Source organism: Microcaecilia unicolor, chromosome 14 (genome assembly GCF_901765095.1).
Source record: "Microcaecilia unicolor chromosome 14, aMicUni1.1, whole genome shotgun sequence".
NCBI classification, from domain to species: domain Eukaryota; kingdom Metazoa; phylum Chordata; class Amphibia; order Gymnophiona; family Siphonopidae; genus Microcaecilia; species Microcaecilia unicolor.
The window spans coordinates 13,746,969-14,035,326 of record NC_044044.1 but is presented as its reverse complement, the minus strand read 5'-3'; the positions used below and the strand labels follow the sequence as shown (position 1 = coordinate 14,035,326).

Sequence of the window (288,358 nt, the reverse complement as noted above, 5' to 3'; positions counted from 1 at the left end):
GTGTTGGGCGGATTTTCTCATCGCAGGGGAGAGTTGTTTGGTCCTAACGGTCTGAAGGTGTCTTAAACACTGGAGCCCTATACGTGGATATTGATGCAGGACTCACAAGCTAAGTGCTCTTACCTACAATTTTTTTGTTATGAAAATGTTGTTCTAATTGAATCTTCAGGCTGGCTCAGTTGGTTTACAAGAGTGAATCGCATTTATATTTTTAAAGGAGTGCACTATTGGCACTAGTATACACTTATACACGCTTTTGCACATTAAAGCATATGAGAGAGCTACCCTATGAATGAAGTGCAAAAATGTACCCGTTAGTGGTCTGAATAAGACTACCACGTGGGTGTGATCATTTGTGAGGGTGCTCCTCTTCTATGATTTATTATAGATGTTGTAGCAGGTATATTCTCCTGATTAGTATAAGGCGGTTGTAATTTGGATTACCAGAGGAAAGGGATTTTTGTGCTCTGTGCTGAATTAGTAGTGGCTGCCTCATAGAAATAAGTAAAGACCCCATCTGGGACTCGATGGCTCATTAAGCTATGAGATATTAAAAATATGGAATTCCTTAAAGCAGGGGTGGATAACCTCCGTCCTCGAGGGCAGCAAGGCAGTCGGGTTTTTAGGACAATCCAAGCAATAAACAATATGGCTCCCTAAACTCCCTCCATACCTTTCCCAGTGGTTACTGTAGATGCCACCTAAGAGGCAAGTGCAGACCCTGATTTCCTTTATTACATTTATAACCCGCCTATCCAAACATCTAGGCAATTAACCCCCTCCCCCCCCCACACACACACAAATAATATATACAATCTTACAAATCACTAAAATCTTACAATCTTGCCTTATTACCTTAAGAAAAAGTTCACAGATATTATAAAACCAGTCCATTGATTTCCTCCTTAACACTATAAGACAGGGATGGGCAACCTCAGTCCTTGACGGACACAACCCAGTTGGGATTTCAGGATTTCCCCAATGAATATGCATAAGATCTATTTGCAAGCACTGTCTCCAATGTATGCAAATAGATCTCATATGTATTAATTCAGGAAATCCTGAAAACCCGACTGGATTGTGTCCGTCAAGGACTGAGGTTGCCCATCCCTGTTTTATAGTGTTAAGGAGGAAATCAATGGACTGGTTTTATAATATCTGTGAACTTTTTCTTAAGGTAATAAGGCAAGATTGTAAGATTTTAGTGATTTGTAAGACTGTGTATTATTTGTGTGTGGGGGGGGGGGAGTTAATTGCCTAGATGTTTGGATAGGCGGGCTATAAATGTAATAAATAAAGTAATAAAGGAAATCAGCGTCTGCACTTGCCTCTTAGGTGGCATCTACAGTAACCACTGGGAAAACTATGGAAGGAGTTTAGGGAGCCATATTGTTTATTGCTTGGATTGTTCATGGGTCAGGAGTGGTTGGACTATGGAAGGAAGAAGGGAAGGAACACAGGGAAAGACAGTTCCTGAAACATAGGCTGGAAACAGAAAACATGAGAGAGTAAGTTTGACTGCTAGAGGGTGTGGAATACAAGTGAATTTTAAAGATTGTTTTTCAGCTCTGTCTTGACCGACCAGTGCATTCGGGGTCTGTATTGTTGATTAGAAGTAATTCTGTTTAAAAATGATTGTTTGATTGTGTGAAAATAAGTTGTAATGCAGAAGATAAGACACAGCTCTAATTAATTTGGTATATGAAGGGGAGGATGGCACTTGTTTTCCAGGCCCAGCTTGGCCTCCTGGACTTGGAGAGCAGGTGACCATGTTCCCACAGTATGGCTTGTTACCTAAACAGAGAAGCATTCTGTAATTTTCCCTAGCTCTGAACATGAGTTCTGAGCCTAATAAAAAGGGGAGTATCTTTCAGTGAAATTGGGAGCTCGTCTGTGAGTAACGTACGTACTGCACAGTGTATTGGCGTCTGCCTCTGCGGTGCGATGTAAGCCACATTGAGCCTGACGCTGTTGGGAAAATGTGGGGTATAAATGAGATAATAAATAAATAAATAAATTATTGCTTCTTTTCCTGGGCTAAGAACACTTACCATTGCTTAGATGTAGAGACCAATGATGTAATGAAGGGCAACGAAAATGATAAAGGGGCTGGGACGACTTCCCTATGAGGAAAGGCTAAAGCGGCTAGGGCTCTTCAGCTTGGAGAAAAGGCGCCTGAGGGGAGATATGATAGAGGTCTATAAAATAATGAGTGGAGTTGAACGGGTAGATGTGAAGCATCTGTTCACGCTTTCCAAAAATACTAGGACTAGGGGGCATGCGATGAAGCTACAATGTAGTAAAATTAAAACGAATCGGAGAAAATTTTTCTTCACTCAACGTGTAATTAAACTCTGGAATTCGTTGCCAGAGAATATGGTAAAGGCGGTTAGCTTAGCGGAGTTTTAAAAAGGTTTGGACGGCTTCCTAAAGGAAAAGTCCATAGACCATTATTAAATGGACTTGGGGAAAATCCACTATTTCTGGGATAAGCAGTATAAAATGTTTGTACATTTTTGGGATCTTGCCGGGTATTTGTGACCTGGATTGGCCACTGTTGGAAACAGGATGCTGGGCTCGATGGACCTTTGGTCTTTCCCAGTATGGCAATACTTATATATGTACTTATTGTTTCTAATCATTGTGTGTATATAGCTAATCATTGTATATACCTTAATCATTGTAGAATTTAGCACCTCTAATAAAGGTTTCATTTATCTAATATGAATCCAAAAGAATCCACGGTAATTATTGAGTAGTCTGTGTCAGTGAGACAGGCTGTAAATTCATAGCAGTACAGGGTGATGTTCATGGTGGAAATTTGTTTTGAATTTATTTATGTATTTATTATGACCTTGATAAAAAATAAGAGAATAATCGCTGCACTCACGGCTAATGTAGAGGCTGAAATTGGCTAGGTACTGCATGAGAAGCTCAATGAATCTGCAGGTTGGGTAGTGGAGGTACCATCTTGTATGGATATGTATTTCTGTGCACTGTTATTTGCTGGTCTTGGGGTTTTATATGTTTTTTATTTTGTTCCAATGAAGCTGTAATCTTTTTACCCGATTAAACAAAATAAGTGAATCAGAACGTGAAGGATTTTAATTCCCTCTCATCAGGAGCTTGGGAAGGCGTGCCTCTCAAGAGACCTCACTGAATACTTTAGGAGCCTTTATGAAGCATAATCCTCTCCGGTGTGAGATTTATAGGGCTTTGACATCTTTACCAGGTGCAAAAATTCTTTTACTAGCTTATGAGATTACACCTTGCCGCATGCCCCACCTCTCTCCAGCCCATTTGGAGAGATCTCTTAAGAATACATCAGTGAGCTCATTATTGTGAGAAACTTGCAGGTTATCCTTGCTTATAGGCAATGATTATTGTAATTAATATAAATTGCATTTGAAGTGATGTTTTTATTAATTTAATTACCCTGAATCAGGAATGAGAAATGAAGGAGAACAAATTTGATTCAAAATTTCCTCAGGTTTCGTCTTCTTGGCACAACCCTCTCCTCTGTCTCTCAACATGTTTTCTTTTCTCTCTCTTCTCTTCCTTTCTCCTGATCCCTTCTCATTCCCTTCTGTTCTCTTGCTTAACCTTTCTTTTCTTTCCCCTTATTCGCTCTTCCTGTTGCTCGCTTGCCATCTTGCCTCATATTTTCTCTTTTACCTCTCATTTTCTGACTTCTTTCTCCTTTCACCCCCTCTGCCTATTTTCTTTCTCCTTGCTTCTCAATGTCCTATCTCTTCTTTTGTTCTCTCTCTCTCTCCTCACTTCCTGTTTATGAGGTAGAAAGCAGTGTGAGTGTATGTGTGTTTGAGAATATGGTAAGGGATGTTAGGATACATAGGTGTGTGTTTAGAGAAGGGATAGGAGGGGTGCCAGGTCAGCAGAACATATTGAGCCAGTTCTGGTTTTGCCTAATGTGCGTGCAGATTGATTTTCTTAGGGAAGTAAATTGGAGAATCACAACCAAACGACCATGCTTGCAGTAGGACAAACCTAGGACTGCATCTACCCTTTGGTTGACCTGATGGGTGAGGTGGCAGCCCTAATATATGCTTAGGGAATGGATTAGGAAAGGATGTCAAGATTTGTCTGTAGGAAGTGTTAGGATGATTCTGAGTATTTTCCTTATTACTCAACCATTGTTGGGTAAAACCCATTCTTCTGATCATTCCTCTGTAATCTTTTCTCCTTGCCAAATGCCTCATTTGTCCTGCCTTTTAGTCAGGAGTCTGAGCAGATATGACATTGCTGGAGTCACTCAAATGGCAAGAATTTGGCTATAAAATGTGTTAATAAGTACCAAGTCTCTCCGGATGGATTCTACAAGACTCGAAGAGTTTAGGTTGGAAACCTGACTAAAGAGTATATTCTTCCTGAGCATGGGTAAAGTTGAACTCAATCCCAGGTGAAGGTAAGTGTAATGCAATCATAAAATATTGACTTTTATAACCAACTTGTAGTAAAATTAAATTTTTTTACTGCACGGGCTGATTCTTGCTTCTTCTTTCGCTCTTTCCCCTTGGATTTCTCCTTCACATATCTCACTATATTTCTATATTTTGTTATATTTTTTTCTTTTTTATTCAGGGGAGGGGGATGTGGAATAAAAGGTAAGCATCATCTTGTTGAGTTTACACCTCTCACACACTTTTTAAAAAAAATATAGGAGCATATCAAATTTCAGGTATTTTCCTCTCAAAATATTCCTCCTATAAATAAGATATATTTCCTTCCTGTGAAGAAGACGCAAGGGGGGTCTCATGAAGATATGGAGCAGGCCCAGGAAGAGGAGAAACTCAATGATTTAAGAGACATTTCTTTGATTTTAGAAGACTCATTATCAGAAGTAACAAATAGGGTTACATTATTGGTTTCATTTGTATTTCAGCAAGACTTTAATGCTATTATGAAGTTATATTTTAAGAATGCTCATCAAAAGTTTTGTGGTCAAAAGTTATGGTTATTTCCTGATGTTACTAGATCCACTTAAGATAGACGGAAAAGCTTTCTAGATATGAGAGAAGAAGTAAAGACTTTGGGGGCTACTTTTTTCCTAGCTTATCCCTGGAGTGGAGGAGTGGCCTAGTGGTTAGAGCACTGGTCTTGCAATCCAGAGGTGGCCAGTTCAAATCTGGCTGCTGTTCCTTGTGATCTTGGGCAAGTCACTTAACCCTCCATTGCCTCAGGTACAAACTTAGATTGTGAGCCCTCCTGGGACAGAGAAATATCCAGTGTACCTGAATGTAACTCACCTTGAGCTACTACTGAAAAAGGTGTGAGCAAAATCTAAATAAATGTATAGTGAGATATTTGGGAGTACAATATGTTTTCTTTGTACCAGATCAGCTTAGAGCTTTCATAGACCTGAAGAGAGGGTGTCTGGGTAGTAACATCTGTTTATTAGGCTGTATATGGGAAAATAGATGTGGGTGGGCTTGGGCCTTACTTGCTAATTTTAAACTATTGTGATTTCCTCGATTTACTACCCACTCTCCCAGTGATAGTGGTCTAAGGAAGTGATAAATACGATATTATATAATTTCTTTAATGTTTTGTTTCTTTGTATCACTCTGTATAAGAGAATATTTTTATAATTTTTCCATAGTTACATGTAACAAGTTTATTACTTGTGTAATATAAATAAAAGAATAAATATATAATTCAAAAAAAGAATTCAGGTGTTTGGGTGACCAAACTATAAAAGCTGGCATCAGCAGCTGGCACAGAGCAGGAGAGATTGAGGAGAAGGTTGAAGAAAGAAAATGTGGGGAAAGCGAGCGAGATCAGCAGCAATTCTTTAACAAAATGATTTACGAAGGCCATTTTCCCATTCTGCATCTATAGGCAAATAAAGTTTAATCAATCAGTCCCTTAAGGTACCACTACACATCACTGCCAGAAGCATGGTATCAGCTACCTGATATGACCCCCCCCCCTTCATAGGAGAAACAAAAAGGCAATTCTGAGTCCCCACCAGTATCTCCTCTATTCCCCCCTCCCATGTATGTTTCTCTCTCTCTCATACTACTCCCAGCCTTCACTCTTTCTTTCATACCCCACACCAACCTTCACACAGTCTCTCCCTTTCCCCAAACCTTCACCGCCATTCTCCCTTTCCCCAGCTTTCACTCTCTCTCTCCCCCACCCAGCCTTCAGCTAGTATCTCTCTCTTTCTCTACCCCTGCCTTCACCTAATAGAGTAACATAGTAAATGACATCAGATAAAGACCTGTACAGTCCACCCAGTCTTTCTCTCATAATCCTCCAGCTTTCCCTCAGTTCTCTGTCTCCCGTGCCCCCAACCTTTGCCCAGTCTCTATCTTTCTCTCTCTCTCTCATACCCCTCACAGCCTTCATCCAGTCTCTCTCCCTCTCTGTCATACTCTACCCCAGTCTCTCTCTCTCTTACTTCCAAGCAATCAATGCAGACATCTCAAATGTTGATAGTGTAAATTACAACCTAGTGATGCCAGACAATCATGGCAATCTGCTATAAATTTTTATAAACATCAATTGACAGACAAAAAACCTATTATTTTAAGCCTATAGGTACATATGACTCAAAAAATTATTTGCTTTAATAAAATCAATCACAGTTGTTGATAGACTTTGTTCTTTGGGACTCTCAAACAATCCAGCAACCTACAGCAAGAAAGCGTGCTGTTAATTTTCATAATAAAATCTTAAAAATCAGAGATCAGGGCAACTCCAGATTACTAATACTTTTTTCCTCTGGTGTTTATTGAATTACTAGTATAGAGACAATTGGAACCCTAACAGATAAAATCTGGAGTAAATGTTTGCATGTTAGCACAGAAGGAATCCTGTTCAGAAGGAATGGATCCTCAGGAGCTTAGCTGAGATTGGACGAAAATGGTGTTAAAGGGGCGATCAAGGAGGACAAAGCCGTAGCGGAGAAATTAAATGAATTCTTTGCTTCGGTCTTCACCGAGGAGGATTTGGGGGGGACACCGGTGCCGGAAAGAATATTTGAAGCGGGGGAGTCGGAGAAACTAAACAAATTCTCTGTAACCTTGGAGGATGTAATGGGTCAGTTCAGCAAGCTGAAGAGTAGTAAATCACCGGGACCTGATGGTATTCATCCCAGAGTATTAATAGAACTAAAAAATGAACTTGCGGAGCTACTGTTAGAAATATGCAATCTGTCCCTAAAATCGAGTGTAGTACCGGAAGACTGGAGGGTAGCCAATGTTACTCCGATTTTTAAGAAGGGTTCCAGAGGAGATCCGGGAAATTATAGACCGGTGAGTCTGACGTCGGTGCCGGGCAAGATGGTGGAGGCTATTATTAAGAATAAAATTGCAGAGCATATACAAAAACATGGACTGATGAGACAAAGTCAGCACGGATTTAGTGAAGGGAAGTCTTGCCTCACCAATCTAATGCATTTTTTTGAGGGGGTAAGCAAACATGTGGACAATGGGGAGCCGGTTGATATTGTATATCTGGATTTTCAGAAGGCGTTTGACAAAGTGCCGCACGAAAGACTCCTGAAGAAATTGCAGAGTCATGGAATCGGAGGTAGGGTATTATTATGGATTAAGAACTGGTTGAAAGATAGGAAGCAGAGAGTAGGATTGCGTGGCCAGTATTCTCAGTGGAGGAGGGTAGTTAGTGGGGTCCCGCAGGGGTCTGTGCTGGGTCCGTTGCTTTTTAATGTATTTATAAATGACCTAGAGATGGGAATAACTAGTGAGGTAATTAAATTCGCCGATGACACAAAATTATTCAGGGTCGTCAAGTCGCAGGAGGAATGTGAACGATTACAGGAGGACCTTGCGAGACTGGGAGAATGGGCGTGCAAGTGGCAGATGAAGTTCAATGTTGACAAGTGCAAAGTGATGCATGTGGGTAAGAGGAACCCGAATTATAGCTACGTCTTGCAAGGTTCCGCGTTAGGAGTTACGGATCAAGAAAGGGATCTGGGTGTCGTCGTCGATGATACGCTGAAACCTTCTGCTCAGTGTGCTGCTGCGGCTAGGAAAGCGAATAGAATGTTGGGTGTTATTAGGAAGGGTATGGAGTCCAGGTGTGCGGATGTTATAATGCCATTGTATCGCTCCATGGTGCGACCGCACCTGGAGTATTGTGTTCAGTACTGGTCTCCGTATCTCAAAAAAGATATAGTAGAATTGGAAAAGGTACAGCGAAGGGCGACGAAAATGATAGTGGGGATGGGACGACTTTCCTATGAAGAGAGGCTGAGAAGGCTAGGGCTTTTCAGCTTGGAGAAGAGACGGCTGAGGGGAGATATGATAGAAGTGTATAAAATAATGAGTGGAATGGATCGGGTGGATGTGAAGCGACTGTTCACGCTATCCAAAAATACTAGGACTAGAGGGCATGAGTTGAAGCTACAGTGTGGTAAATTTAAAACGAATCGGAGAAAATTTTTCTTCACCCAACGTGTAATTAGACTCTGGAATTCGTTGCCGGAGAACGTGGTACGGGCGGTTAGCTTGACGGAGTTTAAAAAGGAGTTAGATAGATTCCTAAAGGACAAGTCCATAGACCGCTATTAAATGGACTTGGGAAAAATTCCGCATTTTTAGGTATAACTTGTCTGGAATGTTTTTACGTTTGGGGAGCATGCCAGGTGCCCTTGACCTGGATTGGCCACTGTCGGTGACAGGATGCTGGGCTAGATGGACCTTTGGTCTTTCCCAGTATGGCACTTCTTATGTACTTATGTACTTATGTGGGAGGCGGGGCTGGTGGTTGGGAGGCGGGGCTAGTGCTGGGCAGACTTCTACGGTCTGTGCCCTGAAAAAGACAGATACAAATCAAGGTAAGGTATACACAAAAAGTAGCACATATGAGTTATATTGTTGGGCAGACTGGATGGACCGTGCAGGTCTTTTTCTGCCATCATCTACTATGTTACTATTGTAACAGAAGTTCAGACTATGTTACAACACTTTTCGTCCTCACATTGTCCTTTGGACATATGTCTTTCTTATTTGTTAAAATCGCCCTCGCCTGTTTTGTTCTTTAGAATGGCTCCATTTCTGGGTTGATCTTTCTTTAAAGACATTTTTGCTCCCTACATATTTAGGAGATATATTGCTGACCCCTCTCCTAAAGGATCCTTCAGGTAAAAAAGGATGATCCCGCCAACTGTAGACCAATTGCAAATACACCAATTTTTGTTAAAATTTTGGGAAGCTTTGTTCATCAATTAACTTACAGAATACTTATAAATTCATAATATTGTACGTCCAACAGAATTTAAATTTCAAAAAGGTTCAGTTCTGGTCGCCGCACCTCAAAAAAGATATAAAGGAATTGGAGAAGGTGCAGAGAAGGGCGACGAAAATGGTAAAAGGGATGGGAGGACTTCCCTATGAGGAAAGGCTAAGACGGTTAGGGCTCTTCAGCTTGGAGAAGAGGCGGCTGAGGGGTGATATGATAGAAGTCTACAAGATAATGAGTGGAATGGAGCGGACAGATGTGAAGCGTTTGTTTACACTTTCTAACAATAATAGAACCAGGAGACATAAGATGAAGCTAGAATATGGTAGATTTAAAACAAATAGGAGAAAGTTTTTCTTTACTCGGCGCGTAGTTAGACTCTGGAACTCGTTGAAAGAATGTAGTGACGGCAGTTGGCCTTGCTGAGTTTAAAAGGGGGTTGGACAGATTCCTGAAGGAAAAGTCCATTGAACATTATTAAATTTAAATTGTTTTGTTTTTGGGTTTTTGCCAGGTTCTTGAGGCCTGGATTGGCCACTGTCGGAGACAGGATGCTGGGCTTGATGGACCCTTGGTCTTTTCCCAGTATGGCGTTGCTTATGTACTTATGCACTGAAACACTAACTGTTAATCTATGATGCTAGAAGCTTACTAAGTGCCTCTTTTATCGAACCACGCTAGAGGTCCCCGGTGCAGTAATGCTTCGTCGGCATTCCTGCATGGGAACCGCTAGCGCAGCTTGATAGAGGAGGCCCCAAGTAAAGGAACTCAAGCTATAATTTTGCAATTTGATATTTCAGCAGCCTTTGATGCTGTAGATCATTGTTTACTTTTGGAATTGATGAATGAGATTATGCGAGGAGTTCTTGACTAGTTTAGAGGTTTTCTGACTGCTAGAAATTACAGAGTAAAACAAATAAATATTCTTTGAATCTTGGAAACCTCTCTCCAATTTTATTAAATATACTAATGAGTACCCTTGTAAATTTTTTGCCTCACTTGGAAGTCAGTTTTTTTAAATTAATTCCTGTGTTGCACAAAACCATTGTTCCGTTAACAAAATTCATACCTTTATTGACTTGGTTAGTACATGGACCACACGTTATAGCCTAAAACTAAATACTGATAAGGCCAAATTGATATGGCTAGGAACTCTTTCCCCACCTTTACCTAATAATTCTTTGACTTTTAAAAATATCAGCTATCAAATGAATCAAGTTTGAAAGTCTTAGGAATAGTTTTAGTTCTTATGTTGACTTTCAATGACCATATTTGTCAATCCAGCAAAAAATATTTTTGGAAACTAAAACAACTTAGCTGACTTAGAAACAAATTCGCTCCCAATCATTTTTCATTGGTAGATCATTCACTTGTGATGAGCTGGTTGGATTATTGCAATGTGCTTTATACACTGTCAGATTGATGCGACGATTGCAGATCCTACAAAATATTGCAGTTAGAATAGTATGCTGAGCAAAGAGATATAACAAGCTGATGGTGATGATTGATTGTGTAATGTATCAGGATTATTCTTACTATTTAAAAAGTGTTGTGATGTGGTTTGTAAACCGAAAGGAATCCCACATAGAACATAATGAACCAAACAACAGTGGGAAGGTGGAGATGGCTTGAGAAACACCAGGAACGTAGGGTGATCATAAGTTTCCAAAAAACTTTATTTCTTGTACTTGCAATGACATGCAACTCCCGACACGGCACCGTGTTTCGGAATAAAGTGCCTGCCTCGGGGGTCACGAGGTATTAATGTGTCCAGAGGAATGTTTGAGTATCGCCATAACAAAGGACTTTTTCAAGACCGACAACACGATTGTTGAAGCAACTTTCTATTACCATACTCAAACATTCTTCTGGACACATTAATACCTCGTGATCCCTGAGGCAGGCACTTTATGCCGAAACACAGTGCCGTGATGGGTGTTGCATGTCATTGCAAGTACGAGAAATAAAGCTTCGTGAAGTAGTATGTGCCAATACATTCTTTAAAGTCCTTGGAGAAACATGATCTTGTAGTGCCTGCTCTCCAACGGTTCCATTTGGACTTGACAAGAACTGGTGCCCTCTCCATTGCTGGCCCAGTAGAGTGGAATAAACTGCCACTGCGACTGAACAATGAGTCTCGGCTGTCAATGTTTAAAAAGCACTTGAGGGAGCACCTATTGGGCTGGGGTCTATATATGGCACTGTAAAATTGGTGCTGAAAAAAAAATACACCTAGGCGTATTCTATAAACCACGTCTATACATAGATCTTACATTACCAGAATGAGGGGGAGGGGACTCCATATTTGGCTGGATGATGCACGTGAGAGATGTTTGGTCAGTAGGTGAACTTGGAGCCATAGTTCCTTAGAATGCTCTAAACTATCAGATCTCTGGGGAGGAGCTTTACGCACTTTGGAATCCATTTTTGATCCCATTGAATGGACGTACTCTCTCTTGATGATGGGCAAAGACCTGCCTTTAAGAAACGCTGGGTATTTGTTTTGTCCATCTTGCCCTTTTATTGGTGTTTCAAGTCATATTACGACATTAGGTGGGGTGTACCCCCCTTAGCTTTGCAGAATGGCAGCACAGAATGTATGAACTGGGAGTCTGTGAACTTAAGGATGCATCTCTGAAAGGTACATCTGATTGGGGTTATTATAAAATTCTCTGGCATACTTTTCATACTCTTTATAGTACAGATTGTTGCTCTACACCTCCTTCTCCTTCTCATGTGACCACTTGATTATTACATTTCCTTTCTTTGGAGGGAGGGTTTCCTAATTAGCTCTCTCCCTCACCGAGATCTTTCCTTTGCTTTTCTATGCTTCCTTTATTTATTTATTTATTTTTATTTGCTTTGGCTTTGGACCTGCCTGAATGATGTGTGCTGACGGGATTTGTGTGTGTCTGGTCTAGTGTGCGTGGGGGTTGTTGTGTGATTCAGTTTACTAGTGATGGGTTATATGGTCTATATATTCTGGGCTCACAAAAGGTCTGGAGGGTGCTGGAGGGTATTCTACAGGAGAACATGCATATCAATTATTTTGCACTTGTTTTGGCTGGTAAGCATATTTCTACATTCGGCTGTATTGGTTCTGTTGTATATTGTTCTCGCTCCCCATTTAGGGCTTGCATCAATTTCGTTTGCTTTCATTCTTATGTGTACTTTCCTCTAGTGTTTCCTCCTCAATAAAGATATTTACAAAAAAGAAAAAAAGACATCTAAAGTTAATTTATTTATTTGTTACATTTGTATCTCACATTTTCCCACCTATTTGCAGGCTCAATGTGGCTTACATAGTACCGGAGATGCATTTGCTGACTCCGATGTGAACAAATACATAGTGAGTAGGGGTAAGGTAAAGTTCATGTGGCACAGTCACATTAAGGAATCATATGGCGGTAGAGTTGTGTTGGGTCCATAGCGTACTTCAGTTCGTTGCGTTGCCAAGATCAGGCATTTAAGTTGGATTGCATAGGCGGTCGGTGGCCCAACTGTTTGGGGAGGCTAAAGGAGGTGGGGTTAGGGGTAGGGCCAGAGCCAGAGCTTACATCCATAATTGTCTGATAACACACAGAAAAAAAATAAGTAAAAATAAAATAGTCACAATTAATACCTTTTATTAAATTTAGATATTAGCCACAAAACACCCTTTTAGGGTGGATAGTGTTCACAATGAGCTCCTTTTATTAACGACCATATGAATTAACCAACTTCCGCAAACTACTAAAGACTCATCTCTTTGAAAAAATCTATCAAAAGGATCAAAGCACATGAAGTCCACACGCACTGTTGGCAACGCATCAATACATTCTCCTAGTACACCTATCCCCATAATTCTAACACACCCAGCCTTTTTTTTTCTCTTTTTCTCCTCACTATTGTTCTTTCCCCCTTATCGATACCTGGACATTGTTTTAACTCTAACCCTCATAATGTAACCATAATCATGTAATAATTTATTGTACTTCCATCGTTACAATGTATTGTAAGCCACACTGAGCCCGCAAATAGGTGGGAAAATGTGGGATACAAAAGCAATAAAATAAATAAATAAATAAAAATAAATAGATCCTTCAAGAGGTAGTGTGTCATGATTTAGGCTCTACACCCTTTCTGATGTTTTGATGCCACCTCAGTAAGGCCAACACACAATCTCTCCACTGCAAAACACTATACACAAACTTGTGCCAAAACACACTCATAACCTTACCAAACCATAACAGCACTAATTCCAAGGACAGGACGAGCTACAATCTTATGCGTGGAAAGACAGCACTATAATTACACCTGGCTCTAAAACACCAGTATACAACCTAGTGAAACAAAAACAAAACAAAAAGGGGCGAAACACAAATTTTGTGTCAGGCTGGAAGATCATTGTAAGAGTGGAATATAAGAATACATTATAATTGCCTACCTTTACGACAAACCAATGGACCGAGGAGTCTTGAAGGATTGTTTGTGTGAAGATTGTTTGTTTCAAACCGATGGGAAGAAATTGACTGATTTGAACATTTGTAGCGTGTTGGTTGGTTTACATCAGCATTCTCACCACGGACTGACTCCTGAGAACTTGAGATGTTTTTTTTAATAATGTTATATATGTGGGGAAGGAATGTTATGTTTATATTCTTGATAAGATTGCTGTGCTTTATCACTATTGAAAAGAATTTGTGAAATGAATAAATTTGTACTAAATCTATAACGATGCTATTATTAATGTATGAACTTTCTTTATAACTGCTTGGATTTAAAATTGAGGAAGTATTGTTTTACTAGATTCCTGAATGAGTATTGCTTGATTTGTCCTTGCCATTTTCAGGTCATAGACCGTAGAAGTCTGCCTGGCACTGTACGTGTTCTAAAACCTTTGAAGTTGTCATCGAAGCCCCTGAAAAGCTCCACTCCCAACCCATCCAAATCCGTTCAGCCAGGATCAGAGGACAGACTGTAGTAGAAGTCTGCCCAGCACTGGCTTTGCTTCCCAATTACCGGTGTATGGCATTTAAAAAAATTGTACACAATTCTCTAGCTATGGTTCCCGACTAAGCCAAGATTATTTACACGCTGCATTCCAGAAGAAGGAGTCAGTGTTAGACAGGCTCTGTGTTGGGAACTGGTTCTTTTTAACATATTTATAAATGACCTGAAAAAGGGAGACATGAGTGAGGTGATCAAATGTGCAGATGACTCAAAGTTATTCCAAGTTGTTAAATAAAAACGTATTGTGAGGAATTGCAGGAGGACCTGATGAGACTGGGAGGCTGAAATGACAGATGAAATTTACATGGATTGTTGCAATTTGATGCACTGAAAGCAAAACAATCTTAATTATAGGTACATGGTACTAAGTTCCATATTAGGCGTCACCACCCTGTAAAAGGTTCTTGGAGAACTAAATTCTTAAACTTCAATAGGTTACACCTTGGGCTTTCTTTTATTTTCATTTGGACACACCTTGACCTTACTTGGCAACAGTTGCTCCTGCCCTACAACATGCTAAGGCACAGGAACTTTCTTTTCTGACTCTGATGAACGAGTGCTGGGGTTTCCCTCACTGGGGGAGTTAGTGCTAATAACAGATGAATCAGTCAATGGCGAAGCCAGGAATTTGTAACAGGGGGTGCGCCCTGTACCTTAAAAACACCTCTGTTCCCATCTTCACCCAGGCAGTGGAACTCATAGGCTGCTTGCGGCCTGCACCAGGACTTCCTCTCTAAGCTACCCCGCCCTTCTCAAAACAGGAAGTTGTGTCAGAAGGGGCTGGATGATTCTGAGAGAAAGTCCCGGTGCAGGCTGCAGGCAGCCTATGAGTGCTGCTGCCACTGTCTGGGCAAATACTGGAGCAGAGATGATTTTAAGGCACGGGCAAGGGGCCGGGTCTGACAGGGGGTACGCGTACGCAACATGTGCACCTTGAATAAATATGCTACTCAAAGCTGTATGCATGCTGATTCATATGTGGGCAATGAGTTTTGCCTTGTCTTTAGTTTATCGTGACATCACAATCCAAGTAAACTTAGAGGGGCATAATCGAACGGGGCGCCCAAGTTTTCCTGAGGGTGTCCTCGCAGGACGTCCCTGCGAAGGGGCAGGGAAACCCATATTATCGAAACAAGATGGGCGGCCATCTTTCGTTTCGATAATACGTTTTGTTTTTTTTTGCAGGATTTGGTTACTGGAGCTTTGTTATGTAAAGTTAGTGAAATACTCATAGAACATATGTACATGTGGCAGTGTTTTCTTCTGGGATGGCAACCCTAGTGCAGGCAGTTGACAGATGACCAAGGCAGTGAAGGGTTTAACAGTTAGGTGTGGAAAAGGACTTGGGGTGGAGCATGGGAGCAGGACAGGTGTCAGGTTTTTTTTCATCTGAATGTTGGCAACCCTATATGTGCCTAAGGAAGGGACGAATGAGGCTTGGGGTTCATATAAAGGGATGGGAAGGTGAGATCTTAGGAACAGATAGAGAACTGGAGGTGTTGCTAGGTGTCAGGGATCAAGAATGGCAGGGGGGGGGGCAGATAACTGCAGATGGAGGGAGAGAGAACTAGGGGGAAAAAGAGAAAGGTAGGAGATGCCCATCCTGGAAAATGGTCATTAAAAGCTGGGAGCTGAATACCAGGGGAGTGGAAGAGGTGCTAAGTTGAGGCAAGAAAGAGAGCTGGTGAGAGAGTAATACTGCTGGGGAGGAATGACATAGCTGAAGAAAGGATCAGGCACAGAATTCCTGATTTTACAAATAATATAGGCAGAATTTTAAAATATGATTTCCAGATTCTGAAACTGATCTGTATTGTATCTGAACAGGTCGCATTTATGTTGGGGTGGCACGATATACAATATTTAAATATCTTGTTGTTTTAACTACTGTTTCTCCTGTTGTTCTCAGGACAGAGAAGAGTAGAGAACAGCCACTCTTCTCTTTTAATCCAGCCCCCAACCCAGCCCCCCCCCATTCTATACTGTAGGGAACAAGAGGGAATGGGGTAAAGTTGGAGTGGACAGAGCAGAGCAGATCAATAAAAAGTCACTCTCTCCCTAATTCATAGTCAGTAGAAAGGGGTGGGTCACCGGGCCATGGTCTGATCAACATTTTGCCCCACACAGTATCAGTAACTTGAGAGCTTCCAGTGTAGGCATTGGTTTGATATTCCTCACTAACCAAAAAGGTGATCCACTGCTCCTGCACTAATCTAACACCTCTCCTACTATTCTTTTCTCCCCTTCCCAGGTAGCCTTCAGAGAATAGGAAGGGAGGGTCTGGAACCATTTCTCAGATGTCTCCAGAAAACCCACCACCCTCATGCCCAGGAATCTTCTTTATAGGTTCAACAGGAAAGGGACTGGGGAATTTGAGGTATCAGCAAGGATATGAGAAAGTAGCAGTAACAGGCTGAGGGCTTGTAACTCCCTCTTCCATCCTCTGTCTTCCTCTCCCCATCCCTGCCCAACTGTAGTTCAAAGAGTCTCATTTTCTCCTACCCTGGACTCCTGTGTGTTTGGTTGCATCCATGTACCACCATGCACCACCTGGTCTGGAAAGCTGTTTCTTTTTCATCATTCCCAAAATACAGAAGTTTCTTTGTTTCAGTTGAGATGGAGGAGAGAACACAAAATACCTACTAGACCTTGGATAGAAGGGCTGAGTGCTTGTTCATTTCAATTTAACTGGCAACTTTTCAGTAGGAGCTCAAGGTGAGCTACATTCCAGGTATAACCCCGTCACTAGCGAGATTACAATTTACATTTTTACCTGAGGTAATGGAGAGTTAAGTAAAAAGATCACAAGGAGCAGCAGTGGGTTTTGTACCAGGCTTTCTTCACTGTTAGTTCAGTGCTCTAACCACTAGGCTACTCCTTCATTTCATACCTGTCTTTCCCTTCTTCATTGCTTGCTTTCTTCATTCTGCTTAAAGTCAGGAGTGGGGATGGTGACAGCGAGGAGAAGCTTGCTAACCATTTATATTTCTTATAGATGGCCCTTGTCTTTATTTTTTCTCCTCTCTCAGAAATCAGAACCATGAGAAGGGGCAGATTGATCCTCATTAAGAATGTTCTATTTCTCTCCATGTTCTTCATCCTGGCAGTCTTGTTCTGCATAACCTCTCTAATGGCCTGGAGTGAATACAAAGAGCTTTATCCTGATCAGGAGAGTATCAAACAGGCAATACTGGACACCAGATCTAAGAATTCCAGCTACAAGTCCTGGAGAGAATCAAAAGAGCTGTATTTGGCTTTAAGAGCAAATCATTCAATGGTCCGACAATCCATCACCTTGACTGACAGCAACTTTACCTACCAGATGAACTTGAGCCAGTATCAGCTGGAGTTCCCTTACCTTCAGAGCTACCACTGCTCTCTTGTCATTGACCAGGCTGGTATTTGTAAGCAGTCCTGGGGAAAGCCACTCCTTCTCTTGGCCATCAAATCTCATCCAAAGTCCTTTCAGAGGAGGGCCGCCAGCCGACAGACCTGGGCTAAGGTGTGGGAAATTGACAGCATGCTGGTGAAGTCCATCTTCCTCATGGCCATGTCTAAGAACACAGAACATACTGATCTTGTGAATGAGGAGGACATGGATTTCCATGACATTCTCCTATGGGATTTTGAGGAGAGCCACCACAATCTATCTCTGAAAGAGCGGTGTTTCATTGAATGGCTATATCACAACTGCCAGGAAGTGGAGTTTATTTTTAAAGGTATGGAGGCTGCAGCTTGTTTTGGATGGTACGCATTCCTGTGAGAGCTGAAAGAGGGATTTAGGTGTTTACTTGGATGGGACTTTATCTCTTGAGTTTCAAAGATCAAGGATGGTACAAAAGGTCTTTGGCCAGTTACACCTCCTTCATTGGGTTAATCATCAGGATGTTATGTTCATGTCCCTCCAATTTTATGGTCCAAACTCTGGCTTCCAGTGGACTTCAGATGGCCCTTTTAATTTTGGGCCTGATATTGAGTGCATGTTAATTAAAATACCAGCACCAGTGTATAGTTACCGAGGCTGAATGTACGTGTAATGTGATCACTGCAGCTACTGCTACCCATTTAGTTTAGGCCTACTTAAACATGTTGGACCCAATATTCAAAGCAGTTTAACCAGGACGGAGAGGCTAGCCAAGGGGTGGTCTGTGGACAGAGTTTGGGTAGAACCGCTACTTAACTGGTTAGTGGTAATATTTTTTTTTATTTTATTTATCAACTAGTAAAAAAGGCCTGTTTCTGACACAAATGAAATGGGCGCTAGCAAGGTTTTCCTCGGAGTGTGTATGTTTGAGAGAGTGTGTGTGAGTGTGACTCTGTGAGAGAGAGAGAGAGAGTGAATGTGCGAGTGTGTGTGTGACAGAGTGAGACTGGGTGCGAGTGTGTCTGTGAGAGAGTGTACCAGGGGCCCGCCCTCCCTCCCAGTTCCAGGATCGTCCTCCCTCCCTCCCTCAGAGTTCCAAGGTCATCCCCTCCCTCGCTCCCTCCGAGTTTCAGGGTCCCTCCCTCTCTCCCTCTGAGTGTTCTTCCCGCTGCGCTAGGGGCGACTAATGAGCCGGCGGCGGGTATGGCTCCTGATTGCCACGGCCTGGCTGCTGCCGCCCGCCCTTTCCCATCGCCATCCCTGGCGGCGCCATGATCCGTGTCTACTTCTCGCGGGCCTCGCTGCTCTGTAACCCGGACTACGCCAACAACATGCCCTACTCGCTGCTGCTACTGACGGCGCTCATCTTCTTCCCCTGCTCGGCCATCGTCACCGTGACCAATGGGCGCCTTTTTTCGCGGGTTCTGATGTTGACATCATAATGGGTACGGTGACGTCAGCCTGTGCTACAGAGCCTAGCAGACCAACTCCGAAGAAGTTACGAACATAGGCAGCAAGACCCATAGAACGTTGGAGGTGAGAATTATTATTTAGGATAATTTCAAAATTAGTCAAGCAGAAATTTGTACAGAAAAGTATAATTACGCATTTTAACATTGTATAGGTATTAAATAAAACAAGAAGAAGAAAATATTAAATGAAAAAATCATACTCAAGTCCACAATTTGGGATTCAAGATTACAATCAATGGAAATTCTAGTTTAGAAGTAAAATAAATAAAAGGCACATAGACTTTGCATGTCACAGGATTCTTATTCATAAGAGCCAATCACTAGGTATATATTACCCACCAGTGATCCGTTTAGCTGACAAAAAAAAAAACTCTAAAATGCGAAGGTTAAAAAATATATATATTGAACCAATTGGTATCTGCCTACACATTTACAAGGATAACATTAGAAGAAAGCTGCCCCCAACTGAAGAACACCTGGCTTCAATAATAGGAATTGCTAACATCTCTTCTGGGTATCTGTAGAAACATCTGGAAAACTTTTAATTCTAAGTCCCAAAATAGTCTTCTCCTTAATTATTGGTAATATTCAGTCCGCTAACCACCTAAGTAAGCAAAAAGGCTGCCCTAACTTTATCTGCCAAGCTAACTGGGCACTAGTTAACTTCTGGTGACCCCACATACCTGGATATTCAATGTCGGAACCTAGGCATGGCCTAGCATCGAATATTCAGGGTCAGTGGCTGATATTACCCCCATAGCTTATCTGGAGAGCAGCTGAATATTGCCACTGTCTAATTGTTACCTCGGGCCCTTTACCCTATGGATAGTATCAGGCCAGTTAGAGGGATTTTTGGCCCAGTCCTGTCCATATAGTGGTCAGATATCCATGGCTGGTGAAGTTATACATTCATGGACTGCCAGTGAACCATAAAACTGAACATCAGGCTCTTATATGTTTTTGGCATTAAAGATAAAAATAGTCTTACCCCAAAGTATTTGAAGGGCAAGATTGCATTCTATGAACCACATCATATTCTGTGGTCTTCACAATGGTGTGTATCGTTACTCCTTCTAGTATCTCAGGCTCAATTATCTACTACGTGGAATCAGACATTTTCCATGGTAGCTCCTAGGGCATGGAATGTGTTGCCCTATCGTCACCTGAGTCAAGAAACTGCTCTCTTGAGTTTTAGAAAACAATTTGGTTGTTTTCCAGGCTTTTAGTGAGGGAGAATAAGCACTGAGTTTACTGTGTTATTGTATTTCTATATTGGACACGCATTTTATTTGATTTTATGCATTTATATCCCACATTTTCCCACCTCTTTGCAGGCCCAATGTGGCTTACAAATACCGTAGTGGCGATCGCCATTTCCGGAATAAGAAATACAGAAGAATGTTCCAATCAGAGTGTATATAGAGTACACAGTAAATTAGAATAAAATCGGTAATCAATACATTTCAGGTGCTGAAATCAAGGGTAGTGAAAAGTGTTCAATAATGACAATGTGATAAAGTAACCAAAATAAGAATAATTGTATATGTATTAAGCTGGATATTAAAAAAAAAAAAAAGCTAAGGGCTCGATATTCAAAATGTTTTCCAAGCCATTTAAATTGGCTGTCCGGGGCTAACCAGACACTTAATATTTTTTCACTCAATGTGTAATTAAACTCCGGAATTCATTGCCAGAGAATGTAGTAAAAGCAGTTAGCTTAGCGGGGTTTTAAAAAGGTTTGGATGGCTTCCTAAAGGAAATGTCCATAGACCATTATTAAAATGGACTTGGGGAAAATGCACTGCTTATTTCTAGAATAAGCAGCATAAAATGTATCATATTGTTTTGGGATCTTGCCAGGTACTTGTGATCTGGATTGGCCACTGATGGAAACAGAATGCTGGGCTTGATGGACCTTTGCTCTGTCCCTGTGTTTATGTACTTATGTACCGCTGAAAACGCCAAACGCCCAGTTAGCACTCAAGCCAAAACTGGCTACCTTGGGGGCGTTCTGGGTGCAGAGTCGCCAATTAGCCGGTTAAGATAATCACACAAATAGGACCGCATAAAACACAGTTCTGTCTTTATGTGGTTCTTCATAGTTGGTTAAGTATTCAATATCACACTTAGACCCAGTTGTACAAAATCTAACGAGCCAGCAACATGGTGTTTACTCTGGTTCTAGCTGGTTTAGCGAGTACAGAGTTCAGTGAGACATGCACAAAGGGGTAGCTCTTTTTCTGTCACGATAGCAACTAACGAAAATTGTATGCAAACTTATTATAATGAGCTAATTACTATTCAAATGTGCATGCATAGCGATGCACAGAAGCAGCCCCTACCTTTATAGAGGAAAATTTAACGGGAGGTCTGGAGCTGTCGGTCCTGACAGTTCTTCATTGTAGCAGGTACTCCACAGCTGCTCCAGAGGTCCTCTGCCACTCCTGCAAGAGGAGAAGGACCCATGGGGAAAAATAAGACACACCAGAGCAGCCCTGCTGGCACCCACCCTTCACCAGTCAAGAAAAAAAAACACCCTTCCAAACAACAAATCTACAGATTCATCTCCATCTCGACCTTTGATCGTTTGATTGCTGACTGCGGCAGTGAAGTAGATTGGCCAGCCCACAGCGGTTGTGGGGAAAAAAAGCTACGCCGGCTTTCATACATGCAGCTTCTTTGCGTGTATGAATGCTGTAGACAAGTGCCGCTCTGAGCATGAGAAGAGCAGCCACACTTAGCGATTGGCTGCTCTGCGCATGCTCAGCTGACTGACTGGCTTCCCCCCTATCGAGCAGCTCGCTGCTTTTAAGAGCAGCTCATTTGCATGCGAGTTGCTTTGGGAATTGCTCTGAATTTCCAAATCGGCAATTTTTACCGAGGTGGAAATACAGAGCGATTCTTTACGGTGACCTTTGTGCATCTGGGTCTTAACCAGCTATGTTTTTGCCAGCTTCTTAAACCCGGAAATTCAGTGCCAGAACTGGGACATGGCTCAGCAGTGAATTTCTGGGTTTAACGCTGGCATTGATTAGCAAAACGCTGATTGCTACCAGCTAAATATTGGGCCCTGAGCTCCTAACTTTATACTCCTAAGTTAGGCTCCTAAATTTGTGCTCTATTTTCAGCCAAATTTACTAGCATAAGTTTTCAGCTGAAGACATTTAGGGCCAGATTCTATATAAGGGACCTAAAAAATCTGCGCAGTAAACATTTCTGGCTAAGTGTATTCTATAAGCGGCACCTAGATTTAGGCATGCTATATAGAATGTGCTTTATTGATATCTCAGCGCCTAAAACTATGCTCCTCCATTTACAAAAACGAAAATGTGGTGTAAATCACTGCGCCATATTCTATAATTATGCATGTAAATTTTAGGAATGCCCATGAAATGCCCATTTCCCCACCCATAGCCACACCCCTTTTGAACTGTGCACATTAGAATTTAGATGCAATTCATTACAAAATACGCCTAGCGAGTTGTGCACATAAGTTCTAATTATTGCCAATTACTGCTCATTATCGCTTGTTGGGTGCTGTTATCAACGCTGATTAGATTGTTAAGCCAGTTAAGCGCATTGTTCTAGAATACGCCTGGATTTCAGCACAGAACACTAAGTGCAATATATAGAATCCGAGAGGAAATGTTTAATAAAACTTGATATACCGCCCATCTTAAATAAATCTAAGCAGTGTACAACAATATTAAAAAAATCAGCGAATATCACCATTTTAAAATCAATTCTAAATCTTATGGGCAACCAATGAAACTGCACAAATAAAGGGGTTATATGATCTCTATAACATGCACCACCTAATAAACATTGTAAATGTTTCAGTTTATTCTGAGGCAATCCAGAGTAAACAACATTACCATAATCTGTTCAAGAAATAAGAAGAGAATGAATCAAGGAATGTTTAATGTTTAATGAATATTTAATGTTCTCTACGTCCGCAAAATCTTTCAGAGAATGCAATTGTCTTGATACATAAAATCCTTTCTTCAACACACTGATTTGTTCAGAAAACAATATATGAGAATCTATTATGACACCCAAGTATTTGAGGGGTGTTTTACAAAGGCCTGTTTACTAAGGTGTGCTAGCATTTTTAGCGCATGCTAAATGCTAGAGATGCCCATTTATTCCTATGGGCGTCTCTAGTGCATGCCAAAAACGCTAGCGTGCCTATATTGTGGCTTAGGAATCAGGGCCCTTAAGGAGAAGGTTGCTGGGGCTGACAGAGTCTGGGAATGGCAAAAGGTGGCTTATTTATTTATTACATTTGTACCCCGCGCTTTCCTACTCAAAGCAGGTTCAATGCGGCTTACATAGTAATTGGGATTACAAAGTATTGGTGGAGAGAAATAAGTTGAGTATTATCGGAGTAATAAAATAAATAGGAATGTAGAAATGCAGGGATGAGGGGAGTAGGAGAAGTATGAGCAAGGGTACGTGAGCAATTGGAGAGTAGATGAGGCGGAGGGGAATGGGCAAGAGTGAAGAGAGTAGGAGAGGTGTGAGTAAGGGTAGGTGAGCATTGGGGGAGGGGATCGATGAGGCGAAAGGGGATAGAACAAGGGATAAGCAGGGGAAAATGAGGTGGGAGATGTAGTCTCCCGCTTATACTGGCAAAAGGAGTCTGATGCTGGGTGTAGGTGGCAGAGGGGGGCTGATACTATGGCTAAGAGAAAGGCCTGATATATGAAATAGGGGGGGGGGGGGGATCCCTGAGTAGTTATAATATAGGTTTATGGCACCAGATCCCAGTCGTCGTTTTAATTCATAAAGAAGATTAACAGAGCAAAAACTAACTGTTGGATCAAAAGAAATCTCTCTATATAAAAGGCAACACCAACGTTCTATGAAGCCTCCAGCCGGAAGTGTGAAGGGGGCGAGATATCCGGTTTCCCTATGAGTGTCTGCCCCGCCCTCTCTGTAACACAGTCAGTGAAGGAAAACAGCAGAGCACGAAAACAAATCGCTGGTTCTGTAACAATGAAAGAGGGGGGAGGGGAAGAGAGGCCAGAGGGCAGGGACACACACACTCCCACATGCACACAGAAGAAAACATTGCTAGCCCCCGTTTCATTTGCATCAGAAACGGGGCTTTTTTTACTAGTAGTATATAAATAACACTGTGATTCTTGCACTGGAAAATGCAGGAGAGAAACTTAAAGAAATTTAAAAAATAGGATGACAGCCTTTCCACTCCTGTTCCCAACCCCATCCAGTCCTATGGTAGACATGATCTGTATGTATGCGCCTATCGCTGAGTTATGTAACTCTAGAGGTGATAGTTTCGGTGTCCAATGCCCGTGCCCCACCTCACTGATACTCTTCTTCCTTTTCCTATTCTAGGAGACGATGATGAATTTGTGAATCCTTTGTCTGTGGTGAGGTATGTCAGTGATTTTGTCAACTCCTCGACCACTGTGCATGGACATCTCATGGTGCACTCTGAGGTCATGCGTGAGGGCAAGTACAAAGTGTCAGAGACACTCTATCCACTGAAGAAATACCCCACTTTCCTATCAGGTGGTGGGTTCATCATTCCCGGGGACTCTATTCCTGCCCTCTACCATGCCTCCATTGTGCTACCTGTCTTTCCATTGGATGACGTCTACTTTGGCTTCCTGTTGCTGGCAGCAAACCTGACGTATCGCCATGATGCCCGCTTCTGTGTCTCCAAATCTTCCAAGGAAAACTGCAAGTTCCTAGAGACTTTGGTAGTACACGGCATGTCACCATACACCCTGCTCCATATTTGGAGAGGTTCTCAGCCACCTTGGAACTGGAAGACTGTGGTCATCTTTCTTCTTCTCTGCCTGTTGGTTGCTACTCTTTCAAGTACAAAACTTCTCAAGCAATGTTACAATGGCCTTTTGAGGGTCTTATTGCTTCTTCCATCATACAAGACCCACTGCAGATTCTGAAGGTAGTTGTGGAAGTCCAAAACTCTGGAATGAATGGGATCTGGAGGTTGTATAACAGAATTTATAAAAAGAAAACGCAAGAGAATATTTTATTGAACCATTAAAAGCAGTTGTTCTGCTCCCTACACTCAGGAGTAGTTAGATGGATTTCCCAAGAAACATTTTAAAGGTTTTCACATTTGGAATGTATGCATATTCTTTTCCAAGAGTGCTTTATCCAAACAAGTACAGTCTATATTTTTAAGGTCAATAATTTGCTGCATTAAGTCAAAATGGTGCAACTCTTTTGTGCCATTTAATTCATAGGAGGACGTGATGCACTAGTACTTGCTAGATGAAAATTACATTACAAAAGGAAGTGATGCATTATACTTTGCAAGACAGGAAATGGTACAAAGGAAATAATATGGCACCATGAACATTCCAGGAAGTGAGGTGGAGCATGATGTGTTTCACTAGTACAGCTTGGTTGCAAATACAGTAGAACTCTGATTATCCTATCCTCTGCAGGGGTGGTCCGAATAATCATAAATCCGAATAATTGGACATGTTGAGCATTATTTTTTGTTTTCAATTATAAATAGGAAAAAATGTCAAGCTATTTGTGATGTTATACAATTTTTAACTGTATATCAGGCATAATGCCTCCGACATGCCCCCTTAAACTTTGGCTACTCCTGCGACAGACTGCAGTTGAGGGCAGCCAAAATCGGCTTTTGATTATGCCGATTTGGCTGCACCTGAAAGAAGAGCGCCCATCTCCCGATTTGTGCTACTTTATGTGTATACCTGACTTTGATTTGTATCTCTTGTCAAAAAATTAACAAATCTGCAAAGAGCAAACTTAAATAAGAAACTAAATGATATGCTCTAAATAGCTCTATAAGGTGACTACGTTAATATCAGTAGATACACATTAAATAGTTCTTCCCATGTAGAGGCGCCTCCCATCGGATGTTTTTTTCCCGGGTTTAAAGCTAAGTACTCCAGTTACTGTTGAGTTGTTTTTGTAATTTTTTAGTCAACTTTTTCTCTTGATAATAATAACTGTTTTATTTTCCGATTCATACTATCATATCAACAAACTCTATTATTGTTGACTGTGTTGACATTTTGGTTGAATATGTAATTAACATTACAACCTTTCTGTTTTTTTTTACTACAGATTGTTTGAATTATTTCACTCTGTAGGTTTTTCAGAGGGCTGTTGGCCCATGATAAAAGCCTTATCAGGTGTGTCCACTGAGTTCGTACCCTGGGCTATTGAGGCCTCTTTGTTAAAACTATTTAATATATATCTACCGATATTAACATAGTCACCTTATAGGAGCTATTTAGAGCATATCATTTAGTTTCTTGATTTGTATCTGCCATTTTCAGGGCACAGACCATAGAAGTCTGCCCAGCACTAGCCCCACCTCCCAACCAATGGCCCCACCTCCCACCTCCGGTGCTGCCACCCAATCTCCGCTAAGCTTCTGAGGATCCCTTCCTTCTGAACAGGATTCCTTTATGTTTATCCCACGCATTTTTGAATTCCGTTACCGTTTTCATCTCCACCACCTCCCGCGGTTGCTCCTCTGAATTTTTCATTTTCATCATGGAACTACACCAAAACAAAAGCTCTCTGCCTGATATTCAACCCCTGGCGGTCTGCGGCATCTGAGCCGCTCACAGCAACGGGCTGAACTGACTCTGTACATTCAATGCTGGGGTGTGCATGGCTTCTGGCATTGAATATACAGGTATCATTGGTCACCCAGAAGTTAACCGGGCACCGGCCGATATTCAGACCACTGCCTGGTTATAATGCATAAAGTTAGAACAATTTATGTGGTTACTTAGCCAGTTAGTGGATTGAAAATCACTGCTAACCAGTTAAGTAGGCCCTCAGCCCATGCTCCGCCCATAGCCTCTCTTAACCCAACCAGTTAGGAGATGGCCAGTTAGTGGTGATACCATTGTCAAGACTCTTGAGGCTTATTAACTTGAGACCTCAATATCATGGAGTATAACCTTGGCACACAGTCACACCTGGAGTCTCTATTATTTTTATGAAGACTCTTATTTGAATAAATCACAGATAATTTACTCACAGACATATGTTCAAAAGTGCTGTTCCAGGGCACACAGACTCCTTCATCTGAGAGCTGTTGGAGGTGGAGATCTGAGAAGTAGCTTTATTGCAGGGGAGAAAGATAGTTGAACAGGTAGAAATGGTTGAAAGCTGGGTGACTGGAATGTGCGATATTTCATTAGGGAGGAGATATTTTCAAGGTTAAAAACCAGGTTCGTTACAGGGAGTTTCAGCAGGACAGAGCTATCTGGAATAAGATGGTGCATGCTGCATGTCTGGCTAGATGGTGGAATGCCTCATGGCTGAAGGGACAAAGAGGTGTTGAGGCTTCACACAGGCTCAGGGAGGAGCAGATAGAGACCAATGGGGACAGAGCCTGCCATCGGGTAGCAAGGGATGGTCCTAGAGGACAGCTCTCGATTGGAGGGAAAGGTCATACCTGGATGACCTCCCAGGACACAGATAGTGAGAATGACTAGGAAATGATAGCAGGAAGACAAAAGAGCCAAGCTTGGCAGCGAGAGAGAGAGGGGAGGTCTGAGCAGCCTCACAACCAGTGGTAACAGTTCTTACACAGCCAAGCAAGTGTGGTTGCATTGCTTGTGAACTACATTACCCACAATGCCTTGCTCACATACATTTGCAGAGTGAGAACTGCAATAATGATTGTCCTTAGAACTGAGAACACCAGTAAAAGCATTACACACATTTTAGGATAACGTTATAATCTATTGCAAGGCTGTCAGAGGACAAAACAACCATAAACACAAACAAGATGCGTGAAAAGTCTGCAGCAAACAGGACAGGACATGCAGGAACAAAGCAGACACATAGTCTGGAAAAATTCTGTCCAAAAGGACCCAAACGGTCTTTATTCAAAAGAACCCAATGTGGCCATGTTTTGCCAAAAATGTCTGCTTCAGGGGTATAATAAAAACGACAGCCAGGGACATACACAGTGCTTCCCCTGATCATAAAGCATCCAAGACTGCTGTTGGCAAATACAGATAGCAGTAAAACAGCAGCACTAACCGGTTAAATGCCAATGAATATTGTGTGCCGAATTGTTCAGCAGGGTTTAAGCAGGCAGGAACGTCTCCTGGCCAGTAGAGGCCGACTGAAACTGCATTCTTAGTTTTGTCCGAAACCGAAACTGCCAATGAAATTGTCTGCTAAGCTTTTGGCCAAAACTGAAACACAGCTGAAAGTCATTACCTGGTTTTGGCTAAAGCTGAAAGCGAAACCTCGTTTGGTTGTGCAAATGTGAACCAGTGAAGGCCACTGGGGATTGACAGAGCTTACAGTTTGCATCCCTCTGCTAAACCCACACCCCAATATTCAGTTGGGGGCAGGCAGTGCGGTTGCTGCTGCTGCTGCCTCCAGCGCTGACCCCGACTATTCAATGCCAGGCTGTTTTCTGTGACTGGCATTGAATATCCAGGATTTTTTTGGCTGGCTGTAACTTAACCAGCTATGTGAAAATTCAGCACTGGCTGGATAAGTTAATAGCAGGCAAAGAGGACTGCTATTTATGCGGTGCAATTTGTCCACGAGTTTGGTGGCCATATTTGGCCACGTGAATACCAGGCTTATCTTTGGCTAGTTCAAACTTAACCGGCCAACGATGAACATCTGCTTGACCAGTTAAGTTTGAACTGACCAAAAATAAATCAGATATTCAATACCGGTCACTGGAATTTGCTGTTCTAAGTTAACCAGATAGCTATCTGGGTACCGACACCAAAAATTGGAAGGGCCCAGGTAACTCCCAGCTCTGCCCTGAATCTGCCCCCCCCCCCCCCCAGACTGCCGCACCAGTAACTGGACAGTGCTGCAGCAGTAGAGGGGATATTCAGTGTCACTACCTGGTTAGGTGCCACTGAGTATTCTGTCAGGATCTAGTCAGCACTAGTTAACCAGGTGAGAGTATCCTGTCTCTAGTTAACTAGTACTGAATATTTGCCCCAGCCCTTTTACTGAACGCTAACATAGCTTAAAGCAGCAAAAAAAGGCTTACAGCAAAATATGTGCAGTGTGTCAGTCAGTGCACGTTTTTTAAAACTTTCTTTTATATTTTTCGGGGGGGGGGGGGGGGGGGGGTGTCATGGAAGTATTACCCAGCTAGCGTGTTTGCAATTAGCGCATGGTAACTGGATAATGCTAATTTAAGGCAGGAGCACTTAGCACTTCCTAAACAGGTGCAGTTATATTTTTTTTCAGGTCTCAAGAACCAATGCAAAAATTAGCACAGGACCTGAAAAGAAAAAAAAAAGCTAAACTTTTGGGCTATGTTAGAAATGGGCTTAGCATGTGGGACAGTCTGAGATACTAACTGGAAAAAAAAAAAGTGTGAGCAAAATCTAAATAAATAAATGCGCTAAGCCATTTTCTTAATATTTTTAGTAACAGGGCCCCTTCGTTTGGAGATTTTTTAAATCTGTTTTCTTGAACAGCTGGGTGCAGTATGTTCGCCACAAAACTGAATTTAAAAAGTAAAGAGGCTGTTAATCACATCACAGCTAATATAAACCTATCTGCTTCAGTTTGGATGCAATACATTTTGTGCCACTGTTCGGAATATGTCTATTTCTGTATACAGAGGAACTGCTTAATGACTGTTAAAATGAACTACTTAAAACAGGTTTTGTTTTAGGGTGTGTATTTCTCTTTGTGTGGTGTAGTCATACACCACAGTACTATTTATTTTTTTTTTTTAGAATAAATTATATAATAAAAATAAATCAATAGAAAGAAAAGAAAATAAGATACCTTTTTTTATTGGACTAACAATACATTTTTTGATTAGCTTTCAAAGGTAAGCCTTCTTCATCAGATTGGAAGAAAGCAAACGTTGGTAAATAATCCTATATAATAAAACGCACCTCCAACATTCTGAAGCTGACTGCCCGGCTGAGGCACTCCTGCTCTCTGTATCCATCTCCTGAATTGACATCACGTACTTCCGGGTTCGTCACAAGCAGAAGTGACCAACCACACGAGGTTTCTCGGCTTCAGAATGTTGGAGGTGCATTCTATTAAATAGGATTGGTCAGTTCCTTGAAGCACAGCCAGAGCTCAGCGTCCTGCACAGTAACGCTCAGACACCAGAGACAGGGAGGGAGGGGGGAGCCTGACACCAGAGAGGGGGGGAGGTATCTCTGTCACACACACACTCTCTCTCGCAGTCAATGTCTTTCTCTCTCTCACTCTCACACCAGGGGCGTATCTGCGTGGGGCCACAGGGGCCTGGGCCCCCGCAGATTTCGCCCTGGCCCCCCTCCCCGCCGTCAACCCTCCCCCGCTGCTTACTTTTGCTGGAACCCCCGCCAGCCGAGGTCCGACCCACCATCTCCATATTTCGTCTTCCTTCGTGGCCATGTGCTTCAAGGAAGTAACACTGCAGTGCTGATTGGTTGAATCCAGTTCGGCGTCTGACATCGCTGCGACGTCAGACGCCGAACTGGATTCAACCAATCAGCACTGCAGCGTTACTTCCTTGAAGCACATGGCCACGAAGGAAGACGAAATATGGAGATGGCGGGTCGGACCTCGGCTGGCGGGGGTTCCAGCAAAAGTAAGCTGCGGGGGAGGGTTGACGGCGGGGAGGGGGTGGAGAGAGGAGGCGGCGGGGGGGAGGGAGGCAAAAATGTGCCCCCCCTCTCTGGCTCTGGCCCCCCCTACCGCTGGATTCCAGATACGCCCCTGTCTCACACACTGTCTCTCACACACTCTATGTCTCACACTGTATCACATTCACTCTCTGTCACAGTCACTCACACACTCTCTTGGTCTCATACACTCAGTCTCACAGAGAGTCTGTCTCACACACGCTCTCTCTCTCACACTGTCTCACATACGCACTTGCACACACTCATTCTCACATGCACACACTCATTCTCACACACACACACTCTCTCTTACACAGACACACTCGCACCCAGACTCTCTCTCACACACACACACACACTCGCACATTCACGCTCTCTCTCACACACAGTCACTCTCACATTCTCTCTCTCAAACGTACACACTCCGAGGAAAACCTTGCTAGCACCCGTTTCATTTGTGTCAGAAACGGGCCTTTTTACTAGTAGTATATATAAGTGAAGCATCAAAGCATTTCAGTGACAGTCTCACAGGACTTAAAGATCTGGGTTTTTTAGCCCATTATAAACCGTAAAATTATACTGCTTTGTCACCCTCTTATCACCATGCATATCTCCCTGTCCCTCATTCACCTGACTCTCCCTGTCTCTCACCTAATCCATCTCACCCTCATCCTGTGAGACAGTCACTGAAATGCTTTGATGCTTCACTTATATATACTGTTATTTACTAACATTTGCTTATTTCTGATCTGATGAAGGGCTACCTTCGAAAGCTAATCAAAAAAATGTATCATCTTATTTTCTTTTCTTTATTTTATTCTATTTCTACTGATTACATTTAAAAGTGGACTAACACGGCTACCATAACATAGTAGATGACGGCAGAAAAAGATCTGCACAGTCCATCCAGTCTGCCCAACAAGATAAACTCATATGTGTATACCTTACCTTGATTTGTACCTGTCTTTTTCAGGGCACAGACCGTATAAGTCTGCCCAGCACTATCCCCTCCTCCCAACCACCAGTCCCACCTCCCACCACCGGCTCTGGCACAGACCATATAAGTCTGCCCACCACTATCCTCGCCTCCCAATCACCAACCCCTCTTCCCCACACCGGCTCCGCCACACTCTCTACTATAATAAAAATGAAAGCAAATTGACCCAGGCATGGACAGAAGACTTAGGTATATTCTGTTTATCAAAGCAACCATGAAAACAGGAATTATTTTTCCAACAAGCAGATACACATTGTGGCTTCTTAGCAAAATTTAACTCTGAAACTTATGTGAGAATTAGCCATACAACTGTGAATCAGGGAAATCTGGACATCTTCCACCTCTCAGTGATATTCTTGCAAGCGAAACCCTTTATAAAACTTTAACCATGAAAACCACAAATACTTTACCAAAATGTCACAATCAAAGGCTGTGATTTGGGAAACGGTGCCATTAGTAAACGTTTTGCTCGCCTATTCTTTATATAGCTACTAGCCTTTGAGCCTGTAAAAACGGGCTATTATAGGAAGGGGGGGGGGTTGAAAGGCCCGCCCCCGCCGCCGAGTTCGCCGCTGCCCCTCCCCCTCCGAATTCGCGCCCCCCCCCGAGCCATCACCACCCACCTTCCACCCGGCCGGGCCCTCGCTCCGCTATTGAAACAGCGAGGGTCCGGGAACGCAGCACTGAGCTCTGCTGAGCTGCCGACGTCGGCCTTCCTTCTTCTTCTCTGCCTGTCCCGCCCTCGTGTGACGTAACGTCGTCGAGGGCGGGAGTCGGGACAGAGGCAGAGAAGAAGGAAGGGCGATGTCGGCAGCTCAGCAGAGCTCAGTGCTGCGTTCCCGGACCCTCGCTGTTTCAATAGTGGAGCGAGGGCCCGACCGGGTAGAAGGTGGGTGGCGGCGGCGACCTGGGTGGGAGGAGCGTTAGACGGCAGTGTCCCTCCCTCAGAAATGCGCAGTACAGACCCTCTCTGTTCCGCCTCCCGTCATCACGTATTGACGCGGGGGCGGGGCAGAGAAGGTCTCTACTGCGCATTTGCGAGTGAGTACGACACTCGCCTTTTATATATATTGATGATCATCTATAAATATGTTGATCATGCACAAATCCAGCTTCTTGCGGTACAACAGGAAGCAGTTCGTACAGCAACACCAGACTGCTGTTGGGACAGGGCCAGCTTAACCAATAAGCAGAGTCCGACAGTGGCACCCTCTAGGGAACATCAAATAGTTGCAACAAAGGAGAACAGTCATGGCAACTGGAAGAACTCACACAACCATAGGTGCATACTTTTACCCACAGGAAGGGTGGGCAATTTTCAGTTTTCATTTCGTATTTATAGACCATCTTTTGTTGGTAGAAGCCCCAAAGCAGTATACAGCATTAAAATGTAATTATGTCAACATATCCCATTGGACCAGATAAATGGCTCCTGGAAAGTGCTCTCACCTTTAATACTTAAAAGAACGATGTCCAATTCTGCATTTTACAGGATTGTTTTGGGAGAGGTGGATGGCGATTTTTTTTTTAGTTTAATTATCAAAATGTCAAAGGGGAGGGTGGGGTTAGAGGCCTCAAAGGCAATTGAGAGAGCACGAGACTGAAGGTTTGCCCTCGCCACTTAAGACTCTTACACTGGCCCTGCGTTGGGCAGATTTTCTGTGCTTGTGACATCATGAGAAACCTATGGGTCATTTTACTAAACCACATTAAGCACTCAGGCCCAGATTCTATATACGGAAACTAAAGTTGCACATGCAAATTTAGCAGTGCAGCCACACTACACGTGCAAGCAACAAGCTAATCGGCACCGCTAATTGGCCAATAACAAACAATCATTGGCACTAATTAGAATTTACACGTACAACTTTCTAAGCATATTCTGAAAAGTGATGCACATTAATTCTAATGCATGGATCTGAAAAGGGGTTATGGGCCTTCCTAAAAACTACATACAGTTATAGAATATGCCCAATCTGCGCCTATGTTAGGCACGGGCATTTACACAAAATGGTCATGCCTAAATTTTAGTCGCGGGGACAGGCGCTACCCGTATTCTATAAGACATGCCTAACTTTAGGCGAGGCTTAAATAGCGCTAAGCACGTTTTTATTTTTTATCGGCACCATAAATAGAAATCTAGCCCTTAATGTGTAGTTTACTGTGCGATAATTGCTAGCGTAGTACCACGTAAAGGGGGGTTGTGGTAATTTAGCAGTTACATTTTGCATCAGGGCAGTTAACGTGCTGCACTTACTGCTTGCTAACCAACTAACACGGAGTTAATTATGCTTCCACAAGAACCAGGAGCAGGCACTGCGTGTTAATATGAATAACACACAACCTGCAATGGAAAATACTGACAACGCTCTCAATAGAGTATTGTGTTAATCTTGCAGCTACCATGCTATAGTAAAAGGGACCCACTGGTTTACAAAATAAATAAAAACAGGCAGAGAGAGATGAATCTATATCTTAAATAAAGGTGGTGTATTTGTTAAGATACCTCAAGTCCAAAACTGAAGCCTCACAGGATGATAGTTTTCATACATTTTGTTTTGAATACCTGCAGTAATCTTACTTTAAGATGTACAGTTATTCACAGATTGTGGGATTGCTTTCGGTTACATAACTGCTGAAACACCAGCTCTCTCTGGGCAAGTCACTTAACCCTCCATTGCCCCATGTAAGCCGCATTGAGCCTGCCATGAGTGGGAAAGTGCAGGGTACAAATGTAACAAAAATAAAATAGATACTATTGGAGATTCTACATGGAATGTTGCTACTATTGGAGATTCTACATGGAATGTTGCTATTCCACTAGCAACATTCCATGTAGAAGCCTGCGCGGCCACATTGGTGATCTGCAAGGGCTGACTTCTAGTGGAATAGCAACATTCCATGTAGAATCTCAAATAGTAGCAACAGTGGAGGAGTGGCCTAGTGGTTAGGGTGGTGGACTTTGGTCCTGAGGAACTGAATTCGATTCCCACTTCGGGCACAGGCAGCTCCTTGTGACTCTGGGCAAGTCACTTAACCCTCCATTGCCCCATGTAAGCCGCATTGAGCCTGCCATGAGTGGGAAAGCACGGGGTACAAATGTAACAAAACAACAACTAACGGTCAGATGCACTAACTCCACGGAAAGAGCCCTTCCCTTTCCGATCCCTTAGCGAAATCGGTAAAAAATGGGCATGCATGAAGGAAATCGCATGCAAATGAGCTGCTCGCTGTTAGCTCATTTGCATGCGATTTCCTTCCTAAGGAGGGGAAGCCAGTCGGCCAGCTGAGCATGCGCAGAGCAGCCAATCGTTATGCTGGCTGCTCTGCGCATGCCAAAGACGGCTTCATAGACGTCCTCACTCTCAAAAAAAAAAAAAAAAAAAAAAAAAAAGGATGTCCCTGACAAGCACTTAGACGTTTTTTTTCCTTCAGATTTTGTGATGGGCGTCCTTCTCTTGGACATGTTTTTCTTACGTGCCCGAAATGACCACCACTGGAGAGAATCGGGGATGGGGACGTGCGAGAATGTCCAAATCAAAACTATTTGGACATCCCTTTCAATTATGCCCCTCCAGGACTCTCTCAGCCAATCACAGCGCGTTTAGCTGACACCAGTGACAAACGCACTGTGATTGGCTGAGAGAGACCTGGAGGGGCATAATCGAAAGGACGTCCAAATAGTTTTGATTTGGGCGCCCTCACACATCCCGATCCTCTCCGGCGGTGGTCATTTTGGTTCGGGCACCTTAGTCGTAAGAAAAATGCGTCCAAGAGAAGGATGCCCATCACAAAATCTGAAGAAAAAAAAACGTCTAAGTGTTCTTCAGGGACGCCCTTTTTTTTTTTTTTTTTTTTGAGTGAAGGACATCCAAGTGTTAGGCACTTGAAAGGACGACCCTGACAAGCACTTGGACGTTTTTTTTCTTCCGATTTTTGCGACGGGCGTCCTCCTCTGCATGGGTCCCGCCCACAGCAGCCCCAACGAGAGGTGCAGACCTCCCGTTAGTTTTTCCACGGTGCATGGAGTCGGAAACAGTAGTGCATCGCATCGCATTCACATTATAATAGTAATTAGCTCATTTGCATTCCATTTTCGTTAGCAGCTACCGTGACAGGAAAATGGCTCGGAGAACCCTTTTGTGCATGTCCTGGTTTACTACTTGAGCGCTAAACTGGCTAGAACCAGTTAAAAACCACGTTGCTGGCTCGTTAAGTTTAGTGCATCTGGCCCTAGGTGACCTCTCTGTAAACTATGATTTTCTTGGTCTCCTGTCAGCTAACACTAGCTAGAGAAAGCACACAGCCTGAGCTCTGGGTTCCAGTTTCTATATAAAGGATGTGAAAAAAAAATAACATTTAAAATAAAATAAGTTTTCAACACAAAAACTAAGCAAAAACAATCTGAACATCGCAGTTAAGCTAGACACCAGCAACAAGTGGAGTATTCAAAATTCAGGGTTTTTAAAATTTCTTTTACCAAAGTGACAATCAGAGAAAAGGGCAATTTAAAAGTTTTGTTTTATCTCATCGGTTCTCATCACACAGGTGCTGTTTTGCTGAAGGGCTTCCCACATATCTATGAGCTTCTCTGGCGACAGCCTGCAAACAACCAGGGCTTCTTTGTACAGCCAGACATCATACTTCATGCCGAAGACGTAAAAACGGTCATTGTGACGATACGAGATATTGGCAGCCAGCCCCAGCAAACCAAAGTACACATCATCCAGCGGGAAAACAGGAATCCAGTTGGAAACCTCATAAAGGGGTGTAATGGCACGCTTGGGCATGATCAGAGCACCAGCTGCCGGGAAGAATGGGTATTTGTGGTAAGGAAAGAGCGAGAAGCCGATCCGCTGCCTTCCATGACGCAATACACTGGATTCTGTCTGGATGTTCCCGTGGACGGTGACCTGGGAGTCAGAGGACTCTCTCAGGTACTCGATAAGGGCTCTCAGGTTCACAAAAGAGGTGTCGTCACCTTAAAAAAAAAAGACAAACAGAAAATATATTAAAAGCCAAAGAGAATGTTCAGCAATTTTTGAAAATGAAAGCATAAATTTAGTAACAGAAGGTAGTTTGTTCCAAAATGCAGCATGCTTTGGCACAAAATTTTTTTTTTTTAGAGCATAAAATTTGTATTTTATTGGAACAACACTGAAAGAACTGAGTTCACTGACAAAGACGCATTGTTAAAGTGTCATTTGTCAGTTATTAACATATACAATTAGCAATGTCTCCTTTTTTCCATTCCCTTCCTCAGGCCCATCAAAATCCTTTAAAAGCTGTTCTGTACATCTTTTACAGGGCTGTGCTTCATCCTGAACACACCTCTGTGCAAGATCAGTACTGTTCTTGACGACACTTTCTTCAAGCTAATTAAAGGTCTTCCATGTCAAAATCATCACTAGGGTACTCTTGGACGCTTTGGGCCTAGTATTCAGCCAGCGGCAATCAGCGTTTTGCTGACCAGCACTAGTATTATATCCGGAAATTCAATGCTGGACCATGTCCAGGCTCCGGCACTGAACCTTCAGGTATACAGAGTCAGATAAAACAGTCAGTCAAGTGCAATATTCAGCACTTAACCGGCTATGAAGAACAGCATAAAGAAAGGTTCTATTTACGTGCTTATCATAACCGTTTAAGTGTCAACTATGCCCCCGGAATACCCACGAGTTTCAGCAGCATTCATCAGTTATGTGCCACTGAAAATGTCCCGTTACCCACGGATGGGTGATTTGAACAGCTGGGAGCCTCTCCTGGCTGTTCAAATCGAAGTGAGGCCCTTTGACTTCTTTCCACTTTGTAAACTTTCCCAAGCTAGTTTTACCAAGTCGTCATTGGTGTCTACTGGTGCTTTTATTATTCATTTTTCGTCTTATTATTCCAAACTACATTTCCTAGAACTCCACTACAGTCACTCTTTCAAGCTAGTGTATGCATAGGGCTTCTAAGGCGTTCAGTATACCTTGCGAACAGGGCTGGCTTAAGACATGAGCTAGGTGAGGGTGTCAAAGGCCTGAGTACTAGGCATAGTGATCGACCAACACCTGACACTAGAACCACAAGCGTCCGCTGATACATCAAAAGTATTCAAATCCCTCTGGAATCTATGAGCATTAAGAGCATTTCTCAAACACTGCCTTCCAATTCTAGTCCAAAGCCTTGTCCTGTCCCAGATAGACTACTGCAATGCAGTGTATGCGGGATGCAGAGAATACATACTCAAAAAATTACAAACAGCACAAAACAATTCAGCATGCCTGATCTGCAGAGCATCCAAATATGACCATGCCACTACTGCAACTCCTCCACTGGCTACGAATCACAGCAAGAGTGATCGTCAAAGTCTGATTCTTCGTGTACCAGATCATACACAGCAAAGCACCAAACTACATGACAGCACTCATCAAATTACCGCAACCTAACCTCAAGGAAAAACTAAGTCTACCTCATCATACACCAACCCAGCTATAAAGGAATGACCTACAAAGCAAACTTCCCATACAATGCCGTCAAATGGTGGAACATATTACCAAAAGACACACGACATGACAATACCTACAAAAGTTTTTGCAGAAAACTAAAAATGTTCCTGAACAGAAAATTCCTGATGATCGACGCAACCTAACAAACTACAGACAACACAACAATTCTACCAAGTACACAACACTACACTACCTCTCATCTATCTCTCTTCTCCCCCTCATGCACCCGACCTGATCTTCACATATCTGAACTGTGTATCTGAATCTACTTGTACATCTGAGCCATCTTTTGTAAATCCGATAGACTCCTATCAGATGTCAATATGTAAGCAAGAATGAAATTAATGTAAGTCACATAGAACTTGGGGTATAAGTCCAATAAAGTAAATTATTTAGATATAGCTTTCGCTGATGGTTTAGTTAATGGGAGTTCAGAGGATAGTTATTTTTACTACTTGTGGCACTACCTTAGTTAGTTTATAGGAGGTGCTTTTTTTCCCCTCTCTTCTATATTGCTTGTTTGTTTTCTCGGGTTAAGCTGTAATCCTCATGATGTGGACTTGATGATTTTGCTTTCTTATAGTGGTCCAATTTGATGATTAGACCTTTTCTTTGTACTTTCTACATTTACTTGTAATCAAATAACAGAACGGATCTCAGTCCAGAAACCACAAAACTTTGTTAACATAACATTATTTTTGATTTTATGTGAATCTTTCAGTGTAAAGTAAATTTATTTTTATTTGTTTGTTACATTTGTATCCCACATTTTCCCACATATTTGTAGGCTCAATGTGGCTTACATAGTACCAGAGGGCCTTCGCAGGCTCCGGTGTGAACAAATACAAGGTGTTATCGTGGTAAGATAAAGTTCATGTGATACAGCCACATTAGGAAATCGTAGAACGGAAGAGTTGTGTTATGTCCATTGCGTGCTTTAGTTTGGCCGTGTTGCTGAGATTGCGCATTTAGGTCGGGTCGTTAAGGTATGCCTTCTTAAACAGGTTAGTTTTTAGTGATTTGCGGAAGTTTAGGTGATCGTACGTCATTTTCAAGGCTTTAGGTAATGCGTTCCTCAGTTGTGTGCTTATGTAGGAAAAGCTAGATGCGTAAGTTGATTTGTATTTAAGTCCTTTGCAGCTTGGGTAGTGCAGATTTAGATAAGTCCGTGTTGATTCAGATGTATTTCTAATTGGTAAATCGATCAAGTCTGTCATACAACTTGGGGCTTCTCCGTAGATGATTTTGTGGACCATGGTGCAGATTTTGAAGGCGATGCGTTGATTGGGAGCCAATGTAGTTTTTCATGGAGGGGTTTTGCACTTTCAAATTGCGATCTACCAAATATACGCCTAGCTGCCATGTTTTGAGCAGTCTGAAGTTTTAGGGTTTGTTCTTTACATCCCACATAAATTCCACTGCAGTAGTCTAAGTGGCTTAGTACCATTGATTGTATCAGGTTGCGAAATGTTTCCCTCGGGAAGAATTGCTTCACGCGTTTAAGTTTCCATATTGAGTGGAACATTTTCTTTGCTGTGGATGTCACTTGGCTCTCTAGTGTTGTTATGGTCCAATGTAACTTCGAGGATTTTCAGGCTGAGATAGGAAGGGTGTGATCTGGGGTGTTGATACTCATGGGGATGTCCCTGCTGTGTTGTGATGATAGGATGAGACAATGTTTTTTTTTCTTTATTGAGTTTTAGCTGAAATGCATTTGCCCATTAATCCATAATATTCAGGCTGAGCTTGATTTCGTTGGTGATTTCTGTCAGTTTGGTTTTGTAAGGAATGTATATTGTGATGTTGTCTGCATATATGAAAGGGTTAAGGCCTTGGTTGGATAAGGACTTGGCAAGTGGGGTCATCATTAAATTGAATAGGATCGGTGAAAGTGGTGATCCTTGCAGTACTCCACAGTCTACTTTCCACAGTGATGATATGTTTGAGTTGGATTTTACTTGGTATGTTCTTGTGGTTAGGAAGCCCTTGATCCAGTTAAGTATGTTTCCACCAATCCCGAACTTATCTAGTAATCTTATTAATATATTATGGTTTACCATGTCGAATGCACTAGACATGTCGAATTGGAGGAGAAGGATGTTTTTGCCTGTTGCTATTTCCTGCTTGAATTTGGCTAGAAGAGTGAGTAATACTGTTTCCATGCTGTGGAGGTGGCGAAAGCCTGACTGTGATTCGTGTAATATTGAGAATTTGTTTATGAAGTCAGTGAGTTGTTTGGTTACTATGCTTTCCATCAGTTTAACCACCAGTGGGATAGATGCTACTGGATGGTAGTTAGTGATTTCGTTTGTATTTTTCTTGGTATCTTTTGGTATTGGGGTGAGTAGGATATTGCCATTTTCCTTGGGGAAGAGACCTTGCTGAAGCATTTAATTTAGATGGGATGTTGGGATGTGAGGTCTGCTAAATCCTCTGACAAAGCCTCTTGGGAGGTGCAATGTGGCCACACTGGGTTATTTATAATAAAGTTTTGTGGTTTCTGAACATTGACTGAGATATGTTCTGTTCTTTGACTGTAGTGATCTATGGACCTCTATTACCTCTCCTTTTCTGGAATGGATGCATTTACTTGTATCAAAAAGGGCCAAGGCAGGTGGTTCGCCATATCCAATATGGAAGATAAAACAACAAAGCAGACTTTTGTTAAAAAAAACTGTTTTTATTAATAGATTAAAAGCTCCCAGAAATCTCCTATATAATAATTCGTCAATCTGCGTCCCTGGATGGCTGGCTGGCTGGGTTTGTAACCATATGCAATGAGGTATACATAATCGGCTCACCTCCAGCCTTCCCTTCCCTCTCAGTGTCCCACCCTTGCGGAAAGAGGAAATTACAGAGGAGGGCGGGACACAGAGAGAAGGAAAGGGAAGGCTGGAGGTGAGCCGAGCCTGCCGCTTTCACTGATGCTGCTGCGACTTCAGGTAAAATACAAGTTTTAAAGGAAGGGCGGCAGGCAGGAAAGGAGGGCTGTTGTGGGAGAAGAGGGTAGGCAGATAAGGGCTGGGGTTGAACTGGAACTCGGGTGCTTAAAAAGGGGGGCAGGTGGGAGCTGGGGCGAGTCGCTGGACATGGAGGGGATGGCAGGGGAGAGAAATCGATTAGACGACAGCCTTCCTAGGGCCCATTTCACTTTTGGAGAAATGGGTTTTGCTTGTTTAACATAAAATTCCTGAATTGGCCATGTTTCGCAAGTATAAAATGGCTGCATCAGGGGCAGTGGTGTCACCAGCTGATATAAAATTCCAAAAATAGCCTGTCTAGTGTAACTATTAAAACATAGCAAGCTAGATTCTGGGATCAATCTCTCATAAAAACGCTGTGATTCTAGTGATAGCCTTTTATTACAAATCACAGCGTTTTTATGAGAGATTGATCCCAGAATCTGGCTTGCTATGTTTTAACAGTTACACCAGCCAGGCTATTTTTGGAATTTTATATCAGCTGGTGACCCACTGCTCCAAATGCAGCCATTTTATACTGGCGAAACATGGCCATGTTGGGAATTTTATGTTAAATTTCTGGAAGCTTTTAATCTATTAATAAAAACGGTGTTGTTGTTTTTTTTTTTTTTACAAGGTCTGCCTTGTTTTATCTTACATTTACCTGTATGCAACTAATTTGATAAAGCAATAAAAAAAAGGGAGCAGTATAGATCTCTCTCACCAACTAACTATTCCACAGTTTTGCAATATCTCGCTATACAAACTGACTTACGAATTGTTTGTAGTTCATAAGTCCTTGAAAACGTGGCCTTCTGAAGCATGGGAGTTAGCTGGAAAGGTGCAAAGCAGGGGCGTAGCCAGCCTTCTGTGGGGGAGGAGGGGGCACATTTTAGCCCTCCCCCCGGCGCCGCCCCCCCTCCTCCCGCCGACATTGCCGCCCCCCCCTCCCGCCGCAAACCCGCCGCCGCTGCAACGTACCTTTACTTTTGCTGGCGGGGGATCCCACTCCCCGCCAGCCGACGTCTTCTTCTCATTCGCTTCCTGCTCTTCAATTTGTTTGCTGACGTCCTGCACGTTGTACTTGCAGGACGTCAGACTCCGAGAACAGAACTGTTCTCCGAGTCTGACGTCCGACGTCAGCAAACAAATTGAAGAGCAGGAAGGACTGAGAAGACGTCGGCTGGCGGGGAGTGGGATCCCCCGCCAGCAAAAGTAAAGGTAGGTGGCGGCGGGGGCGGATTCGCCGGGAGGGGGGTCCGGGGGTGAATCTACGGGGGCCCTGGCCCCCTCAGGCCCCACGTAGCTACGCCACTGGTGCAAAGACAATGATGGGGCAGGGTTCATTCTTAGTTGTTTTGACTGTATGTCATTTTGTATGTTTTAAAATGCAATTGTAATCCACTTTGTATGTTTGTATGAAGTGCAAAATAAGGGAAAACACTGCCACAAAAGTGGCTTCTACAATCTAGAGATTTTTTGGTTTCTTATTCCTAATTACTTTTTGAATATTTCTCTAATTATTCGATCACATTGTAAGTGTACAGTATGTTGAATAAATTGATGACACAAACTCCTATTTTAAAGCATTTTAAATTATACTTTTTAGATAGCCAAAAGTTTAAAAATAACATGCAATGATGTGAAGACTTTTGCAAGTCACTGTACCAAGGAGAAGCCTTCTTTCTATGTGTCACACCTTTGTAAATGAAGTCGACAGTGCTGCAGTAGAGAAACAGCCACTCCAGTAAACAGCGCTCCTTCAAAGACAGGTAGGCAGGGCTCTCAGGAAAATCCCACTGTAGAATATCATTGAACTTTTCAGCTTCTTCTAAAACCAGTGCCATGTGCTCGAAATCAGTAGTGGCAGCGATCAGGAACAGAGGCTTTATCAGAAAACCCATAATCTCCTGCTGCTGGGCCCAAGTCTTCCGTAAGGCAGCTCGTCTGTGAAAGTTCTCTGGTTGGGACCTGATGGCTAAAATAAGCATCAGTTGGTTAACTGGTCTCCGGCAGTAGCCCCCACGGTCAATGGTCACACCGCAGGGGTAGCTCTGCAGGTATGGGAAATTAGCTTCGTACTGGGTGGTGTTCAAAACATAGGTATGCCGACCATCAAACAGGTAGGAGAATGGCCCCACCAGGCGGAGGCTGGTCCGACGGTAGATTGCATAGGAGAATACCTGTGTGTAAGGAGGGCACCAGTTTATTTTTGGTTCTGCCATGGGAGTATGGAACCATGTCTTCAGAAAAGGTAAGAAACAAGAAAGGGCCATGAGGGCAAAGAAGCCCCAAATTATGATGTTCTTCTGCCTTCGTTTCATGCTGAAATGTCCCCTTTATTTGAGAGAGAAAACACACACACAAAAGTTTCAGTATTTTGATCAGCCCATCGCCTGCCCATCTGACATTTCCTCAATAAAGAAAGATAAATCAGAAGACAGGAACACAAAATCAAAATTCCTACATATAATCAGAAAATACACTAGTGAATGGAAACATAACTGATCAACAAAAGGAAAAACAATCCCATGCTGTGACACTGAGGACCCAACATAATAAGCTAAGCAATACTTTTGGTGTGGAAATTTAGTTTTGATTTTCCTGCACTAACCTTACTCCTGATACAGTAAAGGTTTGAGCATGGAGAAATCAACAGTAAAACAATCTAGCCACAGGGTAGCACGGTTGGCATACAAATTCGTAAGTAAACCGGTTGAAATGGGAATTGTTCCGAGGTAAAAAAAAAAAAGCGCACTGAATTTTGACACTTTTTTTTTTTAATTTCTCTCTAGCACAGCAATGTTCTTCTATTACAGATGTTTTCTGTAGACAGCTGGAATAAGTTGGGCACACAAGTAGGTGCTATCATTCAACAGCGCCGGGACAGAACTGCTCTCCCAGAGTTTAGAACTAACAGGAAAGTACTGAGCAAGTACAGCCCTTCCCGTAGACAGCGGTCTCCTCAGCTCCTCAGTTAGTTCCCTATAAAGAGGCATTTCAAAAGGTCATACAGCAGAGCTGTCAGAACTTCCCTATTGCTTTTGTCTACCTTCTGTTTTGCTAGCTCCTCATCAACACAGTCTTCTCAAAATTGTTAAAGATCTTCTACACTTCCAGTTCTATTTATGTTCGACTTATACGGTCCTGTTCCCAGCCCTTCCTCCGTAAACACAGAACAGATATATTTGTTAAGCAATTCTACTTTATCCTTATCGACTTCTACACATTCCTCCCCTTCATTCGAGTCTCATAATTCCACTTCTGTACTTCCTCTTATCACTGATAATTTGCAATATTTTCTATTTCTCAGTTAAACTGAGTTGTTGGATGCGTATTTTCAAAGAACTAAGACTTACAAAGTTACATGGAAGCGCATTTTCAAAGCACTTAGACTTAAAAAATTCCATTTGAAAATGAGCCCCATAGTAACCTATTGAAATTTGTAAGTTTAAGTGCTTTGAAAATGAGCCCCAAGGTGTCATCAATTTAGGCAAGAACTTAGGATGGGTCCAAATAACAACGTTATGATGATGAAACTGAGCGTAGGGTTCCCATGTTACCAATGCCTGAAGTTCATTTATTCTCCTAGCAGAGTAATTGCTAATAAAAAGGAGTAGTTTCCAGGTCAGAAAATTGGAAACAACTTCCAAAAGTTCAAAAGAGGTTTCACAAGTGAAGCAAGCATCAAATTTCAGTCCCAGGAACAGGTGACCTTTCATGAAACCAGCAACCATGATACTGCAAAGTTAGAAATGTTAGTAGTAGTAGTAGAACCCTCTGGAGAATAATAAGAAGACAGCGGAGTGAAGTGTACTCTAACAGAGGAAGTTTGAAGGCCAAAATATTGAGCTTTGATTGTGTCCAGGGAGGGATCCTATTGGGCTTAGAACCTCCAATCATTTTGAAAAGGTCATTTTGAAAAGTTGGCTATGTCTATAGTCAGAACTAATGTGGCCACAGTGCAAAGGGTACTCCAACTACTAAGGTTGGGTTTGTGAGTCCACCACTGTAGCATGAGGTGCAGCCAAGAGCATAGGCAAAGTTTCAAGGAAAGAGGTTGAGAGTGGTGATCCCAATGGAATTTGAGATCCCATTGTGGACATCACATTTTTAAATAGGCTAAGGAACAGACATGAACATCTGCAGCCAAGTGCTCCAGCATCTGCAATTATACTCTGCCTGTGACTTTGGGTGTTGACTGTATACCATGAGCATGGACCATCAGTACTTAGATCCTGTCCTCTGGAAGGAAGGCTTAGTATCCAAGACTACTACTCCCATAAAGAAAATGTTGGTCGACCATTGGGTGAACTCTTAACAGTAAATAAAGAGGTGTGGTAGCCATGTTAGTCCACTTTTAAAGGTAATCAATAGAAATAAAACATGAAAAAGAAAATAAGATGATACCTTTTTTATTGGACATAACTTAGTACAGTGAATAAGAAATCCCAGAAACTGAAGATGAACAATGGTTGTCCTCGGAAGCGTCATGACCTGCGACTTTAAACCACTAGAAGACAGTCATCCAGGTAAGAGAATATACACGATCTTGTTTGTGAAGGTGGACAACTGCCACCAAGAGGCATCCCATAAACACCCTGGGGATTGACAATAGGCCAAAAGGGAGGACTTAGTACTGGAAATAGCTGGATTGAAGGGCAATCTTATTTCTTGTAATGAGGATGTTTTGGAATATGTGTACACGCATCCCTGAGATCCAGAGTACAAATCCACTTTGTTAAACTGCGGAAGAATGGAGAAAATTGTGCTCATTCTGAACTTCTCCGTGATGAGGAAACAGCTGGTCTCTGAAATCTAATATAGGTGATAATTCCCCCAGAATGCAAATGTATCTTGAGTAGAAACCTTACTTCTCCTGTGGTGGTACAATTTCTATAACCTTGGCCTTGAAGAAGTGGTGAACCTCTTTTTGTAAGACAGTAAAATGGTTGGAGGGAGGTTGGGTCAAGCTGTTGTCCATCTCCTGCCAAGCTGGGAGGAAAAATTGAATCCAGCCTCCCAAAGGCAGAGAAGGATAAGCATTCTGCAGTGATTGGAAGCTTAGCACATAGCAAAAAGAAGGCTGTTGTACTGTTAGCTTGGGTGACAGCTAATAACAGAGTAATTCTGAAGGTGTGATCATAGACGTTATTGATTGGCAGAATATGACAAGCTGTGTTTCAGCTACAAGGCCTTCCTCAGGAGTCTTTGAGATACTGCAGCAGTGTCGCTATGCACTGACTTTCTAATCGGTAACACATCCAACAGCACAATGACAGAAAAACACTATCACAGGCTTTAGTGATCAGAAACAGATTAAATAACAGCAAGAATGAACAGCCAGTATGAATTGTTGCTGGCCCAGCACTGAAGGATTTAAAAGGTCCTTTGGGGGGGGGGGGGGGGGGGGGGGGGGCGGGTAGGGAAGTTAAACACCGGTTCCCCACCAGCCACAAACCATCTCTGTAGCTCCTGGGTCAGTGGCTATGCCACTGCAACAGTGGACTGGACAGACTTCAGAACATGTTCACTGTTTTGGAAATTCTCTCTGGGGCATTTACGTACTTTATCAGATCTTGGTTCCATTTCCTGCTAAAGCAGAAAGGGAATTTCTTTAGCCCTCTTATGAATAAATTTTGGATATGAAATGTCCCTAGTACGCCCTCCCGCAGGAGGTGGTGGGGATTAAATGGTGACAGAATTCAAAAATGTGTGGGATAAACACAAAGGAATCCTGTGCAGAAGGCATGGAACCAAACAAGCTTAGATGTGATCAGATGGCAACACCAGGAATCAGGAAGCAAAACCAGTGCTGGGCAGACTTCTAAGGTCTGTGCCCTGAAAATGGCAAGGACAAATTAAGATCAAGTTATACATATATAGAGTATCACATCATACTTTATACTGATGTTATCTTGTTGGGAAGACTACATATATGGAAGCAATTCCAGAGAGTGGGAAGGAAGTAAATATGAAGGCTCATGTTCATATTCTGAAGTAGCTAACGGTGAGACAATAGGCTCTGAATGAACGCCTCTCTGCTCTGGCATAAGACCACAAAGACGTGAGAAGGCTCAATAGCCCATGATAGCAAAGGATCTATTTAGAGATGGAGTCAGATTTAAGGTCATTCCAGCCTTCTTGGGGGGCTCTGGACCCCTAAATTTACAACAGAGGAAAGGATTAAGAGGATAGGACTCTTCAGCTTGGAAAAGAGACTACTGAGGGGGGATATGATAGAGGTCTACAAAATACTGAGGTGATCCTAGAAAAGAGCAAAGCTTCAAACGCTGATATTGTAATTCACCTGGGGACAAATGACCTGGCCAACAATAGCAAGTTTACAGCACAGACAGCGTTCCAGAAGCTTCAGGAGGGACTGAAAGCTTTGGTTCGGACTGTGGCTTTTTCTGAAGTAATTCCTATGTGGGGGAGGGGAGAGGATACGCAAAACAGAGGAATTCAATAAGTGATTAGGCTCATTGGTCTATAATTTCCGGGATCACCTCTGGAACCCTTTTCAAGAACTGGCATTACATTGGCCACCCTCCAATCTTCCGGTACCATGCTTGTTTTTAAAGATAAAATTACCAATAATAGCTCTGCAAGTTAATTTTTCAATTCTATCAGTAATCTGGGATGTATACCATGGTGATTTGCTACTCTTCAGTTTGTCAAAATTCCCCTTTACATCTTTCAGGTTTACAAAGATTTGTTTCAGTTTCTCTGACTCGTCAGCATTGAATACCATTTCTACACTGGTATCCCTCCTCCATCTTCCTTGGTGAAGACCGAAGAAAAGAATTCATTTAATCTCGCCACTATGGCCTTGTCTTCCCGAGTGCCCCTTTTACCCCTCAGTCATCTATAGAGGTCTAACTGATTCATTTGCCAGCTTCTTGCTTCTAATGAGTCTTAGTGTAAAGACGGTTTTAGATACATTAGGAGCATGGGGTAATACGTGAAAAAATAACAGGCTGTACTGTAATGATGGGCTACATCTTTCTGTGATGGGAAAAAGGATCCTTGGGGAGAAATTCAGAAAATATGTTTTTAGACATTTAAACTAGAGGAAGGGGTGACAAAAGAAAACAAGGGATTTCATAAAGTCACCTCCAGAATAAACATGATGGCAGAGAGAAAGGTCATGTAAATATAGAAAACCTCCTAAACTCACTAAGCACATGGAAAGCTATGTGCACAAATGCTCGTAGTCTAAGTAAAAAGGTTCAAGACTTGCAAGCCCTGATGTTTGAAGAAAACTTGGATATTGTTGCTATTATGGAGACATGGCTCAAAGATTCCCATGATGTGACCGTGCCGGGCTATAATCTTTTTAGGAAGGATACAGAGGGCCGAAGAGGTGGCGAAGTGGCTCTGTATGTGAGAGACAATATCAGAGCGGCCAAAAAGCGGGGAACCTGGGGAAAGGAAGAAGCTGTATGGATCATCCTGGAAAGAGAAGACGGAACCTGTATCCACATGGGGGTTATCTACAGACCTCCTGCGCAAAAGGAGAAGTTAGACAAGGATCTGATAGAAGATATTCAAAAGACAGGTATGAAAGGGGAGATGCTACTGTTGGGAGATTTCAATTTGTCTGAGGTGGATTGGAACATCCCGTCTGCAGAATCGGAAAGAAGTAGGGAGATTGTGGATGTCTGTCAAAGTGCCTTGCTCAGACAAATGGTGACAGAACCACGAGGGAAGGGTCAATGCTGGATCTAGTGCTCACGAATGGAGGTAGTGTTGCCAATATCCGGATGGGTGCCCACCTATGTATTAGTGATCATCACACCGTATGGTTTGATATAAGGGCGAAGGCGGAGTGCGGACGCACAAAACTCAAAGTACTGGATTTCAGACATACTGATTTTGATAAAATGGGGGAATACCTGAAGAAGGAGCTGTTGGCGTGGGAAGGCGTAGGAGATGTGGAAAAACAGTGGTCCAACCTAAAGGCTGCTATAAATATGGCGACTGATCTTTTTCTGAGGAAAGTAAACAAAAACAAGAGAAGCAGGTTCCCAATGAAATAGCCACCAGTCGGAGAGGAAACCCTGCGAAAACAAGGAAACACCCCTTCTGGTGAAAGAACAGTCGCCCAGCGAACCATAAATCCCAGGCGAGCAAGGACAATGAACCGCCAACTTAACACTCCTCACCTGAAGGGGAGAAGGGACCCACCAGTACCACACAGGCAGTGGTAGCCACAAGCAAAGGATGAACTAAAGCCATCCTACAACAGCATGGTCCAGCTCGGCCAAAGGGAGCCAGTGCTCGACCGACAGAGATAGAGATAGAGATGTGAACTACAGGAAGAGATGGTGCTGCGCTCAAGACCCATAGATGAAGCAGCGCCCTCCCTCTATAAAAGGCAACATATTGTATTGTCAGAGAAGGAACAGCGTAACCTAAGTAAAGAGGACCTTCCCCACAGCCAGAGGAGGATGACAGGCATAGACAAATGCAGCGCTAAGGGAGATGCTCTCTGCCCATAGAGAAAAAGCATACAGGAACAATATGCAGGAAACGCAACAGTCAGTAAAAAAGGAATCCTCACCCCTCGCCAAACTGCCAGAGACAGCGCTGCAGTACCCAGTCTGGAGGATACAGCACAGAAAGATTAAACAGTGCTCAATGGACAGCGATGGGACAGCATTCCGTCACTCAGAAACCAAGCTGCTATCCCAACCGACTAGAAGGCCAGCTATCCAGCTATCCCCCCCCCCCCCCAAACACACACACAGTCAATATCCTAAAAAATGACAATACTATAATGATTAAGGAGGCAGATAAAGGAGGTGAAGTTGTAGTTATGGATAAGCAGGAATATGTGAATGAAATCTATAGATAGGTCCATGACAAGGACTTTTATGAGGGCAAAACGAAAGGGGAGTAGCGTGACCCGCAAGACTGCTCCAATGAAACCCAGGAGATGGGTTTCATTGGAAGAGTCTTGTAGATCAAGCTACTACCCCATTTCCGAAGATCTCTATTATTTATATTTTACCTAAGGTTCACAAATCACTTCAAAATCCTCCAGGCAGACCTACTGTGTCTGCAGTTGGTTCATTATTTTTTTTTGTTACATTTGTACCCCGCGCTTTTCCCACTCATGGCAGGCTCAATGCGGCTTACATGAGGCAATAGAGGGTTAAGTGACTTGCCCAGAGTCACAAGGAGCTGCCTGTGCCTGACGTGGGAATCGAACTCAGTTCCCCAGGACCAAAGTCCACCACCCTAACCACTAGGCCACTCCTCCACTTGAGGTTCTACATGGAATGTTGCTATTCCACTAGCAACATTCCAGGTAGAAGTCGGCCCTTGCAGATCACCAATGTGGCCTGTGCAGGATGTCAGACTCACAGAAACAGAAGCCTGTGCAGCCTTCTACATGGAATGTTGCTAGTGGAATAGCAACATTCCATGTAGAATCTCCAATAGTAGCAACATTCCATGTAGAATCTCCAATAGTATCTATTTTATTTTTGTTACATTTGTACCCTGCGCTTTCCCATTCATGGCAGGCTCAATGCGGCTTACATGGGGCAATGGAGGGTTAAGTGACTTGCCCAGAGTCACAAGGAGCTGCCTGTGCCTGACGTGGGAATCGAACTCAGTTCCCCAGGACCAAAGTCCACCACCCTAACCACTAGGCCACTCCTCCACTCCTTTCCATTTTTACTGATACTTTAAGACCTTTGGTATCACTCATTCCATCATATACCAGAGACAGTACTCATATCATTAATATCCTTCAAGATATTGAATTACTTTACAAGAAATATTTTTGGCAACATTGGACATGGAATCATTATACACCAATATTCCCCAAAATGAAGCAATGGAAGCGGTAAGAGCTGCTCTTAGCAAAAGAACAGTAAATCAGAGTGTCACCACAGAATACGTTATTGAATTGGCATCACTAACACTTCAAGAAAACCATTTCTGTTTTGAAGGCAAGTTTTACAAACAAATCAAAGGCACAGCTATGGGATCGACCATAGCCCCCTTCAGTCGCTATTCTTTATGTTGCCGATTTTGAAATTTCTTAAAAGACTGTGGTTTTAAGGACTATAATTTTACTATGGTGAAGGTACATGGACGATGTTTTTATGACTTTGGCAGGAGCACAGGATAAACTTTTAGAATTGTATTCATGGTTGAATTCCCAAGATAGCAATCTCAAATTTAAGATCAAATTATGATAATCATGATATCTCATTCTTAAACATAAAGATATTATTCACAAGTGGCCATTTTAATACCACCATTGAAACAAAATATGTTAATAAACTCTTACACTACAATAGTTGCCACAATAAATAGCAACTTACCTTATAGTCAATTTCTAAGATTGAACAGAATCTCTGTTCACAGAAACAAGACATGAATCAACAAGTGAAACACATGGCTGCCAGATTTTATGAGAGAGGAAGGATATCTTAAAAGCTATACAACGGGACAGAAACACCCTCTTAAAGCCTAAACAGAAAAAGGATTTTGAAAAAAATAGTATGCACACTTTATTATGACCATTTCTCTCATGAGATTATCAATATATTGAAGAAAAATTGGACTATCATTCATTGTATACCTGGTTTTGAAGGCAAAGACATCATAGTTGCTTATAAAAGAAACAAAAACCTGAAGGATATATTAGCAATTTAGCTCTGCTAGTTAAGGTTGCACCTGTTTGGGAACATTACCCTCTCAGTTTGTCATGTTAATTCAAAAATGAAAGGTTTTTATACATCCCAAAACTGGTGAGAGATTCCAATTAAGATAATACTCTAACTGCAAAACCACTCATGTTGCTTATGCTGTTATATGCCCTTGCAAACTGTTGTGCATAGGTAAAATAAGCCGTGCATTCAATAAACGTATCATAGAGCATCATAGTACCATTAAAAGCAATGCCTCAGAAAAACCATTAGTGGAACATATGCAAGGAAAAGGGCACAATTTTGACCAAGATTTACTGTATTGCACAAGGTTGTCTGTCATTGGAGGGGAGATGTGGATAGGATTTTGTTACAGGAAGAACAAATATGTATTATTAATTATAACCTTGTTTTATATGGATAATTGAAATTAAATTGCTTTTAAGATTTCTGCAGAGAGTCTGACCCTTGACCTCACAGAACATAAATAGTGTATAAGTACATAAGCACTGCCACGCTGGGAAAAGACCAAAGGTCCATCAAGCCCAGCACTCTGTCTCCGACAGCGGCCAATCCAGGCCCCAAGAATCTGGCTAAAAACCCAAATTTAATAACGATCAATGGACTTTTCCTTCAGAAATCTGTCCAGACCCCCTTCAAAACTTAGCAAGGCCAGCTGCCATCACTACCTTCTCTGGCAATGAGTTCCAGAGTCTAACTATGCGCTGAGTAAAGAAAAGCTTTCTCCGATTTGTTTTAAACCTATCACATTCTAATTTCATCTTGTCTCCCCTGGTTCTATTATTGTTAGAAAGTGTAAACAAACGCTTCACATCTGTCCGCTCTACCCCACTCATTATTTTGTACACCTCTATCATATCACCCCTCAGCCGCCTTTTCTTCAGGCTAAAGAGTCCTAGCCGTCTTAACCTCTCCTCATAGGGTAGTCGTCCCATCCCTTTTATCATTTTCGTCGCCCTTCTCTGCACCTTCTCCAATTCCCTTATATCTTTTTTGAGATAAGACAACCAGAACTGAACACAATACTCAAAGTGCGGTCGCACCATGGAGCGATATAACAGCATTATAACAGTACTCGGCAGATTCAGTGCTGTTAGTGAGAAGATGAATCTGCTCTATTTGTGAGGAAGTGCTGCAATGTAAGTACCTTGAATTGGTTCATTTCTACTTTTTTTTTCAGAAAAGCTATGCTTTACTGCTATTTAGTTTTTTTTTAAATAGTCCTATTTGGATTTCTTATAATTTTTCATATATACAGATATGTAGAGACATTACTATTTGGGGAAATCTGGGTATTTTCCCCTATAGGTACGTGTTCCTTTCACATCTCTTGCACCTCCTTTGGCTTTATATACATTTTCTGAGTAGACACATTTTTACATGTAATATGTGTTTTTACATGCAGTTTGTATATACATGTTCAAATTTTAATTAATCAAATACATTTAATTGGTTTTTGTTCCTATTGTTTCTCTATTTATAATTGTTTTAATTTGGAGATATTTCTAATTAGGATTTTCAATCAATGTTATTTATTGATGTTCTTGTGATCAATTAGATACATTGTTTTAATTTGCTTATATTTTTATTAATGTTGTTTGCTGATTTTATCATTTTAATTAAATATTTTATCTGTTTCTTATTATTTGCCGTAAGGCAAAAAGTGGCCATGTCGGGTATTTGTACTAATAAATTTGCCCAGCACTCCTGTATTCTTGGTCTGCTTTCTGCTCACCGTCACATTGATGTGCAGATCATCGCCTCCCTTCTTGGTTGCTATTGCCAATAAAGTAAAGGAGCTCCAGAGGTGGGTTGGACACCTGGATTAAGAGCCATGTACCGTAACCCTCAATGGAGTTGTGTTTCCCCATCCTAAGACTGGAGAGCTCCAAGAACCTGGAGAAAAAGTGGTGACCGCAGCCAAATCCTGCAAGGCAGTCAACATCCAGAGAAGGAGTTGAGATCTATCATCAGAGGTGAGGGTGCACTACACTAGAATAGGTGGAGGTGTGCTCCCTTTCCAGGGCTGGGAAAGATCACTCCCACCTCCCCCCCACCCCGTGCGTTCTCCAGCACAAGACAAGAGGGGGGACACCCTGAGAGAAACAGTTGCATGCTCGGTTACCAAGCATGGAGAAGCCCTCCATAAAACGAAGCCATGCCGCCCAACCAAAGATGGAACCGTACTGCTCCCACATAGGAGATGTTTCCTACATCCAATGCCAACTGGAAGACAAAAGGCAGAGACCAAGCAGTGCCCCGACATAGGGATGGCTTGCCCACCATGAACTGGGAAATCCAGAACAGGAACAATCCAGAAGACGAAGCCAGGAGCTTGAGAGACACCATCCATCCGCCTGCTGGAGATAGAGAATACTGGCTGGTTGGCCAAGGTGCATAACCATCCTATATGACAGAGCGTCACAACCCGCAAGTCTCTGAATTTATCTGCTGTTGACAAGAACTTCTCGTTTTCCCAACAAACCCTCTTCCCCATTTTTCACCCTCAGAACCCTTATCCACTTCATCACCTCTCACTTATACCACTGCAGCTTGCTCCTCATAGGACTCATTACACCATCTTTCACCAGTGCAGTCTATTCAAAAGTCAGCTACACAACTACCATTCCACCATCATCACTATAACCATGTAAACCTTCTCAAATTATGACACTGGCTCCCTATCCCCCAATTCTGTTCAGTCTTCTTTTACTCACCTATAAGTGTGTTCATGCTGCAATTCTTCATTACCTTTGCTCTCTCAACATGCCTTACACGCTTCCTCCTGAACCCTATGCCCTTCTCCTCTTATCACCAATTCCCGGCTCCTTACATTCTATCTTGCTTCCCCAAATGCCTGGATCAATTTTTCTAAGTTATTGCATCATATTCTCTAGGACTAGATTTAAATTTTCATCTAGAATATCACCTTACAATTCCTAATCTAGCTCTCTCAGATCAAAGCCTTGTTGTTCAAGTAGTTTCTATGGCAGTGTTAGCCAGAAGACAATCTCGCAGAGCAGGAAATGCCTCCTGTGAGTGGCTGTGCTATGTTCATTTACTGGTGCTGCGGAGATGTTTGCTACAGCAACAGTGGCAGCCAGAGCTGTAACTATGCACATTTGAGCAGACAGCAGGTAAGGCAGGTAGATTTTCACTCCTATACCACTCCTTTCACTTCCATTCAAGTTCCCGCTTTTCTCTACCTTCACTTTTTCACTCTGATTCAGTCCTTTTCTCATTCTCTCCACTGCAGGTGCTGGGTAACTACATCCTATCCACAGATATTTCCATCTCACAGATAGGCTGCAGAGAATACCTTCTCCTGCTTTAGACTTAGCCTGGCCTCAGAATGACATCCTATAGTATATCTCCTATCAAACTGAGCTCTCTTTTTTTCATCAAGCACTGCCATTTCCTCCCCTCACCCTCCCCACTGACAGTTTGAACTTCGTGGGTGTGGCTTGGATCTCTTTCAGGGGGAGAAAACTAACAACTTATAGCAGCAGCTTCAGAGAGCATTTTCCATCTCACAGATAGGCTGCAGAGAATACCTTCTCCTGCTTTAGACTTAGCCTGGCCTCAGAATGACATCCTATAGTATATCTCCTATCAAACTGAGCTCTCTTTTTCATCAAGCACTGCCATTTCCTCCCCTCACCCTCCCCACTGACAGTTTGAACTTCGTGGGTGTGGCTTGGATCTCTTTCAGGGAGAGAAAACTAACAACTTATAGCAGCAGCTTCAGAGAGCATTTTCCATCTCACAGATAGGCTGCAGAGAATACCTTCTCCTGCTTTAGACTTAGCCTGGCCTCAGAATGACATCCTATAGTATATCTCCTATCAAACTGAGCTCTCTTTTTCATCAAGCACTGCCATTTCCTCCCCTCACCCTCCCCACTGACAGTTTGAACTTCGTGGGTGTGGCTTGGATCTCTTTCAGGGAGAGAAAACTAACAACTTATAGCAGCAGCTTCAGAGAGCATTTTCCATCTCACAGATAGGCTGCAGAGAATACCTTCTCCTGCTTTAGACTTAATCCTACCCACCCTACCCCTCTACCCACCCACCCCTAGAGTGACATGTCTTATATAACCTCCCTATCAACCCACTCATTACTTTACCTCACCCATTTCTATTCTTCTATCACCTTCTCCCACTACTCCAACCAGAGTTACACCTAATCACACTGACCACCCTTCAACATCTTCTGTCCTTCTGTGACTGTTCTCTTGTGCTTGACTGCTTAAATATTTTAAATTTAAATGCTTTACTTTTTGTCTATTAGATTGTAAGCTCTTTGAGCAGGGACTGTCTTTCTTTTGTGTTTGTACAGCGCTGCGTACACTTTGTAGCGCTCTAGAAATGTTAAATAAATAGTAGTAGTAATCCCCTCAATTAATGGAACAGTACAAGTAGTATTCCCCAAAGCAAACTTCTTACCTGCATTTCCAACACAACATATACTCTCCTGCAGAACAGGATCTGCCTTTTCTAAGTTCCTAATGATCTAAAAGCCTTTCATTCATGCACGGAGGCAGCAAAAAGCCTGCCTCTGGAGTCCTGCAACATGGAACACAGAGCATTTCCGAGAATGCTATCCTAGAGGTTCTCTGGAGTTTAGTTTCCTACCCAGCAGGTACTCCTGGGGGAATTTTGCAAAAAAAAAAATAATGTAGGATTTTCCACAAGTTTAATATTGCCACTAAATTTTAAAAATATTTGTGCAGAATTCTCCAATGATAAAGGCCAATTCTTAAACCAAGTCTGAAATTTTCCCTAGACTCTTATCTCCTCAGGCTCAACCCTCCCAAGAAATATTCTCCAGGTTCTATCCTCCCCAGTTCATCTAGAACCCCCTCCCTTCCCCTAGTATGTTCATAAGCACATAAGTATTTCCATACTAGGACAGACTGAAGGTCCATCAAGCCCAGCATCCTGTTTCCAACAGTGGCCAATCCAGGTCACAAGTACCCAGCAAGATCCCAAAAAAGTACAATACATTTTATACTGCGTATCCTAGAAATCAGTGGATTTTCCCCAAGTCCATTTTAATAATAGTCTATGGACCTTTCCTTTAGGAAGCCATCCAAACCTTTTTTAAATCCTGCTAAGCTAAATGCTTTTACTACATTCTCTGGCAACGAATTCCTGAATTTAATTACATGTTGAGTGAAGAAACTTTTTCTCCGATTTGTTTTAAATTTACTACTTTGTAGCTTCATTGCATGCCCCCTAGTCCTAGTATTTTTGGAAAGAGTAAACAAGCGACTCACATCTACCCTTTCCATGCCACTCATTAATTCTATAGACCTCTATCATATCTCCCCTCAGCCGTCTTTTCTCCAAGCCCTAGTCGCTTTAGCCTTTCCTCATAGGGAAGTCGTCCCATTCCTTTTATCCTTTTTGTTACCCTTCTCTGTACCTTTTCTAATTCCACTATATCTTTTTTCAGATGCGGTGACCAGAATTGAACACAACAATCGAGATGCAGTCGCACCATGAAGCAATACAAAGGCATTATAACGTCCTTATTTTTGTTTTCCATTCCTTTCCTAATAATATATTCTAACTCCCATCTTATTTTTTAGGTTTCTCTCTGCTCCTAGGTCCCTCTTCTCCCCCTATCTCCCAGTAAGATCCCCTTAAATTATATCTCAAAAGTCTCCCTTCCCCCAAGACAGAAATCCCCACCTCTCCCTCTTTCTCCCCTTCCCCACTCAGCACATAAACTCATCTTTCCTTCTTTCTCCTCCTCCTCCCCCAGGCACATAAATTTACCTCTGCTTTCTGCCTCACCCTCTGTGGCACACCCTCCAGCTTGCTCCAGATCCCATCCCTGGTGCACACCCTCCTCTAGTTTGCTTCAGCTCCCTACCTCCATAGCACACTCTCTTCCAGCTTGCGCCACACTCATTCCCATGATGTTCCTTCCCCCAGGTTACTCCAGCCTGCCTCCTCCCATTGCAGCATAAGAGGAGGTGGTGAACAGTTGTACACTGGGCTATGCCATCCTGTGCCAAAATGCTTATTTGAATTGTGAGGCATTCCTAGTTGCTCAGTTCAAATAAGTAGTTGCTTAATAAAGCAGAAAAAGATGACAGCCCAGTGTACAACTGATCATCTCCCCCTCTTGCCACACAATCATAATTAGTAGGTGGACAGGAAGGGAGCAGGGAAAGCCACTGCTTTTGATGGTACAGAATTCTGTACAAAATTCCCCAGGAGTAATTTAGCTTCCATACCTCTGTGTGGCACTGGAGTCCAAGTAGACCACAACAGCCAACTCCTCCCAAGCACTCTCTAAAATCTTGGTGGTGCATGAGATACCTTTGCACAAAGCAGGCAAGTTACCAAGTAATCCTTATGGCTGCTAGGTACCCAGTCCCTAATAAAGAAATCACCAATAACTGTAGTTCTGTTCTTACACTCCTTGACACACAGCCCTGAGGATATATCCATGGTGCAAGAGGGTAACATCAAACTTTTAACATGTCTCCTACATAGTCCTCCTTCACATCACCAGAGATTGTATTTATTTTTATTTATTTAGTTACATTTGTACCCCGCGCTTTCCCACTCATGGCAGGCTCAATGTGGCTTACATGGGGCAATGGAGGGTTAAGTGACTTGCCCAGAGTCACAAGGAGCTGCCTGTGCCGGGAATTGAACTCAGTTCCTCAGGACCAAAGTCCACCACCCTAACCACTAGGCCACTCCTCCACTGTATTGTACTACCTAATGCTAAGTATCCTTGTTATGTTGCTTTATCTCCCAACAGCCAAGGATGTAAACGAGAATGGAAGGAATCTTTCAAGGAGTCATCATCTGTCCTGACTGGTCCCTTCAGAGAACAGATCAGGGCATAATCCAGGCTCCCTGCAGGAACATGCACAGAAGACTGGATATTAGTCCTAGTTCCATCAGGATATCCAGCTCCTGTTTTTCTTTTAATAATTTATTTACATTATTTACAATCCAGAAAGTTCTTGGCAGCTTACAATAGTAACATACATTGTTAAAAACAAATACAGAAAAAAAAAAAAAAACATTCACCCCATGCATCTGATAAATACAAAACATCAGGTAAAGCTCTTCCTGTAAAATAAGCCTGCAATGAGCTATTGTGTTTTGAGTGAACGTAGGCCACCTTTGATACCATAGTGGGGCTTTTTCAAAAGAATGTCCAAGGCAGAATAGAGATGCCCAGCTTATAACTTCCAAAACTGATGTCCATCTCACATGTATTTTCCAACAGGAAATAAGAAAAGACTTCCTGTTGGAAAATATATAAGGCAGACATCCAGCATGAACAACAGCTATTTTACAGACTGGAATCTCCAACATATGAACCAAAAAAGCAGGTGGGGGGGGGGGCAATACATCAGTCTGGCAGCATTTCCCCCCCCCCCCCCCCCCTGTTAAATTTGAGAACAGGGTTTATTACATTCAATACCAATTCCACACAAAGCTCAACATTTGAAAACTGAAATTCTTAAATTATGTTGCCTCTCTCCCTCCCCACCAATTACATCATGATATCTACTTACTCGAGGCAGTAGTTCGTTTGAATAAAGCCGAAGACTTCGAGGCATAAATGCACCACCCGCCACGGGTCTCCTGCTCCTGTACACGGCGCCCGCCTTCACAGCTCTGCCGCGGCGCGCGGCCACGGGGGGCCTTCTTCCTGCCTTAGTGCCGACGTACTTCCGGTTTGTCCTGTCCGCATAGGCGGTGGGAGGGGAGGGACGCAGTAGAAAGAAGGACCCGCCCCCTGGCCGGACCCACGTCACCCACCCACCTGGGTGAGGTCCAAAAGAGAAGAGAGAAGGGGTAGCACTTGTGTTGTGATGAAAAAAAAAGTAAGGCTGGCCTTGTACACGCGGAAGTTTAGTCGAAACCAGGACTTGTGTCTGGTGCCATGAGCCTTATATTTGCTACTACTCGCGGATTTTTTTTTCCTGGCTTTTAAAGTCCCCGTTCCCATAGAAATCAAGTATTGTAGACTTGTGACAATAGGGGATTTTAATCCACGTTTTGTAAGATTTCACAGGCAATGTTTTGGACCTCTTTTTTTTTTTTTACGTTTTCATAACTATTCAAGTTCTTCCACCAAGTCTTTGTTTTGAGCTGACCATGCACGTTGGATTTTAAAATGTGCTTCTTTTGGGGAAACCCAGGTACCAGGGAATTTATTTATTTATTTATTTGTGGTATTCATACCCTGGGAGACAGAGTGAATAGATATGGAAGCTTTTATGTATTTATTTATTTGTAGCATTTGTATCCCACATTTTCCCACCAATTTGCAGGCTCAATGTGGCTTACATTATGCCGTAATGGCGATCGCCATTTCCGGGTACAGAATTACAAAAGGCGTTGCATTAAGGTGCATACATACATGGTAAAGAAGAATACATTATGGTATTGCATATAGGTTCCTGAGTGATAGATTGGATTGTAACATTCGTTAGGTCATCAATTATATAGAAATCATATTCGGCATAAGGATTAAGGTGTTAGTGCTTGTTCATTAGTAGCATTAAGGTTAGTCGGTCTGGTGATAACAGTTCGGTTTTATCTAGTTCATGTTCAGGCTTATTATTTAGTATTTAGGATGGATGTTTATGGTATGCCTTCTTGAACAGGTCAGTTTTCAGTAGCCTTCAGAAGATAGTTAGGCCTTGCGTAGTTTTTATGGCCTTCGGTAGTGCGTTCCATATTTGCATGCAAATGTAGGAGAAACTGGTTGCGTATGTGGATTTGTATTTTAGTCCTTTACAGTTGAGGTAGTGGAGATTGAGGAATGTGCGTGCTGATCTTTTTGCATTCCTAGTAGGCAGGTCTATAAGGTCTGACATATAGCTCGGGGCTTCCCCGTGAATAATTTTGTGGACCAGTGTGCAAACTTTGAATGCAATTCGTTCTTTTAATGGGAGCCAATGTAATTTTTCTCTTAGGGGGTTGGCGCTTTCGTATTTCGCTTTCCCAAATAGGAGTCTGGCTGCTGTGTTTTGAGCGGTTTGAAGCTTCTTAATGATCTGTTCTTTGCATCTGGCATAAATGGCATTACAGTAGTCTAGATGGCTTAGCACCATTGATTGTACCAGGCTGCGGCATATTTCTCTTGGAAAGAAAGGTTTGATCCTTTTAAGTTTCCACATTGAATGGAACATTTTCTTTGCTGTATTTTTTGCATGGCCTTCGAGTGTGAGATTTCGGTCAATTGTGACTCCCAGAATTTTCAGGCTGTCAGAGACCGGAAGGGTGTAATCTGGAGTGTTTATGGTATTGGGTTTGTGTGTGTTATATTGTGAGGATATGATGAGACATTGTGTCTTTTCTGCGTTTAGCTTTAGTTGGAATGCGTCCGCCCATGAGTTCATTATTTGGAAGCTGTATTTGATTTCATTTGTGATTTCAGTTAGATCGTGTTTGAACGGGATGTATATCGTGACATCATCTGCATAGATGTACGGATGATAAACTACAAGTGAAATCTTCACTTATAAAGGCTCCTACCAGCATTGCATTGTATAAAGCATATATAAATAAACAAGATTCTATAGCTACCAACTGGTATTCATTATCTGTTCTGCTGTTTAAGGAAACTATTCTTCCATCAACATGCTAATTTAAAAAACAAACAAAAATATTGTCATCATTTTCATCATTTCTAGGGCCTTATATGCCAGCGATGAAAAACCAACCCTATTTTTTTAAGGGGTTTGAAACATGCTCTTTCTAATGAAAATGATTAAAAAGAGTTTCCAGGTCTTTTTTTTTTTTTAAAAGTGGGCTAAAAGTACCCTATTTTTGGCATTTTTGCGAAAATCATCAACTTTACACTCAATTTGTGAACTAATGGAAAATATTAGGAGAATGAAATTTTGTATTCCAAAACTTTGTGTTGATAAGTTGTTGTGTGCAAAGTTTCACGTTTATCACACCTTTAATTCCAGAGATATAAAAAGCCAAACTTTACAATTTTTTCATGCTGCAAATTTTTCGGACCAGGTTTGCTCCAAGTTTTCTTCACGGAAATCGCTCATGAAGATTTTTTTTATTATTTTGTTTAATAGAGCGCAAAAAGTTGTACAAGATGGCCAAGTTTTGTGTCTCTCAACAAAATATTGCCGGAGATACAGTGTCTCAAAGTTGTCGAAATCTTGGAGTCATACCATAGAAGGCTGCCATATGGGGTCAGATTACTATATCTCAGCAAGTATTGCATCGGTGAACGTAAAACTTTAGCAGTGTTCGAAATCCGTGATGGTCGAGCAGGGCACTTCTCTGAAATCAGACCAATTGACGTGGAATGACCCTAAGACGATCAGATAAATCTGATTGGTTTCTTTGACTGGGTGACAAAACAATTGGATGTGGGAGGGGTGCTAGATGTGGTTTACTTGGATTTTAGCAAAGCCTTTGACACGGTTCCACACAGGTGACTGATAATAAACTGAATGCTCTCGGTATGGCACCTAAAGTGACTGACTGAGTTAAAAACTGGTTAAATGGGAGGAGACAGAGGGTAGTGGTAAATGGAGCTTGCTCCAAGGAAAGGGATGTTATCAGTGGTGTGCCGCAGGGATTGATCACAGTTTTTTCTACATTTCCCAAAGCTAACCTATTCCAGCAAATAAATTAAAAATAACACTTTTTTTCTACTTTCGTTATCTGGGGGCTTTATTTTTCCAAGCATGTTAGGTTGGGAGGGTAGAGACATGCCGGGCATATGTAGGAAAAGAGGGAGGAGAAAATAATTAGAGAAATACCGAACCTCCAGGTGGGGAGAGAGGGGGAAAGATGCTGGAAATAATGGGGGGAATAAGAGAGTAGAAAGAGAGAAGACCTGGAACAAAGGGGAGGGGGAGAGAGAGGCTGAACCATAGTTGAGTGTTGAAGGAGGAAGGGAAGAGAGAGGAGAAAAGCTAGCCATGGGGAGGGACACAGAAAGGAAATGCAGACCATGAAGGGAACATAGGGAAAGGGATATAGAGAGGGAGGATGTGGACAAAGAGGACTGTTGCTGATCATGGAGCAAGAGCAGGGGGCAGGGATGCTGGATAGGATGGATAGGGACACAGAAGAAAATAGCGGCTATAGAGAAGTGTCAAAAGGACAGGAGACCCTGGAAAGAGCGTAAAGAGATGCTGGGACCAAAACAACGGCCAGATAACAAACGTTTTTTTGCTGAATTTATTAATTGTAAGTAGGTCAGCTTTGGGACATGATATTTTGCATTTCAGTATGTGACAGATTTTCTGCGTAGAGCTCTGCAATGTGTTCACTTTTTGCAGGATTTGTTTACTGGAGCTCTTATGGGATTCTTCTTCTTCCTCCTCCTCTTCCCCCAGTCCCCACTACCTTCAGAGAGATGTTATAGGGAGGACCCATTCAGTCCTTGCTATCCCACGGTCAGATGTTCTTTTTTTTCCTCAGTTCTATAGAGGTATTTTAAGTTTTACTTACATGTGGTAAGGGTCATGGATTTGATATACTGCCTTTCTGTGGGTACAACCAAAGTGTTTTACAAATATTTGCAGATATTTTTTTCTGTCCTCGGTGGGCTCACAATCTAAGTTTTGTACCTGGGGTCATGTAGGGTTAAGTGACTTGGCCGGGGATTACAAGGAGGTGCAGTGGAAATCAAAATTCCCCGGGTTAGTAGGCTACTCCGCCACTGTGGTGTATGTTTACCCATTCCTGGATGCTCCTAGTTTAAAGCCCTCTGCAGTAGGTTAGCCAGGCTCTCTCTCTTTTTTTTTTTTTTTTTTTTTTTTTTTTTTAACAGGAAGCTTTATTGAATAAATCCACAAGACATACAGTAGCAAACATTAACAGTGGAAAACCACATAATATGCAGATTCATTACAGCTGAGGAGCCCACCAAAAGTGGCTTCATCTTATATATCAATATTCCCGTCTTTTTGTATTTAAGTGAGATGACAAAATGAAAAGCAAGCCCTTCCCAACACCCAAGAACCTGTCCCACATCCCGTAGACCCACACCACTTCCTCTACACTGGAACAAAATCATTATCAGTCTTCATCACACTAAGGTAGAGAGCAAAGGAGCCCAAATCTTTTAGTTTGATTCTTTTTTTTAATAGGTGGCCTCCATCTCTGCTCAGCAGCACTTGGAAAATCATCCCATATTTCAGAAACACACTCGATGCCACTATCTGCTCAGTTCACTTTCAGGATGGGAGCCTCCGTTTTGCCTTTACCCTTGTCAGGAAGGATCGATGAGATCATCGCCTATGTACTGTTTCATCTTCTCTCCCAGAGTCGTTAATTCACTTTTGATATATTTGGTGGGATACCAAGCCATATCATTCATGATGAGCAACACCAGATAAGTCAGTTCCTTGAGTCTCTGCAAACTGTTCATAACATCTCGGATCTTGGTACCTTTGCACCAGTGTACACAGCACATTTCCCACAACATATGTATCCCTCAGAAAGGAATCCTCAATCACCACTACCTGCAGAGCGCGACAAATCCCAGGTGCCAGGTTGCCTTGGTGACTAGAAATTTGTCCCTGGTGCCTGTGATTTTTGTTTGCCAGTTTTCAGCTCACAGTGCTGCAGCAGGAAATTCCTTTTCTCTGTGTTGCATAAGTCTGAGGCAGGTGATGCAGGAATTCTTTCGCTGGCTTCAAATCTCACAAGGCTAGCATGATATTTTCTGCAGTAGATGGCTCAGACTTCCGCAGAGCCATGCGATGCCCTGAAGAGGAAGTTGAACTCTTTGCAAGTTGTGACACTTTTCATTATATGCACACAACAATTACTTAAATATGGCGAGTACATGAGCTTTCCAAAGCCCCTTCTCTACATGTAACAATTACAGCCCAGAAACAAAATATTCTTAGAATGAACGCTGTTATTGCATTCACTCCTTTAGAAGTAATCAATATAAACAAAATAAAACATGGAAAAGAAAATAAGATAACTTAATACATTATGCCCAATAAAAAAGGTATCATTTCTTTTCCATGTTTTATTTCTATTGATTACCATTAAAAAGTGGACTAACGCGGCTACCACACCTCTACTCCTTTGGAGAAAATTGGATTTTAACAAAATCTAAATTTCAAAAGTACAAGTTCTAGCAAATTTTTATCACCAGGCAAGTAAAAATTTATGACATATTCCAAACCTCTATATGCAAACATCCATGGACAGCTAGTGGGGCAGAAGGGGGTAGAGGCTCCTGGCTTGATGGGGCACAAGACTGAGGAGAGGGAGAGGGTGGCTGCCTGGAGTGCAAGGCTGGGGAGGGGGGTGGCTGCTGATTGTCTTCCTGGGTAGTGAGGGCTAGATGGGGTGAGGCCTAGGAACAGGGGGAGCCACAGATGCCATGATAACTCCCCCCCCTCCCCCCATTTTTTTCTCTGCCTCTTTCAGTGCGAGGTGTTTATTTCCTTAGAGCCGGTTTATTCCCACCAGAGCCAGTGGTGGGAGGCGGGGCTAGTGCTGGGCAGACTTCTACAGTCTGTGCCCTGAAAATGGCAGATGCAAATCAAAGTCAAGTATACACAAAAAGTAGCACATAATGAGTTTATCTTGTTGGGCAGACTGGATGGACCGTACAGGTCTTTTTCTGCTGTCATCTACTATGTTACCTTATTCTGTGACTCTTAACAGTTGCATAATAGGCATTGGGAGCCGGCAGATCTTAAAACATGCGCAGATGGTCAAAAGCCCCACGCCATGCCACTTAGGCAGCCCATAGAATTGTTGCTCTGGGAGAGTGAGGTAAGGAAATAAATGCCTGGTGGTGGTGGGGCAGTATAGGAGAGAGATGATGCTTGGGGTGGGGGAAGAAGAGGAAGTGCCTGGCATTATGGGTGAGGGATAAGGAAGGAGTGATGCCGAATGCCAATGAGGGAGGGAAAGAGAAATGCTAGAAACCATACTGGGAAGGAACGGGCAGAAGAGAGAGTTGCTGGAGACCATGGGGCGTGAGAGGGAGGGAAGGGGCTTGGTGGTGGGGGTGTTAGGAGGGCAGGAAGGAGAGATGCTGGAAATCATGGGGGAGGGGGCTATGGGATGATAGGGAAGGGTTGGTGGTTAAGCTTGGGCACCCCCAAACAAAAGGGCATTCTGCTGCTCCTAGGATGAGGGATAGGACTAGGAGTGGCTGATATAAGGGAGGAGGGAGACAGACGAGGTGGAATGGGCTAAAAAAAAACAAAACAAAAGGAGACTAGGTGACCAAAGAGCATGGTGAATGAAGATAGGATAAAGAGAGACACATAGACCTTAGAATAGTTCCCCCTTAATCTGGTCCAGGAGATTTGCTACTTTTCAGTTTGTCAGATTGCACCATTACGTCCTCCAGGTTTATAGAAATTTCATTCAGTTTCTCTGACTCATCAGCTTTGAATACCATTTCTGACATCTTCCTCAGTGAAGACTGAAGCAAAGAATGCATTTAATCTCTCCGCTATGGCTTTATTTTCCCTGATTGCCCCTTTTATCCCTCGATCATCTAGCGGTTCAACCGATTTTTTTTGCAGGCTTATTGCTTTTAATATATATGAAAACATTTTTACTATGTATTTTTGCCTCCAACACAATCTTTTTTTCAAAGTCCCTCTTTGCCTTCCTTATCAGCGCTTTGCATTTGACATGACATTCCTTATGCTGTTTTTTTTAAATTATTTTCAGTCAGTTCCTTCTTCCATTTTATGAAGGATTTTCTTTTAGCTCTAATAGCTTCCTTCACCTCACTTTTTAACCATGTCGGCTGTCGTTTGGTCTTCCTTTCTCTTTTTTTAATACACGGAATATATTTGGCCTGGGCTTCCAGGATGGTATTTTTGAACAGCATCCACGCCTAATGTAAAATTAAGTCCTTTGCAGCTGCTCCTCTAAGTTTTTTTTCCCACTGTTTTTCTTATTTTATTGTAGTCTTTGGATTTCCTTTGTGTACTTACTCCAAAGCAGATATCAAATCTGATCATATTATGATCACTGTTCAAGCGGTCCCAGCACCATTATCTCCTGCACCAGATCATGCGCTCCACTAAGGACTAGGTCTAGAATTTTTCCTCCTCTTGTTGTCTCCTGTACTAGCTGTTGCATAAAGCAGTCCTTGATTTCATCAAGGAATTTTACCGCCCTAGCATGCCTTGATGTTACATTTAACCAGTCAATATCTAATTGAAATCACCCATTATTATTGTGTTCCACACTTGGTTAGCCTCCCTAATTTCCAATGTTTTTTCTACATTTCTAGCAACTTCCTGATTGGATACCTATTGGTGTCACTCATACTTCTAAGTTAGAGAACACAATCAAGCTGGTATGCACCAATTAATATTAAACATTTGAGTAGAGTGGAGGAGTGGCCTAGTGGTTAGGGTGGTGGACTTTGGTGCTGGGGAACTGAGTTTGATTCCCACTTCAGGCACAGGCAGCTCCTTGTGACTCTGGGCAAGTCACTTAACCCTCCATTGCCCCATGTAAGCCGCATTGAGCCTGCCATGAGTGGGAAAGCGCGGGGTACAAATGTAACAAAAATAAAATAGATACTATTGGAGATTCTACATGGAATGTTGCTACTGTTGGATATTCTACATGGAATGTTGCTATTCCACTAGCAACATTCCATGTAGAAGGCTACGCAGGCTTCTGTTTCTGTGAGTCTGACGTCCTGCACATTGGTGATCTGCAAGGGCCGACTTCTAGTGGAATAGCAACATTCCATGTAGAATCTCAAATAGTAGCAACAGTGGAGGAGTGGCCTAGTGGTTAGGGTGGTGGACTTTGGTCCTGGGGAACTGAGTTCGATTCCCGGCACAGGCAGCTCCTTGTGACTCTGGCCAAGTCACTTAACCCTCCATTGCCCACCGCATAGAGCCTGCCATGAGTGGGAAAAGCGCGGGGTACAAATGTAAAAAAAAAAAAACCAAACCATCACTGATTTGTCCCAAAGGAAACAGTCTGTATGCATCTCAGAAATTCTGAAAGGGGGTTCTCTTCTATAGGTCAGAAGCTGTTAAGGGAGTGCAGGTAGCCAGGGTTACTCTTATCAGTCAGAAGCTGTGTGGAGACCAGCAGGGGGCGACTCTTCTGTTAGTAGTAGTATACATGCAGTGTAATGTTTCATTTGATTTTGCAGTCTTTGGAAACTGTGGTATCTTTTACGGGAGACATATACTTGAGCTAGCACACCTCACTGGCTTCATGACCTTGTAAAAAAAAAAACAAATCTCTTGTCCACCCCTACCTTTCCAATGACACACATGCTTATTTTTTCATTGTCAGTAATTAGTTTATTCTGTTTGTTCATCTTTTGAAATAAAAACATTTTTTCCCTCTTTAACAAACAAAATTGTAGCACATTAACATACTTCTGTCCTTGTTCATAACATACTGGGGTTTGTGGCGGCATTACAAAACATGTATGAAAAAGATACATTTTATAATAAGTTAGTCATTGCCTTTATTGTTCAAGTCAGTTGTTGCAAACAGGAAATATGAGGATGGCATGTCAGTGATTTATTTAACTTTTTTCTTAAGAAGCATTTTATCGACAATTCCTATGCAATGCTGAAGTTCATTTGGTTTAATTCTATTTTCTGTTCTTTCTCTAAATACCCTTGGTTCTTCCTCTCCCCTAGACCCATCTTGGATTTTGTTACCTGATATTTCTCTTTCCATTCCTTCCCCACTGAATATCCAACCCAGTTATCCAAGAGGGGCCAGAGAATTGGAAGTTATTTCACTCCTGCATAGAGAACCTGCCTCCAGGTGATCTGATAATTGCCCCAAGAAACATAACAGCAGAGAGCAGGGAAATTTTATAAAAATAATTGAATTGGGGTCATCTCTCTAAGCATTTCCCTAGTTGACAAAGCCAACCACCCTCCGCCCCAGCCTCCTCACTTTTTATTTTTTTGCCTTATTTGTAAGCCAGAGCTTCTCAAACTTACCCTGATGATTCCATAGCCAGTAGAAACATCAGCATATCTACCCACACTGACCATACATGACAAATTTGGATATGTTGAGGGGCAGTCTAAGCCAATGGTGGCAATCTTGGGCCTCGTAGGCCACAACCCGTTTGGGTTTTTTAGGATTTTCCCAATGAAATGGAGGTGAAATCCTGAAAACCCAACTGAGTTGCAGTCCTGGAGGACTGAGGTTGCTCACCCCTGATCAAACTTATCTTCCGCATATTCATTGTATAGCTATCCTGAAAATGTGCCTGTCTGTGTAGTCACTGGGACAGGTTTGGGAAGCGTTGCTGTAAACTCTTTTGTGCAAGGTGGCATAGGGTGCTAATCATTCCTGGTGCACACACTGTTGACTCAACTTTGATATTAACTGTTCTACAGGAAATATAGACCAGCTATACAACCAGGAAAACAGCTTCTTACCAAAGAAAGCCAAACATCCATTATTGACCTGACAAATAAAAATAAAGGCAGTTGATGACCACCAGGTAACTTCATTTTTCAAGACAGGCCATACAATCTTGCTCTTGCCCCATAATGGAATGCGTAGCTCTGAAGGAACCAGCTAGAACTACCCTGACAAGCAGGCACTGGTTGCGTGGTAACAAAAACCAGGCCCAGAACTTAAATAAAACTGGAAGCATTTGATCACCCCCAGTGATTGGGGTGCAGCAAGAAAAAAAAATTATCCTTGTGGTATCTGAGCGGGTGACATTACCGGCAGCTCTCTTATTGCTAACACATGACATTTCTGTGCAAAGTATAGCTAAAGAAAAACAACAGTACCTGGAACATGGTTGATAGATCCACCCACCTCTATTCAAATGGCAAAGGTCACAGGGTAGTTGGGAAATATGGTTCTCCCCATCATCTCCAAATTAACACACAGTACACCCAGTGTACCTTATAGTTTCAAGATCTTTCACAAGGCAAAATCAGTGATACAGAAAATGCTCTTGTTCCCACGCCCTACAATTTTTACCTAAAACCATCCTTCGTTATCACATCTAGTAAAGCAACATCTCTCTCATTGAGTGCTCGTGTCAGTGTATTTCAACATAAAAGCAAAAAGGCACAGCGGAGACAAAAAGGATGATGACAAAAACTCTAATGAACTCAGAGTTCACATCAAAAGTTTATTGCTAAAACCTGGACTCGACACGAGTCGTGTTTCAGCCGCTCAGGCCTGCCTCAGGAGTCCCTGTAATTTATATATATGTGGCAATTTCGAAACGGTTCCTCAGAATTGTATATTAGAATGGAATACCAATTCAAAGATAAACTTGACTTGAATGTACGTCGCCAAACACTGACGAACACCATCACAAGACGTCAAAAAATTACAGGGACTCCTGAGGCAGGCCTGAGCGGCCGAAACACGACTCATGTCGAGTCCAGGTTTTAGCAATAAACTTTTGATGTGAACTCTGAGATCATTAGAGTTTTTTTGTCATCATCTTTTTTTGTCTCCTTCGCTGTGAGTTTTTGCTTTGCTTGACCTGCGCGGAGGTTTTTTTTTTTGTTCTTCTGTATTTGTTGCTTTTAGCATAAAAGGACACAAATTTCAGTTTTGTTCAGTTACAAACCTCAATCCTCCCACCACCCCTAGTTCCTGGAGAGCTCTTGGTGCTGGTTTGTGAGGGATGTCCCACTAAAGAAACAAACCATTTCAGCCATAGTCTGTAGGAATATACAAAATAGAAATCACCATCTAGTATCCATCCTTCCATCCAATAGTAGCACAACCTGCACTATAATGAACACATTGAGACAGTACCAACATCCTACTCCTGTTAAATACAAAACTAAGAGAATAAAATCTAAGACCCCTGGTCTTTTCTTACACAGATAAAAAGGAGGGTGGTGACCATGGAGTTGGAGACAGAGGAGTGTAACAGAAGGAGTTACCTTCCACCTAAAACTGTCATGTCTCCGTGGCACCTGTTTTCCCAGAAGAGAAACTTCCCTCCATTAGGCAGAGAAATTGTCCATGAAAACATCTGAGGTGCAGCCCAAAGCATGGACAATTTAAATACGTGAGGCAGAGCCTAGACTGAAGGTCAATAGGAGTGTGTGAGAAACAACCCAACTATGTGTCAAAAGAGTGTGTAAGGCATGGCCACACTGAAAGTCAGTTTATGAGGTACAGTCCACAGTGTATGTGGGCATGTGTTCAACCCAACAGGAGGAATATGGAGGCACAACCAAGATATAGGTTAACCTCACTGTGTGCAACCAAAATATAGGTATGTGTACGAAGCATAGCCAAGATGTAAGTCATTGACGGAATGAAGCATAGCCCAAACCGTGGGTGAAGGGGGATATGAGAGGCATCTGAACCTACCTACACGGAAGGAATAAAGTTGTGGGACAGCACTCTGAATAGAGACAGTGAAGGCTCCCCCCCCCCCCATTGCTTTTTTGTTAAAAATCCGAATCACAAACATCTGTGGTTTTTCTCATTCCACACACATTGAAAACACAATCCTGTTCTCTCGTGTCTTTAAACCAAGAAAGGTGCCAATAATAAGTGTAGCTTGACTTTACTGAACGGGCTGTGGAAGACATCAATGGATCATGTTAAGTTTTTCCCCAAAAAGAGGCAAAAAGGAGGTCAGGCAAAAAAAAAAAAAAGGAAAATCTGAGTTGATCGTTCTTGCATCCATCCTCAGCAGTGCAGTTCTGATGCTTATTTCTGCCATGCCTAAATTTGATCCGTTTTTTTTAGCCTCGGGTCAGCAGAACCAAGGCAGGTGCCTCTTCATTCCCCCTCTTCATCAAAACAACGGAAACATGTTTATTCCATCCATATCTGCCTTCAGTACCTGAAACACTATACTGTGTCTACTGCTGTGGACAGTTCCAAGTTCCCTCCCCCTTTACATCTACCATCGCTAGAAACGGATGTGTAGGACTAAGAAAAAATGGAAGACAACATAATGTCCAAATAATGGAAATCATTTTCAAAATCAGTACCTTCCACTGAATTTTAAGAAGTCTCTCCCCAATTTTTGCCACAGAAAAAGTTTTGGTGGGGGGATACAGAAAACTTTGAAACTCAGTATATAATTTTTTATGTTTTTTTTTTTTTTAAATCCTGAAGCCAATTTCTTGCAGCACCTCAGAAGTCATTGATTGGGGACTTCGTCCTGCTCACAAGCACAGTGCAGAACATAAAAGGAAGGGGCTGCAGATTGGAGTTTTCCCTCCTCCTCCTCCACTCTGACTACAGGAAGTGCCTAGTCATTAAATTTTTTAATTAATTGATATCTACTGGAAACCGAAGAATTGCTAAAGGCAGTGTTTCAATCCAAAGAGAAGCAGTTTTTTTTTTTTTGCCACAAGAGTGAACCATAAACTGCTGTAGGCGAGTTTTACATACTGAAAGATTTTAAGTTTCCCATTATAGAACAGTCTAAGCCAATCCAGGTTTAATTACACTTTTCTTGTAAAAGTATGGTTTATGGCTTATCTGTTTGGAGTAAAAGCCAGAATGGCTCAAAGGGAATCTTTCCTCAAGGAAAATTATTTCCTGTTTGGTCTTATTCACTTCCACAACTTGCCCTTCCCTGCTGCAAATTGTGATATATTCCCCAACTGACCTCAGATTTAGACTCCCAGAGGCAGCTGAGAGCGCAGAATTTTTTAAAGGATAATAAATTTGCCCTGGCTGCAGTGTCTCACCTTGGCACCCGAAGATGTACAAAGACCCTCCACAATCACCGTTAAAGCAAACATGACTCCCCATTTGGCTGCTGTTTCTGACCTATGGTTTTGCTCATTAGTGACAGAAACACCACCAATAGGAAATCAAAAAGCCTTGTTACACAAGAGTTTTCTGTAATCCATTTGTCAACTCATAGGAGGTGGAGAGAATAGGGAGCTGCAGACCATCTTACTACTGCCATACAGCAGTATAAGGTGCCTGGAGTTGATAGTGCTGGGGAGAAACACCTGCATCCACCCCACCTTAAAGGTCTGTGCAGGTGACAGGAGTGAGCCCATGAATCATTAATGTAGGCCCCAGGTCCTTTGTCAGGATGTCCAACTGCTCCAGGTAGCGCACATACTGAGAGGTGTCCGCAGGTGGCCTGGGCAGGTAGAGGAAGCGCACAGCTGCAACCCCACCTTGCCGCAACACCAGCTCATTGACAGCATGCAGGTATTCATCTGATATCCGCATAACATTCATGTTGACAAAGGCCTCCCCCTGCCCCTCAGGACACAGCTGCTTCTGCAAGTGAAGGGCCACCACCTGGTCCCAGGGCACAATCTTGATGGTGGCCCTGATGCGGAGCTTGGTCAGCAGCTCTCTAAGTTTTTCCTCTTTGCGGATCCAGCCCTTATCGCCAGACTCAATGCAAAGGAAGATACGCAGGCGGGCAGACTTCCAGGAGGCTACCATGGTCAGGATGCAGGCCATCTGCAGGAGGAAGAGGCTGCAGATATCCACATAGCTGGTACTATCCGGCCGCAGGAGGTTGAGAGGCCAGACATCTATGCATTGTTTGTCCGGCTGCCTTTTGGCAAAAAGTTCCTTCTTGTCCAGCAGGAAGAAATAGCGGGCCAGACAGACATTCTTCTGCATTTTGATGGCATCTGAGATAATAGCGACATACTCAGAAGGTGCCAAGGCTTTGCGGCTTTCCCTACCTCGGACAGGGGAAAAATGAGCCTGCAGAGAAGTGATATCTACTCCGAAGTGGTCATTCTCCTGGCCCATGCCAAAGGCTGGGTCCTGAAGAAAATAATCCTCTGGTTCACTGTCATCATAGAAACCCAAGACCAGGGTATTTGGTTTCATGCCACCTGTGTAATAAAAACCATCAAAATGGTTAGGAAATACATTCAATGATTCTCTCTTCAACTTTAGCTATTATGAACTTTTAGATTGCTATTGGTCTATTTTATTTTGCTCTACAGAAAATGGAGGGAAACCTCCATGAAAACAGAGGCATCATTGCTATACCAGCTGGTGCCCATATTGCATTGAATCCACTGCCTTACATACTGGTAGGGCTTACCTAGGCCTGTGATACGCAACAGGTGCTGAGTCCCTTGCCGGACCGATGGAGACAGGGTGAGGTCCACAAAAGCCTTCACATTGACCTTGTCCACTAGGCTTAGCCAAAAGGTATAGTGTGGTTGGACAGGATCAGAGGGCATACAGTCTGCCAGAAACAAATGAAGAGCTGACCAGTTAGAATGACCAATTATTTTCCCCACATCCCGACCCCATCTCTTTATCCTTCCGATTTTGATTTAGTTCACACCTTTTCAGTAGTAGCTCAATGCATGTTACATTCAGGTACAGTAGATACTATCTCGCTACTATTCCTGCACCTCCTCTTCTCCCCCTCAATTCATCTTTTTCCACCTCATTTCCTCCTCACTTTCCCATCCTTATTACATCTGTTTCCCTTTGCCTTTCCCCTACTTACCCAACCTCTTCACCTTTCCCTTTTCTATATCATCTGTCCTTCCCTACATTTCCTTTCTTAACTCAATGCCCCTTTATCACTTTGCTCCTGCTTCATCTCTCATCACGTTCCATATTACTCCTCCGGTTCCATCTCCCCATTTGATCTTTTCCTCAACTCATCACATTTCTCTCCCACCTGCATTTCACCTCATTTTAGTCCTACTTCATCCATATCTCAAACTCCTCACACACCATGCTACAGCACAGAGTGGAGGACTAGTCTAGTGCTTACAGTAAAGAACTAAGAACCAGAGAAGCCAGGTTTTAAATCTGACTGCTGCCCCTTGTAACCTTGGGCAGGGCACCTCATTACATTATATTACATTACAATATACTTCTATACTGCTGATACCTTCAGGTTCTTAGCGGTTTACAATAAAACCAAGAGTGTCTCTTGGGAAACAAAAAAAAACCCAGAATCTTATTCAAGAACTAATTTTAACAAACTTCTTAAAAAGATAGGTTTTTACATTTTTCTTGAATAAGGAAAGATAACTGAGCAGAAAAACAAATATTAAAATCACTCCAGGACCTCGATACTTGAACTGCCTCCGGACAGGGAAATACTTATAGTACCTGAGAGTAAGTCACCCTGAGCTAGTACTGAAAAGGCATTAGCTAAAGCAAAAAAAAAAAACCCCAATGTACCCACATTTTACAATGTGTTAGGCCCAGCAGGGACAATGCAACTCCCAGACTCACCAAGGTCCCCAATCTCCACATGTCCCAGCACGTACAAGCCACCCTTTTTAAGGTCATTGATGAACTTGATGAGTTGGCAACTGGTCCTCGGGTTGGAGACCATGAGCAAAATCTGTGGTCTCCAAAACTTAACATGTTCCTTACGGATGTCCAGGAGCAGCAGATACTTCCGGACCTGGTAAAGAAAACAGGAGGAACAGATAAAAGACTTTAGGAAGGGAAACTCACTGGCCTCCTCCCTGAATTTCAAGACATCTCTGCCACTACTAGTCTTAATATTTAGCTCACAATCAAATAAAAATACAAAACAGTCTTTTAGCCCACATATACCGCAAGATTCAATGCCGATAACAATACAGAAGCAGCCAATCAATAGTCAGGAATTACAGAACATGCTTGTGAGAAACCAGAATTGTACAAAATGTAAGTGTCTTGACTTAGGTCTTTAAACATTTTCTAAATCCATGATAGGAACCTATTTTCCTTATCATAGTTGGTACAGAATTCCAGATACGAACAATTTGATAAAGGAGAGAAGAATAAAAAGCTCTTTTCGGATTAGAAAAAGAGAATTAAAGAGTTTCTAGAAGATCTATGGATTTCCTTCTCCAAAGAACATATGATGCAGCTTAAATAAGATACAGCTAAGCCAAACAGTATTCTATAAGCCAAGGTACAGATCTTAAACTCTGTTCGTGCCATGACTGGAAGCCAATGTAAGGACCTCAATAGTGGCATAACTATCAAAATGGTGGGCAGAAGAACAAAATAAAAATCAGCCTAGCAGCAGTATTTTGGTACCATCTCCAATGTTGTCAACAGCAGCTTAGTGCTACCAATATAAAACAAATTGCAATAATCCAATTTTGAAACCAGTATATTCTGGACCACTAGTTGAAAAACCTGAGAAATCAAGCAAATTTCTGATTCTGTACAATTACATTGAGCAATAAGACGAACTATACTTTTTAAAAAGGAGTTCTTAATTCAATCTCATCACTAGGCTCAAAATTGACCGAGAATCTGTCCGCAGAGCTACCTGTGTCTTCATATATTCTAAATTGATCATAAACCAAAGATTGTATATTCAAATTAATTTGAGTCCTCATCGTATTATTTTATTTACATTTGTACCCCGCACTTTCCCACTCATGGCAGGCTCAATGCGGCTTACACGGGGCAATGGAGGGTTAAGCGACTTGCCCAGAGTCACAAGGAGCTGCCTGTGCCTGAAGTGGGAATCGAACTCAGTTCCTCAGTTCCCCAGGACCAAAGTCCACCACCCTAACCACTAGGCCACTCCTCCACTGTTGCTACTATTGGAGATTCTACATGGAATGTTGCTACTATTGGAGATTCGGAATGTTGCTACTATTGGAGATTCTACATGGAATGTTGCTATTCCACTAGCAACATTCCATGTAGAAGTCGGCCCTTGCAGATCACCAATGTGGCCGTACAGGCTTCTGCTTCTGTGAGTCTGACGTCCTGCACGTCAGACTCACAGAAACAGAAGCCTGCGCAGTCTTCTACATGGAATGTTGCTAGTGGAATAGCAACATTCCATGTAGAATCTCCAATAGTAGCAACATTCCATGTAGAATCTCCAATATTCCATGTAGAATCTCCAATAGTAGCAACATTCCATGCAGAATCTCCAATAGTATCTATTTTATTTTTGTTACATTTGTACCCTGCGCTTTCCCACTCATGGCAGGCTCAATGCGGCTTACATGGGGCAATGGAGGGTTAAGTGACTTGCCCAGAGTCACAAGGAGCTGCCTGTGCCTGAAGTGGGACTCAAACTCATTTCCCCAGGACCAGAGTCCACCACCCTAACCACTAGGCCACTCCTTGCCAGGTACTTGAGACCTGGATTGACCACTATTGGAAACTGAATACTGGGCTTGATGGACCTTCAGCCTGTCCCAGTATGGCAACGCTTATGCATGCATTGCAAACTACCTAAATCTACACGTTAGTTAAGGCGGTATAGTAAATATTTTCTAAATAAATAAATAAAAAATGTATAATCTTTTCCAGCTCAACTCTCAATATCTCTGTCTCACCTGGTGGAAGATAAGGGCCTGGCTGATGTAGCCCCAGCTGCTGGTGGCGGAACGAAAGTGGATAAAGCCCAGGAGGATGACCATGATGACAATACTACCCGAGGCATAGGCTGGATTAATAAGGAACATCATGACGAAGCAGCTGACAATGCCAAGGAGACAGGTGTGCCAGCTGAAGACCTGGAAGGTGGGCCTGGCATCATTAAATAAAATACACCATCATTAAATAAAACACAGATTATAGTTCTAGCATTCAAACAATATGAAGCCTACTTACAACCATTTTAAAAAGGGAGGGGGGGTATAGGTGGGGCAGTCACAGTCACTTGGTTGTTCCAAGTTGCTGGTACTCTGTTTTATCTATATTGATTTTCAACACAAAGGTACTCTAGTATTACTTGACACTAACCTTTAATGAGTAATAATAGATACCCATACACTATCCACAACCTAATATGGTTTCCTTAGGAACTCACTCATACAGGCCTTTCACACCGTATTATTACTCATTAAAGGTTAGCGTTAAGTAATACTAGAGTACCTTTGTGTTGAAGTTTGTATAAATTGTACTCTAATATAAGCGATTTTCCACTGAGTAAAATAGATTTTTATCTATATTGATGCCAAGTCTCTCTGTTAAATCCATACTGTACTGATGCTGATGTTGCTTATATAAATTAATTGCTAAGATAACTATGCTTTGTATTTTTGAAATGAGAATGTGTTAGGTAAACTATGTTCAGAATTAACAATATTCAATAAAGACTTCTAAAAATTTAAAAAGAAAAGATAACTATGCTTTGGCGGTGTACCTAATAAACTAACTTAATGCATTCAAATACCAGGGCTGTCACTGAACTTTACTAAAACAACCAGGATTCTTAAGCTCTTCATAGGGAATGAAAAGAAAGCCAGGCTAAATTAGAGCACATTACAGCTACCAGCAGAAAATGGAGGCCTAGCTTGCCCCACATTTAAACTGTACCACATGGCCTACTATTACAAAACATCAATAAAGAAAAAACATTTGCCCATGAGTGCATGGAGGGTACAAATGAGAAGAAAAGATCTCAATTTCTAATGTCCCTCAGCAGCTTAGCCGATACCTTGCTGTGCTAAGAGTTTCAATCAGCAGCGTAGCCAGACCTGCCATTTTGGGCGGGCCCCGCATTAACCTGGGTGGGCTGTTCCCAACCCCACCCCTACACAGTAATTTTAAAATATTCCCTCCCTCCCCCCCCCCCCGGCATTTTCTTCTGTCTCCCTCGGCCTACCTTGGCAGCGCTTTCTCCCTTCGCCATCCCCTCCCTCTCTTCTGACGGCTCGCCCCGTCCGCGTGGTCTGTTTATTTTTAGTCCTTGAAGCGCCGTTCTCCAGCACCGCACCGGCGATTCCGATAGCCTTTTGCCAGCATGCGTCGTCGGGAATGGGGCCTCTCAGGCGCGTCCTGAGGTGGGATGCGCCTAAGGAGAAGCCCCGCCCCCGACGATGCACGCTGGCAGAAGGCTATCGGAATCGCCGGTGCGGTCCTGGAGGGAGAACGGCGCTTCAAGGACTAAAATTAAACAGACCACGCGGATGGGGAGAGCCAGCAGAAGAGGCAGGAAAAGATGGCTTGGTTTGGGGCTTGTTAGGGTGGGCGCTGGGCGGGCCTGAAGGAAAAGTGGCTGGGCCTGGGCCCGTCCAAGCCCGCCCGTGGCTACGCCCCTGGTTTCAATCATGAGTTTTTATGACTTACAGTTGAAATTTCTAGCAAGTTATCAGCTAAGTTGCTGAAGAACATTAGAAGTTCTGAGATCTTTTCTCCTTATTTGTGTCTTTCATTCATGCATGGGCAAAATGTTTTTTTCTTTATCAACTGTTGTGTCATTTTGCTTTGCTCTATTTGGTGTCCTGCTATAAAAAATCATTACATATTACTTTTAACACACCACCAATGGATCACTGGATACAACTAGAGGGAATCTTCCCAAGAAAGAAATCCATTTTCAGCAAACCTTGAGAAGGCAAACACCCACAAACCCTACAACACTGATTACCCGTTACTCACATCAGTGCCATAGAAACTAAACATCCAAAGAATCCTCTCTCAATAACAAAATTGTGTCCTTTAATCAATTTACAGCACCAGAATACACAGCCTGGGTCACAAAGCTCGACAGGGCAAAGGCCCCACTCACGAAGCAGACAAATCATTCATGCCCACGGGTTATCACAAAATCTAACCCAACCAAACCTGAATCAAAGGCCTGTCTTTCAAAATGGACTGTTCAGTGCCCAAGGACGGTTACAATGTGACCAGCTAGATCGATTACAACAGACAAAGAACCGAGTATGATTACAATGATCTGATCCAGCTAGATCCAGACTGGAAGATTCATGAAATCCTTGGAAGAGAGACATTGCTACATCATACCAGTCCACTTTGGAGCCTTTCTGTTTACTTTCAAGCTGATGTATAAGAATATCAGGATGATTAGTCAATAATCATCCAATCTCCATCTCTTGTTTTGATGATCCTGACTGATAACAGGGATTATATATGGCTGTCCAGAGATCCAGTTTGGGAGAGACTGACAGCAAGGGAGAGAAACAAAAATCTTTCCCTCTCCCTCCCACCGGCTTCAAATCTTCCTTCCACTTGAGCGAACTATTGCCTGAAGAGCCGAGATGACATACTGCCACCCACAGGTCATATAGTTTTGTTCAGTGATCACTCAAGGGGATAGATAGATATGGATATTTGCTGAGAGTGTATGTGTGAACCAAGTGACACTGCTTATCTGTGTGAGAAATCAGTATTAGTGACAGGAATTCTCAGAAACTATGATTAGGATTTTACTGTTGCTTGTTATCATATCTACCTTGCTATGCTAAATAAATCATTATACTGCATGAAGTCTTACAGTCCATATTTATTACCAGCAGATAGGGAGATTATAGTGAACCAAGAGAGTCAAGTGTTGAGTTTTGCCAGTCCCTAGATGTACCTACATCTTCTGAAACCCCCACAGGTCAGATCAGATAGCAAACCAATTTAAGGATGCCATTCTATCAATAGTATCACTTTGATCCTCTGTAATGAATAAATCCAACCTTCAACAAAAATGAGACCACCACATATAACCCATTGACACAGGAATGCTACAAAAATCCTAAGTCCAACCTATACAAAATCTTCTAAAATATCCTGGCAATGGGAATGATGAGTGAAGTAATCAAATTTGTATATGACCCAAATCTATTCATAGTTGTTAAATCACATGTAGGCTGCGTGAAATTGCAAGAGGACCTTGGGAAGCTAGAAGACTGGGCATTCAAATGGCAAATAAAATTTATGTGGCCAAGTGTAAAGTGATGCACATTGGGAAGAATAATCCAAATTATAGCTACATGATCTTATGTTCCACATTAGGAGTTACTACTGAAGAAAAGGATTTAGGTGTCATTATGGGTAATTTACTCAGGGTGTGGCACTGGCTAAAATAGCAAACAAAATGTTAGGAATTATCAGTAAAGGAATATACAACAGAGAGTATCATAATGCCTCTGTATTGCAAACAGTACTCAAGTGAGGCATATTTTCAAAGCACTTAGCCTTCCAAAGTTCCATAGAAACCTATGCAACTTTGGAAGGCTAAGTTCTTTGAAAATATGCCTCATTGTGTAGTCTCAACATGGAGCTACTCCATCTTAAAAATTAAGCAGTGGAACAAAGAAAGGCAACCAAAGGAGCCATTCTACAAGGGCGCGTTAGGCTCTATGCACATGCAGCGTGCCCCAAAAAGAGCCTACTGCCAGGCTACCATGCCTACCAAAAGCCTTGAAAACTACGAATGACCACCTAAACTTCCGGAAAACACTAAAAACTAACCTGTTTAAAAAGGCATACCCTACGGATCCAACATAAATGCCTGATCTTTGCAACACAACAAAACTAAAGAACGTAATGGACATAACACAACTCTTCCGTTGTACGATTCCCTAGTGTGGCTGTGCCACATGGACTTTATCTTACCACAACATCACTTTGTATTTGTTTACACCGGAGTCTGTAACGCCTCTCCGGTACTATGTAAGCCACATTGAGCCTACAAATAGGTGGGAAAATGTGGGCTATAAAAGTAACAAATAAATAAATAAATTCAGATTTGCCATGCCTGGATAATTTATTTCCTCCCATGTGTGGTGTTTCTGGCACTAATCGGCAGTTGGCACGCGCCAACCGGTCACCATATGTGAGCCCTTACCGCTAGATCAATGGGTGACATTAAGGGCTCAGGCCAGTTTTAGGCGCGCACTGATTTCAGTTTTACCACATATCCTTTTCCCGTCCCTTTAAAAAAAAAGCCCTTTTTTGCAGACGCGGTAAAAACTGGCCCGGGGCGTGCCACTACCGCAGGCCACTTTTTACCACAGCTTAGTAGAAGAACCCCAAAATGATTTAGGGGGTAAAACTCCTCTCATATGAGGAAAGGCTAAGGAGGTTCGGGCTCTTCAGCTTGGAGAAGAGACAACTGATGGGAAACACGATAGAGCTGTATAAAATCCTGAATGGAACAAGTAAACACTAATTAACTGGTTACTTTTACAAAAAGTGCAAAACGTAGGGGAGGACTCCATGAAATTACATAGTAGCACGTTGAAAACCAATAGCAGAAAACATTTTAAGCTCTGGAACTCATTACTGCAGCACGCGGTAAAAGCAGTTAATTCAAACGGGTTTATGTCGAATCTCTATTAGAATAACCAAATCTGATAACCTCAGCGGTGCAACTTGACAGCACTCAAATTTCAATGCTGCAAGAATTTTGTAAATGGGCTAAGCTGGCACTTCATTAAGGAGACGTTCTTGAAACAGCTTTGGTAGGCGAAACATGATCATGTCAGACGTTGGGTCTGACTGATAACAAATTCAGTTCTAAGATAAGTGTATTCTATCATTATTTTGAATAAAGTAGAGGAATAAAATTTTCAAATCTGGAAATATTTGGGAAAAGAACATGAAAATTGAATTTTTAAGATGTGATATAAATTTCATCTGATTACCGATGAGGAGGTGGGTGCAGTAATTCAGCTCATACATAACAGCTCCTTTAACATGTCAATGCATAAAACAATACGAAAATCTGTCAATATTTTCACTTTTTTTTAACCCCCCTCCCCTAACAGTGTAACTGGTTTTTAAAAAGGTTTAGACAAATTCCTGGAGAAAAAAAGTCCATAAACTATTATTAAAGCTGACCTGGGGGAAGTCACTGCTTACCCCTGAGCATGGAATCTTGCTATTCTTTGGGACTGGCCACTGTTAGAAACTGAATATTGGGCTAGATGGATCCTTGGTCTGACCTGGTAGAGCAACTTTTATTGTGGGGGGGGGGGGGGTTCCCCAACACTTTTTCAATTTCTATTTGTTAATTTTAAAACAATAAAGACAGTGCTAGCAAACAGAATAACAGTAACACAATAGGAATGAGAACAGTAACAACACCCATAAAACAGAAACTCCCAATTCTCTACAAAAAGTTTAAAAAAAAAAAATATAGACCAGCATTATCATCCATTGAAATTAAAATGGCTCCCTCCCCCTACCAATAACATCTCAAAATGTTCCCACAATCTGCACAAACTTATAAATACACTAGTAAAAAAGGCCCATTTTTGGGAGAGATGAAACGGGCGCTAGCAAGGTTGTGGTGTGCAGCCTCCCCAGCCATCGCCACCGACCCAGCTGTCCCCCAACCCCTGGTTTTGGTGTGCAGCGTTTCTCGTGGGGGCCGGCACGTGCAGCCTCCCCACCCATCTTCAGCGACCCAGCTGTCCCCCAACCCCGTGCAGGCACGGGGAGATCACGTTTCCAGCCCCGGCACCCCATCCGTACGCATAGTCAGCGACCCAGCTGTACCGTGGTCAGCGACCCACCTGGCACCACCGCTCACCGACCCACATGGCCCCGCAGCCCCCTCCAGGCACCTGCGCGGTGTGATACGGGTCCCGTCTGAACCATGGCCGCCGAGGGGCAGGGGGAGATCGCGTGTGCTCGTGGACTGTGCTCCGCCCTCGTCATCACGTTCTGACGTGAAGGCGGGGCACAGGACGCCTCAAAGTTCCGGTTTTGATGCATGGGCAAAAAGGATATCTCTGGTGCCTCACACTTACGGTTTGTAGACTTCATTTAGAACGTTGGGGGTCGCGAATTATGTCCGGAAGGGGCGTGGCCGAGGGCGGGTCTGTGAGTGACAGTGAGTGGTGCATGAGTGACAGTGAGTGAGCTGACAGCCTAGCCTTCACTGTTTCCCTCCCACAGAGTGAGCTTCAGAATGTTTTCCAGGTGAGAATTATTAATATAGATAAGAAGTGTAAAATTGTTAGGAGAGAAATACCAATATTAAATCTTATTAAAATTTAGAATTCCCCACATAAATGTTATGTTGTAAGAAAAATTGAAACAGTAAAATATCTCTACACTCTGGAACTCCTCCAAAAGCCATTGGATCCATAGCAATGACAAACTCTCCACAAACAGCTTCAGATGCTCATTTGCAGTGAACTGTAAAAGAACACCAATTAAAAAAAATTGTCCTCCCAGAACACTTCTGACCCCGGTGAGAATGCCTCACTTGACCAAGATCAAGTCAGCACAGTGCTGCAAAAGCCACATCAGCAACTGAACCTTCTTTCACATGTGGTGTAGGAATGTCCCAATTATTAATTTAGCTTAAGACGGCATTTATACTCTGCTTCTACCTAAAAAGGACTGAGGCAACAACTAGAGCTTCTGATTAGAGAACAACACAGGGAAGAGGACCCGCAGTAACTGTGGGGATGGGAACGGGGACAGAGCCCGTGGGGACAGGGACAAGCTTTGTCCCCATGTCATTTTCTGCTTTGAAGCATGTTAATGAACTGAACTGTTATTTATGTTGAGTGATTCAGAAGACAATATTTTGATTTTTTGGAAAAACAAGCAAACATGCTGGCCACAACTAGCAAAATTTGCATGGGGGATCCTGTACATTCTGCTACCAGCACATCTTCTAAAAAGAATTTTCTATTGTAGGAAGGACTGTGCAAGACAGGAGAGCTAGACTGAATCCTGAGATTGTTGATGACTTATTCACCCACAGATTAAAAATCATAACAATCCTTCGTACAGCATATATCTCCCCTGCTACGGCATGCAGAATGGGTTGTATTTTGTAACCCTGGACATTTTAACAGGCTGGATTAAGGTTCCTTGGGGTGGTAGAAGTCAGCTATTGTTTGGGTTGGAAGGGTAGATGGTGGTGGTGGTGATGGGGTTATTATAGCTGCTCGTTGTTATTATTGTTTTCTATTTGTAATTGCAACAGCATTAATGTTCCTTTTTATACTTTAATAAAAAGATTTAAATATAAAATCATAAGTATTCAAGGCTTCTGTAGATGAGGACAGAGCCCACGGGGATGGGGCGGGGACAGAGATGGGAGGGAGATGGGGGCGGGACAGAACCTGCAGGGATGGGGTGGGGACAAACTCTGTCCCCGTGTCATTCTCTACTTCTAATTCTAGGGGTTTATGTAAATGTAGGTGTTTATTTTAAAAACAATTGGGGGCTTTGTAAGGCTATTAAAAATCTGTGTAAATCAGTTTTCACAATTTAAAATTAAATTTGACATATTTTCAGGGGATTCCATTTTTTTTTTACATGTGTAGAGATCTTGGAAATCCCATGGTACGGGTACCTGCAGAAAATTTAAAAAAAAAACCCTACCAGGAGCAATACAATTTAGACATGACAATACATTTTGCTACTTGTTCTTAAGGTTTTAACTGATGCTGTGCCCTGTGTAATATCTGCAAATTTGCATTTACACCAACCCGGTGGAGCCTTGAGATTTGCATCATTAAGCGCTCCTTTTAGAAAGCAGCGCTACAGATTAGCAGCTCGCTGAATGCAAAGAAGCCCATTTAAATTCCCATGGACTTCTCTTCTTTCAGCGCATGCTAATCAGTAGCACAACTTTGTAAGAGGAGCCCTAAAAGATGAATACAGATCTTCAATTTTTTTACACTGTAGGACCAAAGCTTTGGAATAAGCTACCTGCCTCCTTGAGAGAACGCAGGGGATGATAGCTGGTATAATGTAACACCATATTCTTATCGTGTACAGAGGTATTGATCATTCAGAGAAGTAACGATGTCCAAAACATTTATCTGTTTCCTATCCCATTGAGCAGTAAATTGAATATTCTGATCCACACTATTATTATAGGTTACAAATTCTCTGAGTTGCTCCTCCGAATCATTATAATATCATCAATAAATCTCTTCCATGAGATCATATGCATGTCATACCGGCATCCACATACAAATAATTCTTCAAAATGAGTCATGTAAAGGCATGCGATGGAGGCTCCGTATTTTGCAAAATTACCGATAGGAATATGGTGTTACATTATACCAGCTATCATCCCAAACAGTTGCGGGACAGTGTTCTTATTGCTCAATTCCTCCAGCTGAAACGTTTGTGTTCCACAATAGAGCAATTTAAGCTACAGGCTACTGCTATGTTTTATACATTTTGTGAGTGTGATTATCCTAAATCTGTTTTTAAAAAAAAGTATATAAGAGGGCATTGTATGCCAATAGACAGTGCCTTATTCCCCTGCAGCCCTCAAAATTGGTCGAGCTATAAAGAAATATTACATAGACTGGACAAACTTAATCTTTAAATCCGAAGGGGACAATACAGCATCTAAGTACCTGTATATGTAAGCCGCATTGAGCCTGCCATGAGTGGGAAAGCGCGGGGTACAAATGTAACAAAAATAAAACAGATACTATTGGAGATTCTACATGGAATGTTGCTACTGTTGGAGATTCTGTTGCTACTATTGGAGATTCTACATGGACTGTTGCTACTATTGGAGCTTCTACATGGAATGTTGCTACTATTGGAGATTCTACATGGAATGTTGCTACTGTTCGAGATTCTACATGAAATGTTGCTATTCCACTAGCAACATTCCATGTAGAAGCCTGCGCGGCCACATTGGTGATCTGCAAGGGCCGACTTCTAGTGGAATAGCAACATTCCATGTAGAATCTCAAATAGTAGCAACAGTGGAGGAGTGGCCTAGTGGTTAGGGTGGTGGACTTTGGTCCTGGGGAACTGAGTTCGATTCCCACTTCAGGCACAGGCAGCTCCTTGTGACTCTGGGCAAGTCACTTAACCCTCCATTGCCCCATGTAAGCCGCATTGAGCCTGCCATGAGTGGGAAAGCGCAGGGTACAAATGTAACAAAAATAAAATAGATACTATTGGAGATTCTACATGGAATGTTGCTACTATTGGAGATTCTACATGGAATGTTGCTAGTCCACTAGCAACGTTCCATGTAGAAGGCTGCGCAGGCTTCTGTTTCTGTGAGTCTGACGTCCTGCACGTACGTGCAGGACGTCAGACTCACAGAAGCAGAAGCCTGCGCGGCCACATTGGTGATCTGCAAGGGCCGACTTCTACATGGAATGTTGCGTGGAGGAGTGGCCTAGTGGTTAGAGTGGTGGACTTTGGTCCTGGGGAACTGAGTTCGATTCCCACTTCAGGCACAGGCAGCTCCTTGTGACTCTGGGCAAGTCACTTAACCCTCCATTGCCCCATGTAAGCCGCATTGAGCCTGCCATGAGTGGGAAAGCGCAGGGTACAAATGTAACAAAAATAAAATAGATACTATTGGAGATTCTACATGGAATGTTGCTACTATTGGAGATTCTACATGGAATGTTGCTAGTCCACTAGCAACGTTCCATGTAGAAGGCTGCGCAGGCTTCTGTTTCTGTGAGTCTGACGTCCTGCACGTACGTGCAGGACGTCAGACTCACAGAAGCAGAAGCCTGCGCGGCCACATTGGTGATCTGCAAGGGCCGACTTGTACATGGAATGTTGCGTGGAGGAGTGGCCTAGTGGTTAGGGTGGTGGACTTTGGTCCTGGGGAACTGAGGAACTGAGTTCGATTCCCACTTCAGGCACAGGCAGCTCCTTGTGACTCTGGGCAAGTCACTTAACCCTCCATTGCCCCATGTAAGCCGCATTGAGCCTGCCATGAGTGGGAAAGCGCGGGGTACAAATGTAACTAAAATAAATAAATAAAAGTCCAAAATCCTCCCAAGCACAAACTCACTTCAGTAATAAAACATATTATTTTAAGATCTTCAGGATGTAATGCAACCGCACTGCTTAACAGACAATTTTCAGGCAGTTTTCAGTTCCAGTGAAACGCCGCAGCCATTTTTCATCATCAAGAATTAAGTATGCAAGAGAATCGTAAGCTTTGTAGGATCTTAAAAAATGTTTTCACAATAAGATGATTGTTTTAAAAGATGTAACATCGTTCCAAATAGTAGCTAATGAACTTTTTTTTTTTTTTACTTTAGTGAACCTCTGCCCTGAAGATCCAAAGCTTGGCCATGTCAGTTGAGGTTCTTCTGAGACTAAGCAGCTGCCAGTTAAGTAATTTAATCCAAGTCATAATTTTGGAATCTATAAGTCACAACTTTTGAAGTAGCTACACTTGATCACCTTTAATTATTGCATGACCATGCAGGTTGTGTACCATGTTCAATATGGCCGACAATTTTTGTTTGTCAAACTCAATAAGGCCAAAGGTTGACAGGGCCGCCGAGAGGGGGGGACAGGGGGGACAAAAGTCCCCGGGCCCGGGCCTCCGGAAGGGGCCCGGCGCCACCGCAGTCAGGCCCGCCCGCCGTCACTCCCGAACTAACTAACCTTAAACGCCTCCTTCCTTTCCTTTCACCACCTTCGCGGCAAGCAGCAGCAGGACAGGCCACTCCTTCCTTCCGTGTCCCGCCCTCGCCTGATGTAACGTCCGTGAGGGCGGAGCACGGAAGGAAGGAGAGGTCTGCCCTGCTGCTGCTTGCCGTGAAGGTGGTGGAAGGAAAGGAAGGAGGCGTTTAAGGTTTGTTCAGGGCCCGGTAGTGGGTGGAGGGGGGGCCCGGCAACCTCAGGTGGGGGGGGGACCGCCGGCGACGATGATCTCGGGTGGGGTGGGTGGGGGGGCTCGGGGGCGGCCTTGTCCCGGGCCCGGCTCTGGCTCTCGGCAGCCCTGAAGGTTGATGTATACTCAAACTGCATGTAATCTGCTGGAACACAGGTAGATACAATACAATGCACAGACTGATGAAAAACTGGCTGTTAGAAAACCTGTTTGCCTAGTCATAGGTTCACAATAGATTTACTAAATAAAGGTTTAAAGACTATATAGGACACAGTTTAATAGTTATCAGTGAATATGGTTTACATACTGTCCATGTAACAGCGAGCAGATGAGGATAATAGCCACACAATTGATGATTATATGGAGCTTCTTGTATTGACTGCACAAAATTTCAAATATTTACCTGAGATTTAAATCCATAATGCGTATGAGAATTCCATGTACAGTCACTACTAAGGCAATGCGTAAATGACATGGGGGAATCCCTCATATCAAAGAGGGGGATAAAAGGTGGGAGAAAGATTCAAAATGGCCGCTGACTAGTTCGGACGCTCAGCAAAGCTCCGAGAAGAAAAATGCCAAAGAGAAGGGGCCGCTTGTCCTCCGCTGCTGCCCCTCCACGGCAAAATCTTCCTTTTCAATCCACAATGATAAATTACCTTCGTGGAGCACAGATATCAGGAACATCGGGAGCAGGTCCGCTAGGTCGACTGGGTGGAAATGGTACCATTTCGGAGACCGCTGGACTGGAGCTATCGCTCAGCCCCGATGATAGGGCGCCTCCCCCGCAACCCTCGGGAGCGAGCACGTCGACGCCGGACCCCAGCAGGACGCCACCGAAGAGTGTAGTCGTCCACAGGGCCGAGGAGGAGAGTCGAACTGCGGACAGTGTGGACCTTTTTTGCGACCTAGGTGCCTCTCGAGGGGGAGATATGACATCTAATAACCAGCACCAGATGGAAGCTGTGACCGGAGATAAGGCACAACAAACCGCTGTTGTAGCTGCAGAGGTACAATTTCCTAAATTTCAGAAACCTACTGAAATTACATTAGAGACTCTATACACCTTGATTGTGGACTTAGGGAGTTCCTTAAGTCCACAAATTAAACAATTATCTCAAGAAATGTCTAAAATGGACCAAAAGGTTCAACAGACTGAACTCAAGGTAGAGACAATATCGAATCGGCAAGAAGAATTGGAAAAACAAGTGAAAGAGGTTCATTTAAACCAGGAGACTATGATTAAAGATTTAATTTCCTTGAGGAGACGAATTGAATTCTTGGAGAATGTAACCAGAAATAACAATATCCGCTTTCTAAAATTTCCCAAAAAAGTTGGAGTTTTACCAAGGGAAATGCTCAGAAAGTATATTACAGAGATACTTGGCGCTTCAGAGGAAATGGTTCCACCATTCACACAAATATATTATTTGCCCCTGAAACGCCAAGTGCCTCAAGAAAAGTCAGAATTAGATATTTCACTGATACTGGAATCCTAAGATACCGAACTAGTCCAAGCTTCTACTTTAATTGCCACAGTAGCCTTGTCGCCAGATAAAAACTGGCTGATGAGACTTTTCTTCCAAAATAAGGATAAGAGCTTCCTTGGTTTAAAAGTTAGTCTCTTCCCTGATGTGACTAAGGAGACTCAAAAACGTAGACAGAGAGTTTTACTTATGAGGCCTGGTGTAATTCAGTTAGGAGGTACGTTTTTTCTAAAGTACCCGTGCAAATGCCTAGTTAAATATCAATCTAATAAATATGTGTTTTATGAGCCGGCACAGCTTTCTTCGTTCCTAGCTGCAAAAGGACAAGGGAGTAATTAACTTAGGACGGCCTATATATTGAGAAGATATCTTTTATGAGCACCCGATAAAGGAAAGCTTCCTCAATTATTTTCTTTTGGAATCCATATTGTAATTTTTGAATCTCACAAAAGTGGACTTTAATTAACATGCTGTAATTGTTTGAACATTAATTGGTTTCCTTATATAGTTGAACAGTGATGTTATTTACCTGACAAGTTTATTTTTGCTTGTTTTAATACATGTAAATTGTTAAATAAAGAATAAAAAAAAAAAAAAGGTGGGAGAAAAAAAAGGTTGGCACTCTGTACTAGGTTAACAAAAACTTTCTTTATGAACATTTGTATCTGAGGTTGTATATATATGGACAAGCGTGTATTTTATTGAAATGTCACTAATAAAAATGTTGTAAAATAAATATTGCATGACCTTATAAAACTAAAATGGTGGATCGATGATGATTTGCACCTTCCTGCCTGAACATTGTCCATTAAGCAGTGTGGTTGCATTACATTCTGTGCTTGGGAGGATTTTTGACTTTTAGATGCTATAAAGAAATATTGCCATGTTCTTGGTATTCATCGTTCTCTGAAGGATTACCCCCAAACTAGCATTTCAAACTTTTCTCCTAAGCCCTCTTAGTCTGCTGATATGGGTCACTTTAAATGCAGAGCTTGTATATATTGTCAGTATGCCATCGAAGCAGCTACAGTATTGATTCCCTACTCCGGTAAATTATTTTATTTACATTCAAGGACAGATTGCAATTCAGATGGGGTGGTTTATTATATCATCTGCCCCTGTGGTCTTTACTACATTGGTCAAACAACTAGAAAGGTGAAAACACGCATTGGGGAACATATCTGCAGCATTAAGACCAATAAGAAGAGTGCGCCTTTGATTGCTCATTGGAGAGAATGTAATCATTCAATTGCTGAGCTGAATTTTTTGGTGTTATTACAGGTTCAATGTCAGGGAAAATTTAACCTAGACAGATTAATTTATAAGGAGCAGCGATTTATTTATTTGTGGACCACCACACAGCCAGGGGGATTGAACAAAGAAATTGAATGGGAATGACCGATTAGTAACAAATGTATTCAGTGTAGGCATTTAAATTCCCATGGGCTGCGTAGCTTTGGCACACCGCCGTAAGGTGAGATCCATTCCAGACTGGTTTCCTGTGCAGGGTTCTCAGTTGCCTGAATAATTAGAAAAAATGTGAAGATTCAAGAAGTGTGTGTGGAATATAAAGATATATATTTTTCATACTCATTGGCAATATGTATTTAAGGGGAAGGTGGGTGCATCAGGGAACAACTTGATGCCTTGCATGTTTTTACAGCGGCCCTTTTGATAAAGAGGTGGGAAAATGTGGGGTACAAATGTAACAAAATAAATAAATAAAGCTTGAAGCGAAACTCGGCCTGAGTCAAGGCAACACGTTGAATTTGAATACCGAAGCAAGAAAGTTTTTTCTGGGATTCACACTGAGTTTTGAATACCTTAATGGTTTTGGAAACCATGGAAGCTGAATTTGATTGAGCATTTTGTAGCTGTGTTCCTCTATGATTTCAAGACGTCCAAGGATTATATCTTCAAGGACATTTTTTGAATGAGCAGAGGGTATCGGCTCTAGTGCTCGACTATTTACAGTTTGTCTTCATCATTGGATTCAGATTGTATTTTAACACTGGACTTTTGGGGGACATTATTCCTGCTTTCGATATATGGTTTATATTAAGTGGGCACTCGTAGTGGGTATTGTATTTTAGAATAAATATTTGCATGACACCTGTTTGTTTCTTGTAACACTATTTCTCTTTTGTTTTTGATTTATTTGAATATTGTATATTTTACATGATTTAATTATTTTATATTTAGGTCCTGTGACAATTTTGGTTTGGGTAGTTAAAATTTAATGCCAAGAAGTGATGCACTTGGGTGCAGAGATCCAAAGGAGATGTACATATAGATCGATAAGCACAGCTCAGGAGAGGGAACTTGGGTGATGGTATCTGAGGATCTCAAGGTGATGAAACAATGTGACAAGGCAGCGGCCACAGCCAGAAGGATGCTAGACTGCACAGAGAGGGGTATAACCAGCAAAAGAAAATAGGGTTCCAGGGCTCATTTATTTGATTGATCACCTAAGGCCGAAGCCATCAAAGCGATTTACATAAAGTAAAATTCCACATACAGCACAGTACATTGCATATTTAAAATTTTATAATATAAGCAAATATAGCAACACTCATAAAATAGTAACAAAGCAAATATAGATAAGGAAATACGAGCAGATGCAAGCAGAGGCATGCAAACAGTCCTGCTGTGTCTCGCAGTATCCTAAGGCCAGAGCAAAGAAACAATGGGAAGACAAAATTTAATCAGAAAAGGCCAACTGGAAGAGATTAGTTTTAAGCATAGCCTTAAATGAAGGGAGAAAGATCTTGGTATGCAAAAGGATAGGCAAGTTGTTCCAAAGGGATGGGTCCACCACACTAAACATCACTTTTCAAAATGTAAAAGATGGAATTGTACACAACAAAGGGACAGACAGCAGGTGTTGATGCCCTTTACAAATCGTTGATGAGGTCCCAATGCGAGTATTGGGTTCGGTTTTGGAGGCTGTATCTTGCTAAGGACGTAAAAAGACAAAAAGCAGTTGAGAAAAAAAACGGTATGGGGTTTGCGTCAAGACGTATGAGGAGAGGCTTGACGATCTGAACATGTATACCCTGGAGGAAAGGAGAGACGGAGTGGTATGATACAGACGTTCAAATATTTGAAAGGTATTAATCTACAAATAATCCTTCTCCAGAGATGGGAAGGTGGAAGAACTAGAGGACATGAATTGAGATTGCAGGACGGCCGACTCAGGAATAATGTCAGGAAGTGCTTTTTCATGGAGAGGGTGGTAGATACCTGGAATGCCCTCCGGCGGGAGGTAGTGGAAATTAAAACAGCAATTCAAAAATGTGTGGGGTGAACACAAAGGAACCCTGTATGGAAAGCATGGAACCAAACAAGCTTAGCAGTGATTAGATGGCACCACCAGTAATTGGGAAGCAAAGCCAGTTCTGGGCAGACGTCTATGGTCTGGGCCCTGATCATGGTTGAACAGAATCAGCTTCAGTAGCTGGAGAATAAGGCCATTGCCAGGCAGATGTCTACAGTCTGCCCTGTAAATAGCAAGGACAAATCAAGATCAAGTATACATATGTAATGTAGTATCACATCGTACCTTATGCTATGAGTTTATCTTGTTGGGCAGACTGCATGGACCATACAGGTTTATCTGTCATCATTATTTTTTTCTTCTTTCCCTCTTCCTTTGTTTTTTTTTTCCTATCAGGTTATTGTAGCTCTGTTCATTGTGTGCTGTATTTTTATATTATACACTGCTTTGGTTTATTCTTTAAGAATGGCGGTATATCAAGCCTTTATCAAACATACTATGTTACTAAGTAAAAATTATCTATGAACTTTGCCAACATGGGGCAGGTTGAAAAAAAAAAACCACAATAAAAATAAAGTTATTTACAAAATTAAAACAAGCAAAACTTTTCTAGACATCCAATGATTTAAGATCTTTGTAAAACCAAACTAAGAGTACAGACTGAGGCTATAACCGCTGCATCCTAAAAAATATGCTTTACAAGAGAGAAATGCAGATGCAGATAGAGGGGGCGTAGGAAGAGGAGAAGACAGTAAAATTGTAGTAGAGCCCTGAACACACCGAAAGTTGGGGGCCGATGCCCACTCCAGCGCCAGACAGGCCAAGTCTACAGCAGCATAAGCCATGAGGTAGAAAACCGTTACGATGCCAGCAATGGTGTTCAGCTTCCCAGCAAACAGCACAAGCTGCATGGAAACATATATATTTACTTTTAATAGAGGATTATGCACACCTAAGCAGAGAGGCAAACCAAGACAGTCGTTCACACATACTGTGATTGAGCCACTTCTTCCGGCATGTGGACCCACCAAACACTTTCAAAATCTCATCAATAATTAAGCACAGTTGGAGGTCAGCAATCAGTCCTAACACTATTTCCCCTTCTTGACCAACCCAACACCCCTGCCCTCTCTATTCTCCTCCTCCCCACATTCTTCCTTCCTTCTTTATTTATTCTCTACCCTGTTGTTCCCCTTCCACTATCTGTCCTCCATCCGGTTCCCCTACGTCTTCTTCCCTTCGCCTTTCTTCCTTTAGCCCTTCATCTTCTAACCCCCCTCCCAATCTTTCTTTCCATGAACTTACCTGCACCAGCCCCCAGGTATACAGTACAGCCACCCAGGGGTTCCCCCCCTTCGAGATCACTTTAGCTGGAGCCAGCACAAACCCTATGAAAGAAAGATACAAAATAATTTCATAAGAAAGAGGGATAAGACCATCTTGTTTGGCAGCTTTGGAGCACATGGAAACCACATACAAAGGCCCAGGAATGTCAGGAAGCACATCCACCACCATCATCTCACCAAAGAGGTCATCCTTGGCCAGAGCATGGAGGATGCGGGAGGCACCAATCAGGGTGCTCATAGATGCCGAAAGCGAGGTGGAGTAGACGCCAATAAGGATGAAGGGCGGCCAGACGTTGATGGATCGGAAGAAGCCATAATCCTGCTTCAGCAGAGTCCTGAAAGCACAAACAAAAATAAAAGATGGATCCTAGAGCAGGGGATGGAAACCTTTAGACACAGAGTATTTCCCCTAGTGGGCTGCAACATTACATAATGTTGGAACACGTAATAAAGAAAGCTGCGTCAGTGGCTCACTTGAAGTCAGCTTCTATTGAAGAGATTTGCAAGGCTGCAACGTGGTCATCAGTCCACACATTCACATCTCACTACTGCCTTCAGCAGGATACCCAACGTGACAGTTGGTTTGGGCAGTCGGTGCTGCAGAATCTGTTTGGGGTTTAGAATCCAACTCCACCCTCCTAGGCCCATTTCTGTTCTGTTCTAGGCTGCACTCTCACTTAGTTGTGTTTCTTTTCAGGTCAATCTTTGTTATGTCCTCGCCATTGCGAGGCCCAATTGACCAATGTTCATTGTTTTGAGTGAGCCTGGGTGCTAGGGATACCCCAATCGTGAGAACAAGCAGCCTGCTTGTCCTCGGAGAAAGTGAAGATATATACCTGTAGCAGGTATTCTCCGAGGACAGAAGGCTGATTGTTCTCACAAACCCACCCTCCTCCCCTTTGGAGTTGTTCTAGTTCTCTGGTTGCTTTTTATTAAACTGAGGATGACACTCCCGTGTCGCGGGCAGGAAGCCGTTCGCACATGCGAGGTGCACTCTGCCCACGTGCCGGAGCGTTCTCAAAGGTTTTTTTATTTTGCTAGCAAAATTTTGCCGGTTTCCTGGGCCCACGCGGACATCGATCCAATCGTGAGAACAATCAGCCTGCTGTCCTTGGAGAATACCTGCTACAGGTATGTATCTTCACTTTATCTCCTGATGAATATTCCTAGTCAGCGCTTAGGACTAGATTCTATATATGACATCTAAAAAAATCAGCACTGAAACGAAATATGCCTAGGCGTCTTCTATAAAGTACGCCCAATTTAGACGTACTTCATAGAATAAGCCTAAGTTTCCTTGCAGTTTATAGAGTATGCCGAGCGCCCGTCCACGCCGCTTCATTGGCTCCCTATCCATTGCCGCATACAGTTCAAACTCCTCTTACTGACTTACAAGTGCATTCATTCTGCAGCTCCTCAGTAGCTCTCCACTCTTATCTCTCCCTACATTCCTTCCCAGGAACTCTGTTCATTGGGTAAATCTCTCTTATCTGCACTCTTCTCCTCCACTGCTAACTCCAGACTCCATTCCTTTTATCTTGCTGGAACATATGCCTGGAATAGACTTCCTGAGCCAATACATCAAGCTTCATCTCTGGCCATCTTCAAATCTAGGCTAAAAGCCCACCTTTTTGATGCTGCTTTTAACTCCTAACCCCTATTCACTTGCACAGTACCCTATGTTTTATCTTTCCCTTATCCGTCCTATTTGTTTGTCGTGATTAGATTGTATGCTCTTTCGAGCAGGGACTGTCTCTTCATGCTCAAGTGTACAGCGCTGCGTTTGTTTAGTAGCGCTATAGAAATAAGTAATAGTAGTAAATTTAGTTGTGGCCAGTTATGCCAAGCCATAAATGCCAATGCTTAGATTAAGCGCAGACTGAGTGTATTCTATAACCCCGCTCATACAGTTTCAAAATGCTCATGACCCGCCCATTCCACGCCCCTTTTCAACTATGCGACTCAGAATTTATGTGCATCACGTTATAAAAAATGCTTAGACAGTTCTGTGCATAAATTCTAATTAATGCCAGTTAGTGTCAATAATTGCTTGCTACATGGCAATTATCGGCTCTGATTGGGCTGATAATTACATTGCACGCGCTAATACAGAATATGACTGGATTTGTGCATGCAACTTAATTCAAACTATATAGAATACTGGGGTTAGCGGTTAACCGGTTACATTGCATGATATAACCGGCTAGATAACTAATATTCAGCGCATTGCCGGCAAAGTTTGGTGGCCAAATCGGGCTGCCAAAATTGCAGGCCTATTTTTGACAACTATAAACTTAACCGGCCAGCGCTGAATATTAACTTAGCCAGTTAAGTTTAAACTGGCCAAAAATAAACCAGATATTCAATGCTGGTCACCAGAAACAGCCCAGCACTGAATATCTGGTCTCACCACTGAGCCAGGCTGCCTCCCGTGGTCTGAATATTGGTCCTTAAGTTACTAAGACTATTGCTAACAAGATTAATGGTTCTTGGGCTTCGGGGTTCTGTGTTAGCTTGGGTCTCTCTTCTTTCCAATTAGAGCTTGAAGAATCCATTGGGATGGCAAGTATTGGATACTACTTTCCACTGACCTACCCTGTTATTTCCCTCCACTATCTGTCCCTTCTCCCTCCATCCCCTCTTCACTTTCTTCCCCTCACCCTTCTCCCTTTAGCCCTTCATGTAATCTAGAAGCCACAAGAGCATAAAGTAAGGTCAGCTGTAAAGATTCATCAAGAAATGGTTGTAACCTAATCTTTTCTCCCAGTGGGCAGCAGCTCTCTGCACACATTGCGACAGTAAGATGAGCCAAGTGCTGTTGTTACAGTGACCAAAGAACATAGCAGCTCCCAGGGCTGAAGGCAGTCGCAACTGAGTTGTGAAAAGGAGTGACATAGTAACAGACCCGAGTAACAAAGAAGGCATGTCCTACAAGTAGGAAGAAGTTAATCACACAAACCTGTCACAGGTGAAGGCAGTCATGAAGAACAGAAGGAAATAGATGAAGAATGTATATATGACAGCGACGATAGTGCCTTTCGGGATGGAGCTACTGGGATTCTTCAGCTCACCTGCCAAGGTAGAAGTAGCACATGGTAACATCTCGCCAGCTCAAATATCCAAAATACCAACCCCCATCCATCTGAAACTAGTCAACAGCCCCTTGAATTTCCATTATATATCATTGAAGGAATAACCCATCAGCTCACACCCCCCTCCCCCTTTGTCACAGGTTCATCGAGATAATTGTTTTCAAGCATTAACCGAGGCCACTGTTCGCTATCCAAACATTCTTATTCTCAGCAATTTTAATACCCATGTAGATATTCCAACTCATCATTGTGCTTGGCTCTTTTTATCAGCTCTCACAGATCTAAATCTTCACCAGTGGGTTGATTTCCCTACTCATACAGGCTAGCACTAAAGCTGATCCTTCTTTTTCTCCATTCTCCTTCTCTTAAGACAACTCCCTTACACCGATCATTTTGTTATCTACTTATCTATTTCGCTTTCTCTCCCTTGTCATATTGTAAAACCAAGTCCAAAATTATCTAAATGTCTGGCTTAGGTTGACCCCACAGCATTTCCTCCTCTCTTTCCCTGCAGATTTTGATGCTCTCAGTCTTGATAATATGGCACCTAGTCTCCATGAGGTACTATCCTCTGCCCTTGATCAGGTTACTCCTCCAAAATCAGGTTCCTGATCCATACTTAGGTCTATCATCCTGGTCCTGTTTCCAACCACAGAGCCTTCAACTCTCTTTCCAAAACAGTTGAAGGCATGCATCCCACTTTTTGCTCTCTTGATTCATTCCCTTCTGCTTGGCTATCAATTTCTGGGTCTTTTGCCAAAGATTCTCTCTACAGTAAATGCCAGTCTTATCTGGACAAGTTCCAACCATTTGGAAAACCGCTATAGTGTGTCCTTATCCTCAAGAAACCATCCTTAGACCCATCAGTCCCTGCTCACTACCGTCCGGTATCAAACCTCTGTTTCTCTCAAAGGTATTGGAAAAAAAATAGTTTTTGTTCAACTATCCTCTTTGCAGAAAAAAAAACTTTGCTCTTCACACTAAGCAATCTGGATTTAGACCCTCTTTCTGCACGGAAACAGTTCTTGCTGCTGTACTCGATTAAATCTACTTTCACTTGGACAAATACATGGTTGATCTCACTCTCTCACTTGATCTTTCTGCAGCTTTCGACTTGGTTAATCATGATCTCAACTATCTTTCTTTGGAATCGCCAGTTCTGCGCCATCTTGGTTTTCCTCCTTTCTCTCTGACTGCTCTTATCAGGTTACTGTTGTATCATCTGACTTGTGTTGTTCCACAAGGGTCGGTTCTTTCACCATTTTTAACTTGTTTTTAAGCCCCCTTGCTTCCCTTATCCAATCCACAGGAGTTTCATTTCACATCTATGTTTATGATATTCTTCATTTTAATCTATCTACTATGTCAATCATGATCTTTAATGTAACACCACTTGTATCTCTCACTCCGGAATGGCGATCGCCATGACGGAACAATGTAAGCCACATTGAGCCTGCAAATAGGTGGGAAAATGTGGGATACAAAAGCAATAAATAATAATAATTTTCTTACCAATCCATATAATTCAGTTATCGGTCCATTTCAAGACTGTCTCCTTGTTTCAAATTGGCTTACCAAACATAAATTAGTCCTAAATAAGCAGAAAACTGTGGCATGTTGGTTCATTGGTAGTCCTTCTGCTTCAGCTATTCCCCTATATCTTCTTGGTATCACTATTCACCCAGTTGATTCTTGTTGTTACCTTGGAATTATCCTAGATTCCTGTCCAATGTGTTCTGCCCAGATTTCGAAATTATGCACAACTGACTTTATTATCCTCTGTCAACTGCCTTCTGTTCACAGGTACTTTGATCAAAATACCTTCCACTCACTTGTCCTATCACTACTTACCACTAGACTCGATTATTGAACATCATTGGTTGTCCTCAATCTAATTTGAAAACACTTCAAACAGTTCAGAATATGGCTATCGAAATTATGTCATGCTTGTAAGTTCGATCACATTTCTCCTTTGCTTCAGAAATTTCACTGGCTTCCTATCAAGCAACGTATCATTTTCAAACTGCTTATTCTCACCTTTAAGGCACACATAGGCGTGGTTCTCTTGATTATCTCGCCTCCGTAACTATTCCCTTTTCTCCAGCTACACTTTTACGATCCTTAAATGACCATAGTTTGGTTCGCCCAAATCCAAAGGCTGCTCAGCTCGAGTTTAGCCACCATTTGTGCTTTCTCTATTTCACAGCCCCTTTCCACTGAAATGTTCTCCCACTTCCCATACGATCTGAACTCTTTCAAAAAAAATTAAAACAGCCTTGAAAACTGGGCTTTTCAAGCAAGTATTTCACCTATATAGTTAAGAGGGTGGAGTTTTTGCTCAAATTCATCATACCTCCCTTTTTTGTTTTCCCCCACTTGCCTTTTATTTTATCTTTCCTGTCCCTTCACCCTTTTTCTGTTTACCTTTTCCTTCCCTTTTGTCCTTTATTATGTTTTTACCCTATATCTGCTTATTCCTGTCTCTTCCAATCTTGAATGACTATCTGCTGAGACCGATACTACTTTCTTATCTGAACATTGTAGTTCTTTTCTACTCTGTCATCTGTGTTTTTAGTTTGTAAACTGCCCAGTTCTGTAAGTCAGCTTGGGTGGTATAGAAAATACTAATAAACTATAAACTCTCACTCCCAATGGCACACATTGAGTGGGTTACCCCAGTGGCGTACCAAGGGGGGGGGGGGGGGCGGTCCGCCCCGGGTGCACGCCGGTGGGGGGTGCTGCAGTGCGCATCTGCTCTGAGTTCGCTGACTTCATGCGTTCGCTGCAGCTCCCCCTGCCCTGGAACAGGTTACTTCCTGTTCCGGGTCAGAGGGAGCTCCAGCGAATGCGCGAAGTCAGGGAACTCTGAGCAGGCGCGTTCTGCGGCACCCCCCCCAGCAGCGTGCATCCGGGGGGGGGGGGCGCCGCCCCGGGTGTCCGCTCCCCTAGGAATGCCACTGGGTTACCCCACTCAATTTCCATTATGTACTATGGAAGAAATCACCCTCTTATCCCACTGATAGCATGCCCTTCTCTTCCTTTCCTGGTGAGTTATATGATATAGTGTAGTGGAAGATAACCTATGGAACTTCCAATATATACCACAAGAAACTTACTCCCCTCCTCTATCTCTGGTGGAATGCATTGGGTGGTGTAACAGAAATAGCCCATGGAAATTTCTATCATACCCAACATACCTGACATGTTGGACCCTGCCATGATGCCAGTGCAGCCATTGAACATCACTGCAAAAACTGTGGCAAAAGTCATCATGTTGCTAGTAGTGTAATCTTGGGAATACATGGCTGAAAGAGGAAGAAGAGAAATTTAGCACTGTCTGTATCAAATCACCAGTGAAGATTGTGAAAAATTACAAGAGGACCTTACGAGACTGGGAGTCTAAATGGCAGATGACGTTTAATGTGCGCAAGTGCAAAGTGATGCATGTGGGAAAGAGGAACCCGAATTATAGCTACGACATGCAAGGTTCCACGTTAGGAGTCACAGACCAAGAAAGGGACCTAGGTGTCGTCGTTGATGATACGGTGAAACCTTCTGCTCAGTGTGCTGCTGCAGCTAAGAAAGCAAATAGAATGTTAGGTATTATTAGGAAAGGGATGGAAAACAAAAATGAGGATGTTATAATGCCTTTGTATTGCTCCATGGTGCGACCGCACCTCGAATATTGTGTTCAATTCTGGTCGCCGCATCTCAAAAAAGATATAATGGAATTAGAAAAGGTGCAGAGAAGGGCGACGAAAATGATAAAGGGGATGGGACGACTTCCCTATGAGGAAAGGCTAAAGCGGCTAGGGCTCTTCAGCTTGGAGAAAAGGCGGCTTAGGGGAGACATGATAGAGGTCTATAAAATAACGAGTGTCCTTCCCCATAAGGTGTCTCTTCTTATGCCTTCCCATGCAGATATGAAGATATTAAACCTCAAGACACAAGGAAATAAAGTGACATGCCTGAATAAATTAAATTCATAAATAAATAAAGTTAATTTTCTGTCAGGCTTTTTCTAAATTTTGGCCTTGTATTTTCTACTTTTCTACAAATCCCTCCCCCCTCTTTCTTTTCTTTTTTTCCCTATTTGTTATTGATTTTTGTTGATTATGATCTTATTTTTAATTGTTATATTTACTATTTTCTTTTGCTTATAGTTCTTGGGTTTTATTTTTTTTTACTTTGTGATTCTTTGCAATTTGCCAAAAGTGTCTTTTGATAAGAACATAAGAAGAACCATGAGTCATATTAAAGTCCATCAAGCCCAGCTTCTTGTCTCCAGCAGTAGCCAGCTCAGGTCACAAATACCCTGCAGATCTCAAAAGGTGGAGAGGAGTAGCCTGATAGTTTAGTGCAGTGGCCTCAGAATCAGGGGAACCACGTTCGATTCCCACTGCAACTCCTTGTGACTCTGGGCAAGCCACATAACCTTCCATTGCCCCAGGTACAAAAACAGTACCTGTACATAATATGCAAACTGCTTTGATTTGTACCCACAGAAAGGTGGTATATCAAATCTATCAAATCCCATCTTTTCCCTTAGATCCATCTTATAGCTTATTTCTGGGAATGAGCAATGGCTTTCTGCAATCTACCTGGCTGATCATTTATGGACATTTCCTCCTGTGCAGTTTATAAATACACGAAGACCTCCAATTCAGTGGGAGTAAAACAATAAGAGTCTTTCTAACAAATAATCAGCTGAAATATTTCTGGAACAACAAAGTTTTCAACAGTTTGCTACATTTAATGCAATTACTTTCACACCTCAAAGCCAACGGCGAGAAATTCCACAAAAATGGGAAAGCAGTACTAAACACTTTCTTACGAGAAGTCAAACGAGTAATAGTAACAGAAAAAAACATAAGCTTGTTAGTCTTTGAGACATTTGGCCAAAATTTGTCACTCATCCTCAACATCATTGTAAGGAGGAGCTTCAATATAAAGCAATTTAAAAGTGCTCAAAATCTTAAAATCAAATATGTGCCTGAATTAGCCGGTGGTGGGAGGCAGGGCTGGTGGTTGGGAGGCGGGGATAGTGCTGGGCAGACTTATACGGTCTGTGCCAGAGCCGGTGGTGGGAGGCGGGGCGGGTGGTTGGGAGGCGGGGATAGTGCTGGGCAGACTTATACAGTCTGTGCCAGAGCCGGTGGTGGGAGGCGGGGCGGGTGGTTGGGAGGCGGGGATAGTGCTGGGCAGACTTATACGGTCTGTGCAAGAGCCGGTGGTGGGAGGCGGGGATAGTGCTGGGCAGACTTATACGGTCTGTGCCAGAGCCGGTGGTGGGAGGCGGGGCGGGTGGTTGGGAGGCGGGGATAGCGCTGGGCAGACTTATACGGTCTGTGCCAGAGCTGGTGGTTGGGAGGCGGGGATAGTGCTGGGCAGACTTATACAGTCTGTGCCAGAGCCGGTGGTGGGAGGCGGGGCGGGTGGTTGGGAGGCGGGGATAGCGCTGGGCAGACTTATACGGTCTGTGCCAGAGCCGGTGGTGGGAGGCGGGGCGGGTGGTTGGGAGGCGGGGATAGTGCTGGGCAGACTTATACGGTCTGTGCCAGAGCCGGTGGTGGGAGGCGGGGCAGGTGGTTGGGAGGCGGGGATAGTGCTGGGCAGACTTATACGGTCTGTGCAAGAGCCGGTGGTGGGAGGCAGGGCTGGTGGTTGGGAGGCGGGGATAGTGCTGGGCAGACTTATACAGTCTGTGCCAGAGCCGGTGGTGGGAGGCGGGGCGGGTGGTTGGGAGGCGGGGATAGTGCTGGGCAGACTTATACGGTCTGTGCAAGAGCCGGTGGTGGGAGGCGGGGATAGTGCTGGGCAGACTTATACGGTCTGTGCCAGAGCCGGTGGTGGGAGGCGGGGCGGGTGGTTGGGAGGCGGGGATAGCGCTGGGCAGACTTATACGGTCTGTGCCAGAGCTGGTGGTTGGGAGGCGGGGATAGTGCTGGGCAGACTTATACGGTCTGTGCCAGAGCCGGTGGTGGGAGGCGGGGCGGGTGGTTGGGAGGCGGGGATAGCGCTGGGCAGACTTATACGGTCTGTGCCAGAGCTGGTGGTTGGGAGGCGGGGATAGTGCTGGGCAGACTTATACGGTCTGTGCCAGAGCTGGTGGTTGGGAGGCGGGGATAGTGCTGGGCAGACTTATACGGTCTGTGCAAGAGCCGGTGGTGGGAGGCGGGGATAGTGCTGGGCAGACTTATACAGTCTGTGCCAGAGCCGGTGGTGGGAGGCGGGGCGGGTGGTTGGGAGGCGGGGATAGCGCTGGGCAGACTTATACGGTCTGTGCCAGAGCCGGTGGTGGGAGGCGGGGCGGGTGGTTGGGAGGCGGGGATAGTGCTGGGCAGACTTATACAGTCTGTGCCAGAGCCGGTGGTGGGAGGCGGGGCGGGTGGTTGGGAGGCGGGGATAGCGCTGGGCAGACTTATACGGTCTGTGCCAGAGCCGGTGGTGGGAGGCGGGGCGGGTGGTTGGGAGGCGGGGATAGTGCTGGGCAGACTTATACGGTCTGTGCCAGAGCTGGTGGTGGGAGGCGGGGCGGGTGGTTGGAAGGTGGGGATAGTGCTGGGCAGACTTATACGGTCTGTGCCCTGAAAAAGACAGGTACAAATCAAAGTAAGGTATACACAAAAAATGGCACGTGAGTTTATCTTGTTGGGCAGACTGGATGGACCGTGCAGGTCTTTTTCTGCCGTCATCTACTATGTTACTATGAATGGGTAGCCAGTGCAATTTCATCAAAAGCAGACGCACACCATCAAATTTAGTTTTATTCAAGTTAATCTAGTGGTCATATTCTGTAAAAGTTGCAATCTGGCCAAAAGTGTCCTGGTATAACCCAAGTCAAGTGAATTACAGTAATCATAGTAACACAGTAGATGACGGCAGAAAAAGACCTGCATGGTCCATCCAGTCTGCCCAACAAGATAAACTCATATGTGCTACTTTTTGTGTAGTATACCTTACCTTGATTTGTATCTGCCATTAAGGCACAGACCGTAGAAGTCTGCCCAGCACTAGCCCCACCTCCCAACCACCAGCTCTGCCACCCAATCTCGGTTAAGTTTCTGAGGATCCATTCCTTCTGAACAGGATTCCTTTATGTTTGTTTATCCCACGCATGTTTGAATTCCGTGGGATAAACATAAAGGAATCCTGTTCAGAAGGAATTGGTCCTCAGAAGCTCAACCGAGATTGGGTGGCAATCAGTTTTGGAAAACACAAAAGCATACACCAATCTTCAGAAAAATAAGATCTAACCTGCCACAAAAAAAAAAAAGGTGTAGTTTCCCAAATACCAAAGACAGCACCTGATGGACCTGAGAATTGCGCTCCAGATCAGAATCGATCGACACACAAAACTACATATTTTAATTTGAACCCCAAAATGTTGGTTGCCTTGACCACATCCTCCGGCAACAGATTCTGCATTTAATTATGTACTGTGTGAAAAGACTTTCTGCAATTTTTTTTTCAATCTGCACGGAGGGTCCTCTTGTTTTGTTATTAATTATTCCATCCCACTCACAATTTTATAAACTTTTCTTTTCTCCAAGCTAAATAGGCCTAATCTGTTTAGCCTTGCTTCATAAGGGAGATGTTCCATCCCCTTTATCATGTTTGTCACCCTTCTTTGAACTTTTTCTGTCTTTTTTTGCGATGGAGGCAACCAGAACTGCACATATTACTCAAAGTACAGTTATATCAAGAATATATAGAAAGGTATAATGATATTCTCAGTTTTATTCTCCATCCATAACATTTGGGGGGGGGGGGGGGGTCCCGTTTTTAGCAGCCATGGCACACTAGGCTGAAATTTTCTATGTATTGTTCATCAACAATTCCAAGATCTTTTTCTCTGGTGGCGACTTCTAACTCATAACCCAGAATTTTGTAAATGACATTTTAGCATATGTCTAATTTAAATAAGTAAGCAGCATAGGTGGTCAACTGCTGAGCCAGCAATTACATTTCCCCTCACCTTTGAGGTTGTCGTGCAGTGTAGACACATTGAAGCCTGTGTAGCTGGCATTGAAGCTTTGATTCCCACCATGGATGATGTGGACATAGCGCGGTCCCACAGAGAAGAAGCTGATGAAGATGGTAATCAGGACAATGTTAACAAGCAAAAAGATAAAGAAAGAAGCCTTGGAATATATCTCTGCCCCAACCATGCACACCAGAAGGCAGAGGAAGAGGATAGCCGAGCCATAGAGAAAGTTCCAGAAGTAGCCCTGAGGGAGGGTACGCAGCTCTGACGACCCAGTGCCATCTGCAATGCCAAAAAGAGAAGCATTATTGGACAATACCTTCAGACGCTGCTCAGCTTGTCTGCTCATGTGTGAGCTCTGAAAGATGCCTGTGCTTGCTGGTTAAACATCCCTTTTCTTAGGCATTTGGAGGAGAGTGACAGTGGAATACAAAGCCATATTTTTCCTAAAGCCAATGTAGCTGTTATGTAATGATGCAAGAGAAATGGTTGTCATGAATGAGCATGCAAAACAGAATTCCTACCGGTAATCAGATGAGCCCAAAGCAGGGAGTCACATGAATCACCTATACAGAGGGTATGCTGTAACCAACACAGACACATTTACAGAAGAGGGGTACTTAGCATTAAGGCCATGCAATGCCTACTTTTACCATCATCATACCCTCTCATTATATCCACAGATTATGTAATATGTTTCCCCTCCACATATGCCAAATACATGCTCTCACCATCTCCTTTATTACACTTCCTGAGGACTGCTACTCACCCATCCCAAACACATCCAAAATGGCCTCCACCAGACCCAGCACATAGACACCACAAGCACAGACGTTGGCAAGGTAGAACATCAGGCCAATGCTGCCTCCGAATTCTGGTCCAAGAGTGCGGCTGATCATGACTGAAGGATGCAGTAAGGTCAAGAAAAGGAAGAAGGAAAAGAGGTGTGGCTAGGATGGAGCACCAGAGGCTGGCATAACTTGCATGTAGTCAGTATGGTTATAACCCTAGGAGCAGTGGCTGCAACAGACTTCCAAGGAGAATGGTGTAACCGCTCCCTGTACCATTTACCCCCTTTCCTTCCTTGCTCTTTCCTCTTTTTATCCTTCCTGGTTCCCTTTAGTATGTATGGCTGTATTCTTTCCTATTTTTATTAGAGTTTTGTTTTCTTTCTATGATTTTAAGTATTGTGTTAACCAACTTGACCTTCCTTTTAGAAATGGCGGTATATCAAGTTTTATAATAAACCATAAACATCAACAAGCACAGAACAACCACATGTTCTGGAAGCAGACTCAAGTTTGGTGCTATCTGGATTGCTATAAAGATTGAGGGGAAGATAGAGAGTGGGCCTGTGTACTGGATCAAAAAGGAAGATGCAACTGGTTGGACCAGCCTCCCAGAAGAGGTGGAAGAGGCCAACACTAACAAAATTTAAGCATACTTTAAAAGGACACGAAAGCAGATCCAAGATAGCGCTAAGCTGCTAGGTCGCGTTGACTCAAGCTCCTAACATGCCGAAACGAAGAGGAAGAATAGCGGGCAGGGCTTCCCCGCTACCACCCTCCTTACCTGGTCCGTTGGATCGCTACTTGAGACCGCAAGGAGCCCATAATGGAAGCGGGTTGCAACCAGGTGTAAGCGCCGGCGAAACGGAGACTTTGGCGCTCTCTGGACTTGAAGTTACTCTTAGCCCCGCTGAACGCACACCTCCTCCCCAGCCGATTGGCGCCAGTTCCTTCTTCCTGGATTCGACAGGGTCTACTCCCATTGAGGTTAGGGGCCCAGAAGAAAAACGCCGAATCGAAGCCTCTTTTGCGACCGAGGAGGGACTGGAGATCAGTTTGCCCGTGGAATCGTTGCAAACTGAGGGGAGAAAAGCTGAGGGGCGAAGTGAGGACGCTGATCTGCCTGTGAGGTTTGAATTACCAGTAGAGTTTATGACTAAACCTAAAGATGTTACACTAGAGGCTTTGTGGGACTTGGTTTCCAATCTTGGTCAAGTTTTTCTTAAGCAGATCAATGACCTTCAACCTAAAGTGAAATCTTTGGAAAATAACTTAGGTGTACAAGATCAACAGATTAAAGACTTAAATGGTAAAATAGTTAACCTGGATCAGAGACTTCTGAAGATTGAAACCTTACAACCTATTATGGTGAAAGACTTGACTAATCTTAGAGACAAAATGGAAATTTTTGAAAATTACACTAAAAATCATAATCTTAGATTTACTAATTTTCCTCGACTTCAGAATATAACTCCAATAGATATGTTGAAACGCTATATGCGTGAAAATTTATTAATTCCGGAACAGAATCTGCCTCCAATGTCTATGGTTTACTACATTCCTGGGAAAGGAACCCCGGTACCTGAAGCCCCGATTGATATTTCCTTGTTACTTGAAACTTCTGATACTGAATTGGCGACTGCGGCCACGCTAGTCGCCACAGTGGTATTATTACCAGATAAGAATTTGCTCTTTCGTTTGTTTTTCCGTAATAAAGATAAACCCTTTTTGGGTTTAAAAGTTTTACTTTTTCCTGATGTCTCTAAGGAGACTCGCCGACGAAGGAAACAATTCTTACTTCTTAGGCCTGAGGTGTTGCACTTGGGGGGTACTTTTTTTTTAAGGTACCCCTGCAAGTGCATAATAAGGTTTAAAGAAAGAAAATATGTATTTACACAGCCGTCGCATGTGTCTTCGCTTATAACCTCAGTGAAAATGGAAAAAACGTTAATAATATTTGTGCTCTTCTTAGCAGCTTTTGTATAATCTTTATTAATTCCTTATACTTTGTCTCCGTAATTTTCCTGAAATCTTGGATCACATTTATGGACTTGAGTATAAATTTTCCTTAGTGAAGGTTTACTTTCATGTTTTTTTTCTTTTTAATTACTGTATACTATACCTGAACAAGAAATGTCTTGTAATATAATGGAAAAAGTTAATAAATATAAATTAAAAAAAAAAAAAAAAAAAAAAAAAGGACACGAAAGCAATGGTAGAAACAGGGCTGAGAGTTCAGGTATCATATGTGGAATAGAACTGGTGTTTATTTTCATATGGGAGTCTATCTAAAGTGGTGGTGAACTGGAGCAAGATAATAAAGGTGTCAGACTGGGTAGAACAGTTCTTCCTTTTCTGTCATCAACTACTGTGTAAAAATGCATCAAGACACCCTATCATGTCAGAATATAGTGGGCTGTGATGGATAGGATTGGTTGAAAAGGATACAGTAAGCCCCGCCTCCTTGAACAGCACCATTGGTGGAGATGGCACTGACGGAGAGGACAGTCAAGCAGATGATGATGTAGGCGACAACCAGCATGAGCAAGGACTGCAGAAAACCAGCATGGCCGACCACAAATCCTGAAAAATAAGAGCCACAAATAACTTCAGAATGAGCAAGGACAGCAAGAATCTCATATGACAATCAAGGGAGCATCAGGGGCTGCCAGGGCCCCCGATTCACTTCTTAGTTTCACAAAGTAAACCCTTATACTTCATTTACTCTCTCAGGCAGAATGATATTTTTTTTTCTTACTTTTGTCAAATATTTTAATTGCAAATAAAATAGTCATGGAATGGATGACCATCTTTGAGACCCTCCTATGATGCACTGCAGAAATCAATATCATTCAGCAGACAGCAGGAGACAGTCCAGTTGACTTCATGCAATGCAGGTCTCCCATTTGTTCTGACATACATGCTACAGAAGACAAATCAACAGATCAAGGCAGACCAAGGAAATAGGAGAAAAACATTGGAGATATATATAAAAAAAAACAGCAAGATGAAAGAGCATCCATTGAGAAAAGTTGTTACCACTTGTTAGAGACAAAAGTGCCCTCCATCTAGCTCTAACCCATCCTGAATGGCAGACTTCCCATCTGGAACCTACCCTCCCATCTTCATGTCCCCAAACTTTGGATTGCCTGTATGATTGTGGTTGTGGGGGGGGGGGGGGGGGAGGGAGGGAGGGAGGTGAAACACAACAGGAAGGCAGAGCATAGACTAAGTTAGTGCAAGGAACACTAGGTAACACAAAATCCAAAGACAAGGGAATCTCATCAGTGTTTTCTTTAAGGTGCAAGGGTGGCTTCTGGCACCTTTCTTCCTCACCAGATGTTATACAGTATGGACCAAGCAGTCCAGCAGTTCCTCAAACAATAGGGGGCCCCGCATAGTTCAACTGCAAACAGGTGTGCCTGTCAGAGGAGAAAGGCGTAGGTAGTGGTAGCCCCCCCATATGCCTCAGAGGGATCGTTGCTTAGTAGGAAGAATTTGGGGAGTACAAGACTGAGGAAGCAGATAGCAAAAACATTTTTTAAAAACAGGAAGGAGGAAGAAGCTGACGGAAGCAAGAAGAAAAGATAGGAGGACACAAAAGCATTAGAGCAGGGGGCTCTCAAACCAGTCCTCGGGACAAACCCGGCCAGGCATGCTTTCAGGATATCCACAATGAATATACTTGAGATAGGTTTGCATACAATGGAGGTAGTGCATGTAAACGTATCTTACACATATTCGCTGTGGGTTATCATGAAAACCTGAGTGGCTACGTGTGTCCTGAAGAATGGGTCGCGAACCATTAGAGTAGTCAAAATGGGGCATGGGGGAGGGGGCACAGATAGAAAACACACTGACTTGCCCAGAAAGATGTCAGAATTTTCCAAATTCCTAAAAAGCACACAAACAAAATAAAACATGGAAAAGAAAATAAGATGATACCTTTTTTATTGGACATAACTTAATACATTTCTTGATTAGCTTTCGAAGGTTGCCCTTCTTCGTCAGATCGGAAATAAGCAAATGTGCTAGCTGACAGTGTATATAAGTGAAAACATTCAAGCATTACTATGACAGTCTGACAGGGTGGGAGGATGGGGGTGGGTAGGAGGTATGCATGGGGACATCAAAGCATATCATTGATATTCTAACAGGATAGGTGTATGTCTCTGTTGATCACCCCACCCCTCACCTATCCACACCCATCCTGTTAGAATATCAATGATATGCTTTGATGTCCCCAAGCATACCCCCACCCTCCCACTGTCAAAGTAATGCTTGGATGTTTCTCTTATATATACTAACACATTTGCTTTTTTCCGATCTGAGGAAGAAGGGCAACCTTCGAAAGCTAATCAAGAAATGTATTAAGTTATGTCCAATAAAAAAAGTATCATCTTATTTTCTTTTCCATGTTTTATTTTGTTTGATTTCTATTGATAACCTTAAGAGTGGACTAACACGGCCTACCACACTCCTCTACTAAAAAGCACACAAACAGGAAAAGTTCCTCTCTGTGCAGGAATACGCAAGGAGCAGCAACAACAGAAGCATTGAAGCTCCCTGAAACAGAACCACTGCAGTACATCCAACAACACAGGAACAATAGCATACAGAGGATGCCAGGAGAGCAGAGAGGAGCCAGCCAGACACCCAACAGCATCTCCTCATTTCTATAACGGAAAGCACCACACTTGCTTTGGGAGTCAGGGCTTTGATTCCTAATGGGGAAATGCAAATCTTGTTACTCAAATGATTTATCAGCTAGTTTTAGGGTTGCTAGAATGAGTGTCAAATGTAAAACATGAAATGTTACATCCCCTACCAGAAACACAGGTGGAGGCTGCAAGCACAGTAATAACTAGAAATGCTAACGGATACTAGACAGGTTGAGCAATCCATGAGATTAGATGCTTGGCCAACAGCCATTCTGATAAGGGTAACTATCACAAAGTGATGCATGTGGGAAAGAGGAACCCAAATTACAGCTACATAATGCAAGGTTCCACATTAGGAGTCACTGACCAAGAAAGGGATCTAGGTGTCGTCGTTGATAATAACTTGAAACTTTCTGCTCAGTGTGCTGCTGCGGCTAAGAAAGCAAATAGAATGTTAGGTATTATTAGGAAAGGAATGGAAAACAAAAATGAGGACGTTATAATGCTTTTGTATCGCTCCATGGTGCGACCGCACCTCGAATATTGTGTTCAATTCTGGTCGCCGCATCTCAAAAAAGATATAGTGGAATTAGAAAAGGCGCAGAGAAGGGCGACAAAAATGATAGTGGGACAACTTCCCTATGAGGAAAGGCTAAAGCGGCTAGGGCTCTTCAGCTTGGAGAAAAGACAGCAAAGGGGAGATATGAAAGAGGTCTATAAAATAATGAGTGGAGTGGAAAGGGTAGACATGAAGCATCTATTTATTCCTTCCAAAAATACTAGGACTAGGGGGCATTCAATGAAGCTACAAAGTAGTAAATTTAAAATGAATCGGATAAATGTTTTCTTCACTCAACATGTAATTAAACTCTGGAATTCGTTGCCAAAGAATGTGGTAAAGGCGGTTAGCTTAGCAGGGTTTACAAAAGGTTTGGACAGCTTCCTAAAGGAAAAGTCCATAGACCATTATTAAAATGGACTTGGGGAAACTCCAATGCTTATTTCTGTGATAAGCAGCATAAAATGTTTTGTACTTTTTTGGGATCTTGCCAGGTATTTGGGACCTGGATTGGCCACTATTGGAAACAGGATGCTAGGCTTGATGGACCTTTGGTCTGTCCCAGTGTGGCAATACTTATGTACTTATGATACATAAGGAAAAGGTCAGGCACTGAGTGTGGATGAAAGGGCAGATCTTATGTGCTCACGTAAGGAGAGATTTCTCACCAGCAGTCATGGGATATGGCCATAGCGGCAGAATAACTGGGTAGATTGGACAGGCGTGCTGGACTTTTTTTTGCTGCTGTTACCTACTGCTGGGGAGTGTCAGCCTGTATCTTAAGACGCAGGAAGGCTTTTCTTCAATTGAAACCCAGGGCTTTGGCCCCAGGTATGACTTTTTTCTTAATGTTTCCCAGAACACGTTTTGTAAAATTTCAAGACCAAGATGATGTGTTTTTAGATTGTAAACAGTTAGAAGAGTTTGTGCAGAATCATGAGCAGATATGGCTTTATATTTTCCATCAGAAGTAGCAGTTAAGATTCAGAGGTTAATTATTTACAGATGCTATGACAATTATGTCTTAGTATTTTGCCTTTATGAACTAGTCTCCTCTTCCACCTTTATACACTCGTAAGTAGCTATCTTTTTTTCATTGATTTTTGTTTTCTACATAATTAATTTGGTGTACTATATTTGCTTAGTTTTCTTTGTTTTGAAATCATACTTTATTATAACATGGTGTTGACCATAATAAATTGAATAAAAATATAAAGTAAAAAAAAAAACTGTAGTCCTGGAGGGCCACAAACTAGTCAGGTTTTCAGGATATCCCCAATGAATATCCAGAAGATATATTTGCTTGCTCTGCATTAACTGTATGCAAATAGCTAACCCCCCCCCCCCCCCCCCCCCCCCCCCCCCAGTTTTCAGAAAAGGGGCTATACCTTCCTTCATAAATTACAGGGTAGAAGGGAAACAGGGCTCTTATAAATACCCAGTCCAAGGTGTGGTCATTGCCTTTGGTTTCTGATCCCCAGCCAGAGCACCTAGATGCAAAAATAAAAGGGATTTGGCAGAGCCCTTGGCAATTCCCCTAACACCTATACAGGGGGAATAAAGGGCTTTTGACTTCTAAGCATGAAAATAGCCGGTGCCAGTCAGGCCCCCACCCCTGTGGGCCAACACTTCACAAGACCAGAACACTGCACCAGTGATTTTACAGTAAGAATACTGAAAAGTAATTTTAAAACAATACATGAACGTAAGACCTTTGAAATAAGAATGATTAAATATTTTGACACTCAACAGACAGGACTTAATAAGGATCTGGGTTTTCTAGCCCATTATAAACCATAAAGTTGTATTACTCTGTTTATTTCTCTGTTTATCACCCTCCTCTCACCTTCCCACACCATCCTGTTAGAATATCAATGAAATGCTTTGATGTCCCCATGCATATCTCCTACCCACCCCCACCCTCCCACTCTGTCAGACTGTCAAAGTGATGCTTTGATGTTTCTCTTATATATACTATCTGCTTCCACATTTGCTTATTTCCGATGTGACGAAGAAGGTCAACCTTCGAAAGCTAATCAAGAAATGTATTAAGTTATGTCCAATAAAAAAGGTATCATCTTATTTTCTTTTCCATGTTTTATTTTGTTTGATTTCTATTGATAACCTTTAAGAGTGGACTAACACGGCTACCACACCTCTCTACTTCTAAGCTGCAACACCTTTTTTACTTTACTGAATTGAAGATTTGTGACTATATTAGTCTCTGACCCTGAGAAGTCAAGACTGGGAACCGGCCTCAAAGCCTTTAAAGCTACTGGTTCGTTCACAAGAACACAGGAATGGAGAACTCATCTACCATCACTGCCTGCAGAGAAGTGGAAAAGAGGAAAGAGAAGTGGTGGTACCTTATCCAGCTGGAGCTGAATAACTGATAAAGTGAAGCCTCCCCACACCTCAGATACCCCTCTGAAGAAGAGTCGGCTTTGCTTTAAGAACTGTAACTAAGAAAGGAGAATTCAAAAGAACATTAATGATTGCAAGTGGAGGAGTGGCCTAGTGGTTAGGGTGGTGGACTTTGGTCCTGGAGAACTGAGGAACTGAGTTCGATTCCCGGCCCAGGCAGCTCCTTGTGACCTTGGGCAAGTCACTTAACCCTCCATTGCCTGCCGCATTGAGCCTGCCATGAGTGGGAAAGCGCAGGGTACAAATGTAACAAAAACAAAATAGATACTATTGGAGATTCTACATGGAATGTTGCTACTATTGGAGATTCTACATGGAATGTTGCTATTCCACTAGCAACATTCCATGTAGAAGGCTGCGCAGGCTTCTGTTTCTGTGAGTCTGACGTCCTGCACGTACGTGCGGGACGTCAGACTCACAGCAGAAGCCTGCGCGGCCACATTGGTGATCTGCAAGGGCCGACTAGGGTGGTGGACTTTGGTCCTGGGGAACTGAGGAACTGAGTTCGATTCCCGGCCCAGGCAGCTCCTTGTGACTTTGGGCAAGTCACTTAACCCTCCATTGCCTGCCGCATTGAGCCTGCCATGAGTGGGAAAAAGCGCGATTTACAAATAATAAAAAAAAAAAGTGTTATTCTTTAACCTACTTTTAATTACTGATATACACAATCTGTGTAAATAGGTTCCTGAGGTGGTTGTCGCGGTTGTTTGGCTATCAAACTTCAGTAAACCCTTTCATGGAGAGCAGTTGGGCCCTGCTGCAGTACCCCCCTTATAGATGTTGAGAGGTGGTGCCACAAAAGACGTAAGCCATGACCTGGCAGTGAGTGAAGTGGGGGAAGAGGAAATGTTGATTATTTGAGGAAGGAGTTAAAGAGTTGTGAAAAAAAAAAAAAAGAGACAGCAGCAGGACTGGCACTACCGTAAGACAAACTAGACGGCTGCCTAGGATGGCGACAAAAAGCAACTCTAGTCAAAGCAAAACAGTAAATCCTACTGCCAGCCAGTCTCACAGACCTATCAGCGCATATTTTACCCACACAAAGAATAGATTCGGAGCAGCCTCTGTGAGTGCTTGAGCACCCCAAATATTGAACAAACCCACCCCTTGGCTGTGTCCAGAGAGAGATAATATTGGTGGGGTTTAGCACCCCCAAAATTTTGCAAAACTGGCTCCTATGTTGCCCTCATTAACTTATGTAAATGCAAAACGGAGTTTAATATTTTAAAGTGTGATTATTATTCCTCTGTTTTCCCTTAATATCTAGTTTCCTCCTCCATATTATAGTAGTCTAAGGAACATTTTAATGTTTTCTGTTGCATAATTTGTATTTATGCATTCTTCCATTATTTTTATTTATTTTTTATTACATTTGTACCCCGCGCTTTCCCACTCATGGCAGGCTCAATGCGGCTTACATGGGGCAATGGAGGGTTAAGTGACTTGCCCAGAGTCACAAGGAGCTGCCTGTGCCTGAAGTGGGAATCGAACTCAGTTCCCCAGGACCAAAGTCCACCACCCTAACCACTAGGCCACTCCTTATTGCTTTCTGTATTTCTTGTTCAAGAGTTCATCTTGTAAATTGTACTGAAATTCACAAATAAAGTGTGACGTCTAGGTAAGTAAGCATTTTTACAAGATTATTGTGGGATGGATGATGTTGGGATAGTCACAACCGAGTTTAATTAAGGAAGTCTAGGGGGAAGGTCCGAGGCATGAAAGATTACTGAGGGGTTTACAAGACTGAAAAGTTTACACAGGGTGTCTAATAGCCTTGCACTGGTCCTGGACAGTAGGGATTGGAAGCCAAGCTGCAAAGTCAGAGAGACATAACAGTCTTGTTTGGCAAGCACAATGACTGGAATGAGGTCAGTATGAATTTGAAATGTATGATATCAGTGTGAATGGGATTTGAGCCAGGAGACATTTAGTTAAAAAAAAACAAAAGTGCAGGAACAAAGGAAAAAGAGCTGAGATTACATAGTAACATAGTAGATGACGGCAGAAAAAGACCTGCATGCTCCATCCAGTCTGCCCAACAAGATAAACTCATATGTGTATACCTTACCTTGATTTGTACCTGCCTTATTCAGGGCACAGACCGTACAAGTCTGCCCAGCAGTATTTCCCGCCTCCCAACCACCAGTCCCGCCTCCCACCACCGGCTCTGGCACAGACTGTATAAGTCTGCCCAGCACTATCCCCGCCTCCCACCAACGGCTCTGGCACAGACCGTATAAGTCTGCCCAGCACTATCCCCGCCTCCCAACCACCAGTCCCGCCTCCCATCCACCAGTCCCGCCTCCCATCACCGGCTCTGGCACAGACCGTATAAGTCTGCCCAGCACTATCCCCGCCTCCCAACCACCAGTCCCGCCTCCCATCACCGGCTCTGGCACAGACCGTATAGTCTGGCATGTCTCAATGGGGGGTAAGGGGAAATGTGCAAGAGCATCCAGAACAGGGAAGAGTATACTTTTGTAGGAAAAGACTGCTTCACTGGCATGCTGATGACATAAGAAGAGAGGTCATAACAGAGAGGACCAGCTTGGATGTTCCTAAAGATGTTGGCAATGCTGGGCAAGATCGGTGTGGAAGCTGTTTAAGTGGTGGTGGTGGTCAGGTAGAAGGATAGCAATGGAAAAGAGTGAGCTATTGGAAGTAGGACTTCATTTCTGGGGCTACCACCTGGAATGCAGTTCCATCATAGCAGAAGTGTTCTGCTCCTGGCCTTTCCTTCCAGGCAACCTTCAGGGCAGAGGAGGGGAGAGAGAACACTCCCTCAACACACTAATTCCAGCCCTCCTGTTGCCAATCTTCCTCCTAAGGTGTGCCTCAGTGCTGAAATTCTTGTACTAGTATTATTATTATTTATTTAGATTTTGCTCACACCTTTTTCAGTAGTAGCTCAAGGTGAGTTACATTCAGGTACTCTGGATATTTCTCTGTCCCAGGAGGGCTCACGATCTAAGTTTGTACCTGAGGCAATGGAGGGTTAAGTGACTTGCCCAAGATCACAAGGAGCAGCAGTGGGATTTGAACCAGCCACCTCTGGATATCAAGACCGGTGCTCTAACCACTAGGCCACTCCTCCACTAGGCCACTCCTCCACTCCGGAATCTTGCTATTCTTTGGGGTTCTACATGGAATGTCGCTACTCTTTGAGATTCTGCATGGAATCTTGTCACTCTTTAAGATTCCAGAATCTTATTTATTTAGATTTTGCTCACACCTTTTCAGTAATAGCTCAAGGTGAGTTACATTCAGGTACGGTGGATATTTCTCTGTCCCAGGAGGGCTCACAATCTACGTTTGTACCTGAGGCAATGGAGGGTTAAGTGACTTGCCCAAGATCACAAGGAGCAGCAGTGGGATTTGAACCTGCCACCTCTGGATTGCAAGACCGGTGCTCTAACCACTAGGCCGCTCCTTCACGCTTTCCTTCCTTCCCTGTACTAGTGCTTTCAGCGATATGTTTTCCTGAACCTGTACAGCCTTTCCAGCGCAGGGCTTTCCTCTATTGGCCAGCGCTCAGGTGCGTTGCTGGGGGTCATGCCCTCTGCCTGACAGGAGGTGCGTATTACTGTGCTTCCGGTTGGGCAGAGGACCCAGCAGCAGGCCTGAGCATGGGCCTATAGAGGAAGGCCCTGTGACAGCGCTGAAAAAGCTGTACAGCTTTGGGAATAGGCATCACTGAAAGCGCCAGCATGGGGAATGGAAGGGGGATGCTATTCTTACAGCTACTGCGTCAAGAGAAAGGTAGACCGTGAGGTAGATAGGGAGAGTAAGAGACAGTAAGGGCTGGAACTGGCATGTGACAGAAGAATACAGTGCACTAAATCTTTTGCTGTCTGCAGAACTTTCCAAGCTTCTAGTACTCACAGAGAGGATTTAGTTTAATGAATGTGACAAAAAACAATGATTCAAAATAGGCTAGAGGTTGACCACTGAAAGGATATTTATTTTTATTTATTTAAAACATTTATAGACCACACTATCCTACAATTCTAGGCGGCTTCCAAAATACATACACAATAAAACACTATAGACAAGACATAGAATAGAACACTACAAAACTAATAAAAATAAAACTAACACTAGTCCTTAATTTCTTAGCAAAATCTCATGCAAACATCTAGGCTTTTAAGCACTTTCTAAATTGTACAACAGAAATTCAGGTAGAGCCTCAATTTGGGTTTCTGCCAGGTACTTGTGACCTGGATTGGCCACTGTTTGGAAAACAGGATACTGGGCTAGATGGACCATTGGTCTGACCTAGTATGGCTACTCTTATGTTCTAACAGGTCCAAACAGATTTTACAGTTTAACTACACGTTTACACTGTCCCACCAGTAGCAGGCAGTAAACATTGCAGCCAGAAGCAAACTACATAGTTCAGACCTTGGTACGGTGACCATTAAGGAAGTTTTACAGTTCAGTCATATGTTCCACAGTGGAATTTGCAAAGAAAATGAAACGCACGTTTGAGTCACTGACAGCTATCCCAGCAAGGATTGGGTTGTGGCAGCAGGGGTGGGGATATGTAGTAGGGAAAACACAGAGAATGTGCCTCATGGAATTATTTCTAACCCCTCTGTGTCTGCATGCGTCTGTGACCAGAAGAGGAGAGGGGAAGTGCAGCTTGAAAGCAATTCTCCAGTCTGTCTTTCGATTTATCTGCTGTAGCTGCTGGGGACTTGGAGACTGCCTATCCCATAGAAATTTATTGGGCCTTTTTTTTTTTTTTTTTTTAATGGAGAGATTTTATTTCATAACCTAGTAGGTGACGGCAGAAAAAAAGACCTGTACGGTCCACCCAGTCTGCCCAACAAGATAAACTCATATGTGCTACTTTATATGTATACCTGGCCTTGATTTGTATCTGCCATTTTCAAGGCACAGACCGTAGAAGTCTGCCCAATACTAGCTCCGCCTCCCAGCCACCGGTGCTGTTCATTTGATGAACCCCTGGTCTCATCCAGCCCATTTTCAAACCAAATATGTCTTTTCCTCCACCAACCACAAATTTGGTCCCATTTGGTTCAGCTTTCAGAGAATTATTTTGTCCTCAACACAAACAGATGTGGCAGGCAAAGCCTTAATTCCTTTTGTAGAATACCGTATTTCCTTGATTCTAAGGTACATCCTCCTTTTGCGGAAGTGGAAAAATAAACCCTCGATTCAAGATGCATCCTCATTTTGCAAAAGCGAATGAAAAACACTTATTTACAATTACCAGTACGACAAACACATCCTTTTTTGACACTTACAGTAACATGAACAGTACTATGGGCAATACATTTACTGGTTAACTACCATATACCGGTAGTAACTTTTGAAAAACAAAATTACAGGCACCAGTATATGGTAAGGAGTGTGACAGGTACCGTAGGTTTCCATGTAGGTGCCCCAAGGCCAATTTTTGTCCTCAATCTTAAGACGCCATCAAACATAAGCCACACCTACTTCCCAAGCACATTCAAATGAGTAAAAATGTGTGTCTTAGAATCTAAGAAATATGGTAATTTGCAACGTTCTACTAAGGTTGGAAAGAATAAACAAACAAACAAACAGGAATGGTACTGATGAGGCAGAGGGGTCGAAACCTGCAGGAGGGAGAAAGAAGTAGCACACCACCACCATCATCATGGCCATCCGAGTGATGTGTGCGGGAGAAAAATCATCAGTCTTGACCAAGGGTAGCAACTGAGGCAGAATCCTAAAGCCTCAGAGCAAATATTTGGACATGAGAGATGGAGAGGTTATGAATTTAAGTAAGTGCTGTGGATACAGATCCTTCTACTACCTGGAAACTGTTCTGCAGTGGCCTCAACAATTTAGTATAGATATTACTGGGGATAAATATTTAAACTAGAAGATCAGATCCCAAAACTATATCACAAAAAACGTTCTTCCTTTAAAATATTTAATTTCTTTTATTACAATACATATATCACATAAAACCACTTATGCTGTGTAAGTTCCGGAACTTGCCCAGTCACACCCTTCACTTCACCACCCATTCACTTAAACCTTGTGTGGGCACATTTCTATATATCCATAATCTGTGTACATGCTCCCCAATTGTTGTTTCCTCAATTTCAAATCTTCCACTTGTGTCTTAGATATCGTTCTTAAAGGTTCAAATTATAGTCCTTATAAATCATAAAAATCTTCTAAATCACATCAAGCAGGAGCACAGTGTTCACAACAAAGTCTCTCCAGCACTCTTCTTGGAGTAGTGTTAGTTCAGCAGAGTGAATCAGTGCAGTGTGTCAAGGGCTTCCTGGAATTTACATACTGTTTCCAGACTTTAAGCACCTTCTAACTCTTCACACCTTCTCTCTTTTGTTCCTCAACAATTGTTTGCTCAACAATTTAGGCCATCATTCCTAACAAACAGCAAAAGTCTTCACCACCAACCGCAACTTTACAGACAATAATTAACAAGCTTGTAAAATAAATAAATAAAATACCCCACCCCCGGCGGAGAATATTGCATGGTTTGGCGGAGAATACTGCATGGTTTATTGACTTTAAAAAAGCTTTAGATTCTATTTGGCACCATGACTTTAGCCTCAAAATACACAGCAAACTGGAATGGAACAAATAACCCTATAGTTGTAAAACACTTAATCCTTCAGCTGACAGGTAAAGATAAACCAAGCTGCAGACAGCCAGCTTCAGGCAAGATACAGCCTAGGATCCACCTGCTAACATGATTTCCACAGCCCTTGAACAAATACTAGAGATCAACTGCTGGCTACATGCAGACAATCTGACAACTGTGGGGGGGGGGGGGGGGGGGGGGGGGGGGGGATGAGAATTTCACTACTGCATGGTAATCTAGCCAATTATAATATACATCATCATGCCTGTGAACTTTACGAGTAAGGGGAAGGAGAGAAATGCATATTAACTTTTTCTCTTCCACCCTCCATTCATACTCTCTCTCCCCTTCAAGAGATGACTCCAATACTCTTCCACGTCTAGGTTCAACCTCAGCACCCTTCTTCCCCTCCTATAAATCACTCACATCTTCCTGACTTGTTCCTCTTGGTGGCTCCTTGCTCCTTCCCCATTCTGCCATCAGCTGAGTCCAGGGCAGTGGTTCTCAACCCAATCCACAGGACACCTAGCCAGTCAGGTTTTCAAGATGTCTGCAATGAATCTGAGGTACTATCTTCATTGTATGCAAATCTATCTCATGCATATTCATTCTGGATATCCTGAAACCTGACTGGCTGGGTGGATCCCCGAAGACTGAGTTGAGAACTCCTGGGCCAGAGCCTTGGAATCACAAAGAGCTGCAGCCTGAGCTGTGTCTGCTCTATCCCCTTCCCTGTTTCTTCCCATATATTGCATGTTTAACACCGATAAGGAAAGGGTAAGGCTGGACACATCAGAACAGAAAACAATCGCTCTGCTCTCTTCTCCAGAAACTCCTAAGATACAGGAGGTGAGGGAATGAGAATAGAGTAGACTTTGAAGGCATCAAGTGGAAAGAAACTAGAGTGGAGTAGCTGAAATACACACTGCAGGTCAGAAAATAACTGCTCCACTTCTCTCCCCTCTTGTCCCCTACATGTTGCCTGAAGGGGAAGGACTGGACAGCAAAGCCCATGTCTGCAGTTTTCAAGTCTTACCCCAGAAAACCTGCAATTTATGCAGCTTCTTAAGCCAATTTTCATCCATAAATTTACACTCCGTGGACTTTTGTGCAAAATATTTGAAATGTCTGCAATATTCCCCTCCGAAGGGACACCACCTTGCAAGTGGTGGAGGGGCTTCCATGTTTCAATGACTCAGAGGGCTATACTGTAGGGTTACCCATATCAGACAGGCCTCTGAGGAGAAACCAGACAAAGAGTGTCCCAACCTGGAGGATCCAAGATGGCATTAAGGGAGGACGTACATTAGTTGAGTTCCCGTTTTACACCAGAATGCCTGAAGAAGGCGCGCTCCCCAGAGAATGGGGAAAAGGCAAAGCCATGGTGTTGTCCTCCTCGAACATGGCTGGGGTTCCCACCACTTCTCAGTCTATTTTGGAGAGATTCGGGGTCATAACGTCGGGGATATTGGTTCCTGCTTCGGGGAACAGCAAGGCTTTATTGCTGAATCTCAGTGGAGGGAGTGACTTTGAGTCCCCCTGTTGGCACGACCCCTCCAAGACCCGGAAACAGTATTGCTTCGCTATGGAGGTCAATAATGGAAACGCCTGAAGTGGGCTAGGATTTTCACGTGACCCGAGGAGGTCCTGGCGCAGCATCAACTCCGGATAATAAACCAACTGGGGGATTGTTTGTTGTGTATGGTTCAAATTATAAGTGGTGGAGGGTTGCCATTCTCCACCGACGAACATGTTATTTACCCACGAAGAGAACTACCTCTGAAAGATGTCCCACCCTACCACAGCATGGGTAAGAGCACTGAACCGGGGCAGCCAGGACCACTCTCATACAATCCACACCAGGAATGTCTTTCTTTCTTTCTTTTAGTGGCAAATCTGCATCTACGGGGTCTTTGGATACTTAGGTATCCACAGTTGCTGCTGGGAAAAAGTTTCCTTCTGAAACTCAGCTTGTAGGACTACGTACACTTTCATCTGAAAGCACAAAGGGGAGTCTGAAAATGTACCTCTTTGTGTATTACTTTTGTAAACAGATATATAAATTATCTGGCCAATAAAGATTCCTAAACCTGAGGGAGACAGACAGCAAGAGTGTGTGTGTGTGTTCACACATCCCAGCCTCCATCCCTCTACCTGAATGGATGCTTCACTCGCAGCTAAGTATCACATTTGTTCTCTGAATAAGGCAGTACTCCAATTATCAGAACCATGAGAATCTCATGAGAACTAGGGTAAGTGGGAAATGCAGGAAACAAAGACTGGGACAGGGAGGGGAAGTGGGAGCCACTGCAAGGGGCCAGAGATCCCTGGTCCTCTTCATCACAGCAATAGGATCAAACTGGTTGTCAAATCAGTTTCTATGGTAGCTATTTGCCACTGTATTTCAGACAATGCTTCAAGATTGGCAGGTATGAGGCTACTTCTTATGAAAACTGGCTGTCTGGTAGGCTTCTGTGTTAGCCACTAGATATCTGTCACACTGGCTCAAACCCAGCAGTCAGGTACCTACCTAATAAACACTACTGGTAACATTAATTTGTGTGGTACTAATAGGTCAACATACTACTCTGACACAGACTCTGAAATCTGGCAGTCATCGTATTTATGCTTGTAGTTGGTTAGTAGTTATGATGTTAACGCAGTTATAAGTTTTATGTCAAGCTATACCTGCTTTTCACCACCTTGGGTAAATTTCTTTATAATGCCGGTTAATAAATCCAAATAAATAAATGTGTGATGAAACCAGATAGTCAAATCATTTTCCGGGGTTGCCACTGGCTATCTACCTTCACACTGCTTCTGTAGATCACTGGCCAAGTGACTACCAGAAAATTCTATAGAAATGGTTGGGCCAACACTTACCAATCCTCATGAACACCACAATGCTGAACATGGAGAGAACAGTGGGGACCACCACACCAAAGAACGTGGATAGCTTCTTTCCCTGCTCCATGGGAGGTGGCGGTGGTGGAGTGACACGGACCTCTGCCATGTCCTGGCCGTCCATCCTGTCCTCACCTGGCGCATCCCCAATCACATTGAAGAGGCGGTAATTTAGCAGGGGGGAACTCTCAGTGGACATGGCAAGGGGTGGGGAAGCGAGGCAAGGAGACGTCGCCAGGATTGCTCTAGAAGAGAAAACAACAGGAGACTGAATGAGGGATGCAGCAAACTCGATGTCCCACCACTGCTTTCCATGCTGGTGAAGCGTCACTCTGCAACTGCAAGGCCTTCTTGGAATCTGTGCCTAGTTGCCCTGGAACTCCCACTGGCTCTGTTTATGCCTAAGTTTCCAATCATACTAAAGAGGTACATAGATTACCAAGCTCAAGTTATAACTGATGTTCAACCATATAAATCTCTCCTGCCGCCTCCATGATATATGGGTATGTGTAGAAACCACTGCATATACAAATAAACTGCTTACAGTAGGTGTTAACACTCTGCACTGTTATTATGGGTTAAACTATGGTATTTTTACAGCTGTCAGGCTTCCTCTTAGGACACACTGGTAAGAAAACAAACAAATGTCTGTGTACATACACATAAGTGATACATACTTGTTCAAACTGAGTGCAGTAAAAAGTAATACACCAAGGTGCCATGCAGCTGTGTGTGCCCTAGAGACAGGGTCCCAATCACAGCTCAGACCCTCCCAGGTCTCTGGCTAGGGGAGAGAGGGCTGCATGCACTGCTTAGGTCGCACTTATGCCAAAAGAGGCCACTGATTGGGCTGAAGTCAATGTTTTAGTTCCAGACACCGGAGAACGGTGCTGACAAAAAGGCGAAGCACTTTTATTTTGTACACAAAAATACATTGATAAATTACACATACCACAAGCACAACCTCTGTGAAAAGGAGGAAGTGTCACCACCACCCCCAGTATTTCGGAATATCCCTTCTCCCTACACTCACAACACATGCACAGCGGATACAGCTGGCCAGGGCACGGTGACGTATGGGGACCACCCCGGCTCCCTCCACTCTTCCCTCTACCCCAACCGGGTGACCATCAAGAAAGACCCTCTCCCCGGCTACAATAAGGCATTACACACGAGCACACCGGCTAGAAATCCTTTCTTTCTGTGCACAGACGAAACCCACCTCTTCGCCCGTCAAACTCCAGCAGCGGGGTGGAAATCGGGTTTCGTTTTGGAGAAAACGTTGCTGGAGAGAAGAAGGGAACCCAGCAACAGCTCCTCCATGGGAGCCCAGGCCCGGCCGGCAAGGAAGTCACGGGACTCCTCCTGGCTCACGTGAGCAGTTGCAGTCCCCGCCTTCTCCCTCCCGTTCGCCGGGCTCGAGCTGCTGTGCGAGGTTCGAGACCGCGTCAGTCCGGCCGAGAGGCCCCGCCCATAGGCAAGCAGCATTGGACAGGAGCCAGAGCAGAGGGGCGGGGCGAGTACTGGCTAAACACCGCCCCCTCTCCTTCCCCGCCACTGCCGAGGGAGCGAGAGTCGAGTGTTGTTTCGTAAAAGCAGATTCCTTACCTTGGTCAGCCATCCAAAAAGTACAGAGTAAATGACGGCGAGCAAAATCTGCGCTCGAAACTCCAAGAAGCACTTTCCATACCATAGAATGCTGGAGAAATAGAAACAGAAATGCATTTCCCCCCCCAACCTAAGGGGCCCTTTTCCAAAGGTGTAATAAGGGTCAACACCAGTGCAGTGCACATCAAATCAGCATTACCACCCAGCTAGCATGTGCGCCGCCCTGACGGTAATTCTGAGATTGGCACACGCCAAAAACCCGCGGTAGAAAATAATTTTTTAATTTTCTGCTGTGGGTGTGTTCCCGGTGGCAATCGGCAGTTGGTGCGTGCTGGACGGTTACAACGTGGGCAAAGCATGAGCTCTTACCGCTAAGTCAATGCGTGGTGTTAAGGGCTCAGGCCGTAAATAGACACACGCTGGTTTTAATTTTGTCACAACTCCATTTCCTGGCCTAAGCCCCCCCCCCCCTTTTTTTTTCCACACGTTGTGGAGAAATGGTCCATCGCGCATACAATACCCGTGCCCACTTTTTGTCATGAGGCTATGTTTAAATTGGTCAACCATGAGATTTATCCCCAAGTCTGCACTGGGGGATTGGTGACGGAGAAAGATGGGAAAGGTGATGAGATCATCTCAATTAGTGGGCAACCTAGTTTCCTGCTGAGATAAGTCACTATTCCAGTCTTAGAGGGAAATCAGATGTAGGTGTTTGTTCCCCTCTTTTGAGCAGGTCAAAGTCAAATGGGGGATACCTAATTTGCATCTGCTGCATTACTTGCAGGCAAGGCATTACTTTGAACGATTATGAAGGCAACAGGGCAATTCTCTGCATTACATTAAATTTGTACCTAGCTGATTAAATAAGGTGGCCACATGATACAAGTCTGGAAAGAACAAATTAGAGGCACATAATCTGGGCCCTCTTGCACCACTGTGGGCAGCAGACATAAGGGAAGAGGTGACTCTAGAGGACTTCCAACAGTATTATGAAGTGGGAGCCCAAGTAACTGCAAAGATAGGCCTTCAACAGATGCAATTTAACATACTCCATAGAGTATACATCACACAAGAAAAGGGATGAGAATTAAATTACGAGATGGGAAGGAGTGCGGAAAGTTCAGACTGAAGGTAAGCATGCTTATCCACTCTTTCTAGAGTGCCCAAAATTGGAATGGCTGTGGACCAAAGCATTGGAGATGATTGACATTTCCTGGGACCATTTTAGACTCTCTTCCCTCCCCCCCCCCCCCTTTTTTTTTTTTGTTCTTCTCACCCTGTTCCTTCTATCCTCTCAGTTTTAATTGTAACCGTTTCACCACTGGTCTGGCGCTAGCCTAATCAGTACATTGTAAGCCACTTTGAGCCTGCTAACATGGTAAAAATGTGGGATATAAATGTGCTAAAATAAATAAAAAAAAATAGTAAATACAAACATAAGTAGAGTGGACTTATGGAATGCTCATTTTGAGAGATGAGAAGCCCTTATGGCAGTGTTCTTTACTGCAAGTCCCAGGGGCCAATGGTGACCCCCGGAGACCCCTAGGGCAGCCCCCATTGTCTTTCTATTTTTTTTTCCCATTGCTACTCTCTCTCTCTACCCAGGTTCAGAGCAGAAAGGGGAAAGCGGATAGAAGAAACAACCAAATGCTTGAAGGCAGTGGTGTAGCCATGGAGGGAGGGGAGCTTTGGAGCCTGCCCCCCCCCCCCCAACTCCAACTGTTGACACTGGAACTCCTCGTGCATGCTCAGTTCACACGAACTGAGCATGCTCGGGTGGTCCTGATGGTGGTGGGTGGTGGCATGCCGCCGACTTATTCTATACTGCAGCAGTGCAAGGATGAGGTTTGACTGGCAGGGCTTTGGCATCTCCACCAGGAAAAGTATTATTTTTTGGTATGCTGGGGGGAGGGTAGGGAGAGAGGGAATACACTGACCTCCCCAATCCACCTCTGCCCCCCCCCCTCCTGAAATCAAAGGGCTGGCTATTCCCTTGCTTGAAGGATAAGGCATTTCTCAATAGACAAAAGAGAATGCATTTGGAATTGCTCACAATGTTACTGCCAATTAAGTTTGAAGGTGTGCTGGGGGGGATGGATATCATTGACACATACTGGTCAGTAGTGTCATGGTCCCACATTTGAAGATATTTAGCATCTGTCCTTCAGCTCTTTAGAATCTAAAGTGGCCCCAGCTTAAAAATGACTGAACACTGCCTTATGGGATGTGGAAATGTCAGAGTCAAAAGAGAACATTTTTAGTGTGGCAATCCTGATAGTTTAAAAGGATATTTTGCAGTTTTGGGTAAAGGAAGAAGCCCTCTGGTTCAATGCTGGGTGAATGATATGAATGAGATGGAGAAGTGGGGGATAAAGTTTGGAGGTCAGAGTGTTTAGGATGTATTGTCTGTTGTTGAAGCAATATGAAAAAAAAAGTAAGTAGAATACACAGAACTGCCAATAGCTAAGCATGGCTGCTCTGCGCATGTTATAGACGTCTTTCATACACGCATACAAGCTGCATGTATGAAAGCAGTGTGTAGCTGTTTTTTTTCAAACTTTTTTTTGTATCCCATCACGCGCATGCTACAGACATCTTTCATACATGCATACAAGCTCCATGTATGAAAGCACTGTGTAACTTTTTTTTGTTTTCAAACCTTTTTTTTTTTTCTTTTAACACCACCAGACCCTTGGCAGCAGTACAGGCAGGAAGGGAAAAAAGGGAGAGTAAAGCGAATGAGAAAGTGAAGGGCTGCCGTGCTTTATTGGCAAGCAGGGGAGGGGGCTGTACAGATGCTGCAGCTCTCCTCAATCATCTGGCAGCTGCTATTTAAGCAGTAATAGGAAGGAAACAACAGTATCAGCAGCTCCTGACCACCTGTAAAAATGTAATTGTAAAGGTAGGGAGTCCTTTCTGTGCACCGCTAGGAAAACGGTTGTTCATCAATTGGAATGCACATTTGAATTGTAATTAGCTAATTAAAATAACTTTGCATGCAATTTTTGTTAGTTGCTACCATGACAGGAAAAGAGCCCACAGAAACCTTTTTTTGCATATCTCACTGAACTCCATGCTCATTAAACTAGCTAGAACCAGTATAAAAAGCACGTTGCTGGATCATTAAGTTTTGTGCATCTGGGTCTAGGATACAAAGGGCATGGGTGGGAAACAGGTGAGTGTGTGAGAGTGGAGAAAAGAGATAAATTAAGGTAAATTTTACAAAGCTGCAGTAGGGCTACCATGTGGCGAAACAGCATTACCGCCAGGTATGCCAAGGCATCCTGCAGTAGTTTTGTGTATGCCATGCGGCATTTCCTGCGCCAGAAAATATTATTTTCTATTTCTTTGTGTGGGTGTACCTAACGCTAATCGGCTATTGCCATGCACTGTCCGATTACTGCCAAGTTAGCGCATGAGCTGTTACCGCCTCCTAAATAGATGGTGGTAATGGATCAGGCAGTAAATTGCTGCAATATTTTTATTAGCGCAGGGCCATTTACAACTTCCATTGAAAATAATGGAAATTTCAGCTGCGGTAACACTAATTTAGTACAATGGAGACTTCTGAATTTCCTGGGCAGGGGGAACGACAAACAGAGCTTGCGGATACCTAGAAAGATGAAGGTGAGCTGGAACTGCAGTTTGTTAATCTTTATTTATTGAATGGAATTATGAATGTTCTGATCGTTAGCCGTCGAGAATGTTTGAGATTGTGAGGGTTAGTACCCTTGGGTACTCCGTTCTGTGGATAAATCTCTTGTCTGTCCCCTTCTCCTCTACTGCTAATTCCAGACTCCGTTCCTTTTATCTCGCTGCACCTCACGCCTGGAATAGACTTCCCGAGCCTGTACGTCTAGCCCCGTCTTTGTCGGTTTTCAAATCCAGGCTAAAAGCCCACCTCTTTAACGTTGTTTTTGACTCCTAACCACTACTCACTTGCCCTGCCCCTTTTTATCCCCACCTCTCTTTAATTCCCTTACCTCTTAGTTGTCTGTCTGTGTGTTTGTCCTATTTAGATTGTGAGTTCTTTGAGCAGGGACTGTCTTTTTCATGCATGGTGTACAGCGCTGCGTATGCCTTGTAGCGCTATAGAAGTGATAAGTAGTAGTAGTAGGTTAGAAAGTGCTGTAAATAAATAAATAAAAATGTAATGAAATCTATTCAGAATGGATTCTTTTTGAATGACAATACTGCCCCAAAATAAAATGCAAATATTACATTCCAAAGGGTAACGACAGGCGTCTTATCCAAGAGAAAGAGCCATAACGTTGCTGTTGGTGACTGCTAGCTGCTCAAATAAATGGCAGGTATAAATAATCTTAACTTTGAATAGAAAAAAATATATAAAAAACAAGTGTACTTTGTTATGTCTGATAAATCTATACCAACAGAGGAGAAGACACTAGGAACTACAAGCGGCCCATTCACCGGTAGGAATGGATGGATCTGATTCGAACGTTTCACGCATCCGCCCCTCCTCCACCCCCGCCCAGCAGCAATAAGCAACCACTCAGCTCTGGGATAAGCGTTGATTGAAGGGTGAGGAAAAAGGGCGGGAACATGTTCCACAGCACTTATTGTGGCGTGCCCAGCCCTTTCACCGGTAGGATCTGATTCGAACTTTTCACTTATCCGCCCCTCCTCCACCCCCGCCCAGCAGCAATAAGCAACCAGTGAGCTCTGGGGTAAGCGTTGATTGAAGGGTGAGGAAAAAGGGCGGGAACACGTTCCACAGCACTTATTGTGGCGTGCCCAGCCCTTTCACCGGTAAGATCTGATTCGAACGTTTCACGCATCCGCCCCTCCTCCACCCCCGCCCAGCAGCAATAAGCAACCAGTGAGCTCTGGGGTAAGCGTTGATTGAAGGGTGAGGAAAAAGGGCGGGAACACGGTCAGACTCAGCACAGTTATTGTGGCGTGTCGCGTGTCGCGTCACGTGCTCTGCACCTCAGGTTGTTTCGCGCGTCTAAATGTCAGCGTGATTTGACACAGGCGGGAACGAGGGTTATATATCTAAATGTTCATGTTATTATTTCGTAAATAATACAAGCCCTATTTATAAACCAGAGCAGCCCTCTGTTCTTTCGCTCTGAGGGAAAACGAAAGGCAGGGATGGTGCCACTCTATGGATTGTCAGGTAAAGAAAAAAAAAATACAGATGGTCGAGATGCTGAGCTCGAATGTCTGTGTTGTATATAGAGATGTGCAAAGTCCTGGACTCTTTGTATATAACTTTTGCGGGGTTGATATTTTTGCTGTTGACATTTCTAGTAGCTAAATGAGTAGGCGTAACCTTTCAGGATCTAAGAGGAGACTCAAAACAAAATGAAGAGCATGCAGGAGTGGAAAATAGGCCAGTTAAAATCCAGCTAAAGCAGCCAGCAATTTTTTTGTTTGTAAACTCTGGCTGATGCATAAAAAAAAAAATCTATTTGGCATCATTACCCGGATAAATAGTGGTGCTGGATACACAGAGTTAGGGAGAAAAAAAGTTACCTCCCTAGAGTTTTTTTTTTTCAATGTTCTCAGTAACTTTTTGGCATTTCACTGTGAAGTTGTACAGCTTTATTTGTTACTATCTACATTTATTTGCTGAGTGCAATGAGATTAGTTTTAAACACAGTGAAGTTACAAACTTTTTAACATGACCACCCAGCGATTTTCATCCGTTCAAAAGTGTGACTTAGCACTGTAAAACTACCATTATTTGAAAACAAAACAAAACCCAGTACCAGCTTACTGTCAATAACATCATACACTGATGTTGACTTTTGTCAGAGGAGCAATGTTGGAGGCCGATCACAAGCTCCACCCAAACCCACAAACAGTCTAGTGCTGCAGTATATGCACGTGTGTTAATTGTGCCATGTGCATGTATTATATGCGTATGTTTCACACTTAACAGTAGTGTGGAAAAAAGTTATTTTGGAACATTTAGTTACTTATTTCTCTCCATTTGTACCTAAGCGGTTCACAGTCTAAAAAAAAAACATACATAGTTGTTGACATATACAGCACACAAATTTAACAGAAATGAATATAATCGCATGTGTATGTGAAATGTGCCATGTGTTGCGTACATAGTACGTATAATGTGTGGGTGTGTCCCCCATATGTAAATGTGCTATGTGTGTGTGTGTCCTACACACAACAGTACTGTTAGTCGTGGAACCCTATGATGTGGTTGTCGCCTTTTTTTCCCTGGGCATGTATATAACATCTACGCTTACCATGAGACTATTCTATGAATGTGCTAGGTGCTTTGCCAACTGAGCCGCTTGCAGAATGTGTGTATCTCATTTGCATCCGATTTCCTTTGAGCATCGATCTCTGTTTCAAAATCGGTAAGTTCAACTGCTGCAGCTTCATGTGATCCTGGGCAAATCACCTAACCCTCCATTGCCCCAGGTACAAACTTAGATTGTGAGCCCTTTACAATATGGTGTCTTTATTTATGAATTGACGTCTGATGCCGGCATCTCAAAGTAGCCAATCACAGAATTTTAGAACCAGGCGTATTGACAGTTACCTAAAAAAAAAGCTCCTTTATATAGAAACACCTTTAGCAAAAACTTTTGAACAAATGTTTTAAAAAAGTTGTAGAAAAAATGATGCCATTCTAATTTCAGATTCAAACCAGCCCGTTGCAATGCCTGTAAATGGAAAATCAATTTTTGTTCTAATTGGTGTGTTTCCCGAGAGTTAAGATTGGGCAAGACGTCGTTTATTATCACCCCTTCTGGCATTGAAATTAAACTGTTGCAAAACAATACACTATAAAGTTTAAAATGTATGCTGCTCATTTACACAGTGCATTGCCAATGGAGCTCCTACTTTTTTGATGTTAATATTATTCTTATGTTCTGACAGTTTTCTTGACGTCTGCCCTATATACATTTTCCTACATGGACACTGAATACAATAAACAATGTCACTGGAAGAGCAGGAGGTCTTAGATCGTAAGCTATATTTCTTCATCGATTGAGGATCCACGAACTCTGTTGTGCAAAGTATTATATCACATATTTGACAGGATTCACAGCTATAATGGCCTGGTGCCTCTATTAGCTCATCTGATCTAGTTCTCAGTACCGCCGGGGATAGAACTTCCTTAAGATTTTTACTATAGTCAAATCTTAATCTTCTGCCAATGTTGGTATCGTCTGTACCACTGGCCAATGTTTCCTAATTGCTGCTGTCAACCTAGACCAGTGATGGCGAACCTTTCAGAGACCGAGTGCCCAAACAGCAACCCAAAATCTAATTATCACAAAGTGCCCGTACTCATTATGGGCGGGGTCACCACATATGACTCCACCCCTATGATAGCCACACCCCCTTACACCAGCCATGGCACATATAAACAGACATCACTGAAAATATTATACTAGTATAGGAGAAAAAAATAACATGATTTTCTTTCATTATAAATAATTTCTGTAAGTTGTTACAGCTCCAGTATACCTAGTGCAAAATAAGACAGCAGATGTAAATTCTCAAATTGGACATATTCCAAACACTAAAATGAAAATAAAATGATTTTTTCTACCTTTGTTGTCTGGTGATTTTGTTTTTCTATCCATATTGGTCCTAGTTGCTGATTCTGCTGCTCTCTATCTGTTCGTTTCCAGGGCTTCCTTTCCATTTATTTCTTTACTTTCCTCCTTTCTTCTTAATTTCTTGCCCTCCATCCATGTCCAGCAACCCTCCTCTCCCCTCCAGCCACAAATGTCCAGCCACCCTCCTCTCCCCTCCAGCCACCCATGTCCAGCCACCCTCCTCTCCCCCCTGCCCTCCCAGCGGCAGGCCTCCCTCCCACCCAGCACCAGGCAGGCAGGCAGGCCTCCCTCCCACCCAGCACCAGGCCTCCCTCCCGGCCACCCAGCACCAGGCACCAGGCCAGCACCAAGCACCAGGCCTGCCACCCAGCACCAAACACCAGGCCTCCCACCCGGCACTAGGCCAGCACCAGGCCATCCACCCACCCAGCACTCCCACCCAGCACCAGGCCTCCAGCACTCTCACCCAAGCACCAGGCCACCCCCCAGGCCTCCCTTCCACCCAAGCACCAGGCCTCCCACCCAGGCCACCAGGCCTCTTTCACACCCACCCGGCAGCAGGCACCAGGCCACCCTCCCACCCACCCGGCGTCAAGCATTCCTCCCTCCCTCCCACCCGGCACCAGCTCGCCCGGCCTCCATCCCTCCCTCCGAGCACGAAATTTAAAAGTCTTCCCTTGTCGGGGTTAAGGCGGTGTCAGCAGTAGCAGTGAAAAGCGTGCTGCTGGTTCGGCGCACCTTCAGCCTTCCGTCTCTCAAGCTCTGGTCCCGCCCTAACACTTTACTCCACAACCCAGTCTGCTTTAGTTGGGCTGCCCAGTAATACCAAATTATATTTGGCATACCTCGTCCTCCTTGCTCCACTGCCAAGAGGACAATGTTTTCATCCACTTTCTCCAGTGATAGTTCTCACTATAGATGCATTGAAGACAGGCTGATATAGAAAAGTGTCAAATACAAGGGGTCTGGTCAACTTCTGAACAAAGTTTTCACATAAATCTACTAGAGCTAAGATCGATCAAACACAGTTTACAATATTTCAGCTACATTCTGAGAAATCAAATCAAGTACAAACCGACAACCAAGTTGCAATGTTTTTTTGTAAACAAACAAAGGGGGGGGGGGGGGAACAGGGTCCATACATTTCTGCCATTCAAATTTGTACCCTAGCAATGCAAATAAATATTTTCCTTATAGCCACAAATCTCCCAGGAGCTCAAAATGAGATAGTGGACAGACTAAGTCATCAACTTCAACCTCACAAATGTCCTTGAAGAGCTTAATTATACAATATCTCTTTCGAATATGGGGTACGCCAAATATAGACCTATGTATGTCTCCAGTTGATGCCAAATGCACTAGGTTCTGTTCCAAAATTCCAACATCAAGCAGGGAGGCTCCAGATTCATTTGCAATAGACTGGAGTCATCAGGTCCTGTACATGTCCTCACCAATTCCTCTGGTGGCCAGAACAATTCAAAAAGTCTTACAGGACAAGCCAAAGATCTTTCTGATCGCATCAGACTGGCCATGCCAGTCTTGGTATCCATATCATTTCAAACTCTTCATTCAACCTTTGAGATGGCTTCCCCAAGTCAAAGACCTCATTACCCAAAACAACGGGTTGCTCTGCAATGCTTTAGAACACTATGGAAACTGAGAAGGATTAGAGATTATTTTCCAAGACAATCGACGATACTATCACAACTAGACTACTGCAATGCAGTATATGTTGGCTGCAAAGAAAGTGCACAGAAATCACTACAAACAGTTCAAAACATGGCAGCTGTCAGGTTTTCAAGGCAGAAACTAGGTTTGTGAACCTTTGGGCCACTGCAGTGGAGCAGCAATGGCAGGCAAAACCACCCCACACCAGAGACAAGGCAGAACTCTGACAGGAACAGCTAGACTTCAACTGCACTTGACCGCCATTCCTCAGGAGTTGAGCCCCTGGGTGCAGGCGGCCGGCAGGACTTACCGGACAGGGCAGGAACTGGATACCAACTAGGCTGAACAGGGACTGAGGGTCAGAGGGGAAAGGAATATACAGGGGCAGTAAGGCAGGAAACTGGGCTAGGACTCACAAACAGACAATACTACACAAAGCAGGAAATGGACAAGCTAAAGGACAGGAAGTGAAAGCTGCAAAGCAGCCACTAAGAAAGGAAACACAGACAGGTAAGAGACAGAACTGAAAGCTGCCAGGCAGCTACTAAACAAGAAACACAAACAACCAAGAACTAGACAGAGAAATACAAACAAGAAACAAGACGGGGAAACAAGCAATACAGTACAAGATAAACTACACAATGACTAGACTAGAATCAGGCAAGAATCTCAGACAATAAACTGGACTAGGCAGAGTGCACAGCGCACACCAGCATACCAGGGACCTTAGGCGATGCAAAGGCAAACACAGAAGCTTCCAGGAGCCTAATAAAGCCCATTAGCTGCTGAAGTTCAGCTGCAGGAATCACAAGGCAGCTACGGGTGCTGTTCAGGCACAAACAAGAGAAGCAAGTCTGGCAGCTCGGAAGATCCGGACGTCTGGAATGGGTGACAGTTCATAGCAGCCACCAGTTCTAGCCACCAGGGGGCGAGGTGAACACAGACAAGGAAACGGTCACGAACATGACAGCAGCAAAGCTAGTCTTCAAGAAGTTGAAATACGAAAGAGCCACCCCACTACTTGAAACACTACTCTGGTTGCCAATCAAGGCAAGACTGTTCTTTAAAGCGAGCACCATCTTCTATAAAACATTATTCGGTATGTCACCAGAGTAGAGGCTAGACTTGATAGAACTATCACCAAGAAACACGAATCCAGAAGCTACCTACTTCTCCACCTACCAACTTGCAGAAACCTAGCCTACAAATCCATATACATGGCCATACCTAATTACCTGGGTTCCAAATGGTGGAACTCAGTTCGTGATGCTTCTTGTGATCTTTGCTTTTGAAAAGAATTTAAAACATACCCTTTAAAAAAAATTATACAATAAATAACTTGGCCATTAATGTCTATTCTGATTGCTAATCATAATCCATCACTTAAATCCCAACCAAAATATAAACTGCACTTGTACACCATCACTACCAGTCACAATCTAAACTATATATGTAAACAAATACTGTAACTCCAACCAGAACGTAATTTGTAAGCCACTTTGAACCAAAACTTGTTTTTGGATAACAGTGGGATACAAGAATGCATAAGTAAATAAATAAAATCTGAACCTGGCCTCACTAGCCCTCAACGTGTGGCTGCTCCAAGAGCTGTGACGGGGGATTATACTTATTCTTTAGCAGTCAATGATATCCTCATAGCAGCCAGGAAAGATTCTACTAAGGAAGCCGATTGTTTCTCTCAGTGGTGCTCTGCACATAGCTATGACCCATATCACTGTCCATTGGCAATACATTTGGATTATTTGCTTAATCTTTCCAATATAGGTCTCACAACTTCTTCAGTAAGAACCCATTTGGCTGCTCTGGTGGTCTACTTTGACTTTCTCAATGATCAACCGATAATAAGGAAACCAATTGTAAAATGCTTCATTAAAGGTCTTATGAACATGAAGCTGCCAATTAGACCTCCAATGCAAGCTTGGGATTTGAATCTGGGTAAACAACTTACGTTACTACCATTTGAACCTTTGGAAAACATTTCTCACAAACTACTTACTTGGAAAACAGTGTTCCTCATAACCATTAGATCTGCATGCCGCATTAATAAAATTCAAGCTTTGTTTTTTTTAATCCACTTTTAACACAGATTTTGGATATCAAAGTTCTCTTAAGAACCCATCCAAAATGTTTACCCAAAATGGTATCACGGTTTCATATAAACCAACCTTTAATATTACCTGTTTTCCACATCCTCATAACTCTCCTAGAGAGAAACAATAAATACTTTGGACTGCAAGCGAATTTTACAACCTCATTTAGAGAGCACAGTATGCGCAGATCATCCTTCCCAGTAATTCCTTTCTCTAGATTTCAGACGTAAGACATATGCACATTTTAAAATTTTAAGATGTGCATATCAAAGCTTTCTAAAATCAAGTTTTACATGTGAATATAATATACACATCTACATGCTGGGTTAATCACCTGTAATAGTGCATCCAAAATAAGGGCAGTAGTCAATTAATATTTGCCACTGGTAACTGGAGACCCATTGAAATCAGCCCACAGCTGACTTCCCAGGTTCTCCTGGCAATGCTTCTTAAACCAGTCCTTGGGGCACACACAGCTAGACAGGTTCTCAGAGTATGCACAATGAATATGCATGAGAGAGATTTGCGTATACTGCCTCCTTGGTATGCAAATCTGTCTTATGCATATTCATTGTGGATATCCTGAAAACCTGACTGACTGGGTGTGCCCCGAGGACTGTGTTGAGAAGCACTATCTTAAGGGACTGATTAACTAAACTTTCAGTCATGGAATGGGAAAAGAGCCGTAGTAAATTAGTTTCTAAAACAGCTGCTGATCGCAGAGGGGATTCTGCCCCTTCCCCACCCCACCCCACCCTAACATTTCACTGTGAACAACACTGGGTGGACTGAAGAGGAAAGAAAAGAGGTTCCTTGTCATCAGCAGCAGATGAATTCATTAACTGATGGGTTGTATCCGCCTACCAGCAGGTGGAGATAGAGAACACTGAAAAACCACAACTGACCCTTGGACGGCTAGCCCCTTCTGCCTTCAGTATTTCTCTATCTCCCAGCAGGTGTGGACGTCGCTTGATCAGCTCCTGGATTTCTGTCTGGGGTGGCTCCTGTGCTTTGCCAGTAGAGCGGGGGTGTTGTTGCTGGTGGTGCCCACTTTAAAGGCATATAGGTTTGCCCTATCCCTGCCTTACCCATTCCCCCTTCTCCTGGAGTCCCTCTGTTGTTGCCTGCCTCCAGCTTTCCTCACAGCGTTAAAAAAAAAAAGGGGCACGCTTATACATCGTTGCTATTTCTGAGGCTTTCTCCAGAGATTCTGGTTCAGTGCAGCTTGACCAGAGCTCGTTGACTCGGTCTTCTGAGGTGAGAGTGGTGCCCAGCTCCTCCTGGGAGGTTCCCAAGGACAGTGTTCTGTGCGAGGTAAGTTTTGGTGCGAAGCCGCCATTTTATTTCTATATTTCCGTCCAGTTGGGCGATGGCTGCTGAAGGAGTTAAGCGCTGCTCCCACTGTGGTAAACGCAGGTCAGCAGCGGGGCTTTGCAGTATGTGCTCCTTAGACGCTCGTGCTAGTATGAGCATGGCGAGCGGTGATTCTTCCCGCTCGATGGAGCTAGCAGCAGGTGCCATTTTGGAAGTGCCACATGACTCGACCCTCGTGGATGCGGAGGAGTCTGAGTGCAGGGGGACGCCTCGTTTCGAGGCTGCTAGAGGAGCTCCAGCCTCCGCTTCTCCTAATTCGGGGGCGGAGGGCCAGGCTGAGTTTTTCTCCCCTGTGTTTTTGCTACTGATGCATAAGGCCTTCATGTTAAAAAGAGCTCTGCCGCAGGTGTCTGACACTGCGTTGCATTCTGGATTCCCTCCAGGTTTTGATGGCCCAGGGATGGCTGTAGATGTTAATTCTTCCCCCGAGCATTGGAAGGACGCTAGACGTAGACGGGTAAATTCCCCGTCTGAAAGTGGCGCATCTCCCTCTCTTCCCCCCCCCCTGTGGTCAGGCTGTGGGGAGTCTGAGGGATCTGGTAGGCCCTCATGGATGGATGATCCAGATAAGGGTTCCTGTTTGCCACTGGACTTGGATGATCCCAATGCGGTTCGGATTTTCCACTGCGACAAGCTGCCAGCTCTCATTGCTGATGCCTTGCAGGCCCTCTCGATTGATGATCCTGCAGAGGGCGATGCCTCCTCTGTTAATCCTAGGATGGCGAGTACTAGAAGCCTGCTCGGGCTTTTCCTGTGCATGACTCCATCCAGGAGCTTATTTCAGCTCAATAGTCTTACCCCGATGGGCTTTTGGAAGTGGCCAGGGCTATGGGTCAGCTTTACCCTCTGAGTGAGGATCACTTGGCCCTTTTTGGGATGCCTAAAGTGGATGCGTTGGTCACGGCTGTGACTAAAAAGACCACTCGCCCAGTAGAGGGAGGGGTCGCTTTGAAAAGACATGCAGGACCGGTGGCTAGAATCTGCACTGAAGCGGTTCTTTGAAATATCGGGCCTTGCCTTAAGGGCGACTATTTGCAGTTCCAATGCAGCCCGGGCCTGTTTTTCCCGGTTACAACAGGCAGTGGATCAGCCCGCAGATGGTGCGGGGTCCATCTCTGAGGTTGCCCTGCGGATGGAGTCTGCCCTGTAATTTTTGGCTGATGCCCTTTATGATCTGGTCAGGGCTTCGGCTAAGTAGATGTCTGTGGCGGTTTCTGCCCGCCGCCTTCTTTGGCTGTGGCATTAGGCGGCTGACATGGCCTCTAAGCAAAGGCTGGTGAGGTTACCCTTTCGGGGTCTTCTGTTATTTGGAGAGGAATTGGAGAAGATTGTTAAAGACCTAGGGGACTCTAAGTCCCAACGGTTACCTGAGGATAGGCCGAGGCCTTCTTCCAAAAGTCCTGTGTTTCCCTCCTCTTCCAGATCTCGCTTCCGTGAAGCTCGCAGGTATCACCCGGGGCGCTCTGCTGGGTTTTCTCAACGTGCCCGTTTTCAGCAGAGGAACTCCTTTCGCTCGGACAAACGTTCCTCAGCGGCCGGGCCACAGCCAGGAGTTCAGGGGCGTCCTCCCCAATGATGGGACGCCGGTCCACTCCTCGATTCCAGCAGTAGGAGGATGTTTTTCCCTCTTTCTCGAGGAGTGGACCAAGATTACTTCAGATCAGAGAAGGTTACCGATTGGAATTCGGTGCCCTGGTGAGAGACATTTTTTTGGAGTCCCGATGCGGCACTGCCGTCAAACAGGCGGCGGTAGAGGAGACCTTGCAAGTCTTGCTGCACCTCGGAGCGGTGATCCCGGTGCCTCCCGCCGAACGCAGCTGCGGTCGCTACTCCATTTATTTTGTGGTGCCTCGAAAAGGCGGGTCTTTTAGATCGATCCTTGACTTATGAAGAGTCAATGAGGCCCTAAGAGTGCATCACTTTCGCATGGAAACCCTGCGCTCCGTAATTGCGGCAGTACATCCAGGAGAGTTTCTCACGTCTCTGGACCTAAAAGAAGCATATTTGCACATTCCTATTTGGCCTCCGCATCAGCGGTTTCTCCAGTTTGCGATGTTGGGCCAACATTTCCAGTTTCGGGCCTTGCCTTTCGGCCTAGCCACAGCTCCCCGTACCTTTTCCAAGGTAATGGTGGTGGTAGCTGCCTTTCTCAGGCGAGAGGGTATCAGAGTTCACCCTTATCGCGACAACTGACTCATCAGAGCAGATTCGGCAGACGAAAGCCATCTTGCCACAGCCAGAGTGGTTACAGTCCTGCAGGTGCTAGGCTGGGTGGTCAATATACCCAAAAGTCACCTGACCCCCTCTCAGTCTCTCGAGTATTTGGGGGTCCAGTTCGACACAGCCTCGGGGTTTGTCTTTCTCCCCGACCACAGGTGATGCAAGCTTCAGAAACAGGTCCGTCTGCTCCTGCGGATGCCTCGCCCTCGAGTTTGGGACGTTGTCCAGCTTCTGGGGTCGATGACGGCCACCATGGAGATGGTTCCCTGGGCGAGAGCTCATATGAGGCCATTGCAGATTCCTCTGCTCCAACAATGGTGCCGGTCTCCCAGGAATACCAACGCAGACTAACGTGGCTCCCTGTGGTCCGGCACAGTATGGATTGATGGCTCTCCGACAGGATGCGACAGGGAATGCCGCTCGCGCTTCCTTCTTGGTGCCTGGTGATAACGGATGTCAGCCTTTCGGGCTGGGGAGCTCATTGCCAGGGAAGCTGTGCTTAGGGTCAGTTGACACCTGTGGAAGCGGGGTGGTCCATCAATCGCTTGGAACTGAGAGCGATATTCCAGGCTCTTATGGCCTTCCACAAGACTCTGAAGGGGCTTGCTGTCCGAGTTCTGTCAGACAACACGACAGCGGTGGCCTACTTAAATCGTCAAGGCGGCACTCAGTGCAGGGACCTGGCCGCGGAGTCCGCTCAGATTTGCCACTGGGCCGAGCTCCACTTGCATCTGCTGTCCGCAGCTCACATAGCAGGTCAGAGCAACGTGCAAGCCGATTTTCTCAGTAGGCATCAAATCGACCCGGCGGAATGGGAACTGGCAGAAGAAGTTTTTCTTCAGATTTGTGCCAAATGGGGGACTCCCGGATTGGATCTAATGGCGTCAAGTGCAAATGCCAAAGTCCCTCGCTTTTCAGCAGAAGGAGAGATCCTTGCTCGGCGGGGTTGGATGCACTGGCTCAACTCTGGCCCTCGGGCCTCCTGTATGTGTTTCCTCCTTGATACGGCGAGTCCTGCGGATTCAACTGCACTGGGAATTGGTGATTCTCATCGCTCCGGACTGGCCAAGGCGTCCGTGGTATGCTGATCTATGTCGGATGATGGTGGAGACTCCATTTCCTTTGCCTCTGGTGCCGAACATATTGGTTCAAGGTCCGGTGACTATGGAGGATCCCTGCTGATTTGGTCTTACGGCCTGGCTCTTGAGCGGGCGCAATTGAGAGATAAGGTCTACTCTAATAAGGTCATCTCTACTCTTGCAGGCCCGCAAGCGGTCTACCTCCGCAGCTTCTGCTCGGATCTGGCGCAAGTTTGAGGCGTGGTGTGTTTCAAAGGTGATCACATCTACGCGAGCTAAAGTCTCGCTGGCACTGGACTTTTTGCAGGATGGTTTACAAAAAGGTCGGGCTTACAATTCCCTGCGGGTTCAAGTGGCAGCATTGGCATGCTTTCAAGGGAAAGTCTCGGGCTTATCCCTTGCTGCTCTTCTGGACATTGTCCGATTTCTCAGAGGGGCGCTTTGGCTCCGTCCTCCCGTGCGGTTGCCTTGTCCGGCCTGGAACCTGGGGCTGGTGTTGAAGGCTCGCCAGCGTTCGACTTTTGAGCCGCTTAAGCGAGCTTCGGAGGAGGATGTGACTCTCAAGACAGTCTTTTTGGTGGCCATGACATCGGCTAGACGTGTATCTGAGCTTCAGGCTACAATTCTCGGAGTCCGGAGTAACGGTACGTACAGTGCCTTCCTTCCTGCCTAAAGTGGTTTCAGCGTTTCACCAGAACCAGCCCATTTTTCTTCCTTCCTTTTCTAGGGAAGACTTTCCGGATTCCTTTGGGCAATTGCATCTTTTGGATGTCCGCAGGGCTCTGTTGCAGTATCTACAGATGTCAAATGACTTCAGGACTTCTGATCACCTTTTTGTATTGCTGACAGGTCCTCGACGCGGGTGTCCGGCGTCTAAGGCCACTATAGCCCGTTGGCTCAGGGAAGTCATTTTTCTGCGTATCTGCTTTCAGGACGGTCTCCGCCTGAAGCGTCTAAGGCGCATTCCATGAGGGCGATGTCTTCCTCGTGGGCTGAAACTGGTGCACTTTCTCTTCAAGAGATCTGTTGTGCGGCTACTTGGGCTTCTCAGCTTTCCTTTTTCCAGCATTACAGGCTGGATGTTGCAGCGAAGCAGGACGTGCATTTTGGAGCGCAAGTGCTTACTTGCGGAGTGGCCTGTTCCCACCCTAAGTAGGGAGTGCTTTTGTACATCCCATCAGTTAATGGATTCATCTGCTGCTGATGATAAGGAAGGGAAAATTAGGTTCTTACCTTGGTAATTTTCTTTCCTTTAGTCACAGCAGATGAATCCATGATCCCTATCTGTCTGACTTTGTTTTTTGTTCAGATCTTTCATGCAGATATTGTATCGCATTGGGAGAAGTTGAAAACCAGTTTTCAGAATTTCTACATGCTGTTCTATTACAGGAGGTTGAAATTGTCCCTCCTTTGTGTGGTTATTGCTCCAGTTCTGGGGCGTTTGTTCGCTATGAGGAAAGTTTATGTTATTCTACCTTTATGATTCACTCTCCTTTGGAAATTTCAAATACTGAAGGCAGAAGGGGCTAGCCGTCCAAGGGTCACTGTGGTTTTTCAGTGTTCTCTATCTCCACCTGCTGGTAGGCAGTTAATGGATCATCTGCTGACTAAAGGAAAGAAAATTACCAAGCTAAGAACCAAATTTTCCCTTTCAGCTACCAGCTTCTAAGTTTTGGGGCTGGCTCCTAGATTCAGTGAAATTTTGTGGAGGCCTGCCATAAGCTCTATAAATGGTTGAACAGGGCACTTTTTTTCCCATGTGTTTATTGTAACACATACCTGAACAGATGCCATTCAGAGCGTCAAACAACAGAGACATATATATATAAAATAGCCCAAGCAATGGTCTCCATTCATTTCCAATGAACCTATTTCTTTGTTCGATAAATATATAGAATACTGTACAGTTTTAACTTAATATAAAATATAGACTCTGAAAAGTTATTTGCAGCAAATAAGTTCAAGAGTTTTTGACCTATTAAAAAAAAATTCTCCAAAGGTGTAAAGTTAACAAAGTAAGCAAATATTTATAGAGTTGTTCTGTTCATGAAACCTAGGATCAATTTTTTTGAGTATTTTTGTTTGCTTTTTTACAGTGCACTCATAAAAGTCTTCTTTGCCTTCAGCAAGTTCAGAAAGTGAAAAAGGAGTTGGTTGAGGTAAAAGAGAATGTAAAAGGCATGACAGCATAATTCTATCTGTTCTCGTTTCTGTTTCTTCTGGAGTGAATCAGTGACAGTAGCCATGAGTTTATTCTTCAGTATATTTTTGTTTTTCCATGTTCTCCATCACCTCTGGGTATTTTGGCATACTTTCTTGACGTACTGTTTGACTTTCCACCGCACAAAATTAAAGTAGTATAGAAAAAAATCCTTCATTGTTTGGACGTATGTTGTGGCTTGTGCAAGATCTGATGTTCTCATTGTTTCTCCCTGCTGGAAAGAAAATGGCAGATAGTGAGTTCAAAGTCAGAAAGCCTTTTTCACTGTATTTTCTGCCTAATTTCCTCTGCTATCCTAAAAGCAGCTATATTTGAAAAAAATTCTCACAGCCTATATCATACTCACTAAAGTGACTATGATCTTACTTGGTTGATCTTTGCAATGATGTATCAAGGGCAAGTTGGACTGTAAGTAGCCATAGTAGTGTATCTCACTAGCTTTCTTCGAAGCTAATTTGCATATTTTTGACAGGTGAGCATGCCCACTTCTGGTCCTGCAGCCAATCAGAATCAAGGATATGCCCAAGCCCCACTGTGCCCCACCTACATCCCACTCACTCATGATGTCACAGGATGTGATGTAGCCATGCCTAAGTCCCACACCTTTTGCATAACCACCCCTAACCCTGCCTTATTTGCATAACTCAGCCCCAAGTCCCACCCTTTTTGGGACAGAGACAGCTGTAGGAGATTGTGTCCTGGTTTCTCTCAGCTTTACAGCAAGCAAGCAAGCAGGCTGTGCAGGAAAAAAAAGTTTTGTGTGAGAGAATCCACACACCCCCTCCCTTTCCCCCTCCAGACAGTTGTATGAGATCATGCAAGCTGTTTCCTCTCTGTGCTTTTTCAGAGCTGGGAAAAAAAGTTACAGATAAGCAAACTTTTTTTAAAAAATTTTATTTTCTTTTAGCAGTGTTCACCTAGGAAACAGACAAGTTTTTTTAAAAAGTTGAGTACAGCTCCAGTAAAAGAAATAGCAATGAAAAAAAATCAGCGGCAGAACAGTCAAGTTTTTTTTAAAAAGCTAAATGGCAGCACAAATGATTTTTATGCAGGGATTGCTTAGTAGCCTAAGGCAATGTGATAAAATTTAGATTCAAAACCATTTTATTATACACAACCCTTTGAATTTTTTTAAGTTCATGAGATTCAACAGGCCATCGGGCCTTCTTTCTGACTCTCCCTTTTTGCTGAATGAATATCTTAGTTCATTTGGTGGCACCCTTAGATTATAATCCATAACTAGCTCCTTTAGATTACAAAATTTTATTTTCTTGCTGTTTTCACTGTTGAGTATGCTGCTTTATTTACCTTCAGACAGGTCTCACTGCTGGATAGCCTGTACGTTTTATTTATTTTTATTTGTTACATTTGTACCCCGCACTTTCCCACTCATGGCAGGTTCATTGCGGCTTACATGGGGCAATGGAGGGTTAAGTAACTTGCCCAGTCACACGGAGCTGCCTGTGCCTGAAGTGGGAATCGAACTCAGTTCCCCAGGACCAAAGTCCACCACCCTAACCACTAGGCCACTGAGACAAACTTTGTGATATGCTCCCCTTAGGGATTTTGCGTGTTAATTCACCTAAATAGTCATACAAAGGAGGATCCCACTCACTCTCCTTAAGTACAAAAATCATAGAGTCTGTATCGTGATAAAGACAGCATTCATGTAATGCGTCAAGAATCCTGTAAGCTCTATCCGAGCATGTGCAGTTGTAAAAGAGGCTATGACAATGTTAGTGTTACCCGGTGGTGCTAATATTTTTCATCGCTATTTCTTTTTCTGGAGCTGTACTCAACTTTTTAAAAAACCTTGTCTTTCCTATGTGAACACTGCTAAAAGAAAATAAAAGAATTTTTAAAAAAGAAACAAAAGGCATCACATACAGTACAATCATTAAGTCTCCTGTAATCCACACACAAGCGGGTTGTCCCATCTTTCTTGGGAACAAGAACTACAGGAGAGGCCCAGGGACTGTGAGACTTCTTGATAACACCTAGGGCTAGCACCTCATCAATTTCCTGCTTCATTTGCCTCCCCACCTCAGCAGATATTCAATAGGGACCCTGCTTTAGCAGGTCATGGCCACCCGTGTTTACATTGTGATTAGCCAAATTGGTAAGTCCTGGGTAATACTGCTTCTAACTGCTGTCTCATTGCTCTCCCACTACAATTTGTTGTACAGATCTCTCTGGTAAGGTCTCTGCTAAGAGGTCGGGCATGACCTCACTATCCTAACCCTCTTCTGGTAGACTGCATACAGCTAGCACCATAGCTTTGCTATTTGCATAGGCCTTTAACATATTTACATGAAAAGTACGCTGATTTCTGTCTTGAGAGTCCATAGATGTAACATAGTTTGTATCATTCAGGCACCTTATGACCTTGTAAGGTCCCGCTCAATTAGCTTGAAGTTTATTCTGACAAACTGAGACTAAAACAAGTACCTGCTGGATCTCATAAAACTCTTTATTTCGAGCCTTAAGATCATACCAGGTGTTTTGCTTAGTCTGGGCTGCCTGCAAGTTATTTCTGACAAAGCCTACAAGTTCCTCTAATCTCTGCCACATGTTAACTACATATTCAGTTACAGAGGTGTCAGAATTATCAACTTTCCCCTCCCAATGTTCTCTTATTAGGTCAAGGGGCTCTTTCACCCTCCGGTCATAAAGCAGCTCAAATGGAGAGAATCCTGTAGACTCCTGAGGTACTTCACTGTGTGCAAACAGTAGGTAGGGTAAGTATTTTTCCTTGTCATGGTCTCCTGTTTCCACAAAAGTCTTTAGCATATGCTTTAATGTTCCATTAAATCTCTCCACCAACCCATTAGTTTCAGGGTGATATGGTGTGGTATGTACAGTTCCTTGTCATCAACAGCAGATGAATCCATTAACTGATGGGTTGTATCCGCCTACCAGCAAGTGGAGATAGAGAACCCTGAAAGCACATGGTGTTCCTGGACGCCCAGCCCCCTCTGCCTTCAGTATATCTCTATCTCCCAGCAGGTGTGGACGTCGTCGCTTTCTCAGCTCCTGGATTTCTGCCTGGGGTGGCTCCTGTGCTTTGCCAGTAGAGCGGGAGGGGGGGATGTTGTGGCTGGTGGTGCCCACTTTAAAGGCATACTTGGTTTTCCCTGTCCCTGCCTTACCCCCATTCCCCCTCCTCCCGGAGTTCCTCTGTGGCTGCCTGCCTCTAACTTTCCTCACAGTAAAAAAAAAAAAAAAAAAGAGTCTCGCTTTCTCAGCATGGCGATTTCTGAGGCTTTCTTGCCAATTACCTGGTGGTCTATAAAACAAGACAACGTTTAGGTGGTCAAGCAGGGTAGTCTGCTGAATTCTAACTGAGGCAATTTCAAGTTTTGGTGGTATAGACTCGGCAGTTGTTGTTACAGTGAAGTGAGATCTATAGATTAGTGCTATTCCTCCTCCTCTTTTTTCTTTCCTTGTCCAGTGAGTAATTTTGTAGCCTGGGGGGGGGGGGGGGGGGGCAGAGTTCTAAGATTATGGGGTCTTTGTGATCGTGGATCCAGGTTTCGCTGATGAATAATAGGTCTAAATTATCTGCTGTGATCCAGTCTGTTGTTATTGTTGTTTTGTTGACTACTGATCTGGCATTTATGTATCCCACTGAATTGTTTGGTAGGGGTCCGTGTTTGATGTTGTGTGGATTTTTATTAGTTGTCGTTCCTTTATTTTAGTAGGGCCTTTCTTTCCCTTCTGTTGTGGTTGTCTGCATGTTGGTGATTTTTCGTTATTTGAATTGTTGTCAGTTTGGTAAGGTGTGTTGTATCCGATCAATCTTTGGTGTGTGTGTAGTATGGGTATCATGTTGCTTTCAGTGAGTGGGGTGGTTAGAGTTATATGGATTAGTGTTATGGAATAAATTACTAGTAGCAGTTTGAAGGAATTCATTTTGATTTGGGGTCACTGTGGATTCCTGAGGGCAATGATTCTGGTGGGGGGATGTGCACTAGGTAATCGGTCCTGTCCGGTAGTTTGCAGAAGTAGCCCAAGGCTCGGAGCCACTCCCCCCCCCCCCCGCAGTGTTTGTCAGTCTTGTTCTAACTCAGTTCCGTGGTTATAATAATCTCCGCAGGGGGGTCATCGACCCGAAGATCCAGTGATTGGTACTCTGGAAGTACTAGGGGAGGGATTATTGGAATTGGTGCACCTGAGCGGTGCATAACTCACCATAGTCGCGGGGCTGGCGGTGCACGGTACAAGAGCATCTCGCTTCACCGATAGAGGTAGTTGGAGGTAGAAGTCTGGGGAGATAATTGTTGTGCAGGCTCATCCACGTGGTTCACGCTCCGGGATGGAAGTGGGCCGCCCACCGGCTCCACCGGACGCTACTTGGGAGGGATTGTTTGACCGCTGCGGTGGGCGCGTCTCGCTCGATCGGGAGCGTCCTGCCTGCCCAGACACCGGCGCGTCTTGGTTAGGCCGGGCGATATCTACGCGTTGGTTCCCCGCTTGGGGTCGGGGGGTTGGCAGGCTCTCGTCCAGCGCTTGTCAGCTCGCACTGCCCCCGACTCCTCCACTCGAGAGCCGCACAACGCCTCCCAGATTCTGCTCTCGCTCCACTGGAGTGCCTCCTCCAGACTCGGATTCTCCCACGTGGGTGCGCCTCACGTCGCTCCTGCCCAGCACTGGCCAGTCGCCGGCACGCTTTGGGCCAGCCGGTGCGCTCACCGTCTGGACCTCCGCTTGGCGGGCCGCTGGGATCAAGGGCACTGATCTCCGTTCGGCGATGCTGGGGAGAACGGGCGAGTCAGCTGGGGCCCGGGCAGCGTCGGACCCGAGGCGATAGGGTTCAAGATCAGTGCTTAGGGTCGCTTGGCCCAGGTGCAATTGCCCGTGGGTCTCCCGCTCTCCAAATCCGTCCCCAGTGGGGTCGTCAATCTCGGCGCAGTCTCTGTTCGGTTCCGACCCGGTTCTGGTTCGGATCAGTCGTTGGGCGGTCCTGGGTGGACCTGCTTTTCTGCCGGTCGCCGACCCAGGTTCCGGGAGCTATCCGCTCACTCGACCATCTCCTTGATGGCCATCTTTAAAACATCTATACCGGTATATTTTTTTGTTATTCGACCATACTTAACTTATATTTTCTTTATCAATACTCTGTAATCCCTATTACTAAGTAAGCCGCATTGAACCTGCTTCGAGGGGGAAAGCGCGGACTACAAATGTAATAATAAATAAATATAAATAAATAAATAAATATATTCAGGTACTTTATTTTGTACCTGAGGCAATGGAGGGTTAAGTGACTTGCCCAGAGTCACAAGGAGCTGCAGTGGGAATTGAACTCAGTTCCCCAGGATTAAAGTCCAATGCACTAACCACTACGCTACTCCTCCACTCAAGCAAGGGAAGCCAGGCAGAGGAAGAGCAGACCCAGGTGGGTGGAAGCAAAGCAGTCAAGGAGCCTGGAAGCCAGGCAGAGAGAGAGCAGAGCCAGGTGCATGGAAGCAAAGCAATTAAGGAGCCTGCAGCCAGAGAAGAAATACACACACATGGCTCAGGGCTGTGCCAGTCAAGTGTGCGTGTCGACAGGACCCTGCGCAGCCTGAGGATGCCACTTGTGTTGAGGTAGGGGACATGACAAGCATGTAGATCTGCCGAATCTCAGCTGGTATGGCATCTGGCCCTGCCAACTCACAGGCCTCTACCCATAAGGGGTCTGCTCTCTTCCCGCAGGAGAATTCTGCGCAGGCCAGTCCTGCAGCTTCTCTGCGTTGAGTTCATCCAGTTGCTCTTGTGTTAGGACAGGCATCTCCAGTGCCTGATGGCCGCTGCCAGTCACTGCTAGCACACTGTTGATCTCCTAACACTACTAAAAAATAAAGGAACCCTGTTACTGCTGCACTTGTTCACTGTGCTCTGTGTCTGGAGGTTACAGATAAAAAGACTCTGAACCACTCAGTGGATGGTGACTGTCACGCCACATACTGAGCCTGACAGTCCCACGATGCTGCCACCAAAAAGAAGGACAAAGTCTGTCACGAAATGCCTTGCCACCCGGCTGGGGTTACCCTATAGCCACTTAGAGAGTCTATCTCCAGCACAGCTCAGGTCCGCCTGCACCTGCTCTACACTAGCACCCTCCTCCCACTGACTGGGTCACAACTGCCTCTGGGTGAGTCTCCTCTCAAATTATCCCCAGTGATTTCTAGTTTACTGGGACCACACTCCCGGTGGTCCCAAAGTTCCCGGAAAGCACTCACAGACCCAACACAGACAGCAGAGTCAACCAACTAAACAGGTTTATTGTCACACTGAAATAATGAACAAAAAATGTGCAATCAGCAAATAATAACAGGTAACTGAAATATGAATCAATTATAACACTAACTAAACATCTATATACTGTCTAAACAGTACCTGGGAAGGTCAGGACATATAATTCACTGAGCCTCAGCAAAGAGATCTGTCTCTCTTTCCTCCTGGGCTGAAGCAACAGCCAGCAACAACTGCTGGGTAGTTTCAAACTCCAGGCCAATTAGAGCCCAGTCAATAAGTTTTCAAATATATATACTGCTTCTTGCTTCCTGTTTGTGTCAAACTAAAGAAAAAACACTCAGTTCTCTGTAACAGCTTTACAGCAATTTGACAAATTGAATAGTAGCAAATCTCCTGGACCGGATGGTATTCATCCCAGAGTACTGATAGAATTGAAAAATGAACTGGCGGAACTATTGTTAGTAATATGTAATTTATCTTTAAAATCGGAAGATTGGAGGTTAGCTCATGTAACACTGATATTTAAAAAAGTTTCCAGAGGGGATCTTGGAAATTATTGACCGGTGAGCCTGACGTCGGTGCCAAGCAAAATGGTAGAGACTATTATAAAGAACAAAATTACAGAGCATATTCAAGCGCATGAATTAATGAGTCAAAGCCAACATATTAAATTGAATGGGAATGAGTCTATTAGCTATTCAGCCCCAATTCAGAAGACTAAGGCGAGCACAGCACAAGAACTTGGAAGGCCAGGTCTCAGGAAGCGTAGAAACTGCTGCAGAAGAATGAGCTAACTTAACTAAGGAGATCATCTTCAAAATCTGCACTTTAGTCCACAAAATTATATATGGCGTAGTCCCAGGATACATGATAGACCTCATAGATCTACCAATAAGAAACAGAGTCAGGTTGGCAAGATCATACCTAAACCTACACTATCCAAATTGAAAAGTACTGAAATACAAAACAACTCACGGATCCGGCTTCTCCTACATAAGCGCACAACTATAGAATGGCCTCCCAAAAGCTGTGAAAACAGTCCATGACCACCTGAACTTCAGGAAATCACTAAAAACCAATCTTTTAAAAAGGCCTACCCCAGCGATCTTACGTAAACCTCTTCACCCACAAACACAGCATGCCTAATGATCGTACTGGACAACACACAATCTTCATCCCTTCCGACCCTCCACATATACCTCATTCGATCACTATACAACCTTGTATTTGCTATCAACCAACTGGGCAAATGCCTTGATGGTACTATGTTAGCCACATTGAGCCTGCAAATAGGTGGGAAAATGTGGGATACAAAGGCAACACACAAACAAATAAATAAATAAATAAACATAGATTTAGTGAAGGGAAATCTTGCCTCACCAATCTATACATTTCTTTGAAGGTGTGAACAAACGTGGATAAAGTTAGCCGGTTTATTTATGTATTTATTTGTTACATTTGTACCCCACATTTTCCCACCTATTTGCAGGCTCAGTGTGGCTTACATAGTACCGTAGAGGCTGTTGCCAATTCGGTTGGTGACAGATACAAAGTTATATTGTGATTAGATGAGGTAGGTGTGGATAAGGCATCAGGGGGATCGATCATTAGTTGTGCTGTGTTGTTGGGTACTGGTCTTTTATGTTGGATCGTTGGGATAGGCCTTTTTGAAGAGGTAAGTTTTGAGTGATTTTCTGAAGTTTAAGTGGTCGTGGATTTTTCTGACAGCATTTGGGAGACCGTTCCATAGTTGTGTGCTTATGTAGGAGAAGTTGGATGTGTAGGTTGCTTTGTATTTTAGCATCTTGCAGTTTGGATAATGTAGGTTTAGGTATGATCTTGATGATCTGATTCTGTTTCTGGTTGGTAGATCTATTAGGTCTATCATATATCCTGGTACTATGCCGTTGATGATTTTGTGTACCAAGGTGCAGAATTTGAAGGTGGTACGTTCTTTGATGGGGGAGTCAGTGCAGCTTTCTTGTAGGGGTTTAGCACTTTCGAATCTTGTTTTACCATATATCAGTCTGGCTGCTGTATTTTGGGCGGTCTGGAGTTTTTTTTGTGAGTTGTGTTGTACATCCCGCGTAGATTCCGTTACAGTAATCTGCGTGACTTAGGACCATTGATTGTATTAGGTTTCAAAAAGTTTCCCTCGAGAAGAAAGGTTTTATTCGTTTGAGTTTCCACATTGCATGTAACATTTTCTTTATTACGGTGTTTACTTGGTTCTCGAGTGTGAGGTTACGATTGAGTGTGATCCTTGGGGAAGGGGATACTGGAGGCTAACGGAGGCCCACAGCAGCTGGAGGTCGACAATGCCGGGAGATAACTTGCCCGGCCGCACATCTAGAAGGTCATATTTTTGGTGGCTGTTTCTTCAGCTCGCAAGGTCAGTGAGGTTATTGGCGGATGATGCACCTTATGCAAAGTTTCATCATAACAGAGTAGTCCTCCGCATGCACCTTAAGTTCTTACCTAAGGTTGTGGCAGTTCCATGTGAAGCAGTCAATTGTCCTGCCAACATTCTTCCCCTGACTTCATGCCCATCCTGGCGAAAGCACACTGCACACCTTGGACTGCAAATGAGCGTCGGCCTTTTACTTGGAGCAGACTAGGCCCTACACACAGTGCACCCAGTTTTTTGTTTCTTTTGACCCCAACAGGATGGGGATCACCATCGAGAAACATACCAGTTGGCTGGCAGATTGCATTTCATGCACAGGCTGGGCTGACCCTTGAGGGTCATGTCAGGGCTCACAATGTCAGAGCCTTGGCTGCGTTGGTAGCCCAATTGAGGTCAGCCTCCATTGAAGAAATTTGAAAGGCAGCAACATGGTCTTCAGTCCACACATTCACATCTCATTACTGCCTTGAGCAGGATACCCGACGTGACAGCTGGTTTGGACAAATACTTATGCAGAATTTGTTTGGGGTCTAGAGTTCAACTCCACCCTCCTAGGCCTGTTTTGTTCTGTTCCAGGTTGCACTCTCACTCATTGTATATAGTTTCAGGTTAATTACTTTTTTGCCCTTACTGTTGTGAGGTTCAAATGACCTCTGGTGGTTGTTTTATGTGAGCCTAGTAACTAGGGATTCCCGCATGTAAGAATTATAGGCCTTTTCCTTGGAGGAAATGAAGATACTTACCTGTAGCAGGTATTCTCCAAGGACAGCAGGTCTTATATTCTCACATACCCTCCCACCTCCCCTTGGAGTTGTCTCCTTTTTATATTATGCTTTATATTGTACTGCTAGTCCCATGCGCTCGCAACGGGTGGGAGGGCATTCGCTCATGTGTGGTGGGAGTGTGTCTCATGCTGAAAAACCTGTTTAAAGCTTGTTATGAGGTCTGGGCTGGCAACACGGAATTGAAATGTTGTTACAGATTTTACTTTAAGGAATTAAGGACTTTAGGAAGATGCATGAAGGATCCTGATTAGAAGACACAGGGATGCATTCACCTAGTACTCTATCTAGGCAGGGAGCCTGTGCTCAGTTTCTGTAATTGGCATTGTTTATGACTATATTTAGGTACCCAGCAAGTTTATTTTTTTTTTAATGAAATACAATAACGTGGAGGAGAAACATGGTTAGAACAGCAAGCTGAATACCAGGGAAACCACAGAGGATCTCCTTGGTAAGTCATTATCCTTCATTGTGTCAAATACAAACTTAGTCAATTTACTAAGCTGTGGTAAAGCTGTGTGTGTGTGTTTTAAATTTAGCTCATGTATTTTCATTTATCACATCATAATGCATGTTAAAATTGACTAACTTGTGTTACATGGCTTTTGACACTCATTAGTACAATAACTCAACTTAGTAAATAGATTCCTTTTAGGACTACATGTTCAGAGGTCCTATAAAGGTAAACAGATAAATCATAAATGTAATTTTATGCAGCTGAAGTGAGGATGAGTAAGGATTCAGTGGGTACTCTGCATAGAAAAAGAAGAAAGTAGCCAGTGAGAAATTGGGGTGAATAGAGGTGTCAACTTTGGCCATAGAAATAACTGTTTTTTCCTATACTTGTGGTGTGGCATGATTTGGCATCCAATTTATCTAACATGATTTCATAGATTTTTTAAAAAATTTCTTTATATAGCCTGCAAGCTATTGAAGCAGTGTTCTTTCAGATATAATATATTTTTATGTCCCTGGAGGGCTCACAATGTGAGTTTGTATCTGAGGCAATAGAAGGTTAAGTGACTTGCCCAAGATCACAAGAAGCTGCAGTGGGATTTGAACTGGGTTCCACTGGTTCTCAGCTTGCTGCTGTAACCATTAGACTACTCCTCCAGGCTGGACCTCTTACCTTTCCATTTAAACCTTTCAGGAAACTGATAAGACTTCTGATATGGCGGTAGGATTTATCTGTGTGGTTTTTTAATGAGCTGTCTGTGATGATTTCTTTTACTTTTGGTATTGCTGTCATAAAGAGCATCAGTCCTCTCCAGATTTCTGCCTCCTGCATATCCCTCTGTAAAATGTCAAAGAATAAAAATGTTTAAATAGTTTTGTCTTCCAAATTCTGCTTCTAGGTGAGTCACAAGATACATATCATTGTAATTATCCAACCAGGAAAATTAAACATACATTGCACAGTTAGAGGCCCTTCTACTAAAGTGCACGAAGCAGATAATGCACAAATTGGCATGCGCTGTTACCAGATGAGCATAGTAACTGTTACCATGATGGCATGACAGTTAGTACAAATTATTTTGCATGTTACCTGCATGATGCTGTGTTAAGGGGTGGAAACTAGGCAGGTTATAGGTGGAGAATGGGTGTGGATTGTACACTGCAGTAAGCAAATTCCAGCCGATATTTAGCGCTATTTAACTGACCAGGAACCGTTCCTGGCCAGTTAAATAGCACTTAACCAGCTAAGTATTAATATTCAGTGCAAGATAGCCGTTATGTCTGCTGAATATTAGTGCTTAGCACATAGCGGCTAACCAGCTATATTGGGTGATATAATTCTCGCTGGCTAAGTTTAGCAGCCAAATCGGACCACCTAAATAGCAGTCCTATTTTTGCCCACTATAAATTTAACCTGCCAGTTCTGAATATTAACTTGGTTAAGTTTAAGCTGACTGATAAAAAACAAATATTCGGTGCCAGTCACCGGAAACGGCCCGGCATTGAATATCTGGGCTCATTGCTGATCGTGAGACTTAGCCGGCCTGTCTCTCGCGGCCTGAATATTGTCCGGATAGTATTTACCACGCCCTATCACTTGTGCAGTTAGGGCGTGTACACGTAATGCTTCCTCAAGAGGAGGTATTAACTGCATCCATGCTAACTTCAAACAGTCTAAACATATAGTAAAGAATATTTCACAGCGATAACTGCAATGGACTTGCAGGTATACTTGCAAAGATTACTGCACAGCCTTTGTACTTCTCATTAATTTTTGCTGTTAAGGCGCTGTAAGTGCAAAAACATACTGCACTTTACTAAAAGGGCCCCTTAGTCAATGATTTTAAACATACAACTTCATATTTGTTTTCATTATTAACACTAGTTTTGGAACCAGAGAGAAAATAGGGGAAGAACAGAATAATAAATTAAAATATATTTACTGAGTGCAATTTTCAAAGCCATTCACATTGATAAAACAATGTTTTACATGTAGAAATGGTCTCGTTTTGAAAACTGGCTACCATGTGTGCAGGTCAAAGTGTGCACAGGGGATTGCAGGCACACTCTAGGTGGCATCACAGATGGAGCCTTGTGTGCTGGATTATTCCCTTAGATCACAGAAGTCTGAAATTGAGTTTTCTGAGCATGCACAGAGGCTCCTGCATTGCCTTGGATTCTCCCCTCCCCTATAGTCAATAACAAAACTAAAGGAGTAGTGGCTTGATCTTCACTAAGGATGTTTATTCTTTACATATATATTTAGTTCAAAAACGATTTATCAGAAATTGCAGATAAAATTAATCTCAGCTTCAAATTATAAATTCGTGGGCGGATGCATTCCATCTGAAGCTCAACGCAGAAAAGACACAATGCCTTATATTATCATCGCATTATAATAAAATTAACTATACCAATATAAATACACTAAACCACACTCTTCCTGTTGTGGATACCCTGAAACTCCTAGGCGTTACAATTGATCGTAATCTAAATCTAGATAACCACGTGAAAAATGTTATAAAGAAAATGTTCTATGCAATGTGGAGGCTTAGAAGAGTGAAACCTTTCTTCCCAAGGGAGACATTCCGCAGCCTAGTGCAGTCATTGGACTACTGTAATTCCTTATATGTGGGATGCAAGGCTCAAACCATTAAGAGACTCCAGACTGCCCAGAACACCGTAGCCAGACTGATATTCGGAAAGGCGAAATATGAAAGTACTAGACCTCTTAGAGAAAAATTGCATTGGCTTCCATTGAAAGATCGAATTGCATTCAAGATATGCACCTTAGTTCATAAAATTATTTATGGAGATGCCCCATCTTACATGTCAGACCTAATAGATTTACCAGAGAGAAATAACAAAAGTTCATCACGCACTTTCTTAAATCTCTATTATCCCAACTGCAGAGGACTCAAATACAAATCAATACATGCATCTAGCTTTTCATATATCTGTACACAACTATGGAATGAATTACCAACCACCATAAGAACAATACACGACCTGATGACCTTCCGAAAGTTACTGAAGACTTATTTGTTCAAAAAGACATACAAAAAAGATCCCCCATGGAGGAAGTGACGTCACCGGTGAGCATGGCTGCTTGAAACCCGTGCTCCCGAACACCCTCAGAAATAACGAGCGATTTCCCGACCTCAAGCGAGAGCGGAGCACTGAAATTACTGGAGAAGCTGCAGAACGGAAAGTACCTGAAGGGCTCATGCAGAAGCGAGTGGATCCACTAAATCTGACCCAGTTTGCATTCGAGCCCGACGCGAGCAGGAAAAAAAACATGGCGGCCCGTGAAGAGGAGGACACGGAGATACGGGCCATACCGGATCTGCAGCACTCAGGAGATCTATTTATCACTCAGACTCAAGGGGACCCCCAGGTGGCGGGCCTTCTGGAGCTGTGTGCCTGGATCCAGGAAATCAGATCTGACCTAAAGGCGATGCGTACGGAGCTGGCGACCCTGGGTGCCGATTTGAGGGGAGAGATAGCGGAGATGGGCCATAGAATCGAGGAGGTGGAAGGCCGAATCGACGAGCACTCCGAGTCTTTGGGCTCCCTAGAACGACAAGTAGCGGATGAACGCCTGGGTCAGCAGTTGATCAATGATAAATTAGAAGACCTGGAAAACAGAAGTAGGAGGCACAACCTTCGCTTCCGCGGCCTGCCTGAGACCCCGGTACTTCAAAATAGTGAACATGTGATACAGCAAATCGCTAGCTCACTGCTGGCATCTACGGAGGAACCGGTCCCTCCGGAAAAAATAGGGGCCAGTAGAAGAAATCTGCCTAAAGACATAATAGCCTGCTTCCAGGACTTTAAATTGAAAGAGCGAGTTATAACAGCTGCGAGACAGGCAAAAGATTTCAAGTGGGACAATTACTCGGTGGAAATATATCAGGACTTAGCTGCAGCTACCCTGAAGAGAAGAGCCGAGCTTAAGCCGATAACAGCTAAGCTGAGAGAACTGGAGATCCGATATCGTTGGAGATACCCGTTTGGGCTTGCATTCTATAAGGATGGGAAACAACATCAAATAAAATCGATAGCGGAGGCCTCAGCGATTACCAACAGGCAACACCACCTACAACAGAGAGGCCTACCCCACCTTTACGCCGATGACTCCCAGATCTACCTCTCCACACCAGAAATCTCGGTAGAAATCCAAGCCCAGATATCTACCTGCCTGTGTGACATTGCTGCCTGGATGTCTCACTGCCACCTGAAGCTCAATATGTCCAAAACTGAGCTCCTTAGCTTCCCAGCTAAACCAACCTCTCCCCTTCCCCCTCTCTCTATTTCTGTCAACGCGCTCATTCTTCCTGTCTCATCTGCTCGTAACCTTGGGGTCATCTACGACTCCTCCCTCTCCTTCTCTGCACATATTCAGCAGATTGCTAAAACCTGTCGTTTCTTCCTCTATAATATCGCCAAAATTCGCCCTCTCCTTTCTGAGCATGCTACCAGAACCCTCATCCACACTCTCATCACCTCTCGCTTGCTTCTCACAGGTCTTCCACTCAGCCATCTCTCTCCTCTTCAATCTGTTCAAAATTCTGCTGCACGATTAATATTTCGCCAAAATCGCTATGCCCATATCAGCCCTCTTCTGAAGTCTCTTCACTGGCTCCCTATCTGTTTCCGTATACAATTCAAGCTCCTCTTATTGACCTATAAGTTCATTCACTCTGCTGCCCCTCACTACCTCTCCACCCTCATCTCTCCCTACACTCCTTCCCAGGAACTCCGTTTACTAGGCAAATCTCTCCTAATTGCACCCTTCTCCATCGCTAACTCCAGACTCTGTTCCTTTTATCACGCCGCACCTTATGCCTGGAATAGACTTCCTGAGCCATTATGTCAAGCTCCTTCCCTGGCCACCTTCAAATCCGGGCTAAAGGCCTACCTGTTTTGATGCTGCTTTTGATTCCTAACTTGTCACCTACTCTTAACCCTTATCTTGTCTTCCTCTTTTCAATAGATCCCTTTTCCCTATGTATCCTGTCTGTCTGTCCTACCCTTTTCCCTTATTTGTCCTGTCTGTCTGTCCTGATTTACTACTACTATTACTACTACTACTAATAATAATAACATTTAGATTGTAAGCTCTTTTGAGCAGGGACTGTCTTTTCTCCATGTTCAACTGTGAAGCGCTATGTATGTCTGGTAGCGCTATAGAAATGATTTGTAGTAGTAGTATGTGGCCCAGGAATTGTTAAATGGGAGGAGAAAAAATAGATGAGATTGCATATCAAAATGCCAAGCGGTTTCAAAGGACTGACTGGCCAAACGTTGAATCTTAAGCTGAAGAATAGTCTAGACAATAATGCTTGGTGATTGTGTGAACTGTAGCCCATTCTGTGGTTTTGTAGATATCGCTGATGGAGACTGCTCTGGTTTGCTACAGAGGTATGTTTAGCATGGATTTGATGCAAATCTATTCATGGAGGCTAAGGGAGGCCTGTAAGCATATAAGAAAAAAAGATGCTTATTTGGAAGCCAGAGTTCCAGGGGTTTTAGGATTAGAATAAACAGTTGTGATGACTTCCTGATGTCTTTTGTTCAATCAAAGCAGTAAAGAATCCAGGGTATGGAAAGAAGATTCTCTGAGGATAAGCAGGATATGATATTCTCATGAATGGGTGACGTCATCTGACGGACCCCGGCATGGATGCTATTTAGCATTCAAAAAGATTCTCAAAGCTTTTGGCAACACCTGTACTGCTATGCACGGGTGACTTCCGGGCCAATGAGAGCACACGGGACCAGGAGTCTTAGGCTTTCTGTGGAGCAGAGTAGTGGTGTTTACCAGCTCTCCTCAGCATGTATTTTTTTCTTCTCTGGTGCCTTCCCTTGCGATATGGGGGACCTTTTTTCTTCATTATGTTCCTTATATCTTAACTCCTTTTTAATTTTTAGTATTTTCGGCCTTTTTAAGTTTTACTTATTTTCTCCGAGGACAAGCAGAAATGCTCACCCTCCATTTTTTATTTATTTATTGCATTTGTATCCCACATTTTCCCACCTTTTTGCAGGCTCAACGTGGCTTACAATGTATCATTCTTGGTGGTAATGGATTAGAACATAATCACTTATTGTTACATAGAGATTTTGAGCAACATGGTAGAAGTTTATTATAACATGGTAGCAGATATTATAAAAATAATTACATATCGTTACATAGAGATTGTGAGTAACATGGTAGCAGTGTAAAAAAAAGCAGATATTATAAAAATAGGTCTGTGTAAAGGTAAAGGAGATGCATGCATTTATATTTGTTGTTCTATGTGGTATGCCTTATTAAAAAGATGGGTCTTCAGTGATATTCGGGAGTTTGTTAGTTCGTAGATCTTTCTCAGGTTGTGCGGCAGTGCGTTCCATAGCTTGGCACTCAGGTAGGTAAAGTTTGCTGCGTCTGTCTTCTGGCAGCCCGGTACCGCCTCCTCGACCTCCACAGATTTTGACGCCGATTCCTGTACCAACCCTGCAGCCTTGCTCGACGGCGACTCTAGATGACCGCATCCGAGCCATTCTTTCAGTTCTTCTGGAGGGGTTGCTGCGTCAGTCTGCTCCGGTGCCGGGGGTGCTTGCGCCCTCCGCACCGTTGGTGAAAGCGGCAGCTGGCTCTCTGCCTGTGGTGAGGTCCTCGATGCTGGGCCACCCAGGTCGATTCCCTGTCGACATCGATGGAGGGAGCTTCATCGCCGCCGGCATGGGAGTTGACCTCTCGACATCACCACCGAGGACATAGTTCCTCGGCGTCGAGACAGGCCCGGTTTAGGACTGCAGTTAAGGAACTCCTGTCCAACACCGATGAGGATGCCTCATGGGATGAAGGGGAGGATCCCAGGTATTTCTCTTAGGAGTCTTGTGGTCTTCCATCTGATCCTACTCCTTCACCAGAAAGAAAGCTTTCTCCCCCGGAGAGTCTTTTTTTCTCTTTATTTGTCCGGGAAATGTCTGTGGCCATTCCCTTCCCAGTGGTATCTGAGGATGAGCCCAGGACTGAGATGCTCGAGGTCCTGGACTATCCTTCGCCACCTAAGGAGTCATCCACGGTTCCTTTGCATAATGTGCTCAAGGAGACACTTATGCGGAACTGGATGAAACCATTAAGTAATCCCACCATTCCCAAGAAGGCTGAGTCCCAGTATCGGATTCACGGAGAACCTGAGTTGATGAAGTCGCAGTTACCTCACGACTCTATGGTTGTGGATTCCACTCTCAAGAGAGCCAGGAGTTCTAGAGACTTTGGCTTGGCGCCCCTGGGGAGAGAATCTAGAACTCTGGACTCTTTTGGGAGAAAGGCCTATCAGTCCTCTATGCTCATGGCCAAGATTCAATCCTACCATTTCTACACGAGCATTCACTTGAGGAACACGGTGAAGCAACTGGCGGACTTGGTCGATAAGCTCCCTCCGGAGCAGGCCAAGCCTTTTCAGGAGGTGGTCAGGCAGCAGAAGGCGTGTCGTAAATTCCTGTCCAGGGGTGCTTAGATACTTTTGATGTTGCATCCAGAATCGCTGCCCAAGGTATAGTGATGGGCAGACTCTCATGGCTGCGTGCCTCTGACCTGGACAATCGAGTCCAGCAGCAAATTGTGGATGTCCCTTGCCAGGGGGATAACATTTTTGGTGAGAAGGTCGAGCAAGTGGTTGATCAGATCACGCAGCGGGAAACCGCTATGGACAATCTCTCCTGCAGGGGGCCTTCTGTTTCTACCTCATCTGGTAGATGATTTTTTCGGGGAAGGAAGAATGCTCCCTACGCCTATAACAAGCGTAGGTACAATCCTCCTTCTCGACAGCCTTCTCAGGCTCATCCCCAGCGCGCTCGTTCTTGTCAACAGCGTGCGCCAAGGCAGGCCCCCGTAGCTCCCTAGCAAAAGCAAGGGACGGGCTTTTGACTGGCTCCAGCTGAGCATAGCCGCAATAAAAGTGTCCGGGCCGGACGACTTGCCAGTTGGAGGGAGGTTAAAATTTTTTCACCAAAGGTGGCCTCTCATAACCTCCGACCGGTGGGTTCTTCAAATAGTCCGGTTAGGATACTCCCTCAATTTGATTTCTAGACCTTCAAATTGCCCACCGGGAGCTCAGTCCAGCTGGTACTTGCAGAGGAACTCTCTGCCCTTCTCAGTGCCAATGCGATCGAGCCCGTTCCACCAGGGCAAGAAGGGCTGGGATTCTATTCCAGGTACTTCCTTGTGCAAAAGAAAACATGGGGGGATGCTTCCCATCCTAGACCTAAGGGCCCTGAACAAATTCCTAGTCTGAGAAAAGTTCAGGATGGTTTCCCTGGGCACCCTTGTTCCCCATGATTCAGGAAAACAATTGGCTATGCTCTCTGGACTTAAAGGATGCTTATACACACATCCCAATACTTCTGTCTGGGAGCGCATCACTTCCAGTATTGTGTGCTGCCCTTTGGTCTGGCGTCTGCGCCCAGGGTCTTCACAAAATGCCTGGCAGTAGTTGCAGCGTCGCTACGCAGACTGGGAGTGCACGTGTTACTTTATCTCGATGATTGGCTGGGAGGCAGGGGCTCTCCAGTCCATGCAGATGACTATTCAACTGCTGGAGCTACTCGGGTTTGTTATAAATTACCCTGTCCCATCTTTTCCCTGTTCAGCAACTGGAATTTATAGGAGCTCTGCTGGACTCACAGACGGCTCACGCCTATCTTCCCGAAGGGAGAGCAGACAATCTTCTCTCTTGTTTCCATGGCCAGAGCGTCTCAGCGGATCACAGCTCGGCAGATGTTGAGACTTCTAGGCCATATGGCCTCCACAGTTCATGTGACTCCCATGGCACGTCTTCACATGAGATCAGCTCAATGGACCCTAGCTTCCCAGTGGTATCAAGCTGCAGGGGATCTAGAGGATGCAATCCAGCTGTCCACCGAATTTCACAATTCCCTTCACTGGTGGACAGTTCGATCCAATTTGACCTTGGGACGTCCCTTTCAAATTCCTCAGCCACAAAAAGTGCTGACAATGGATGCATCCCTCTACTACTACTACTACTACTACTATTTAGCATTTCTATAGCGCTACAAGGCATACGCAGCGCTGCACAAACATAGAAGAAAGACAGTCCCTGCTCAAAGAGCTTACAATCTAATAGACAAAAAATAAATAAAGTAAGCAAATCAAATCAATTAATGTGAACGGGAAGGAAGAGAGGAGGGTAGGTGGAGGCGAGTGGTTACAAGTGGTTACGAGTCAAAAGCAATGTTAAAGAGGTGGGCTTTCAGTCTAGATTTAAAGGTGGCCAAGGATGGTGGCTCCAAATCTTCCCAACCACCTCAAAAATCAGAGTGGTACCCCCTTTGCCCAGTCGGTCTACTTGAAGTACATTGTTTACCAGTGTGAGTGTGGTCCGACAATCGAAATGAGCTCGATATCCTGTTTTAAGGGGGCAATTTTCAATCTGTCTAAACTAAGAAAATGTCCATGGGTACTTGTCCCTACAATCTTTCCACCAGTTTCACATAGAGAATTCATACATACTTTCCTATTGAAATCTGCCATGGATGCAAAGTACCCATGGGCATTGGCATTTGCTTTTTCTGCAGAAACTGTTTCCATGTACGCACAAAGTTTAAATGCAATCTGTGTTCTCTATTTTCTTATTGTGACTTAAACAAGCCCCCAAGAACAGCTCTTCTAAATGCATGTTGCATAATGCAGTATTTTTAGCCATACTGAAGGAGCGTAATTGTCAAACAGCAAATTTATACACATAACTCACTGTTTGCTTACATAAATGGATTTGAAAATTGTTTTCTTAATGGAAATCTGAAGATCATCTTCAGTTGCCCAGTGTTCAAGGAAAAAATGACTGTGGTTAGCTGTTATTTCACTATGGGACTCATTTTCAAAGCACTTAGACTTACACAGTTCCATAGTAACCTATGGAACTGTGTAAGTCTAAGTGTTTTAAAAATATGCCTCTACGCTTCTTCAGACTCAATTCACAATTTGTAAACTTTCATGTATTTTACACTGGTTCTTTACAGATATTCTAATGGACACTTATTCATCAAATTCAGTATGAGTGAATCATTTTTGGGTTAGTCTATATCCAATGTAATGTTTGTAAAATCTTATTCACTGGAACCTCCTACACATTCCTTTTTGTTCCCTGATGCCTCTATAGAAATCATTGTTGTGTAGATGTGGTCAGCATAATTGTGTAGAGACAAGACTTACTTCCATTTTATCCCGTTCATTGAAGTTAACCCCTGTTTTAGGGACTGTTATATTTTCTCGCAGGTTACAGGAATCTGTGCAGGCATCCTGCAGATGAATAATCACATTAAGGTATAATCCGAATATGTTTTTATTCAGTGATATCAGGATTCAGCACAACAAAGATTGTTTTTATGCATACATTTACAGTGTATCAGGTATAGAAAATTATACACCTTTTGCAGGAAGCATGCTTTCTGGTTTATTACATAGGGGTAGATACTCAAAGAATCCTAAAACAGCAAAGTTAACCTGTTAAAGTTATCTAGAAATTTAGCTAAGTTGTGGCTGAACATCCAATTAAATCTAACCTCATAAAACTTATGTGTTTAGTTTTTTTTTTCCAAATCCTTTTTATTTCAAGGCAATTCAACATATTCAAACAGCTCAAAAGAAAGTTATAACACAATGTTTGGCTTGCCTGAAAAGTTTTAACATTTTCCGAGCTCAACCCTTCCCCCCTTTCCCCCCTTCTATTCTCTATCCTCTAACCCTATCCCCCCCAAAAAAAACAACTTCAAGAGTTCAATATCTTGCTTCTTGCCATTGGAGTGAGAGTGTCCTATGTGTTTAGTTTTAAGCCATTTTGTGCAACTACACTTAGACAATTCAGCTAGTTAGCACTGAATATCACACTAACTAGCTAAATTTGAAAACCACACCCTAAGCATGTCCCATCCCAACCACTTTTTTGTCCAGCTAAATCTACATACCCAGAAATATTGTGCAGTCAGCTTTTGGCTAGATGAGGATAATTAGTTAGAATTATGCAGTTAAAGGGTGATTTTATACTACATAAATTGCTTGTATATCAATCCCTTAAGGTTTTATATAGATATAGATATATAGATAGTGTGTGTGTGTGTGTGTGTAAATATATATATATCTAATGCCATACCTACTTTTTTATATCATCAAAATATATGTATACTTCCTTCCTAATGACATAAGAACATGTTTAATTATCTTCTCTGTCTCATCAAAATATACGGGACCAGTATTCAAAAGTTAGTCATTTTACCTTTGCTCCGCAGTAGGTTGCACAGTTAAATAAAGAATTCTGTCTGCACCTTTTTGGGTATTGGAAAGAGGTCCTCTAAAACTGTCTACCAGTACACATCTTGATAATATTTAGCAAAAGCATGCCAATTTGGTATAATTATATGGGCACCACATTCTAACAGTAATCCAGAATTTGTTTTATTGCCATTTAAGATGTGCTGGTGCAAGGATGTTTGTTGTTATAGACAAATTTTCAGCTTTGGGGACCCTTTATTTAACTTCCAGGCCCATAGCCTCCTGAATCAAGAATTTGAACATTAAACATAATTTTTTGCTGACTGTTGCCTGTGCTAAACTCGGAATTTCAAAGCCAGACCATATGTGGGCACCGGCATTGAATTTCTAGGTTTTCAGAGCTGGCTGGTACATAGCCAGTTCATGCGATATTCAGCACTTAACCGGCTATGGGTTACCGCATAAAGGGTCCTTTTACTAAGGTGTGCTAAAAGATTTAGCATGCGCTAAATGATATTCCTATGGGCGTCTTATTTTTTTAGCATGCTAGCGTGCCTAATTAAAAGGACCTCAAAGATAGGACTGACTTTTATGCGGTCCTATTTATGCAGTAAATCTGCCTAGTTAAGTTCTGAATATTGGCACTTGACCAGCCATTTGCTGACTCTGTCCGCAAAATAGCCAGTTTAGAATTTAACATTAATTGGTTATTTTCAGTGGCACTTACCAGTGTAGTGCTGCTGAAAATAACTGGTTAGCCCCAAACAGGCAATTTAACTGGCCAGGAGCCTTTTATGGCTGGTTAAATTGCGTTGAATATTGACCCCTGCAATCCTAATAATTACCACAACAGCACACCTCCCATAATAAACAAAACACCCAACAACAAGTATTGTGGCAGTGCAGCTGATCATCCTAGACAGCTGCAGCTAGTGTAGCATAAATAAGCTGAGGCACTAAGGGGGCAATTCTATAAGTGGGCACCTCCATTTAGATGCCTCAAGGGCAGGCGGTAGGATCCTATTCTATAATGGAGCTAGGCACCTACATTCTGTTATAGAATACTAGTGTAACATGGTATTGGTGCATCTAACATTTAGTTGCGCACAGTTACACCAGCGGTAGAGCTGTGTCTAAATGTGAGAAACTAAATGCAGCAGGCATGAGCATAACTTACAGAATTCTGTAAATTGCCTGTATAAGAGAGAGACAAGCCTGTGTCCCGACCATGCTCTGCTCCTATGTGCATCCCACTTGCAAATATTTGTTATGAAAGCGAAGCTGGTATTTGCAGAATAGCACCTAGTTGCTCTGCTAGTATTCTAAATATTTGTGTGTAATCTGTATGTAAATGTGGGCATCTAGATTATAGAATTGCTCTTTAAAAGAGGGGAAGAGCACAATAAACAGCAGCATAAACAGCCCAAGACAGTAAAGCTAGAGCAGAAATTTGTTATTTTCTGGTAATATTTTTTTTTTTGGGGGGGGGGGGGGGGGAGGATCTAATGATCTCAAAGGAATCAAGAGCATGGCAATGCAGCTGATCATAAGCAGCAAACAGCAGAAGTATTCCAGAGAAGGAGAAGACGATCAAAGGTTCGTCACATTCAACTTTATCTTCCAGTGACCTGACTTGCCCAAGTTTTGGCACTATGCCTTTGTCAGGGGTCTATACTTTACCAGCAAAGTGTATGATATGAATAAAAGCAAGTGGCTCATAAATCTATGCTCCTATTGAAGCCAGTAAGCCTCAAACACAACTGCATGTGGATGTCAAAACACTTATGCAAATTAGATCTTGCCAAGCAGCAGCTACAGTGGCCTTAGCAACAAAACAGTAACACAGTAGCCCTGAATTTAGAGAGCAAGTTTGGAGGTGGCAGAGCCTGGAGCAAGCAGTGACAAAGGTAGCAGCAGCAGTGGCAGAAACTGAGATGTGCAGCAGTAGTGGAGGAGGATTTTCTCTTTTGTTCTATTTTTGTAAAAAGAGACTGGGCAGCAATGACTGGAATAGCAGCTGGCAGAACCAAGCCATTGAGGACAAAGAGTGTAGGTATGCACTGCTTTACTGGAGCTGTGCACTCAGTCCTTCAAATCCAAGAAATTGAAGAAAATCAAACAGGGACGTTTGTGTTTAGGAATACTAGTTTCCACCATGTCTGGTGCTAGCCATGAACAGTGTGAACTCATGATAGCCCCTATTATTAAGAATATCCATTTACTGGGCACACTGTTTGATGGGCAGAAAAAGAAATGCGCAGTGACTTTGGCCAGACTGAAGACCTTATGTGCCCAGTATGCTAAAACATCTGCAGTCATGGCCTTGAGAATTTGTACAGCAGACTGATGCTGGTCTTCGCCTCTCAGGGACAATCACTAACTGCACCTTCTCCAAAAGACATTACACGATGTGATACCCTCAAGTGAGCCTTCTCCTGAGTAGCCCCTACACTCTGGAATGTACTCCACTTAACACAAGACTATCTCTACCTCAGGAAGCAAGTGAAAGCTTGGCTGTTCAACCAGGCCTTTAATGGAAGAAGTAACTAACTTGTTAGTCTCACACACACACACACACACACACACACACAGAATGACACAAGCTGCACATACTGCAGCAGGACATGTTTATCCACTCCTACTCTAGCTGATACAATATTTAACCATCTCTCTGACCTCATGTGCACCTTTCTTTAAATTAGGCACCTTATTTTCTAACTCCTCTTACTCTCTTACCTATCTATATGTTCCATCTTTGCTATGCCATATTTTGTATTGTTATTTGAATATTTTTACTGCTGTAATTGCCTATTGTTCATGTTTGATCTATTCTTACTGTACACCGCCTTGAGTGAATCATAAAGAAACTCCAAACTGCTCAAAACACAGAAGCCAGGCTTATATTTGGAAAAATGAGATTCAAAAGAGCCAAACCCCTACGAGAAAAACTGCACTGGCTGCCAATCAACACATTGCATTCAAAATCTGCACCCTGGTTCATAAAATCATCTATGAAGATGCCCCTGGATACATGACAGACCTCATAGACCTACCAACCAGAAACATATCAAGATCAGCATGAACATACCTAAATCTCCACCACCCAAGCTGCAAAGGACTCAAATACAAATCAACCTATGCATCCAGCTTTTCCTATATAAGCACACAACTATGGAACGCATTACCAAGCACCGTGAAAACAACATACAATCACCTAAACTTCCGGAAATTACTAAAAACTAACCTGTTCAAAAAGGCATACCCTAATGATCCAACTTAAATGCCTTAACCCTGCAACACAACGAAACCAAAGCTCGTACTGAACATAACTCTTCCTCTTTACGATTCCCCAATGTGTCTGCAACACATGAACTTTACCACAACATCACTCTGTATTTGTTCAAACCAGTATTGGTGATCGCCTTTACGGTACTATTAGGCTTATTTTCGAAAGAGAAGGGCGGCCATATTCCGACCCAAATTCGGGAGATGGCCGCCCTTCTCCCGTGGGCACCCAAATCGGTATAATTGAAAGCCGATTTTGGGCGCCCCCAACTGCAGTCCGTCGCAGAGACGAACAAAGTTCCCGGGGGCGTGTCGGAAGGGTAGTGAAGGCGGGACAGGGGCGTGCCGGGGCGTGCTTAAGAGATAGCCGCCCTCGGCCGAAAATGGAAAAAAGAAGGGCGGCTGTAGCAAAAATTTGGTCTGCTTTTTTTAGACCTTTTTTTTTCACGACCAAGTCCCAAAAAAGTGCCCGAACTGCCCAGATGACCACCAGAGGGAATCAGGGATGACCTCCCCTGACTCCCCCGGTGGTCACTAACCCCCTCTAGCTATCTAGCTATCTATCTACTTATCATTTCTATAGCGCTACAAGGCATACGCAGCGCTGTACACCATACACAAAAGACAGTCCCTGCTCAAAGAGCTTACAATCTAGATAAGACAGGTAAACAGACAAAACAATTAAAGGTAAGGGAATACAAACAGAACAGTTAAGGGTAAGAGAATACAGACAGAACAATTAAGGGTAAGGGAATAAAGTGATGAGGATAAAGGACAGGGCAAGTGAGTTAGGAGTCAAAAGCAGTGGTAAAGAGGTGGGTTTTGGTTTGGACTTGAAAACGTCTAAAGACGGGGCAAGACGTACAGGCTCAGGAAGTCTATTCCAGGCGTGAGGTGCAGTGAGACAAAAGGAACGGAGTCTTTAGCAGTAGAGGAGAAAGGGACAGATAGGAGAGATTTATCTACAGAACGGAGTACTCGAGGGGGGACGTAGGGAGAGACAAGAATGGAGAGGTACTGGGGAGCGGCAGGTTATAGGTTAATAGGAGAAGTTTGAATTGAATACGGAAACGGATAGATTTGGGAGTCGTCAGCTTAGAGATGGTACTGAAAGCTATGGGAAGAAATCAGAGAGGCAAGGGAAGAAGTGTAGATGGAAAACAGGAGAGGACCGAGAATAGAGCCTTGAGGTACACTGATTGGTAGTGGGATAGAAGTGGAAGAGGATCCACCAGAGTGTACACTAAAGGTGCAATTCGAGAGGTAGGAGGAGAACCAGGAGAGAACAGAGCCCTGGAATCCAATTGAAGACAGCGTATCAAGGAGTAGGCTGTGATCCACAGTGTCAAAAGCGGCGGATAGGTCGAGAAGGATGAGGATAGAATAGAGACCTTTGGATTTGGCTAGAAGCAAAAATAAAATACTTTAAAAACTTTTTTTCCCAGCCTGTATGCCAGCATCAAATGTCATACCCAGCTCCATCACAGCAGTATGCAGGTTCCTGGAGCAGTTTTTATTGGTGCAGTGCACTTCAGGCAGGTGGACCCAGGCCCAACCCCCCCCCCCCCTACCTGTTACACTTGTGGTGGTAAATGGGAGCCCTCCACCCCCCCCCCCAAAACCCACTGTACCCACATGTAGGTGCCCCCCTTCACCCATAAGTGCTATTGTAATGGTGTAGAGTTGTGGGGAGTGGGTTTTGGGGAGGATTTGGGGGGCTCAGCACCCAAGGGAAGGGAGCTATGCACCTGGGAGGTATTTTAATGTTTTGTTTTTATTTTTAAAAGTGCCCCCTAGGGTGCCCGGTTGGTGTCCTGGCATGTGAGGAGGACCAGTGCACTACGAATCCTGGCCCCTCCCACGACCAAATTCCTTGGATGTGTTCGTTTTTGAGATGGCCACCTTCGGTTTCCATTATCGCTGAAAACCGAGGCTGGCCATCTCAAATCCGCCCAAATCCTAGGCATTTGGCCGGCCCCAACCGTATTATCGCAAGAAAAGATGGCCGCCCATCTTTTTCGATAATACGGTTGGGACCACCCCTTCTTGTAGCCGTTCACAGAGATGGGCGGCCCCTTTTGATTATGCCCCTCTGTAAGCCACATTGAGCCTGCAAATTTGTGGGAAAATGTGGGATACAAATGTAACAAATAAAATAAAAACTTCCTTAAAAAAAGACAATAAATAAATCTTAATAAATAAATTTGCCACATACAACTGTAACAATGACCTTTGTAACCAAGAAGGTGGTGTAGTGACCATGAAAAATGGGGGAGTAAGTGGTATCTGACAGGGTGCTGCTCATGCTGCCAGTAGTGCTTGATAGCATACCTACGTTTTGCCCTGCTACATCCCCACTGCTCCTCCAGTGTTCCCTTTCTTCCATCTGAATCACCAGCTTATCTCACATTAGTGTGTTGCACTGGAGGGCAATATTCGTTTTCACCTGTGCATCACAAAGGGTGACTGTCATGCAAACATCTTCCTTGATGAGGAATTTCAATTTATTTTCCACTTGCACACATAAGGAGTTTTACCTCCTGATGCCAAACCCTTCTGGCTGCTGAAAACTGTGACCCTAGCCTCCAGGATAGTTACTATTAGAATGACAACACATAAGGATTCAACATTGTCCTCAGTGGCACCAAAGGATATTGACACCATGGGTGAAATGGAGACAAAGAAGCATCGGCACCAGGCCAGGCCCCTTCAAGGCATGATGCCAGAAGCACCGGAACATCAGCATTGCCATACCCATGAAGCGCCCACACCGTGAAGGATTCTTCCCTTTCAAAGTCTCACTGCTAACACACCAACCTCCACCTAGCCTTCTGATTTGACTTTGATGCCTTCTGTGTACTTGACCACACCAGCTGAGCCCCTGCCTTTACTGGTGTCTGCCCTTGAGGAGTGGATCTGGGCCATGCTGCAGGAGGAACTGGAGTGCTTTCTTGACTGACACAATGCCAAGGCATTGAGGGCATTGAAGTCTGGATCGAGGTTGGTCCAGCTCATTCTGGAGGCCCTTTCTCTGCCTGTTGGTCGCTGGAGGGGTGTCGACATCAGTGCAGACCGAAATGGTATTGGTGTCCAGTGCCTCAGGGGAGGAAGCTTCCTCAAGGCTCAGGATCCTGCCCATTTCTCGGAGCTCTCGCCCAGAGCCTGGACATGAGTCCAGTAGACTGAGGCAGGTACAGATTCAGACAGAGGATTACTATCGAGTGTGATTCAGTCCACTCCTGGGAGACTGAACAGGAGCCAGAAGTCCTCTCAGAGGAGGGATCACTTGGTCTCCCATCAGATCCCTCCCCTTTCCATGAGAGGAGCTAATCTCCCCCCTGCGAAGCTGTCCTTTCCCAGTTTTGTCCAAGAGATGGCTCAGTCTATCCTATTTAAGTTGGATGTTGATGATGAGTCCAGGGCCAAATTATTGGACATCCTTGACTTTGAAGCCTCTCCTAAGGTAGCTGTCATACTGCCCATTCACAGCATCCTTCAGGCTGCGCAGATGAAGCAGTGAAAGATCCTCCTTTCTGTGCAGCCTATTCATTAGAAGGCCAACTCTATCTATACAGTCTAGGAGGCTCCCAGATTCAAAAAGCTCCAGTTTCCTCACCATTCAGTGGTCATTGAATCGGCCAAAAGGTTGTTTCACTTTGCTTCGTTTTGAATATCAGGCAAAGCTGTGAGCAGTGCATGCGACTGTTTTCCTTTGCCTTATAATTAGAACAAAGCAGGTCATTTACCTTGTATTTCAGTTATCTATCTGGATAAAGTTAGAAAAATTGCTGTCCTAACTTTATCCAGATTATCTGGTTACCAGTCTGAATATCGCCTGTACCCAGTTAAGTCCTGGCAGCTGCATTATACCTGGATGGTCAATGATGATATTGAGGTATGACCCAGTGCTGAATATCCAGGTATGCACAACTCATGGCAGCCAGTGTTTTAAAAAAATGCTGACCATTGTGGGTTGAATGTTGACCTGTTAAGTTCTCGAGGAAATACCTGCTGTACCTGAATGAAACTTGTCTTGAACTACAACTAAAGAAGGTGTGAGCTAAATGCAAAATCACTTCCCCCTTCTCAATATTTATTAGGATTTAGGTTATACCATTTTCATTCAAGGTGAGTTACATGAGACACTGGAGTGTTAAATGACTTGCCCGAGACCAAAGGAGCAACAGGTGGGATTTGAACTTAGCTTTTCTGGTTTTTAAAATACAGTCCACTGATCTAAAATTCAAACCAGATTGCAAATAAAACATCAGAAAAGTTTAAACACTATGATAAACTAAAATGCACATAGAGGGGCATAATTGAACGAAAACGCCTATCTCCATGGGCGTTTATCTCCGAGAACGGGTCCGTAAAGGGGTGGACCGAACCCTATTTTGGGAAAAAATAGACGCCCATGTTTTATTCAACAATGTGTGAGCTGGGCGTTTTTGTTTTTCAGCGATAATGGAAAATGAAAGCGCCCAGCTCAAAAACGAATAAATCCAAGACATTTATTCGTGGGAGGGGCCAGGATTCGTAGTGCACTGGTCCCCCTCACATGCCAGGACATCAACCGGGCACCCTAGGGGGCACTTTTACAAAACCAAAAAAACAGGTAAAAGAGCTCCCAGGTGCATAGCACCCTTCCCTTGTGTGTTGAGCCCCCCAAATCCTCCTCAAAACCCACTGCCCACAAGTCTACACCATTACTATAGCCCTAAGGGGTGAAGGGGGGCACCTACATGTGTGTACAGTGGGTTTGGGGGGGTTGGACGACTAATAAGCATTAAGCAGCACAATTGTAACAGGTAGGGGGGATGGGCCTGGGTCCACCTGCCTGAAGTCCACTGCACCCCCTAACAACTCCTCCAGTGACCTGCATACTGCTGCCAGGGAGCTGGGTATGACATTTGAGGGTGAAAATAAAAATTTGTGAAACATCATTTTTTTGTGGTGGGAGGGGGTTAGTGACCACTGGGGGAGTCAGGGGAGGTCATCCCCGATTCCCTCCAGTGGTCATCTGGTCATTTAGGGCACTTTTTGGGGCCTTATTCGTGAAAAAAACAGGGTCCAGGAAAAGTGTCCTAAATTCTAGCTAAAAACGCATACTTTTTTCCCATTATCGGTGAAATGCGCCCATCTTTGTTCGGCAGATAACCACGCCCCAGTTCCGCCTTCGCCACACCTCTGACACGCCCCCATCAACTTTGTCCGCATCCGCGACGGAGTGCAGTTGAAAATGTCCAAAAATCACCTTTCGATTATACCGCTTTATTCGTTTTTGTGAGATAAACGTCCATCTCCCGATTTAGGTCGGAACTTGGGCGTTTTTCTCGTTCGATTATAAGCAGGATAGTATACAAAATAATAAATGCCATTGCATTCTTGAATCACTACATTATCTGACTGTCCAAAAATAAATGAACTCCAGGCGTTTCCTAACATTTTCACAACTAGCTTCTGGGAAGGAAGGGAACTACACAAAAATTAGCATTTCTGTTTCATTTTTGACTGAGGTGACAGTAAAAACATGGGCAAAACCCTGCCAAAAGTTTGCTATCAGCAAAATGATTGATCCATGATTTCCTGTACACTGTAGTTCCTTCCCCTTCATTAGTGAGGATGGTGACCTCACAGACTTTGTTCCACTGATACAATTAACATAAGATGAGGTTGTCTGACTTCCTGTTTAGACAAAAGAAAAATATCCACTATATTTAATGTCAGCCAGATATAGACACTATATTTAACTTCACCCAGATATAGTGGATGTAATCTTTCTCATAAACAGTCAGTTTTTCTAATGGCTGTGGGAGAGAGACAAGATGATCACAGAGGCAGCTTCTAATTCCAAATACAGTAGTATCTTTGATCACTCTGTCCTCCAGGGTATCTTTGAGGGGTAGAACCCAACTCTGTTCCTCTAGGGCTCCATCAGTTTGTGTTGTTCCAAATTCAATAGATTTTACTGTTACGCTTGTTGAATGGTAATTATTTACACTGTAGAAAGGAAAGGGGCCCACTGAAAACATACAAGTTGAGCTGGACTGCTTTGACTAAGTCAAAACTGTGAGAATAGAGTTCTCTGAGGACAAGTAGGCCCAGTTGTATTTTCACATGTGGGTGACATCAACCAATGGAGCCCGGTGCCTCAGTGCTTTTTTCTCTGCCTTTGCAGTGCCTTCCCATGTGGGGTTTTCCCCCCTCATTTTCATCATTATTTTTTCTATTTTTGTTTATTTCCCCTTTTAGTTTTTAGTGGTTTTGGCCCTTCGAGTTTTCTTTCTTTTTTGTGGCTCGATAGGCCCACTTAGGCCTGAGCACTGATTTCAATTTTGGATCTGCCCCTTTTTATAGTTCAAAATTGAAGAGTTTAATTTAGCCGTAATACTTTTTGCGATGTCCAAGAAGACCCCTAGTGGCTTCAAGAGGTGTGCGCAATGCAGTCGGGTGATTTCAGTAATGGACCCACACACTTGGTGCATCAGGTGCCTTGGGCCTAACCTTGAGCCTATCTGTTGTTCTCTCTGTTTAAGTACATAAGTAATGCCACACTGGGAAAAGACCAAGGGTCCATCGAGCCCAGCATCCTGTCCACGACAGTGGCCAATCCAGGCCAAGGGCACCTGGCAAGCTTCCCAAACGTACAAACATTCTATACATGTTATTCCTGGAGTTGTGGATTTTTCCCCAAGTCCATTTAATAGTGGTTTATGGACTTGTCCTTTAGGAAACCGTCTAACTTAAACTCTGCTAAGCTAACCACCTTCACCACGTTCTCCGGCAACAAATTCCAGAGTTTAATTATGCGTTGATGAAGAAAAACTTTCTCCGATTTGTTTTAAATTTACTACACTGTAGTTTCATCGCATGCCCCCTAGTCCTAGTATTTTTGGAAAGCGTGAACAGATGCTTCACATCCACCTGTTCCATTCCACTCATTATTTTATATACCTCTATCATGTCTCCCCTCAGCCGTCTCTTCTCCAAGCTGAAAAGCCCTAGCCTCCTTAGTCTTTCTTCATAGGGAAGTCGTTCCATCCCCACTATCATTTTAGTCGCCCTTCGCTGTACCTTTTCCAATTCTACTATATCTTTCTTGAGATGCGGTGACCAGAATTGAACACAATACTCAAGGTGCGGTTGCACCATGGAGCGATACAACAACATTAGAACATTCTCACACCTGTTTTCCATACCTTTCCTAATAATACCCAACATTCTATTCGCTTTCCTAGCCGCAGCAGCACACTAAACAGAAGGTTTCAGTGTATTATCGACGGCGACACCCAGATCCCTTTCTTGGTCCGTAACTCCTAACGTGGAACCTTGCATGATGTAGCTATAATTCTAGTTCTTTTTTCCCACATGCATCACCTTGCACTTGCTCACATTAAACGTCATCTGCCATTTAGCCCCCCAGTCTCCCAGTCTCGTAAGGTCCTCTTGTAATTTTTCACAATCCTGTTGCGAGTTAACGACTTTGAATAACTTTGTTGAGGACACAGAGGGCATGTCAGGTCCAGCAAGAGAAACTTTTTGGCTCCTTGAAGGCTGATCCATTGACATCAACACCAGAAACATCAACCTTGATGGCTGCCCATACATCACCTACTACTGGGAGTGGCATCAAGGAGATCACCACTCTCGACAATGGAACCGGTCAGCATTGGACTTAACACCGAGGATGTGTACAGGTTTGACATTGTCCTCATCAGCACTGAAGGACCGTGATGCTCAATGTCTGGGAAGCCCAAGAAGCACAAGCATTGATCCTTTTCGACGCACTGTGCTGGGATCATTAGGGCATTAGCATCACCGGTACCCAAAATGTGGTGTCACAGAAAGAAACACTATCCCTCTTCGGAGGAGGTGCCATTGCGCCAGTCTCCAGGCAGTCAGGTTCCCGTTTCCAGTTTGGCACTGGCTCCTTCACAGGCTGTCCCTGTCCTGACTCCCCAGCTTTTGTTGATGCTTACCCTCGGGGAGGAGCTGGCGCAGATGCTACAGCTGCACACCGCTGAGGCATCAAGGGCACTACTACCAGCTGTGGCTAAGCTCCTGCTTCCTGAAGATCCTACCTTGTCTTTGAAGCAGTCTTTGATGCCAGTTCCCTGATGAGTGTGAATGCCAACATCGACCCATGCATACCACTCTTGACATTGGTGGAGGACTCTTCCCCGTTGTCTTGAGGGTAGGGGTGTACCCCGGCGCCCTTCGGGGCACAGGCGTGGTCTTACTGAGCCAAGGCAGGTTCAGACTCACTCTGTTCAATCTGAATACTGTGAGGATTGGGACCACTCATGGAACTCAGAAGAGGACCCTCATTACTTATGGAGTCCTTTCTGATCCCTGCCCACCTCAAAAGAGATGTAAATCTCCACCTGAGGATCTCTCTTTCACAGGTTTTGTGAAGGAGATGGCTTCAGCCAACCTGTTGGAGGAGGAACCCAGGAAAGAGATGTTATCTGTCCTGGATTATGATCACGGTTTCATTAAACTGTATCCTTAAAGAAGCACTGACGAACAACTGGGAATCTTCCCTCTCAGTGCAGGTCATACCTAAGAACATGGATATGCAGTACTGTATAAAGAAGGCTCCTGGATTTGAGAGGGCTCAGATACCTTATCACTCTCTGCTAGTTGATTCCACCCTCAAACAAGCCAGGAGTTCCAGGACTCATGCCTTAGCTCCCCCAGGTAGAGAGGCTTAGGCAATGGACTTGTTTGGAAGGAAGGTTTATCAGGCCTCAATACTTGTTGCCCACATCCAGTCCTATTATCTCTACATGAAGTATTTGCTACACAGTACTCATAGTCTTGTGGATTCTCTCCCTCAGGAGCAGGCTGCTGAGCTTTGCCAGTTGGCCAATATGTAACTGGAGTGCAGAAAATATCTGGCCAAGGGCACATGACACTTTTGATGTTGCATACAGACTTTTTCATGGCTGTGTGTCTCTGACCTAGAACCAGCAGTTCAGGACAGATTAGCACACGTACCTTGCTAAGGAGATAATCATTTGGGGGGAAAAGTGGAGGAGGTCGCTGACCTTGTCAAGAAGTACATAACATCATCCAGTTCCTCTCTTGGCAGCCTCCAGCTGCATCTTCCTTTACTTGGAATTTTCAAGTGGGCTTAGGTGACGGACCAACTACTCTCAAAGATATAGGTTTCTGCCGCCGTTCCACTCTGCCCAGCAGCCCCAGTCCCAGCATTCTCGCCCTCGTCAGTCCTGCCCTCAGAAGCCCCTGCTGGCTCCCCCATTAAAGCAAGGGACGAGCTTTTGACTTGCTGCAGGAGAGCATAGCTGCAATGAAAGTAATCATCCACTTGTAACTCCAACTGCTGGGTTCTTCAAATAGTCCATCTCGGTTATGTACTTCATTGGCATCAATTGCCCACTGACAGCATCTTATCTCAGCTCTCCGCACAAGCGCTACAAGCCAATGTGGTGAAACCCTTTCCACCAGGGAAAGAACAGAAGGGATTCTATTTCAGGTACTTCTTTGTGCCCAAGAAAATGGGAATTCTGTCCCATCCTATACCTAAGGGCCCTGAACAAACTCTTGGTCAAAGAAAAGTACAGGATGATTTCCCTGGGCACCCCTCCTTCCCATGACTCAGGAAAAAGCTTAGCTATACTCTCTGGACTTGAGAGATGCCTATACCCACCTATCAATACTTCTCAGTCACAGAAAGTTATTCAGATTCTGAGTAAGGAAACATCGCTACCAGTATCTCATTCTGCCTTTTGGCCTCTAATCAGCTCCCAGGGTATTCACCAAATGTCTAGTAGTAGTTGCAGCGTTGCTACTCAGACTGGGACTGTACGTGTTTCCTTACTTGGACAATTGGCTGGTCAAGCACATTGCAGGAGAGGGCACAAGAGTCAATACAGAGAACTATTTGGATGCTTGGAGCTACTAGGGTTTGTCGTTAAATTATCCCAAATCCCTTATCCCATCTTCTTCCAGTACAGTAATTGGAGTACATAGGAGCTGTGCTCGATACAGTGCAAGCTCGGGGTTTTCTCCCATAGTGAAAGTGGATGCCTTGGTAGCAATCGCCCTGCAGGTCCAAAGCAGCAAGCAGATCACGGCAGATGTTGAGATTGTTAGGCCATATGGCCTCCACAGTGCATGTTACTCCCATAGCTCATCTCCATATCTTTAGAGTCTTCATGCATGTCTTCTCCTTTTTCTTTACTCCTCTATTTTTTAGATTGTATGCCACCCAGATAGCTTGCTCTGTTGGGCAGGATAGAAAATCATCAATAAACTTGAAACAGATTTTCATATCAACCTCCTCAAGCTGAGGGCCATTTGGAACACTCTAAAGGCTTTCAGAGATCGGTTATAGAACCAAATTATCCACATTCAATCAGACAATTAGGTTGCAGTACACTATCAGGCTCATTTTCGAAACAGAAGGACGCCCATCTTCTGACACAAATAGGAAGATGGGCATTCTTCTCACAGGGTCGTCCAAATTGGCATAATCGAAAGCCGATTTTGGGCGTCCCCAACTGCTTTCCGTCGCGGGGATGACCAAAGTTCACGGGGGCGTGTCAGAGGCGTAGCAAAGGCAGGACTTGGGCGTGCCTAACCATGGGTCACACAGAGTTTATGCTTTTAATTTCAGCTGTTAACTTCAGGCCTTCAGGACTTTGGTTCAGAGAAGGCCCAGACAGCTTCATTATTATCAACCCATAATAGAAAAAAACAGGGCGTCCCCGACAAGCACTTGGATGACTTTACCTGGACCTGTTTTTCTTACAACCAAGGCACAAAAAGGCGCCCGAACTGACCAGATGACCACCGGAGGGAATCAGGGATGACCTCCCCTTACTCCACAAGTGGTCACTAACCCCCTCCCACCCTCAAAAAACAGCTTTAAAAATATTACATGCCAGTCTCTATGCCAGCCTAGAATGTCATACTGAGGTCCATCGCAGCAGTATGTAGGTCCCCGGAGCAGTTTTAGTGGGTGTAGTGCACTTCAGGCAGGTGGACCCAGGCCCTTCCCCCCCCTACCTGTTACACTTGTGGTGGTACATGTGAGCCCTCCAAAACCCACGAGAAACCCACTGTACCCACATCTAGGTGCCCCCCTTCACCTGTAAGGGCTATGGTAGTGGTGTACAGTTGTGGGTAGTGGGTTTTGGAGGGCTCAGCACACAAGATAAGGGAGCTATGTACCTGGGAGCAATTTCTGAAGTCCACTGCAGTGCCCCCTAGGGTGCCAGGTTGGTGTCCTGGCATGTCAGGGGGACCAGTGCACTACGAATGTTGGCTCCTCCCATGACCAAAGGGCTTGCATTTGGTCTGAGATGGGCATCCTTCGTTTCCATTATCGCCGAAAATTAGAAACGACCAAGTCTAGGGACGACCATCTCTAAGGACGACCTAAATTTCAAGATTTGGGCATCCCCGACCGTATTATCGAAACAAAAGATGGACGCCCATCTTGTTTCTATAATACGAGTTTCTCCGCCCCTTCGCAGGGACGTTTTGCGAGGACGTCCTCAGCAAAACGGGCGTCCCTTTCGATTATGCCCCTCCACGTGAACAAGCAGAGGGGTAAGGGCTTCTACCCCTTGTGTCAGGAAGCGATAAGGCTGTGGCAGTGGGGCGGGAAGATGGTTGTGCGTGCGCGATCGCAGGCTCTAGCAAACTTTGTTGCTAGGAAGAATTCCGGACCTCAGGGGTGCCATGGGCAAAGTATAGTGATGCGCAGATTCTCATGGCTGCGTGTCTCTGACCTGGATCAGAAGACCCAGCAGCGAATGGTGGATGTTCCTTGCCGGGGGGATAATCTCTTTGGAGAAAAAGTACAGGATATGGTTGATCAGATGAAAAAGCATCATGATGCCATGGATTCTCTCTCCCACCGGACATCTTCTGCTACTGCATTCTCATCCAGGAGGTCTTTTGGAGGGAGGAGTGCTCCCTATTTCTACAATAGGTGTAGGTATACTTCTGCCTCTCGGCAGCCGGTTCAGGCTCAGTCCCAGCATCTGCGTTCTCTTCAATGCCGTGCGCCCAAGGCCCCTAGGGCTCCCCAGCAAAAGCAAGGGACAGGCTTTTGACTGGATCCAGTGCAACATAGCCGCTGGAGTCCGTACCGGGCGACTTGCCTTTCGGGGGGAGGTTGATATTTTTTCACCAAAGGTGGCCTCTTATAACCTCCGACAAGTGGGTTATTCAAATAGTCCGGTTAGGATACACACTCAGTCTGGCATCCAAGTCTCCAAATTGTCCACCGGGAACTCAATTCTTCAGTTCCCAGCACAAGCAGGTACTTGCAGAGGAACTCTCCGCCCTTCTAAAGGCCAAAGCGGTCGAACCCGTTCCACCAGGGCAAGAAGGGCTGGGATTCTATTCCAGGTATTTCCTTGTGCAAAAGGAAACAGGGGGGATGAGTCCCATCCTAGACCTAAGGGCCCTGAACAAATTCCTGGTCCGAGAAAAGATCAGGATGGTTTCCCTGGGCACCCTTCTTCCCATGATTCAAGAAAACGATTGACTATGCTCTCAGAACTTAAAGGATGCCTATACTCATATCTTGGTGCTTCTAACTCACAGGAAGTATCTTCGATACTGTCTGGGAGCGCATCACTTCCAGTATTGTGTGCTGCTCTTTGGTCTGGCATCTGCGGCCAGGGTTTTCACAAAGTGCTAGGCAGTTGTTGCAGCATCGCTACGCAGACTGGGAGTGCATGTGCTCCCTTATCTCGACGATTGGCTGGTGAAGAACACTTCGGAGGTAGGGACTCTACGGTCCATGTAGATGACTATTCGATTGCTGGAGCTACTGGGGTTTGTAATAAATTATCCCAAGTCCCATCTCGTTCCAGTGCAGAAGTTGGCGTTCATTGGAGCTCTGTTGGATACACGGATGTCTTGAGCTTATCTTCCCCAGACAAGGGCAGACAATCTCCTGGCCCTAGTGTCCATGGCTCGAGCGTCTCAACAGATCACAGCTCGGCAGATGTTAAGGCTTTTAGGTCACATGGCCTCCACAGTTGATGTAACTCCCATGGCACGTCTACATAGGAGATCAGCTCAATGGACCCTAGCTTCTCAGTGGTGTCAGGCCACAGGGAATCTAGAGGATGTAATCCATCTCTCCACCGAGTTTTGCAGATCCCTTCAGTGGTGGACCATTCGATCCAATTTGATCTTGGGATGTCCATTCCAAATTCCTCAGCCACAAAAAGTGCTGACGACGGATGCATCCCTCCTCAGGTGGGGAGCTCATGTAGATTTCATCTGCCATTTGGATGCCCAGTCTTCCAATTTCCTAAGGTCATCCTGCAATTTTTCACAGTCTGCAAGCATTTAAACAACTTTGAATACTTTTATGTCATCTGCAAATTGAATTACCTCACTTGTCATTCCCACTTCTAGATCTAGATTTATAAATATGTTGAATAGCACCAGTCCCAGTACGGATCCCTGGGCAGTCCACTGTTCACCCTCCTCCACTGTAAGAAACAGCCATTTAATGCTATCCTCTGTTTTCTATCCATTAACCAGTTTCTAATCCACAACAGGACATTGCCTCCTATCCCATGGCCTTTTAATTTCCTCAGGAGTCTCTCATAAGGGACTTTGTCAAAAGCTTTCTGAAAATCTAGATACACTACATCAACTGGCTTCACGTGTTTATTCACACCTTCAAAGAAATTAAGCAGATTAGAGAGGCAAAACTTCCCTTTGCTGAATTCATGTTGACTCTGTCCCATTAGACTATGTTTGTCTATGTGTTTAGTAATTTTATTCATTATAATAGTTTCCACTATTTTGCCCGGCACTGATGTCAGGCTTACCGGTCTGTAATTTACCAGGTCACCCCAGAACCTTTTCAAAAAAGTATAGTTGCTTTCCTGTAGCAGGTGTTCTCCACTGACTAACTAACTAACTAACTAACTAACATTTCTAAAGCGCTACTAGGGTTACGCAGCGCTGTACAATTTAAACATAGAAAGACAGTCCCTGCTCAAACAGCTTACAATCTAAAAGACAAGAGAACAATCTAGAGGACGAGTGAACAGTTAATCTGATAGGGTGGATAGATTGGGGCATTCTATATTTCTCAAGCGGTTAGGCGCCGAAGGCAGCATTGAAGAGGTGGGTTTTAAGCAGAGATTTGAAGATGGGTAGGGAGGGGGCATGGCGTATGGGTAAAGGAAGATTGTTCCAGGCATAGGGTGAGGCAAGGCAGAATGACTTCAGGATAATACAGACACACATGGTAGTCTTCTCCATGGGTTGCCTATCTGGTCATGCTCTCCTGTCTTGATAGAGACTTCAGCCAATTGTGTGTGTAGGTTGCCTTTCCACCCTGCCAAGGTCAGCAGCCTTTCAGTTCAGTGAATATCTCCAAAGAGGAAGTAATAAGTTGCAATAGAATCCAATTGGAAGTCCTTGGAAGGAGGAGGTAATCCAACTTATCCAATGGAGAAAATTGAAGTGAGGGGACAGAGGGCAGGAAGTTGTGTCTACATTATCCTGAAGTCCACGGAGAACACCTGCTACAGGTAAGCAACTATGCTTTCTCCAGGTCTCAGGATAATGCAGACACACTTGGTGACTCTCTAGTTGAGTGTCACGTTTTCAAAGCTGGAACTGGGTTTGTGAGCCCTTGGGCCACTGCCGAGGAGCGGCAGTGGCAGGCAAAACCACCCCACACTGGAGACTAGGCAGAACAGGACTGGACCCCCGGACTGGAGTAGCAGCAGAGTCAAACAAGCAGGAAAGCAGAGCAGGCACACTTAAACTTCATCTGCACTTGTCTAGACTAATGCTTGGAAAAGGTATGGACCATGCAGCAGCTTTGCAAATGTTCAAAAGAGGGATACCCCTTAGGTGTGCAGTAGAAGTGATGGCACATACAGAACGGGTGCCCAGACGATTTGGAGGATACATGTTGTCTTGTTGATGACAAAACGCAATGCAGTCAGCTATCCATGAAGATGCAGTCGTTTTGGATACAGATAATAACAGTAAGTGAGGATGAAAAGATGTTTAGTTCTGTTGAGGTAAAAAAGCAATGCTCTTCTGTAGTTTAAGATATGAAGAGATTCTTCCATTGGTTGAGAGTGAGGTTTTGGAAAGAATATCAGTAGTACAATGTCCTGATCAAGGTGAAAAGAGTTAACAACTTTAGAAATAAGCTTGGGATGAGTTTGCAGTACAACCTTTGTAGACAAAATTGTGTATAAGGTGGGTAATGCACTAAGACTTGTAGTGCGCTAATCCAATGAGCAGAAGTGATAGCTACCAGAAACAGTGTCTTCCAAGTAAGAAACTGTAAGGAAGTAGAAACTAAAGGCTCAAATGGAGGATTCATAAGTTGAGATAAGACCAACTGGAGATCCCATGATGGTTTAGGAGCTTGTAATGGTGGTCTCAGGAAGAGTAAGCTCTTAAGGAAACAACGAACTAGAGGATGCGATGAAAGAGATTTCTCTTGTTGATCCTTCTGGAAGAAGGAATAGCTGTGAGATGGACTATCAATGAAGATGATTTTAGACCTGAAGAAGCATTTGAATGGAGGGTAAAGAAGGATTAAGATTATTTGAAGCACACCAGATGGTGAACCTTTTCCATTTTAAGGAATATGATTTTAAAGCCAAGGGCTTATGAGCTGCTGTGAGAATTTGTTGAATCATTGGAGAGAACCTTGGAGAGGCTGACCCTTGAGTCTCCATGCTGTCAGAGCCAGTTTTTTGACACTGGGGTGTAAAAGGGCTCACCCCTTGCTGGGACAGAAGATGAGAGTGAGATCCCAGATGTATCGGTTTGTCCGTGCCAGTTTTGAGAAGCCAAGGATACCATGGTTGGTGGGGCCAGTTAGGCGTGACAAGTATTATGCCTGTATAGTCTTCTATGGTCTTCTGTATGATTTTCAAGATCAGTGGAATTGGAGGGAATGCATAATAAAGATGTTTGGTCCATGAAATGGTGAAAGCATGTTTGGACAGACTGTGTTGTGATGGAATCCTGGAACAGAGAAAGTGGCACTTTGAGTGTTTGTCTGTATCAAAGAGGTCTATTGCAGGAGTGCTCAGGATTGAAAAACCTTGTGGACTGCTGTGATAGAGGGAGACTATTCAAGAGGTAGGAGAACTCTGCTGGGCTTCTCTTACCACAGTGTTCTAAGCTCCTGGTATGAATGAAGCCCAGGATTCAGGGCTTGGCACAGTACAGAATCTGTACTGGTGTCTCTTCTTGATAAAGCTAGATCTTTGCTATGTAAGAATTATAAAGCTTTCATTCTGCAATTTGACCTTTCCTCTGCATTCGATCTGGTGGACCAGAATATCTTACTCTAATATCTGAACTTGGTAATATTGGTATTACTGATAAAGCTTTGAACTGGTTTAAGGGATTTTTGTCTACAAGATCATAAAGAGTGAAGCAGAAAGGAGTTCTATCTGAGGGTTGGACAAACCCCTGTGGAGTTCTTCAGGGGTCACCTCTTTCCCCAACACTTTTTAATATATTCCTACATATGTTGGGGTGGAAGTTAGCAGAGGAGGTACTTTTTATTCATAGCTATGCAGATGATATCTTGGTTCTGATCCCAGTTCATGAGTCATTAATGCAAATATCCACAACTAATGAGATCCAGGAAATTATAGACCGGTGAGTCTGACGTCGGTGCCGGGAAAAATGGTAGAGACTACTATTAAGGACAAAATTACTGAGCATATTCAAAAGCATGGATTAATGAGACTAAAGTCAACATGGATTTAGTGAAGGGAAATCTTGCCTCACCAATCTACTACGTTTCTTTGAAGGGGTGAGCAAACATGTGGATAAAGGTGAGCCGGTTGATATTGTGTATCTGGATTTTCAGAAGGCGTTTGACAAAGTACCTCATGAAAGACTCCAGAGGAAATTGGAGAGTCATGGGATAGGAGGTAGTGTTCTATTGTGGATTAAAGACTGGTTAAAAGATAGAAAACAGAGAGTAGGGTTAAATGGTCAGTATTGTCAATGGAGAAGGGTAGTTAGTGGGGTTCCCCAGGGGTCTGTGCTGGGACCTCTGCTTTTTAACATATTTATAAATGACCTAGAGATGGGAGTAACTAATGAGGTAATTAAATTTGCCGATGACACAAAGTTATTCAAAGTCGTTAAATCATGGGAGGATTGTGAAAAATTACAAGAGGACCTTACGAGACTGTGAGACTGGGCGTCTAAATGGCTGATGACGTTTAATGTGAGCAACTGCAAAGTGATGCATGTGAGAAAGAGAAACCCGAATTATAGCTACATCATGCAAGGTTCCACGTTAGGAGTCACGGACCAAGAAAGGGATCTAGGTGTCGTCGTTGATGATATGTTGAAACCTTCTGCTCAGTGTGCTGCTGTGGCTAAGAAAGCAAATAGAATGTTAGGTATTATTAGGAAAGGAATGGAAAACAAAAATGAGGATGTTATAATGCCTTTGTATCGCTCCATGGTGCGACCACACCTCAAATGTTGTGTTCAATTCTGGTCACTGTATCTCAAAAAAGATATAGTGGAATTAGAAAAGGTGCAGAGAAGGGCGACGGAAATGATAAAGGGGATGGGACGACTTCCCTATGAGGAAAGGCTAAAGCGGCTAGGGCTCTTCAGCTTGGAGAAAAGGCGGCTGAGGGGAGATATGATAGAGGTCTATAAAATAATGAGTGGAGTTGAACGGGTAGATGTGAAGCATCTGTTCATGCTTTCTAAAAATACTAGGACTAGGGGGCATGCAATGAAGCTACAATGTAGTAAATTTAAAACGAATTGGAGAAAATATTTCTTCACTCAACGTGTAATTAAACTCTGGAATTCGTTGCCAGAGAATGTGGTAAAGACGGTTAGCTTAGCGGAGTTTAAAAAAGGTTTGGACGGCTTCCTAAAGGAAAAGTCCACAGACCATTATTAAATGGACTTGGGAAAATCCACTATTTCTGGGATAAGCAGTATAAAATGTTTTGTACCTTTTTGGGATCTTGCCAGGTATTTGTGATCTGGATTGGCCACTGTTGGAAACAGGATGCTGGGCTTGATGGACTTTTGGTCTTTCCCAGTATGGCAATACTTATGTACTTAATATTTAAAGGGGTGTAACAGGCAAGGAAGGTTCCTGCCAATTAAACCCTGCTGAGCTATCTGGCTGCTGTATTCAGTGGCATATAACTGGGTAGTGACACTGAATATCAGCACTATTCAGCCATTCCAAAACTGGCTAGGTTCTGAGTGGTCTGGGGGTTGAGTTTGGGTGGAGCCAGTACTTAACCAGTTAGCAGAAATATTCAGTCTGATAACCAGCTAAGTGTGTGGATAACATTAGGAGAGCAAAAGGGACACCAGTCTGACTATTGACTGCTGCCTGTTTAACTTCTGGGTTGCTGCAATAACTTGGATATTCAATGCTGGAGGCCAGACATGCTGTGTGGCATTGAATATCTGGGGTTAATTCAGCACACGACTGTGATTAGTTTATAAACCACTTACTGCCACAGGTTAGATATTTGAAGAAAGAAGGACATTGCAGTGAAGAGACGCCATGTAAGAACATAATTTCAGTATTCTGCATGTTTAAACATAATCCTTTACCAAACATCCATTTGTCTATCATTGTCAGGCAAAAGGACAAGATGCATAATATTATTTTCTATGTTTCTGTGTTTCTGGGTGGGCAGTAGTGTTTAGTGAACCCTCTAAAATAGTCAACCAATGTTCAGTCGCCACTGCTATATCTAAATTAGAAATGAGATAATTAAACAAGAAATGAGATAATTAAACAAGAGGTCCTAATTACAGGAGATTTTTTTAATCTCAGGTAATCCAAGGTGAAAGAAAAGTATAAAATTGTCTGACCAAGCTACCGGAAAGCAGTGAACAGAAAACTTTAACAAACTATTCATAACTTGTCCTAGAAAAACCAAGTCTAACGTACCCTAGGACATGAGAAACATCTGAAACTATGTGAGAAAGACCGAATAAAAGAAAATATGTAAAAAATAAATAAAAAATAACCAATATCTCCTTGAGTAGCCTCTAATAGAGGTAGGGTGAAATCTCCTAGCATATCCAGTTTCTATAGCTAAAGAGGCTAAGGATTCCATCAAAGTGGAAAAATCTTTTTATGTGAGGCTAAGAGGACAATATGCAAGGCATAAATACCACCAATTAAAACATCTAATTCTTTCAGTGATCATTCCTGTCTGAATATTAACAGTAATCTCCCCCCCCCCGCCCCCACCCAGTCCTCGATGGCTGGCCATCTTTGGGGCCGGTGCCGTAAGCGGGCGGAGCCAAGCGTATTTTCGAAATATGCTTGGCGCCGGCCAAATCGCTCGCTGGGTTTAGATGAGATGGCCTGCTCCGATTTTCAGCCATAATGGAAACCGGACCCGGCGATCTCAAACCCGGCGAAATGCAAGGCATTTGGCTGTGGGAGGAGCCAGCATTTGTAGTGCTCTGACCCCCCTGACATGCCAGGACACCAACCGGGCACCCTAGGAGGCACTTACAAAAAATTTAAAAAAACAAAACAAAAATAGCTTCCAGGTGCATAGCACCCTTCCCTTGTGTGCTTAGCCCCCCAAATCCACTCCCCCCAAAAATCCACTCGGCACAACTCTACACCATTACCATAGCCCTAAGGGGTGAAGGGGAGCACCTACATGTGGGTGCAGTGGGTTTTGGGGGGGTTTAGAAGGCTCTACATTAACCACCACTAAAAACTGCTCCAGGGACCTGCATACTGCTGTCAAGGAGCTGGGTATGACATTTCAGGCTGGCATACCGGCTGGCAAAAAAAGGTTTAGTTTTTTTTTTTGTGTGTGTGGGAGGGGGTTGGTCCCTCCGGTGGTCATCTGGTCAGTTGGGGCACTTTTTCCAGACTTGGTCCTAAAAATAAATGGACCAAGTCCGGACGGCGAAATGCTCGTTCGAGCCGGCCTCTTTTTTTCCATTATAAGGTGAAGCTGGCCATCTCGTACCCCTGCCCTGCCCCTCGTCCTGCCTTCACTACCCTACAAACACGCCCCCTTGAAGGTTGGCCGGCGCCACGACGAAATAGCAGTTGAAGCTGGCGAAAATCGGCTTTCGATAATACCGATTTGGCCCGGATTGAGAGATCGCCGGCGATCTCCCGATTTGTGTTGGAAGATCGCCGGCGATCTCTTTCGAAAATAAGCCTGGCAAAGAACTAGATTGTATAAATGGTGCCAAAAATATTGGTGCCAAAAAAAAAGTGCTTAGTACTATTCTATAAACCACACTTAAAGTTAGGCATGGTTTATAGAATAGCACTTAGTGCTGGGAACCATGACTACATTTAGGCACGACTATTTAACCAAGGAAAATCAGGTGTAAATCTCCCCACGTAAATTAGGTGCAAATCTCCCTAATTCTGTAACAGTGTGTAAAAATTGCTGGAACGCCCCCAACCCGCTCATGCGCCTCCCATGGCCATGCCTCCTTTTCGGATCCACACACTAGAATTTACATGCACATCTTTTTAGGTGTATTCTATGAAGAGGTACGCACAAATTTTAATTAATGCAAATAATTTCTTATCACCCAGTTATCAGCATTGATTGGCTTGCTATTCAGTTAAGTTGCACACGCAAATTGGGTGCCCGCCTGAATTTATGTGCACAATTCAAAGCGCCATATATAGAATCCGGGGGAAAGCTATGCAATGGAGGATACATAACTATGACTCAGTAATATGCAATGGGGACAATTCTATGAATTTAGCATGTATGCACATATGTGCACATATATATGTGTATATGCCAAATTTATACCTAAGTGCTGTTCTATATATATATGCTGTTCTATATATATATATATGTGCTTATCTTGCATAGCATATATTTGCAATGGGGTCATACACATGGGCAAACCCTTGGCGTGGTGCAAACTTACATGCATACCTTTTAGAATAGTATAAAGTACACGTGTATCTTCACCATTTAGGTGCCCACAGTAACAGCAGATCTGTGACTGGCAAGAGTACTTACATCTAGATTGTAGACGCATATATGCCTGGTTAGGCCAGTATTCTATAAAAGAACGTACTTCTTAGCCAGGATCAGGTGACCCTCAGGGGGAGGAATGCTGGCTTCGGCCTAACCCCTGGTAAGCCTTTTCTTGGTTGAGAGGTGCCCAGCTCTCCCACCGGTTGCCTTCTCAGGTGCCGTGGAGGACTTGCAGCTCATCTGCATATCCTCGGAGCCTTCGCCAGAGTGACTCCCAGGTCCGTTCCGATCCACTCGGGGCCTCTGCTCAAGGTGCCGCGCGCCGAAAGCTTTCCTTCTAATAAGTTCTGGGAGAAGAGGATATTTCTCTGGTAAGTGAACAAATTTTGCTTGTGCTTTCGGAACTTGAAGATTGGGGTTTAAAGGAGGAACTGTAAGTTAGTGATAGGCTGATATCCTTAATACTTTAGCAAGTTTTAAATTACGGAAAAACTCAAAAAACACTAAGATGGAGTCAGCAGTCCAGCAGCGAGAGGGGTGCTATCCAGTCTTTTGCATTGAGTGTCACATGTATGATTATCTCCCAATTGGTGAGGTGTCATATGTGTGTGCCCGATGCAAAGAGCTCCTAGCTCTCAGAGAACGTGTCCGTTCCCTTGAGGCTAGAGTAGCAGACTTGATGGAGCTGAGGGAGAGAGAGAGGTACATAGAGGAGACCTACAGGGATGTTGTAGAGAAGTCCCACCTCCAGTCAGGTAGCCCCTGTGCTACCTTGGAGGAGGGAGGTCTCCTAGAAGGAGAGCATCACCCTGGTGAAGTAGGAAGTACTCCTGTAGCCAGGACCTGCCCACCAGGGGATGTATTATCCTTTCGCACCGAGGATATATCTCCAAATGTTGCCCGGGAGGGAAAGGTTAGGACAGCTGTTGTACTTGGTGATTCGATCATTAGGCATATAGATAGCTGGGTGGCTGGTGGACGTGAGGATCGCCTGGTGACTTGCCTGCCTGGTGCGAAGGTGGCGGACCTCACGTGTCACCTAGATAGGATTCTAGATAGTGCTGGGGAGGAGTCCGCTGTCTTGGTACATGTGGGTACCAATGACATAGGAAAATGTGGGAGAGAGGTTCTGGAAGCAAAATTTAGGCTCTTAGGTAGAAAGCTGAAATCCAGATCCTCCAGGGTAGCATTTTCTGAAATGCTACCTGTGCCACGCGCAGGGCCCAAGAGACAGGCAGAGCTCCAGAGTCTCAATGCGTGGATGAGACGATGGGGCAGGGAGGAGGGCTTTAGATTTGTTAGGAACTGGGCAACATTCTGGGGAAGGGGGAGCCTATTCCGAAAGGATGGGCTCCATCTTAACCAGAGTGGGACCAGGCTGCTGGCATCGGCGTTTAAGAAGGAGATAGAGCAGCTTTTAAACTAGAAATGGGGGGAAGGCCGACAGTCGCTCAAAAGAGCATGGTTCGGGATAAGGTATCTTTCAAAGATATCACCATAACAGGGAAGATAGAGTATCCTGATAGTGAGGTTGCAAAAGAGATTGTAGTAGATCGGGTATCTTTAAATAACAATAAAAATCAGACAAAAGATTGCCAATTAATACTGTCAAGTACTAAGCATGATGTACTTAGGAACAACAAACATAGTTTGAAATGTCTATATGCGAATGCCAGGAGCCTAAGAAATAAGATGGGGGAGTTAGAATATATTGCACTAAATGAAAAATTAGATATAATAGGCATCTCTGAGACCTGGTGGAAGGAGGATAACCAGTGGGACACTGTCATACCGGGGTACAAATTATATCGTAGTGATAGGGTGAATCGGATTGGTGGAGGGGTAGCATTGTATATTAACGAGAGCCTTGAATCAAATAGATTGAAAATTCTGCAGGAAGCAAAACACTCCTTGGAATCACTGTGGATTGAAATTCCATGTGCAAAGGGGAAAAGGATAGTGATAGGAGTGTACTACCGTCCGCCTGGCCAGGACGAACAGACGGATGCGGAAATGTTAAAGGAAATCAGGGACGCAAACAAACTGGGCAACACAATAATAATGGGGGATTTCAATTACCCGCATATAGACTGGGGTAATGTAACATCTGTACACGCAAGGGACATAAGATTTCTTGATGAAATCAAGGACAGCTTCATGGAACAGCTAGTTCAGGAGCCGACAAGAGAAGGAAAAATACTAGACTTAGTCCTTAGTGGTGCTCATGATCTAGTGCAGGGGGTAACGATACGAGGGCCGCTTGATAACAGTGATCATAATATGATCGGTTTTGATATTGGCATTGAAGGAAGTGAAACTAGGAAATCAAGTACGCTAGCGTTTAACTATAGAAAAGGTGATTACGACAAAATGAGAAAAATGGTGAAAAAAAGACTGAAAGGAGCAGCTCGCAGAGTAAAAAACTTGCATCAGGCGTGGATGCTGTTTAAAAACACCATTCTGGAGGTTCAGGACAAATATATTCCACGTATTAGAAAAAAGGGAAAAAAGACTAAACGTCAGCCGGCGTGGCTAAACAGTAAGATAAAGGAAATCATTAGAGCCAAAAAACAATCCTTCAGAAAGTGGAGAAGAGAACCAACTGAAAGTAACAGGATAGATCATAAGGAATGCCAAGCCAAATGCAAAGCGGAGATAAGGAGGGCAAAAAAGGACTTTGAGAAGAAATTAGCGTTGGAAGCAAAAATACATAGTAAAAACTTTTTAGATACATTAAAAGCAGGAAACCGGCCAAAGAGTCGGTTGGGCCGCTGGACGAAAATGGTGTTAAAGGGGCGATCAAGGAGGACAAAGCCGTAGCGGAGAAATTAAATGAATTCTTTGCTTCGGTCTTCACCGAGGAGGATTTGGGGGACACACCGGTGCCGGAAAGAATATTTGAAGCGGGGGAGTCGGAGAAACTAAACAAATTCTCTGTAACCTTGGAGGATGTAATGGGTCAGTTCAGCAAGCTGAAGAGTAGTAAATCACCGGGACCTGATGGTATTCATCCCAGAGTATTAATAGAACTAAAAAATGAACTTGCGGAGCTACTGTTAGAAATATGCAATCTGTCCCTAAAATCGAGTGTAATACCGGAAGACTGGAGGGTAGCCAATGTTACTCCGATTTTTAAGAAAGGTTCCAGAGGAGATCCGGGAAATTATAGACCGGTGAGTCTGACGTCGGTGCCGGGCAAGATGGTGGAGGCTATTATTAAGAATAAAATTGCAGAGCATATACAAAAACATGGACTGATGAGACAAAGTCAGCACGGATTTAGTGAAGGGAAGTCTTGCCTCACCAATCTAATGCATTTTTTTGAGGGGGTAAGCAAACATGTGGACAATGGGGAGCCGGTTGATATTGTATATCTGGATTTTCAGAAGGCGTTTGACAAAGTGCCGCACGAAAGACTCCTGAAGAAATTGCAGAGTCATGGAATCGGAGGTAGGGTATTATTATGGATTAAGAACTGGTTGAAAGATAGGAAGCAGAGAGTAGGATTGCGTGGCCAGTATTCTCAGTGGAGGAGGGTAGTTAGTGGGGTCCCGCAGGGGTCTGTGCTGGGTCCGTTGCTTTTTAATGTATTTATAAATGACCTAGAGATGGGAATAACTAGTGAGGTAATTAAATTCGCCGATGACACAAAATTATTCAGGGTCGTCAAGTCGCAGGAGGAATGTGAACGATTACAGGAGGACCTTGCGAGACTGGGAGAATGGGCGTGCAAGTGGCAGATGAAGTTCAATGTTGACAAGTGCAAAGTGATGCATGTGGGTAAGAGGAACCCGAATTATAGCTACGTCTTGCAAGGTTCCGCGTTAGGAGTTACGGATCAAGAAAGGGATCTGGGTGTCGTCGTCGATGATACGCTGAAACCTTCTGCTCAGTGTGCTGCTGCGGCTAGGAAAGCGAATAGAATGTTGGGTGTTATTAAGAAGGGTATGGAGTCCAGGTGTGCGGATGTTATAATGCCGTTGTATCGCTCCATGGTGCGACCGCACCTGGAGTATTGTGTTCAGTACTGGTCTCCGTATCTCAAAAAAGATATAGTAGAATTGGAAAAGGTACAGCGAAGGGCGACGAAAATGATAGTGGGGATGGGACGACTTTCCTATGAAGAGAGGCTGAGAAGGCTAGGGCTTTTCAGCTTGGAGAAGAGACGACTGAGGGGAGATATGATAGAAGTGTATAAAATAATGAGTGGAATGGATCGGGTGGATGTGAAGCGACTGTTCACGCTATCCAAAAATACTAGGACTAGAGGGCATGAGTTGAAGCTACAGTGTGGTAAATTTAAAACGAATCGGAGAAAATTTTTCTTCACCCAACGTGTAATTAGACTCTGGAATTCATTGCCGGAGAACGTGGTACGGGCGGTTAGCTTGACGGAGTTTAAAAAGGGGTTAGATAGATTCCTAAAGGACAAGTCCATAGACCGCTATTAAATGGACTTGGAAAAATTCCGCATTTTTAGGTATAACTTGTCTGGAATGTTTTTACGTTTGGGGAGCGTGCCAGGTGCCCTTGACCTGGATTGGCCACTGTCGGTGACAGGATGCTGGGCTAGATGGACCTTTGGTCTTTCCCAGTATGGCACTACTTATGTACTTATGTACTTATGTAATCAATGCCATGGACAAAATTTGAATCTGCAAATCAATTACTGACAGCAATTGTGACTGGTAGAGTTTGTCACAATGGGATGAATGAGTGAAGATAGGTTATTCCCCTTCAAAACCCCCTGAAACCCTGACTAAGAGTTAAGTGAAACAGAGAAACTGGAGAAAGCATGCCTCCTACCTGAAGGAGCAACAGCCATATCCAAGGAAAGAGCCAATGAGCTATGAACTTGGGGAGGAGTAGCTGCAGGAAACCCAAGGAAATGGCAGGTTCAGCCCTGCTGGGGGGAAAAGGTCCTTGGGATTCTGGGAAATGTAGTTCCTGACATATCCACCAATAATGGAGCTTCACAGCTGTGACATTGGTCCCAGAACAGGCAAGTGGTGTGGCATGGAACTTTTATGAGCCCAGCTGAGAAATATAACAGGCAATTTAGGGAGTGAAAAGAGAGGAGAAAAGAAAGACGCCTTGAATGAGAGAAAGGTGAAAGACAGGTGCAAATCCTGAGATTGGGATCCCAGAAAAAAGTGAAAGTCTTAGAAGGTAAGGAGTGGGCTGAGAACCCAGGGGACGTCCCTGAAGATCAAAACCTTGTAAGGGAATACATGAGAAAAGGAGTCTTAAAGGAGATGGCTCTGAAGGAGAAGAGCAGTCAGTGAGGTAAAAATGGGGGGGGGGGGGGGGGGGGGGGGGGGGGGGGGGGGGGATGCTCAGAACACAGAAATGCCCAGTTATAATCATAGGCCAAAGTTCAAAGAATGTCCAACATTTATGTATCATAAAGTCAAGCATTTTTAAGTATTATGTCTTTTTTTCATATTAAATTGTATGTTCAATAAAGTGTCCTCGTAATACTTAAAAAATACTTGACTTTATGATACATAAATGTTGGACTTTCTTTGAGCTCAGGGGAGATTTTGATCTATGACTATAACTGGGCATTTATATGTTCTGATGCATTTGCTCATTGGTATTCTAGCTATGATGCTAGCCATATAAAGTCTTTTCTCCCCTTATACTTAAAATTACTGTTATAGGCTGTGCTTGTCCACTATTTTGCTGTTTTGTGGTTTTTCACTTTTTTTATTGAGTGGTTCTGCCATTTCTTTGTTTACATGATTGGTATAACCAGATGACATCCTGGTGTTCTCTACCTCCCTATCCAAGCATTGAATTCATGTCAAGACGGTGATGCAGCGCCTATGGGAGAATGGCCTATACGCTAAACTGGAGAAATGTTCCTTTGAGCAGATAGCCCTTCCCTTTGTGGAGTATATAGTTTCTTCTTCCAGCCTTCAGATGGATCTGGACAAATCTGCAGCAATCCAGGACTGGCCATAACCCATGGACCTTAAGGCCCTTCAGAGATTCCTGGGCTTTGCCAACTATTACTGGCAATTTATCCACAATTACTCCAGCCTTACTCCTTACTCCAGTTCTCACTCGCAAAGGAGCGGTCATCCAGAATTGGTCAACCAAAGCTCAGCTGGCCTTCTCCAAGCTTAAGGAGGCTTTCCTGTTGGCTCCCGTACTGCAATGAGCTGACATTTCGTGCCCCTTCTTTGTTGAAGTGGGTACCCCCTCCATAAGTGCCTCTCCCAGTGGAAGACTTTTGCCTCGTTTCTTCTTCTCTAGGAAGTTCACCCCGGCCAAGCAAAACAATACCATTGGGGATCGCAAATTTTTAGCCATCAAGTTAGCCCTGGAGGAGTGGAGGCACCTTTTGGAAGAGGCTGCACACCTGTTCACCATCACCACCGACCATAAGAACTTCGTATATTTACAATATGCCAAAATACTAAACCCCCATCAGGCCAGGTGTTCACTCTTCTTCTCCTGCTTTAATTTTCGCTTGACCTGTTTTCCAGCAGAGAAGAATGCCCAGGCTGATGCTCTTACCCGGTCATTAGAATGCAGAGGCACCATCTCTGAGCCTCAATCCATCATCAGTCAAAGGAAGATTCTGGCTGTCTCCCAGATTACAGTGCCCCCTGGAAAGACACTGGTTCCCAAGCGGCTAAGAAGGAAGATCTTGCAGTGGGCGCATGACTAAATTGTCAGGGCACCCAGGAATAAAGAAGACACTCCGGCTGGTGGAACGCCATTGGTAGCCTCAAATGGCACGGGAAGTGCAAGAATACATGAACTCATGTGTCAATTGTGCCAGGAATAAGCCAGTGCATACGCACCTGTGGGGCTTGCTCCAGCCTCTTCCCGTTCCTGAGCGACCCTGGTTAGATATTGCCATGGATTTTGTCACTGATCTTCCACCTTCTCAAGGTTATACCACTGTCTGGGTGGTGGTAGATTGCTTCTCTAAGCTGGCACACTTTGTTCCCCTGAATTCTTTTCCATTGGCTGCCTCCTTTGCCCGGATATTTATCAAGGAGATCTTTTGCCTCCATGGACTACTGGAACGCATAGTCAGCAGTCATGGAGTTCAGTTCACCTCTCGCTTCTGGCAAGAACTATGTGAGAACTTCAGTGTCCAGCCTATCAACCTCAGTCCAATGGCCAGATGGAGAGACTAAACCAGACACAAAGAGTTTCTTCCAAGCCTACGATAATGAGTGCCAAGATGACTGGGCGCATCTACTTCTTTGGGCCAAGTTCTCCTATAATAACCATTAGTACAGTGACCAGCTCCTCTCCCTTCTATGTGATATATGGGCAACATCCCCAGATTCCAGTACTGGTCTTCTTCCCCCAAGCTCATGGTCCAGCAGGTGACTGAAGATATCCAGGAAATTTGGCAGCAGACTCAGCAACTACTCATGTAGATGTCAGCCAGTTACAAGAAGCAGGCGAATCGCAAGCGAAGGCCAGCTCTCACATTTTGCTCTGGGGAGAAGGTGTAGCTAAGCATCAGACACCTTCAGCTCAAGATGCCCTCTCGGAAGTTTGCACCCAGGTTCATCAGCCCTTTTGCAGTGCAACATCAGCTGGGTCCAGTTACATATCGGTTACATCTTCCTCCTACCATGCACATCCACAACGCCTTCCATGTCTCCCTGCTAAAACCTGTATTGTTATTGAGAGCTGCGGCTAGGGACCCTCCACCACCTACACCAGCAGTTGCCACTGACCCTGAGTTTGAGATATGGGACAGACTGGATGCTTTGAGAATCAGGGGGATACTACACTATCTACTGGCCTGGAAGGGGTATGGACCAGAAGATAACACATGGGAACCTGCTGTCAATGTGTGAGCCCCAGTACTCATTAGTTGTTTTCATCACCTTTATCCCCTTAAGCCTAAACTTAGAGGGCTGGGGAGGGGCTTCAGAAGGAGGTGCTGTCATGCCTCTCACCTGGTTCAGGAAGCCGCTAGAGGACCTGTGTGACATTTACACTGACATGTAGAGCCAACCTCATCATGGTCCAAGGGCTCACCTTCCCCAATCATGACATGGGTGCTGAGGATTCTGTTACAGAATTCTAGCATAACCTGGCATTGGCATGGCCAACATTTCAGTACCTGCTGTTACTTCTACTGTAGACATGATATAACTGTGGTTGTGTAAATGTGGCAAAAGTGCTCATAACTTACAGTACTCTGTAAGTTACATACATAAGTAGGAGCCCCACTCATTGCCCGTGAAGCTCCGCCCATGTGTACACCTCCTTATTTTTATGGATTATACCACTTACGTGCACCATTACAGCATAGTATTTAGGTGTCTTGCTAGCACTTACATGCATAAGTGTACACTTACCCGTGAAAGTATTAGTATTCTTTTACCTGTGAAAGTATTAGTATTCTGTTCATTTAAGCATGTAACTGTAGGTTCCCTATTAAAGAATTGCCTATCATCTCCTTAGCGCTCTCCTTCATCGCTACATGGTGCCTCCAGTGTCAAGAACCAGCTCTTATCTCAGCAATGTGACTGATGTCACCAGATAGAGGCAGAGCCAAGCAACGCATCCTGTGTGGTGGCTATTTGATGGTCAATAAGCTCAGGTCCAGCATAAATGAGACAGTTAGATGGTGCAGATGGTAAGCTGCTTGCCATAGAAGATGCACCCAGTTTTTTTTTATTCTTTTGATACTAACAGGATGGGGACTGCTGTCAGCAAAGGCACACTCTCCAACTGGCTAGCAGACTGCATTTTCTTCACTTACACCCAGTCATATCATGACCCTCTAAAGTAACAACTCATAAAGTCAGAGCTATGGCATCTTCAGTTGGCCTCCACAGAAGAGATGTTCGGGGCTACAGTTTGAATTTCAATGTATACAGTTCTCACTATTTTCTATAACAAAACTCCTGATGCAACAGTAAGTTTGGCCAGACAGTTCAACTCCTCCTCCTCCTCCTCCGTCTCAAACACATATATATTCCAGTTTCAGGATGCCTTCTAAAACCACATTATAAAGCTTACAAAATAACGTTTGTTGCCACCAAAATCAATTTTGATGTTTGCTTGTTACAGTATCTAGGGGTTCTATTTTTCCTTTTTCCCATTGAAGGCAGCTATAGCTAGGAAATCCCATATGTGAGGATGAAGGTATTCTACTTGTCCTTGGAGACAATACAACTACTTATCTGTAACAGACATTCTCTGAGGAAAGCAGGATAGGAATCCTCATAACCTTCCCTCCTCCTCAAGGACATGCATGGTGATGCATTCTCAAAAGATCTGGAAAGTACTGGAGAAACCTTCCTTCATGGGGTCTGTTAGATGACATCACCCATATGTGAGGATTCTTATCCTGCTGTCCTCAGAGAACACTTGCTACAGCTAAGTAACTGTGTTTTCTGGGTCAGTTGAAAGCCTTTTGTGAAACACAAGCCTCAAGAGTTTGAGACCACCTGTAGCATCTCAGCTCCATGAAACATTTGAGATAGTTCTGTTGTCAATGGCTGCCTCCTCACAATCTCAGAAGTTCAAAGTTAACCTTTCTCTCTCTATGTGTCTCAAGAGGCAGCTACTATAGTGGTCTGTCCCTCAGCATCTTTTGAAAAGTGGACTTGGGTGGTGGTGACATTTAACTCCTGGTTACATATCCGTCTCTTCCTCTAGTTTCTTCCAGATGTTCCTATGTTAGAAACAGTTTGATGCTCCATTTTCATTCAGCCACTAAGTTACATTATAAAAGCACTTTACTGCTTTTTTTTTTTTCAATCTGCAAAATTGTGGAACTCCTTGCCTTTATATGTAAGATCAGACCCTTCATACCTTAAATTTTGAAAGCTGTTGAAGGTGTTTCTATTTAGAACATTTTTAAATGTTTGATTTCTTGATTGTTACCAATTAATTGGCTTAATTTTGTTTATTTGGGGTTGAATTTTCCCCTAAATGTTTTTTAAAATCTTACTGTAATCCGCACTGAACCTATGGGTAGGTGCAAGGAAAATAAGTTCCTTCTGGTATTTACATTTGTATTAGTGTTCTTTGACAGTGCTATGGCAGTAGTGTATGTGAACAAGCAAAGCAGGAAATGAGGAGTGCGGTGCGCAAGCGCTGATGGAGATCAATCAGATTTGTGCCTGGGCAGAGGATTATCTGTCATCATTCTTGATGGTACACAAGGAGGTTAAAGAAAGCAGGAGACGGGATGACGTCAAAATGTTGAAGCCAATTTCGTTAGACGCTGTTTCCCACTCCCTGTGCGCAGTCGTCATCTAGTACACTCAAAACAAAAGCAAGCAAACCTATGAGCTGCTGCATCCTCGTTGTCGTTCTTAATTGTTGGTAGCATTTTTATTTAATCTCATATATTTTCAAATATGCTGGCTTGAGCAGCATACGGATGTACACATAGGAAGTATTGGTTTCATCGCTTAGAATACTAATTTGTTCTACATTTTAAATCATTGTGTCATTTGGAGGGTCTGGCTATAAGGACTCCCTGTATGTATGCAGAGATGTTTTCACCTAGTAAAGGGCCACAAAAACAGACATCATGTTATGAGACTCAGGTATTTAATAATCAGACTCACTATAAGTACAATTTAAAACAAAACATAACATTAATTAGGTTGAAACTGGGAGCATTTAACATCTATTTTTCCTGTGTCTACATCAAAAGGAAAAGATGGCATGTGGGAACTTGCTCCTTTTTGTTTTGTGGAATGCAGTGATGTATTACAAAAATGCACTTGCTTTTTTTTACCACTATTTCACAGATGTGTGTTGAATAATGAGGTAGGGGCTTCCTTCATGCAGAAGTTCTGTTCAGAGGCAGTCTAAACATGTCAAGATTGTTCATTTCAGCACACCATTAGCAGCCAAGCTCATACAAAGTTAATTGTGTTCAATGGAAAATAAATCTGTTGGCTGAGGCTGCTTGCTATATGAATATTCCATCACTGTTTCAATATTGATACCAAGTATTTATTACATATCAAGGGCATTTGCTGTAAACTTTGTTTTAATTAGTTTATCCAGTCCTTGCATGCATATAGTTTTGTTTTTTAAACCCAAATGTGAATCCTAAGGGTGGTTGAACAATTAGGTATAAACTATGTTGTTTGTTTTGATTTTTTTTTTTTTACTCTACATGTTTTGGACTGCTTTGGGTCCTGCTGATCTGTACATCTGTCTGGAATTTTGGAAGATGGAAATGAAAAAATAAAAATAAAATTTTGGATGTACTCTGTAGAAGTTGTTGTTTACTTTTGCAATGTGTGTATGGATGCCTGTTCTTGTGTATGCATGCGATAATATTTGAATAAGTGTCTATACTTATGGGTATGATTTCTGAACATGCAGCATCATTAAAGGACAGACTGGTAATCTTACCTTTGTTAAATGTTTCAGACATAGCCATGTACTTGCTCCCATGATATAAGTGAATTCTATTATTCTATCTCACTGTATTTTCAAATGTAAGCCACATTAGTTTGCTTGGGATAACGTGAGACAAAATGTTTTTTTTTTAAAATCCTTTATCCACCTTTTAAGACACTGCCTATCCAACTGGATGGTGAAGGCACAATTAAAGCAAATTTGGTCCAGTGAAGACTAATTTGAAAGGATTATATAACCTTTGGATGCATGACTATGGACACAAACATACACTTATTTATTAAATATCACAATTGCTCATGTACAGGCAGAAAACAACCTTTTAGGGTGGATAGTGTTCACAATGAGTTCCTTTTATCATTGACCAGATAGAAGAGATAAGAGTTTTCAGTTTTGGCACAGTATAAGTCATCACAAGAACAAAAGAAAACCAATGGGCTTCTAGCCCATTTGGTTATCTTTAAACAAAAGAGATCTGCATGAAACAAAATATTTATTTTTATTTTGACTTTGACTTATAAAACCACTTGGCCTTGAAACATGCCTAAATACTTTTACATAACAGTTGAGGTGAAGATGTGATTCCATGTACCCCCATGAAAGGAGGGTTTAATTTTACTTCCATTTAATTGTAGTCTATTCCATCTTTATAACATAAGGCTTCCCAATGCAGATTACAACAACATTTAAGATGAACCAATCAGGAAACAGGATATCCTCACTGAAATTTGGCCATCTGTATTTGTATAGAACAGTGTAGAAAAATAAGCACAAAATACAGACTGCCAGCTACAATAATTTTTAAAGCAGTTTTAGTGTGTAAACGGGCCCGCTGCTCCAGTATGGGAGAGGAAGCTGCCTCCCATGAATAGCCAGAACTTCACCAAACTGCTACCAGGAAATACTTCAAAACATTCCTTTATTTTCCAGATTCATAAACAAAACTTCACTCCAGAGTAGAGACTTGTTTCTCAGGCAGGGCTGTTCTGCCTTGCTTAGTACATCAACCAATTACACAAAGACTTTGCCCCCTTCCCGGAGGGGAATGCATTAGTCCTTTGGAAATCCCTGCTTTTTTGGTCCCAGTCAGTAGCAAACAAATAGTACTTATCCCACAAGCAGGATTTCCCCTCAAGACAGTGTTAATCACCAAGCAGCCTTTACTTTCAGGAAGTTCAATACTTTTGGGACTTCCTTCCACCCAAGGTATTTCAGCCTGCTTCAGTTCTTTAGGGACCTGTCTTGCCCAAGAATTTTCAGCCTGCACTGCTCCTCTCCTCCTGAACTGAACCCCTCTTCCCACCAGGCAGCCCTCCTTCATAAAGAAGCCTTCCAACTTCAGAGGTTCTCACAATGATCAGGTTTCAAAACAGGTTAGTAATTCCCCCACCACTCAGGGTTTCCCCAAAAGGAAAACCAGGCTTCTCTGCTTAAGCAGGGTTTAAACCAAAATAAATTCCCAAAACCATGTAGGTTTCCAAACCTTCAGGGGCTGCCTTCCTCAGCTCTCAAGCTCCCATTCCATTCTGCTTTCTTCCCCTGCTCAGGCTGATTCATTCCCTCTTCCATCCAGTCCTCCTCCTGCTTCTCAGCCCACCCCTCCCTATTACAGGTGGGCACCATGATATACAGATTGCTGGTCCTGGGAACTGGCTCCTTCATTCACCCTCCCTCTTGTGGTCAGAGACGGTATATGGCCAGCTTGCCTATCCCCTGGGATCTCACTGCTAGGACTGGAAATGCATTCTGGGATATGTAGTTCATGGTTCTGCTGCTTCACTCCATACATCAGGGATGTAGCCTTGTCACAAGTGATATTCAATTTTTATTTCATGATATTTATATCTAGATATGGGAAGCTTTCAAATAAATTAAAAAGCTGTCAAATAAGTAAAAAAAGAAAAACATCTTCTGTCCTCCACCTTTTAAGGCACTGCCTGTCCATCAGGTTTAGACTTTTTACAGATGGACTATACATAAGCAGTCTGTTATTTCTAATAATCTTTGGCTATTGTTTTCAATAGCATTTGCTGTTGTTTTGGGTGAACTAAAATGGCGACAAGCACCGCCTACTGGCTTCAGCTCATATAATAGACTAGATAGGAACACCCCGTCTCCTGTTTTCTTCAACCTCCTTGGTGGTACATACTGACAGACTTTCTCAGCAAGCAGATTTCCTTAGCAGACATTTAGATCAGGGTAGTGGAAAATCTGTCCCTCAACCTTTCAGCTGGTAATGGAATGGTTGGGAGCTCCAGAATATGAACTTATGGTGACGCAGTAAAATTTTATTTGTTGCATTTGTATCCCACATTTTCCCACCTCTTTGCAGGCTCAATGTGGCTTACAATACATCATGAATAGTCGACATATATAAGAGAATAAGCATTTAGTATTACAGAAGGATTTTGGGTAACATGATAATGAAAAAGCATGATATTAGTATAACAAGCAAATATTATAAGATAATTCTGGATATATGTGGAGGAGTTCACATTTGTTGATCTTTGTGTTATGCCTTGTTAAAGAGATGGGTCTTCAATAGTTTGCGGAAGTTAGTTAGTTCATAGATCGTTTTTAAGTTGCGTGGCAGCGCGTTCCAGAATTGTGTGCTTAAATAGGAAAAGGTTGATGCGTGCGTTAGTTTGTATTTTAGGCCTTTACAGTTGGGGAAGTGAAGATTGAGGAATGTGCGGGATGATTTTTTAGCATTCCTGGGTGGTAAGTCTATCAGATCTGACATGTAGGCTGGGGCATCTCCATGAATGATTTTATGAAGTAGGGTGCATATTTTGAACGTGATGCGTTCTTTAAGTGCCTGCGCCTTTTCAGTCATGGGAAGGAGCTAGGAGCAGTTGCTGTGGATGTGCTGGTGAAAGCAGCAAGCCTCTGTATGTCTTTCCGCTGTGGCCTCTCCTGACTTGAGTATTGTGCTGGATTGTGAAGCATCCACTCTTGATTATTATAGTAGCTCCACATTGGCCCTGTTGTCCTTGGTTTGTGGATTTGGTGCATCTCTTCAGAGATCTCTCTCCCCCCCCCCCCCCCCCCCCCCCCCCACACACACACATAGTGCTGTTGCTGAGAGAATCAGCTTTCTTTGTCAGGGTCCAGTGCTCATAAAAGATCCAGATTGCTTTTGGCTTATGGCATCTTTGGAAAAGGAAGATGTTTCAGCCTTTTCATTGCTTCTATACTGAAAGCCTATATGTTATTTGCCTTCTTTGCTTATCTAAAGGTTTGGAAAGTGTTTTATTGGTGGTCTTTGTGTGAGCTAACCCCTCGGAGGGTAGATAGCTCACACAAAGACCTATCTTTGTTACAGAAAGGATTAGAGGAAGGTTTGGCTCTTAATTTGGTTGACGTAGAAGTGGTAGCTATCTCTTGTTTCAGGGGCTATAGTTTGCATTTTGCTGGCAGTTAAGAACATTTCTCCATCCGTCAGAGTGGTCTTGTCCCAGTGGAAATTCAATTTGGTACTGTCAGTCTTGGCAGATCTTCCTATTGAACCTCTCTGTTGGGTTTCCTTGAAGGATCCTTTTATCTTAAGGGTGTCTCTGGTGGCTATTTATTTGGCTAGGAGGATTTCAGAGTTGTAGGCAATTTCCTGTAGGGATCCCTATCTGGGTTTTATTTTTACATCAATTCAGTTTCCATTCATACAGGTCCATCCTTTTAAAAATTTGTTTTCATACTATATTTCTATTTACATAGTAGAGGCAAAGGATGTACCAACAGAAAATCAAGCTCCATCAACAATCAAAATCACTATTCTCTGAGGACAAGCAGGCCTTCGTATTCTCACATGTGGGTGACATCATCCCAATAGAGCCTGGTGCAGACGCTGACTAGCTTACAGTGTAGAACTTTCTAGCAGCCTCCCATCATGCATGTGCTGGTGCCTTCCCGCCCAACGCAGGAGCATGGGTCCTCTAGTCTTTGTTTTTCTGCAGAGCTGAGAGGACACATTTTGTGTTCTTTTCCTCATGCTGTGCTACATATTCGAACGAGTGCCTTCCCATGCAAGTATTTTTTCTTTTTTTTCTTTATTTCATGTTTTCCCCCTTCCTGTTATATTTCAGTTCATTTTCGGCATTTTTGTTGTTGTTGTTACATTTGTACCCCGCGCTTTCCCACTCAGGGCAGGCTCAATACGGCTTACATGGGGCAATGGAGGGTTAAGTGACTTGCCCAGAGTCACAAGGAGCTGCCTGTGCCTGAAGTGGGAATCGAACTCAGTTCCTCAGTTCCCCAGGACCAAAGTCCACCACCCTAACCACTAGGCCACTCCTCCTTTCTTTATTTTTTCATGAGTGGCTGTGCGATTAGGCCATAGCCCTGACCTCAATTTTCCCCTTTTTCACAGTTCAAGATTGAGGAGTTTAATTTAGCCTCGATTCTTTTTTCAATGTCCAAGAAGATCCCCAGTGGTTTCAAGCAGTGTGCCAAGTGTAGGCGCGTGATTTCTGTCATGGTTCCGCACAATTGGTGCATCAGATACCTTGGACCAAATCATGACCCCGCTGTTTGTGATCTCTGTTTACATATGCAGGTGAGAACCCAGAGAGTGTGATTGGTTCAGATGGAGCATCTTTTTGGCTCTTCGAAAGCTGGACCATTGTCTTTGGCACCGGAGGCATTGACCTCCATGGCTGCTCCAATATCGACATCCACTGGGAGTGAACCAGCATCAAGTGGGTCTCCACCTGCCTCGAATCCGAGCGCTGTTAGCAGGCTCCAGCACTGGTCAACATTGGACCCAACACCGAGGTGACACTCGGATTTGGAGGCGTCCTTATTGGCACTGGGGTACTGAAGTTCTGTGCATCAGGGGAAACCCAAGAAGCTTAAGCATAGGTCTTTCTTGACACACGGTGCTGGGAGCACTGAGACATTGAACACTCCAATACCCGAGAAGCACCAGCATTGGGAGGACTGCTCCCCCTCCATGGAAGTGGTACAGGTATGCCTGTCATCGAGCAGCCAGGTCCCTGCCACTGATTTGGCGCCAATGCCTTCTCAGACTGCCTTTTCCCCAGCTCCCAAGCCTTTGCCAGTGCCTACCATTGGTGAGCGGTTCCTGAGATTGCTCTGAGAGGACTTGGCACAGTTGCAGGGAGTTCCTGGTTTGACAACAAGGGTGCTTGTTCCCCAAGTGGAACAGCACCAGGCCCTCTTCGAGGCTCCATCGATTCTGGCACTTAGGTCCTTAACGCCGACATCTCACAAGGTGTCGGAGTCAATGTCTGGGCATGCAGTGCCGCCTCCTACATCAGGGAAGGAAACTTCCTCAGAGTCTGAGGGAAGAAATGAACCTTAAGGCTCTTTGGATGTTGAGGCCAGTTCAGACTAAATACCCTGATCCTCAGTATGAGGAGGGGTCTGATTAAGACAGCTTATGGAACTCAGATGAGGATTCACATTACTTCTCCTAGGAAGAGTCATATAGAATCCCATCTGAACCTTCACCTCCTCAGGAGAGATGAAAAATCTCCAATCTTTTTCACCAGTTTTGTGCAGGAGATGGCTGCGACTGTCCCATGTAAGTTGGAGACGGAAAAAGAGCCCGGGCAGAGATGCTATCAGTTCTGGGCTATAAGTCTCCTCCTAAGAAAGAGGTCATTGTGCCATTGCACCCTATCCTTAAGGACGCACTGTTGAAGAACTGGGAATATCCCCTCAGAGTGCAGGTCATGCCCAAGAAGGTGGATACGCAGTACCATATCCAGAAGGCTTCCGGATTCAGTAAGGCACAGTTGCCCCACAACTCCATGGTGGTCAAATCCACTCTCAAATGGGCTAAGAGCTCTGGGTCTTATGCCTTGGTGCCCAGAGGGTGAGAGGCCAGAACTTTGGATTCATTTGGGAAGAAGACTTTTCAGGCCTTGATGTTCGTTCCTGCATCCAGTCCTACCAGCTATGCATGACTGTGTACTTGGAGTCTCTGATACACAGTACACTTAGTCTAGCAAACTTTCTCCCTTTGGAGCAGGCTGCTGAGCTTCACCAGTTGGCCAACAAGCAGATGGAGTGTAGGCATTATCTGGCCAAGGGCGCCTATAACACTTTTGATGTTCCATCCAGACTCTCTGCTATGGGTGTGGAGATGCGTAGACTCTCTTGACGCATGTCTCTGCCCTTGAACAGGCTGCTCAAGATGTGCTGTGCTGGATGTGCTGTGCTGATGGGACAACTTATTTGGAGAGAAAGTGGAAGAGACCGCTGGCCTCATTAAGAAACATATGGATACTATCCACACTGTCTCTTAGTATCCTTCATCTGCATCTTCTTCAACAAGAAGATTTTCAACTGGATAGAAGCGTTGGCCCTACTACTCTCAAAGGCTTAGGTACCAGCCTGCTGCTTGCTCAGCTCAAGTGACTCAGGGCTATTTTCTCTGGACTTAAAGGATGCCTATACCCACATTTTGTTACTTCCAAGTCACAGGAGGTATCTCAGATTTCAAGTGGGGAAACACCACTACCAGTACTGTGTTCTGCCATTTGGCCTGGCATCTGCCCCCAGAGTTTTTACCAAGTATCTGGAGATAAACGCAGCATACCTTTGCAGACTGAGGGTGCATGTGTTTCCCTACCTGGACGATTGGCTGGTCAAGAGCACATCTCAAGAGGGAGCCATGAAGTCAATGCAGATGACTATACAGGAGCTAGTAGTGCTGGGGTTTGTCATAAATTATCCCAAGTCCCACCTTCAACCAGTTTGCCAATTGAAATACGTAGGAGCCCTGCTAGTTATTATACAGGCTTGGGCCTTCCTTCCTCAAGCAAGATTGGATATCTTGGTAATGCTGGCCTCGCAGGTCCGCAACAACCATCAGGTTTCAGCTCGACAGATGTTGAGATTGATGGGCCACATGGCCTCCACAGTATATGTCGTGCTAATGGCACGGCTTCATTTGAGAGCAGTCCAATGGGCCTTAGCATCCCAGTGGTCTCAGGTGACAGGGAACCTAATAGATGTCATTTGCTGCCACTTGAGCTGGTTCACACCCTTCTCTGGTGGATAATCCAGTCCAATTTGACTCTGGGACTTCCATTCCAAATTCCACCACCTCAGAAGATGTTGACTACAGATGCATCCAACTTGGGTTAGAGAGCTCATAAGGTTCAGTTTCAATTCAATCTCCTTGAACGCAGGGCTATTTGGAATGCTCGAAAGTCTTTCAGAGATTGGCCCCAGAACCAAATTGTTCTCAATCAGACATTGCTCTCATTCAAACAGCCAACCAGGTTGCGATGTTCTATGTCTACAAGCAGGGGAGTACAGGATCCTACCCCTTGTGTCAGGAAGCAGTGGGTAAGTGGCAGTGGGCCCTACTTCACGGCATGGACCTCTATGCCATTTACCTACTGGCAAGAACTACCTGGCAGACAGATTGAGCAAGATACTGCAACCGCACAAGTGGTCTCTTCACATGGGTGTAGCCCGGAAGATCTTCTGAGAGTGGGGAACCCCCTCAGTGAATCTCAACAACAAGGTCCCTCAGTTCTGCTCCAGGTTTGGGTCACACAGCAGACTAATATCAGATGCCTTTCTCCTGAATTGGGGTCAGGGTCTTCTAGATGCATATCTTCCCATTCCTGTCATAGAGATTTTGCTGCAACTCAGGCAAGATTGGGGCACCATGATTCTGGTCGCTCCCTACTGGCCGTGGCAGATCTGGTTCCTTCTTCTTTTGGAGTTGTCCTCCGAAGATCAGTGGAGATTAGACTGTTTTCCAACCCTAATCAAGCGGAACACAGGATCCCTTCTACATCCCAGCCTCCAATCTCTGGCCCTCATGTCTTGGATGTTGAAAGCATAGAATTTGGGTCCCTCAGATTGCCTGAGGAAGTCTCCCGTATTTTACTGGCTTCCAGGAAAGATTCAACTAAGAGACGTTTCTCTTTTAAAAAGAGAAGGTTTGCCATCTGGTGTGAGGGCAAGGCCTTAAATCCCTTTTCATGCCCTACACAAAAACTGCTTGAATACCTCCTGCACCTTTCAAACCAGACTCAGTTTGAAAATCAACTCTGTAAGGGTCAATGTCAGTGCAATTGACGCTTTTTATCATTGTGTAGGAGGTGAGTCCATCTATGTAAAGCCTTTAGTTGTTCGCTTCATGAGAGGTTTGTTGCTGACAAAGCCCCTTACCAAACCACCCGTTGCATCATGGGATCTCAATGCTGCCCTCACCCAGCTGATGAAAGCTTTTGAGCCTCTGGATATCTGCCATCTTAAGTTTTTGACCTGGAAAAGTGTTTCTGGTGGTGGTCACTTCAGCTCGCAGAGTCAGTGAGCTCCAGGCCCTGGTAGCTCATCCATCGTATATTATGTGCCGTCACAACAGAGTAGTCCTTTGTATGCACCCTAAGTTCCTTCCTAAGGTAGTGTCAGAGTTTCATCTTAACCAGTCAATTATTCTTCCAATATTTTTCCAAAGATTTCATGTTCATCCTGGTGAAAGTGTACTGCATACCTTAGACTGCAAATGAGCCTTAACCTTCTATCTGGAGCGGACTAATGCCCATAGGCAGTCCACCCAGCTTTTTGTTTCTTTTGACCGCAATAGGTTGGGGTTGGCCATCAGCAAATGCACACTTTCAAACTGAATAGCAGATTGCATCTCCTTTACTTATACCCAGGCTGGGCTGACTCTTGAGGGTCATGTCACAGTTCACAATGTCAGAGCCGTGGCTGCTTCGATAGCCCACTTGAGATCAGCCTCCATAGTGGAGATTTGCAAGGTTGTCTTCAGTCCACACATTCACTTCCTACTACTGTTTGGATCAGGACACCCAGTGCGACAATCAGTTCAGACAGGCAGTTCTGCAGAATTTGTTACGTGTCTAGAACTCCACATTCCTAGGCCCTGTTTTATTCTGTTCCAGGCAGCACCTCCACAGTTAGTATGTATATAGTTTCAGATTGATTCAAGTTTTGGTCTCACAATTATCCTAGCTTTCTTGTTTTCAGTGAGCCTGGTAGCTAGGGATTCCCACATGTGAGAATAGGAAGGCCTGCTTGCCAGAGAGAAAGCAAAGATACTTACCTGTAGCTGGTGTTCTCCAAGGACAGCAGGCCGGCTATTCTCACATACCCTCTCACTTCCCCTAGGAGTTGTATTTAGTTTGGGTTTTTTGATTTTCACCTGACTGGAGGACTACCACTCCCACGTTAGGCAGGAAGGCACCAGCACATGTGCAAGTGGTACGCTGCTAGAAAGTTTTCTACACTGTAAGCTAGTCAGCATCTGCACCAAGCCCTGTCAGGATGAAATCACCCACATGTGAGAATAGTTGGCCTGCTGTCCTCGGAGAACACCAGCCACAGGTAAGTATCTTTGCTTTATCCATCAGCCCACATCACGGGAGAAAAATAAGTAACTTATCATATAGGACATTATAATAAAAAATAAACTTAACGAACAACTAGTTTCACTTAAATCTTGGTATAATACAGTAGACCTTCGTTATAAGGGACATTCGGATGTAGTGGACTAAATTTTTAGTCCCAGCTGAGAGAATAGGACATCCCATGTATTTCAGTTTGGTTATAGTGGACTTCCAGTTATAAGAGACCCTTTTTCACAGTCCGAAGGCTTCATTGAACCACATGTGTAAGAGACTGACACCACAGTTGCACTATTTGGACTATTCTAACTGAAATGTAAGTGTTGTTAAACTTCTTTGTATTTATATATACTGTACATTTTGTTATTAACAACAGTAGGCTGTGAGCTGTGATTGAGTAAACAAGTTAAATTATGTACAGTTGATGTAAGGGGCCTCAGATATAAGGGATGATTTTTATCAGGCCCCTAGAAGTCGCTTATAATGAAGTTCTACTGTATATATTAGACCCCCATCTTAACCCCCCATCCAAAGCATTAATCACAAACTACTGTATACCCCTTTCTTGGTCAAAAAATCCTCAAGCTGGGAGGGGTAAATTACTAAACCACTACAGAGGAATTAAAGAAAAAAGATCCACAGATTGCAATGCCCTAATCTTCAGCTGAAAAAAAAAACTTTCCTATGCAGCTGTGTAGAGTAGATTGAGCTATATCTGGGAAAAATCATCACGTTTTGGCCACAGAATAAGAGTTCCTTTTTCTTAAAGTAATATTTCATTATTAGCAGCTTATCACTTTCAAAGAAAAAAGTAAGCAGGAGTGTGGCATGAGTATCAATATTATGCTAAGATGATTCAAAAAAATCCAGATAAATCAAAATTAGAAGACGGAATAACATTAATGCCATCCTCCTGCTGTCTCTGTCTTAACACATTTCAAGAAAGGTAATAGCATTTAAATATAAAAATAGACTCTGAATTATTGCCTGAGCAAAATCTCTGGAGTTAACAAATGGGTAACAGGAAACTGCAAAACCACCATCAGCTACAGGTATATATATTTATAGATATACATATTGTTTTATTATTCACATACCATTGCACTGTGCAGCTCTTTAGCTTCTTTCGCAAATCCTTCCATGACTGTGCTATTACAATGAGGGTGAAGAGGGAGAGAGTCCAGTGGTTTTGTATATCCGAACAACATCAACAGTAGAGCAAAAAGTCCTAGTCAAAAAGAATAGCATGAAGAACAAATAAAGATGTAAAGTAATTGATTGTCAATCCTCATTGCATATTTATCCAGTATTATTCAAATATGTGCCACAGAAAAAAAGAAGCCCAGTGACCTCTGGCTCACATTTTTTGTGCCCTTGATTGCAATAACAATTAGTCTCTTTTTATAGCTCTGTTCTTCTTATCATTTGAAACAGGAGACATACCAAGTGAATACAGAAGAACATCTTTCTTCATAAGAGTGAGAACAAACAGAAGTATAAGACTACAGTGATAGACATTAGTAGTAGACACAGCAACGGAAACACTTTGAAGCCAATGGGTTACAGGATCATTTGTGGAAAAGTTATCTAAAGGTAACTGATTTCATTAATAAAGTGACCAGAATGGTGGTGGGGAGATGGGATTATGGCCTGTCTGGAGTTTTGTAAAGCTATTGTCACTGTTACTGTGCACATTGAAGACTGACAAGAAAGCTAGCCAGTCTGGGAGTTGGAAGAAAATTTATAACTGAATGAGAGTGGTAGTCACTGGCGGTTCATGCGAGTAAAGGGAGCACAACCATCAGGGTGCCAGAATGATCTTGCTAGGTCCTGTCCTCTTCAATAGCTCTACATCGAACAAGATCTAGAATGGAAAATGTCTGTAGATAATATGAAAAGTTCCAACAAATTAGATATACCAGAGGAGGTAGAAAAGATGAAAAATTACCTTAGAAATTATAAAAATGACCAAAGGTATGGCAATTATAACTTAAAAAAAATCAAATCTCATACCTGCATTTGAGATACAGAAACTTGAAGGGTCAAGAAGTGAATAACTGAAATCTCTGGTTTCAGTGTGACAAAGTACTTGGGGAAAACTAATGCTATACTTGGGTACACAGAGTGGTATTACTAATAGAGGGAAATTATATTTTCTCGTTATAGTTCTCTGGTAAGATCCCTTACCCTGATTGCTGTGTTTACTTCTAGAGGCCACATCCTGCTTGTGGGAGATGGAGCTTCAGTATTGTGTTTTTATTTGTGAGGGACAAGCAGATTCTGCAGGGCTCCCAAGGGATCTGCCTGCCACTTATAATTGAAAAGTCAATGTTGAAACACCACTGCAACTGGCAGGAATGCAGTTTGAGGACTCCTGCGTAGCTTAGAGACAACATTGATTTCAATAGCAATCAAGCACCATGATTTGCATAATGCCATATTGGCCTTATCTAAACTGGTTTCCCTCCTTTAAAAAAGCTGCTAGCTCTGCCCTTCTGCAGACTCCAGATGTTTCCAATATTAATCACTCAAGGTGAGGGCTGGCTCCTTCATCCCAGTCTGAAGTTTCTAGCCCTTAGAGCATGGCATTTGAGCAGTGTGTAGTGGTAGTCCAGGACTGCCATCACCTATTCAGGGCATACTGATAGCTGCCAGAAAACTGTCCACCAGGCATTCTTATGCTCTCAGGTGGAAAAGATATAGTCAATGCGTCATTTACTATGTTACTATGTTATGTTACTATCCCATGTGCAAGACAGTTGTACAACAGGGCGCTGGGTAACTGGGTATATACTATCAAAACAAAGTAGGGAGATTTCAATAATAAATATCCACTATCAAACTGGGTATATACATGCATATTCACTTACATGTGATCATTTAAGTGCTTAAACCCTGCAACACAACGAAATCAAAGCTTGTAATTGGACAATGTATAACTCTTCTATGATTCCCCAATGTGTCTATCACACATTAACCTTATTCGACCACAACATCACTTTGTATTTTGTTTCTCTACCGGAGATGGCGAACGCCTTTACGGTACTATGTAAGCCACATTGAGCCTGCAAATAGGTGGGAAAATGTGGGATACAAATGTAACAAATAAATAAAATAAATAAAACATTTATACTAGCCCTAGAGCAGCTCTAAGTGTCAGCTCCTAAGTGTTGGAGATACATAGTATAACTTCCAGTATTTTGTAAAGTATATGCATAAGTGAGAGTTTCATCCATGTGTATTCCTCACATGCAAATATGCACTACATAAGTTAACACATATTTACAAAATAGTACTTAGGTGGAATTTTGGTATTTACATGTGTCATTATTTTAAACATTTATGTGCATAATGGGAGCAGAAATGTTAACTCCTATATAGAATTACTCCTATAGGGTGCATGGAAGGGCCCTATTCTATAAAGGAATGTAAGCACCTAGGTTCCATTATAGAAACAGTAGTGTAACCTGGTATTCATGCATCTAGGCACCTGAACTTATGCCAACTATACAGCCAGCGTAAGTGTGAATGCCTGCATGCATTGTATTCTGTAAGGTACATCTGTAAGTGGGAGTCCTGCATATGTCTTCCCCATGCTCCGCCCCTGTGTATGACCCCTTGCAAATACACACTATATAATTTAAACAGGTATACGCAGAATAACGCATAGGTAGAATTTTTGCATTTACATATTTATGTATACAGTACATGTATGTGCATATATGCCATTATTGTAAACATTTACATGCATTTCATATGCCTAAATGTGAGTGCCTAGATTAAGGAATTACTCATCATGTTTCCACCTACCTCTATATTCCTTTTTTTTTTTTTACTACTTACATCATCTTGGACTCCAAAGAGTTTTATATCAGGGTGCCTAGATCAATAGGGCAGAAAGACTCCTATTTTTAGTATATTTTATAAAGACACATAGACATTTCTGTGTCTTTAAAAAATATTAATACAAATCTTGCAGAAATCATGCATACACGGAAGGGATGGCTGCTTGAGAAAAATATCTGCACAGTATACACATAAATAACTATTTTGCCCATGCTTCACCCCTGTGTACTGTACAAGTATGCACCACATGTACTTTTAGTTGTGACCTAATGTATAAGAGCCCATTTACACACAAAAAATGTTTTATAGAATTATCTTATCAAATAGCAAAACAATAGATGTAAGCCAAACTCAGGACCTCTTTTATCAAGCCATGCTAGCGGTTCCCATGCAGCAACGCCAATGAAGCCCATTCAAAGTGAATGGGCTTTGTCAGCATTACTGTACCAGGAGTCGCTAGAGCGGCTTGATAAAAGAGGCCCTCAAATCTCTCAGTCAGAACAACCTCCCACAATTTTTTCAACAATAGCTTCTCAGATTCTCTAGCATCACAGCAGTGCTCCCATTGGCAGTTTCCCATCAGTACCTTAGCCTTCTTCTCAGCTTAAAGGCACAGTCCTATCAGAAAATAATGCTATTGCCTGCACAATAACCGCAAAGCAAGCTAATATCTTGCATATTGTAAGCTATTGGATTTCAAGCCCTGCATAATTGGGATTCACAATCCACCCCTCTTCCTCCCTCTGTGTTTATAAATACTTCAGAAATCATTACAATAAATCAACCAAGTAAACACAAAGAAAAGAAAAAGCATTCTTCTAATAAGTCAGCAAACCATAATCCTGACAAGAGAAATGCTTATCAAGATTCTAGTGACATGCATGGAGGCAAGGGAAAATCCACTCCAAGCACAGCTTGCCACCATTACAGAGGCACGTTGCTTCTCATAGTCCTGCTCCAGGTATTTCACCTTTGAAACAACAAAGTCCCATGCCACTACTCAGTCCAGCAGCCCAGGTCAGTCAGCCTATGCTCCTGAGGGTGCAACTAATTCTGCCCTAATCCAACGTCTACAATATTTTGTTAGGGACAGCATTGTCATCCTACAGGTAAATGAACCCTCTCCAGTTCCGCCTCAGCAATCCTCTAAGATTGAAACAATTCAGCTGACGGGCAGCTCTCCAGACTCTCTGGCTCCCTCACTGCCTCCAAGTGAACATTATCAAACTGGATCTATGACGATATTGCCTTCTGCCACCTGGGTGCATTGATCCATATCAATTCGAGCAAAAGCGGCCTCTGTAGCAAATCTCAGGGCAGCCTCCATTGCAGATACTTATAAAGCAGCCACATGGGCTTAAGTCCTCATCTTTGACAAGCATTACTACCTGGATCATTTGTCAGCACAGGATGTGGCGTTTGGACAAGCAGTCCTTTGCAACCTCTTTGCCTGCTTACAACTCGATTCTTGTGTGACTTGTATCTCCACCCACTGTATATTTCTGGGTTGCTAAGTCAAATAAAAATTCAAATGAACCTCAGGTAGGGACTCATCTCAGAATGTGCCTGCATTTCCCTGGTAAGTCTATGGAGAAAGCAAAATTGCTTACCTGTAACAGGGGTTTTCCATAGAGGACAGGGAAATTCAGCCTCACTCACCATCTCCCCATCCCCTCAGAAAAAAAATCCTACTCAACAATCTTTACACTCTATTAAGGACCAAGGAGAGGAAGGAGACCGAGGCAGCGTGGGAATTCCCACACATGCTCAGAGAGATCTTTTTAGACATCCCTCAGATGTGGTTGCATTTCTCTGTCATCTACAGAGAATCTCCATTACAAGTAAGCAACTTTGCTTTTCAGCTTGAAAATTGTACTAATACTGCCTCCACTGTATCTACATCCTTTTGGAAGCACCAAAAAAAATCTAAATATCATTTTTTATTGTTTCTTTCATGAGGCTTTTTTGTTTTTCACTTATAAAATGTTGTAAATTTATATCTCAGTTATGCCTGTACATCTTACTCTTCGGGGCAGTCCATCCTTGGCATTCTTTCCTACTTTACTATAGGAAAAAACCATTCCTAATGTTTAATGATATACTTATTGCAGAAATATTCACAGGAAGGACAATTTTATCATTATTCTTTAATTTTCTTTGAATGATATTCACAATGCCAAAGCTAAAGAAACAGGATCATTGAAAATATTAAACAATATAAGGCCCTTGTTTTAGAAGCATCTAGGCGTGTAAGTGGCACCATGTATTTGTATAGACTAGATACACATGCACATAGCGATTTTTGGAAAGCCACTGTTTGCATGTGTAGAACCCCTGAAGGGGGGGGGGGGCTTGGCATGCCCTGCATTTACTGTACAGGGCAGAAAGTTATTGCACTGTGGGAGGAACCGCACCATCTGCCATTGCAGGTAACACGGTGCAGGCCCAGTATAAATAAATACCTATGAGTGACACAGCCACCACCACAGTGGCCCATCCAACCATGAATCATGAATTCTCCCCTTAATAATTTGTAATAATTTTGTGTCATCTGCGAGTTTGTAATGTAATGTAATTTCTTCGAGGACAAGCAGGCCATATTCTCACATGTGGGTGATGTCATCCATCTCGACCAGTGTGAAGCATATAAAAGCTAACACCACTTTAAGAACATGCGCAGCGTCCCCATGCGCGAGTGCCTTCCCACTCACCACGAGCATTCAGTACCATCAGTCTCTTCTCATCCATTGTGAGGAGAGGATACAACGTCTAGTGCACGAGTGGTCTTTTTCAGAGCATATTGTGCCTTCCTAGGGAAATTTTTCTCCTGTTTTTTGCCTTATTTTGTAGATAGATTTTCCCCACTTTTAAGTTTCCTTGTTTGTTTGTTTTTTGTGCTCATTAGGCCCTCTTAGGCCTGAGCTTCGGTCAGGACTTATCCCTCTAATTTTGTCGAGTGCTTTGCCCCTTTTTTTAGGCACCATAGAGCCGTTTAATTTGGCTACGGCTGTTTTCCATTCCATGTCATCAAAGATTCCCAGTGGCTTTAAGCACTGTACCCAGTGCAATAGGACCATCTCTGGTAATAAAACACATTCCTGGTGTCTTCGGTGTTTGGGGGCCTGATCATACCTCTTCCAGCTGTGTTCTGTGTCATCATATGAAGAAAAAACCCAGCTGGCCAGACAGGCTCAACGAGATAAATTTTTAGGAGTCTGATCCGAATCTTCGATGGTGTTGGCATCAATGTTGAGAACTACATCGGCATCAGGTGCATTGGTCCATATGGCTGTGAGGCCTGTCTCTGATACTGGGAGTGGACGTGCATTGAGTGGGTCTCTACCTGGCTCAATACCGACTGATATGCAGCATCGGGCCTGATCCCAAGACAACATGAGGATTCAACGTTGTCCTCATCAGCACTGAGGAGTGTCAATGACCAACATTGGGCAAAGGCCAAGAAGCATGGAGTCATGATGCTAGGAGCACCATGGCACCGAGGGAACCCCTGGTCCCCAAAAAGCATTGGCACCGGGAGGACCGCTTCCCCTCCATACAAGAGGTGCCGATGCACAGGTCAGCCTTCAGTGAGGTCTCCGATGCCAATACTGCGTGTGGCTCTGGTGTTGATAGCCACCTGTGCTGGCACCCCTTCAAAGTCGGTGGAGGAAGTTTCACCGGAGTTGACAGTGGAGCCAATACCTCAATGTCCATCTCAAGGAAATGGCTGCTCTGTATCGAGGCAGGCTCAGTCTTAGCCCTCCCATGAGTTCTTTGCCGACACCGATAAGGAGCATTCATGGGAGTCTTATAAGGATCCATGGTATGTCTCGGAGGAGGAGTCCAATGGTATCCCATCTGACCCTGCCCCTCCTGAGGAAAGAAGAAAATCTCCACTTGAAAGCCTTTCTTTTCCATCTTTAGTCAGGGAAATGGCGACAGCCATTCTGAATTATTTATTTTTTTAATTTTTATGAACATTACAGTTTCCCATAATACCAAAGGAAATTAATAGAAAGAATTCAGATATGAAAAATATAAAGGAAAATACATCAAATTCAATTAGCCCACATCAAGGGAAGAGAAGCCGAACTTCATTTACAAAGAATCTATAATTTAGTACGAATGTATCTTGTACGTCAAGGGCTATAAACAGCAATTGAACTCCTTTATATACCCCAACCCCTTTCAATAATTATCCAAAAGAAACTTTTCCAATTGCAAAGGATCAAAAAATATATATTACTTTCCCTGACAGGTGATAGTACACTTACAGGGACAACACAAGAAAAAAGTAGCTCCCTTAGAGAGAACCCGCTCTCTAAGAGCTAAGAAAAATTTCCTTTGCAATTGTGTTGATCGCAGCAGATCATGGAAAACTTGAATGGGTCTTATTTATTTATTTATTTATTTATGCATTCTTATGTCCCACTGTTATCCAAATGAGGTTTCAGTTCAGAGGAGTGGCCTAGTGGTTAGAGCACCAGTCTTGCAATTCAGAGGTGGCCAGTTCAAATCCCACTGCTGCTCCTTGTGATCTTGGGCAAGTCACTTAATCCTCCATTGCCTCAGGTACAACTTAGATTGTGAGCCCTCCTGGGACAGAGAAATATCCACTGTACCTTAATGTAACTCACCTTGAGTTACTACTGAAAAAGTTGTGAGCAAAAATCTAAATAAATAAAAGTGGCTTACAATTTACAGTTAGGTGAAAATTACAATTATTGTTTACAGAAGGACATTGATATCTTTTAGAAAGGACGTCGATAGTTTATGTAATTGGGTTTGGAAATTTTGAGGTAGGTTTTCAATTCTTTTGTGGGTGTAGTTAGCTGTAGAATTGTTTTGAAGAGGTAGGTTTTCAGTTCTTTTCTGAATTGAAGGTAGTTGGCGATGCCTCTTATGACCTTTGGTATTGAGTTTCACCACTTGCACCCCAGGTAACTAAATCCCACCATGTATATGCTTTTGTAGGTTATGTTTCTGCAATTGGGTAGATGGAGGAGTAGATAGCCTGTAGTTTCTGCTCTTGCATTTCTTGGGGATAGTTTGATCATATCTAGCATGTAATCAGGGGACATGCCAAGTAGTATGTTGTAAATGAGGGTGCTAGCTTTGAAGATTAACCTTGCCTTGATTGATAGCCAGTATAGTATTTTGATCAGTGGAGCAGCTCTTTCATATTTCGACTTCTTGAATATCAGTTTTGCTGCCGTGTTTTGGACAATTTTCAAATGCCTCCATCTTATGATGAAGGTAGAGGCTATCCTTAATAGCAGAAAGATTGGTAGTTTGAAGAAAGGACATCTTATTCTCAACAAATTGAAATTGAGAAGATAACTGTTCAACGGTATTGTCCATCTCCTTAAATTTAAGGACAGATTGTAAAGAAAATTCACAAAGCTGTGGAACTACTTCATTTAGTAGAGTCTCAGACCGAGATACCACTGCCCATATGTCCTTAAGAGTTATGTTTTTATCCACAACAGGAAGTGGTGTTGCCAAATCAGATGGAAATACAACTGCTTTAGGAAAAGCTAACAGCCACTGAGAATCAGGTCCATTACTAGGGCTCTGAGCCTCATTAGCTCCTGAGGGAGACAAGGCTGAGGCGGTGGAGGTCTGACAGAAGAACTCAGGGATGCCCCTTCCAAGGATACATTCCCTGGCACACCCTGCAGTAGGGGGCCGGCAATAAGATGTCTAACCATGGGTCCGGTCACTTTGGGTGTCTACGCTGTAACAACCTCTGCCTTGTTTTTCCTCTTTTCCCCCATATTCAAAAAGATTTAAGAAAAACAAATCAATCTTACCAGATCTTATGATGTAAGGAGTTACAAACCTTTCTAGATCGCCCAAATACTTCCTGTCACTCTAAGAGACTCCCAAGGGGCCTAGTGTGCCCCTTAGGGCACACCCCTTTAGCTATGACCTGCAGCCGCATTGCAGGAGCAGCACAATGTTATATGGAGAAATCAGGGAAGGCTCCCACTGGTGACATCAGATGCCACTGAGATTCCCGGGAGGGTAATGGAGAAAGATGTCAGCTCTCCAAACTTGTGTCCTGCCGGTAAGCCCCAACTCAACTTCTGTGCTCACAAATCGTTTATTGACGGAGGATGAACCAAGGGATGAGAAGTTCAAGGTTCTGGACTACAATTCACCTCCTAGAGAGGTTATGACAGTCCCATTTCGCAAGATCCTATGGGGCATTCAGGTGAAGAGCTGGGAGTCCCCTCTGTCGTTCCCTGTCCTACCCAAAAATATTGACACAGTGTATCAGATCCAGGGCTCCCCTGGGTTTGATAGGCCCCAGTTGCCTCCTTGGTGGTGGAATCCGCGCTCAAAAGAGCCAGGAGTTCCAGAGAATATGCTTCAGCACCCACTGGCAGAGACGCAAGAACCCTGGATTCTTTTGGGCAGAAGATGTATCAGGTCTCTATGCTCATCTCCCATATTCAATCTTACCAGCTCTATATGAACCTATAGTTGTGGAACTTGGCATTCAGTATGTCTTATTTGGCAGATTCTCCCCCAGAGGAGCAGGCCAAATCTCTTTGCCAGTTGGTGAAGCAGCAGAAGGCGTGTTGAAAGTTCTTGACCAGGATGTGGCATCCAGGACTTCTGCCCAGATTATAATGATACGCGGGCTCTCTTAGCTGCGTGTCTCTGACTTGGACCCGGCAGTCCAGAAGAGGTTGGCAGATGCCACGTGCTGGAGGGATAACCTTTTTGGAGACAAGGTGGAGGAGGTCACTGACCTCATCAAGAGACACACTGACACCATTTATACTCTCTCTTGCTGGACGTCTTCTGCAACTTCCTCCTCATCCAGGAAGTTTTTGGGCAAGTTGAAGATGAGTCCCTAAACTCTCAGAGGCATAGGCATGCTCCTTCTTCTCACCAGCCTCAGCAGGCTCACTCCCAGCATGCTTGTTCTCATCAACAGTGTGCACCCTAGGCTCAGCCAGCTGCCCAGTTGAAGCCAAGGACAAGCTTATAACTGGCTCCAACAGAGCACAGCTGCAATAAAAGTGACCATCTCGAATGGCCTGCCTGTTGTAGGGAGGCTGAATTTTTTTCCAGGAAAAGTGGCCCCTTGTAAACTCCCAACTGGTGAGTTCTTCAAATATTCCCTTTTGGTTACGCCCTCCATTGCAATCAACCACCAAATTGTCCATCAAGAATGTCTCACTTCAGCTCTTGGCACAAGCAGGTACTTGCAGAGGAACTGTCTGCCCTTCTAAAGGCCCATGCGGTTAAACCCGTTCCACCAGAGGAAGAAGGGAAGGGATTTTATTCCAGGTACTTCCTTGTGCCAAAGAAAACAGGGGGGATATGACCCATCCTAGTCCTAAGGACCCAGAACAAATTTCTGGTCAAAGAAAAGTTCAGGATGGTTTTCTTGAGCACCCTTCTCCCCCTGATTCAGGAAAACTATTGGCTATGCTCTCTGGACTTAAAGGACGCTTACACTCACATCCTGATATTCCAAGTCACAGGAAATATCTTCGATTTTGACTAGGGAAACATAACTTCCAGTACCGCCTGTTGCCTTTTGGCCTCGTGTTGGCTGCCAGGGTTTTCACCAAATGCCTTGCAGTAGTCACAGCATCGCTAAGCAGACTGGGAGTCCATGTGTTCCCCTATCTGGATGATTGTTTAGTGAAGGGCACATCGAAGGACAGTGCTCAGGAGTCCATGCAGAGAACTATTCGGGTGTTAGAGCTACTAGGGCTTCATTTTCATCCATTTCAGCAATTGGAGCTCAGTGGATCCCTGCTAGACATGCAGTAGGTGTGGGCTTTTCTCCCTGTGCTGAGGGCGGACACTCTTGTCTTTGTTGCTGCTCAGGTCCTAGCAAGCCAGCAGCTCAGAAGATGTTGAGGTTGTTAGGCCACATTGCCTTCACTGTCCATGTCACACCCATGGCAGGTTTTCAAATGAGAACTGCATAGTGGATCCTAGCTTCCCATTGGAACTCCGGTCAGAGATCGGCTGTTCAACCAAATTGTGCTCATTCAAACAGACAATCAGGTTGCAATGTTCTACACCAAAGAGCAGGGAGGCAACAGATTACACCCACTGTGTCAGGAGGCCATCTGGATGTGGCAAAGAGCAGTCAAGCATGGGATCCGCCTCAAAGCCACTTACCAGGCATGCAAATCCAACAGCCTGGCTGACAGACTGAGCAGGGTCAGGCAACCGCATGGGTGGTCACTCAGCATGGGTGTTGCTCATAAGATCTTCCGTATGTGGGGCACCCCCTCAGTGGATCTCTTTGCCTCTCAGTTCAATCACAAAGTCCCTTAATACTATTCTGGGCTCTAGGCCCACAACAGGCTAGCATTGGATGCCTTTCTCCTTCACTGGGGGACTGGTCTTCTGTATGTTTATCCTCCCATCCCTCTTGTGGAGAAGACTGCTGAAACTCAAGCAAGACCAAGGAACCATGATCCTGATCACTCCATACTGGCCCAGGCAGATCTGTTTCCCTCTTCTTCTGGAGTTATCCTTTGAAGAACCTTGGAGATTGGAGTGTTTTCTGACCCTCATCATGTAGAATGAGGATCTCTTCTACATACCAACCTTCAGTCTCTGGACCTCACAGCCTGTTGAGAGCTTAGAATTTACTTCCTTGCATCTTCCTGAGGGTGTCTCCAATGTCTTACTGGCTTCCAGAAAAGATTCCACTAAGAGGTGTTACTCTTTCAGATGGAGGAGGTTTGCCGTCTCGTGTGAGGGCAAGTCCCTAGATCCCCTTTCTTGCCCTACACAGACCCTGCTTGAATACCTGCTATACTGTATGAGTCTGGTCTCTGTAAGGACTTGCCTTAACACAATTAGTGCTTACCATCATCATGCAGAGGGTAATCCCATCTCTGGACAACCTCTAGTTTGCTTCATGAGAGGTTTGCTTTTGACAAAGCTCTCTGTCATACCTCCACCTGTGTCATGGGACCTCAACGTTGTCCTCACCCAGCTGATGAAAGCTCCTTTTGAACCATTCAATTCCTATCATCTGAAGTACTTATTATTATTTATTTATTGCATTTGTATCCCACATTTTCCCACCTATTTGCAGGCTCAATGTGGAAGACCTGAAAGGTCTTTTTTGGTTGCTGTTACTTCAGCTGGCAGGGTCAATGAGCTTCAGGTCCTAGTAGTGGATTCGCCTTAAACTTAGTTCCATCACAATAGAGTAGTTCTTTGCCTCTAAGTTCTTGTCTAAGGTGGTGTTGGAGTGCCATCTGATGCAGTTAATTGTCCTTCCTTTATTTTTTCCCAAATTTCATGCCCATCCTGGTGAAAGCGCACCACACACCTTGGACTGCAAGCAATCATTGGCCTTTTACTTGGAGCAGACTAGACCCTACAGACAGTCCACCCTGCTTTTTGTTTCTTTTGATCCCAACAGGATGAAACTTGCCATCGGGGAAACACATCATTTCTAATTGGCTAGCAGATTTTATTTCATTTGCTTATGTCAAAGCTCATAACGTCATAGCCATGGCAGCATCGGTAGCCCACTTGAGATCAGCCTCCATTGAAGAAAAATGCTAGGCTGCAATGTGGTCTTCAGTCCACACATTCACATCTCATTACTGGCTTGAGCAGGACACCCGACGAAATGGTCGGTTTGGACAGATAGTGCTGCAGAATTTGTGTGGGGTCTAGAATACAACTCCATCCCTCTAGGCCCATTTTGTTCTGCTCCAGGCTGCACTCTCACACAGTTGTATATAGTTTCACATTAATTACTATTTTGCCCTCTCTGTTGTGAGGTCCAATTGACCAATGGTTGTTGTTTTCAAGTGAGCCTTGTAGTGGCCTAGTGGTTAGAGCACTGGTCTTGCAATCCAGAGGTGGCCAGTTCAAATCCCACTGCTGCTCCTTGTGATCTTGGGCAAGTCACTTAACCCTCCATTGCCTCAGGTACAAACAGATTGTGAGCCCTCTAGGACAGAGAAATACCCAGTGTACCTGAATGTAACTCACCTTGAGCTACTACTGAAAAAGATGTGAGCAAATCTAAAAAAAAAAATATATATATATATAGCCTGCTTGTCCTCAGAGAAAGCAAAGATACTTACCTGTAGCAGGTATTCTCCGAGGACAAGCAGGCTGCTTGTTCTCACGACTGGGTGACGTCCGCGGCAGCCCCCACCAACCGGAAATAAGCTTCGCGGGACGGTCAGCACGCAGGGCACGCCCACCGCGCATGCGCGGCCGTCTTCCCGCCCGTGCGCGACCGCTCCCGCCAGTTACTTTTTTTCCGCGACTGAGAGAGTTGTGTTTTCCCCTCTCTCTCGTTTCAGCCGCCGGATTTTTTCGACCGCGTTTACGCGGATCGTCGCTTTTGGCCTGTTCGGCCTCTTCTCTTTCTTCTTTCTCTTTTATTAAAAAAAAAAAAAAAAAAAAAGAATTTTGCGCGTGTGGAGCACGCGCTCCTTCTTTTCCCTCGCTTTCTAGCGGGGACGCCTCGTTGCGGCCTAGTGGCCGCTCGGTCGGTTACAATTTTCGTGGTGTGATTTTAGCCACCATTGCCGACTTTGACTTCGCCGACGCGATTTTTCCGTCGATGTCCTCGAAGGTCCCGAGTGGATTTAAAAAGTGTGGTCGCTGCGGCCGGCCGATCTCGCAGACCGACACCCACGCTTGGTGCCTCCAGTGCCTCGGGCCGGAGCACAATCTCAAGTCGTGCGTTTTGTGTCTCGGTCTCCGGAAACGGACTCAGGTTGCGAGGCAAGTTCTGCGGGACCGTCTTTTTGGAACTTGCGCCGGCCCCTCGACGTCGACCTCGACGGCATCGGTATCGAAGACCGGTTCTTCGGTACCGGTATCGATGCCCGAGACATCGGCACCGATGGCAGCGACCCCAGGAGAACAGGTCCCGTCGGCCCGCCGGTCCGCCGGCGAGAGTGGGGTAGAGAGACCGCGTGGGCAGTCGGCCCCGGTCACTCCCTCAACTCGTGAGCCACGGGACCGAACCCTGTCGGACCCGGTACCCCGAGACCGAGGGGGATCGACCTCCTCCTCCTCCATGCCCTCCGGCACCGGTGACGTGCACCGGAAAAAAGACAAGAAGCGCCGTCACCGGGAGCCCTCGGTGCACCCTGAAGAGGAGTCGACGCCGAAGCGTCATCGCAGAGAGGAGAGATCTCCGTCGGTGGTGGAGGTACCGACGCGTCGGGGTTCCGGCACCTCGGTGCCATCTCCTGGCCCCCAGCAGCTTCCGGCACCGACACCCTTACCGGCCCCACCGCCTTTCCCGGCAGCGGGCCTGGACGAGTGCCTCAGAGCCATCCTTCCGGGGATCCTGGAAGGGCTGATGCGCCAGGCTGTGCCGGCGCCGGGGGTGCTTGCGCCCTCGGCGCCGATGACTGTGGCGCCGGCGAGCTCTAGCCCGGCGCCGGGGCAGTCGACACCGCCGCCGCTTGCGGTGCCGGTCTCGACAGCCACGCAGGTGGAGTCCCCGTCGACGTCGATGGAGGGAGCTCCGTCCCCGCCGGCGCGGGAGTCCACCGCTCGACGACACCGAGACCTTGGTGCCTCGACGTCGAGCCGGGCCCGGTACCGGACTCAGCTACATGAGCTAATGTCCGATACCGAGGACGAGGACTCGTGGGGGGAAGAGGAGGACCCGAGATATTTCTCCTCCGAGGAGTCTACAGGCCTTCCCTCGGACCCCACGCCGTCACCGGAGAGGAAGCTCTCACCTCCTGAGAGTCTCTCCTTTGCCTCCTTTGTGCGGGATATGTCTATAAGCATTCCCTTTCCCGTGGTCTCTGTGGAAGAGCCGAGGGCCGAGATGCTCGAGGTCCTCGACTATCCATCACCACCTAGAGAGTCCTCCACGGTACCGCTGCACAATGTCCTGAAGGAGACGCTGCTCCGGAACTGGGTGCGACCACTAACTAATCCCACCATTCCCAAGAAAGCAGAGTCCCAGTACAGGATCCACTCTGACCCAGAGCTCATGCGGCCCCAGTTGCCCCATGACTCAGCGGTCGTGGATTCTGCTCTCAAGAGGGCACGGAGTTCGAGGGATACCGCCTCGGCGCCCCTGGGGCGGGAGTCTCGCACTCTGGACTCATTTGGGAGGAAGGCCTACCAATCCTCCATGCTCGTGACCCGCATCCAATCTTACCTGCTCTATATGAGCATCCACATGCGGACCAATGTGCAACAGCTGGCGGACCTGGTCGATAAGCTCCCGCCGGAGCAGTCCAGGCCTTATCAGGAGGTGGTCAGGCAGCTGAAGGCGTGCAGAAAGTTCCTGTCCAGGGGGATTTTTGACACCTGTGACGTGGCATCTCGTGCTGCGGCCCAAGGTATAGTGATGCGCAGGCTCTCATGGCTGCGTGCCTCTGACCTGGACAACCGCACCCAGCAGAGACTGGCTGACGTCCCTTGCCGGGGGGATAACATTTTCGGTGAGAAGGTCGAGCAGATGGTGGACCAACTGCATCAGCGGGAAACCGCTCTCGACAAGCTCTCCCACCGGGCGCCTTCAGCACCCGCCCCCACGGGTGGGCGTTTTTCCCGGGCACGGCAGGCTGCACCCTATTCTTTTGCAAAGCGTAGGTACAACCAGCCGGCCCGAAGGCCTCGTCAGGCACAGGGACAGCCCCAGCGCGCTCGTTCTCGTCAACAGCGTGCGCCTAAGCAGCCCCCTGCGCCTCCACAGCAAAAGCCGGGGACGGGCTTTTGACTGGATCCACGGGAACATAGCCGCCCTACAAGTGTCCGTACCGGACGATCTGCCGGTCGGAGGGAGGTTAAAATTTTTTCACCAAAGGTGGCCTCTCATAACCTCCGACCAGTGGGTTCTCCAAATAGTGCGGTGCGGATACGCCCTGAATTTGGCCTCCCTGCCTCCAAATTGTCCTCCGGGAGCTCAGTCTTTCAGCTCCCATCACAAGCAGGTACTTGCAGAGGAACTCTCCGCCCTTCTCAGCGCCAATGCGGTCGAGCCCGTACCACCCGGGCAGGAAGGGCAGGGATTCTATTCCAGGTACTTCCTTGTGGAAAAGAAAACAGGGGGGATGCGTCCCATCCTAGACCTGAGAGGCCTGAACAAATTCCTGGTCAAAGAAAAGTTCAGGATGCTTTCCTTGGGCACCCTTCTGCCAATGATTCAGAAAAACGATTGGCTATGTTCCCTGGATTTAAAGGACGCATACACTCACATCCCGATACTGCCAGCTCACAGGCAGTATCTCAGATTCCGACTGGGCGCACGGCACTTTCAGTATTGTGTGCTGCCCTTTGGGCTCGCCTCTGCCCCACGAGTGTTTACCAAGTGCCTCGTGGTGGTAGCGGCCTATCTACGCAAGCTGGGAGTGCACGTGTTCCCATATCTCGACGATTGGCTGGTCAAGAACACCTCGGAGGCAGGAGCCCTCCGGTCCATGCAGTGCACTATCCAACTTCTGGAGCTGCTGGGGTTTGTGATAAATTACCCAAAGTCCCATCTCCAGCCAACTCAGTCTCTGGAATTCATAGGAGCGCTGCTGAATTCCCAGACAGCTCAGGCCTACCTTCCCGAAGCGAGGGCCACCAATCTCTTGACCCTGGCTTCGCAGACCAGAGCGTCTCAGCAGATCACAGCTCGGCAGATGTTGAGACTTCTAGGTCATATGGCCTCCACAGTTCATGTGACTCCCATGGCTCGTCTTCACATGAGATCTGCTCAATGGACCCTAGCTTCCCAGTGGTTCCAGGCCACCGGGAATCTAGAAGATGTCATCCGCCTCTCCACCAGTTGCCGCACTTCACTGCTCTGGTGGACCATCCGGACCAATTTGACCCTGGGACGCCCATTCCAAATTCCGCAGCCCACGAAAGTGCTGACGACGGATGCATCTCGCCTGGGGTGGGGAGCCCATGTCGATGGGCTCCACACTCAGGGTCTGTGGTCCCTCCAGGAAAAGGATCTGCAGATCAACCTCCTGGAGCTCCGAGCGATCTGGAACGCACTGAAGGCTTTCAGAGATCGGCTGTCCTGTCAAATTATCCAAATTCGGACAGACAATCAGGTTGCAATGTATTACGTCAACAAGCAGGGGGGCACCGGATCTCGCCCCCTGTGCCAGGAGGCCGTCGGGATGTGGCGTTGGGCGTGTCGGTTCGGCATGCTCCTCCAAGCCACGTACCTGGCAGGCGTAAACAACAGTCTGGCCGACAGACTGAGCAGAGTCATGCAACCGCACGAGTGGTCGCTCCATGCCAGAGTGGTACGCAAGATCTTCCGAGCGTGGGGCACCCCCTCGGTGGACCTTTTCGCCTCTCAGACCAACCACAAGCTGCCTCTGTTCTGTTCCAGACTTCAGGCACACGGCAGGCTAGCGTCGGATGCCTTTCTCCTCCATTGGGGGACCGGCCTCCTGTATGCTTATCCTCCCATACCTTTGGTGGGGAAGACCTTACTGAAGCTCAAGCAAGACCGCGGCACCATGATTCTGATCGCGCCCTTTTGGCCCCGTCAGATCTGGTTCCCTCTTCTTCTGGAGTTGTCCTCCGAAGAACCGTGGAGATTGGAGTGTTTTCCGACTCTCATTTCGCAGAACGACGGAGCGTTGCTGCACCCCAACCTTCAGTCTCTGGCTCTCACGGCCTGGATGTTGAGGGCGTAGACTTCACTGCGCTGGGTCTGTCTGAGGGTGTCTCCCGGGTCTTGCTTGCCTCTAGAAAGGATTCCACTAAAAAGAGTTACTTTTTCAAGTGGAGGAGGTTTGTCGTGTGGTGTGAGAGCATGGCCCTAGAACCTCGTTCTTGCCCTGCACAGAACCTGCTTGAATACCTTCTGCACTTATCAGAGTCTGGCCTCAAGACCAACTCAGTAAGGAATCACCTTAGTGCGATTAGTGCTTACCATTATCGTGTGGAAGGAAAAGCCATCTCTGGAGAGCCTTTAGTCGTTCGATTCATGAGAGGCTTGCTTTTGTCAAAGCCCCCTATCAAGCCTCCTGCTGTGTCATGGGATCTCAACGTCGTCCTCACCCAGCTGATGAAACCTCCTTTTGAGCCACTGAATACCTGCCATCTGAAGTACTTGACCTGGAAGGTCATTTTCTTGGTGGCAGTTACTTCAGCTCGTAGGGTCAGTGAGCTTCAAGCCCTAGTAGCTCATGCTCCATATACCAAATTTCATCACAACAGAGTAGTGCTCCGCACCCACCCAAAGTTCCTGCCGAAGGTGGTGTCGGAGTTCCATCTTAACCAGTCAATTGTCTTGCCAACATTCTTCCCCAGGCCGCATACCCGCCCTGCTGAACGTCAGTTGCACACATTGGACTGCAAGAGAGCATTGGCCTTCTACTTGGAGCGGACACAGCCCAACAGACAGTCCGCCCAATTGTTTGTTTCTTTCGACCCTAACAGGCTAGGGGTCGCTGTCGGGAAACGCACCATCTCTAATTGGCTAGCAGATTGCATTTCCTTCACTTACGCCCAGGCTGGGCTGACTCTTGAGGGTCATGTCACGGCTCATAGTGTCAGAGCCATGGCAGCGTCAGTGGCCCACTTGAAGTCAGCCACTATTGAAGAGATCTGCAAGGCTGCGACGTGGTCATCTGTCCACACATTCACATCTCATTACTGCCTCCAGCAGGATACCCGACGCGACAGTCGGTTCGGGCAGTCGGTGCTGCAGAATCTGTTTGGGGTGTAAATCCAACTCCACCCTCCAGGACCCGAATTTATTCTGGTCAGGCTGCACTCTCAGTTAGTTGTTCTTCGTAGGTCAATTTCTGTTATACCCTCGCCGTTGCGAGGTTCAATTGACCTGGGTTCTTGTTTTGAGTGAGCCTGAGAGCTAGGGATACCCCAGTCGTGAGAACAAGCAGCCTGCTTGTCCTCGGAGAAAGGGTATGATACATACCTGTAGCAGTTGTTCTCCGAGGACAGCAGGCTGATTGTTCTCACCTTCCCTCCCTCCTCCCCTTTGGAGTTGTGTGTTTCATATTTTTTGCTAGTCATTCAACTGGCGGGAGCGGTCGCGCACGGGCGGGAAGACGGCCGCGCATGCGCGGTGGGCGTGCCCTGCGTGCTGACCGTCCCGCGAAGCTTATTTCCGGTTGGTGGGGGCTGCCGCGGACGTCACCCAGTCGTGAGAACAATCAGCCTGCTGTCCTCGGAGAACAACTGCTACAGGTATGTATCATACCCTTTCTCCAAGGACAGCAGACCATTCATTCTCACATACCATCCCACCTCCCCTTGGAGTTGTTTCCATGCTATAGTGTTGTACTGTTGGTCCTGCCTCCCACGGCATGCAGGAAGGCACTCACACATATGCAGTGTGGATGCTGCACATGGTCTTAAGGCGATATTAGCTTTTTTATATTCTGCATTGAGTGATTTGGATGACATCACCCACATGTGAGAATGAATGGCCTGCTGTCCTCGGAGAATACCTGCTACAGGTAAGTATCTTCGCTTCTGTGCTACATGTAGAATTCATCCCAATATGCAGTCAGATATGGATTTAAGGGATGAATCCCCTTGCTATATTTCAATACCATATGATTGATCTCAACTGAAACATGTATACGTATATCCCAGTAGCAATCTCCTATGACCGCAATCGTGAGTTTAGGCAGTTCCTAGGGTGGCTAATCATTTCCTTTATTGTCACTAATTAATTTTAGTTATTCATGGTTTTTCCTGTTGTTCTCTAGAATTCTAGTTCATTGAGGACAGAGGAATGCATCTATGAGACATCCTCAGGAACTCCTTCTGGTGAGGTGCCTTATCCATTGTTCAGAAACTGAGGACAAAAGTGGTATTGGACTGAGTGTTGCCTTACCTTCTTTGACATCATTGAAGGTAGAACTACTTAATGTCAGCCTCCTAAGCGTTTTATGTATGTCCAAGATCTGACAAGGATCAAGAATCGAGGTCCTGGAGTGATTTTATTAATTGTTTTGCTGCTCAGTTATATTTTTTCTTATTCTCAAGAAAAATATAAAAACCTATCTTTTTAGAAGTTTGTTAAAATTAGATCTTGAATAAGATTCTCTGTTTTTTTGCTTTCCAAGAGACTGTCTTGGTTTTTTAAATGATTGTATACTGTTAAGAACCTGAAGTTCTCCGAGGACAAGCAGACTGCTTGTTCTCATGTGGGTCGACGTCCGCGTTGGCCCAGGAATCGGCATTTTGCCAGCAAAATAAATCAAAGTTTTGTTAGATTCTTCTAGCGTGTGAATTGCATGCACCTCGCATGTGCGGATGACTTCCTGCACGCTCGTCACGTGAGCGTGCTTCCTCAGATTTTTCTTGTCTGTGGTAGAGAGACAGCGTTTCTATACTGCTCTTCGCTTTTGGCCCAGGAGAAAGAGTCTTGACGACGAGTCCGCTAACTTTTCTTTTTCTTTTTCCCTCATTTTATTTAAAAAAAAAACAAAACAATTCACATATTTTTCTAGGTTTTAACGCCTTTTTATAAGGTTTCTTTTTCGACGCGGCCGATTTTCAGGCCGCACGGCTGGGTTCTTCCCTATCTTTTGTGCCCCTTTTTTCTTTTCAAGGCACAATCACGTCGTTTGATTTCGCCGAAGTCGTTTTCCCTTCCATGTCATCGAAGATACCCAGCGGCTTCAACCGTTGTACGTGGTGCAAACGGACTATCTCAGGTACCGATACCCACGCCTGGTGTATCCAGTGCCTTGGGCCCGACCATAGCCCAGCCGCTTGTAGTCTGTATCTTCGTATGAAGAAACAGACTCAAGCATCTCGAGAAGCCCAACGAGAAAAACATTTTGGGGCTCAGTCCGGTCCTTCGACATCGGTACGACATCAACGTCGGGAAGAAAGGTAATGGCTGCTGAGAGACCAACTCGCGCTGGGAGCAGTGAGGCGTCGAGTGGGTCTCCACCTGCCTCGAGGCCTCTTGTTATGCAGGCCCCCCGGGATCGACCTTTGTCGGACCCGGCCCCGAGGAGATGTGAGGATTCCACGTCCTCCTCATCGGTACCGAGGAGTCTCAGTGACGGGCGTCGAGCGAAGGCGAAGAAGCACCGTCATCATTCTCCTTCGACACACAGTACTGGGAGCTCCGGGACATCGAGAGAGTCGGCACCCGAGAAGCGTCGGCACCGAGAGGATTGTTCCCCTTCGATACAGAAGGTGCCGGTGTGTCGGTCTCCTAGCAAGCCAGTACCTGCTCCCGAGCCTCCACGGATTCTGACACTGCCTATCCCACCGACCCCACAGCCTTCTCCGATGGCGGCTCTCGAGGAGCACATTCGGGCCTTGCTTCCAGAACTTCTGGAGGGACTGCTACGACAGTCAGCTTCAGTGTCGGGGGTGCTTGCACCTTTTGTACCATCTGCTGCAGCGGTGTCTGGCCCTTCGCCTGTGGTGAGGTCCCCGACCACAATGCCGCATGCGGCATCGACGTCGGCTGTCACACAGGTCGACTCAGCTTCGACATCGGTGGAGGGAGCTTCGCCGCAGTCAGACCGGTCATCGACCTCTCAACATCGCCATAGAGGACACCGCTCTTCGGCGTCGAGTCAGGTCCAGTGTCGAAGCACCTTAACTCAGGTTTTATCCGACACTGAGCAAGAGCATTCCTGGGAGTCAGATGAGGATCCCAGGTACTTCTCTTCTGATAAGTCCTTTGGGATTCCCTCTGATCCTTTCCCTCCGATAGAAAGGAGACTATCTTCACCAGAGAGTCTGTCCTTTTCCTCTTTTGTCCGGGAAATGGCTACGGCTATTCCCTTCCCTGTGGAGGTTGAGGATGAGCCCAGGACTGAGATGCTCGAGATCTTGGACTATTCTTCTCCACCTAAAGAGGCTGTGACAGTTCCTCTGCATAAGGTACTGAAGGAAGTCCTTATGCGAAACTGGTCAGCCCCTCTGTCTGGCCCTGTGGTCCCGAAAAAAGCTGAATCCCAGTATCGGATCCACGGTGAACCTGGGTTGATGAGGTCTCAGTTACCCCACAATTCCATGGTGGTGGACTCCGTTCTCAAGCGAGCCAGGAGTACTAGAGACTATGCTTTGGCGCCCCCAGGCAGAGAAGCTAGGACTCTTAATTCTTTTGGGAGGAAGACGTATCAGGCCGCTATGCTCGCTGCCAAGATCCAGTCATACCAGCTCTTCACGAGCATACACTTGCGGGACTCGATACGTCAACTGTCCAGCTTGGTTGATGCACTCCCTACGGAGCTGGCCGAGCCTTTTCTCCAGGTGGTCAGGCAGCAGAAGGCATGTCGCAAGTTCCTGGCCAGGGGTGCTTTTGACACTTTTGACGTGACATCAAGGATTGCTGCTCAAGGTATAGTGATGCGCAGACTCTCATGGCTGCGTGTCTCTGACCTGGATCATTCTGTCCAGCAGCGGATGGCGAATGTTCCTTGCCGGGGGGACAATCTTTTTGCTGAGGATCTAGTTGATCAAATCAAGAAGCATAATGATGCTATGGATTATTTCTCCCACCAGACACCTTCTGCTACTGCCTCCTCATCTAGGAGGTTTTTTGGCAGAAGGAGGAGTGCTCCCCTATACCTGTTCTAGGCGTAGGTACACTTCTGCTTCTCGGCAGCCTGTCCAGGCTCAACCCCAGCGTGCTCGTTCTCATCAACAGCGTGCGACTAAGGCCCATTCTGCTCCCCAGGAAAAGCAAGGGACGGGCTTTTGACTGGCTGCAGGGGGGATGCGTCCCATCCTAGACCTAAGGGCCCTGAACAAATTTCTGGTTTAAGAAAAGTTCAGGATGGTTTCTCTGGGCACCCTTCTTCCCATGATTCAAGAGAACGATTGGCTATGCTCTCTGGACTTAAAGGATGCTTACACACATATCTCGATCCTTCCAGATCACAGGAAGTATCTTTGATTTCGGCTAGAAACACAGCACTTTCAGTACTGTGTGCTGCCTTTTGGTCTGGCGTCTGTGCCCAGAGTATTCACAAAGCGCCTGGTGGTAGTTGCAGCGTCGCTACGCAGACTGGGAGTGCATGTGTTCCTTTACCTCGACGATTGGCTGGTGAAGAGCACCTCGAAGGCATGCGCTCAGCAGTTCATGTGAATGACTATTCAGATGCTAGAACTACAGGGGTTCGTAATCAATTACCCCAATCCCATCTCATTCCAGTGCAAAAGTTGGAATTCATTGGAGCCCTGTTGAACACAATGACAGTTCGAGCTTATCTTCACGAGACAAGGGCAGACAACCTCCTGTCCCTGTTGTCCATAGTTTGAGCGTCTCAACAGATCACGGCTAGGCAGATGTTGAGACTTCTGGGGCATATGGCCTCCACAGTTTATGTGACTCCCATGGCACGTCTACACATGAGATCAGCTCAGTGGACCCTAGCTTCCCAGAGGTATCAAGCTGCGGGGAGTCTAGAGGATGTGATCCAACTGTCCACCGACTTCCGGAATTCTCTGCAGTGGTGGTCGATTCGATCCAATCTGACCTTGGGGCATCCATTCCAAATTCCTCAGCCACAAAAAGTGCTGACAAAGGATGCATCCCTCCTAGAGTGGGGAGCTCATGTAGATGGGCTTCACACTCAAGGAGCCTGGTCCTTTCAGGAAAAAGGTCTTCAACCTCCTGGAATTGCGAGTGATCTGTAAAGGCTTTCAGAGATCGGCTGTCCAACCACATCATATTGATTCAGACAGACAGGTTGCCATGTATTACACCAACAAGCAGGGGGGCACCGGATCTTGCCCTCTGTGTCAGGAAGCTGTCCAGATGTGGCTTTGGGCGTGCCGTCATGGCATGTTTCTGAAAGCCACTTATCTGGCAGGCGTAAACAACAGTCTGGCCGACAGGCTAAGCAGGATAATGCAACCTCACGAGTGGTCACTGAACATGGGAGTAATCCGCAAGATCATCCGAGCGTGGGGCACCCCCTCAGTGGATCTTTTTGCCACTCAGATCAACCACAAGGTCCCTCAGTTCTGTTCCAGGCTTCAGGCCCAGGACAGACTAGCGTCAGATGCTATTCTCCTCCATTGGGGAACAGGCCTTCTGTATGCGTATCCTCCCATACCTCTAGTAGGGAAGACTTTGCTGAAATTCAAGCAGGACTGTGGAACCATGATTCTGATTGCGCCCTTCTGACTGCGTCAGGTTTGGTTCCCTCTTCTTCTGGAGTTGTCCTCCGAAGAACCGTGGAGATTGGAGTGTTTTCCAACCCTCATCACCCAGAACGAGGGGTCGCTTCTGCATCCCAACCTCCAGTCTCTGGCTCTCACGGTCTGGATGTTGTGAGCTTAGAATTCGCCTCCTTGGGTCTTTCAGAGGGTGTCTCCCGTGTCTTGCTTGCTTTTTTTTTGTTACATTTGTACCCCGCGCTTTCCCACTTATGGCAGGCTCAATGCGCCTTACATATACAGGTACCTATTTGTACCTGGGGCAATGGAGGGTTAAGTGACTTGCCCAGAGTCACAAGGAGCTGCCTGTGCCTGAAGTGGAAATCGAACTCAGTTCCCCAGGACCAGAGTCCACCATCCTAACCACTAGGCCACTCCGCTTGAGTACCTTCTACACTTGTCAGAGTCTGGTCTCAAGACCAACTCCGTAACAGTTCACCTTAGTGCAATTAGTGCTTATCATCGCCGTGTAGAGGGTAAGCCTATCTCTGGACAGCCTTTAGTTGTTCACTTCATGAGAGGTTTGCTTTTGTCAAAGCTCCCGATCAAACCTTCATCAGTGTCGTGGGATCTCAACGTCGTTCTCACCCAGCTGATGAAAGCTCCTTTTGAGCCACTGATTTCCTGCCATCTGAAGTACTTGACCTGGAAGGTTGTTTTCTTGGTAGCTGTTACTTCAGCTCGTAGGGTCAGTGAGCTTCAGGCCTTGGTAGTGCTTGCACCTTATATCAGGTTTCATCACAACAGAGTAGTCCTCCGCACGCACCCTAAGTTCCTGCTGAAGGTGGTGTCGGAGTTCCATCTGAACCAGTCAATAGTCTTGCCAACATTCTTTCCCCGTCCTCATACCCGCCCTGGCGAAAGCAGTTTGCATACCTTGGACTGCTAGAGAGCATTGGCCTTTTACGTGGAGCGGACGAAGCCCTTCAGACAGTCCGCCCATTTGTTTGTTTCTTTCGAACCCAACAGGAGGGGAGTCACCATCAGAAAACGCACAATCTCTAATTGACTAGCAGATTGCATTTCTTTCACTTATGCCCAAGTGGGGCTGTCTTTAGAGGGTCATTTCACGGCTCATAATTAGAGCCATGGCTGCTTCAGTGGCTCACTTAAAGTCAGCCTCCATTGAAGAGATTTGCAAGGTTGCAACATGGTCATCAGTCCACACATTCACATCTTACTACTGCCTTCAGCAGGATACTCGACGCAACAGTCGGTTTGGGCAGTCAGTGCTGCAGAATCTTTTCAGGGTTTAGAAACTCCACCCTCCTAGGCCCATTTCTGTTCTGTTCCAGGCTGCACTCTCACTTAGTTGTGTTTCTTTTCAGGTCAATCTCTGTTATGCCCTCACCATTGCGAGGCCCAATTGACCAATGTTCATTGTTTTGAGTGAGCCTGGGTGCTAGGGATACCCCAATCGTGAGAACAAGCAGCCTGCTTGTCCTCGGAGAAAGTGAAGATACATACCTGTAGCAGGTATTCTCCGAGGACAGCAGGCTGATTGTTCTCACAAACCCACCCACCTCCCCTTTGGAGTTGTTCTAGTTCTCTGGTTGCTTTTTATTAAACTGGGGATTACATGCTCGTGCCGGGGGTGGGAAGCCATTCACGCATGCGCGGTGCGCTCTGCCCGCGCGGCGGAGTATTCTCTAAAGATTTTTGTTTTGCTTGCAAAATTTTGCCGGTTTCCTCAGTCGCCGTGGACGTCAACCCAATCGTGGGAATAATCAGCCTGCTGTCCTCGGAGTATACCTGCTACAGGTATGTATCTTCACTTTATGGAAACAAGATGGGCGTCCATCTTTCGTTTCGATAATACGGTCGGGGATGCCCATATCGCAAAATTTATGTCGCCCTTAGAGATAGTCGTCCTTAGAGATGGTCGTCCCCGATTTTCGGCGATAATGGAAACCGAGGACGCCCATCTCAGAAATGACTAAATCCAAGTCATTTGGTCGTGGGAGGAACCAGCATTTGTAGTGCACTGGTCCCCCTAACATGCCAGGACACCAACCGGGCACCCTAGGGGGCACTGCAGTGGACTTCAGAAATTGCTCCCAGGTACATAGCTCCCTTACCTTGGGTGCTGAGCCCCCTCCCCCCGCAAACCCACAACTGTACAACACTACCATAGCCCTAAGGGGTGAAGGGGGACATCTACATGTGGGTACCTATGGAATTTTGTAAGTTTAAGTGCCCCAAAAATGATCATCTATATATACTGTTATTTTATTTATGTTTCAATGATTGTTATTGATGACAAAACAATACCAAGACATTATACAACCATCTGGCCATATCACATATACAGTCCACAAAATAACACCTTAAGGGCATCTATATGTTACATAATGTCATCCAATTATAAGTGATTAATCTTACCCCCACCCTCCATTTCAAATTTTGGTAGGCATGCCCTGTGGCATCCCTCCAACTCAGTATCAATAGCAAGTTCACAACAACCTTAAGAATAAACCAACATCTGTTCTTTATAATCACCTCAAACCCCATCCTATAACCCAACAGCCCCATAAAAAAAGACCCACCTCCCAGGGCGAGGTTCACACGCCACCACATTGGCCTATCAAAGCAAGAAGACTCGGTGCGATCCAGCAGTTCACCAACCAGCTAATAACAGAATTCTCCTGTCAAGAGGTGTTCAAAATCAGGCTTCTAGCCCTATGACTGTTACATTATTTAAATCAGTAGACATATGTTTGGCTGTATATACGTACACACTATTCTGTTAATATTTGGTATATTTGATTTATGATAGAGATATACATTTGGGTCCTTTTGATTTGTTTATCTATTGATATGAAGACCAGTTTTTATTTATAATCTTCTGTTTTCATATCCAGTGTAATCTACATAGATGAGCATTTTGTATGTTTTTTGTAAAATTTGTTATTGATTGTTTTATACTAGTGATTGTGTGTTTTTATAAGGTAGTCTTGCTCATTTATGCATGTGATGCTCATATTTTATATTCATATTTTTAGACTCCTGATGCAAGCCTTGTAAGTTGAAACACGTCTGTGTTGAGTTGTTTGAAGATTGTCAATAAATACCTTTTACTACTTTCATTGTCTCCACTATGGTGTTCGTTTGGCATTTGATTGTGGAGTGTGGTTCTTCTGTGCTTCTTTTCAATGAACAGTGTGCTTCAGATGTTTGCCACTGCCAGCTGCATGTATTCTCTCACACAGGGCTCTGTTTACTAAGCTGAGCTGTAGGTGCAATAAAAATTAGTGTGCGCTAACACTAGAGACACCCATATATTTCTATGGGTGTCTCTAGCATTAGCATGTGCTAAAAACGCTAGTGCACCTTAGTAAACAGAGCCCACAGTTACTAACAGAAGAGCTTTCCTACAACTTATATAAGTAAACGTGATCATTGGAAAACATCTAAGAAACACGCATCAAAAAAATCTTGAACTGTGTGGACATGCAAAAATGATAAAAACAGCAAACTTCCCCAAGGCGAATGCAGAGTATGAAAAAAACCCCAAATAAAAAATGGATGCAGTGAAAAAAAAAAAAGACCGTCACATGAACGGTATAAATTAAGAGCAAACTCACTAAAAAAAGGTCACCCATGAATGAAAAACAAAAAAAAACTATGAATAGATATATAAACCAATTGCTTAAATAGTAAATATGTTGAACTGTGAAGCAGAAGTAAAACAATGGAACCGGACAGGTAGTACCAATAAAAAGATGAAAAGTGGAACAATCAAGGAAGGCTATCTGTTGCCTAAGGTGATGCTATTTAATTGTAAAGAAAAAGTATTGTGTTCGTTGCTCACATACCAAATATTGATCATCTAAAGACACTGCCTGGAATAAAGGAGTGTGGGGAGTATGATGTGATAAAGAGGTTTCTTAAAAAGAGCCAGCTCAACAAAATAACTGCCACAGAGGACAAAAGCAAAAAGAGAGAGAACATCACATACCTCTAAGAAGCACTGCAAAGCAGCTCAATCATCAAGCAGAAAAGAGACCAGCAAGATTGGTGCTGGTGTCTTATAGCATAATGATGGTTCGCACCAAAACCGTTTAAAAATATATATATATGTGCAAGTGAAAAAAAGAAAAACAAAGGGAAAATAGCGTAAACCTGTGGTGTGTCATGCAACTAAAAAATGGAATAAAAGTGGAATAAAAACATTTCTCCGAGGACAAGCAGACTGCTTCTCCCAACTGGGTCGGCGTCCACGGTGGCCACACAACGGAACTTTTCCAAAGCAAAAGTCTTCAGAGCTTTGAGAGAACCTTCTGGCGTGCGGGGTGCGCGCACCACGCTTGCGTGGCCATCTTCCTTCCTGTCGCGAAAGAGATCTGCTCAGTTGCCTTTTTTTCCGCAGTGAAGAGAGGCAGCGATTTGCGTCTCTTCTGTTCCACTTCAGAGAGCCTTCTGCCGTTTTTTCCGGAGTTTTTATCCGGTTTTTCTTCGGGTTTCTTCGTTTCTTCTTACCTTGCCTTGTTAAAGTTTAAAAAAAAAAATAGAATCCTTTATTTTCTTACTTTTTGCCCTCTAAAAGTTTCCTTTCGCTTCGTATGCGGTTTCTCTTTATTTGTGCTCTCTTTTTTGGCACAATCGCAAATTTTGATCTTGCCGCCGCTATTTTTACGTCCATGTAATCAAGGACTCCCAGCAGCTTCAAGAAGTGTACTCTGTACAACCGGGCAATCTCGGGTACCGACCCCCACGCGGGGTGACTTCAGTGCCTTGGGCCCGACCATCGCCCAGACGCATGTAAGTTGTGTCTTAGCTTGAAAAAGCAGGCACAGGCATCAAGACATGCTCTTTGGGACCGACTTTTTGGAGCTTCGTCCGGTTCCTCGGCGTCGACATCAGCACCGGGGATGGCATTGACTTCAGGAGCGCAGGTAATGGCTGTCTGGAGACCATCACACGCTGGGAGCAGTGAGCCGTTGAGTGGGTCTCCACCTGTCTCGAAGACTCCTGCTGTGCAGGCCCACCGGGACCGACCACTCTCGGACCCAACCCCGAGGACGTGTGTGGATTCCACGTCCTCCTCGTCGATACCAAGGAGTATCGATGACGTGCATCGGGCGAAGGCAAAGAAGCATCGTCATCAGTTTCCTTCTAAGCACGGTACCGGGAGCTCCGGGGTGTTGAAGGATTCGGCACCCATGAAGTACCGACGCCGGGAGAAACGCTCACCCTCCATTCAAGAGGTGTCGGTCTTCGGGCAGCCCGGTACCGCCTCCTCAACCTCTACAGGTTCTGCCGCCGATGCCTGCACCGACCCCGCAGCCTTACTCGACAGCAACTCTGGTCGAGTGCATCCGAGCCATTCTTCCAGGTCTTCTGGAAGGGTTGCTGCGTCAGTCTGCTCCGGTACCGTGGGTGCTTGCGCCCTCCGTACCGTCGATGGAAGCGGCAGCTGGATCTCCGCCCATAGTGAGGTCTCTGACGCTGGTGCCGCCTGCGACATCGGCCTCAGCTGCCACCCAGGTCAACTCCCTGTCGATATCGCTGGAGGGAGCTTCATCGCCGCCGGCATGGGAGTTGACTCTTCGACATCGCCATCAAGGATACGGTTCCTCAGCATCGAGACGGGCCCGGTTTCGGACTGCAGTTAAGGAACTCTTCCGATACCGATGAGGATGCCTCGTGGGATGAAGGGCAAGATCCCAGGTATTTCTCTTCTGAGGAGTCTTGTGGTCTTCCCTCTGATCCTACTCCTTCTCCAGAAAGAAAGCTTTCTACTACTACTACTATTTAACATTTCTAGAGCGCTACCAGGGTTACGCAGCGCTGTACAAAAAACAAAGGACAGTCCCTGCTCAATGGAGCTTACAATCTGAAGTACAAGGAGTGCAGACAATCAAAAATTGGAACAGTCTAGATTACCTGGGTAGAGGTACAATGGTTAGGTTCCAAAAGCGACATATTTTGTCAGTCTATATATAATCTTTATTATTATTCTAACTGTAGTTTTTAAATGTTATGTTATTTTTTATAGCCCCTGATGCAGCCCTGTTGGGCGAAACATGGCCAGTGTCGGGCTGATTTGTTTATTTGGTTGTCATTCAATAAACTATTTTCTTTGATTGATCTGCTTTTTTTGTCCTTCCATCTTGGAGTTTGCGGATCATTTGCCTTGCTGTTTTCAAGGAACTAGGCTAGGCCAGCTCAGACTAGAGACAAGTGAGGCAGGCTCAGCGGCTTGGAAACAAGGCAGGCAGGGCTGGGGCTGGAGGCATGGCAGGGCTGGAGTTGGCGACAAGGCAGGACGAGCTGGAGACAAGGCAGGCTGGAGGTCAGGTAAGGCAAGAGCTGAAGGCAAGGCAGACAAGAGGACACAAGCTCAGGAACCAACTAGGCAACCTGTTGCAAAGGCAAAGCAGTCAGGACACAGGAGCCCTTTAAGAGTCTCAGGTGGTAATGTTATTGGGGAAGAGTGTCCTGCTGCAGGACCCAAAATGCTGAGTCAGGGCACACAAGCACCTAAGGGAGAGGCTAATGCCATCCCTTAAGTAGCAGCAGTGGCCAGGGAACCCACACAAGCGGCAGAACACTGCATAGCACCAGACATCGCAGCTGCAGCTGCCCACCATACCGGAGGGACCGACCAAAGGTGCAGGGAGAGCCTCGGATGCCCACTGCCCACCACAGGTGAGTCAGAGTGCGGCAGGTTATGACCGTGGTCATGACAGGGCCCCCTTCTTCACAGTCCAGACTTAGATTTGTGAGGATACGTACACTGGAATCTTCTGATAAGCAGCAAAACTAGTCAGCAACCTTCCATGGACTGTTCTCGGAACCAGAAGTCCTCCTGGAATCAGGGGTGTTCTGGACCATGCACCCATGATCTGGTTCTTCAGGCACATTTCAAGAAGTAGAAGGTTCCTTTGGTACATCTCTAGTCATGGGGTCAGTATCCTTGTTCTCCTGATGCAGAGGATGTGTCTCCATCTGTTGCTCAGGGCACAGAACCCCACTGGTCCAAGGCAAATCAGGGAGACCGGCAGTGGCTAAGGTGACAGCAGATGTTGCAAAATCCAAACATTGTTGGTGACTGTTTTGAAGTGGGGGTATGTGGGCAGTTGAAAATGGGCATTGCTTCAGAGAGACAGTTTCAGATAGTACTTATGTATAGCAGAGCTGCTCTCCCATGAGAAACTATTGAATGTATCTAAATTTGGTAAATAATAAAAATAGCTTTTCTCATACGTGGCCTTGGTCTTTTATCACTCCAAATTGTGGGTGCCTGGTACATAATAATTTGGGGCGATGGTAAAAAGATCTAAAAACATGACAGGTATCACTCCAGGCAGTAATTTTGCCTCTCTCCCGGTCTAAAGTGGGATTGTTTTTCTGTAGCCAGGGCAACCCTAAGATGATGAGCCTCACGAATGGCTGGAGGACATATAGAATGATGTCTTCCCTATAATCACCAATGTACAGGCGTATTGGAAACATCTGGGTTTTCATATGTCCTTGAGTGTTCCTATAGACTGAGGAGATCGGAATGGTCTTAGACAACTCCTGGGTAGGAATTTTGAAACACCAGACAAGGGCTTCATTTATGAAGTTCCCGCCTGCTCCAGGATCTCGACACTTTTCTCTCCTTGATCTAGACGACGCATTTCCAGAATTAGAAACAGAGTAGTAGAAGCCCCAGGAGGGGGGGGGGGGGGGGCAGATCCGGTGCTGCTCCTTTGGCCAGGGCTAGGCTTCAAGACCCTGACTTGTTGGGGCACTTAAGTGCATTGTGTCCTTTTTCCCCACAGTAGAGGAATTCAAGTTCTGACTTCTCTGTTTCTCCTGAACAGAAATAGGAGAGCGAGCCATCTGCGTGGATTTTTCATGGGGTGGGGGGCCCTCCCTTTGACTAGGAGTACAGGGTGGGGCCCTCCCTTTGACTAGGAGTACGTGGTTATACAGATAGCTAAGCACCTTCAAAGATGTCTTCTCCCAGGAGCGCTGTTCCCAAGTTCGCTCCTGGAACTGGATATCTATCATATTACAGAGACCAATAAGGTCATCCAATGTAGTAGGGAGGTCTTGCCCAGCCAGCTCATTCTTGATTTGGGATTCCAACTCCTGCCAAAAAGCTGCAACAAGGCTCTCATTATTTCAACCTAGTTCAGAAGCTTAGCAAGCAAAGTTGTCATCTATTCTGTCATTTTTGCAGAGGGAGTTAGAGCAAGGTTTGGCACTGAACTCTCTGAGATTCAGGTGGTATCTCTTTCTTGTTTCAAGAGCAGAGTCCAAGGAATGTCCTTGGTGGTGCAGGTGAATGCTGTGTGTGTGTGGGGGGGGGGGGGGGGCGTCATAGAGTGAAGCACATTCAGACTCCACTCTGGGTGGTACTACTACAGTGGAGTCTTAACCTGGTCCACAGTGCCTTAGTGGATCCATTGTTTAAGTTTTTAAAATGGGCTTCCTTGAAGGATCTCACCCTAAAGGTAGTATTACTGGTCACCATTTGTTCAGCCAGATGAGTGTCCTGTCCTGTAGCGATCCTTTCTTGGCCTTTACTGACAATGTTGTCTCCCTTCATACAATTTCATCATTCTTGCCTAAGTGGTTTCTCCCTTCCATGTGAATTGGGTGGCATTTCTCCCAGCCTTTTCACAAAAGTGACATTCAGAATCTCAAAAGTTTAGTTTATTGTTGATTTAATATACCACCTTTCATAAAATACTACTACTAATCATTTCTGTAGTGCTACAGGTACTTTCTATGTCTCTTAGCGAGCTCACAATCTGTTTTTGTACCTGGGTCAATGGAGGGTTAAGTGCCCAAGGTCACCAGGAGCTATAGTGGGAATCAAACCCAGGTCACCAGAATTAAAGCAGCTGCACTAAGCATTAGGCTATTCCTCCACTCAAAGTGGTTAATAAGATAAAATCAATGATTAAAAGAAAGCGAAAGGAACTCCAACTGTAACAGAGAGGATGGTTCTATAGATTGGATGTCCGCAGATTACTGCTGTGTTATCTGGATATTACAAATTTCTTCTGGAGGTCCACCAGACTCTTCATATTATTTTAAGGGCCACATAAAGGAGCTTCTTCTAAACTGCGTTGGATTAAGATGGCCATTTAGTCAGATTACATTCTTCTTTGGAAGGTTGTGTCATTTAGGTTACACATGCATTCCACTCAAACTCAGGTGACTTCCTGCGAGGAGACTCAGGCAGTCATGCCAGAGGACATTTGCAAGGCAGGGCATGGTCATCACTGCATTCCTTTGTGAAGCACTATAAGATTGATATTCTAGCCAGGGGTGATGCTTCCTTTGACACAGCCATGTTACAGGGGGCCTTATCTTCCCCTCACAGTAAAGTATTGCCTTTTTTTTAATATCCTATTGGTCTGGACTGGTCTAGCAGGATATGGGTCAGACTCCAAATCCCTACAGTCAACTTCCACTCCCGCCAAACCACCATTCGCAAATAGGTGGGAAAATGTGGGATACAAATGCAATAAATAAACTAATGATGGCACCCCTGCAGAGGCATGTTGCTTATCTACTAATAATCACTTGGCTGGTAAATGTAGGGGCTTGGGTCCAAGGACCACAACATAGATCAGCAATACCCCTAATCCCATGTGAGAGAAGCTACCCCCATTCTGGGAAAAGAATATAATCTTCTAGATAGAACCAATACCAATACCTCATCTCATAGACACCTAGATCCCTCAGGAAAAAGAGAAATTTCTAAATGGCATAAACAGGGATACGACAATATTAGATGCCACTTGATAAATATCAAATGTGATGGCAGTAAAACAGACTTGGACATTCCAATACTAATAAGGTATACAAATACACGCTCAATAGTAAATAAGGCAGAAATTGTGAGATCATGGATAGAAGAGGAGCAATTAGACCTACTCTTCATCACTGGGAAGACATCCAGCAGATTTTCTGTGGCATAGTACCACTAGGAAGCTAGGGTCCATTAGGCACCTCACAAATGGAGGTGTGCCATTGGTCTGACATGCTCTGTAGAGGCCATGTGGCCTATCAATCTCAATACAGACCTATGGCACACCTCCATTTGTGAGGTGCCTAATGGACCCTAGCTTCCCAGTGGTACTATGCCACAGGAAATCTGCTGAATGTCTTCCCAGTCACCCCAGAACTAGTACAGTCACTTTTCTGGTGGACGATTCGGAGCAATTTGACTCTAGGACTTCCATTTGAAATTCCTCCTCCCCAGAAAATCCTGACCACAGATGCATCCAACCTGGAATGGGGTGCCTATGTAGATGGGCTTCACACCCAGGAATGTTGGTCTGCTCACATCAATCTTCTAGAGCTACAAGCAATTTGGAATGCTGTAGAGGCTTTCAGAAATGGGTGATTGAACCAAACTGTTCTAATCCAAACAGGCATTCAGGTTGCCATATACTATGTCAACAAGCAGAGGGGGATGTGCCTACTTCTTATGTCAGGAAGCAGGATGTGGTAATGGGCCTCCAGATATTAGTGCCAAATGCCTGTCAGGCAAGGACAACAGTCTGGCAGAAGGACTGAGCAGGATAATGCAACCGCATAAGTGGACTCTCAACATGGAAGTTGCCCGGAAGATCTTCAGAGTGGATGATGCCCTCAGTGGATTTCTTTGCCACTCATCTCGCCAACACAATATCCAGACTCGGATCACATGGCAGACTAGCGTCAAATGCCTTTCTCCTGGATTGGGGGAAAGGCCTGCTGTATGCATATCCTCCCATCATTCTGGTCGGAAAGACTTTGTTGAAACTCAAGCAGGACCAGGGAACCATGATCCTCATTATGCCATATTGGTCGAGACAGATAAGGTTAACTCGTCTTCTGGAGCTATCCTCCATATAACCTTGGAAATTGTTTTCCAGCCCTCATCACCTTGAACAAAAAGTATCTTTTGCATCCCATCCTCCACTCTCTGGCCCTCGCGGCTTAGATGCTGAGAGCGTAGAATTTTCATCCCTTCAACTGCCTGAGAGTGTCTCCAAAATCCTGTCGGCTTCCAGGAAAGATTCCACCAAGAGGTGTTACTTCTTTAAACGAAGAGGTTAGTGAGCTCCAGAGTACAGGCCAACTGAAGCTGCTTTTTTAAAGTTTCAGCTGAAACTGCTACTGAAATTCTCTGAACACTTTTGGCCAAAACCAAAATTGCATCAGAAACTTATCACCTAGTGTGAATGTGAACCAATGAGGCCCACAGGGGACTGTCAGAAATTGCAGTCAGCAGATCTCTGCTCAGCCCATAGGAGATTATTACCTTCCAGTCCCAGGAACTGCAAGCACAGGCTGACAATTGGGAGATCATTTTAACATAGTAGATGATGACGGCAGAAAAAGACCTGCACGGTCCACCCAGTCTGCCCAACAAGATCATTTTAACAAGGGGTTCTCAACAAGTAAGGATAACATATTTAGGTTTCCAAGTCAATGCAAATGTAGCTAAATATCCTCTGTAACAGGAACTTTGTGAGAACATGTAAAATAAAAATCATGATAACCAGCGTTTCATGCTTACCCAAACTGTGCACAAGAAACAAGAGAAAGTAGCACTGAGATGTTTCCTGTTTTGTATTTAGTTATCAAACTGATCAGGAACAAGTAACATACTTACTGAGGCTCATTTTCAAAGCACTTAGCCTCCCAAAGTTCCATAGAAACCTATGGAACTTAGCCTCCCAAAGTGCTTTGAAAATATGCCTCATAGTAACATAGTAGATAACGGCAGAAAAAGACCTGCATGGTCCATCCAGTCTGCCCAAGACAAACTCATATGTGTATACCTTACCTTGAATTTGTACCTGTCCTTTTCAGGGCACAGACCATATAAGTCTGCCCAGCAGTATTTCCCGCCTCCCAACCTCCAGTCCTGCCACCCATCACCGGCTCTGGTACAGACCGTATAAGTCTGCCCTCCCCTATCCTCGCCTCCCAACCACCAACCCCTCTTCCCCCCACCTGCTCCGCCACCCAATTTCAGCTAAGCTTCTGAGGATCCATTCCTTCTGCACAGGATTCCTCTATGCATATCCCACGCATGTTTGAACTCCGTTACCGTTTTCATCTCCACCATCTCCCGCGGGAGGGCATTCCAAGCGTCCACCACCCTCTCCGTGAAAAAATACTTCCTGACATTTTTCCTGAGTCTGCCCCCCTTCAATCTCATTTCATGTCCTCTCGTTCTACCGCCTTCCCATCTCTGGAAAAGATTCGTTTGCGGATTAATACCTTTCAAATATTTGAACGTCTGTATCATATGTATGATATGGATTCTTACAAAAATAAGAAAAGGAGTCCACATACTGGTCTACACTGCAGACATTATACCATCCTGATGTACAATCCAGAATTAAAAAGCGCATTGATGTTACTGAATATGAGGACTATATGCTCTGAAAAATTACAGTCGAGCAATACACTTCTCAAATTATTTTCTAATGTATAAACTTCATACATTGTAATATCATTTCCCTACTGTAAACTGAGCATAGAGGAGAGGAAAACCAAAGGTGCAAAAGACCAAAAAAGAGCATTCAAGAGTGGGGGCATATCAAACTTTTATTGATCAGACCCGACATGGTCTGTGTATCAGCAAACAAACACTTAGCCCTGAGTGTTTGTCTGCCAATACATGATGTTTTCACTTAGTGCGAGAAGAACTTTAAAGGATCAGTTTTGTTCCTAGCTGTTTGTTTGGCATTATTCATTTGAGGTACTCTGTGTTTTCAGCAAAGTAGTCTTTTTCAGGATATGGTCTGTTTCCCTTCACTGGATGATTGACATTTAGATAGTAACATAGTAACATATAGTAACATAGTAGATGATGGCAGAAAAAGACCTGCACGGTCCATCCAGTCTGCCCAACAAGATAATTTCATGTGTGCTACTTTTTGTGTATACCTTACCTTACCTAGGCGGGACTGGTGGTTGGGAGGCGGGGAATACTGCTGGACAGACTTATACGGTCTGTGCCCTGAAAAAGACAGGTACAAATCAAGGTAAGGTATACACATATGAGTTTATCGTGGGCAGACTAGATGGACCGTGCAGGTCTTTTTCTGCCGTCATCTACTATGTTACTATGATTTGTATCTGCCATTGTCAGGGCACAGACCGTATAAGTCTGCCCAGCACTAGCCCCACCTCCCAACCACCAGCCCCGCCTCCCCCCACCGGTGGTAGAATGCCCTCCCGCGGGAGGTGGTGGAGATGTAAATGGTAACGAATTTCAAAAAATACGTGGGATAAACATAAAGGAATCCTGTTCAGAAGGAATGGATCCTCAGAAGCTTAGCAGAGATTGGGTGGCAACACCAGTGGTTGGGAGGCGGAGCTAGTACTGGGCAGACTTCTACGGTCTGTGCCCTGAAAATGGTAGATACAAATCAAGGTCAGGTATACGTATAAAGTAGCACATATGAGTTTATCTTGTTGGGCAGACTGGATGAACCGTACAGGTCTTTTTCTGCCGTCACCTACTATGTTACTATGTAAGCATTACCTCACCAGGAGCCACTAACATGGCTTGATAAAAGAGGTCCTTACAGACTTAGGGCCCTGTTTTCTAAGGTGCATTAGTGTTTTTAATGCACGTGCTAAACATGTAGGTGCCTATAGTGAGATTGTAGGCACGTACATGGCTAACACGCATTAAAAACATTAATGCGCCTATAACGCTGCTTAGTAAACAAGGCCCTTAAGTTTTTGCTAATCTTTTGTATCAAAAATATTTATTTGGAGCACTCTATTTATCGTTTATTTTATTTGATATACCATTTTCCATGTAGTCAAACCAAAATTGTTTACAATATAGCAATAAAAAAAAATACAAACAATACATAAAACCTATAAACAGTGGAAATCCATAATTGTTAGGAAAGTTCATACACTCAAGACCAACCATCATAATGCAGGCATATAACATACTCAAGCCACTGACAAACAGCTAATTAAAATACAGATTTCATTTTGTGAGGTTTATCACAACTAATTAAATACCGTTTCCTGTTCCTGTTTACCATGTACCATATAAACTACTATACAAGATCATAACTGTATTACTTGCAATCTCATTAAACACACAGAAAAAAAAAGGAATGCAAACAGTAGCTTCCCTACCCCCCAGACTACCTTACAATCCCTGGTATATTCAGGGCAGGAGTGATCCCCAGCCACTTTTGCCCATGTAAGTCTACTTTCAAAATGGCGCTGTGACCTCTTGCAGCAGTCTCATGAGATTGTAACTAGAGGTTGTGACAGCCATTTTGAGAGCAGAGTCAGCATGTACAGGAGCGACTGGGAATTATTACTGCCCTGACTGTACCCCTAGACCACCAAAGATTGTAAGATAGGACCAAGGGGGACACCTAAATGTGGGCAAAGGCAGGAGGAGATTGGGAGGGAGACAAACACGACAAAGCACAAATTTTCAGCTTCCACCGAAAACACACGGTGAGTTTTGGCCAAAACCAGAACCATGACCATAGCCTTTCAGCCAAAACCAAAATTAGGCAGAAAAAGGATTTTGGGCCAGTTTTGGCACCAAAACTGAAAACGAAATTCGGTCAGCGTCTACTCCAGACTCGAGTAGCTGATCCACATTACACAAAATTTCATCATAACAGAGCAGTTCTGTGCATACATCCCAAGTTCCTTCCTAAAGTAGTGTCAGAGTTCCATCTTAACAGTCAATTATTCTGCAAACAGTTTTCCCAGAAACACATGCCCATCAAGGTGAAAGCACACTGCACACATTGGATTGCAAGAGAGCTTTGGCCTTCTATCTAGAGCAGACTGATAGTCCACCCAGCTTTTTGTGTCGTTGTACTCCAACAGGATGGGGGACTGCCATTGGTAAGCACACACTATCCAATTAACTAGGAGACTGCATCTCCTTCACTTATGCCCAGGCTGGGCTAAGGTCATGTCACAGTTCACATTGTCAGGGCCATGGCTGCATTGGTAGCCCACCTGAGATCAGCCTCCATAGAAGAGATTTGCAGAGCTACAATGTGAACTTCAGACTTCACCTAAACTATAGTGTTGGGGATATCTTTTTGGCTCTGCATCCTTCCTCTCTCCCTGGCTTTTAAATAGTTTTTCTTTACTCAGCGTGTAGTTGGACTCTGGAACTCGTTGCCGGAGAATGTAGTGACAGCAGCTGGCCTTACGGAGTTTAAGGGGGGGTGGGGGGTTGGACAGATTCCTGAAGGAAAAGTCCATTGAATATTATTACATTTTTTTTTGGGGGGGGGGGGGAGTTGCCAGGTTCTTGAAGCCTGGATTGGCCGCTGTCGGTGACAGGATGCTGGGCTTGATGGACCCTTGGTCTTTTCCCAGTATGGCAGAGCTTATGTTTCAGTACTACTGTTCAATAATACATTCTGCAGTTGTTTCCTAAAGGGTTACAAAGTTGCTGTGTACTGGTTTTCACCTCCTTCTGCTTCATCAATAGCATACTGAAGGGTTCCAGGCTGCAACAACTTTTTATACTGCTGATGACACTTGAAGAGTTCTGCATGTCTACCTCAGTCTGCTGTTAGGGGGACACAACCCATTGATCTGGACTGGTGTAGCTGGTACTCAAGGAATGGACATTAACAGATATGAATAAATTTCACCATAAAATGTAAAGATCACTTTAATCTAAACTTTCTCTGTAGCAGAGGGCAGTTCATTCACTGACAGTGTCACTGAACAGCTACATCACATCATTTCATCATAAGCCCTTTGAAACAGAAACATTTCAACACATACAATTTCAGCCTTAGAAGGCATTTCATTTCAGGCTTCTAAATGGTGAGTTATGTAAACAAAAGCTTACACAGCAGTTGAATACCAACCTTTTTAACTCTTTTCACCTTTCCTTGACATCTCCCTGTTATCTGACAGTGTGTTCATTGATGCTGTATCTGGTTTCAGCATATCAAGAAAGCAACAATGAGCTGAACAAATGGGCCTTTTTACTAAGGCGCACTGAAGAATAGCCTGTGCTGGTGTAGGCACATGTATTGGACGCGCACAGGTCCATTTTTCAGAGCGCCTGCAAAAATGGCCTTTTTTGGCCAAAAATGGACGTGCAGCAAAATAAAAATTGGCGCGCATCCATTTTGGTCCTGAGATCTTACTGCCACCCATTGATTTAGCGGTATGGTCTCATGCGTTAACCGAGCAGTAATCGTCAGCGCATATACACTGCCAATTACTGCCTGGTTAGCGCCACGCGGTAGAAAATAGAAATTATTTTCTGCCGCACTTCACTGCACTATTATTTCAGCCTTCATGAAAAGTCCCTAGTCACAAGCTGTCGTTAGTGTCAAAGCAATAATAGTGAAACAGCACAAGCACAAATGGATGAACAGAAGCTCAAAATACTTATCCAAGCTTGTTGATAGTGCCAGTGTGGTGATTTGCTAGTTTGGTGCCAATTTGGGACTGGATTTCGAAGAGTTTCTGCTTTAGGGAGTTGTTGTGACAGGCATCGCTAAAGCATGTTGAATGGCATGTACACAGGATTCTTCAACATCTTGGCTTACTACGTCATCAAACAGAGACTGTGACTTGCAGCATCTAAAAAAGTTCAATGGGAGTGACATCACTATCACTAAACCTTATTGAAAAAACTGAAAAACCATATTTGCATAATAAAAATTATGTAGGAGAATATCTCAGGAATGTGCCTCATGATTTTACAATAAAATTGAATTTGAAACTAAATGATTGTTATAATAAAACAATGAAAAATGAGGAAATTAAAAAAAAACATATTTAATAAGAAAGGTTCCAGGCCACATCATCATTAAGCTCTAATGGTTTTACGGACTGTAAATGAAAAATGTAAAATTGTTCTCTCAAGGTGAGAGTAGCTGTATGATTCCCACCCAGTGGAACTGGTAGAACTTGTTCCAGTATGAACCAACATAAAGCTGTAAATGAGTGAGACAATATAATAATGCAGATTAAAAACAAAGGGTCCAACATTATTTGTGTAGTCAAACAGCTCTTGTATTCTGTGAGTCTAGTCTTTATAGGATGAGAAGTGTGACCTATATAGTTTTTTGACATGGATAAGTAACATAAATAAAACTTGATGAACATGTGGTATTGTGTCTCAAAAACATTTCTGGTGAGTTATAGGATTGGTCCATCCAATAGACAAAAAAAAAAATCAGTGGGCAAAAATTACAATATCTACATGGATGGTGTCTAATCGCAGGCTGAATCAGTTGGGGTTGGTTAGAGGCAAACTTATAAGGAACCACAGTATCACAAATGTTCCTACCTCTAATAAAGGCAATGCAAGAGCCAGATTTAAAAACTGGATAAAGTTCCAAAATATGTCAATGATGACACAGTATTTGGGTTATCTTAGGAGCCAACACGATTGTCCAAGTATACAGTACATATTTGTTTCTCTGTATTTGAACTGTTTCTGAACCCAATTAGCACATAACACCTATAACACCAGAGAAGGTTATCAGAGGGGGATAGTGGATAAAGAGTACCTCTTTCAAAAAAAACTGAGATAAAATATAAACCCGAACTTATATTCACCAAAAGATGAACAAACCCTTCATAATCATAAAAACTGTCCAGTTGGAAGGACCAGCCTAAGTTTATAAGGATGATGACTTTTAAACCATAATAAATTGTTGCATTCAAATTGGTTTTCTGTAAATAGTGCTAGCAAAGTGATGGTCTTACTTGCAAATGACATAGAGTACCTCAAATGCTGATCCAAAGAATTAAGCCATGAACAAAATTTAAATAGCGCTTGCTGGGTTGAACAGCATACACACAAAAAACATCATGAATATATGCCAAGTCAAAGAATATAAATGAGTTTCCACAAACTTAAACATGTACAAATTAGCTACACTGGGTGCCATGGCAGTACCATGTACTTGTAAGTAAAACTGCCCATCAAACATAAAATTGTTGTCACAAAGCATCGGATGGGCAAAGGCAATAGAAAGTCAGTGGGAGTGCAGTAAGGCTGGTGACAGTTCTCCAAAGTGGTCATTAGACTATCTAAAGCTGCAGTCTGAGGAGCATTCATGTAAAGAGCTTCTTAGACCAGATAGTGTTGCGACCACTTTGGAGTGTCACATTTTGGAAATGAATCCAGTTTTTAAATCTAGCCTTTGCATTACCTTTACTAGAGGTAGGGCCATACGTGATATCATGGTTCATTATAATTTTTCTTCAGACTGACCCCAATGGATTCATCCTGTGAATGGTCACTATGTGGGCAAACTGGCCATTGCATTTTTTTTTTTTTTTAAATGCTGACTGCCATGGGCAGGATTAGCCCCAGATATTCAATGCCAGACTATGTCCAAGCATCAGTGTTGAATATCTGCAGCTAAATCTGGATAAGGAAATCAACGGGGCTTATAAGGGTCCCAGCTAAATATAGGCTGGGAAGAGATAACTTCTGCTCCTCTGAAGCCCCCTCCATCTTCCATGACCCTGATTTCCCCTCCCTCCCATCCTGGACATAAGAAAGGGCCGACTGAGCCCCCACTCCCTAGGTTCCGCATGCCTACATGTTAAATGCCTGGTGATCCAGTGGGGTCTTACGGGTAGAGCAATGCTCACATGCTCCTGCCCACTGTGGCAGCTACTGCAAAATGGCTACCACGACCTTTAGGTGAAAGCCTCACTTAACTAGCACGGTCAGAAGCAATTTAACTGGGTAAAAGCCTCTCTTACCCGGTTAAATTGCTTTGAATATCAGGTGGATTAGTGTCAAAAAATCTATGTGGGTTGCACCTCATGTTCTGTGAAGATTAAACTTACCAGATCACAAGAGCCACTGTACTACACAAATGAAGTCAGCCCCTTTAGTCTTACATTACCTTCAATTGTTTCATCCATTTACAGAACTACATTGGTTCATATTGGAACAAGTTCTACCAGAACCATTGGGTGAGGACCATATAGCTACTCTCACCTTGAAAGATTTTTAGATTTTTCATTTGCAGTCAGAAAACCATTAAGACTTAATGATGATGTGGAGAGAGACACTATTTTATGAAACATTTTGTTGTTTTTATAATTTTCTTTATTTCTTTTATTATTTTATTATAACAATTATTTAGTTTAAATTAATTTTATTACACAATCATGAGGCACATTCTGAGAAATGCTTCTATATGATTTTTTAGTTTGCCAATATAGCTTTTTCAACTTTTCAGTAAAGTTTATTGATAGTGACATAACTCTCATTGGCAGTTTTTTTATTGATAATTTCAAAAACATTTTACCTTACAGTAAAACTCACTTTCTGAAGTCCCAGCTGTGCCATACCGAGTGCTTATGATGCAAGTGTCACTCTCTCTCCTGCCTCGCTTGTTTTCAGATGCGCCTGCATGAGTTCTGGGCTGCCTCCAAGCTCGCTAAATGCAAATACTTTGATCATCATATCACCTTAGTATCTAATCATCCCCACACTCTTTTTCGCATCTTTAACCAGCTTTCACCGGCAGATACCTTATTCTCCTCTTACAATCCCTATTTCTTCCTCTGTCTGCTCTTGCAGATGCCTGGTCTGCTAAAATTTCCCTTTGCTCTTCTCTTCCTTCCCCTCCCCCCAGTCCTCCCCCTCTTACACCCCCTTTTTGCTCCCCCGACTCAATCTGTCCAGTATCTTCTTGGTCTTCTTTCAGTCCCCTTTCATCCACTTCCATTCTCAAAGCTCTACAGTCACTTAACCCCTCTTCTTCTGCCTTAGATCCCTGGCCTCTACATTTGGTTAAATGCCTTGCACAATCCCTTCCCCCCCCTTCCGTAAGCCAGTCTCTTGCTTGGTGTTGTCCCCTCTCCTTGGAAACATGCCCTTGTTACCCCTCCTCAAAAACCCCATCTGAACCTCTCCCTGCTAACTTCTGTCTGAGCTCTAACCTTCATTTCTTCAGTAAGCTGCTTGACAAGCTTGTTCGTAGTCAACTTGAATCTTTTTTAGAGCAGTCCACCGCTCTCAACCTTTTCCAGGCTGGCTTTCATGTTGACCACAGCACAGAGACTCTCCTCCTAGCCCTCCATGACACTATCCGTGTTGCTCTCGATCAACGCCACTCCATCATTATAGTCTCCCTTGACCTATCCTCAGCTTTTGATCTGTTGGATCTTCCTCTTTTGCTTTGTCAGCTCCATTCCATTGGTATTTATTTAAAATTTCTAGTCCGCAGTACCACTAAAACGTTCTAAGCAGATTACATATCTAACTTCCATAATTTAAGACAATACTACAACATCAAACATTACTCATAATCACATAACATCATTTACAACATTACATTGAGAGCTGAACCCTTTCTATCTTTTACCTGTCACAAAATATTATTAATTTCATTTCTTCCATGCCTGTCATCCCTTCCTATTTATTCAAACCTTTTCATAGGCTTGCAAGAACAGGAAGGTTTTAAGTTCATCTTATACTTATTCAGTCCATGAATCTCTCTCAGCCTTGTAGGTAATGTGTTCCATAACACAGGACCTGACAATTGAAAAATTATATTCCTATTCTCCTCTAGTCTGATCATATGAAAAGATGGTACATTCAATAATACCTTATTTGCTGATTTTAAGGATCGCCTTGGTTGGTAGATATGTAACTTTGTTGCTAAAACATTGGATACCTGACCAGTTAATATTTTAAAAGCCAAACAAAGCAGTGGTTCATTCTGCTTTCTTTGCTCTCCTTCGCATTCACTCTGTCTGTCCCTTCCTATCTCCCCAGTCCATTCGCTCCCTCATCCTTGCTTTGGTAATTTCCCACCTCAATTACTGTAATTCCCTTTATGCTGGCCTCCCACTCTATTCTGTTAAACGTTTACAATTGATTCAAACCACAGCTGTCAAACTTATTCACCGTGCACACCATTTTGATCATGTCATCCCCCCCCCCCCCCCCCCCCCGCCTCAAGCATTGGCTCCCTGTCGCATCGCTTATCCGTTACAAGCTACTTCTGCTGGTCTTCAAATAACGCTCTCCTTCTTCTCTTGCCTCATCCACTCTTCCTCTGATAACCTTCACTGCATTCCTTCTCCCACCATCCTCCATCTTTCACTCGGGATACTTCATTTAGCTATCTCAGCCCTAAGCTTTGGAATTCCCTTCCTTCTTCTCTCAGATCTCTTAATTCTCTTCAAGCCTTCAAAACCATGCTCAAAACGTTCCTCTTTTCGTCATCTTTCGAACCCTCTTCCACTTAGTCTTCCCACTTCCAGCTGACCCTTCCCCCTCTCTCCCTTGTCTCCCCTTTTCCTGCTCCCACCATCAGCATTGAATTTTATTGTTGTAAACTGCTTAGTAGCCTATACTGAATCTATTTGCAGTATATCAAATGCAAGAAAGAAAGAAAGAAAGAAATAATAAATACATATAAGGAAAAATAGTACCAATCTTACTATAAAAAATCTTGTAATAAAAGAACAGAAAATATTCAGTCCTTAGCCCACATCATTGGGAGAGAGAAGAGTACAAATAAAAAGAATAAACAATCAGTAATATATTGGAAAATGATGTTCATATTCCCAATAAACAGTTCATATTATTCTAATACCTATGATTCCCCTAGCAAACATTAGCACGTCTGCTAACTTTCCACAACTAGGAAATATTTGCATTCTTTACCCTTTTTGCAAGATAAAAAGTGTCAGGTTAAGATGGGTCAAAGAAGACAACTCTATCCCACTGAGGATAATCAAGCATTTGCAGGGGAATCTTAAAGAAAAAGTGGCTCCAAAGTCTAACAGTAGTCTTTTAGAGATCCTTTTACTAAGCTGCAGTAAGCACTAGCAAGTGCTTACTGCAGCATAAAATGACTTACCACGGGATTTGCTCAGGCGTCCTGCAGTAAGTTTGAAATAGGCGAGTGCTAACCATGTGCAAAAAAATATATTTTTTTATTTTTGTGCAGAAGGGTTATGTCTGGGGGTAGAGAGTGGGCGTTTCTCTGCTAATCAGTTAGTGCCGCTATATTACATAGTAACATAGTAGATGACGGCAGAAAAAGACCTGCACGGTCCATCTAGTCTGCCCACGATAAACTCATGTGTATACCTTACCTTGATTTGTACCTGTCTTTTTCAGGGCACAGACCGTATAAGTCTGTGCAGCAGTATTTCCCGCCTCCCAACCACCAGTCCCGCCTCCCATCACCGGCTCCGGCACAGACCCCGTATAAGTCTGCCCTCCCCCATCCTAGCCTCTCAACCACCAACCCCTCTTCCCCCCGCCACCCAATTTCAGCTAATTATTGTGTGATAACTGATTAGTTCAGGATTACTGCATGAACCCTTACTAGCTTCGAAATAGGTGTTCCATGACGTCCCACAGATCAATCCAGAGACTTGTGGGTTGTGTCCCTCTACCAGCAGGTGGAGATACAGAGAACCTCCGAGGTTTGCTATATGTGGACCTGTGCAGCCAGCTGAACCTCAGTATGTATTCTCTCTATCTAGCAGGTGGAGGGACATCTCTGTGCAGCTCTGGTTTGATCTGGCTACTGGTGTCCTTTGGGCCTAGTTTAGCACAGACAGAGGTTGAGTGGCTGTTTGCAGCTTGTGATGTACACCTGGTGGTGCCAGGTCCCTCCCGCTCTCCCCCTACCTTTCCTCCGTCGCCCGGGGCTGTTGGCCTGATCGGGTGTTTCCTTTCTCTCCTGACTTAAAAAAAAAAAGGTAAGAGACTTTGTTTTTGTTTAATCATATGGAGGAACTAGACGTTCTGCTGAGTCAGTTTTGGGGCAGGCATTTGTGGAGCATCAGTGCCTTCTGAAGTGGCTAAGCGCTGCTCCCGGTGTGGGGGCCGGAGAGCAGCATTGAGGGAGTGTGAATCCTGCCGCCATCAGCTCGCAGCGGGTGTTCAGCGCGACAGGGGTTCCCCTCAGGCATCCGGTGAGTCGGAAGTGCAGGGGATAGTTTCGGCGGTTTCCTCAAGGCAGTCCAGCGTGCGTTGGCAGCCCCTTCTCTTCCTCAACAAACTTTGGTTGCTGCAGCCTCTCAGTCTTTCCTGCCAAAATGTCCCCAGGTGGAGATTTTGGATCCCTAGGAACTATCTGACATAGATGGCCCGGTTTTGTCTCCAGGCTCTCCCTCAGAATCTTTGGATTTGGCAGATGAGGTCACCCTGCCCTCTGAGGAGGGGGATGATCCGATGACTGCCCGCCTTTTTCACAGGGAAGAGCTTCACTCCCTGATTGTTAGGACTTTTGAGGTTTTGGCCATTTCCCTCCTGAATCGTCAGGGGGAACAGGTCCGGTGCCCTCTATTATGTCTGCCACCAAATGCCCACCTCGTTCCTTTCATGTGCATGAGGCCATGAAGATCCTTATTTCGGCGCAGTGGGATACGTCGTACAGTGGGCTTAAGGTTGCTTACAGCTATGTTGCATCTTTACGTGCTACCTGCTCCTGACTTAGACTTGCTGAAGGTCACTACAGTGGATTCCTTAATCACAGTGGTCACTAAGAAAACCACTCTTCCTGTGCAGGGTGGCACGGCACTCAAAGACCCTCAGGATCGTAAGTTGGACACTTGCTTGAAGCTGTCCGCGAAATAGCGGCCCTTTCCCTGCAGGCCTCAGTTTGTGGCTTCTATGCGGCGCGGGCATGCTTATCGTGGGTACAGAAAGCCTTCTCTCCGGAAGATCTCGTAGCTGTTTTGCCGGCCTTGGAGTCCGATTTAGCCTTCCTTGCAGATCTTCTTTATGATCTTTTGAGGGCTTCGGCGAAGGAGGTTTTCCTAGCAGTCACTGTGCGTTACTGGCTGTGGTTGCGGCATTGGGCTGCAAACATGGCCTCTAAGTCACGTTTAGCAAGGTTTCCTTTTAGGGGAAAACTTTTGTTTGGGACAGACTTAGAACAGATTGTGAAAGACCTCGGTGACTCTAGGGCCAACGCTGGAATACTTGGGGGTGTTCTTCGATACCCGGATAGTTTCTCTTCCTTCAGCTCGAGCACAGTGGTTATAGGCTCAGTTACGAGTGCTGTTTCAAACTCCGAACCCGTGGCTTCGGACTATGTACAAGTTCTAGGTTTCATGGCTTCCATCTTGGACATGGTAAAGTGGGCCAGAGCTCACATACGGCTCCTCCAGTGGGACCTTCTAAGCCATTGGTCTCTGCTCTCGAAGGATTATGAGGTTCGGGTGCCATGTTCGGCCCATCTTCACACAATCATGCACTGGTGGTTCATTCAAAAGAATCTGGTGTCGGGCATTCCTCTGGCAACCCCGGACTGGATGATAGTGACCACGGATGTGTCACTGTCTGGCTGGGGGGGCTCATTGCCTGCAACAGACAGCCCTGGGCCTTTGGACTTCGACGGAGGCATCATGGTCCATCAACCGCTTGGAGTTACGGACGATTCGTCTGGCCCTTTGGGAGTGTATGTCTCTTCTCCATGGTTACCCAGTTCGAGTTCTTTCGGACAATGCGATGGCGGTTGCCTACGTAAACCATCAGGGGGGCACCAGGTGTGCACCCCTAGTGTGCGAGGCGGCTCTGATCTGCCGTTGGGCAGAGACTCATCTCTCTTTCTTGACTGCGGCTCATATAGTGGTGTCACAGAATGTGCAAGCGGACTTTCTCAGCCGCCACCAGTTGGAGCCGGGGGAGTGAACGCTCTCCCCTCTGGCCTTCGATCAGATAACTGCCCATTGGGGGATGCCAGAGATGGACTTAATGGCCACCGCATTCAATGTGAAGGTTCCCTGTTTCTTCAGCAGGGGATGAGAGCTGGGCTCCGAAGGCATCAATGCCCTTCTTCAACCTTGTCCCAGGGGCCTGCTCTATGCCTTCCCCCCGTGGCCAATGCTGGGCAGGTTACTGACTCACATTGCCAGTCATCCCGGTCGAGTGATCCTAGTGGCCGCGGATTGGCCCAGACGACCCTGGTACGCAGATGTGATCAGGCTTCTGTTCGATCATCCTTTTTTGCTACCGGCGCAGCACGGTCTCCTGCTGCAGGGGCGTAAATCATTTGCACCCTCCTCACGTGCCAATTCTGCCATCCTGGAACCTTAACCTAGTTCTCAAAGCGCTTCAGCGTCCTCCTTTCGAACCCTTATCAGGGATTACGATTAAGGATCTCACCATGAAGGCGATTTTCCTAGTAGCCATTACTTCTGCTCGGAGAATTTCAGAGTTGCAGGCCCTTTCTTGCAGGAGGCGGGGTATCAATTAGGGCAGTTCCTTTGTTTTTGCCCAAGGTGGTTTCTCGTTTCCACTTGGGGCAGTCCCTGCATTTGCAGGCCTTCTGCTGGGAAGATTACCCTGAATAATTCCGGGTTCTTCTCAGGTAGTTGGAGGTGACGAATTAATTTCGTCTTTCTGACCATCTCTTCATCCTTTTTGGAGACAGTAAGAATGGTCATATGGTATCCAAGTACACCATAGCCCGTTGGTTGCGGGAGACCTGGCATTGGGCAAGCAAGCCCCTTTACAAGTTCGTGCTCATTCTACGCGAGCTCAAGCTTCCTCCTATGCAGAGTCCTGTTTGGTTTCTCTGGAAGATATCTGCAGGGCAGCTACATGGGCTTCGGTCCATACATTCACTCGTCATTATCGGATGGATGTGGCAGCTCGTCAAGATGCGGTGTTTGGTTTGTCGGTGATTCCTGCCGGGTTGGGGGTGTCCTGCCCTACTTGAGGACTGCTTGGGTACATCCCACAAATCTCTGGATTGATCTGTGGGATGCCATGGAAGGAAAAATTAATTCTTACCTGATAATTTTCTTTCCATTAGTCCCAACAGATCAATCAAGAGGCCCCCCTGGGTTTACTTTCTGCGGTTTTGTTGCGGTTGGTTAGTTTTTTCGGGTTCCATTGTTCTGAATGTTCCTTCATTTGATTAAAAAAATTAATTAAATAAATAAATATAGAAGTGGTGGAAGTATGTTGGGCAATTGGTCTGACGATGTCAGGAGAGTTTTCTATTGTTTCCATTCCACTGCTTTGGTATCATTCATACTGAGGTTCAGCTGGCTGTACAGGTCCACATATAGCAAACCTCAGAGGTTCTCTCTATCTCCACCTGCTGATAGAGGGACACAACCTACAAGTCTCTGGATTGATCTGTTGGGACTAATGGAAAGAAAACTATCAGGTAAGAATTCATTTTTCCTTGGTAAGTGCTAATGTGTTAATATTTTTAATGGCTGCGTGCTACATTAGCGCATGGCTATTAATGCAAAAAAAAGGTAAAATCAGCCATTTTACTTCTACAGTAAAAATGGCCTTAGCATGTGGGGAACACCCACTTAAGTGGACACTAAGACCACTTTATACTTCAGTTTAATAAAAGGACCCCTTAGTTGTAAAAATGCTATCCTCCTCAACTGAGTGGCTCATGCTACATCCGGGCAGTATTGTGCCTTCTGGTCATAAATAAGCATCTTTATTTTTATGTAAGATTTTTAAAAAACAACAACTAGTCAATATTCAGCAGGTGATGGTTAGCAGTTTTTAAGCTTTGATCATTATTGTCTAAATTAGACCAGGATAGTCATTGATGGGCCATGTCTGGGCACCAGCATTGAATATATGGGTCCCAGCTGAATATCATCCAGTACCCTCATAAGTGTTAGAAAAAAATATCTATTCCCAAACATCTTTTCTTGAAAATCTCTTGCCCTTTATCCTAAACAATCTGGTTTTAGGGCTCATGTTAGCACAAAAACAGTCATAACTCCCCTTTTAAGAGAAATCTATTCTCCTCTTGACAAACACAATATCTGTCGTTCTTGTTGTCTCACTTGATCTCTGCGGCTTTCAGTTTGGTTAATCACTCTCTTTTTTTTTTTTTAGTTTAATTTCTTTTATTGCTTTTCAATAGAACATTAAAATAAGAGCTCATGGCTTGACAACAAGTAACAAATTACAATACAAGGCGAACTAGGAGCTCACAATCATGAAAGAAAACAGTATCAGAATTAAAATTAAGAAGGAGGAAGGGGAAAGTGGGGCAGAGAGAAAAAATATTGATTTTACAACAGAACATGAAGCATGCACATGCCACAAGAAATACCAAGTTTGACACTCATCACTTTACTTCATTAAAGTAAGATACAAGGGGAAGCCATTTTTTTCTATACAGAGTAAAACGAAAAGATTTCTTTGCAAGGTATGTTTCATATTTATAAGTTTGAAACAACAAGTTCCACCATTCTTGATGTGATTTGGTGTAAGGACTTCCAGTGCATAAAGATTACTTTCAGAGCTAAAGATACCATGGTGTTAATAAGAATACGTTCATTGGGAATCAACAGGCTTTGACGTATTGGTCTTTAAGTATTACAAACTGAAAAGTTATTGAGCCAGGGAGATGGAAGATGTCTACCAGCTGTGCCCAAATTTCTTTCCAATAGTTTTGGATGCACACACAATCAAATATAAGGTGCTTAATATTGCCTATTTGAGATTGACAAGACCAGCATAAATTAGAATTAGAAGAAGAAATAGCAATTAACCTAAGCGGCGTCCACAAAGTTCTGTGCATGAAGAAATATAAAGACTGGATCGTTGAAGAAGAGTTAGAGCATCTAAAGAGGGAGTTCCATAATTGTTCCCATAGTTTATCTGTAATAGGCTGTTGTATGTCTTCCTCCCAACATTTTTGCAAACCTGCACACTTAGCAGGGGACGTACTTAAGAGATGCTTAAATATGTAAGAAGCAGCATGACCTGAATGCTGGATCCTCAAATTGAAATTAATAAGCTCAGGAGTTTGAGATAATAGCTGAATTTGTAACTTACATTTTATTAATATGGATCTAATCTGTATCCAATGATAAAACTGAGCTTCTGGCAGCGAAAATTCTACTTTCTGATCTGAGAAAGACTTCCATGACTGATTATTCAGATGAACCAGATCTTTCAGGGCCCAGATTCCTATGCGTTGCCACTGAGACTTGTTTTTTATCAATACAAAAGTTGGGATTATTCCATATGGGCATATAAGACGTAACAGACCAAGGAATGCTCAAAGATTTGTCCAAGAGCAACAATAACTTATGGGTAGTGTTGATGACCGGGTTGGCTATGTTCCCTGGATTTAAAGGACACTTATACTCACATCCCGATACTGCCAGCCCACAGACAGTATCTCAGATTCCGCCTGGGGACACGGCACTTTCAGTATTGTGTGCTGCCCTTTGGGCTCGCCTCTGCCCCACGGGTGTTCACGAAGTGCCTTGTGGTGGTCGCGGCGTATCTACGCAAGCTGGGAGTGCACGTGTTCCCGTATCTCGACGATTGGCTGGTCAAGAACACCTCGGAGGCAGGGGCTCTCCGGTCCATGCAGTACACTATTCACCTCCTGGAGCTGCTGGGGTTTGTGATAAAATACCCAAAGTCCCATCTCCAACCAGTCCAATCTCTGGAATTCATAGGAGCTCTGCTGAATTCACAGACGGCTCAGGCCTTTCTTCCCGAGGCGAGGGCCCACAACCTCCTGTCCCTCGCTTCCCAGACCAGAGCGTCTCAGCAGGTCACAGCTCGGCAGATGTTGAGACTCCTGGGTCATATGGCCTCTACAGTTCATGTGACTCCCATGGCTCGTCTTCACATGAGATCTGCTCAATGGACCCTAGCTTCCCAGTGGTGCCAAGCCACCGGGAATCTAGAAGATGTCATCCGCCTGTCCCTCAGTTGCCGCAATTCGCTGCACTGGTGGACACTTCGGACCAATTTGACCCTGGGACGTCCATTCCAAATTCCGCAGCCCACGAAGGTGCTGACGACGGATGCATCTCGCCTGGGGTGGGGAGCTCATGTCGATGGGCTTCACACCCAGGGACTGTGGTCCCTCCAGGAACAGGATCTTCAGATCAACCTCCTGGAGCTCCGAGCGGTCTGGAACGCACTGAAGGCCTTCAGAGATCGGCTGTCCTATCAAATTATCCAAATTCGGACAGACAATCAGGTTGCAATGTATTACATCAACAAGCAGGGGGGCACCGGACCTCGCCCCCTGTGTCAGGAAGCCATCGGGATGTGGCGTTGGGCCTGCCAGTTCGGCATGCTTCTTCAAGCCACATACCTGGCAGGTGTAAACAACAGTCTGGCCGACAGACTGAGCAGTCATGCAACCGCACGAGTGGTCGCTCCATTCCAGAGTGGTACGCAAGATCTTCCGAGAGTGGGGCACTCCCTCGGTGGAACTTTTTGCCTCTCAGACCAACCACAAGCTGCCTCTGTTCTGTTCCAGACTACAGGCACACGGCAGACTAGCGTCGGATGCCTTTCTCCTCTATTGGGGGACCGGCCTCCTGTATGCTTATCCTCCCATACCTTTGGTGGGGAAGACCTTACTGAAGCTCAAGCAAGACCACGGCACCATGATTCTGATAGCGCCTTTTTGGCCCCGTCAAATCTGGTTCCCTCTACTTCTGGAGTTGTCCTCCGAAGAACCGTGGAGATTGGAGTGTTTTCCAACCCTCATTTCGCAGAACGACGGAGCGCTTCTGCACCCCAACCTTCAGTCTCTGGCTCTCACGGCCTGGATGTTGAGGGCGTAGACTTTGCTTCGTTGGGTCTGTCTGAGGGTGTCTCCCGCGTCTTGCTTGCCTCTAGAAAGGATTCCACTAAAAAGAGTTACTTTTTTAAGTGGAGGAGGTTTGTCGTTTGGTGTGAGAGCAAGGCCCTAGAACCTCGCTCTTGTCCTGCACAGAACCTGCTTGAATACCTTCTGCACTTATCAGAGTCTGGCCTCAAGACCAACTCAGTAAGGAATCACCTTAGTGCGATTAGTGCTTACCATTATCGTGTAGAGGGTAAAGCCATCTCTGGAGAGCCTTTAGTCGTTCGATTCATGAGAGGCTTGCTTTTGTCAAGGCCCCCTGTCAAGCCTCCTACAGTGTCATGGGATCTCAACGTTGTCCTCACCCAGCTGATGAAACCTCCTTTTGAGCCACTGAATTCCTGCCATCTGAAGTACTTGACCTGGAAGGTCATTTTCTTGGTGGCAGTTACTTCAGCTCGTAGAGTCAGTGAGCTGCAAGCCCTGGTAGCTCATGCTCCTTATACCAAATTTCATCATAACAGAGTAGTACTCTGCACTCACCCTAAGTTCCTGCCAAAGGTGGTGTCGGAGTTCCATCTTAACCAGTCAATTGTCTTGCCAACATTCTTTCCCAGACCACATACCCGTCCTGCTGAATGTCAGTTGCACACATTGGACTGCAAGCGAGCGTTGGCCTTCTATCTGGAGCGGACACAGCCCCACAGACAGTCCGCCCAATTGTTTATTTCTTTCGACCCCAACAGGAAAGGGGTTGCTGTCGGGAAACGCACCATCTCCAATTGGCTAGCAGATTGCATTTCCTTCACTTACGCCCAGGCTGGGCTGTCTCTTGAGGGTCATGTCACGGCTCATAGTGTTAGAGCCATGGCAGCGTCAGTGGCCCACTTGAAGTCAGCCACTATTGAAGAGATTTGCAAGGCTGCGACGTGGTCATCTGTCCACACATTCACATCACATTACTGCCTCCAGCAGGATACCCGACGCGACAGTCAGTTCGGGCAGTCGGTGCTGCAGAATCTGTTTGGGGTTTGAATCCAACTCCACCCTCCAGGACCCGATTTTGTTCTGTTCAGGCTGCACTCTCAGTTAGTTGTTCTTCGTAGGTCAATTTCTGTTATGCCATCGCCGTTGCGAGGTTCAATTGACCTGGGTTCTTGTTTTGAGTGAGCCTGAGAGCTAGGGATACCCCAGTCGTGAGAACAAGCAGCCTGCTTGTCCTCGGAGAAAGCGAATGATACATACCTGTAGCAGGTGTTCTCCGAGGACAGCAGGCTGATTGTTCTCACCTACCCTCCCTCCTCCCCTTTGGAGTTGCGTTTTTTCCTCATTCCTTTGCTTGTCATTCAACTGAGTGGGAACGGTTGCGCACGGGCGGGAAGACGGCCGTGCATGCACGGTGGGCGTGCCCTGCGTGCGGGACCACCCGCGAAGTTTTTATTCCGGTTGGTGGGGGCTGCCGTGGACGTCAACCCAGTCGTGAGAACAATCAGCCTGCTGTCCTCGGAGAACACCTGCTACAGGTATGTATCATTCGCTGTACCTGGAGCAATGGAGGGTTAAGTGACTTGTCCAGAGTCACAAGGAGCTGCCTTTGCCTGCAGTGGGAATCGAACCCAGTTCCCCAGGACCAAAGTCCACCACATTAACCACTAGGCCACTCCTCCGCCTTGATCTGGGAAGTGGGGAAAGGAAGAAGCGATATGGATCACCTTAACAAGAGAGGATAGAACCTTGGTCCACGTGGGTGTTGTCTACAGACCCCCGACACAATTGGAGGAACTGGATAAAGATCTGATCGCTGATATTCAAAAGTTGGGGAAGAAAAGAGAGGTGCTGTTATTGGGAGATTTTAATCTGCCGGATGTAGATTGGAAGGTTCCTTCTGCGAAATCGGAAAGAAGTAGAGAGATTGTGGATACTTTCCAAAGTGCTCTGCTCAGACAAATGGTGACGGAACCCACAAGGGAGGGAGCGACGCTGGATCTGGTGCTCACGAATGGAGATAGTGTGTCAAATGTCCGAGTGGCTGCGCACCTGGGAAGCAGTGACCATCAAACGGTTTGTTTTGATATAACGGCTCATGTGGTTAGCGGCCACTCTAAACTCAAAGACCTGGACTTCAAGCGAACTGACTTTAACAAAATACCTGAGGAAGGAGCTGATGGGCTGCGAGAACGCACAACATGTGGAAGGACAGTGGTCCAAGCTGAAAGAAGTAATAAACAGGGCCACAGACCTTTATGTAAGGAGAGTAAATAAAAGCAAGAGAAAAAGGAAACCGATATGGTTTTCAAAGCAAGTGGCTGAGAAAATAAAGGCTAAAGAGTTAGCGTTCCAGAAATACAAAAAATCTCAAGTAGAGGAACACAGGGAGGAATACCGGATGAAACTGAAAGAAGCCAAGAGAGAGGTACGTCTGGCGAAGGCGCAAGCGGAAGAACAAATGGCTAGAAATGTACGGAGGGGAGACAAAAACTTCTTCAGGTATATTAGTGAAAGGAGAAAGACTAAAAAGGGGATTGTGAGACTAAAAGATACAGCAAAACGCTATGTAGAAAATTATGAAGAAAAAGCCAATTTGCTAAATAGATACTTTTGTTCTGTTTTCACTGAAGAAAATCCTGGGGAAGGACCGAGAGGGACTGGCAAAAGTACACCTGAGAATGAAGTGGATAGAGCACCGTTCACGGAAGAGAGTGTGTATGAACAACTTGGAAAGCTAAAGGTGGACAAAGCCTTGGGGCCGGACGTGATCCACCCCAGAATACTGAGGGAGCTCAGAGAGGTTCTGGCGGGTCCTCTTAAAGATTTGTTTAATAAATCCTTGGAGACGGGAGAGGTTCCGAGGGATTGGAGAACGGCGGAGGTGGTCCCTCTTCACAAAAGTGATGATAGGGAAGAAGCTGGAAACTACAGGCCGGTAAGCCTCACTTCGGTTATTGGAAAAGTAATGGAAGCCATGCTGAAGGAAAGGATAGTGAATTTCCTGGAAGCCAATAAGTTGCAAGATCCGGGACAACATGGTTTCACCAAAGGGAAATCGTGCCAAACGAATCTCATTGAATTCTTTGACTGGGTGACAGGAGAATTAAATCAAGGACGTGCTATGGATGTCATCTACTTAGATTTCAGCAAGGCTTTTGACACGGTTCCCCACAGGAGGCTCTTGAATAAACGAAGGGCTGAAGATAGGACCCGAAGTGGTGAACTGGATTAGGAACTGGTTGACGGGCAGACGCCAGAGGGTGGTGGTAAATGGAGTTCGCTCGGAGGAGGGAAAGGTGAGTAGTGGAGTGCCTCAGGGATTGGTGATGGGGCCCATTCTGTTCAATATATTTGTGAGTGACATTGCCGAAGGGTTAGAAGGTAAAGTTTGCCTTTTTGCGGATGACACCAAGATTTGCAACAGGGTGGACACCCCGGAGGGAGTGGAAAACATGAAAAAAGATCTGAAGAAGCACTTAGGGAGTAGAAATCCAAGGGAGGCGTATGTGTTAGGTGGGGAGAGCCTGATAGACACGGACGGGGAGAGGGATCTTGGGGTGATAGTATCTGAGGAACTGAAGGCGATGAAACAGTGCGACAAGGCGGTGGCCGTAGCGAGTAGGTTGCTAGGCTGTATAGAAAGAGGTGTGACCAGCAGAAGAAAGGAGGTTTTAATGCCCCTGTTTAAGACGTTGGTGAGGCCCCACCTGGAGTATTGTGTTCAGTTTTGGAGGCCGTACCTTGCGAAGGATGTTAAAAAAATGGAAGCGGTACAAAGAAAAGCTACGAGGATGGTATGGGAGTTGCGTTCCAAGACGTATGAAGAGAGACTTGCTGACCTGAACATGTATACTCTGGAGGAAAGGAGGAACAGGGGTGATATGATACAGACGTTCAAATATTTGAAAGGTATTATTCCGCAAACGAAACTTTTCCGGAGATGGGAAGGTGGTAGAACGAGAGGGCATGAAATGAGATTGAAGGGGGGCAGACTCAGGAAAGATGTCAGGAAGTATTTCTTCACAGAGAGGGTGGTGAACGCTTGGAATGCCCTCCAGCGGGAGGTGGTGGAGATGAAAACGGTAACGGAATTCAAACATGCGTGGGATAGGCATAAAGGAATCCTGTGCAGAAGGAATGGATCCACAGAAGCTTAGCTGAAATTGGGTGGCGGGGGGAAGAGGGGTTGGTGGTTGAGAGGCTAGGATAGGGGAGGGCAGACTTATAGGGGGTCTGTGCCAGAGCCGGTGATGGGAAGCGGGACTGGTGGTTGGGAGGCGGGAAATACTGCTGGACAGACTTATACGGTCTGTGCCCTGAAAAAGACAGGTACAAATCAAGGTAAGGTATACACATATGAGTTTATCGTGGGCAGACTAGATGGACCGCGCAGGTCTTTTTCTGCCGTCATCTACTATGTTACTATGTTACTATGATCTGCTTTAAATAACTACTACTACTATTTAACATTTCTGAAGCGCTACTAGGGTTTCGCAGCGCTGTACAATTTAACATAGAAAGACAGTCCCTGCTCAATGAGCTTACAATCTATAAACATTACTAGTATAAAAGGCCTGTTTTGGTAGGCAATGAAACGGGCACTAGCAAGGTAATCGCCCTGTCTCCCCTGCCCCCCCTGCAGCCACCCATCTGGTCTCAGGACCCCCTCCCCACCAACCCTCCTCTGCCCCTGCAGCCACGCATGTGCAGCGGCTCTCCTCTCTCCCCTGCTCCCCCTGCAGCCACCCATGTACAGCGACTCTCCTCTCCCCCTGCCCCCCTGCAGCCACCCATGTCCAGCAACCCTCCTCTTCCCCTGCAGCTACCCATGTCCAGCGACCTTCCTCTCCCCTGCCCCCCTGCAGCCACTCATGTCCAACGACCCTCCTCTCCTTTCCCCTTGCCCCCCTGTAGCCACCCATGTCCAGCGACCCACCTCTCTCCCCTGCCCCCCCTGCAGCCACCCATGTCCAGCGACCCTCCTCTCCCCCTGCCCCCCCTGCAGCGTCCCTTCTGTCTCCCCTGTCCTCCCCTGCAGCCACCCATCTGGTCTCAGGACTCCCTCCCCATCTCCCTCTTCCCTGCCCCCCCTGCAACCATCCATGTCCAGCGACCCTCCTCTCCCCCTGCAGCCAGTGACCCTCCCCTCCCCCCTTGGCGCATCACCCAAACCCCTACCCCCCCCCCAGCGCATCACCCAAGCCCCTACCCCCCCCCTCGGGCACATCAACCCCCTCGCCACCCGCAGCCGCCAATACTAACGCTGTCTGGCCGCTGCTGCGTCTCCTGTTGAGCAGCAGCGGCCGGTACAAAAAGAAAAAAGCCAAAAAAAGATTTTAAACCTGAAACACAGCTCCATAGACAACCATCTGTCATCTCTGCAGCTGCTCCTCCTCTCCCCTCTGACGTCGCTGCACTCCTCCTGGTTCTTCCTGCAGGGGCAGTGACGTGGAAGGGAGAGGAGGAGCGGCTGCAGTGACGATAGCCAATGCCAGATGGCTGTCTACGGAGCCGCGTTTCAGGTTAAAAATATTTTTTTGGCTTTTTTCTTTTTGTACCGGCCGCTGCTGCTCCACAGGAGAAGCAGCAGCGGCCGGACAGCTTTAGTATTGGCGGCTGCGGGTGGCGAGGGAGTTGATGTGCCTGAGGGGGGGGTAGGGACTTTAGTGATGCGCCGGGGGGAGGGTCTTTGGTGATGCGTCGAGGGGGGGTAGGGGCTTAGGTGCTGCGGAGGGGCTTGGGTGTTGCGCCGCGGGGGGGGCACTGAAAGCAGGGGGAGGAGTAGGGAAACACGCCCTCCCCCTGCCTGGCTCGCAGTTTTGCAGGGCAGGGGCTTGGGTGTTGCGCCGAGGGGGGGCACTGACAGCTGTTTCCCAGGCAGGGGGAGGAGTAGGGAAACACGCTCTGTGTGCTTCCCTACTCCTCCCCTTGCCTTGGAATCAGCTGTCAGTGACATCACTGACATCAGTGCATTCTAAATTGCCTAGCAGACCACCTCCGAGGGAGCCACGGTCCCAGGCACATTAGATCGTTGGAGGTGAGAATTATTATATAGGATGTCATTCCCACCAGCCCCTGCTGCGATCACCCCCAATCCCCCTTAACAAGTCTGAGCCTCCCTCCTAACCTCCGTAATAAGTCTAATCTTCCCATCCCGACCTCCCCAACAAACCCAATCTCCCTCTTGACCCCATCTTCCCTAACATGAGAATGGTCCACTCTTGGAATACCCCTCCCCTCAGAAACTCCCATCCCACATCCCAGTAACCTCCTACTCCCACCTTCACATTCCTGGTGGTCTAGGGGTTAGTCAGGCAGGAGCAAACGCCAACCACTTCTGCCCCTGCCACCTTCATTTGAAAAATGATGGCTGTGACCTCTAGTGGTAGTTTTGTGGTACTACTGCTAGGGACAGTCTTCCATATAGGGTTAAATTGCAGCATTGAATATTAGTTGACACCCGCATAACCAATTACCCTTTCATGGAAAGCTGACCCCTAGTAGTAATACCACAAGGCTGCCATTTTTCAACTGAAGCTGGCAAAAGCAGGAGAGATTAGGGTTTGCTCCTGCCCAACTAACCCCTAGACCACTGGATATGTAAAGGTGAACAAGAGGGGCTCCTACTGAGGAGTTGGACGGAGGCTTCTCATAGAGGAAGGGTCTGGGAGGGGGGGGCTCAGTTCATGTGGAGGAATGGCCTAGTGGTTAGAGCACCAGTCTTAACATCCAGAGGTACCCGGTTCAAATCCCACTTCTGCTCCTTGTGATCTTGGGCAAGTCACTTAACCCTCCATTGCCTCAGGTACAAACTTAGATTGTGAACTCTCCTGGGACAGAGAAATACCCACCCAGTGTACCTGAATGTAACTCACCTTGAGCTACTACTGAAAAAGGTATGATCCAAATAAAATAATAAATAAAATGTTGGGGGGGAGGGGAATGGTGCTGGGAGGGGTGATCAGACATGTTAAAGGGACAGTAGGGATATTGATCTCATTCGGAGGGGGGATCGAACTTGTTGGGGGGGGAGGGAAGACTAGAGAATGACTCTGGCCGCTATCTGGTAGTTATGTAGGTGCTAACAATGAATATAGGTGATACCTGAGCAATTCCCAGAAGGCCGTTGAGTACCTGGATATTCAGAGCCAGTATCTGGATAGAGACTGGCACTGAATACTTGGGTGTAATTCAGCCAGTGGCTGCCAGTGTTTAAAGAAATGCTGACTGAATAGTAACCAGTAAAATCCTAAGATGTTGAGTCATATCAATGGTCCATCAAGCCCAGCAGTTTCCAGTCCATGTCACCTGGAATTACCTTACCGATCCTAATAAGAAAGCCTCTTTTATGCTGCTCACTCCCAGAATGAAAAGTTAAAAAGAGACCTAGATCTGTCTGGCAAATAAAAGTTCATGGACCTGTCTTCTAGGAATTTGTCCAGACCTTTGTTAAACTCAGCTAAATTAGTAGCCTTGACCATGCTTTCTGGCAGCAAGTTCCATAGTTAATTATGCATCCACTGAAAAAAATAGTTTGAGCCTGAGTGTTATTTTCCACTGACCCTGGGCAGCAATGAGTAGGCCACACTAGTAGGAATCAATATTCAAAGCCATTATCCAGTTAATTCTGGGAGTTAACTGAATAAATGGTTTATTTTAAGTTTCAGAGAATGAAACGTCAGTGGAATAGATGGGTCACAGTAGGCTCTGGTAGACTAAGATCTGTGACACAGAAACACTCACCCTCCCAAGCCTTGCCCCTGTCAAATTCTTTTGCAGCGTTGCATCATTATGATGGTGAAAAGAGAAGTACTGTGGAGGAATCAGAGGCAATGAAAGTAGCACAACCCAAGAAACATCCTATATAATAAACATTCTGAAGCTGACTCCGTGGCACTAAACCTTGAAGCATTCGTGCTTTCTGAATTGACGTCAGTACTTCCTGGTACGTCACACTCAAAAGCTGACCAACCAGAGGTGGGAGGGCGGACACAAAAGCTGACCAACCAGAGGTGGGAGGGCAGGCGCATAGACCTGCACGCTGAGCTGTGCACTGCAGCAGAGGTTGGGCGGTTGGCGGAGGGCCATAGAGTTAGGCGGTATCGTTAGGGGCAGGGGAGAAAGGAGTATCGCTGGGTGGCTGGAGGGGGGCAGGGGAGAGAGGAGCATTGCTGGGTGGCAGGAAGGGGGGTCAGGGGAGAGAAGAGCATCGCTGGGTGGCTGGAAGGGGGTCAAGGGAAAATGGAGAACCGCTGGGTGGCTGGAGGGGGGGGCAGAGGACATAGGACAATCGTTGGGTGGCTGGAGGGGGGCAGGGGAGAGAGGACAATCGCTGGGTGGCTGGAGTGGGGGCAGGGGAGAGAGGAATCACTGGGTGGCTGGAGGGGGAGCAGGGGACAGAGAAGACTCACTGGGTGGCGGGAGGGGAGCAGGGGAGAGAAGAGCATCGCTGGGTGGATACGGGGGGGGGGACAAGGAAAAAGGATAATTGCTGGGTGGCTGGAGGGGGAGCAGGAGAGACAGGAGAATCGCTGGGTGGCAGGAAGGGGGGGCAGGGGACAGAGCAGACACGCTCGCACCCAGCGGTCTCACTCTCTCTCTGTCACACACACACACACTCGGACATTCACTCTTTCTCACACACACTCTCTCAAACATACACACTCCAACAAAAACCTTGCTAGCGCCCGTTTAATTTGTGTCAGAAATGGGCCTGATTTACTAGTCCCCAAATAATGACAGAATGGTGAAAAGCAGAAAATTCTTACTGCCTGGAGACTCCATTATCAGAGGCATTAACTTAGGAACACAGTTCAGGGGTTCCAACCTAGTGAAATGTCTTCCAGGATTTTCAGCTACAAGATGTAAAGACCAAATACTGAAAACTACTGAAAACCAACCTGTTCAAAAAGGCATACCATAATGATCCATCCTAAATACTAGACAACTAGTCTCTACATGAACTAGTCAAAACCGAAATCTCCACACTAGACTGATAAAACCGAAATCTCCACACTTGACTGATAACCTACGTGCTACTAATGAAAGTTACACAATATGCACTACCACTTTATTTCACACACCGGAAATGAACTTTCTATAGTTGACTGTCTAACTTATTATATAATTCACTTTATCATTTAGGAACATCAGTGCAATACCACTGTGTATTCTACTTTACCAGTTATGCACCTTAATGCAATACCACTTGTATTTCTCTATCCGGAAATGGCGATCGCCATCACGGCATAATGTAAGCCACATTGAGCCTGCAAATTGGTGGGAAAATGTGGGATACAAATGCAACAAATAAATAAAGTGATCCGAGAAGAGAGCAAGGCTTCAAATGCTGGGGACAAATGACGTGGCCAACAATAGCAAGTTTACAGCACAGAGAGCGTTCCAGAACTTGGGGAGGGACTGAAATCTTTGGTTCGGACTGTGGCTTTTTCTGAAGTAATTCCTACGTGGGGGAAGGGAAAGAAAAGACTATGCAAAACAAAGAAATCCAATAAGTGGCTTGAGTCTTGGTGTAAAGAAGAAGGTTTTAGATACATAGGAGCATGGGGTAATACGTGGAAAAATAACAGGCTGTACTGTAATGATGGGCTACATCTTTCTGTGATGGGAAAAAGGATCCTTGGGGAGAAATTCAGACAATATGTTTCTAGACATTTAAACTAGAGGGTGGGGGTGACAAAAAGAAACAAGGGATTTCAGAAAGTCACCCCCCGAATAAACATGATGGCAGAGGAAAAGGTCATGTAAATATAGTAAACCACCTAAACTCACTAAGCACGTGGAAAGCTATGTGCACAAATGCTTATAGTCTATGTAAAAAGGTTCAAGACTTGCAAGCCCTGATGTTTGAAGAAAACTTGGATATTGTTGCTATTATGGAAACATAAGTACATAAGTACATAAGTAGTGCCATACTGGGAAAGACCAAAGGTCCATCTAGCCCAGCATCCTGTCACCGACAGTGGCCAATCCAGGTCAAGGGCACCTGGCACGCTCCCCAAACGTAAAAACATTCCAGACAAGTTATACCTAAAAATGCGGAATTTTTCCAAGTCCATTTAATAGCGGTCTATGGACTTGTCCTTTAGGAATCTATCTAACCCCTTTTTAAACTCCGTCAAGCTAACCGCCCGTACCACGTTCTCCGGCAATGAATTCCAGAGTCTAATTACACGTTGGGTGAAGAAAAATTTTCTCCGATTCGTTTTAAATTTACCACACTGTAGCTTCAACTCATGCCCTCTAGTCCTAGTATTTTTGGATAGCGTGAACAGTCGCTTCACATCCACCCGATCCATTCCACTCATTATTTTATACACTTCTATCATATCTCCCCTCAGCCGTCTCTTCTCCAAGCTGAAAAGCCCTAGCCTTCTCAGCCTCTCTTCATAGGAAAGTCGTCCTATCCCCACTATCATTTTCGTCGCCCTTCGCTGTACCTTTTCCAATTCTACTATATCTTTTTTGAGATACGGAGACCAGTACTGAACACAATACTCCAGGTGCGGTCGCACCATGGAGCGATACAACGGCATTATAACATCCGCACACCTGGACTCCATACCCTTCCTAATAACACCCAACATTCTATTCGCTTTCCTAGCCGCAGCAGCACACTGAGCAGAAGGTTTCAGCGTATCATCGACGACGACACCCAGATCCCTTTCTTGATCCGTAACTCCTAACGCGGAACCTTGCAAGACGTAGCTATAATTCGGGTTCCTCTTACCCACATGCATCACTTTGCACTTGTCAACATTGAACTTCATCTGCCACTTGCACGCCCATTCTCCCAGTCTCGCAAGGTCCTCCTGTAATCGTTCACATTCCTCCTGCGACTTGACGACCCTGAATAATTTTGTGTCATCGGCGAATTTAATTACCTCACTAGTTATTCCCATCTCTAGGTCATTTATAAATACATTAAAAAGCAACGGACCCAGCACAGACCCCTGCGGGACCCCACTAACTACCCTCCTCCACTGAGAATACTGGCCACGCAATCCTACTCTCTGCTTCCTATCTTTCAACCAGTTCTTAATCCATAATAATACCCTACCTCCGATTCCATGACTCTGCAATTTCTTCAGGAGTCTTTCGTGCGGCACTTTGTCAAACGCCTTCTGAAAATCCAGATATACAATATCAACCGGCTCCCCATTGTCCACATGTTTGCTTACCCCCTCAAAAAAATGCATTAGATTGGTGAGGCAAGACTTCCCTTCACTAAATCCGTGCTGACTTTGTCTCATCAGTCCATGTTTTTGTATATGCTCTGCAATTTTATTCTTAATAATAGCCTCCACCATCTTGCCCGGCACCGACGTCAGACTCACCGGTCTATAATTTCCCGGATCTCCTCTGGAACCCTTCTTAAAAATCGGAGTAACATTGGCTACCCTCCAGTCTTCCGGTATTACACTCGATTTTAGGGACAGATTGCATATTTCTAACAGTAGCTCCGCAAGTTCATTTTTTAGTTCTATTAATACTCTGGGATGAATACCATCAGGTCCCGGTGATTTACTACTCTTCAGCTTGCTGAACTGACCCATTACATCCTCCAAGGTTACAGAGAATTTGTTTAGTTTCTCCGACTCCCCCGCTTCAAATATTCTTTCCGGCACCGGTGTCCCCCCCAAATCCTCCTCGGTGAAGACCGAAGCAAAGAATTCATTTAATTTCTCCGCTACGGCTTTGTCCTCCTTGATCGCCCCTTTAACACCATTTTCGTCCAGCGGCCCAACCGACTCTTTGGCCGGTTTCCTGCTTTTAATGTATCTAAAAAAAGTTTTACTATGTATTTTTGCTTCCAACGCTAATTTCTTCTCAAAGTCCTTTTTTGCCCTCCTTATCTCCGCTTTGCATTTGGCTTGGCATTCCTTATGATCTATCCTGTTACTTTCAGTTGGTTCTCTTCTCCACTTTCTGAAGGATTGTTTTTTGGCTCTAATGATTTCCTTTATCTTACTGTTTAGCCACGCCGGCTGACGTTTAGTCTTTTTTCCCTTTTTTCTAATACGTGGAATATATTTGTCCTGAACCTCCAGGATGGTGTTTTTAAACAGCATCCACGCCTGATGCAAGTTTTTTACTCTGCGAGCTGCTCCTTTCAGTCTTTTTTTCACCATTTTTCTCATTTTGTCATAATCACCTTTTCTATAGTTAAACGCTAGCGTACTTGATTTCCTAGTTTCACTTCCTTCAATGCCAATATCAAAACCGATCATATTATGATCACTGTTATCAAGCGGCCCTCGTATCGTTACCCCCTGCACTAGATCATGAGCACCACTAAGGACTAAGTCTAGTATTTTTCCTTCTCTTGTCGGCTCCTGAACTAGCTGTTCCATGAAGCTGTCCTTGATTTCATCAAGAAATCTTATGTCCCTTGCGTGTACAGATGTTACATTAACCCAGTCTATATGCGGGTAATTGAAATCCCCCATTATTATTGTGTTGCCCAGTTTGTTTGCGTCCCTGATTTCCTTTAACATTTCCGCATCCGTCTGTTCGTCCTGGCCAGGCGGACGGTAGTACACTCCTATCACTATCCTTTTCCCCTTTGCACATGGAATTTCAATCCACAGTGATTCCAAGGAGTGTTTTGTTTCCTGCAGAATTTTCAATCTATTTGATTCAAGGCTCTCGTTAATATACAATGCTACCCCTCCACCAATCCGATTCACCCTATCACTACGATATAATTTGTACCCCGGTATGACAGTGTCCCACTGGTTATCCTCCTTCCACCAGGTCTCAGAGATGCCTATTATATCTAATTTTTCATTTAGTGCAATATATTCTAACTCCCCCATCTTATTTCTTAGGCTCCTGGCATTCGCATATAGACATTTCAAACTATGTTTGTTGTTCCTAAGTACATCATGCTTAGTACTTGACAGTATTAATTGGCAATCTTTTGTCTGATTTTTATTGTTATTTAAAGATACCCGATCTACTACAATCTCTTTTGCAACGATTCCCATGAATGGGATGTGACCATACTGGGCTATAATCTTTTTAGGAAGGATAGAGAGGGCTGAAGAGGTTCTATATGTATCAGAGTGGCTGAAATGCGGGGAACCTGGGGAAAGGAAGAAGCTTTATGGATCGTCCTGGAAAGAGAAGACGGAACCTGTATCCACACGGGGGTTATCTACAGACCTCCTGCACAAACAGAGAAGTTAGACAAGGATCTGATAGAAAATATTCAAAAGATTGATATGAAAGAGGAGGTGCTACTTTTGGGAGATTTCAGTTTGTCTGACATGGATTGGAACATCCTGTGTGCGGAATTGGAAAGAAGTAGGGAGATTGTGGATGCCTGTCAAAGTGCCTTGCTCAGACAAATGGTGACGGAACCCACGAGGGAAGAGCCGATGCTGGATCTAGTGCTCATGAATGGGGGTAGTGTTTCCAATATCCGGGTGGGTGCCCACCTATGTAATAGTGATCATCACACTGTATGGTTTGAAATAAGGGCAAAGGCGGAGTGCGGACGCACAAAACTCAAAGTACTGGATTTCAGACATACTGATTTTGATAAAATGGGGGAATACCTGAAGAAGGAGCTGTTGGCGTGGGAACGCGCAGAAGATGTGGAAAAACAGTGGTCCAAGCTAAAGGCTGCTATAAATACGACGACTGATCTTTTTCTGAGGAAAGTAAACAAAAACAAGAGAAGCAGGAAGCCTATTTGGTTCTCCAAACAAGTAGCTGAAAAATAAGAGCAAAAGAGGCTTTGTTCAAGAAATACAAATGAACACAACGAGAGGATCACGGAAAAGATTATCAGATTAAACTCAAAGAAGCTAAGAGGGACATGCGGCTAGTGAAAGCGCAAGCAGAAGAAAAAATGGCTAAAGATGTAAAGAGAGGTGACAAGACCTTTTTCAGATATATTGGAGAAAGGAGGAATGGAATTACGAAACTGAAAGATAATGAGAATGGCTATGTGGAGAGTGATGAAGTTAAAGTGAACGTGCTAAACAATTATTTTTCTTCGGTGTGCACGGAGGAAAATCCTGGAGAAGGACCGCGGTCAGCTTCCGAGGGAACGTCTGGGAATGGAGTGCATACTGCACCATTTACAGAAGAAAGAGTTTATAAACAGCTTGAGAATCTGAAGGTGGACAAAGCTATGGGACCAGATGGGATACATCCCAGGATACTGAGGGAGCTCAGGAAGGTCCTGGCGAGACCTCTTAAAGATTTATTTAATAGATCTTTAGAAACAGGAGAGGTTCCGTGGGATTGGAGACGAGCGGATGTGGTCCCTCTTCACAAAAGTAGAGACAGGGAAGAAGTGGGAAACTACAGACCGGTAAGTAGGAAAAATAATGGAGTCGCTGCTGAAAGAAAGGGTAATTAACTTTCTAGAAGCCGACGGGTTACAGGACCCAAGGCAACATGGCTTTACCAAAGGAAAATCTTGCCAAATGAATCTTATTGACTTCTTTGACTGGGTGACCAAAGAACTGGATGAAGAACGTGCCCTAGATGTAATCTACTTGGACTTCAGCAAAGCCTTTGATATGGTCCCCCACAGAAGACTCGTGAATAAGCTGAAAGGGTTGAACCTAGGACCGAAAGTGGTGAACTGGATAAGAAACTGGTTGATTGACAGGTGGCAGAGGGTGGTGGTAAATGGAATCCACTTGGAGGAAAGGAAGGTGAGCAGTGGAGTTCCTCAGGGGTTGGTGCTGGGGCCTATTCTGTTTAATATATTTGTGGGAGATATTGCTGAAGGGTTGGAAGGAAAGGTGTGCCTTTTTGCAGATGACACAAAAATAGCCAATAGAGTGGATACCCTGGAGGGAATAGAAACAATGAGAAGGGATCTCCGAACCTTAGAAGAATGGTCGAGGGTCTGGCAGTTAAACTTTAATGTCAAAAAGTGTAGAGTGATGCACTTGGAGGACAGAAACCCAAAAGAGAGATACCGAATAGGAGGGGAGAGATTAGTAAGCTTGACTTCAGGAGAGAGACCTTGGGGTGTTGTTGTCTGAGGATCTGAAGGTGAAGAAACAATGCGACAATGCGACGGCCGTGGCCAGAAGCTAGGCTATGTAGAGAGGGGCATAACCTGCAGAAGAAAGGAGGTGTTGATGCCCCTCTACAAGTAGTTGGTGAGGCCCCGCTTGGAGTATTGTGTTCAGTTTTGGAGGCCGTATCTTGCTAAAGATGTAAAAAGACTGGAAGCGGTGCAAAGAAAAGCTACAAAAATGGTATGGGATTTGCGTTGCAAACTGTACGAGGAGAGACTTGCTGACCTGAACATGTATACCTTAGAGGAAAGGAGAAACAGGGGTGACGTGATATAGACGTTCAAATATTTGAAAGGTATTAATCCACAAATGAACCTTTTCCAGAGATGGGAAGGCGGTAGAACTAGAGGACATGAATTGAGGTTGAAGAGGGGCAGACTCAGGACTAATGTCAGAAAGTATTTTTTCACGGAGAGGGTGGTGGATATGTGGAATGCCCTCCCGCGGGAGGTGGTGGAGATGAAAACAGTAATGGAATTCAAACATGCCTGGGATAAACACAAAGGAATCCTGTTTAGAAGGAATGGTTCTACGGAATCTTAGCGGAGATTGTGTGGCGACGCCAGTAATTGGGAAACAAAATGGGAGCTGGGCAGACTTCTATAGTCTATGCCCTGATTGTGACTGAATAGATAGGGATGGGCTGGAGTGTAAATTTTAAGGGGCTTCGACGTTAGCTCCAGAACTTAGTACAAGAACAGTACAGGGTAGACTTCTACGGTCTGTGCTCTGAGAAAGGCAAGGACAAATCAAACTTGGGTATACATATAAAATCTCACGTACCATGTAAATGAGTTTATCTTGTTGGGCGCACTGGATGGACTGTACAGGTCTTTATCTGCCGTCATTTACTATGTTACTATGTTAGACCATAGTGACTGGTTAAATTTTCACCAGACAACTCATCATCCAGTGAAAGTGTAACTGGTTAAGTCTGGGAGGGATCAGAAGTGTTTCAAGAATGACATTTAGTGCTCTATGGTTAACTTTATCAAGTTAAATCTGGTTAAAAAAAAAACTGTCCTGAAGCTAACTGGATAAAGATACCTAGCTAACTTTAAAACAAGAAAACGAACGAAGATGGCCGCTGCATGGAGATGGTGTGTGCACCGCTCCTGCTAAGTTGTGTAGCAAAAGATTTTTCCTAAAATATGCCTCATACTAAAAGGAAAGGGGTCATGAAAAGGGTCCCCTCGCCCTCCACTACCTTGACACCCACCCAACAAAGTTTGGAGCGATTCTTCACATCAGCCTCCCAAGTATTGAGGGAAGCCAATCCCGCAGTGGAGCAAGCTGGAGAAGCGGAATCTCCATGGGTAGAAGACTTTTCTCCACCATCGCAGTTGCTCCCCCCGTGTCCGGCAGCGAAAGCGGTTCCAGGGACGACCCAGTTCACCACCGGAAGTGTGGTAGGAGAGGCGTCGAGAGAGGGACTAGAGCTGCCACGAACGACGCCGAGGTCAGACTGTCTCAGAAAAAGCTCCAGAGGTAAATCTAGATTTCATCTGGTTGATGTTGAATAAAATGAATGAAACTCTGTTAAAGACATCAGGTGAAGTCCACGTCTTAAATGAGAAATTTGAGGAAGTACAACAAACGGTAGAACTAGTAAAGCAAGAATTTACAACTAAGGTAATGAAGATACAGAAAGATGTAGAATCTCTTCAAGAATTTAAAAATATGGTTGTTAAAGATAGTAATGAGATACGTTGCAAGATTGAGCAAATTGAAAACTGTAACAGAAGGTTAAACCTGCGTCTTTTGAATTTTCCAAAACTCCCAGGAAATTCCCCATTGGATTTGTTTGAAAGATATTTAAATGAAAACTTAGTTTCCTCTTGAAGCTATTCCTCCTATAAATAAAATATACTACATTGTAAATCCTATGGAGAAAGAAGGGAAAAAAACTGATTCAGTGAGAACAAATGTCGAATTGGATAATATTTCAGCTTTACTAGAACAAACTTTGGATAATTCCACGGAAAGATCAACTCTTATCGTCTCTTTAGTATTTGAGCAGGACTTAAACGCTATTATGAGACATTACTTCAAGAATATTAATACCCTTTTCGGAGGAGAAAAGATTTGGATTTACCCTGATGTGATGAAACAAATCCAGCAAAAAAGGAAAGTTTTCCTTGCAATGAGGAAAACATTGAGGCATATTTTCAAAGCAGTTTGGGAGGCTAAGTTCCATAGGTTTCTATGGAACTTTGGGAGGCTAAGTGCTTTGAAAATGAGCCTCATAGTAACATAGTAGATGACGGCAGAAAAAGACCTGCACGGTCCATCCAGTCTGCCCAACAAGATAAACTCATATGTGCTACGTTTTGTGTATACCTTACCTTGATTTGTATCTGCCATTGTCAGGGCAAAGACCGTATAAGTCTGCCCAGCACTAGCTCCGCCTCCCAACCACCAGCCCTGCCTCCCCCCACCGGCTCTACTACTACTACTCAACATTTCCAAGGTGCTACCAGACTCATGCAGCGCTATACTGCCACCCAATCTCGACTAAGCTTCTGAGGATCCTTTCCTTCTGAACAGGATTTCTTTATGTTTATCCCATGCATGTTTGAATTCCGTTACAGTTTTCATCTCCACCACCTCCCGCGGGAGGACATTCCAAGTATCCACCACTCTCTCCGTGAAAAAATATTTCCTGACATTTTTCCTGAGTCTGCCCCCCTTCAGTCTCCTTTCATGTCCTCTCGTTCTACCTCCTTCCCATCTCCGGAAAAGGTTCGTTTGCGGATTTATACCTTTCAAGTATTTGAACGTCTGTATCATATCACCCCTGTTTCTCCTTTCCTCCAGGGTATACATGTTCCGGTCCGCAAGTCTCTCCTCATACATCTTGTAACATAAATCTCATACCATTCTCGTAGCTTTTCTCTGCACCGCTTCTATTTTTTTTACATCCTTCGCAAGATACGGCCTCCAAAACTGAACACAATACTCCAGGTGGGGCCTCACCAACGACTTATACAGGGGCATTAAAACTTCTTTTCTTCTGCTGGTCGCACCTCTCTCTATAGAGCCTAGCAACCTTCTAGCTACGGCCACCGCCTTGAAAAGGACATTGGAAATAGGAGGTTCTTTTTTTCTTGCATATCCATGCAAATGCATAGTAAAAATGGGTATGACTAAATATGTGTTTTATTCAGCAGATCAATTAAAGTCATTTCTGGATATGAAGCAACTTAAATAACATCTGTAATGTAAATTTTGGGAGTATGCAGCGATTTTTCTATCTGTTTAAATAATAATTTTCTTATTGTAAACTTCTCTGTTCATTTCACCCCCCCCCCCCCCCCCCCCCCCCAATTTAGTGGTCTGAGAAAGCGAAATTTGTTTCTTGGTAAATTAATTTTATTTTTGACAATATGATTGGTCATTATTTCCTGGCTGTATTTCACTAACAAGTTAGTCTTGTTAATTATTTTGAAATAAACAAAACAAAAACAAGAAAATGATACCTCTCTGAATATCCATATTCTGAATATTGACCTAACTGATTTTAAGCCAGAGGGCAGCTACACACAGACTTTACATGAGTGAAGACACTAGCACAAACCAAGATACCTTTATGCTACTCCATAAGGTATCAACCTACTCTGTTGTCCTTCATGTTTCCAGCAGATATTATTAAATCTAGCCTTCATCTGTTCTATAGATTTTCACTTTAGTTTCACAATAAATGTTGAATGATTTATATATCAAAATCGTCAGGCTCTTTTTTTATACAACAGTTTCCTCCTGCTTCTTTGGGCTTCCAGTGCAACTGGAACCTGCCTTCACTGAGGCTTCAGTGGCATAAGCCAGATCATTTGCAATTACCCATGATTGTTGCCCATTTTTATCTTTCTCCCTTGTAGCCCAGCCATAGCAATGAAAGACAGCTGCCAACTGACTCCATGTCTTCAAGACATGTTAAGCCAGTTCTAGTTTTAAGAAAACCAAGGTTACAGTCTCTGTATGGTATGGGATAAAGCGGAGTAGCCTAATGGTTAGTGCAGGGGGTTTTGACCCTGGCAGCCTGGGTTCAATTCCCACTGCAGCTCCCTGTGATCTTGGGCAAGTCACTAAACCCTCCATTGCCCCAGGTACAAATCATAGATTGTGAGCCCTCTAGGGACAAAGTATCTGCATATAAAAGTGTACAGTGTTGTGTACATCTAGTAGCACTATAGAAATGATTACTAGTAGTAGTAGTAATAATGACTAACTTATCCTGAACAAGTGAAGCCTGGCAATCTTAGTGGTGACAGGTATTAACCATGATTTCCTCCAGAACATGGTACAAATGTACTCTTGAAATAGTCAGTAGGTGTCACTATCAAGGAATGGCAACTCTCAAAAGGGGTTGTGAATACTGCTCAGCAGCATCCACAGGTGTCCTAGGAAACAGGACTCAGGCTCTGGAAGCAATCCCATTAAAATCATTCAGTATTTCAGAATTTTTTCACAGTGTTTTGACTTTTACATACCCAAGTTCCAATCCAAACCCTACCACCATTCTCACTGTCAGACCCAATGCTGTGAGCACAGAAGTATGACACTTGCAGACCCAGGATCAGATCTCACTGCTGCATTTATCTCACTGTCTGACCCAGCAGACTCTCCCCTTTCTTATAAAGCTCACTATGATCTAAGGGCTAAAATCACAGCTGCAGATACAGGTGACAATCTCACCTATATGTGGCATTGCACTGAGAATAGAGAACTAAATTGTCACCTACAGACTGAAGATTCTAATCCTGCTGCTGCCACCTATGTAACTTTGTCCTGCAAGCACAGATATAGCTACAGATATAATGCCATCCCCATACGGATGTCACCTATGGCACGTCACTTAATTTCTCTGGGGGAATTTCTCCAAATGGATTAGTTTTCTGCATAACCTGACAGAAATGAATGTCAGTCCTAAATCAGGGTATATGGATTATGATCTCAGTCTTTCAAATGCACTGCTAACACTTGCCATAGTAGTTGCATTGTGCCTAAGCCAGCTTCCCTCTAGAGTTCATAAGATGTCACATATAGGCAGCCTATCCAGGTGAGCTTGGAAATTCTTTTTGATCAAGTCTGTGGCACCCAAAATGATGGAAAATATTTCTGTATCTTCCTGCTACATTTTCCTAGTCTTGGACTGCATTTCTTAGTATTTGAGGATCTTCTCTCTCTCTACCTTTCTCTGCAATCAGATTTGTGTTATAATCTTTTCAGAACAGGAATGTTGTGTGAATGAAGAGCAGTCCAGTGTCTTGAATTTGCTGTTAAACAATGCATTCTACATAGTGCAATAGGACTTTTATAGTGAAGGCACATTTGTGGTGGTCTTTATTTAGAGTTCTGAGTGAAGCAACGGAACAAGCACGCTGTTATTTTTTTATTTTTAATTTTTGGCCCAGCAGTTTCCTCATGCTCCCTTGGCCTTTGAGTCAATAATAACCGCTTCCATTGGGCTACAGTGCCATGAACCTTTATTTGCAAGTACTTGGAGGTGTTCCCTTATTTTGAAAGTACTTTATAAACCATTTTTGCAGGTGAAACAGTGTTTTGAGTGCAGAAGTAAGTATTTATAAAGTTACATAAAAGCATGCATAGCCTACCTGCTTATAATTTTACCAGGGAATAAGCTTAGGCAGTCCTGGAGAGGGAGTTAGGACTTACTTGTGTATGTTATAAAATAAGAGTAGATGTGTATGTGTGTGGGGGGGGGGGGACATCTAAGTGATTTGGGAATAGGAGCAAGTGTGGGTGCCTATTATTTTCTGGGGGATTGGGGGGGGGGTATATTATAAAGGCAGCTAAGTTCACAAGTTATCTTTATAAAATAGTGTAACGTGCAGGTACCCTGTTATAGAATTATCCTCTCTCTGTCCTCTTCCAATTCCAGCCTTTCATCACTGCTTCTAGCCTAGCCAGGACAGCCAAGAGCCACGACCTCCTCCGGAACTCGGCTAAGTGGGACAAGTGCTTGCTGGACTGAACATTTGTGCACCGCAAAGATTATTGGAATGTAGACTTCATCCCATAGGAGCCAACTTTTCAAAATTATCGGGGGTGCTAAGCCCAGTGGAAATAACCCCTCCCTGGACCCATACAAGGAATTTTCTCAATATTGGGGGTGCTCAAGCACCCAGAGAGTCGGCTCCTAGGCTTCATCCCATTGTGTGGCTTCACACAAATTATATTTAGTGCTGCCAATATTTTTTTCTCTTTCAAAAATCGTTAGGTAATTTTACATATCCCTTTAGTGTCCCTGAACAGTCAATGATAAGCAAGTTTTGAGACATAAACTACTCCCTCTTTATAGCAAGCTGGGAGCCAACATTATCAGTTGCTGCAGAATGCAAGAGCTATAAAAAATATTGCTTAGGTTGCATTTAATTAGGAAACTGTGTTTCAGTTTATCATCACCAAAAGAAATCTATTTTGAAGAGACACTGTTTTTAAGTAAAAAAAAAAAAAAAAGGTCAAGTTAGATAACATTTTATTAGAGAACTTGAAGATCTAGCCATTCAGTTTTAGATCAAAGGACTGGCAACTGATATGTAGTGTGAAACAATAAAGAAGATTTAGTAAGCCTTCATATCCAGTGTCACAGTGGGCACTCCATGCCAAAGCAGGAAGGTATCAAAAGCCAGAGACTTACCAGTTATCCCCATATCCAAATCTTCATAGTCCCGTAGAACATGGGATCTTCATCTTCCAGGAATGCATTTGGGCTCTCATTCGTGAAGATAATTATCCATTAAAATGGGATCGGTTGCAAGAACTCACAAAGCAGTTAGTTGCTCGATTAGCTTACTCAGAATGAGGAAGTGGCTTGTGCACAGTCAGAGAGGCTTCTGAAGTCAGAGGTGTAGGCTAGCTTTCTAGGGTTCCCCTCTTGAACCTCTGCAACAGTCCAGAATTGGACTCCCAGATTTTTCTTCCCTCTCTAACTGCAGAGATGCAGGTATGTGCCAACAAAAAAAAAAAGTCGGATTACAAAGTTAATATTTCATCCGGTGTAGTTTCTAAACCCCAGAGGTCGTGCCTTCCCCTGCAACAGTTCATTTGGGAATGGTGCCTGGAATACATAGCAGACGGGAGCTGGACAGCTGACTGATCAACACTTTTTTTTTTTTTTCAATCTTCTATCATTGGAGAACGGAAACAGGGACTTCCTTAGGAAAGCAAAGGAAGGGTATTTTCACTGAAAATCACACCATCCTCAAGAAAATAAAATGCATGGAGGCGCACGTCTCCAGGATCTTGGCAGAAAGCCATCCATAGCCAACAGGTTAGCTATAAACAGCTTATGCTTTTCACGCTTTGGAAAGAAGGGTCATCGCAGTGAGACAGCCACCACAAGATGGAGCAAAAGGTGAAGACTTGAATGTCAGATGTGCCAAAGGAATTTTTATTTGTGTTCACAAGGAATGGTAGATTTTAACACTGAGAAATTAACATTCTGTTTATCTGAACACAGATAAAGTAACTTCTCAGTGTATTTGAAGATAAAAGATGTCTACTCTTTTTTTTTTTGTTTCAGGTTTTCCACTACCTGCCCCTCTCCCCTCAGCAGTTTGTGTACCTGTTTATTGTCTTACCCTTACCCCTCTTCTCACTCTTTTCCTTCCGAAATCTTTATATCTTTCTTGATTACCCCTGCTATTTCCTCCTGTCTGCCTTCCTCCATACTAGAGGTGTGCACGGGACAATAATGGTCCCCATATCTTCCAGATCCCAGTCAATTCTTTTCCATCCCCACTCCATTCCCCATCATATTGTCCCGTCCCCTCACCATCCCCAAATTTTCTTTTTTCATAACCAACCTGCATTTAAAAGATCTTGAAAATTCAAACAAAACATAAAATGTGTCCTGTAACTTGTTGAAATGTGGCACAAAACAATAGGCATTATTTTGTAATGCAAGATTTTATGTTATTTTTTTTTTCCTGGGATATTGATGTTTTAAGTTTCTGAGCTGAGGTGTGGATGGGGACAAAATCTGGCCCTCATCCCCTCTCATCTCCATACACTTCCAATCCACCCCCCTCCTGTACCCATTCATTTTGGATCTGTTCCCTCCCATCAACACTGCAGATACCCAAATATTTCCATGGCTTTCCAATTGTCCCCATCCCCCTTCACCCCCTACTCTGCCTTCAGTAGTTCCTGTATTCACAGTTATTGGCTCTGTTTCCTCCCCCTCCCTCTTTTTTCTCTCCCCTCAGCAGTTTCCATATCTCTAGATATTGTGTCTCCTTTTCCTGACCTTCTCTATCTCCTTTCAGAAGTCCAGTGTCTTGGGTTACTCACTATTTCCCCCTCCCCTGTACCTTTTTTTTGTGCAAACTGAAATAAAGCACAGTTTGTGATGGAATACTGCTGAAAGGCAAGAAAGAATGCAAGCCAATAAAGTTAAAGCAGTTCACAGAAGGAATAAAGCAACAAACTGGGGAAAACAAAGTGTCAGAAAGGAGAAACATCAGAATAATGAAAGAAATGTACCCTAAATGTAGGTTCACCTTAAATGTTGACTATTAAACTACCACAAATCATCCATTCTCCAAGCCTAACCCTTTATTTATTTATTGCATTTGTATCCCACATTTTCCCACCTCTTTGCAGGCTCAATGTGGCTTACAATACATCATGAATGGTGGAAATATATTAGAAAATAGACATTTAGTGTTACAAAAGGATCTTGGGCAACATGATAATGATAAAACATTATAGTAGTATAACAAGCAGATATTGTAGGACAGTTTTGAAAGCTCATTATAAACAGAAATTATCGTTATAATAAAGCTTCTATTTTTAGGTGTTTTTTAGGTTTCAATAATTTTATTGATGATAAATGCATTAAACAGAACCATAACCATTCAAATCTGGCCTTTAAGTATTGCAACATGCTTGTGAACATAAATGTAGAGAACAGGCCTCAATCATCAAGGATTTTGCCTTTTCTCCCCCTTCCCCCCTCCCTCTAACCTATGGTTCCCAGTAGTTAACAATCCAGCGGCTCAAACAGCTCGACTCAACAATTGTCTTATTAGGTTACAAAATACAGTAGGTTACCCAGATGACAAGAGGCCCTTATACAGTATTCATTGATCTAGCTGTCAAGCCCCATCCCTCTCCCGCCCTCTACCCTCCCATCCCTATCTTTTAGGTGTTTTTTAATTGTAGATTTAGGTGTTTATTTTCCAGCTAATAAACATTTTGAGGGTACAAAAAATCAGCGTTTATCGGTGTTTTCACATCACAGGTACTATTTCTGAGTATTTTTTTTTCTAGTGGCCCTGTAGTCATTCATAGTAGTAGTAGGTAGTAATGGAATTAAATATGCATATTTCTGTAACAGGAGTTCTCAGCACAAAAAAAGGTAGAAAACCAGAATAGAGTCTACAAGTTAAGACAAGGGAAGGGTGAAAGAGTATTAGGGAAAGTGGTTTTTTTTTTCTGGTGTTTATCAATAAACATCTTTTTTTTTTAAATCAAGGGTGCTTTATGAATGTTTTCTGTTAAAACCTAAAATCAGAAGTCTTAATTATAAATGGCAATGAAAAAATAGGAGGAGGAGAAGCAGCCTCACAAATTCAAAGTCCACTTAGAAAGGCAG

The 288,358-nt window shown here is 44.3% G+C and overlaps 4 protein-coding genes across 9 annotated transcripts; 1 reads left to right on the top strand and 3 right to left on the bottom strand.

Moving 5' to 3' along the window:
- The first annotated feature begins 17,350 nt into the window (after nt 1-17,350).
- Nucleotides 17,351-24,992, top strand: LOC115456985 (UDP-GlcNAc:betaGal beta-1,3-N-acetylglucosaminyltransferase 7-like). The gene is made up of 2 exons (XM_030186412.1): nt 17,351-17,939; nt 24,418-24,992. Exons 1-2 carry the CDS (start codon nt 17,351-17,353, stop codon nt 24,990-24,992), a joined length of 1,164 nt encoding a protein of 387 aa, XP_030042272.1.
- An 11,004-nt stretch (nt 24,993-35,996) lies between these two features.
- On the bottom strand, nt 35,997-59,449 carry LOC115457823 (N-acetyllactosaminide beta-1,3-N-acetylglucosaminyltransferase 3-like). Of its 4 annotated transcripts, none has more exons than XM_030187449.1 (3): nt 59,369-59,449; nt 42,825-43,462; nt 35,997-36,655 (listed from the first exon to the last, which is right to left on the bottom strand). In XM_030187449.1, the coding sequence occupies exons 2-3, from the start codon at nt 43,447-43,449 to the stop codon at nt 36,183-36,185; spliced, it is 1,098 nt and encodes a 365-aa protein (XP_030043309.1). In that variant the 5' UTR covers nt 43,450-43,462; nt 59,369-59,449; the 3' UTR covers nt 35,997-36,182. The 4 variants fall into 4 exon arrangements, with proteins under 4 accessions (XP_030043309.1, XP_030043313.1, XP_030043311.1 ...); XM_030187453.1 differs by lacking the exon at nt 59,369-59,449 and adding an exon at nt 57,697-57,749; XM_030187451.1 differs by lacking the exon at nt 59,369-59,449 and adding an exon at nt 55,023-55,072.
- A 13,035-nt stretch (nt 59,450-72,484) lies between these two features.
- Nucleotides 72,485-124,528, bottom strand: SLC12A9 (solute carrier family 12 member 9). Its single transcript, XM_030187140.1, has 14 exons — nt 124,402-124,528; nt 123,159-123,424; nt 108,470-108,604; nt 106,003-106,134; nt 105,225-105,515; nt 100,444-100,551; nt 97,114-97,225; nt 94,332-94,489; nt 94,114-94,196; nt 93,589-93,713; nt 77,048-77,240; nt 74,979-75,153; nt 73,819-73,965; nt 72,485-73,603 (listed from the first exon to the last, which is right to left on the bottom strand). The coding sequence occupies exons 2-14, from the start codon at nt 123,376-123,378 to the stop codon at nt 72,765-72,767; spliced, it is 2,718 nt and encodes a 905-aa protein (XP_030043000.1). The 5' UTR covers nt 123,379-123,424; nt 124,402-124,528; the 3' UTR covers nt 72,485-72,764.
- An 18,267-nt stretch (nt 124,529-142,795) lies between these two features.
- Nucleotides 142,796-285,647, bottom strand: EPO (erythropoietin). Of its 3 annotated transcripts, none has more exons than XM_030187277.1 (5): nt 285,398-285,647; nt 210,287-210,417; nt 163,133-163,219; nt 153,581-153,745; nt 142,796-143,236 (listed from the first exon to the last, which is right to left on the bottom strand). In XM_030187277.1, exons 1-5 carry the CDS (start codon nt 285,408-285,410, stop codon nt 143,090-143,092), a joined length of 543 nt encoding a protein of 180 aa, XP_030043137.1. In that variant the 5' UTR covers nt 285,411-285,647; the 3' UTR covers nt 142,796-143,089. The 3 variants fall into 3 exon arrangements, with proteins under 3 accessions (XP_030043137.1, XP_030043136.1, XP_030043135.1); XM_030187276.1 differs by lacking the exon at nt 285,398-285,647 and adding an exon at nt 236,699-237,358 and having other exon boundaries at nt 142,796-143,233; XM_030187275.1 differs by lacking the exon at nt 285,398-285,647 and adding an exon at nt 236,699-237,351.
- Nucleotides 285,648-288,358: the final 2,711 nt, after the last annotated feature.

Excerpts from the sequence above, each read along its gene's own strand:
- LOC115456985 (XM_030186412.1), top strand. The coding sequence starts at position 17,351 with ATGGCCTGGAGTGAATACAAAGAGCTTTATCCTGATCAGGAGAGTATC. Across the intron at positions 17,940-24,417 it reads AGTGGAGTTTATTTTTAAAG|GAGACGATGATGAATTTGTG; the intron begins GTATGGAGGCTG and ends TTCCTATTCTAG.
- LOC115457823 (XM_030187449.1), bottom strand. The coding sequence starts at position 43,449 with ATGAAACGAAGGCAGAAGAACATCATAATTTGGGGCTTCTTTGCCCTC. Across the intron at positions 36,656-42,824 it reads TGTCGACTTCATTTACAAAG|GTGACGACACCTCTTTTGTG; the intron begins GTGTGACACATA and ends TTTTTTTTTAAG.
- SLC12A9 (XM_030187140.1), bottom strand. The coding sequence starts at position 123,378 with ATGTCCACTGAGAGTTCCCCCCTGCTAAATTACCGCCTCTTCAATGTG. Across the intron at positions 94,197-94,331 it reads GGCCAAGGATGACCTCTTTG|GGTTTGTGCTGGCTCCAGCT; the intron begins GTGAGATGATGG and ends TTTCTTTCATAG. Across the intron at positions 77,241-93,588 it reads GCATCGGCCCCCAACTTTCG|GCCCACCTTCCAGGTCTTCA; the intron begins GTGTGTTCAGGG and ends TAATGATGCCAG.
- EPO (XM_030187275.1), bottom strand. The coding sequence starts at position 236,729 with ATGTGGTGGCGTGTGAACCTCGCCCTGGGAG. Across the intron at positions 153,746-163,132 it reads ATGAACGGGATAAAATGGAA|AGGGATATGCAGGAGGCAGA; the intron begins GTAAGTCTTGTC and ends GACATTTTACAG. Across the intron at positions 143,237-153,580 it reads TGAAAGGTTTAAATGGAAAG|CAGGGAGAAACAATGAGAAC; the intron begins GTAAGAGGTCCA and ends TTTTCTTTCCAG.